This window comes from Thamnophis elegans, chromosome Z, assembly GCF_009769535.1.
Source record: "Thamnophis elegans isolate rThaEle1 chromosome Z, rThaEle1.pri, whole genome shotgun sequence".
Classification (NCBI taxonomy): domain Eukaryota; kingdom Metazoa; phylum Chordata; class Lepidosauria; order Squamata; family Colubridae; genus Thamnophis; species Thamnophis elegans.
Genome location: NC_045558.1, coordinates 29,120,889 through 29,409,246, shown reverse-complemented (window position 1 = coordinate 29,409,246; position 288,358 = coordinate 29,120,889). Strand labels below are relative to the sequence as shown.

The 288,358-nt window shown below is 37.1% G+C and overlaps 2 protein-coding genes across 5 annotated transcripts; one reads left to right on the top strand and one right to left on the bottom strand.

Moving 5' to 3' along the window:
- The first annotated feature begins 49,702 nt into the window (after positions 1–49,702).
- Positions 49,703–158,773, top strand: DNAJC1 (DnaJ heat shock protein family (Hsp40) member C1). 2 transcript variants are annotated; one of them, XM_032236994.1, is made up of 12 exons: positions 49,703–50,031; positions 77,113–77,214; positions 77,889–77,935; positions 83,345–83,510; positions 84,842–84,936; positions 85,948–86,041; positions 96,713–96,803; positions 105,736–105,902; positions 132,647–132,766; positions 150,620–150,668; positions 152,841–153,328; positions 157,072–158,773. In XM_032236994.1, the coding sequence occupies exons 1-12, from the start codon at positions 49,843–49,845 to the stop codon at positions 157,138–157,140; spliced, it is 1,677 nt and encodes a 558-aa protein (XP_032092885.1). In that variant the 5' UTR covers positions 49,703–49,842; the 3' UTR covers positions 157,141–158,773. The 2 variants fall into 2 exon arrangements, with proteins under 2 accessions (XP_032092885.1, XP_032092886.1); XM_032236995.1 differs by lacking the exons at positions 49,703–50,031; positions 77,889–77,935 and having other exon boundaries at positions 77,117–77,214.
- A 253-nt stretch (positions 158,774–159,026) lies between these two features.
- Positions 159,027–284,124, bottom strand: MLLT10 (MLLT10 histone lysine methyltransferase DOT1L cofactor). Of its 3 annotated transcripts, XM_032236992.1 has the most exons (20): positions 283,283–284,122; positions 276,727–276,806; positions 269,929–269,983; positions 253,824–253,933; positions 236,299–236,402; positions 235,878–235,971; positions 209,147–209,242; positions 204,281–204,536; positions 202,232–202,801; positions 188,201–188,373; positions 177,003–177,114; positions 175,705–175,777; positions 172,360–172,514; positions 170,635–170,823; positions 170,021–170,109; positions 169,708–169,912; positions 169,560–169,617; positions 166,403–166,505; positions 162,628–162,819; positions 159,027–160,477 (listed from the first exon to the last, which is right to left on the bottom strand). In XM_032236992.1, exons 1-20 carry the CDS (start codon positions 283,449–283,451, stop codon positions 160,433–160,435), a joined length of 2,928 nt encoding a protein of 975 aa, XP_032092883.1. In that variant the 5' UTR covers positions 283,452–284,122; the 3' UTR covers positions 159,027–160,432. The 3 variants fall into 3 exon arrangements, with proteins under 3 accessions (XP_032092883.1, XP_032092881.1, XP_032092882.1); XM_032236990.1 differs by having other exon boundaries at positions 169,560–169,912; XM_032236991.1 differs by lacking the exon at positions 159,027–160,477 and adding an exon at positions 160,490–160,957 and having other exon boundaries at positions 169,560–169,912; positions 283,283–284,124.
- Between the last annotated feature and the right edge of the window lie 4,234 nt (positions 284,125–288,358).

The following is a 288,358-nucleotide window of genomic DNA, read 5'->3' as shown; positions in this document are numbered from 1 at the left end:
CATTGCTTCGCTCTCATGATTTAAGTTGTCGAAATATGAGCTGCTTTTTGTTTTTCATGTGTGCAGCAGACGTTGACCTTGACCCAGGTGTCTTCAGTCACAAGAGCCATAGAAAGTTTAGTGTCATGTTAACTCTAAGTACAGCATTGACTTTCATGTTGTTTGGGATCTAATTTATATGACTCTCTAGTTGTAGTCTTAACATACTGCATAGACCAACAATGATATATTAACTCATGTTTTTGTCTAAGCATTATATGTGAACGTAGTCAATTATTGCTTATTAAACAAGCTATGGTTTACAGTGTATCTTTCCAATATACAATGTTGATTATTGTTGATATTTTAACCATTGCAACTGCTCTCCATGCTATACCCCATCCAGCCCAGCTTCTTTCAATTGTTGGATGTTCAACTTTGTATCAGATTTGATGTTATCAAGCCAGCGTGTTCTTGCCCTTTCTTCTTGTTCCACTAACCATTCCTAGTATCAATGCCTTTTCTAATGAATTTCCAATCATTATAAATTACTAAAAAGCAGCTAGCAATATTTGTTTATGAAGATTTGTTGCTAAGGAAAGAGAAGGAGATAATACCACTAATGGAGGTAAGTATGTCATAATTGCAGCTCATTCATGAAATTGACATGCATTATTTTTACAAAATTCTGTTTCGCATAAGGAACATGAAGCCAGCTTTTTGAAACTATGGAAGTTTGAAAATATTTTTGTGGTTTACCAGTGAAAAACTGTATAATCCTTTGAGCAGAGATTTATTGTTTTACATTCTGTAAAGAGTCCTGCATGTAGAGATAATTAAATTAATTTTATTTCAAAATTTCAGAAATTTCCAGGGAGACCTTGAAGAGTCAGAATATACTACTTCCAGTGCAAGCCTTAGCTGTAATGGTACTAAATCACAATACACTTTACAAAATTCACCATAGAAACATATGATGAATCATGTGATCTACAGAATACAGTGATTATAGATTTAGAGGAGCTGAATTGAAGCTAATTGCTAACAACACTGAAGACTGTCAGAGCTATGCCCTCTTGATTGTATTGATAAGGGAGTTGAGTAAATAATTTGGAAATCATTGATGTAAATAATTTACTTCTTTGCTTGGGAAATATTTGTGAAAACAGGCCACTCATTCCAAAAAACATTTCATTTTAAGACTATGTATGCTGGATGGACAATATGAAGATAAAAAAGAGATGTTCTCCTTTTGCTGGACACCTGGTAACCTTACTAAATCCTAATGACAAGTGAGTGCATGACCATTATCACATCCACCACATAAATCTATGGTTTCCCACTGAGTTTTCCTTGGTTTTATTTTGGTTTTACATATCCACATATATGAACACATGCCTGTACACAGAGCATACAAATGTGAATTGCAAGAAAGATTTACAGCATAATAATGGTATAGCTGTTAATAATATATCATCAAAGCAGTCTGCTTTTCTTCCATGAAACAGCACAATGAAAGAACACTTAAAAATCATTGTAGAAAAGTCTCTATAACAAAATTGAGCAACCCATCCTCCTTTTTTTTTTGTCCTTGGAATCCTCATTGACCATGATTAATGAAACCTGACATAATTTCCTACCTGTAAGGAGTATTCTACTACCGGTAGCAAAAAGAATTCTGAGCCATTCTAAGTAACAAAGTGCATGTTTGAAAAATTCCTCATACCTGTATCAGCTTAAACTTTTAAAAATAGCCTAAAGAGATGAATTTGAGCTCAGATTTTGGAAACAAGTATAATTTTATATACGTGCGGCAATGTTTTTCTGTGTCTGGTTCACATAAAGAATAGGATTACCCCAGAGATGTTAGCTAGTTAAGAAAACATAATCTTTTAATCTATACAGTGCATCTGTTCAGGTGAAGGAGTATGTTATGCAAATAGTTCTTTAATGCTCTCCCCTCCCTCCCCTTGTGTAAACTGTGTGTTGATTTATATGTATCTATTATACTTACATGAACTGCCACTTGTTATCAAGACTATGCAGGATAATTAACTCTTATGCTTGTGAAATACATTCGCTCTGTTATTGAGTATAGATTAATGTTTTACAGTTGAATAAAAGGGTTTCTGACCTCTTCCTTGCAGGAAGGTGAGAGTGTAGCAGTTGCTAATGGAACCACCAGATCATAATGTGGGGTTTATTAAGACTGCTCTAGCATCTGCTGTGCATTTGAGTCACACCAAGAATACTGCGTTTCTTCCATGCTAAAAATTTTTCCCTTCATACTGATGAATTGTGAAGAAAACCTTGGCAATTTGTAATTCATGTTATAGAAGGCGGATACTTTATACTGAACCAAAGCTATCTAACCTAGGGAAAAATTTTCTTTTTAGGCCTGGAAGCCAAATTCAGAGCTGCCTAGAGGAGTTCAGTGGCATCCTTTTAGAATTTGATGGGAGGGGAGCTAAGAAACCCACTGTGGTGATTTAAAGCTGCGGTCTCTAACCTTTCAGAATCTGCAGACCAGCAGTGGTGCCAATGGGGAAGGGAGTGAAGATAATTTTGCATATCCATCACTTGCACAAATGCAGCTTTGCACACTTGCCTGCTCACTTGTCGCTTGTGCGACCTGGTTCCAAATAGGCCATGGCCCAGCATCAGGCCACAGACCAAGGGCTGGGGACCCCTGATTTAAAGCACCCCATTGCTCTTTAATGTGCACCCCAATGGAGAAACCCTAATTTTTAGGAATCTAGAATCTTTAAGGGATAAAATGGTTCTTTAAAAAACTACTGCAAGGTGCAAATACCAATTTCAGTCTTTACTACTTCATCCACTTCCAAAAATTGAGAAAAATAGGTCAGAGAGTTTGAATCTAAGGCTTTAGGACTTACTTTATCTAATCCAATTTTGCCCAGGTGAATTAATAGTTCTTTTCCAGTTATTTGTCAACTTTTCCAGCCTTCCTTGAATAATCTGAGAAATGCGACACACAAAGCAGGTACTCTTTCAATCTTTAGGAAGACTTTGGCAGACAAAACTAGGTCTTAGAGACAGAGAAATGAAAAAAAGGAGGAAAGGTAATCCTACATATTTCAGAAAAGATGACTGAGGGGGGTTATAATAACACTCTCCAAATATATTTTAAAAAGGTCATACAGAATGTCAGGACAAGTGCTCTCTTATTTCAGAATATAAGAAATTGAATACAGGGAGTCATCGACTTATAACAGTTCATTTAGTGAGCTCAAAGTTACAATTGTACTGAAAAAAAGACATGACCATTTTTCACACTTCAGACTATTGCAGCATCCCCATAGTCATGTGAACAAAATTCAGGTGCTTGGCAACTGGTTCATATTTATGACAATTTCATTGCCTCGGGGTCATGTGATCACCATTTACAATGTTCTGACAAGCAAAGTCAATGGGGATGCCAGATTCACTTAATAGCCATGTTTCTAACTTACCGGTAATAACTTCCATGATTCACAAATGTGACCAGAAGAGTTGTAAAATGGGGCACTTAACAAATGTCTCAGTTAGCAACAGAAATTTTGGGCTCAATTATGGTCCTAAGTTGAGGACTACCTATAATGGATTTAAATTATAGGAAGTGTCCTCTGTGTCATTTCTAAAATATATCACTGTGCCTATTGTTTTTTGTATTTTATATTTAAGATTACTCCTGTTTTTCACTGCACTCCTTGACTTTCATTACTAAACCTAGATAATTTGCATTTTTAGCTGTCAGCATGGTGTCGGATATCGGTGTTTCACCCTCCAATTTTAAAATCATCATGTTTAGCTTTTTCCAGTCCAATCTCCTTAATCTATATTCAGCATATAGGATGGAGAGAATGTAAGCCTTGCTTCACTCCTTTGCCAAACTGGAGCCATCTGTAGCAATCTATTCTAATAAAAGCAAATAGGGAAGCTAAAGATAAGCCAGAGTATCTACGCATATTTATGATGAACCCATAAACATTTTCAGTGAAGGAAATGGAATTCAAATATCATAAATGAGAGAATTCTCTTCATTATTGGGTTAAGCTTAGTTCAGGAAAGTCCATCCCATGAACTGGGGGAAAGAAAAAAAGAAAACAATAGTATATTGACAGTTTCCACATAAGGAATGAATTAAAGTTTTGGGCCAGACAGAAGCACTTTTTTTTTAAATAAAAAAAAAGGCTTTTCTGTGTTATCACATCTACTCTTAAGCATACTGTTTGAGTTGCATAATAGAAGAAAAAGATGCCAAGTTGAAAATTACAACATGCGAATGTTGTAATATATAAAACTGAGCGAGTTTTTATATCAGTATGATACGATGTGACTTATATTGTTAACTACATGTCTTCATTTTGAGAACTGTAGTCAACAGTGAGAGGGATCTTGGAATCCTAGTGGACAACCATTTAAATATGAGCCAACAGTGTTCAGCAGCTGCCAAAAAAGTCAACACAGTTCTAGGCTGCATAAACAGAGGGACACAATCAAGATCATGTGAAGTGTTAATACCACTTTATAATGCCTTGGTAAGGCCACACTTGGAATACTGCATCCAGTTTTGGTCGCCACGATGTAAAAAAGATGTGGAAACTCTAGAAAGAGTGCAGAGAAGAACAACAAAGATGATTAGGGAATTGGAGGCTAAAATATGAGGAACGGTTGCAGGAACTGGGTATGTCTAGTTTAATGAAAAGAAGGACTAGGAGAGACATGATAGCAGTGTTCCAATATCTCAGGTGCCGTCACAAAGAAATGGGATTCAAACTATTCTCCAAGGCACCTGAGGGTAGAACACAAAGCAATGGGTGGAAACTAATTAAAGAGAGAAGCAATTTAGAACTGAGGAGAAATTTCCTGACAGTTACAACAATTAATCAGTGGAACAGCTTGCCTCCAGAAGTTGTGAATGCCCCAACACTGGAAGTCTTTAAGAAGATGTTGGATAGCCATTTGTCTAAAATGGTATAGGGTTTCTTGCCTAGGCAGGGGGTTGGACTAGAAGACCTTCAAGGTCCCTTCCAACTCTGCTATTATAATGTATTGTATTGTATTGTAGTGCATTGTAGTGTAGTGTAGTGTAGTGTAGTGTATAACTTCCAGAATATTCAATTGCAGCTCATATAAGGCATTGTGTAAGAGAGTTCACATGCTTCCTTCTCCACACACATACAGGTGCATATACACACAGAATAGTCTTGGACTTTAATTCTTGTATATAATAATTCTTGAATGGGCTACACTGAGTAACAATGCAGACTATCAGAGCTATGCCCTCTTGATCTTATTGATAAGGGAGCTGAGTAAATAATTTGGAAATCATTGATTTGCTTCTATGCCTGGGAAATATTTGTCATTACATCAGAGTTTTCACAAATTTATCCATCTTCTGTACCATTGCCTTTAAACTTATTAAATTTTTAAGCCATAAATATTTCAAATGTATGTAATTTTGATTTATAGTCTGGTTCAAATCAGTGGGATTATTTTGGCAGAAATCCAAGTTCTTGGTCTTGATTGGCTTGTGGACTGAACTTATTTTTTATTAGATAATTTTATCAATTGGCACACTCCCAGTTTTTTTATTGCACACATACTTAAAAGGATCAGTTGTTGTTAGAAGGGAGGAAATAATTATCTTTTTTAAATTTTTGAAGCAAATATTTTTTATTCCTTTTCTTGATCTTCCAGCCATCCAGAACTTTAACTTTCACCTGATATTTAAATCAATGCATTAACAAACATGCTTTTTTCTTGTACATTTGATATCACAGCTGTTATTGCTGTATCGAAGTCCCTTGGTACTGAGAACTGGTGAAGCAATTTTATTTATTATTACAGCATGTCAGGAATTCTGCATTTACAGCTCTAATTTTTCCAACTACCTAACAGTACTGATCATGTCACTTTTAAAAACTTCCTGTTTACATGAGGTACATATGTCTTGATTCTGTTTTACTGTTACCTCTTCACCATTATTCTGAAAAGGTCACATGTTAATTATAGGAACATTTTACTCATAATTTGTGCTCATATTGTGTTACACACTGGCATAAAACTAAAAAGGACTAAAGAAAATTAAGTCATCTACTCAACAGTTTAATGAGAGTTTTTTTCCATATTTACTTTGTGGCTAAGTAATCTCATTTAACCCTCGTAAAAAGTAGTATATGTTTGGTTTACTATTACATGTTTTGTCAAAATAAATAACCATCTTAAGTTACAAATTAATTGATATTTTGTAATACTGATATTAATACTAGTATTTTTTACTTGAACTAATTATTTCAATAGTTAAGCATACACATTATGCTAAATCATAACATTTTTAATGGTGATACATTTAGCAACCATTAATATTTGGTTCAAATATATCACTTAATTGTAACACATGCTAAATGAAAAGTATTGATTCATACCCAACTGCTAGGGTATACACTTTCAGTCAAGTGAAAAAAGCTTGGGCAATCCTAATTATTTATTCTAAAAAACTCTCTCTGAATTTAACATGATATAATCTTTGAAATACAGGGACACAGTGGCTCAGTAGCTAAGACTCTGGGCTTGTCGATCAGAAAGGTTGGCAGTTCGGCAGTTCAAATCCCTAGCGCTGAGTAATGGAATGAGCTCCCATTACTTGTCCCAGCTTCTGCCAACCTAGCAATTGGAAAGCATGTAAAAATACAGTAGAAAAATGGGAACCACCTTTGGTGGGAAGGTAACAATGTTCCATGTGCCTTCGGTGTTTAGTCATATTGGTCACATGACCACGGAGACATCTTCGGACAGCGCTGGCTCTTTGGCTTTGAAATGGAGATGAGCACTGCCCCCTAGAGTCGGGGATGACTAGCACATGTGTGCAAGGGGAATCTTTACCTTTACTTTAACCTTTGTAATATATATAGTTACAGCTATAGTCTGAGAATCATTTGCATATTTTCTATTGAGATAATTGACTGGTTTTTAATCAAATCATGCTGGGTTTTATGATGTGGAGTTGGCTATGCAATGCCAGTGCTATAAGTTGATTTAGATTAGTGCGCAAGCAATCGTGGGTGCACCCAGGTACACCCACATTACACCTATCTTCCGCGAGCTGCACTGGTTACCCATTAGTCTCCGGACTCGCTTCAAGGTGCTAGTCGTTACTTATAAAGCCCTACATGGCATTGGACCTGGGTACCTGAGAGACCGCCTCCTGCCAATTACCTCCCATAGACCAATCAGATCGCACAGACTAGGCCTCCTCCAGATCCCATCTGCCAGCCAATGTCGGCTGGCGACCCCCCGGGGGAGAGCCTTCTCTGTTGCAGCTCCAGCCCTCTGGAACGAGCTCCCCGTGGAGATCCGGACCCTTACTACTCTCCCGGCCTTCCGCAAAGCCACTAAGATCTGGCTGCTCCGGCAGGCTGGGGGGCTGTTGAAATAGCCAGCCCCACGGGAACTATGAATGTTGTGTATTTTAAATTGTTGTTTGTCTATTTGTCTATTTATCCCTTTCCTTTGTTTATTGTAAGCCGCCCGGAGTCCTTCGGGAGTGGGCGGCATACAAGACCAATAAAATACAAATACAAATAGATTCTATTTTAAGTAAAGTCATGATTTTTTAAAAAAAATATCATAACAGGCAGAAAGTTGAACAGAGGGTAGAAATAGAATGGAAAAAAGCATATTTTGGTTAATCTGGAAAAACTTTCTAATAATAAAAAGTGCTGAAGTATAGAAAAGTGATATATTATGCTGATATGGTAGGTGGATAACCTTTTATAAGATTCCTGTACTGAGCAGAGATAATTCCAGTTTTGAATAGTTGTTGTTCTTTGCTTCTGTTGAAGGCTATAAGAAGAGGAACAATAAAGCATATTGATAATGTTTCAACATTTTTAAATAGGACAATAGGAATATTATTTTGTATAGGACTAATCCAATAGTGTGCTTTCCATTCCTGTTGAATTAAAATGCTCTCTAATCCTTTCTTAAGTGAACATGAAACAATTATAGCATTACATTTGCTATTCACATTGCTAATTCCTATCCTGCTTATTGCTTCTGTTCCCAGGCATTGCCATTCATCTGATGTTCCTCCCAGGTCAGAGGTGGGTTTGCTGTCGGTTCAGTCCAGTTTAGCTGAATCGGTAGTAGAATTCAGGCCTGGGTTGCAAAACCGAGAGCAACCCAGGCCTGCCATGCCCCCAAACTGGTTCCCTTGCTGCCGTTGGCCACCACCATTTTGGATTTTAGTGACTGTGTGTGCGCAGTTCACTGTAAATAGGTGTGCTCATGTACTCAGAACAATTTACATTGAAGAGTGCACGCACGCAAAGCTCATACATGCATGGGTTGCACGTGGGTTGTGAACTGGCAGTAACCTATTCCTGTCCCAAGTAATAGGCAACAAAGTCTAACAGATGTTATTCACTATTGGACAATTTTGGACTATGGGGAAAAATACTTCTTTTACATGGATACATTTAAGTATGACTTAGTACTGCCTCGGTCTGGAGTTGATAGTAAGGTGAAAGCCATTCATGGAAGCATTGAACAAAAAGATATTACGAGGTAATGTTTGTGTCATAATTAATCACAAGGGTGGAAAGGCCATTGGTGGCTAACAGTTTGTTGTTGAAGAGAAATTGAACTAAGCACTTGTGGTTTTGATTGATTTAGCACTCAGGACTATAGGACTCCACAGCTGAGTCTTTGCTCTAGATTACAATTTTTTTCAATTAAAAAGGAAACTTATCAGGGCACAATAATGCCATACTTACCATGGTACCTCAGTACTCAGCTGCTTCAAAATACAACTTTGGTACATTTGGATGTGAAATTGTCCCTTTACCTATTGCTTGTTTGGTACTTGATTATGATAGGAAAAGAGGGCTGCCTTGGAGAACATACAGGAAGTCAGGAAGATCACTGCAAAAGAAAGAGGGGAATAGCTGCAGACGGTGGAAAGGAAGTCATCCATGCTGGGAAGGCCAGTAACATAGGAAAATGCAGATTGAACGTTATTCCCAGCTGAAACAAAGAGTCACATGGTAAGTCACATGGTTTGTTTGGCACTTGTAATTTTTAGTACTTGTTGTGCCTCCTGCAACTAATTAACTAGATATCACTATTTGGAATGTCATATTCCAAAATTGTCTAATAGTCCATGATCTCTCTATGGTATCTAGCAGAAAGGATCTCCTCCATATATTGCTTTTAATAAAGTCTTTACTCCAACTGATTGCCCTTAAAACGTTTTGCAACTTTTCTCAACTTCTAGAATAGAAAACCCAGATGACTGAGTAGGAATTTGAGGATATCCCAACATTTTAGAAAGCAATAGGTTCTACAACATTGGCGAAGTCTTGATGGACATCCAAATAATGTCCTGATTGCTAGCCATTAGTACCATCTATCCTGTGAAATGTGAACTTTTCTACATTTTAGAGCCCATCCCTGGAAAGGAATTGATATATTTAAATTAAATGTGGAAAAATGGTTTCCAGTTCAAATTGCCTTATATAGTTGGAAAGAATAAAATCTCACTGCACAAACAATCTTGAAAAAAAGTAAAATCTTTTTTTATTTTTTACAGTATAAGCATTCATATTTCATGGATAGTACATTGACTGGGTCAAGCCTTTTTTAAGCAACTTAAACAATAGCAATACAAATAAATATATATACTTCAAATCTTCCAACTTCATCAATATTGGTCTCTTTCCATAATCCTTTATCATTTTTCCAATAGTTCATTTAAACATAAATAAAATTTCTTTTTGCTCTATATTTATTATCCCCTACTAAGTAATATCATTTAATAGTTTTAGAAATTACTTATTATTCCACCATAACTTCAATGTCCCGACTGTGTAGGATTGCTAATAACACCAATTATTAACAATAATAATTATCACCTATAAAATAATAAAATAATAAATAATCACCTACCAGATAATAATAATAAATAATCACCTACCAGACAAAAATAATAAATAATCACCTACCAGACATTTGGAAACCAGCCCTAGTCAACAAACGAGTCCCACCCACCACCCAGGCTGTTACAACACAAACAACAACCAACACACAGCCAACACCAATCAGCACTAATCAGCTGGTTTCCAGATGTCTGGTAGGCGGGAGGTATCATCATGTTTATTCATGTTGTGGGCATGTTTCTCTATTTCGATAGCTTCCATAATTATTCTCTTGTTGAAGTGTTCAGTGTTGGAGATTTATTTGGTTCCTTCAAAATTAATTTCATGTCCTGTAGCTTTCAGGTGCTGGAAAAGGGAGGAAGTTTTTTCTTTTTTTCTTACTGCATTCTTGCGTTCTGCGATGCGTGCATTTATTCTCCTGTTCGTTTGTCCTATATATGTTGCAGGGCAGATTTTGCATGGTAGTTCATAGACTCCTTGGTTCTCTAGCTGGATTTTGTCTTTGGGGTTTCTTAAGATGTTGGCTATTTTTTTGGTCAGTGTTGAAGGCAGTCTTGTTATTGTGTTTGTGGAGAATTTTGCAGATTTTATCTGTGGTGCCTTTGATGTAAGGGAGGAGGGCGATGCCGTTGTCTTGTGTCTCAGTTCTTGGGGGGAGTCTCCTGAACACTTCAACAGGAGAATAATTATGGAAGCTATTGAAATAGAGAAACACCCCACAACATGAATAAACGTGATGATACCTCCCACCTACCAGACATCTGGAAACCAGCCCTAGTCAACAAACGAGCCCTACCCACCACCCAGGCCATTACAACACAAAACAACTACAGACACAGAGCCAGCACCAATCAGCACCAATCTACCAATCATGATACAACCACACAACCAATCATTCCACTTATTGAAACAAAGCCAGCACTCCACATACCCCCACCAAGATTTATAGAAAGATGGCAGCTCCGACCACACTTTAAAATGAAAACACCAGCCTGAGGATGGCGAGTGAGAACTCGCTGAAACGTTGTCAAGACAATCTCAATCTCACACGGGAAAAGACCCGAATACAACAAGACCAGCATATATATGTATATGTGTGTGTATGTATGTATGTGTATGTATGTGTATGTGTATGTGTATATATATATATCTATTTCAAGCTATTTAGCTCTCATCAGCTAGTGAGAACTTGCCGAAACGTTGTCAAGACAATCTCAATCTCACACGGGAAAAGACCCGAATACAACAAGACCAGCATATATATGTATATATGTGTTTATGTATGTATGTGCATGTATGTGTATGTGTATGTGTATATATATAGATCTATTTCAAGCTATTTAGCTCTCATCAGCTAGCCATACCATTACTGGGATTTGAAAATTAAAAATAAATAAATAAATAAATAAAAATCTAATATATATGTGTGTGTGTGTGTTGTATTTGAGCTGATAAATGGTCTCTTGTGATGAGCCGATAGACAGAGAAAGGAAGCATCATGCTTCCTCCCATATTTGGGCATACCAGGGGTTGTGACACTAAATACATACATACATACATACATACATACATACATACATACATATGTATATATGTGTGTGTATATATGTATATGTATATGTACATGTATATATATATGGGTGTGTCTCTGTGTGTGTATGTATGTGTGTATGTGTATATATGTCTGTGTGTGTGTGTGTGTGTGTGTGTGTGTGTGTGTGTAGAGTTACAACCCCTGGTATGCCCAAATATGGGAGGAAGTTCATTACTTCCATTCTCTGTCCATCGGCTCGTCACAAGAGACCATCCAGACAGAAACCCAATATTTTTACTGTTGCCTTTGTTACATTTTGTGTTGTATTTGTGCTGATAAATAAATAAAGGGAGACTAGTATAGATCTACTTCAATGAGAGCTAAATAGCTTGAAATACATCTATACTAGTCTCCCTTTATTTATTTATCAGCACAAATACAACACACACACACACACACACACACACACACACACACATATATTTAGTGTCAGAACCCCTGGTATGCCCCAATTATGGGAGGAAGCTAACTGCTTCCATTCTCTGTCCATCGGCTCGTCACAAGAGACCATCCAGACAGAAGCCCAATATTTTTACTGTTGCCTTTGTTACATTTGTGTTGTATTTGTGCTGATTTATTTATTTATCAGCACAAATACAACACACACACACACACACACACACACACATATATATATATATATATATGTATGTATGTATATGTATATATATGTATATATATTTAAAGTCACAACCCCTGGTACGCCCCAATTATTTATTTATCAGCATAAATCAGCATAATACATACAAATATATATATTCCCCAAATATACACAAATATATATATATTCCCCTTTTATTAATACATTTTCTCATTATCCATCATCTCTTAATCTCTTTGAAATTCCATCATTTATCGACTTTTTAGTCAGCCTTTTAACTTCCTTTCTTAAAATCTTGTATCTTTTTTGATTTTTTTATACCTCCTAAACTTTAATCCTGAAAAAACTATTGGCATAAGGCATACTTGCCCATATACTAGTCAATAAAGAAGCTGCATTGATATGATCTCTTCAGGAATAGCAATTGTGGGATTAAGCCAGAATTACTTATTTATTTCTTACAAACACTTAGATCCTGTTCAGTAAAAAAGAAAATACAGATAGTCTTCTTTATACAATTATTCATTTAGGGATAATTTGAAGTTACAATGACACTGAAAAAGCTGACTTCTGACCAGATCTCATAATTATGACAGTGGTCCCCCATGGTCAAAGGATCAAAATCCGGGCACTTGGTAATAGGCATGTATTTAGGATGGTTGCAGTGGCGTGGGGTCATATGATCAACTTTTGAGACCTTTCCACCTAGCTTCCAAAAGCAAAGTCAACAGGAGAAACTGGATTTGCGTAATGACCGCATGATTCATCTAACACCCACAGTAGTTTACTTAACAACTGTAACAAGAAAGGTTGCAAAATTGGATGCAATTGACTTAACAACTGCTTTACATAATAATGGAAATTAATGGAAATTCTGATCCCATTTATGGTCATAAATCAAAGACTACTTGTATATCATAAAGTCTTAGCTTTATGATATTTATTTATGATAAATTGTACAAAACTATAATACTTCAATATAATATAGGTAGTCTTTGTTAGTGGCTGCCTCATATAGTGACTGTTCAGTTGTAGAATCACTGATGACAAATTAACTTTGTAACCAATCTTCACATTTATGCCTTTTGTAAGCAAAGTGCCATAAGATTATAAGCACAGTTTCATTTAACAGCTGCTTTGCTTAATAACTGAGTTTTCTGTCCCAATTGTGGTCACTAAATGAGGATCACCCATAAAATCAATCAAACAGCAACATGAACTTGCATATATCCTAGAGGCATACATTCTCCAGATCTCAGTCCCCGAATGCCTCCTTAAATAGCCAAATTTTCAAGAATTTTCTAAATACTTACCATGAGGAATGTGATCATATTTCTCCTGGGAGTTGAGCCCATAGGAAAAAATTTTTGGTTATAATGTTTAATTGTTAAGTACACAGAATATATTTTGCACTGCGACAGCTAGCTATAGTTTATTTGGCTCAACAAAGTATGGAATTAACTGGCCTCATCAAAAGCAGCAAAACTTAACTTAAGCGAAGAACTGTTAATTAGTTCTCCTCCTTCAAGATAGAACATTATAGTTTAATGAGAATTAATAATTTCACAATGCACAGGAGCATATTGCCTCTAGCCAAGTATGCTGCAAGCACCATATTATAAATAGCTATTTAAAATTAATGTCCTGACACTATTACATTTTGTTAAATTACCCATAATGATTTTGTGCCTTACCTGTGGGTAAAATGTAGTTTAGGTTCACACTGGATAGTAAGGAACCCTTTCTAGGGACTAATTGAAATTTCCATTGAAATCACTGGGACTTTACTGATAGAAAATATAGAAATGGGTCTGAGATTTCTAACTATAAATTACATCAAGTCTGGATCTAAGCCTATTTAATTCCACTAAATACATATTTTCTGCTGTTACCGTATCATTAATGAATGGATATGCCAATTTTCTTTCATGACAATTTCCCATGTGTTTATTCCTAAATTCATTCTGTCATATTTCAGCATTAGTCTCAGATTAAATAAAATCAGATTCCCAATTGTAAAGACATATTTTAAACTATACAGCATCATCATGGCATATATATATATGACATATATACATATGTTTTCATGGGTGTTAGTGTATGTATGTATGTATGTGTGTATGTGTATATATATATATATATATATATATATATATATATATATATATATATATATATATGACATATATGACATATATATATATATATATATATATATATATATATGACATATATATATATGACATATATATATATGACATATATATATATATATATGACATATATATATATATATATATGACATATATATGACATATATATATATATATATATATATATATATATATATATATATATATATTTGTTATATTTATGCTGATAAATAAATAAAGGGAGACTAGTATAGATCTATTTCAAGCTATTTAGCTCTCATCAGCTAGCCATACCCAAGTTTTTTGGGAATCGAACCTGTGCTCTATTGCCTCCCAGGCAGGGAGTTAACCATTTGAGCTACAGAGAACGACTCCTTTATCAGCCAGCCAGGGTGGGAGGTATATACTTAGAGTCACAACCCCTGGTATGCCCAAGACTCTCTCTCTCTCTCTCTCTCTCTCTCTCTCTCTCTCTCTCTCTCTCTCTCTCTCTCTCTCTCCATATATATATATATATATATATATATATATATATATATATATATATATATATATATATATATATACACATACACACACTTAAAGTCACAACCCCTGGTATGCCCAAGTATGGGAGGAAGGTCACACTTCCACTCTCTGTCATTAGGCTCGTCACAAGAGACCATCCAGACAGAAACCCAATATTTTTTACTGTTGCCTTTTTTGTTACATTTGTTATATTTATGCTGATAAATAAATAAAGGGAGACTAGTATAGATCTATTTCAAGCTATTTAGCTCTCATCAGCCAGCCATACCCAAGTTTTTGGGAATCGAACCTATTTATTTATCAGCATAAATATAACAAATGTAACAAAAAAGGCAACAGTAAAAAATATTGGGTTTCTGTCTGGATGGTCTCTTGTGACGAGCCTAATGACAGAGAGTGGAAGTGTGTCCTTCCTCCCATACTTGGGCATACCAGGGGTTGTGACTTTAAAGTATATATATATATATATATATATATATATATATATATATATATATATATATATATATATATATATATATATGACATATATATATGTTTTCATGGGTGTTAGTATGTAGATATATAACATATATATATGTTTTCATGGGTGTTAGTATGTGTGTGTGTGTGTGTGTGTGTGTATATATATATATATATATATATATATATATATATATATATATATATATATATATATATATATATATATATATATATATATATATATATTCTTCTTTTCTGACTGCGTTCTTGTGTTCTGCGATGCGTGCATTTATTCTCCTATTGGTTTGTCCAATGTATGTGGCTGGACAGATTTTGCATGGTATATTCCATATTCCACTAGTATGTATTTAGTGGAATTAAATAGGCTTAGATCCTCTTCCAGCACCTTAAAGCTACAGGACATGAAATTGATTCTGAAATAACCAAATTAATCTCCAAAACTGAACACTTCAACAAGAGAATAATTATGGAAGCCATAGAAATAGAGAAACACCCCCACAACATGAATAAATGTGACAATACATCCCGCCTACCAGACATCTGGAAAGTAGCCCTAGTCAAAAAACGAGTCCCAGCCACGAAAACCGATACTGGACCAAGAACAACACAGGACGCAACCACCAATCACCCTCACCAGACTCAAACCCAAACCATTCCATAGACCAAATGCAACCACTATCGAGAAGCCAAACCACGGCGGCATCACCAAATGCTGCACCCTGCTCCAACCCCCACATAAAGCAAACTGACACATGCCATGAATACATAGCCAGACCGCAAACTCGGAGCCAAACCAAAGCCTGGGATGTTACACCTCAGCCATCTGCTCAGGATATTATATCACAAAACTCAGGAGGTTACAACACAAAGGCTCAGGATGCAGCCAACCCACCAGGAGGTTGCACCACAGGACTCAGGATATCATTACAATAGAGCTCAGGAGGTCATCGCACAGCCCATTACCCAGGTTGTTTCCACAAAAAAGAACAATAGGCACACAGCCAGTACCTCAGCCACACAGGATGTTACGAAACAGCTGACTAATCTGCAAACATCAACAGCATCAACTAATCAAGATGTCACAACACAACCAACCAATCTGCTTGCAGCAACAGAGCCAGCACTCCAAACACCCCCACCAGTATATATAGAGGGACGGCAGCTCCGATCACGCTTTGCTCGCACAGGCACAAGGCTGAAGACACCAGCCTGAGGATGATGAGTGGGATCTCGTCGAAACATCGCCAAGATACTCTCCATCTTACACGGGAAAAGACCCTAATAAACCAAAATCTGCATACCTGTACCTGTGAAAATCTACGAAAAAACACACACGCGCACACACACACACACACACACACAGATTTTCATGGGTGTAGGTATGCTGGTCTTGTTGTATTCGGGTCTTTTCCCATGTAACATTGAGGTTGACTTTTTTCTTGAAGTATATCTTTCTAAAGACCTTTTATCTTTAACTCAGAGAATAAACTGGTATGATTTTTGAACTGAGAATGAGATATGCAAAATTTACCATTCTGGGAAAAGAAGTTTCCAAGGAACACTAAAAAGGTTTTGCTCTAATTCTAGAGTATATTGTCGTGACTTTATTGATGACAGTCTAGTAGTTTTTTTTTTAAGTAAACTTTCCAGAATCAAGAAGTAGTTTTTTGAGATTTGAATATTTGGTGGCGGTAGACATTGTTTGGTAAACAATAATAATAAAACTTGGAGACTGCTACGAAGTGAGAGAAAGAGTTAATATACTACAATATGAAGATTTATTCAGAAGGGTAGATCAGATTGCTTCACTGAAAACTACATGCAGAATAATTTTTTTGATCTCTGTAGCATGCTCTATAAGCGTTTTCCTCATAGGAAACAGTGATCTGATGATTAAAGCTAGTGCAGAGGTTTGCATTTCAAGTATTCTGTGAACTCTCAAGCTATTTACAAAGCTATCTATATTATCTGACAGATAGTAATGGAGCTGTTTTGTCTGAATTTTTTAATTTTATTTATTATATATTTATCACATCTTTATTACTTTATAAATAACTCAATGATGAATAAAACTCTACATAATTTGGGACAGGTTATTTAAGGAAACACCCTTTTAATACGTATGGCTACCCTGTTTTTTTAGTTGGAAAGAATGTCCTACTGATTGAACCACTTTTTGAGGTATTGACTCAGTTGGGGTATGAAAATAATTATGTTCTGGGGTTATACAAATCATATACCAGGGTTCAAAACAAATTGGCAATAGTTTTTAAGAAATTGAAAAGAGATGTATATATGCACAAACATGTCCTTAATTTCAACAGCTACCCAAATTGCTGTCTGTATTTTACATTTTTAATTGATTTGTTTTTGACATTTTTGCTGTATTTCATTTTTAATTAATATTGTATGCTGCATTTATTTTTTAAATCCCATCTTTATTATTTTTATAAATAACTGAAGGTGATTAACATATCCAATATTATTTTATCCTCCTATTTTCTCCCAGCAACAACCCTGCAAGGTGAATTGGGCTGAAAGACAGTAATTGGCCTAAGTCACCTAGCCAGTTGTCATGTATCTAAGATGGGACTAGAATTCACAGTTCTACTCAACATCTGCCTACTCCAAGTCCACAGAAAGGGCTTGATAGATGAACAAAAATGCTGAATCCAGTCTAAATGTTTGTGCAGCTAACAATAATAAACTCAAAATCCTTAGTGCTTTGGAAAGCATTAAATTAGGATTGGCTGTACTAGCCCGTGAGGTATAGTATAGTGTTGGAGTGTATTGTTATTCAGATTATTCAGTAAGGACTTGGATTATAGATTAGACTCTCTTCAATTTTCTATTTTTCTTTCCTCAAGCATGCTAACAAAAAGCCTATTTAGGTAATAAACCAGGACTGTTTTTTCTCTTCAATTTGAACCTGTTCGTCAATTTTGGTTTATGTTGGATAAGGATTTAATTAGCACTTTCTGGAATCAGCAGTTATGCACTAAATCATCTTCTCACATCTATCTACTTAATCTTATAAAATGATTAGCATCTTATTACAGCCCTTTATTAAATATTGATGCCAGCATTTGCAAATCCTTTTAGTCAATTAACAGAGGAATAAAAAGCAGTCAGTTCTCTGTAAGAGCTTTTGTAACTATGCTCATTTTGTTCATTAGTTGGTATGCCTAAAATGTGCATGAGTTTGTGTTTCTATGTATAAATTAACTTTATGGTGTACATGTTTTAGTTTTCTTCTTACATTACTCCATATGTGTTTACTTACAGATTACTTTGTGCTAATGATTGTTTTATTATTTTTAATGCATTTGTACTTTTTAAAAACATTTGCGAATGTTTGAAACATTTCATAAATTTTGTTTTCAACTCCAATTCTAATATGTTTTTAAAAAAATAAGCTTGATAAGAGATCTGTATCTGTATTAGATTAGAAAAAAATATTGAAAGTTGTTTTAGAACCAATTTCTTTGTGAGTAGTATTAGATACTAGCAACTGTTATAATGGTTTTCACCAAGGTCCTCTGTTCCGGCGGGAACAGAGGTTTAATCTCATTGGTTGAAGGGTCTGACAGCTCCCTATAAAAGAGCTGCTGTCACACTCAACCTTCACTGGATTGTACATACTTGTTCTGTTACAATAAAGAGCTGTTGTTGCCTTTAGCCTGACTGTGCCTTTCCATTACTCAATCTAAAACTGGCAACGAGGGTGGATTGGAAGGCAACTAGGCGAACCAAAAAGAGCGTAACAATCCAGCAAGTAAATCCAGCCCGGAGCTCAGCGTGGCTTCGAGCAGCCATTTTTGAGCGGCAAAATCAAAATGCCTCCAGAATACAAAATGGTGATGCACACCCTACCGACTCCGTACGACCCAGTCACCGAACACTGGGAATCATATATGTTGAGGTTCAACTGCTTCTTCGAAGCCAATGACCTCATGGGCCTTTCTGAAGGCCGCAAGCAGAACATGTTCTGGTTACTGTGGATGGGAAGTGTTCGAAACAGCTAAAGACCTATCTGAGCCAACGCCACTGCAATCAGTCGCTTGGTCTGTGATCCAACAGATGCTGAGGACACACTATGCTCCCAAGCTGCCTAAGCACGTCTGCCAGCATGAATTTAATATTCGTAATCAGAAGAAAGGCAAATCGATCAACGAGTACATTGTGGTGCTAAGGAAGGCCGCAGCATACTGCGAGTTCTGAGACCTAGACGTACTAGACTGCATCATATGCGGTGTGCGGGACATTAATTTACAGAGGAGGTTACTTGCCAAATCTAACCTCACTCTACAAATTGCCTTGGATGAAGCCAGGGCCTCCAAATTAGCCGTTAAGTCTACAGAAACCCTGCAGCGCCAAAGCACTCCACAAGACGCGCAAAAGAACGCACACATACATTGCGAGGTTGCAGAGGCCAAGAGCTCAGAAGATGAAGATGACAGCTGCTGCATGCGCAGTAGCCATGCCAAGCTAGCATGCAAATTCGAACTGCGTTTCCCACCTTGTGCAAGCTGCAGAAAGACCATGCCAGATTGTCTGGCCATTTCCATGATGCTATCTGCCAGCACTGCGAGTGAAAGGGGAACATCACTAAGGTTTGCAGAAGCAGGCACCCCACAATGACCTGGTAGCCCAGAAGCCGACCTAACCGCCAGCAGAGGCCCAACCAAGGGGCATGGCAGCAGCCACCATGGTGCTCAGAGGTGACACCAGAGTCATCTACCACACATCAATCAGCCAGGTTCGCACTAGGTGGCCAAAAAAGCTGAAGGTCACAGTCCTCATTGAGGGCTCTCCACGCAAAATGGAGATAAACACGGGGTCATCACTGACCATCATGCCGTGGTCTACACTCAAGCGAGCTATCCCTAGCCTGAAGAAGCAGCATCTACACGTCCCTGACATTCGCATTCATGATTACCAGGGAAACCGAGTCCCCATCATGGGCCAGGGCACCTTCCAGGTGCAATTCAAAAACTACAGTGGCCAACTCCCAGTGACAGTGGTCAGCGGCAACCTGCAGAGCCTCCTGGACCTTGACTGGTTCGAAACCCTGGGCCTAGAAGTGATCGGTATCAACGCCTTGAAAGACGAGAGCGCCGAAGCAATTTTTAAGGAGTTGAGGACGTTTTTGGCACCAGTCTGGATAAGTATGTGGGGACTCCAATCTCTTTTAATTTGGACCCCAACATAGCCCCCATAAGGCTAAAACCCAGGAGAGTACCTTTCGCTCTCCGCCCCAAAATTGATCTGGAAACTGACAAGCGCCTAGCCAGGGAATCCTAGAGCCGGTTGATCACACATGCTGGGAGACCTCTATAGTGACACCTGTCAAATCTGACGGATCTGTCCGCATCTGCACGTACTACAAATGCACAATATCAATAAAGTGTTACAACAAAGCTCCCACCCTGTACCCATTGTACAGCATTTATTACATTCTTTAGTCCCCGGCAAAGTATTTACTAAATTGGACATGGCGCAGGCATACCAACAATTGCCTATAGATGGCGCTATGGCAGAGGCCCAAACCATTGTGATGAACAGGAGTACATTCAAATGTAACCGAGCTTCTCATGGGTTGCTGGCTAAGATTCCACTTAGACCGGCTACACCCAAACTATTCTGTCGCATCGCCCCCAGATTCCACAAGCAAAATTCGGAATTTTAGCGTAGGGGATTCAGTTTACGCCCACAACTATGATGCTGGGGGAACTCTGTGGAGGCATCACCGGGCCTCGCTCTTATCTCGTAGAGCTAGAGGATGGTCGGAATTGGAGAAGGCACGTTGACCAACTCCGTGGCCGCCTCTCCAACTCCACTCTTAGGCAGCCAAAGGTAACTCCTGCTCAAGTTAGCCTACCCAAAAGGAGCATGAAGTCACGCCTTCCACAGCCAACTCAAACTCGAAGTCACCAGGATTCTTAGCTTCTTGTGTTGCAGGCCCACAGCAAGCTCCGAGCAAACCGGCTCTAGAAGCTCCAGCCACGGCCTATGAAAGGTTCTAGGAGCTTCCACCAAGTGAAGCTGCAGAGCAAACAGGCCCATCCGACCTGTCTGAAGAACACCCTCCGACTGAACTGCGCAAGTCTGGCAGAGCTATCAAAAAGCCCGCCTACCTGCGTGACTACATTACCAGTAGAATGGTTCCATCTAAAAGGGGAGGGGTGTTAGATATTAGCAACTGTTATAATGGTCCACTAAGGTCCTCTGTTCCGGTAGGAAAATTGAGGAAGAATGTTGGGTAGAAAGGGGAAAAAGAAAAATATATCAATTCTTCTTTCCATTTTTTAAGTGACCATATTTTCTTAGAAAAAAATAAATACTTGAAAAATGGACAAATCTGGAAGAAGTTCATAAGAATATTTTTAGTTGCTTATAACTTTGCTTCACAAAGGAAAATCCAAAAGCAAGCCCAAGAAAATAAGTAATTAAATAAAAATTTAAAAAAGGACAGCTTCCTGAAATAGACATATGGTCACTGTATACATATTATGTATATTTTTTTGCAATCTCAACAGGACAAATATTATTGTACTTAAAGGGGGATCTTTTAAAGCATTCTGTGTAAACTCTTCAGGCATTCCCATGGGGATAATTTTAGAGAACTGATAAAATATGAATTACAGATTGTCCAAAAAGGAGACTATTCACTGGTGTTATGGATAGGAATCTTCCAAATATTTAGCTTCTTGGGAAGAATGGAACAATGATATATAATATGGGAGGTTGGAGAAGGCAATTGCTGTGTTTGTAAGTACTGCAAAGAAGGATGAAAGTTACTACTTTAGATATCTTTCTTTTTCTTTCTTTCTTTTTGCTATTCTTCAGCTTTCCATTTATAATCTTTTGTTCTATATTTTTGTACTTTTAAAATCTTTAAATCTTTCTGATCAGGGCTTAATTTTATACAGTTTTAAGCCTGGCCTTTGACTTGAAATTCACAATTGCCTCCTCAACTCCAAAAAAGGTTTTTGATCCAATCCTTGGAGTGAGATGGGATAGACAATGCGTATAACCACAATCCAGCAAGACAAAGCTTTTTTTTCCCCCTTCAAAAAGAAATCTGAATCATTAGCAAAACACAAGGGCTCACATAATGGGCTGCAAAGATCTGAATGACCAGTAGATGGAAATAAGAGTTCAATTTTCTGTATCCTTTTGGTGCCATTTTTTGAATATGTGTATTTTTGCAGCCCCATTAAGGAACATACAAATTTCTAATGGAATGAGGTTCTCCCCTTCACAGGTAGGTTTCTTTATCCACACCATTCTTCTAAAATGGATGAAGTAAGAAACATCATTGGCAGCTAAATCAGAAGCATGTTTACTCAGTAATTAATTCATAGGCTTTTCTACATATGAACAAAATGGATACTACATAAATTGTCCTTATGGGTGTGTATATGTGTTTGTGTGTGAGCATGTGCAAGTATCACCAATCACCTCATCAACACTCCAATCAACAAATAAAAAGCCACACACAATCAAGGACCATATATACCACACATGAAAAAGCCAAAAGCATGCAGTCTGTTAGAGAGAAATTCCTGAGGATGGGCTCCAGCACAAGTCCGAAAGCTTTGAAAATTAAACTCCTGGTCCAAGTGACTGACCCGGATTGCATCCTGCAACACTATCTTGTGACACATATGGTTTGCTTTCATTTATGGGAAAGTATTACACATATATAGGCCTATAATGTAATGAAGTTTACTCATTATGATAATAAATTGTGATAGTCATCAAGAAGGTCATCATGTGATTTTATAACCTTTTTTTGTGGTAGTCATTAAGCAAATGCCACAAGCATAAAGTAAATATCATTGTCATTTAAGCAAATTTAAGCAGCGTTGGTAACAGTGTCAAGTGACAACAACACCAGAAAGAAGAAACTGGAGAAATACCAGGACCTGAAGGAAGAACTGGAGAAGATATAGAAAGTAAAGGTGTGGAAAGTAAAGGCCAAACCAGTCCCACTAGTGATAGGAACACTGGGGTTCTGCCTCCTAAGCTGGGAGAATGGCTCCAACAGATCCCAGGATCGACATCAGAGCTCTCTGTGCAGAAGAGTGCAGTATAGGAACAGCAAAGATCCTGTGAAGGGCCCTCAAACTCCCAGTCTTCTGGTGTAAGACCTGAGATTGAGAAAACCACAGAAAACACATAAGGTTGAGAAGGGAATGTGTGTGTGTGTGTGTGTGTATGCATTTATGTGTATCTGTTTTAAATGCTTTCAAATGTTGGTGTTGAGAGTCCGTTGGCCTGTAAAATCAGTCAACCTTAAAGGAAATCAATCTTGACTATTCTTTGGAAAGACAGATACTGAAGCTGAAGCTCAAATATCTTGGCCATCGAATGAGATGAGAGGACTCATTGGGAAAGACTTTTATGTTGGAAAAAAGGAGAAGGAGATAGCAGAGAATGAGATGGTCAAACAGTGTCATTGACACAATGAATGCAAATTTGGGCAAACTCCAGGTGACAGTGGAGGGCAGGGTGGACTGGCATACTATGGTCAATGGGTTCACAAGGAGTCAAATATGACTTAATGACTGAACAACAACAGATTTAAAATAACTGAGCAAGCATATAGGTGATAAGTGTATGTAATCAGTATTTCAAATGATTATTTTAATAAGCTGCATGATCAGAAGTAACTCATTTCCAATTTCAGTTCAGTTTGTTAAAATATAACAAAATCCTACCCTGAATCATGATGGCAGGAAAGGAAAAATGAACAACAATAAATGTTCAAACTGGTGCTTTAAAAATGTGTTAATTATATCTCCCATAAATGGTTAAGAGTTGTGTACATCATACATAATGTATCTGGAAGCTTATTCTGGGAAAGGTTGAATAGGACAATATGACTTTTACCGAAAAAAATGCTTTTATCTCCTGTTTTGCATGGCTATATTATTTTCTCTGTTGTTGAGAAGCTCTGCCAATGCATTGTTAAAAATCCCATTTACTTATCAGATATAAGAAGAACATATGTCTTTAATCTCTGCTTCTGTGGTAAAATATACAGGGTTGCTAACTGTCTTCCAACATCCTTAGGAAACTGAAAGTGAGGGGAAAAAAGGGTATAAACATTTTGGTATCTTCTTTCTTCTTCAAGAACCTGTAAGAGGAACAATGAACTTGACTCTGGTGCTTTTCCTATGGGTATAATATGACCTGCAAGTGTTAATAGCTTGAGGTCTTGCCTAAGGCTATCAGCACTTGGAACTAGCAATTAATCCTGAGCCCCCATCATTACCCCTAAATGGGATCTTTGAATTGGAAATGATTTTAGAACATTGAGCTTCACTAATCATTAGGAACTGGTCTCTGCTGCTAGAATTTGGTGCATTTATTTTGCTGAATGAAATTGGTTGGAAATATCTTAAATAGTAAATAAAAGAGATTAAAGGATTGGAAGTCAATAAAAAGAGAGATTAAAGGATTTGAGAAGTAGAGGCCATTGCTGTACGAGGGTTTCACTGGTAATTTCAACCATTTAGCAGGATGTCAATGTCTTCATGACCATCCTATGGCAGCAAGGGAATCCTTGCTTATGGAACAACTTATGGTACTTCCTTAAGACCAGTTTACTAGTATGTCTGAGTATAAGTATCTGGGATCTATACACTTCACTGCTGTCTGGAACCCCTGATTATTACATTTCCTAATCACAAATCTGTGTGTGTTTTGGAAAAGTTTTTTTTAATGTTTTGTTCTCTATATACATTATAGGTATACATTCACATAGTTATTATTCCTTTTTACATTTGTTGTTCTTCTATATTTGTCATTCCATTTACAGAGTTATAATATACCATTTGGGTTGCTTCATTTACCATCCCTTGCCTGTTTTGACACCACCTTCATTTCCCTTTCTTTTCGCCCTCCCTCCCTTCTCTACTTCCTTCCTTCCTCTCTCCTTTCCCTTCCTTCTTCCCTTTCCTCTCTCCTACTCCTCTCTTCTTCTTCCTCTTTCTGCCCCTCTCTCCTTCTCCCTTCTTCCTCTCCTCACCTCTATCTTCCTTCCCTCTTCTTCCTCTTATCTCCTTTCCTCCTCTCTTCCTTTCTTTTTCTATTGTTGTAGGTATCTCTTCCAGCTCTTAATTTTTATTTTCTTGGGGTGGTATTTCCGCAGACCCAAAAATAGTTGAATATTATTTCTTGTTCCCTTTCCTTCTCAAATCTATCCTGATTGTATTTTTCCCCCTTTGTATCTTACTTTTGAATATATACCTATATATTATTATTTTCTTCTTCCTTATTTCCCCCCCCCCTCTTCTCCCCCTTTTCTACTTAATGGCATATCATCTGGGTTCCATATCTTTCCATTACTTTTTTTTCTATATGTCTTTCTCTAACCATTCATAAAATCTTCCCCATGTCTTGAAGTACACCAATTCTTCTTTATCCTTTATTTTCAAGGTCAATCTGTTCATTTCTGCACAGTCTAGATTTTTTTTTTTATTATCTCCTCTTCAGTTGGTACCTTATTTAAAATCTGTGTGTTTTTATTGTGAGCCAAAATTAGTTACTGTATTTTTTATCTTTAATATATTTTATATGTATGCTGATAGAGTAATTCTAAGTATAATATTACCCAAGTATATGTATTTAAATAAAGAGAATAACTTTTATATTAGGTAAGAAAGTAATAAGACAAATGATATAAAAATGCTTCACTTTCTGGACTGATACATCTATAGTGTTCAAATTCTTACTGTACATTACACTTTCCTTATGCTAATAAAAGATAAATGGAGTTTATATTAACGTTTTCCCCCAAATTTACATTTATAGGATGTTGCTTTAACATCTAACACACTTAAACTACGACAAATTAAATCCCATTGCTAGATTGGAAGTAAAGCAATGGTACATTATATTGCTGCAAAACAAAACAACTATCCCCCAAGCCCTACACAATCATTTTATTGAAATAATAAAGAATCAAGACTGACTAAGGGGTGCAATGTAAACTAGCCTCCTTGTGGTGCACATCCCCAAGAGGCTTATCCCTGGTAACCTGATTTTGTAATGGCTAAATAGTCTACACATTCTAACTGCTGGAGTCACAAGAATCTCCCAGCAAGAAGTGGTGGAGTGAATATTAAAAATAAAACAACAGTTAATGTTATATTCTGTTATGCCATATGAAAGAAAGAAAGAAAGAAAGAAAAGGAAGAAAGAAAGAAAGAAAGAAAGAAAGAGGAAAGAAAGAAAGAGGAAAGAAAGAAAGAGGAAAGAAAGAAAAAGGAAAGACTGATTAAGAGGCTTTTAACCTTTTATTCATTATCGGAAATAGGATATAAGTAGCTATTGTTAGTTTACCAGAATTATTACCAGAATAATTGTTTGTTACTGGTAATGTCATACAGATTAAGAATTAACATAGAGGTTAAGAATTTGACAAGGATTGTCAAAAAACATAATTATCTTATTTATGTATTACAAATAAACCCTTATTACTGATGTATTTGAAACTCTTCCAGTTTTCATCATTGCACAATTACTGCCTAACAGTAGGTCGCAGAGCTTCCACTGATGGGAAGGTCTCAATATTGTCCAACACCCCCCCACCACCACCCAGTAAGACATACTTGGGGGAATGCACTCTTGGAGATGTACATTTACCTACAATGAAATTGCTATTTCATGATTAGTGAAGACTACAGAGAACTAGTTTTTCCAGCTTCCAGAAACCAGCTGGGAAATTAATTGGCTGATCCTGATATCTGTCACAACATCATCTATTTCACATTTCTTCACCCTACTGGGTAGAATATTAATTGATCAATCTCATCACTGTTTGTATAATTGGGATTGCTCTATTGGCACAAAACTAAGTGATTAAGACAATTTCACTATTTTTTCCTAATACAGCACAAGCCTTGGCAATATCTTTTTCTCCCCTGCCATGTCTCCTCAATTGTGCCATTTTCTTGTCCCCAGACCAAGAGTGAGACAGGTTTCAGGCTTTAATTTCTCCTTAGCTGTTACTAGCATTGAAGAATTATTACTCCGATAATCGCCTGTGCCACCTCTTTATTCCAACACCACTGAAAAGCTGCTGAAAGGGGTGTATAATTTGTTACGCTTTGTCATCCATTGCCTTAGATGGCAATCGAATGGTTGACAATAACTAGGAGAGGTCCAGCTATAAGTGACCACAAGAGGAGCTAAGTTGTAAAATGTGCACTGTGACATTATAACATAAATTCTGCCCCTACATACCTGTGACACAAGGTAGAGTCACAAAGATGAACTTGCATAAAGTATGCAGATACAGTCTCGACAACCAGTATCTTCCTCCTCTAGTTTTAAATATTTGTTAATTGTTTTTTCTACAGTTTTTGATTAAAATGAATTTATAAATCAAACAAAATGGACAAGGACATTTGGTAAAGCTGTAAACAAAGAAAAATGTTACAAAGAAACTTATACCGTATTTTTTGGACTATAAGATGCATATTTGTGGGCCTAGGAGAGACCATAGTACAGGGATGTCAAACTCAATTTCATTGAGGACTGCATCAGGGTTGTGTTTGAAATCGGAGGGCTAGGGTGGGTGTGGCCACCTCAATGTCACTCGTCTTTGGGCCGCTTGTGGAGGCCCGAACACACTGCCAGAGAAAATGGGCTCCTGAACTGTTTTCAGCTGCGACAATGTCCTGCAACCCTCTGCCAGTGAAAATGGAGTTTGGGAGAACCCGTGTGCGGCCCTCCTGAGCTCTATTTTCACTGGCAGAGGCACTGTGGGTTGGTCCTTCACTGTTTTCAGGCAGGTCCCACGGGCCAGATCTAAGCACCCTGTGGGCCAGATTCAGCCCCCGGGCCTTGAGTTTGACATCCCTGCCATAGTAGCATAATTTTCTGCTGATTCAAACACTAATTGTGTTTGAAATCGGAGGGCTAGGGTGGGTGTGGCTGATTGATGGATAACTAAGATAACTAAGAAAAAGCCATTGGTATGGCTGAGAGAAGATCTTCTAGCAAAACAGGGATACCTCTGGGTATAATAACAACAATAACAACAACAACAACAACAACTCTACCATTGCCGGTCCCAAGCCCGGATGAGAAAGGAGGAGGGTTGGGGTCAGGTTGACAATCTGGCCCCATAAAAAAAAAACCCGCCAACCCATACAATATGGTGAAAGAAACAAATAAAAATTTTATACCGCATCGGTCATCACGCGGGTTAACAAGGGCCACGGCGGATGTTGGGGTCCCTAGACATCCGTTGACAAGTGGGCTACAAGTGGACCAGCCAACAAAACGACAAAAATATAGTGCAGATGAAAACCGTGCCATAATGGCCTGTTACTATAACTCAGAGCCAGAAAAAAGAGGTTATTTAAAGCGAATGTATGAATTATGGAAACAACAATATCCAGATTCAAATGTTAGTGAACAATGACTAGCAGATCAAAGGCGATTTATTATACAGAATAAAGTGTTTAGTGAAGTTGAACTTGAGGAAATTCAGGCAAATTGCAAAACCAAAAAAACAATATCATAAGCGGAAATAACTGATATTCAAGACACAACTAAAGACATTATAGTAGAACTCTCAGAAGAAGCTCTCGGGGAGGAAATAACATCACCACCACTAGAACCAGTTATCACTGAACCAACTGATGAACTAACTCAAAAACAAAAAGAATTGAAGGATAAGATCATGGAGCATTTTCTGCTTAATGAGGAAAGGCAACGTTTACCATCACTAAAAACTGTGCCTAAGAAAATTTTGGCCCTATCATGAAAATGGTTAATGCAGTGTTTTCAACAATTGAACCGGAATCCATCTTGGAAACAAACCAGTTAATGTACAGCGCAGATGTAATAGTCACTAATGAACTAGGCATTAAAATTAAAGTACCTAGTCACACAACAGAAAAAGCATCAAAGCCAAAGTGGAAAATCCGTTTAGAACAAAAAATCAAAAAATTAAGAGCAGATGCTAGTAACTTAAAGAACATGCATGAGCAACGGCTTAAAAACAACAAAATCATAGATCGGCTAATCAGAAGATATAGATTGGATACAAGAAACATCAATGAAGCTGTAGAGATTATAAAACAGCAGATAACAGCAACAGCTAGAAAAATTAAAAGATATGAGGCACGAATCATCCAATATAAACAAAATCAGCAATTTCGATCAGACCAACGGCGTTTTTATCAAAGTCTTAATGTGATTGGTGACACCAAAAGTGAAAAACCAGAAAAGCAGGCCACAGTTGAATTCTGAAAAGAATTGTGGGAAAATGCAAAGGACTACAATAAGGAAGCAAATGGATACATGACTTTGAGAAAAGCATTGGCAACAAACAAATGCAAGTATTAGAAATAACAACTGAGATGGTCAAAATCGAGTAAAAAAGGTAAAGAATTGGACATCATCTGGAAAGGACCAATTACATGGTTTCTGGCTCAAATATCTGACCAGTTTACATGCAATATTGGCCAGGCAACTGAATGAAATTTTACAAAAGGGCCAAATTGATGAATGGTTGACAACTGGAAAAACATACTTGATTCAGAAAGATGCAACTAAAGGAACAACACCTGAAAACTACAGACCAATAACATGCTTGCCAACAACCTTCAAATTACTCACAGGCATTATTGCAGATAACATGATGGATTATTTGGAAACAAACAACATCTTGCCAGTAGAGGAAAAAGGCAACAAAAGAAGGAGCAGGAGCACAAAAGATCAGCTCCTAATTGATAAAATGATATAGGAAAATTGTAAGAACAGAAAAACAAACTTGAATATGGTCTGGATTGATTACAAAAAGGCATTTGACTCACTGCCGCATAGTTGGATCATAAAATGCTTAGAAACAACTGGCATTAGCAAAAATATTACATCCTTTACTGAAAAGGCGATGAAACAATGGAGAACTGAGTTGGCAGTAGGGAATGAGATCTACGGAATGGTTAATATCAAGCGAGGAATTTTCCAGGGTGATTCACTTTCACTCTTCTCTTCATCATCGCAATGATCCCACTATCAGTAATCTTAAAAAAAGGAAATTAGGCTACCAAACAGCCAAAGAAGCTGAAAAAATTTCGCATTTACTATATATAGATGATTTGAAACTCTATGGAAAGTCAGAAATAGAAATCCAATCATTGACAAACACAGTCCGAGTATTCAGCACCTATATTTCAATGCAGCTTGGCATGGAAAAATGCACCACTGTATCCATAAAAAGGGGCAAAATCACTGCATATGAGGGAATTGAAAAGCCCAATGGCCAACTAATTAAATGCAATGAAAATGAAGCCTACAAATACTTAGGCATTCTGCAGTTGGATAACATCAAGCATGGAGAAGTAAAAACTATTGTCAGGCGAGAGTACACCAACAGAGTTAGGAAAATTTTGAAATCTAAATTGAATGGTGAAAATACAATCAAGGCCATAAATACCTGGGCAATACCAGTTATAAGGTACACAGCTGGTATAGTTAACTGGACACAAGCTGATTTGGACATTTTGGACCGAAAAACCAGGAAATTAATGTCAATGCACTACAGTTTACATCCACGTGGTGATACTGATAGATTATACCTGCCCCGAAAATCAGGTGGCAGAGGATTATTACAAGTGAAGCAAACAGTTGAAGAAGAAAAACATGCACTGGTTGATTATTTAAAAGAAAGTCAAGAACATCTATTAATCGAAGTAAAGAACAAAAATCTACTGAAGGCCCAACAGACGAAACAAGAATACAGAAAAGATGTGATAAAATCAAGAATGGAGAGTTGGCAGAACAAAGCACTGCATGGCCAATTTCTGGAAAAAATAAAAGCATAACTTGGTTATGGTTAACAACAGGTACATTAAAGAAAGAAACAGAGTCACTAATCCTGGCTGCGCAAGAACAAGCTATCCGCACAAATGCCATTAAGGCCAAAATCGAAAAATCCTCTGATGATGCCAAATGCAGACTTTGCAAAGAAGCTGATGAAACTGTTGATCACATATTCAGCTGCTGTAAAAAAATCGTGCAGACTGATTATAAATTGCGGCACAATTCAGTAGCACAAATGATCCATTGGAATTTGTGCAAAAATTATAATATTAAAACAGCAACAAACTGGTGGGAACATCAGCCTGAAAAAGTCACCGAAAATCAGATGGTCAAGATCTTGTGGGATTTCCGTATACAAACCAACAAAATACTGGCGCATAATACACCAGACATCACACTGGTTGAGAAAAATAAGGTCACAATCATAGACATCGCAATACCAGGTGATAGCAGGGTCGCCGAGAAGGAACATGAAAAAATCGCAAGATACCAGGACTTAAAAATCGAAATTCAATGACTATGGCACAAACCAGCAGTGATAATTCCAGTGGTAATTGGCACACTGGGTGCTATTCCAAAAGCACTGGAATTACATTTAAAACAGTTAAAAATTGACAAAATCACCTTCAGTCAAATGCAAAAAGGCGCACTGCTTGGATCTGCACGCATATTACGAAAATACGTTACGACGTCTAGGCCCCTGGGTGGGGCCCGACTAGTAACCAATGCCAAATCCGTGAAACAACTGGCCGCTGTGATACAATTGTATTATAATAATAATAATAATTAGTAGTCAAGATGGTGGTCACAAAAATGTGGTCAAAATACAATATTTTATATGCCCCTAAACCTGCCTATCCTGTTCTCAACTGAAACCAAACAAATCACACTCATCCTCTTGCATAAAGGCTGCTTAATTATGTTTCTTTCTTATGTTTCTTATGATGGACACAGAAACACAGGTATAATGTAATGTATGCAGTCTGATGCAGTGAGGAGTGTTCAGAGCATTACATTGGAGAAGCCTTTACACAGCAAGATGACCCAGCACAGGAGAAACAATACCACAGGAGCAGAATCATTCATTTCATTTTATTTGTCTTGTATGCCACCCACTCCCGAAGGACTCCGGGTGGCTCACAATAGACAAGGGAAAGGGGATAAATAGACAAAGATGACACTTTAAAAAAGCAACATTCACAATTTCTGTGGGGCTGGATGTTTCACAAGCCCCCCGGCCTGCTGGAACAGCCAGGACTTGGTGGCTTTGTGGAAGGCCGGGAGGGTAGTAAGGGTCCGGATCTCCACGGGGAGGTCATTCCAGAGGGCTGGAGCTGCAACAGAGAAGGCTCTACCCCGGGGAGTCGCCAGCCGACATTGGCTGGCAGATGGAATCCGGAGGAGACCTAACCTGTGAGATCTAATCGGTCTAAGGGAGGTAATCGGCAGGAGGCGGTCTCTCAGCAGTATATCTTCATTTAAAAGAAAAAGGACACTCTTTGAGGACAATAATGTTCACATTTGGGCAAAGAAGATAAATGATTTGAGAGATGAGTGAAATAATCAATTTATGCCAAAGTGGAAAATCCTTCCTTCCCGCAATAAAGATGGCAGCCTCAAAAACAACCTGTCCCCCATTTTTTACACTGTTCGGTTATCAGTTCAAGACCACTTCACAGTTTTACCAGTGAGACCACATTTAATGACCCCTAAGAATTTTAGGAGCTTCTACATTCCAACGACTTTCTGCCTACTCAGATTCCTTTAACCAACTTGTTCAGACTGAAAAAGCTACTTGAATAAGAAGCAAAACATTTCAAGTCAACAATAAGTCCAGGTGCCATTAATCAACTTCCACACAATTCTTTCTGGATGACTGAGAATGTTCATCGGCAATCTTTTGTTTAAGCTTCCTAGACATTTTCCACATGACATTACTTCTATATGCGGCTCTGAGGATGAGGATCTTCTGGAAGTGGGATGTCTTCAACATTTAATTATTGTCCCATTGACAGGAAAAGCACTGTATGTCCTTTGTACTCTATAGCATTAGTCTGCAAAATCTTGAATGTTTAATATTAATGATTCTGAATGGGAAAGATTCCCAGTAAATACCTTGAAAAACTATCACTAATTCTTCCAAGCATAATGTGCTTCGTCCACGTAACACGGCCAAAATAAGAGAGGTGCAGTTTTTTTTAAAATTTTTGTCTTCCAGCGACATCTCTGGTATTATGCATGTCAGTATTTGTTTGTTAATCATCCTTGCTGTCTCTGGAATACGCAGCAGCCTTCTTCATGATCATATCTCAAACAATTTGGTTTTCTTCCAGTCTTGTTTTTTTAAGGTCCAGTTTTAACAATAATAGATAGCTACAGGGAATACAATAGAGGGGACTAATCCACATGTAGTTGCCAGGATGGATATCCTTGCTTTTCCATATTCAGGTCATGTTCATCATTGCTGTGTAACCCAATGTAATCCGACTTTACATTTCTGGGCTGTATTAATTGTTTGAATGATTTAGGGAAGTGAATTTTTCCCCACATTCTATCTCTTCACTCTCAATTTCTATTTTGATGTTTTCATTCCTTGCAGTAGTTATGCACTTGGTCTTTTTGATGTTCAGAAATATCGGGTACAATCTCTGATCACAACTTCGAGTTACAGAAGTGAAGACAGTGGATGAGACAGAAGGTGTATTAGTGTCACCTAGATGATTAATGTATTTTATATCTGTCCTTTTAAAATCCAGCAGAAAGATTTGTACACACTCTTTATGCTAACTTCTCAAATGTTCCACCCTCAAATTAAATGGGACTGAAGAGAGTGCAAGCAAAGACTTAAAGTTGATCTATGAACTTCAATTTTTAAATATATATTTTCTAGATGCTTCAAAGAAAACATGATCCGGGGTGATCGCTACCTGTATAGAAACCTATCTACACTGAAAGTCTTTAAGAAGATGTTAGATAGCAATTTGTCTGAAATGTATAGGGTTTCCTGCCTAGGCAGGGGGTTGGACTAGAAGACCTCTAAGGTCCCTTCCAACACTGCTATTGTATTGTATTGTATTGTATTGCATTACTTTATTTTATTCATTTATTGAAAACATTTATATAATCAGCCATCTTATTCTGAACTCCAGCTAATTCCCAACCAACAATTAAACAACAACAGAAAAAAACATCATAACATAAATCTATTAAAAGCATAAACATTAAAAACCTGGTACTGAAGTTAAACTCCCACCATCTTCATTAAATCCTCTCATCCTCCTCATCCTCCCCCAGCACTTAGGGGGAACATCCAGAACAATAATATTTTCCTGCTGTTGTTCCTGCAAGAGGTGAGTTCCTTCTAAGCATGATAGGTATGTTACTGCTAATAGCCTGTAATCATGTATATTCTTATAGATCCTGATTCAAAAACTGGGGTCATAACTGTTGTTCTCCAATTCTCTAAATTGCTGTAAATATTGTTTTGAAGAAGAGTGCCACTTTCACAATGGTCTTCCTTAATAATTCAAATAATTTTTTTATTTTTTTATTCTTTTACATACCAGTTTAAGTATACATTCAGATAATTGTTATTCTTTACATTTATCATTCTTATACATTTATTATTTCATTTAATGTTATAATATACATTTTGGGTTGCTTTATTTACCATCCCTTCCTTCTTTTGTAACACCTCTTTGTTTTCCCTTTCTTTTCTCCTCCCTCCCTTCTCTATTTCCTTCCTTCCTCCTCTCCTTCCCCTTCCTTCTTCCCCTACTTTTTCCTACTCTTGCTCTTCCCCTTCCTACCCTCTCTCCTCCTCTTTCTCTCCCTTCCATCCTCCTCTCCTTATCTCTTTCTTCTTTCCCCCGTCTTCCTTTCATTCTCCCCTTCTCTCTCCCTTTCTTTTTCTACTATTGTTGGTATATATTTCAAAACTCAGTTTATGTTTCCTTAGGATGGTATTTCCGCCAACCCAAATATAGTTTAATATCATTTCTTACTCTCTTACCTTCGCTAATCTACCCTAGTTATATTTCCCCCTTTATATCTTGTTCTGGTCTTCCTTAATCATTCAAATGTTTGAATCAAGTCTCCAAAATTTCATAGGGTCAAAATTTATCAACCAATCACATTAATGCAAAAGTTTCAGTCTGTTTTTCTTTCAATATCCTTTTTTAGATAGCTATTCAATTTCCCATTAGTTTAGGGGTTTGTAAATAATATTTGAGAGCTAGTTTGGAGTAGCAAATAAAATATGCTTTCATCATATAAATCCACCATATAAATGGTGTAAAAAATAGCATTTGGAGTCAGTCAGATGCATAAGATTACATTTCTGATAGAAACTGAAAGTAACTGAGATTGTTATAAAAGCTCTGGAAATAATAAGTAACTAAAACAAGACAGCTGTTATTCAAGTTTTTTTAGTCTCTTAGGAACAGAGCTCATATTACAAGCAGTGAGTGCATAGCCTCTTATTGGCTGATGGCCACTGTTTATTACATAGCTATATAGGGTTCAATTTTGAGTAAGCCTGAAGGAGAGAAGGAAACAATTTTTTTTCCTGGATAACATTTTAGAAAAACTGAGTCACCTTTTCTCATTTGGAAAACTTCATCTATAAGACACGCTGCTCTGCTACTAAAGAAACCAATTTGAAGGGTGACCTCTTCTAAGTAAGAGGCAGTTTGGAGAATATTATTTTTATTTATCCGGTTTTAAAGTCTCCCATCTCCCTTACAGAAGGATTCTGGGAGATGTACAATGAAATATTAAAAATTAAAAAATTAAAATTTTAATAAAAATTAAAGGAGACTAGCAATGTTAAACATTAATTAAAAAGCCGGGGGCGGGTTTTTAGGGGATGAACTAGCCACCCCCATTTAAAGCAGCAGTTTCTTAAACTTGAACAAAGAAATAGTGCACATCCTTATTATTTTGTTTCTTTGAATATTTTATTAATATTTGAACTTTATTCCTCCATTCTAACACTTTCTGTTACTTCTTGAAAACAATTCTCTTGTGATATTACATTGATATTTTTGCATATTTATATAAATAATTGTTATGTAAATGTAAAGGCTTCACATTTATTTACTAGTCACAATGATGTGTTGTAGACGCTACAAAAGAAAATCTTTTAAAAGGCCAGGCAATTTGCTATTTTGAGATGTGAGAGAAAACTATAAATAGGGTAGTCTTTTTGGCGACAAAAACAAAACTGTTTGGGAAGCTGGGAAACCCAGTAGCAAAGAAATGTTCATAGCAAGTGGGACCACGTTATGTAGACAGGAGAAATTAAATTTTATTTTTTTCCCGGAGGGAATGAAGATGATATTGAGAGGATTATTTTATGCAAACTATTTTAAACTTATTCTAGAGGCTCAGAATAAATTTATTTTAGTGTCTCTTAGTTGAAAACTGAGGGGAAGTGCACCAAACATTTTTAGCATTTGTGATTAGAAGTAGTTCTGGAAAATTATAAATAAGAGACTGAAAATTTCAGACTTTCATATTTGAGTATTACATAAGAATATTTCATACAACCTGTCAAATCTTATATAATGATTTGCAAATTGTAGTGACAGAGTTTATATAGCACAATAAGTCAACCAAAACCAAATAATTCATTTTCTGGCTTAATATAATACCCAGTATGAAAGCCTATATTTCCTATGTGTTATCCCTACATTTATAAAACTTTTAATAAAAGTTTTCTAAAAGTTTGCTAACATTCCAGGAAAGCTCACAAGAAATTGAAACTGTATCAAATCCACAATAACAATATTAATTAAAAATGCTATAACAATATTAAGCAAAAGCTACAATTGTGACAACATTGATTCACTGCATGTTCCATGTTAAGACAAAAAACAATGTAAATATTGTTATGAGGTTGAGCTGAGCTGAAAGAAACTTCCCCTTGCCCCCTTGTGGTCAAATGACATTTAAAAAAAACTGCAAATATCTGTGAAGTCTACATGGAAATATTTGTGAAATTTAGCAATGAATAACTGGCATCATGCTCTGTGAAGCTAGATACACATATAAACCAAATTACTGAAATAAAGTCAATAGGAGCAACAGGTTTGGGCCATCATAACACAATAACACTATATTTGTTAAAATTCTGAAATCTGCAAAGGAAAAAAAAACATTTACTAGAACTAGTATGTCTTTTCTAATTTTTATGAGAAAGAAAACCACAGTCAAAATTTCAAAGTCCTGTCACTTGTTAAACTGTGGAATCAAATGTCCTATCAAAGTTGTATTATACAGGTAAAAAGCTTTCTAACCATATACTGCATAGTATGTACAATGCGGTTTACTCAGAATTGTTTTCAAAGTCTGCTCTGTCAACTTCCTTAAAAACCTAAAGGGACTGTGGCACAGTTTGGCAACCACCACGTTTTTCTTGTCAAGATTGAGCAATATTGCTGTCACTACTGAATAAAGGAATTCAGTAGTGAAATGCATGGAAAATATAAACATTATGGGTGTGCAATACAAGCCTGGCACTTATTTTTGAAAGAAATTCATACATTAAACAGACTTTCTTGTCTAAGATGAATGTGGTGGAAATCCTAGCAGCTCCTAATTCTCTGTCCCCTGGTGGTGTTTTCTTATGTTAGGAAAAGGACCTCATACATCCAGGAATAACCTTTGTGAGAGGAGAGGGAGTGGTGAGGAATCATATACATATATATACGTATATGTGTGTATATATGTGTGTGTGTGTGTGTGTGTGTCATGACCAGAGATGGAAGCGCCAACTCTTTTTAAATCTGCTCTGGAAGCATCTGAAGATCCCCTGCATCCAACTAGATGGTTGATGGCCTACATGACCTATGTATTAACCATGCATCTCCTCATAATTACTAGATTGTACACTATCTTAGGTTAAGCAACAAGTGAACTTTCCAAGGTGAAAGCTCTAGAAGAAGTCATATGGACCAGAATATGGGTTATGGTCCAGTTTACATCTTTTGGTTTTTGAATTAATGCTTTAGAACAGTCTTAAATTATAACCCTTAAAAGCAGAGTGTTTTCCTAAGGACAGCCTTTACATCTCTAATTTCATTCTTTATTTACATTATGACTTAAGGCTGGACTCTTGGAGCTGTAAGACCTAAATTTGTCATTTCTACAAAGTAGACTAGACTGAGAAATCAATGACATGTAAGTCCAAACCACTTTTATTATAACAGCAATAATAACAGAACCTTGCAAATGTGAATGTACTCTCCTTCCCTCCCTCCCTCCCTCTGGGTGAACTAAGGAGGGGTTTATCTGAGACATTTTCCCACATTACTTTCTTGGCCTCTGTTCAGGCTGAAGTTATTTGACTGTGGCTTTGAAGTGGTTCTTCTTCCTACCTTTTAAAGCCATCCTCCCCCATCTACTAAATTGTAATTTTAACTATTGGTTTAAAACTGAATTTAGCTTTATAGTGTGTTGGATTTGACTCGCCTTAAATTGATAGTCTTTTAAATACCCTTTGGAGATAACATTCTAATTGAATGGATGTTTTCTTTCTTTTTTACTCTTGACAAGCTTAGATTTACCAATTACTAGAGCCAATCTTAAGGGAAAAAAAATAAGGGACACGGTTCATGGATGTAACCTGATTTCAAATTACTTTAAAACAGATGGAATCAAATGTTCAAAAGAAATTATTTTTCAAAATAACGATTTCCGCCTACTGCCTTCACATTGGCAAAGTGCAATATTACTACGTTGTAAAAAACTTTGTCTTTGCAGATCTGAGAATTTCAGTCAATAAAATCTGTATTCTGTAAGAACGTATGGTTCTTATCAAATTTTATGGTCCTTCTGATGTTGCCTAATATTGTAGATTGCTTCCCAATCCAGTTATGTGTGTGCTTACAGTGACCATCATACAGTGGACAATTGGACAATTAAGAAAACGATTGCCTTTTTTCCAGCTGTCCACTTAAGGTAAATCTATTTTATATTTTTAGCTTTGGAGTATTTTATATTGCATCTTGCAGATATTTATTTATGATCTGGCTGTTGACAAAATTGAGTGATTTGATCTAATACTGAGAAAATTAATTTAAAATAATTATATAGAATCCACATATAAAGAATCTGCATGAATATGAATTGAAACTGTTTGTGTGTGTGTGTGTGTGTGTGTGTGTGCGCGCGCGTGCGCGCATGCACACTCTCATAGCAGTGATCCTGAGTGATATGCGGGTTAAAAATTAAAAATTCTAAATCCTCATTCAAAATAATTGTAATAATTAATAATCTTAGCCCAAATACTAAAAGTATTTATTTTTCTAATAATATTTATAAGTTTCTCTAGTAGAGCCTGTGCAAAGAAACACAAAACAAAAAAAAGGTCTGTAAAGATACAATAAAATCATTTTGCCTAGATCTTCATTTGTTTGCATCAAAACAAGAAATATGTTCAAATTTACTGGTTAGTGAAGTTTCATGGGTTTTATTTTATCAAGATAAATAAGGGAATTAGAACATAATCTAGAACCCAATTCTTAAAATTGTTTAAATTATTCATAAGACAAATCAACTCTAATTTATTCAATTTATATAATAATCAGGAAAAATTCAAAATTCATATTAATTTTAATGAATTGAGAAACAAAAAATTCTGGTCTAGCCATAATATATGTCGTCTGCATATTTTGATTGACTTTATCCATCAAATTAGTACAGTGGGAGAAATAGGGTATCTTAGAGATGAAAACTCTTGCTTCCCACTCAGAAGGTTGAGTTCAGTCCTAGGCAGTGACAGATGTTTCTCTATCAGAAAAGAGAAAATATCTTGTGGGAACTCCACATAGGCATCAAGGAGGGCATCCAGCCAGTAAACACGCAATTCAATTCAGTAGCCCTGACTCCAACCTGAATCAAGGAATTATAGGATCGTAAAAAGAAAAAAAAACACACCATCAAATTAGTTCAGATTTAACAACCATACAGATTTTCTCCAGAATGAATTATTTGCATTTGGTGGGTTTTTATGTATCCTCCCAATAAATGTACAGGTAGTCCTTGAGTTGCAACCACTTGTTTAAAGTAATTTTAGTGCTGAATAAGAGCAATTCACGACTGAAAGTTCCGGCCATCACAGCATCTCCATAGTCATATATATGAACATGATCCAATTGCTCAGAGCCTGGCCATTTATTTCAACATTGCAATGAGCTGAGATATTGTGATTATGATTTCCAACATTCCTTCCTGACTTCCCTTAAGCAAAGCCAATGGGGAAGTTGGCAGGAAGTTGCTCCCAATTCTTTTTGGCCTGCCTGTTCTTCGGGATACCCATTTTTGCCATTCTCCAGTGCCCTGGAGTGCCTCCCTGCAGTTACCCTTTGCTTTCCCACGGCACCCATTAGCTTGATTACCTGAGATTCACTTTTTCCCACTTAATGAGCTGTACAGTTCTGAGGTTATAATAACAACTTGGATTGCCAGGATTGCCACTGCTAAGCGATGCAGTCATGTAATATCATACTCTACAACCGCATTTCTTAGTGACAAAAATTCTGGCCCCAATTGCACCATAACCCGATAACTGCCTATAATGGAGCATAGAATTACTTAGAGCATAGAACTACTTCAGTGTAGAATTACTTGCAGTTTAGGATTACTCAAGAGTTCTGGCCATCAGAGCATCTCCATAGTTACATGAATCTAATGTGAGTACTTATCGGTAAGTGCCTGGATTGCAATTACAACATTGCATTGGGCTGTAGTCACATGATCACAATTTCTGATGTTCTTTGCTAGCTTTCCACCAGCAAAGTGAATGGGAAAACAGGTAGGAAGTCAGAAGTTGCTCTGCCACTTTTTCGCCTGCCTATGCTTTCTACTGTCTGCCTATAGTATTCTCCACAGCATTTGGACACTGCAACCCCATCCATGATACCCACACATCTGCCTATGATCCAGAGTGCCTACCTATGGCACTCCTGATTCTTTATGTCACCTGTCCATGCACTCACTAGCTTGCTTGCTTGGGACTCCTACCTCTTCCTACTTAATGACCAGCAAATTCCTAGAGTTATGATGGAAATTGGAACTGCTGAGATTGTAGTTGCTAAGTGATTGGTCATAAGACCTCACACTTTTCAACTGCATTGCTTAGTGATGGAAATTTTGCTCTTAATTGCTAGTAACAACCTGAGGACTACTTATGATGAAGCAAAGATAATAGAATTATTCCTATAGGTCAAGGGTGTCAAACTCACAGCCTCATGGTGGCATCACATGTCATATCAGGATTTTTTCCTCCTTCACTAAAATAGGCATAGGCATGGCCAGCAAATGATGCAACCAGTCGTGGGCCTGGAGTTTGACAGCCCTGCTCTAGGTGATTTCGGGGGTGAAGAAGCAATTCATCTTAAAAACTTCCCCCCAAAAATCCTCCTTATTAAATCTTTTAGAGAATCCAAATAGGTTGTGGCTGTTACATATTATTGATGTTAATTTTGAGCAAAGCATTGATTCAAATGGGTGTTGTTAGAAGTTTTTAATGTTAGTGTAAATCCTGCCTTATCCCGGTATTTAACAGCATAAATAATAAGTTGTAACCTCTATGGCCAAATGTCTTTTAAAGCCCTAGCATCCTCTTGGAAATAGCAAGAAAACAGATCTATGAAATAGAGTAGGCCTTTTGCCCTGTTTAGGAATGAATAAATGGGGAGGGAAAGACAGAGAAAGAGAGAGAAACACACATCACGTGAAAACCCAGATCTCTGAAAAAAGCTGTAATTCTTGGAAAGGCGTAAGGAAAGAGAACAGGATGAGTAGCAGCAAGATAGATGAACTAAGCTATAGTTGCCATGAGTGCAACGATGGAGGGCCTGATACACCAGGTTAGGGGCAAATTGTCATGCAGAAAATCTATTCATGTGGTTGCTAAGAGTCAACAATGACTTGATGGCATACAATCAATCAAAAAAAGAAACACATACACACCTAGTAATGAAGATGTATTTAAAGGTGGGGGAAGGAAAAGCAAAGAAAGAGGGAAAGGAAATAAAGGGAATACAGAATAAAGCTGTGAAAGAACCTGAAATCTGTAAACTGTACTGTATCCCAAATATATTGATATAACATTCAAAATGCATGTACGAGCTAGAGATAAATAAATGGCAACATAAGCATGTATAATAGCAAAATCTGATAGTTTTAAAAATAATTTTTCAATGGGAGTTTAAAGGGATATGTTATTTTAACTTTTATTCTTATGAAATGACTTCTGAATGTCTTTAAAAAATTTTTTAAACAAAGACAGCTGGAAATATGATAAAATTTGGAGGATTCTTCTCTCAAAAATATCATTTATTGTGTTGATCATCTTTCTGTATATATCTATCTTCCTGGCTGTGGTATGGAAAAAATTGAGATTTTTATCTCCTCCCCATTCAATTATTTGATTACTTTTTGTACAAATTTAATTTCTCAAGGAAAATCTAAGGAACTGCACAATGAGTGGGGGCGAGGCATAGTAGTTGTACAAAATTGAGAAGCCTTTTCAAGAAGCTACTCAATATTTATCTGATAATCTTTATTCAAACCTTCCCATCTCAGAGCTTTCATACAGAAAACCAGCTGGCCTTTCTGAGTTCCTTTTGGAATTCTAAACACCCATACACTTTTCCAGTGAGTATGAGACTGTTTGATCATGAAGAATGTTCAGAGTCTTTAGTCAATCAATTTTAGATGTATCCACTGCCTTCCCATGATCTTTCAATTGAGATACTCTGTTTGTACTACATTCAAACTGATATTCAGTGTTAACAATGCGTTTAATCGCTTTTATTTGTTCTCTTGGTTAGAATAGCCATCATGTTCTCTAATATCTGACTAAACTCAGTTTAGAATAGGAGTATCGAATTGGTTGCCTGCGGGCCGGATGCATCACACACAGGCCACGCCCACCCCTGCTCGGCAAAGACAAAATACATTGTGATCACAGCGAGTTTGACACCTATGGTTTAAAAGGAGAAAATGATGATGAGGTGGTCATTCAGACAAATACAATAAGCTATCTCCAATAAACAAAACACAAAATAATTATCTGTTTCTGGTTACAATAATAGCAACTTGAGTAGTAAATAAATGCTTATTAGAAAGAAAATATTGTAGGATCTGATGGAGAATACCGAAACCTAATCTAAAAAACTACTATCTTCTCTGGAAGAAAGACTGATGGGTTGTACAACATTGTATTCTCCAAGTCAGCTCATTCATATTAAATTATTTTCATTTTTTAAACCTATATACAATACCATTTTTCTTCATGTTCCATTATGATGTCTGTGCCAGGCATAACATTACATTCCTCATTTTGTTATATAAGTGCTAAATACGTGTGGTTGATGGGACCCATAGTTATGATAGGATCCTACCCATACACTGGGGTCGTGATCTAATGTGGATATTTTTAGAAGAAAAATTGATATCTGTATAATTAGATCCTATGGATATGTTCAAGATTTAAAAAAATCTGGACTAGAAAATCTCATGCTTTTTTAAGTCGTCTTTAAGGTGTTATGAATTTGAAGTCCAAAATGGAGGTGGACCATTTCATGCTTGTTTATGACAAGATATTTTTTAAGATGTAAGCCTAGGTTCCTTAATAGTCTTTTAAGAATACTGTCCTGTAATAATGAAGGGACAAGAGAGACATGTCTAAGCTAACCTGTGTTAGTTTTGATTCCCAGAAATATTGTATGATTACAGGTACTTATCTCCAATTCAAACATACACACTCATTGCATTAAGTGTGAAATAAAATTTGAATATATTGTATTTAAAAAAGGGATTGATTTGTTTGTTTTTTCTTCCATGTCCCCAACATTAAGCTAGGCTTTAACCAATACCTGCTAGGCTCATAAAAATGAGGGCTCTAATAACAATTTTATAAACATTCAATTTAATGAACAAAAGTGATTCATGGATGAATATTATCTGTTGTATATCCTTTAACATTTCAGAACATCTTAAAAATTAAAGGCATATTATAGCATAGTCAGGGTTCTATTATAAATGTTATATTGTTTTTCTCAACAGTGGCCGACATACAATATAAAAGATGTGCTATCTATTGTTAGCTGAGCCCCAAGGTTTTACAGCAAAATAAACATAAGGTAAAAGGTAAAGGTTTCTCTTGCACATATGTGCTAGTCGTTCCTGACTCTAGGGGTGGTGCTCATCTCCATTTCAAAGCCAGAGCCTGCGCTGTCCGAAGACTTTTCTGTGGTCATGTGGCCGGCATGACTAAACGCCGAAGGCGCATGGAACATTGTTACCTTCCCACCAAAGGTGATTCTATTTTTCTACTTGCATTTTTACATGCTTTCAAACTGCTAGGTTGGCAGAAACTAGGACATGTAGTGGGAGCTTACTCCGTTACGTGGCACTAAGGATTCAAACCGCTTCTGCCGAACTTCTGACCAACAAGTTCAGTGTCTTAGCCACTGAGCCACCGTGTCTCTGTAAAATAAACATACATATCCAAATAACTTTATTTTTATAAAAGTTATGAACTTGATTAAGAAGAGTGATATGTTTCAATTATATGTGAGTGGAAAAACAACAACAGAAAAATAATTTCCAGTAGAGAAAAAATTCTAGAGAGAAAGCGAATTAAGAAAATATGCCCTGATGTACTGGCAAAATTCACAGCATGCAGAAGTTGTTTTTCATTTAATGTTGGAAACATTAATTTTAATATGGTTTGAATCAATGGTTTATGAGTATGCCACTTTAACTGCAGTTCATGGCGGTTTGTATTAGCCATTTTATTTATTTATTTACAATATTACTAATATAGGTAGTTAACAACAGTAATTGGGACCAGAATTTCTGTTGCTAAACAATGCATTCTAAAGTGCAATATCACACGACCACTGTCAAGCACTGGAAAAATTAGGAAATTCAGGCAGTTTAAATGAGCATAAAGATTCACTGTAAGTTTAAGCGCTCCACAAGAATCTGAGCTACTAATGGTCAAGGGAAATTAGCAGGAATTAAGAAAGGCATTCAAGGTGGGCTGGACTTAGATCTCTTGTAGGTACATACTGTCTCAAGACTTGACCCTCCCTTGGGCTCAACCTGATTATTTCCTACATTACCCACCCCTCTATCTTGGCTGCTTTCCCCTTCCAGGATTGTGACTTCAAAGGCTGAATACTTATAGGATGTAGACAAGGGCGGAAGGGAGAAGATTTTAAAGGAATCCCCCTCCCACTCCTCTACATAAGCTAGTGAGCCAGGTGGTGGTTGCCCTAACACACAAATATCTTTAGAGGATACTCCCCTCCCTCTTCTGGGAATTGAAGGCCAAATGTAGAAGAGCTATCATAGGCAAGTCTCCCTCCTTCGCCCAAAGGAATGTAGAGCGACTGGTTATCCTCCTTGACAGGTTTCTCAAGTGAAATTGGGTAGGGGATTGGTAGCTTGGTCAGTTGTGGCTTGTCAGGAAAGTGCTGATGGAACTGACAAACTAAATCGAGGACATGATGGGCATTGCATCAACTCCCCTGCCGCAATATTCAATGTATAAGCACAGATATCTCTACCCACTTTTGTGTGTTTGGGGGCGGGGAAGTGCATCTTATACTCCAAAAAATACATTTGGAGGTAATCGAGATGCATTCGGTGCTTGGGTGTGCCCCTTCCCCCATGAGCTCATGGAGGGAAGGCATTTCTCTGGCCTTGGGACTTGTCCAGATGGTAAGTAGTAGAGATATTGCTAGTCTGTCAGTTGCCTTTCCTGGGAAGTTTGGTAGGGAAATTCTTGACCATGTAGCCAAACTCTCAGCAGTAGAAACACTGCTCCTTTGTTCCTAGGGCTTTTCTGGCTGCTCTAATTTGCATTGATTCTTCAGTGTCCAAATCCAAAAAGCAGGGAGGCTAGGGGTTGTGACAGGGGAAGTCAGCTTTGGAAGCAGTTGACTCCGGCTGCCAAAAAATGCTTTTAAGTTCTTCGAATCAAGACTCAGTTGCTATAGTGGCTAGTAGAGGTCTTGTAGACCTTGGGGAATACCTTGTTGTATCTGTTGCATGATTATGGTCTTGTTGAGCTCCTTCTTGAATTGTGCTCTTAAGGCTGGCTCATTCCAATCCAGATCTGCTGCAATGATCTTGAAATCTTTTTTTTTAAACAAATTTTATTTTTTATTATGTATTTCAACTTCTTTTATAAACAAAGTATTGTCCTGGTTTTTCCCCTTTACATCTTGTTATACATAGTTAATTTTACATCATATTTTCATTTCACATTTTAGTCATCTTATTTTCTTTCCATATTTTCCAGCTTAATTTTAATTTATTCTTACTATATAAACAATATTATTTTTGCCTCTCAAGTTTAGCATATCATTTCCATCTTTTATTTTATTTTACTATTAATAACATATATCCTCAAGTTTAATTTTACATAGTAAACATTTCACTTAATTAATTTCCACAATTTATAGTATTAATCTATTTCCCTCACATCCTATTATCTATATACCATTGGCTATATTTACCAAATTTCATCTATTTGACTAGTAAATCTTTTCCCTTTTTCTCTCCTTTCAACCATTTTCTCTTAGTCTCTCAGGAACTTCACTTCTCTTATATTTTCTTCTCTCCACCCCTTCACCTAGTGTTTGCTTTTTCTTGTTTTAAAATTTCTATATTATTTCTTTCTAATTTTCTTCTTTTTAATTCTGTTGGTTAGTAACTTCCCTGTTAATCCCACCTTTATTATCAAATTTTCCCTTTTTTGGAGCTTGAAATCTTCACTATATACTATCAATGAATTGTTGTCTTGGCAGAATTGAAAAATGTGTTGTTCGAATGGAGTCTCCAAAATACTCTCTAAATCTAGGGGAAAGTTTGGTTAGCTATCAAGGATGGAATTGTTGGTTGTGGAAGTGTCCATTTGGCAACAAAGTCGATTAAAAGAGTGGCGATGAAGGAGGCGCTTTATCTTTTTGTTGAATATTTCCCAGGTTGGGTGCTGATGAACCCAACCACACTAGGAATGTTCTCAGCTTATCAGGCTCACCAGTGAATCTTTGTGGAAGACAGCTTGGAGACTTGGGGATGAGTGCGGCAGGAACAGGCAATTGGGCTTGGATGGGTGGAGCAGGTGGTTGTGGTTTCAGAGGAATGCCTTGTTGAGTCCAAATCTGTATTTGCTGCAACATTTGTTGAAAATTGGCTGCAAGATTCCTGATTTCACTGGTGTCTTGGCATCTGCTGATAGACTGGAGGTTTGCTTGTCTGTTATTGCTGCAGTGTTGGGATCTGAGATCATCGCCAGGGTATTCTGGAGCTTGTGAAAATTTTTGGTGAAGGTAAGTAATGTCAAGTACCAAGGAAATCAGGAGATTCAGGCAGTTTAAATGAGTATAAAGATTTATTGCAAGCTTAAGCTGGCTACAAGAATGTGAGCTATTAATGGTCAAGGAAACTAGCAGTTGTTAAGAATGATTCAACTTGGGGTGGGCTTAGATCTCTTGTGGGTGAGGAGGGACTCATGACTGATGATGTACTTGACCTCTCCCTTGGGCTCAGCCTGGTCATCTCCTACAGTCACATGGCTTAACAATGGAAATCCTGACATTCCTGCTTGTCATTGCTAAGTGAGGACCTCCTTTCAGCTTCCTATTGGCTTCCAAAAACCAAAGTCAATGGGAAGGCAGTTTATATGCAGGCTGGTGGGCAAGTACATAGTTGCTGTCGAGTGAGAGAGAGTGCTGGGTGACTGGTGAACTGTGGTGTGAGAGCAGCGTTGCCTCACACTGAATAAAGGAAAGTATGTGAATGGGTGGCAGTTGTCTGCAGATGCAGCAAGTTAAAGATAGTTGTTGCTGAGTGGAAGAGGGTATGAGGGTAAAAGTAGACATTTATTAGGTTTGATTCCTATTATCGAATTGCAATTAAAATTGTAATTTCTATTGCGGTTGACGTGGTTGTCATCTACAATGTCACATGGCCACAATTCCTGTAGTTCCCATTGCCAATGTTAAATGAGCATCTTTGAAAGCTCCTGCCAGTTTCTAAAACCATTAGTTTTAGTAGGGAATTAGTAGGGAAAACAAAATAAAGTTGTTAAGTCTCAGGTACCTTGCAAACAGGCCAGCAGGCTGGTGGCTACTGCTGGGCGGGAGAGGGAGTGAGGGGGAGTACAGTGGCCAGGAAGATGCTACACAGCTATGGTGGAGTTTGAAGTGGTTGTTGCTGCGTGGGAGAGGGTGTGCACGTGGGAAATCATAAGCACAATGGGGCTTGAGATGGCTGCTGTTGGGAGGAGGGTGAATGAAGGTGCACAGATGGCTGTGGAGAATACCATGAGTGGCTGTAGTGACATGGTTTAAGCACAACAAAGCTCCTAGAGGTTACATAGACTTACTCAACCAATTTGAAACCTCCCCTGCCAGCTTGACTTGGCTTGTGGCAAGACAATAGGGAAGGTCACAAATAGAGATCATATGACTGCAAGATATTGCAGCTAGTTGCTGGTGGCCAAAAGGCCATCTGATTAAGGAGTGCTGGGACAGCCAGAACTTCCAGGACCGGTCATAATAACCATCTCTTGTTCAGTAGTCATAATTCAAATGGTCACATTGAGTGGTTGTTAACTGAGGACTTCCAGGATTTTAGATAACAAATAGTGTATAAGTTCTTAAAGTTTACTAGAATTTTTGACTTTCAGTATTGCTCAAATCCAACCTTCTCTCATCTCACAGATAGATTTAATCAATCATAGAGTCAAGGATCCGGGAACACTATCCACATTGCAGAAAGCAGTGTCCAATAATAGGAGCAATATACCAGTTTATTTCAAAAGCTGGAGGTTAGCTCACCTGGATTCTGAGTGACTTTGCCCACCCAATGTGGCAAAACATTTTTACAGCAGACTTTCATATGGTTTTGGTGAAGATCTTCACCAAGTCACCTTATAAAAGGTTGCTGGATAGCACTGACTGATGCAACTGGGACAGCAAAGTATTTATTTTTGCTTCTTAAATTGTCACTGAAGCTTGTCACTGTAGCTGAAGCTTGAACTCTTACCAATGTTGGGCCAGGCTTGAGACTAATCCTTCTCCAGCAATATTCCAGGTATCTGCCACATTATTTCTCTGAGGTCCTCATCTGTTTGGTAGCATATTTCAGACTAACATTATTAAAAATCATAAGCTTTCTTGAACTTCATCGGATGCATGAAATGGTTATCCAGTGCTTTTTCAGGCTCGAGTACGTGCAGAAGTAACAGGGAATCCAGCAAGTTATCTCATGCGACTTGCCAGTAGATTGACCCTTCACTACAGGGTCGGTTTAGTTTACTTCCCCGGAGGAGGCCTCATTTCCAAACAGCGCCCCATCCCTTTCCTTTTGTCCTAACTCTCACCCCTTCCTTTCCTCCCAGCCAGAACAGGCAAACTACAGGCTCTTCAGGCCTCTTTCCGAGTCTTGTGGCTGTTCAGCTTCATGACGCACTGTATGGCCATCGCCCATTGGCCGGGCCCCGTCCTGGTTCTCCCTCGTGGGACTCACGGAGGGAGGAGCGGAACCGGCGTGCGAGCAGAGCATGCGTAGCTGTAAGGCTGTCTCCTTTCTGGCCACGTCTGCCGGGTTGTCTGGTGTAGCCGCGGCGCAGCAGTAGCAGCTGTTCTGGGTTCAACTCAGCCTTACGAGCCGGGAATGCGGGAGAATTCTGAGGGCGCTCTGGGCTGCCGCGCGCCCCCCTGGACGGGGTTGCGTTGGCCGCAGCTGCTGGCGCTGGTTTTGCTGGCACCGCTTGCCTTCGCTTGGGAGAGCGGCGACTTGGAGCTCTTCGACCTCGTGGAGGAAGTCCCGCAAAACTTCTACGCTTTCCTCGGCGTTGAGCAGGTGAAGAGAGAAGCGCGTCTGGGCTGTTCGTGGCTTTAGGCTGGGCCTTGGAAGTTCCTGCAAATCCCGGGGCGCCTAGAGGCACCGCAGAGACCAAAGCGGGTTCTGGGGCTTCTCCGCGGGGACTTCTCCGCGGGACATGGCCTGCAGTGTCTGGTATTAAACCACAGACTTGGGATTCCTTGTAACAGAGAATGGGATCTCTTTAAAGTGGCTTTTTAACAGGCTCAACCATAAGTCTTTCTTCCGGAACTTTTCGTAGCTCATGTGCCCTGCCCTGTAGCTGAACACTATTGAAAGGTGCTGGCTTGAAGAAGGCCAGTATTTTTGTAGATAGACATCCTGTCCGTCCGTTCCCCCCCCCCCTCTACATTTCGATTCACTGTATCCTGGTTCTTCTGATATTCTTTATAATTTGGTTTGATTGATTTCTTGCTATTCAAACTTTCAGCGGTATTGCTGGTGTTGCTAAATGCAGCCTTATCACTGTTTCTTCAATACTGTGACCAAGCACAGTAATGACCTTGAATTTCGACCACAGTTGAGCCCAACATTTTTGTTGTTAAATAAGACATTTGTTAAGTCAGTGTTGTCCCACTTTATGACCTTGTTACAATTGTTAAATGAATCACTGCAGTTAATAAGTTAGTAACCTGGTTGTTAAGTGAATCAGGCTTCCCTGTTGACTTTGCTTTTCAAAAAGTTGCAAAAAGTGATCACATGACCTTGGGACACAGCAACAGTTGTAAATATGAACCAGTTGTCAAGCACCCGAATTTTGATCACATGATCATGGGGATGCTGCAAGGATCATAATTGAAAAACAGTAATAAGTCACGTTTCTCAGTGCCATTGTAACTTTGAATGATCACTAAATGAACTGTTGTAAATTGAGGACTGCCTATACCAAAACTAGTATAGTATAGTTTTGTCATTTCTATATACATATTAAAGTGTGTCTATCTCCACTTATCCCTTTCATATATTATCAAACAATTTTATTTATACATCCGTCGGGGTTTCTGCAGTTTACAGAATATAATGAAGTACAATAACATAGTCATGTAAAACATAAACAAGGTTGATATCCTTGTTCTTGAATGACTCTGCTCACTATTAGCAAAGGGGGAGGGGAATAATATTAATAATATTAATAATTATACTTGTATTAATAATATTGCTCTGTGGAGCAAGCTTGTAAGTGGCGTAAGTTTATAACCTGCCCATCCACTGAAAACAACTTCGAAGGCTGGTCTCCAGAACTTATCAAATGAGACTTGGACCTAATATCTTTCATGTTATCCTATTTTGTATTGATGCAAAGTTTCTTGTTTAAAGTTGTGTTAACAACTTTCTTGTGTTTTGAAGTCCACTTGATATCAGATTTATTTTTTTGTTTTGTTTTTATACCTGGCTTTTATATATAGTGCAATTGTTGCTGATTGTTTGGATATGGTTTCATTTATTTTATTTTTGATTTGATATTCTGCTGCTATTTTGTTTATTTTGACTACAGGCTACCATACACTGAAAACTGGATATAAATAAATACATAGCATATGTGAAAGTTTTGGACCTGACTAGTTGGTGGTGAAACTAAAAGTTAAAGGATTAAGGATTAAGGAAATAGTGTTGAAGTTTGGGTTTACTGCTCTGAAATAGATTTGTTATGTTGATATTTCTTAGACAAGGAAATAGTAAAAGTTTCTTCCAATCACTACATCAGTTTGTTAAAAATGCTAGTTCCTTTTATTTAAATTAGGAGGGTTTTTTAAAATGAATTTTATTAATATGAAACTTTGCATTCTTGACAGATATCCATTAAACTTAATCCAAAATTGAATTCAAATACAACTGACATTTATTCTCTTTCCCCTTTCTATCCAGGAACTTTTTTAATGGTTTAATAATTGGTTTTACTACTTTAAAAATGTTATATTTCATCATTACAAAGAAAATAATGGAAAATGTTTATGAGGGGGAGTTCTCCTGGGGCTAGCCAGCCCCACATTTATGTGGGCCTCTTTATCCTTCATGTGAGGTGTTATATATGCCCTTCTTGGGCACCCAACATGGCTTATGCGGCTGCAATCTGCACCAACTGAAGCTTCCAGATATTTTTCAAGAGTAGCCTCATGTAGAGTACGTTGCAGTGGTCCAATCAGGAGATAACCAGGGAATGAGTGATCAAATAGAAGGCCTTCCTGTCCAGGAAAGGGTATAACTGGTGTACAACGCTGAAATGGGCAGAGGCCCTCCTAGTCACAGTTGCCAACTGCTTTTCAGGAAAAGCAGGAACCATGAGTCTAAAATGACTTCCACGTTATGGTCTGTCTAGGATAGTGCAATCCCACCAAAGATGATAAACTCCTGTATACAGCAGGACCAACTCACAGCCACTAAGCCTTACCAAGGTTCAGTTGAAGTCTTCATTTATTTCACTTTGCACTTTGTTGAATTCCTCAGTTTCTACCTTTGAAAATATCCTTAAAATTAAAAGGTCAGTAAACATGTCACTTTCCTTACTATTCTACAATTGAATGACCATAAATCGTTGCAAGTGGGGACGTGGAGTCCAATATGAATTTTTATGGACATTGCTGTACAACTTTCTTCAGGTTTAGAAATAGATGTGCTTTCTTCATGCAGTGAGATTTATTTTATTTATTTATTTAATAGATTTATGTGATCCCCAATTCACTCATGATATGGTGAAGAAAAGTACTCAGTATTAGATTCAGGTGGATGGATTTAAATATCTTTGGGAATCAACATGACGTGAAGTTACAGCAACTTTTCAGTAACCCTTTCTAATTTTTGTTCCGTATAGTTCCATTTTTTTAATTTAATTCAATCTGTATTGTCTCTCATCTGATTCTAAGTGGCTTATAAGAGAAAACTGCATAAATATATAAATAGCATTCAAAACAAAATGATTAATTAAAAAAAACATAAAAGAGCAGGAGAGTTCCAAACACAACCCACAAGCAATATTTTAATAGTAATAATATAATATTTTTGTAATACACATCCTGTATCAAAGTACCACTATCTTAGGCTCATGTCATGTAGAATTTTAAACACATGTAACGATGCTGACCTGTGATCTAGCACATAATATTTATTTATTGAAAGGAAAATCAGTAAACATTTCCTATAGCCCCTCCTCCCCAATTGTTTATACTGCCCCTCTGATTGTTTTCATTTGGATAGCAGGAAGTCATACATTCAGAAGGACTGTACTGCAGCTTGTGACCATTTTTTTATTTTCAATGGTATAAGTGAGCCTTTGAGCATTCCTGAAAATATGGTATTTGCAACAGATGCTTCTCTCTCTCTCTCTCTCTCCCTCCCTCCCTCCCTCCATCTCTCCCCCTCCCACCTTGCAGCAATTCTAGGCAGCTTGCATTTAATAAAAGCAACCACACGAAACATTAAAACAATAAATAGTAACTCTAAAATTAATTGCCATTGTCGTTACTTGCAAAGTTGTGTTCAACCCATTGCAACCCTGAGGACAACGTTCCTCCAGGCCTTCCTGCTCACATCTACTGCTTTGGTGATTCCATCCAGCCACCTCATTCTCTGTCGTCCCCTTCTTCTTTTGCCCTAAATCTTTCTCAGCATTAGGCTCTTCTCCAGTGAGTCCTTCCTTCTCATTAGGTGTCCAAAGTATTTGAGTTTCATCTTCAGGATCTGGCCTTCTAAAGAGCAGTCAGGGTTGATCTCCTCTAGGACTGGCTGGTTTGATTGCCTTGCAGTCCAAGGGGCTCACAGGAGTCTTCTCCAGCACCATTGTTCAAAGGCCTCAATTCTTTGGTGCTCAGCCTTTCTTATGGTCCAACTTTTACAGCCATACATTGCAACTGGGAAAACCGTAGCCTTGACTATATGCCCTTTATTGGCAGGATGATGATGTCTTTGCTTTTTAGTATGCTGTCTAGATTTGCCATAGCTTTCCTCCCCAGGAGCAAGCCTCTTTTAATTTCTTGGCTGCTGAAATTAAAAATCAGCAAAGATGGAAAGGAAAGGAGCAAGATGCCTATGGGGAGGAGATGGGATCTTCTCCTAGTTCATTAACCACCTCCAGAATGACATGCTCCCATTGTGGCTCCAGGCCACGTTTTCAGACTCTTTTCGAAGGCCAAAAATGTGGATACAGATTTTACCTTGGGAAACACAATTGTCTAGAAGGCGGGAGCCATGGCAGAAAAAAGTTCTCCTGAACCCTACCAGCTAGAATTCCTTGACAGGTTCCCTAGCATGCCCCTCTGCAGTGAGATAGTTCCTCAGGTAATCTGAACGCATGCCAAGAAGGGATTTAAAGGTAATGAAAACTGTCAATTGGGCCTGGAGGCAAAATGGCAATCTGTGCTGCTCACACCATAGTGACGTACTGTGGATCATTCTAGCGGCCCCAAGAACTGTCCACATAGCTGTATTCGGTGCCAGCTGTAGATTTCCAATACTCTTCAAGAGTAGCCACATATAAAACACATTCTAGTAGTCCAGGGGTCAGATGGCCAGGACTTGGGTGACTGAGCACAGGGATTCCTGATCCAGGAAAGAGAACAAATGGTGCATGATTATGAAGTTGTGTAAAGATTTTCCTAGCCATGACTGCTACCTGCTTTTTGAGCAAGAGTCACAAGCCCAGGAAAATCCCCAAGTTATGTACCAGGCCTGTTTGGAGCAATGCAACTCCAGCCAGAACTAAATATATTAAATTCCTAGATTTCAAAGCCCCATGTGCCCCAAACCATTCATTCTTACCAAGGTTCAGCCAAAATTTGTTGTCCCCCATTCAGAGCCCCACAAATACTGCGAGAGGGCAGGGACAGCATCTCTTGGGTCATCAGGGATTTGAAGTTGAGATAATCAGCATACTGATGCTAATTTATTCCATGGTAACAGATGATCTCATCCAGTGACTTAATCCAGATATTAGAAAAGGAGCGGGGAGAATACTGAACCTTGCAATCTGTCTCTTGCAATAAAAGAGCGCCCGTGAACTGGATCTCTCACTCTATCAACACTAGTTGAGACTGGCTTTCAGAAAGGAGTGCAGATGGTGCCACCCAGCCATAAATCTCATAGCTGGCTCAAAAGATACTATGCTTAATGGTATCAAAGGCTGCTGAGAGATCAAGGAAAGCAAGGATGGATACACTCCACCAGATTTACTATGCAGGATGATTGGGTAGAGGCTCATTTTTAAAAAAAAAAAGGTAATAAAGAAACCTGAGGAGGCATGGAACCTGTGGAACAAAAAGAGGTGCTCCTAGATGAGTCAATGCTCTTAAGATATCCTGAATGGAACACAGGGATTGGGAAATTTAGTTCCCATATTACCACAAGTTAGTTAGAATGACCAGTGATCAAGGATGTTGGAATTGTAATTAAAAAAGGATGTTTTTGATCCTGTCTTAAGCAATTCTTGACAGATAAAAGAATATCTAAATTGGACTAATCCTGAAGGAAAATATCTTTATAAAGGACATTTTAACTTTAAAAAAAAATCACTTCTGACCAGTAAATGTAAAAAAATAATCTTAAATTTTGTATAAATAATCATTTCTCACTGAGCTAAATAGCTCGTTTCATTGATTCTAGGATAGGCATTTGGAATGACAAGAGTTGCAGATTAAATTGGGAAATCAGAAAATATTCTGGAAGACGATAGCACTTAAACCACTTTCATATTGCTGCTTCTTCTGTGTCCAAATAAGTTACCAGAAATTGAACTTGACTCGAAGAGTTTATTTCTATGCAATAAAGAGATCTAGAACTGCTTGGTTTTTCACACTCTTATTTTTCTTGCTCAGACAGCAGGAATTGAACAGTTTTTGAGTATACTGAATGGCCTTTAATAGAACCAGACGAAGTACCAGTTATTGTAATTGTAAATTTCTCAAGCCTCTTGCTAAGTTACTTTGCATGAAATTTTAATTCTCAATGTCTGGACCAGTGTATTAAAAACTCAATAGGGTCCCCCCCCCCCCTTTTGCTTTCCAAATTCATGAAAATGGATCAATCTCTTAAATTCTTCAATACTTATTATACCCATTGATGCTTTTTTGTTTAAGAAGCTTAATAGTACTTTGGTACATTGTGGTAAATGTTTTTTTTATTATATATTTAGAAGTCAACAGTTTGCAATACGGATTAATATTTTATGCTATGGTTTAGCATAAACCATCATCCTGGACTTATTATAATGACTGAAACCTGAAGTGCTAAACGACTCACAATGAAATGCTGGTCTACTTCCCCCCCACCCATGTTCAGAAGTTATAAGGTCAGAAGATGCACACAATTTTTAACAAGGCCTATACTTGTAAACATATTTTTCTTCTATTCTGCATAGTCTTGAACATTAGATGTCTTTCAGATGGAGTTTTTTCTTTATAGGAATTGGCACAACATTGAAACCTAGGGCTTCTTGATCCATGCTTGTTGATTTAGCAGAATTGATTTTTAAAATGCCAGATAAATTTGTGTTGCTTTTTCTACCATCTCTTGTTAGTCCAGACAGACTTTTCAGTGAAAATTTGACAACGAGCCCTTTCCAAAGCAAGTTGGTCACTGCTTCAATCCAATATTAGAGCTGTAATGTATCTGCTGTTATGTACTGAGAATGATCAATATCAAGGTATGATTGTGATTTTTATGTCTATCATTGATTCTAGAAACAAAGTAACCTATTATGTTGCTTTTATTTATTTAAAGCAGCTTGTATTGTGTGCAGTTACTAAAAACAAGATAGCTTCATGCATTTAACCAGTGCTTACCACGATTGGTAGGATTATCACATTCTGTGTCTGTGAATTCCTCCAATTAAATGTGTGAAACAACCAGTGCTTTGGGGTTTTGACGAAAGGCAATGGTATTGGTACACGTATGAGTAGTTGCCTAGCAACTGCCTGCATGAGTCCTCTAATTCCACCCTCGTATTATTAGAGCTTGTTTCATGTTCACAAGACATGGGAAACATACACTGGTCCAACTTGAAAAAGATGCTTGCTTGAGTTGACAGTCTTCTTGGATCATTTTTTTTTAAAAAATTAGGAGTCACTGTATTTCATTATTAGCACAAAAAAGTTGGTGTTTTTCCATCTTTCCTTTTGGGGGGGGGAGCAATGAATCATGGATTATAACTTGTTCCATTTCCTTGCTATTTTTTAAGATCTAATGGAAGTGATTGTAGATAAAGCTGGGTTTCAGTAAATACAGTTTTCAAATACTACACAGTGAACATTTTCTAACAGAATTGGGAGTGGGGAGACAGCTTTTAAAATTTTGCTTTATGGCTCCTGATGCCATAAATTAGGAAGATGTGCACAAGGATGGATTTTTTCCCCATATTATTGTGCTGTTTTTTAGGCAGGACTATTAGAAGCAAAGAACAAGTTTTACTTTATTTGCAATATGTATCATGAGCTATATTATTACATTAAACGGTATGGTTTAACTAATCTGAAGCACATTTAAGAAGCAACAGCTGTCGATTGCTGATCCAGGTGAGGCCTTTTTAAGAGAGAAAGTGGTGGTGCTGTTCACCCCTTCTCAATGTACCTCAGCCTTTGAAATACTACTGGAAAGTCATTTTTCTACAGGAAAATGAATGCTGGGTGATTTAAACCCTATTACTATTTATCTTTTATGCTACAAATTTTATCTTGGGAAAAGACTGATGGGAGAGAAGTCATTATTTTAGAAATGGAAATATAATGGAAATATGCAGCCTGAAGACGCTGTTTTAATAAAATCTAACAAAAGACATAGGAATAATTGTGCTTGATCATGCCCAGGATTTTGATAGTGTCCTATTTTCCTGTGCGCTGCTTGGAGAGTCCAAGCAGTGGGTAAAATTAGTCTTGTTGCCCTAGAACTAAGGAATCATTTTCCTTGGCCACGCCTCCTGGTGTTGCTTAGCGCCAGATTTTTTCCTCAGTCTGGTCTATTTAGGGACTGTTTGTATGAGTTCCAGCTACTAATTTAGTTCAGGCTTGGACTCTCCATTCGCCTTCTTAATTTTTTTCTTTTCCTTGATGTATAGTTCTCTCCCAGTAGTTAGAATTGATTTTTAGAATTTTTATTGTTTTTTCCCTCTTTAATTTGCATTCATTGGCTCCAGAGAGACTCGGAAGTAGGGGTGGAGGTGGGGGGTACTCCGCTTGCCGCGCTGCTTCAGGACGACAGCGGGGAACTGCCGGAATGCTTTTAAAAGCACGGCAGGGCGGCAAGGCTTCTGGCGGCAGCCAGAAGCAAGCGCTTTACTTGATTAACTCTTGGGAAGGTGAAGCTGGCTGCGGAGAAGTGTGTGGCTGGTCTAAAACTTGCGGCTGGCATTTCCTCTCCTCACCCTCGCACCCTTGCAGCAGTCATTTTGGAAGGTCTTTTTTTCGCATCCTTTTCCAACAGCTCCAAAATGCTCATCCACGCTTCACAGATAGCTGCAGGGTGGTCAGCTGGCCCTTGTTCGGGTCTCCGGCAGGGCCACTGCTACCCCAAACGATCTTAAGGACGACACTGGTGTCTTGGCCACCTGGTGGTCATACACCAGCACAGGAAGGGTTGTACCTCTAGCTCCAGTGACTCTCTCTGCCTTATCTGTTTGGTCTTGCCACAGCTGCATTTCCATCATTGTACCTCCTGTTTAAGTGGCTGGCATTCCATCGGACTCCTTTCAGAGCCCCAACCTTCTCAACTCGGCTTCCTCTCATTGACTGTTTCCAGATTAAACACTAGCTGCCTGTCAACTGCTCCAGTGCCAGCCACCAGAGTCTCCATCACCACCTGATTAGGTCCACTTGGCTGAAGATCGTGCTACCAAGCCATGGACCATCCTGGACCATCCGCCTCCCTTGATGGTAGACCCCTAGCCAGAGAACTTCCTCAGGTAAGGGCAAGAGGGCGAAGAAGGGCAGGGTGCAAGTCAAGATAGTCATCCCTATCAAGCTCCATCCACAGCAACGGTCAGGGATGCCGAACAGTGACAGCGGGCTTTCGAAAAATAGTTCAAGAAGGCCCAGCATCAGGCGGCACTGGAGGCCCCACAACCCACTACTCGAGTTGAGCTGGTCCTCCTGCCACTCCCAAGGGGAGATCTCCTGTCTGTTATTGATGAGGAGGAAGAGTCCCAAGATTTATCTCCAGATAGGTCACTGGCAGACCCGGGCTCTCCTCCCCCTTCTTCTGTATCTGAGCCGGGACCCACTCATGTGGGGCCCATTCCTGGGGGGTTTACTGACTCTTTCCTCGTCCAACAGGATCCCTCCTCTTCCAGGGACAGGGGCGGGCCTGACATCAGAGAAGCTCAGGAACCTGAATTATCTGCCCACATGCAAGCGATTGTCGCCTGCGCCATCTCCCAGGGCATACCTGAGGGGCTCCAAAAGAAAGACCAATTGTCAGTTAATCCTACTTCATGTTAGCCCAGGCAGGAGGCTACCACTACTGCCAGATGGGCCTGACATCCTTCTCTGGAATCCTCGGCGCTCAGCGAGGCTTCCATTTTGGAGCACCCAGATCAGGAGGAGCAAGAACTTTCGGAGGATGAGGGCCTTCCCCCGGATGCCCCTGCCTTCTCTGGTCTCTTTAAGCCCAGTTTATTTAAGTTCATCTTGCATAAGGCTAAGAACATCTCTCAAGTGGGTACCAAGACCAAGACCGGTTGGAGATCCTCGGATTCCACCCTGGCTAATCCTAATGACAGCATGTTTAATGTACAGGTTCCTCAGCAGGACCTGGTTCCAATTCCCAGTCTCTTCATGGATGTTGTTTAGTGGCAAAGGGTCCAACCTGTTCCCTGGCCGCTCCCAGTGGCGGCGACAAAAAGTTGTATTCAGTGGATCCCGCGCTGGAGAACATTTTGGTCCTGCCTTCTGTAGACCCTCCTATAGCGGCCCTCACTTCTAACCCACCGACCTATTAAGAAGGCCTCAAGGCAGAGTTCAAGAAAGTGGAGAAGGCCTGCCATAAGACCCATCTGGCAACACCTGGGCTACGTCTTCCTCCACGTCTTTTTTCAACAGAACTTCAGGCTAAACTTGTCTTCGCCAGGATATAACTAAAATTATTGCAGCGGCACAGTAATTTAATTTAATTTAATTTATTGAATTTATAGGCTGCCCAATCCCGGAGGACTCCGGGCGGTTTACACAGAATAAGAAAATAAAAAAACAAACAAAATAAAAATAAAGATTAAAATTCTCCAACACGCATACATTCAAATTGGGGATGGACCCTACAAAATAAGGTCAACAGCCCCAAGTACTTGGCTGATGCCTCCCTTTCCGCAGTTAAATTTGCCTCCAGTGCTTTAGCCTCCAATGTGATGTCCTGCCGCCTTGTGTGGCTTCACCATTGGCAGGTGGACCAGAATAACAAGGTGAAGTTGGCTTCTGCGCCATTCAAGGGGACTATTAAATTGTTTGGGGAGGTTTTAGACTCATTTTTGATTGAATCTAAGGATAAGCAAAAGATCCTGCCTACCTTGAACAAAAAACAGGACACAACTCCACTCACTAATTCAGGAGGCAGTTCTTTCGTTCCAATGAATCCACAGGTTCCTCCTGCTCCTTGAACAGACCAATTAATCAGTCAGCAGACAGGTCCCAGGACAGGCAGTCCTTTTGGGACAGGGGTAGGCAGCAGTTCAACTTCCGCAGATCCAACCTCGGCGGAGCTTCCAACAAGACCTTTCCGCAAATCCAAGTGACCATCACCGATCCCCTCTCATCAGGGGACAGATTCGACTGTTCATCCCCCCAATGGGAACAGACCACAGAGGATGCCTGGGTCCTCTAGACCATCAGGGAGGGACTCTCACTAGAATTCCTCTCTCGGCCCCCTCAGAACTTTGTTGCATAACCCCCTCTTGCCCTCTCAAGAGGGAGCTCATGACCCAGGAGATCCACCATCTCCTGGAGATCAATGTTCTAGAGCAGATACTACCCGACCAGGAAGGGATTCTACTCCATCCTCTTCCTGGTACCCAAGAGCTCGGGGGGAGGGGGAGGGTAATCTTGGACTTCAAGAACCTCAATCGTCACATCACATACAGGAGGTTCAAGATGCAATCCGTGTAGAGCATCCTTGCAGGGATTCGCCAGGGGGACCTCCTGACATCCATTGACTTAAAGGAGGCATATCTACTCATCCCAATTCGGCCACAACACCGAAGGTTCCTGCGGTTCTTCTATGCCGACTGACACTATCAGTACAGGCCCTACCATTTGGCCTGTCATCGGCATCCAGGACCTTCACAAAAATTCTGTCAGTAGTTGGAGCGCACCTCCAGGCGCAGACCGTAAGACTGTAAAGTTCCCTGGACGACATTCTCATCTAATAGTCGTCCAGAAAACAGCCTTACTGGACCTCCACATCACCATGAGGTCCCTTTGGAACCACAATTTCTCTTTGAACCTGGAAAAGAGTCATTTCACCCCAACTACCAAGCTACCTGGGTGATAGATACCTCAAACTGCAGGGTGTTCATTTCCCAAGACAGGATAGACAGCTTAGTCTCCCTAGCCCGCAAGGTTCAGAGCTTGAGGAAAGTCCCTGTGCTGTTCCTTTCGCAACTGTTGGGGAAGATGACCTTGTGCATCTCGGTCGTTCATGGCTTAATTCCAAAGAGTTGCAGTGGCTCCTCCTGCCCCACCAGAGAGTGAACAGAAGCAACTCTACCAGGAAAGTGCGTCTTCCTCCGACTGTGAAGAGGTCCCTCAGATGGTGGCAATCCACAGTTCTATGAAGGGACATCTGTTTAAGGAACCTGCAAGAGTCATCACAACAGACACCAGCCTTGCTGGCTGGGGTGCACACATGAGACATTGCGTAACTCAGGGCATGTGGTCTCCAGCTTAGGTGGCTTGCAATATCAACTTCTTGGAACTGCGGGCAGCGAGACTCACCCTGCCCTATTTTCAACAGGACATTCTACTTCAGCACATCCTCCTGATGATGGACAATGTGGCCACCAAGGCACATATAAATTGCCAGGACGGTACCAGGTCCAGAAAACTCATGGCAGAGGCGGAGACCTTGGGCAGGTGGGCAGAACGTCATGTTGCATCCATCCACTCCGACCATATCTCAGGGGTGGACAACACTCAGGCGGACTGGTTGAGCAAGACCACCATAGTCAATGCAGAGTGGCGATTGGATCTGGTCCTGTTCTGCCAGTTGTCCTGCAGATCGGCTCTCTGGTGGTCGACCTTTTTGCCACCCGAGAAAACACGCAGCTCCATCGCTTCTTCTCCCGTTTCCACTCGCCATGGGTGGAGGGGACAGATGCTCTCTGATGCAGGTGGCCTCAGGAACTGCTATACGCCTTCCCTCCACTCCTGCTTCTACCACAGGTGATCCGCAAAATCATAGCGGAGAAGGCGGAGATACTCCTGGTCGCATCTCACTGGCCTCGGAGGTCCTGGTATGCTGATCTCATCAGCTTGTCAGTGTCCAGCCTATGGTGAATCCCTCAGGGCCAGGTTTCCCTCAGCCAGGGGGCCATAGTCCACCTGGACCCCCAGTGGCTCCAGTTGGCTGTCTGGCACTTGAGGGGGACCTCCTAAGGAGAGAGGGCCTATAGGAGGAGGTAGTATGTACCATCCAGGCGTCCAGGCTTCCTTCAACGACCAGGATTTACGATTCCTCCTGGTCCACCTTCGCCAAGTGGTGTGACAACTTCCAGCTTGATCTGGTCACAGCACCTATTTCTCATGTATTGGACTTTCTATAAGAGGGTCTAAACAGGGGCTTGCACCCAACACCCTTTGTCGTCACGTAGCGGCATTATCCACTTTGGTCTGGTACTCCTCAGCAAGATACCAAGAATTCGCTGCTTCCTCAAGGGCACCTCCAACTTATGCCCTCCGGTGGTTCACCATTATCCTACCTGGCAGTTATCGGTGGTCTTGCAGGCCCTCACTTCAGCTCCTTTCGAACCTCTACAAGACACCTCACCTTAAAGACAGCCTTTCTTGTTGCACTAACATCTGTGAGGCGCATATCAGCACTGGCAGCTCATTTGGTCCGAGAGGACCTTTGTATCATACATCCGGACAGAGTCGTACTGCGCCTGGACCCTGCCTCCATCCCAAAGATCAACACCTGATTCCATAGGGCTCAAGAAGTAATTTTACCAAACTTCTGCCTGCGCCCCAACCACCCAAGGAAATGTGTATGGCACACGCTGGATGTCAGACGGGCCCTGTGGACATACATTAAGTGAACTGCAGACTTCCGCAGATCAGAGATCCTCTTTGTGTCGTTCCAGTCAGCTTCCCTGAGTAAGAAGGTGACATCTTCTACTGTTGGCAGGTGACTAAGAGCATGCATTGAAGCTGCATATGAACCTCACTCCAGGGTAGTACCTCAACACATCACCACTCACTCTATGAGGAGCTCCACCACCGCGGCCTGGGCAACCCAGGCCACCATAGATGACATCTGCAGAGCAGCTACGTAGTCTTCCCCATTGCCCTTTGTCAGAAAATATAAAATGGACATATATACATCGTCCGAAGCTTCGTTCGGCAGGCAGGTGCTCCAGGGGGTTGTGACCACAACCGAATCCCAGGACAGACCTTCTTCCTGCCCTAGTAACATGTAACTTGGGTATGTCCCATTGCTTGGACTCTGCAAGGAAACAGGACTCTGCACAGGAAAATGACCATTGGCTTACCTGAAGGGTCCCTTTCTGTGCACTGCGGGAGAGTCCAACCCACCCTGGTTCTTCGGGTCCAGGGATTGGAGACCATCATGTCACCTTGGACTTGCATCACACTTCCAGCCTTCACTGGTTCCAGGACTCGTCAAAAATCTGGCGCTAAGCAACACCAGGAGGTGTGGCCAAGGAAAAAGATTCCTCAGTCCTAGGACAAGACTAATTTAACCCTTTGCTTGGACTCTCCCGCAGTGCACAGAAAGGGACCCTTCAGGTAAGCCAATGGTCATTTTCCATGGTGACCAATCATATGCCTTTGGAAACAACATAAACAGAATACAAATATACTCACAGATACTGGGAGTAAATATTAGCTTAGTTTAGTTTATTGATTAACCCATAGGCCAAATCAAAATATAGAGTTCCAAACACAAATTACTAATAAAATTCTATAAAAGCAATTTAAAATGAAATTGGAGTTAAAATACAATAATCTGATATATAGATAAATAAAATAAAATAATATTTCAGTATTGGCATAAACATTAAGTAAATGAATACATCTCTATCTCACATATAAGGAAATGCTTCCTTTGATCTAAGCTGAAAGTCATGTAGTGTCATTGCATTAGTTGCAGATTCTGATATTGTGAAAGAACAAGGAAAAAAGTTGCTATTCACTTTCTCCACAAAATGCAAAATTTTCAAGAATTTCTCTGTCTTAACTGCATGCTGTTACTTTAAAAAAGAAAACATAACTTTATGGGAGTTTTTCCTTGCTGAATTCTTCTTGGCAATGATTAGCTGTACTCTTTAGCATACAATGAAGACTCTTTTCAAATAGCCCCTTGCTTTCTGTTTGATTAGCCTCATGAGAGTGGGCCTTTATATGCCAGTTGCTCCAACGTGGTAGAATTTCCTTCCTAAGGTGATATATACCTAGTCTTCCCAATTTAGCTGAGTGCTTAGAGTGGATAAGAATGGAAAAGATGTTCCTTCCATTTAAAGGTGCTGTTAATTGAATTTCTAATTGATCTATATGGTAAAAAAAGAGGAAAATAGTAATGTGCATTCAGTCTTACAGACGGCTAAGATGGTCTTGTTGAGATCTCTTGTTTGCATATAACATTTGTGAGCGCATTCCTTTAAAAATGGATAAATTTAAAAACCTGGGGGGGGGGGAGAAACCCCAGCATGTATGTGAAGTTAGAATTATTTGCTACATCAAAAGCTCTAATGTAATGAGCTTTAATTAACTTATACTGAATCTCCTTTATATCATTATTGGATATTAAATATCAGTCTTATTTCATTTGTGAGCAAGATAAAATATTGGAATACATATTGTGTTTAATATGGATGCAAGGAAAAGAATGACCTATCAGTTGCATTATGGTTTTTTTAAAAAAAAAAAAAAAACTAAAATTAGTGTGGGATTAGTGATTTTATTTTCAATATGTAGCTTAAAGACAGCTAAGTAGAACTTTTTGAATTATTGAGTCATTCAACTTTACTCCCAAGGCATTATTACATATTGGTATCTCTAGTTGTGTTTTTATACTGTATATAAAGAAATTAATTTTTAAAGAATCAGTTTTGACTTCTTACCACTTGATGGCAGTGAAGGAGCTAAAGTTGGTAGGAAAAGTTCAGGCCAGATTCTTTTATGGATTACAAAATGTAGAGGTAAGAAAGGAAGTTTCTGACACTTTTATATTATTTCTAATTGTAGATGATCCTGCAAGTGAAATTAATGAAAAAGAACACCTCTAGATGGAGCTTCAGCACTTTCTAAAGGAAAGCTGCTTTTCAGCCTTAAATTGAATTTTACAAGTTCATTCAAAGTTATTTTTTCCTTCTTTGTGTGTAGAAAATAAGTCTGCAATATCCAATGAAAATGTCTTTAGAACTGTTGCTTATTTTCCAATATAAATAGTCTCGAGAGAACAAATTTGAAAAATTTAGATAGGAAGGAAAATGCATGTACAATTAATAGTATGGAGACTATTAAATGTTCAAATGAACTAGTTCTAAAGGCTTCCATAATTTAGATTGAAGTTAGAAAATTAAAAGAAAGATGTACTTCAATGGCATTTTGGAAAAAAGATGAACATATTTTAAAAATGTATTTTTTATTAATTAATTGTTTTAATTTTGGTTTCATCAAAAATGGATTGACATTTTACAATTTTGAATTAAGTTCAATTTCATATTCCTGTACCATTTTGTTTTCTTTGCCTGTTGTTGTTTTTGTTATCCTTTTTTCTTCCTTGAGGACTAGCATTGAAAGTGCTGTTTACTCAGTAAGCATTGTTTCAATACTCTTATCTTCTGTTGAAGATGATCTGCACAAAACCCTGCTACAGAAAAATATATATGGGAAAACATCTCTTCAAATAATGAAGTCCAAACACAATTAGGCACAAATTGTTACCGAAACTAAAAATAAATTACATTATCAGATTTTTAAAGGATAGGTTTTGTGGATCTTTTGGTGACAAAAAGCAATGAAAAGAAAGTCAATTTTATGTGTGCTGTGCTAACACTGGGGGTTCTATAGAAATTCATTGTGGCTGCTGCAAAAATCTTGAAAAAAATTAAACCATTTAATTATCCTGATAAAAAAGCAAAACGGTAAATAACCATCATATTTAATGATACGAGATTGGTCTTAATGGAGAAAATGATTGATGTTGCCTTAGGGTACAACCAGCAATCCAAGGCAAAAGGCTCTAATAATAAATTATTTGGAAGTACTGGGTAGGTTAACAACTGATCTCACTGATGTGAAAGGCATCAGAGAGGTATGAATTTTTTCAGAAGAACATTTCATGTGTATCTGTCATTAACAGTTGATTATACAACACCATAGATGTGATCTCTGGTCTTTGCTAATAGCTTTCAAGGAAGCCTTCTGCCATTTGTAATCATATTAGCATGTATGTTACAATATTGTGCATCTTTTGTTATGCCATCAACTTCCTTATAGCTTTTTCAGCAGCAGGAATTTTGTTGCAGAGCCATTCAATAAATTTAGAAATAAATTTCTGGATGGATCTTGAAGCAAACATAATTTCAGCAGCAAACATTTTTTCTTATTTTAGTACATCCCTTTTCTTTCCCAGAGAATTTGCATTGGCAATTTTAAACTACTGAAAGTATCCATATGCCTTCAGCCTTTGGATGAATATTAAAAGTCATCTTGACAGACTGATTTGGAAAATAGTGAAGTTTAGACTCTGGTGAATTTACAGGGAAGGGATCTTAGAAGACAACTTGATGATGGGAATTTATTTCTGTCACCTTATAAAGTACATTTATTTAAGCAATAAATGTATAAATGATTATCAGGTCCCATTTCTAGTAGTTACTTCTTGAGTGGCCTGTAAAAAGACTGAAGAGGAGTCTGGTTTTCTAGTGTTAGATCCACACTTAGAATTACCTAAATAATGGAATCATGGTCAAAAATTCTTTGCTGTCATGAAACTGGTTTAATATTCTGCCAGATTTCACAGCCTGTCAGCCAATTGATCTTTTTCTACAACCTAGATTTAACTGGAGATTGTTTGCTCTTATGTTTTCCATTACAGAAGGAACTGAATTAATGCCCAGATGACAGGGCTGCTGGAAACAAAGAAACAAACAAACAAAACCCCTCATCTGTGTCATATCAACATATCTGAATAAACTCCCATTTCCAGATTATAGTATATGAAAAATAAAATAAAATAATTTAATTTAAACTAGCGTAAGGGTCCATTTGGAATAAGAATTTCATACATTTGTACTGCAGATTATTCATTCCTAGTTAATTTTCTTCTCAGTACTTTCCACATGCCTCTTAGATAGGCATTTTTTATCAGTGCTTTTTCTGAAAATAGCTGAGACAACCTTGGACTTTAGCTATTAAGCTGTTTTCTTCAAATGTGTCACATGGAAAAAGATCACAATTACTTGTTCAGGGGATAGATTTATGGCTATGAAATATTCCTCATTAAGTTGTAGTAAAGGAAAAAGCGGATATGCTAATTTGTAAAAATATGTTTGTGCAACATATTGAAAAATTGGTTCCAAAGATACAGAATTATAATATATATACCGCTTTTCTATAAAAAAAAAATTCAAAAGAGGTTGTGTGCAAATTAGAAATTGTGTTTTTAAAGAGTGCGCTACATTTCAACAGCATGGAAATGATGGAGCAGCATCAGATGAACCAATAATAGTTTTACCATTTATTTGCTGAAAAAAATTTCTTGCCACAAAAATGAAAGCAAACTACAACACCACTTTGTCAGAGCAGGGCTATGTCTAAAAAAAAAATGTAGTAAAACATTGCCATGCTATTTGGCTGTAATGATGCTAATTTAGACATAAACTTGACTTGTTAATTTCTATAGAGTTGAGTCAACTGACTGTACATTTGCACAAATAGCTCAAAGATTTTGGTAACTTCTTAACAATTCTAATGTCTTAATTCTGTGCATTGGGGATTTTTTCAGGAAAAGAAATAGTGCTGTTTTATGAATCCTGATGAGGAGACATTTAGGTATCTAATGAAGTGGAATAAACTGTCACCTGCATGGGGTGCAGTGTCAGCTTATCTCCTCCAGAATGCAGATGAAATCCTTTGTAAGCATGACCTTTATGTTCATATTTATATTCCCTCCCACTAATTTTTTAAGCAAAATAAAACCCATGAAAGGAACATCTGCAAATTTAGTGTTTTTATGCTCTTCATGCTTGAGTTAGTACATTCCACCAGTTCTTAAACCAACAGAAAGCAATATTCGCATAATATTTGCTACCTCTACTGGTGATGCCTACTCTATTTTAGACATGATATCTTAAACTAGAACTGTTCTTTTTTATGTTGCCTTGTATAGGACACTATATACAACAGATTCTCTGGTATCCATTTGATACATCCATTGGTTTTTCTTTTCATCAAACCTCAGACTTCACCAATTACTATACTTGAGGCTGAGGGTAGAAAAAGCAAGTTTTAACAGATGTTTAGACAAGAATGTTTAAATCTCCCAAATTTGCTCAGGTTTCATGCAGGTGTTTTGTGAGGGAACACTCAAAAAGAGTGCAATTATTACTAAATTCAAATGATCCATTTTTGAATAGCACTTAAATTGTATTCAACAGCTACCTCAACAACAGCTGATAGGCAGAGGGAGAGTGGAAGCATCAGAAACAACAATTCTTCTGTTTTCTAGTTTACCATGTAATATCTTCTACCACTAATGTTTGGGTCAAAGATATAGTTGATAGAGGGGGATCCAGTGTGAAAAAACCAATATCTTTAGAGTAATCTAGGCTGTGCTGCTTGGTCTTCTGGATCCTTTTTTAAAAGTAGAAAGTGTGTTTCATATAATTATTAGATACAGAGATTGTGTGAAGCAATGAATTTTGTATAAAAAAGCTATAAATGATATATGAAAAGTTCCAATTTGTTATTAATTTAGATAAATCCTAGGTGACTTTGCAATCATGGTTTTGTATTGGGAGGAATGGTAATAAGTAATTTTTAATTGGAATCAATTGAATGTGTGATGCTTAACAGAAAGTCTGTTTATTCCATTATTCTCCCATGTTTTGCAGTTTGTTTTAATGCATGACACCAAAATGAAGAACAATCAATTTTTGTGCTTGATGTAAATCCCCTCTTTTGAGAATGGGTGAAGAAAATAATTAAAAGAAATTAGTAAGGGAGGATAGGGGAGAGAGAAAGAAAGAGAGAGAGAGATTAAATTTTGTAATTACTTATATAAACACAGGTAATCTTCAATTTAAAATGGAATTGGTCCTCAAAATTACATCACTAAGTGATGTGGTTGTTAAGTGAGTGTGAGAGTTGCCAGTTGGGACTGGATTGCAAATAGTAATAGCAATAGCAATAGCAGTAGACTTATATACCGCTTCATAGGGCTTTCAGCCCTCTCTAAGCGGTTTACAGAGAGTCAGCATATTGCCCCCAACAATCCGGGTCCTCATTTTACCCACCTCGGAAGGATGGAAGGCTGAGTCAACCCTGAGCCATTGTATTCACCATTTAATACCATTGTAATTTCAAATGGGGTTGGTGGTGTTCCTTGACGCTGGCTGAGCTTGGTTGTTCTCTTTTGGTGTAAGTAGCATTATACAGAGTGTAGAAAAGTAAGCCAAGAAGATAAGGCATGAGATAAGAAAAGGAATTGCAAATGTCTGTGGATATTCTCAGTCATCCAGGTCATAGTTGTCTCAAAGGTGTTTTTTCAAAAGGCAGTTGGACTTTTTCTTGAGGAAGAAAATGTTACTTCCTCAGTTAGGATGAAAAGCGAAACATTTTCTTTCTCAAGAAAAAAACCCCAATCCAGTTGTTGCTTTGAAAAAGCATCCTTGAAACAAAAGGAATTGTAATTTAAATATTAACAATTTCTCTTCATTTATTTCTAACCATATTGTTCTTGATTCCATTATTTCTAAACATTCCCTTATGTCTCCCCTTTGCCTTTAAACTTCTGTCCTTTCTCTATTTGAGGACCATATTAGCTTCCTGTAACCACAGCTCTTTCAGTGTGCCACCCAGAGTTGCTTCAACAGAGATGGGTGGCATATAAATTTAATAAATAAAGTACCTCTGCCTCTCAACTAATTCTTTCATATATTTCTTTTGCATTTTGCTCCTCTTTTTCTTACAAGACCAAACTACCTGAATTTTGTTTGAAAAGATCACACTTTTATTTTCGTATCAATTCAACAACCATTGTTTTGCCAAATCTCTTTCTATTTTGCTATGTTTCTTAATTATTTCATTCCAATAGTGCTCAACTTTTTATATTTCTTCTGACATCTTTATAGCAAAATGGGCAAAAGAATACTCATAAATTTCATACTCTTGCAAATTTTCTCTTTTTCCAGTAAATAGTTAGATTTTTTAGGAAGGCACATGAAGTAATCTTGAAATCATTTGTCCCATTTTTTCCCCATCAAACATGTTTTGGTCTTTGATACCATTAATTTTCAGATCTATAATCCTCTATAATCACCATCGTCCCTATACTAATTTCTGAAATATTCCTTCCATTTTTCCATCTCTTTAGTTGCCCCTCTTTATTTTTATGTCCATCTGGTGGGAACTCTAGTCTTCTTCACTTCTAAAACTATTTTTCTTTCAGTCAAGTTTGCTCTGTATTTTCTCTGCTTCCTTTGTTCTTAGCTATTCATTAGGGTCTTTCACCATATTCTTTGAAATATAGATTTTTTTTGTCTCTATATACATACAACATTTTATTGCTATTTTTGTAGCAATAATTTGTATGTGTATCTTTCTTATTGATGGCCTGTTTTATCATTCCATCAAACATATTTTTAATAATTCCCATTAGCATAATTCTATACTCTTCTGTGGCATATTATAACATAATTGTATTAGCTATGTTCTAAACTGCTTCAACAACATATTTCCTGGAGTCTAGATTTGTGATAAAAAATTAACTTCTAATACTTTTTCATAAAGAACTCATACTTTCTCTTCTTACAACAGTTCAACTCTACTCTAGTTTCTTTTGTATCTTTACTTCTACATCTATTTTTCCCCCAAGATCCAGTATTGACACTACACTAAAAAAGGTCTGTTCCTCATTTAAAAATCCTCATTTTCTCTTTTATTAGATAGAACCTCTGTTTTACATAAAGAACTTAAAGATATATGCTTTTCTACTTGAAATCATTTAGATATATTTTAAATTTCATTTCATTTTTAATTCCTATTTTTCATTTCTCATTTTTTGACTAAGATACAATGTTATGAGTTCATGTATATGAGATATGTATATATCTGTCTTCTGCCCAACATCGCTTTGGCAGATGTTGAGGTGGCGCAGTGGTTAGGGTGCAGTACTGCAGGCCACTTCAGCTGACTGTTATCTGCAGTTCAGCGGTTCTAATCTCACCGGCTCAAGGTTGACTCAGCCTTCCATCCTTCCGAGGTGGGTGAAATGAGGACCCAGACTGTGGGGGCGATATGCTGACTCTCTGTAAACCGCTTAGAGAGGGCTGAAAGCCCTATAAAGCGGTATATAAGTCTAACTGCTATTGCTATTGCTTTGATCAATCAGGTTTTTACACAATGCTATTTAGGAAAACACAGAAAAATTTAAAAGACTCTTAGATCTACTCCTGTTCCATAATAGAAGTAAAAACTATTTTGGCCAACTTTAGCATGTTTGAGGCAGTATGTCATAAATGCTAGCAAAACTCAGTTTATTGTGCATATGATCACAGTATTTTGTACAAACTAGGAGCTCTAATTTAAAAGCAGTTTGCAAGTCAAGATGCTGTGCCTATAATCTACTAGTTGAAAATACAAGTAATATACCGAACATGTGCTGAGGATATAAATTCTATTTTCATTGATTAAGTTAAACTAATATTCTTAACATTTCTATTCACAGTTCTTCCATTAGACAGAAATAAGGTACAGAATGAGAGACTATGAGTTAAGTGCTGGATTTGATACTACATCCAGTATACTTATTAAATGTAGAAAGGAATCAAGTTTGTAATAGACTGAGAGGTGGTCTGATTTGGAGTTATAACAGTAGGCATTAATTTCTTAATAATAGAAAAATAGTAAATAAATGAAGGACCTAGTGCTAGCTCAGCATGAACATTAATTGAATTCCTAATATGAATGTATTTATTTATTAAACAAATTAATATGGCCACCTAACCCATATGCAGGTGATTCCTGACAGATTACAACTTTAAAAATCCACAGCATAACAACCAGAGGCAGCTGCTCTTCTATGGCAGCAGCAACACAATTGGATCAACTACTTGATCAGCTCCATCCGCATTCTAATTAACCGAAAAATATCAAAATAATACCTCTGCCATGGTTTGCTTTTATTTTCAGTTTGCCTAATTCTAGTGATTTTTAAACTCATATATGACTAAGAAAATGCCACATGCATAAATTAATAGCAGATTAATTGTGAAATTAGAAGTGCTTTAAGCAAAATAGAAATTTAGAAAAAATAGTTCTGTTCAGTAACAATAAAGCATGACATTGCAGTTATTTATTTTCTGTCTTAATTTTGCAGAAAATAAGCACAGAATTATTTTTAATCAAGGCCCATATTTTGTAATTATTACTCTATAGTAGTTAGTTGACTAGAAGGAATATCAGGTTCAGTAATTTTTTTTTTTAGGTTTTGAAAATACAAAATTATTGCCACTCGATGCTACTGCTGTGATAAAAAGTAGTCTATTGGAATTGGATGGTTTATAAACTCAAATTACCGTATTTATCGGCGTATAACACGCACCGGCGTATAACACGCATCCCCCATTTTAACACAAAAATTTGAGTAAAAAATTTTTTCATTAAAAATAAATGACTTGGAAGCTCGGAACTTAATGTTGGATTAAAATTTATAACATTAGAACATGAATTATAACATTAACTCCTCAACATAAAGTGCCTTCCTTCCTTCCCTCCCTCCCATCCCTTTCTTTATGTTTTCTTCATGCTTTCTTTTCTTTTTCCTCTGCTCTTTTTAAATCCCCCCCCCTTCTTCTCCTCCTCTACATTTAGGTTGGATTAGTTTGTACAATGGTCATCAAACTTCTGAAGTAAAAATAAATAAATAAATCATATTTAAGAAGAAGAAGAAAAAGGAAGACGTTTTTAGTTAAGTCAAACGTTTTAATAAAAGTTTCATCTTTTAAGATTTGTCCAACACATCCAATTGTAACCTTAACAGTAAAGAATATCACCCCAGCTGCTAAAGGTTCAACCAGTCTGAGAACCATTGAAAAGACAACAGTGCAAAATCCAAAAGACACAACTTCCTCACCGCCATTGCTTTGGTACCAAATCTTTGAGGAAGGGGCTCCAGAAAGAAGGAGGAGGAGGAGGAGGAGGAGGAGGAGGAGGGAACTAAAGAGAGCTTTTACCGAGTCTGCGCCCCACAGCCAGGACTGTCCTTGCGCCCCTCAAGCCGCGTTTCTTCCCCGCAAAGCCCTTCGGGCAACCCGAGAGTTCCTTTTGGCGCCAGAAGGGCTTTGCAGGAAGAAACGCCGCGTTTCTTCCTGCAAAGCCCTTCTGGCGTCAAGCGGAACTCTCGGGTTGCCCGAAGGGCTTTGCGGGGAAGAAACGCGGCTTGAGGGGCGCAAGGACAGTCCTGGCTGTGGGGCGCAGACTCGGTAAAAGCTCTCTTTAGTTCCCTCCTCCTCCCCCTCCTTCCACAGTCTGTGTGACGCTGCCGCCAGGCTGAGAGCTGCCGCTGAAACAAGTTTGGGAAGGTCCTTTGCAGGCAGCCAGTTCTAGCTGCCTGCAAAGGACTTCCCCACGTTTGCTTTGAAAGAAACCTCTGCGCGGGAGTTAGAAACCTCTGCGCGGGGGTTTCTTGCGGCCGCGCACCTTAGAGGGAACAGTGGACCCGGCGTATAACGCGCAGTATCGGCGTATAACACGCAGGCAGGGTTTCAGCTTACAATTTTAGTTTTAAAACCGTGTTATACGCCGATAAATACGGTAATAAAATAAATATTTTCTGGATTCTGAATGACAAAAAGTCTAAATCACAAATGTTAGAAGGGTGGGTGGGAACTGTACCATATATTGGGAAAGTAGTAAGATGGGGAAGTTGATAGGATTGTTGAAATTTTAAGAAAGGGATTGTAAAAGTTGAAATTATTTAAAAAAAGTAGAGGATGAGGAATTGTCTACTTCATCAAGATTTAGAATAAGAATAGTTTTCTTGGAGCAAGAAAAGCTGCAGTTCTGACAAGTATGTTTTGGTGAAAATACCCTTATAAAAAGTATTTTGATTTATTTTCATTTGTCAAATGCTGTTAATCCAAATTAGGTTTACTTTAGCCTTTTGGATATGCAGAAAATATTAAATGGTTGAAATGATAAAAACCTGTACAGTGCTGACTATGGTATGGAAATTATGTATGTTTATCAGTAATATGATACATGAGAAAAGCAATTAAATATTACAACATTGGAATTTTACATAGTTTGGTCTACACAAGCACTAGTGTTAATCAAAACATGACTGAGTACTAAACATGCATCTTCCCTAGTTTACCCTCACTCCTACCTTCCTGCCTCCTTCCTCTTAGGATTTAATCACAATTAAGTGAAAGATGCTGAATGCAATTTGTCATAGTGTAATTGACTACAAAGTCATGGTCAATATTGCCTTGGCTAACTCAACTTCTCATAGCCAAATCCAAACATAATGAAATTGTGTTAGTGAGACATCTTGCCAAAGCAGTATGTGGAGAAGTAAATTCTTAGCCTTTAAATTACTTAATTTACATATATTACAAATTGGCTTTCTATAAATAAGGTCAATTTTCACTTCATACTGACATGATTGAATATTAAAGTGAACTAACTTTGTTTCTTTTCCTCCTTTTTTGGCAATATGTAGCTTTCCTTTCAAGTGTTATTACTATTTGAATATTTGAATAAGAGAAGCCAAAGTTTTCTACAAATAGGCATAAATTCGAATTATATTATAGGTAGTTGTCATAAAGATAGTTGTAAATGTCTTTTAGCCCCATCATTTTTACTAGTTTCTAGAAGCATATAAACCTCTTAAAACGTACTGTATATTGGGAGAATATTCATTGATTTGCATGGAATTTAATTTTTAGTGAGAACAAATTTATGTTCAAGGGCCTTCATAAATGTTCTTAGGAATGTAGATTTTCAGTAAATTGTATTACTTCACTATTGTAGTAAGATATTCTGTTTGAATTTTGGATAGGTTTTTCTTTATCCAACAGGTTTTGGTACTCATTCTCTCCATTAATTAATAAAAAATGTTTCAGACATTGCACACTTCCTATATGAAAAACACTTCAGAGTAGGAGCTGCATAAATGAAATTTGCAGGTGTATAAATCATATATCTTTTTCAAAAATTTGTTTTCTTGGCTTATATATGAGTATTGGATGTAGCTTCTCAATGCAAGTATGCTATATACCCCCCAACCTATTTCCTTCTGGCCTCAAATATTTTATACTATGCTATAAATCTATAATGTAAACATTGCTTTGTATTTGAAGGTTTGACAGACTAATTACAGTGCTGCTTTAATTGCCTTAATTTTGGTTTACAGTTTTAGAGGCTCTTTCTGCTTTGACTGTTTATAGTACGTTTGTGCATATATACTGTATTTTAGAAAATGTTCTGCATGCATACATTGAGAATACATTGAGATATTGACTGAAACTTAAATAAAACACATTTCTAAATTAAATCCTTAATTCTTGATTTTTAATTTTAATTTTTAATTTTAATCCTGTTCTAAGGTATCTTTGGGTCTTGTCTCAAAGGTGCTCTTTCAAAAGGCAATTGGATTGTGTTTTTTCCTTGATGAAGAAGGCATTTCACCACACATCCAAGAAGCTTCATCAGTTCATGGTTCATGATTCACTGATGAAGTTTCTTGGATGAGAAGCAAAACATCTTTTTCCTCAAGGGAAAAACAGTTTAGTTGCCTATTGAAAAAACACCTTAGAGACAATCATGACCTGGATAACTGAGAAAATCCATAGACATCTTGTGTGCTTGCGATCCCAAAATACCACTTACTTATCAAGGACTCACCAACTGAGAAATATTGAACTAAATTGATGTGGTGGTTCTGCATACTACTCAGAATATTAAATCTTTGAATATCTTTGACACAATGACTATTAAATAATATTTTCCCTGAATAGTACATCAAATGGTATTTTACTCAGTCGTGAAAGGCAACAGGCACAGTGTCTCTTAAGAAAAGTTCTAGGAGTTAGATTCAGATACATCATTCTGTGCATTTTAAAAAAAAGAAGTATTGAGATTTCCCCCAACATATAGTCAATAGGCCTTTCAAGATTAAAGAATAAAATAAACTTCAATTTGAGGAATTGCTTTTGTTAGTATTTTCTGTTTGTTTGAAAGTTCTACAAGAAATTAAAGAGATATAAATTTAGTAAAAAAAACTACAGCTTTAGCAGTAGTGCAATTGTGGAAATAAGAAAAATCCTAAATAAAAGATCATATTTTTGAAGATAGACAGACATATTAATTTTAATTTATTCATTTAATCTCTTAATTATCATTGAAGATTTATTTGCTCATTTTAAGGAAACAAGTGTTTGAAAGTATACTGGCAAATACTGTCTTCTTGTAATGAGCACATAGTACTGAAACAAGTTAAAAGAGGAGAACAAAATTAGATTGACCGATTTTTCAGTCTTGTGGGCCTAACTGGCTGCATATCCTGGCTGTAAAGAATGATTGCTCAAATTACATTGCCTCAGGTCCCTGAGCTTGGTTGGCTGCCTTCTCCGATCTTAACAAGGTTCTGGAAATTCATTTCTGACAAAGTTTGCTTTGTGTTTTGTAGGATGCTCCATCGGCAGATATTAGGAAAGCTTATCGCAAGCTTTCATTGATATTACATCCAGACAAGAATAAAGACGAAAATGCTGAAACCCAGTTTAGACAAGTAAGTGATAAGTACTATTAAATTTTAAGTGATTATTAAAAATATGAAAAAATGTACCTCATTATGACACTGGTATTATGTTTAGAAATTTGGAAGCATTTAAGCTTTACTTTTTTCCTAAATATTTAAAGCAGGATTCAGATGAAACAAAACAAAAAGATGAAAGGAACATTATATAAAATAGAACCTTCTTAGATGTCTTAAATTTGGGAGTTAGACATTAAGGGATCTTTTTTTTTGGTTAGGACAAAGTCACAAGCTATACTTTAGGAAATGGAAAGCAAATATTTGTACAAGATTTGGTTTACTTGTACCTTAAAATTAAGTTCTAGTTATGCTGAAATATTTTTCCTCACCACTTCACATGGAATCTGGTGGTAGATTTTATATTAGTGAACCAATAAAATGTTTTAAAATGTTTAGAATTTTTATTTTAGGCTAAATAACAATTAAACTAATATTACCTTAATTATGGAGAAAAAAATATTTAAACCCTCCAAAGATGAAATATTGGTAGAAATGTTTTGAGAGTTTTAAATATTTTCAAGAAATGATTTGTATTGTTCTTTGTTTGCTTTTTAAGAAAGATAGTCCAGCATTTTTGCAATTTTACAGCAAAACTCGCTGGTTTTTCAGTGCAGAGTTTTTGAACATAAAAGTACCTTTTATTCTAGTTGGTGGCCATATATGAGGTTTTAAAGGATGAAGAGAGAAGGCATAGGTGAGTTTATTTTGAATATATTTCAAAGCAGTATTTTCAATTCATGTAGCCACTAACATGAGCCAGGATTTCAGCTCTTCTTGCAAGGACTACGGTTTGTTTATGATTGTTACATACATTTCTAACTGTTGCTGAATTCTCAATAAGTATGAATGGGTTTTCTTTTAGGGAGCAGAGTTTCTATAATTGCTCACAAAATGTATTTGGATTTTTCAATTACTAACACATTCTTGTTTAACTGTTACTTTTCTGATTGTTAATTTGATCCTCAGAACAATTCCCCCTGCCATCTTCAGGGTTTCCTCACTCCCACACCTATTTTATCAAAATGCATAGATTTAAGAACAATGAGCAAATTTAGCTTTCAATTGTTTTATGTTATTCAATAATTTCTTTAATGGGCAAAACACAGTAAATATTTTTACTCTCCATGAGAAAAGAACATAATCAGGCAATCACTTATGCTTGGTTTGCTTTTCTCAATTCTTGTGGAATAAGAATCAAGACTTGCACAGTTTGTTAAGATGCTCAATTTAACTATTGGTGACCTAGATATTTTGGGGAAAGGAAGAAAAGGCTTACTACCAGCATAGGAGATCTATTTAAAATATCTCTAGGTTTTCAATATTCTGAGCAGGGGTGCTGAATGTTCTCTAGGGGTTCTTGGCTTTGTAGAGGCCTTGGCATGACTCCAGGTCTCATAGTAGAGATTATCTACTTTCAGATAATCCTCTGTGTTGAAAGAGCCAAGGAACAGTGTTCAGAGGAGTTTTGGTGATTTTGTGTATGGTTTTTACCCTGCCTCCTACTGCACTCTTTCAGCTTGGAGTCATAGATCAAGAAAGTTTAGGAAGTTAAACAATGGGGGGTCAATGTCTTGTGTCAAATGGTTGCAAAGGTATGAGCTACTTTAAATGCAACTTCTTGCCACATACACATATGTGTGCATCATTTTTGCTATTTTTGTATTGCTTATTTTATATGCATATTATTCTTTAAGCTGACTAATACTAAAGATTTAGATTCTAAAATTTTCAGCCATATTTCTTTAATACAGCTGGAATGTCAAGGAATTGCCTTTTGTAGTTGCTGGCCATGGATGTTAAGTTATTTAGAAGTTTCATGTAAATATCTACACATTGTGCTCTTTTTAATGCAATTACTAAAATTATGTTAGAAATGTGTGGCATTACAGGAGTCCAATCTCTGCCCATCTTTAAGAATGAGTTACAATTAAACAAAAATTAAATTTTATGACACTTTAAATGCCTCCAAATCTCTTATGATGATCTCTTCCATGAAGCTAGGAATATGCAGTAGCAGCAGGTGTTTCCTCTTAAAAGCAACAAACAAAACATCCATTCTTCTATGAGAAATCTTTCCCCAGGTATTTGCCTGCAGGAATTTTTGACTGTTGGTTCACTGATTCAGTTGAAAAACTGCTGGTGTTGATTACAATATGCAGGATATTTATCTTCCTTAAATAACAGCTAATCAAGAGACAACCAAGGCTTTTAAAATGTTTTTCTCACTTAAAAATATATATTTTCCCAGTTAAACAATACATTCATTTAATTAATTTCCTTCAGATTTGTTCGATTTAATAATATTAAAGTTTGAACATATTATTTGGATCAAAATCTTCAGCTATTTCAATTTTCAGCCTTTTTTTGCCATGAACCAAATATTTTGCTCAGAGCGCAGCTGTTTCATTTATTTTATATGCTGTAACCATTTTAAATATCAATATTGTAAAGAAAGCCAGCATATTTGAAATATGTACCAGATTTTTTAAGAAAGCTTGAGTTTCTGGTTCTAACTCTATTTGTTCAGAACCCAGTTCCCAATTCACAAGAAATTTGGACCTTGGGTTCCAGAGCATGTGAAAGAGAAACTGGTACAAAGGATGAACTTTTGAATTCCCCTTTGAATTGTTTACATGTCAAACGATCTGCATTCTGAAGTTGGAGGAAGATAAACAGTAGTTTGGAAATTGTTGCACAATGCCCAAAGGTTTAATATTCTACTGAACATAATAGATGAAAGAACAGCAGGAAAAATAATATTTTAAATTTCCATGTTCTCTATTACTTGTGGATTGATAGTAGGAGTTACTTTCAAGATAGTTACTTTAGTTGCCAAATTAAAATGTAAATTTGGTGTAACTTGCTGCCCAGCTTTAATATGTAGATGATATTAAGTTTTTTTTACAGCAAATTATTTCACTTTCTTTAGACAAATTTTAAAAAGTATGATCCTAACATATTTATTTAAAAACTTTAATTATTAGAACAACATTTTTGATAACCTTTTCACAGTGTTCTTTTCAACTCATCAATAGCTTTTTAAAACTCTTGTGACCAAAATAATTGGTGGAGCGCCAAAATAATTGTTCCTACACCAGTCTTGTATATCCTAGCACCTTTTTTTGTAATGTCTAGGTTTTTGCAACTACCATATGGAAAATATAGGTGTTCTGAAACTCATTTACATTCTCTCCCCCCCTCTCTTTCCCCCTCTCTCCCCCTCTCTCGCCCCCTCTCTCCTCCTCCTTCCTCCCTCCAAAACAAATGGAAGAAAAAACAATACAAAAAGAACAATGCAAAAGGAAATATCCTTCCCCACTCCATAAATATGATATATATCAACATCCTGTTTTGTATACATCCTTGTGGAAATGAAATGATGTTGAAGATTCAGTTATATTTGGTGATAGGTTTTCAGTTCTAATCTTGTCACAGTTTTAATTAAAAAGTAGGGACTATAGCTCTGGGTTTTCATATGTGATAGCCAGTTACACTATAGTAGCCTTGAGCTGCCTAAATAAGAGGAACCAAATTTTTTGTTTAGTAACTGCATCTTTTGCAAAATAAATCTCTAGTTTGAATAAATATTTTAGGGGGAATTTAGGAGAATCTTATTCTGACCTATATTAGTTATGAATATAGGGAATTATTTTCTCGTTATGTAATTCATAATTTGAAATGAGGAAATTAGGAGAATGGGCAAATGGAGAGAACAGAAAAAACTGCTTGACAATCTGCTTATGTGCTTCATTCTTTTGCATGCCTTTGAAGTTTCATTCTATGTGATAGATTGATTTCTGCAAACAAGGGCTGTAATGAATTGTCTGTATACTTCCTAATTATCTAATTTCCTAAATGTGAAAAACAAGATTAAAATTATCAAAGCATTCTGACTAACTAAGGATCATTGTTTATATGTACTCCTAAAAATTAAGCAGACAGCTTAATTTTTAAATATAGTCTTTAATTGCCACAGAACTCAATTATTTATCTTTTGACAGTATATATTCTAAAAAGTGGGATATAATAGAAGCTATCTTCCCTTAAAATGGCCTGTCATGTGAGCCATAATGTTCATTGATAGTAAAATCAATAGAGCATTGATTCTGGAACTAAATCCTTGGAGACTTTTGTTCAAAATAGCGGACAGAGCTTGGTAAATACTTAGTGTTTAGTCTATTTTAGCATGTGAAATTTTCTTGCATCAAATCTGGAAATATATTAAACGTGTTTTAAGAGATATAACTACTATGATTATTGTTTTTATTTGTAATTTTGTTGAAATCTGTTTTTGAAGAACTTGGTTTGAAGAATGCCATACAAAATTTAAAAATACATGAGTTGTGAATTGTGCAATTTTTGAAAAATAACTGTACTGATTTCTTGCTTATTAGTGACTTATATTTGTTAAATGTGTTGGAATAAACTTCTATTTTAGTTTAATTTCTGTAATTTTAATCTGAAATTTCTAATTCATATGTAAATTGTACTATTTTTTGTTAACTGTATTTCAATTTTAGACTTGATATAATGTAAAAAAAATTAACTGTTTTTAAAAACCCATTTAACATATTAAGATAGTTTGAATCTCAAAAAGTGTTGAGATTCTTTTTATTTTGGAGGGAGAAAATGGTGAAAATTTATACAGGTTTACTTGAAATCAAATCCACTGAATGCTATGGCAATTGCTGGTGTGTTTAGTATTGCAGTTTAAGTCTTTTAGTAATGGTGTTGGCTAAAGACTTCAAGTGAATTTATAAAGCTGTATTTTATTTGGTTTTTTTTAATCTTATAGATAGCAACTAGCATAAGGTTTTATCATATGTGTTCTGCTAACATTTAACTATAGAAATAATATGCATTTTGCTTGATGAACAGTATGAGCTGGGTATTCAATCAAAATTTGATTTGATTTTTTTAAATAAAAATATATTTTAAAAGTTTGACTTTCTCTGTTAAGATATCTCCAAGGTATCAATTTAATAACTGTCAAAGTAACTACTGCAGTTGTTGCATTTAAATTGATTTACATGTCAAGACTGGCAGTTTAGCAGCTGCACTATTATTCCTGGATCGGTCAATTTACTTGAGAAAAACCTACTACTGAGTCCTACTGACCTGCATGACAATATAGGCCCTATTGCTATTCCTGTAATTAGGCCTGCGACTAACTCAGAATATTTTTAATTAAAATATTTTGGTCAATGTGTTGCACCAAATTAGTCCTTTAGTGCAGATTTAATACTTGAAATAGTGTGATTAGAATATTCAATGAGCTGTGCTCTATTTAGGATTAATTTGAGCATACAATATGTCTCCATTTGAACTGTTTTCAATAATAGACTTGTCTGTTTTTTTTTTCAGAGAAAATTATTTTTATGCATTTAAGAAATTAATATTGTCTGGCGGGTGTTTAAATCATCCATTTAAAACACAAGCAAGAGTAAATACAAAAAGAAATTATCCAAATTATTTTTAATGTGAAGTAATGCAAAATCAGCCTTTAAAATGAAAATTCTTACTAGGCTAAAGTTATTCTTTTTTATATTTTTAAAATGACAGTTTGTTATTTTTTTTTAAATGTTCACAATTAAATTACTAGTCATTCCTAAATTAGTTTCCACATCAAAGTTTTTAAAAACTAAATATGTTTTGGAGAATTAAGGCTACTTCTACATATGGCTATAAATAAAGAATTATAGCCAATAAATGATTTTGATGGTCTTTGCCTTTCCACTTACAATCATCCTTTTGTAATTCTTTTATTCTCAGAACATGACCCTTGATTGGCAGGTAGGCTGAACACATGTGGCTTATTGTTGAGAAAAAAACACTTCTCCAGTGAATCAATTGGGGGAGCTGTAAGAACAGTAGAGTCACCATTTTTAAAGTAATCGGTGGTAAACATTTCCATAGCAGTCTGGTTTGAAATTTTATCCTAGGAACCCAGATTAAATGTCGACAAATTGTAGGAGTTTGCTGTTAAAAACAAAACATCTGATGAGTGAAACAAAATAGCCATATCTGTCTCATTAAAAAAGAAGGAAATAGGTTAATTTTAAATGCATTATGAGAACTTGTTTGTTTGTTTTTACTGCCCTAGGTATGATGATATTCTGATCAATGGGCTACCAGATTGGCGACAGCCTGTATTTTATTATAGGCGAGTGAGGAAAATGAGCAATGAAGAGTTGGCATTACTTCTGTTCATTATCCTCACAGTAGGACATTATGCCGTGGTTTGGTCTATCTACCTGGAAAAACAACTGGTAAGAAGCTTACTCTAAAATCATCAAGAATTGTTCAGCGTTTCTGAATTAAGCATTAATGTTTCATTATTAACACTGTTCATAGTTAATCTGTTGGGAGGCAAAGTAAGAAACAGGTAGCTTCAACAGGGAAATGGGGGATGGAATAGTGAGGATTGGAAGAGACAGCAGAGAAGGCTATAAATGCAATATTCCATTAGTGTACTGGAGGACATTGATGATAAGACAATGCTAAAAATTAGATTCTGCTCTCTGTCCCGTCAGCTTCAGGCTGTCTCTGTCACCATCTTGTTTATTGCTTCAAGTGGCAAAATGTCTTGGCACAGCTTGGGAATCTTGATCATGCCCTGCCTTTTATACATGCAGATATTCGGCCTCTTGTCTGAATTAGCCTTTCAGATTACATGCTGACAATAATAGTCCTAAAAAGAAAAGAAAAGAAAAAGTATTTTCTCCCTCCTTCCCCTAGAAGTTTTTTTAAATGGTTAAGATTATTTTGAAGTACATAAATATTTTAGCTTTCGTTCTAATATGAAGATCTCAGAGGAAGCAGAGTTGAAAAACCAATTCAAGCTAAATTCCTTTCCTTGATATTAAGTGTTTCCTTCTTTTCCTTTTCTCCCTTCCCCTTTAAAAAAAATATACTCACTCTTAATGGAGGGTCTCCTCTGCACCCACAAATCGAAGTGTCTTTCAAAGATGATAAATACTCCATGGTTCAAATGAAAAATGACAGAAATAAATGTTTTAAATACTGGTTTCTTCCTGATTACCAGAAAAAAGAACATTCTTATTTATGCTTGAATTTGGTTTTGCATTTTCAGCACTCTTTAGGAGTTAAGCCATCTGTATTTTTACAATATTTTCAGAACCACATTGTTACAATTTTGAATGAGAAAAAAAGTTTAAAAAGGGACAGTTTGATTAATGTGAATGTAATATACCTGACTGTTGGAGATATGATGTGTTTAACCATGTCCTACCCAAACTTGGGTAAATTACACAAAATTGGATAAAAGTTCTTTTTCTTTGGATGATCACACATGAACATATTATCCTATTGCAACAAGGACATTTAAATTTACTTTAAAAGTTTTATTCTACTTTGGGTAAAAAAAACTTTCTGAAAAGCAGTTTTGTGTAATGAAGAAAAAAGTTTGGGACGCAGTGTTTTAAAGAATGACTATCACAGAAACACATTGCTAATGATTTCTTTAAAATAATTAGCAGTCCTCTCCTGTTTTATTTTTACTTTTATTTCCAGAGTTTTCCTAACAATTGTGGAACCCTTCTTTCTTTCTTTTCTTTTCTTTTCTTCTTTTCTTGCTTAGGATGAGCTGCTTAGTAGGAAAAAGAAGGAGAAGAAGAAAAGGTCTGGAGGAAAGAATAGTGATGAAGTGAAACTTGGTGTAGAGAAGAGTGAAAGGTGGGAACTTAGAAAATTCTTCTGGAAGAATGCTCCTTCCATGGAAGAGGAGCAAACATAGTTTTTGACATACCAGGCACTGAAAATAGGATTTGGAAATGTTTTTGTTTTTCTTGAAATGACTCTTAGAAGAGTTATATTTTATTTTTTAAAAAGTGCTGAAGATAGAGATAATGATAGAAATGGATTTAGAAAGTATAAAGAAATGAATATACAGTGGAAGAATTTTCAGGGAGCACCGAAGTCTATATAGAACTTTAATAAGAAACCATTAATTTAGGTTTTCTTTTCATTTCAGGAGAAGAATTAAGGGAAGACTGATATTCAGTGGTATTACATAATACCTGATCTTTGCTATGGTCTTTGCTATGAGCCTCTCATTACTTTTGTCTGAGTTTTGTCTGACACAGTTTGCTTTTAAAAGTAAAAGATTAGTAAAATGTTTTACTTCCTTCTTTACTTTTGGAGCCAGCAAACCATGGGGGTGGGGGGTGGGGAATAGAGACATTCAGAATGCTCCAGAAGATACCATCTTTTCTTTTGTTGAATTATAGAAAGAAATAAAAGGCTTAAATAATTCACACAGCAGGAACATGAACTGAATCAATGCAGGGTAAAAGAGCAGAAACCATTCTTCCCATCCTCCATTCTTATGACATCACTAAGTAATGCTTCAGTGAATGGCAAATGACATTAATTTTTACGTATTGGCTTGCTTGTACAGTATTCATAACTGGTTGTCAGCGCTTGAAACTGGTTTGGTGATGCTTAATATCCCTCCCTCCCTCTCTTTCTGCAGCCATCAGAAAAAGCCGAAGACTTTATTTGGAAAGATACAAACAAGCCTAATGTGCAAAACCAATCTTAAGACATATCTGTCTTTGTAGTTACACTTTGAATGAAACTACTTACATATTCCCATGATAGACTATTGCTTACTTTGAACCTTTATTATTCCTAGTTGGCTGCAAAATCATCACTAGTATTTTTTTTTAACTGTGTTTTCTGTAGACTGGTGGAAAAACCACAGTGGCGGGACCTGCTTCCATGTAAAGTGGGAATATGGTTCTACACAACGGTAAAAGCATTGCCTCAATTATTTCAGGTAATAATCAAAACACCCTACTGATGCTGTTTTTGTGTATTTCTGTTTTTCTAAGTTGTCCCTATTTTTATACTCATTGCTTGTTGTAATGTCATTCTATTTTGATTGAAGAAATGTTTTGATGTTGCTAAACATGGAACTTCAATCATTCCTATATCTATAAACATGGGAGGCATTGAGAGTTTTCCTACATAAGTGGAAAGACAAAACTATCAAAATTAAATCTAGGTAAAATAAATTCAATTATTAATTTTTTCCTTTTGTATCTCTTATTTATTTAAATTATTTCAAGGATCTTTAAATGTTTAAAGCTGTACTATTTGGAAAACAGCCTCAAAAGCCCTTCCAAAAGCAGTACATGCTATTTGGAGAAGGGTGCAGATGGCCACCAGAAGAAGGCCTGGTATAGCCGGCAGCTATTTCACATAGGTCCAGGTCAGACATGCCTCAGCAGCAGCAGGAAAAAGATGGAAAAGATCAGTTGAGTGTGCCCGATCTATGGAGCCCAGGACAATGTGCTGGCCTTTGTGCTGTGGTGAGATGGCACTCCTTGGCAGCAATGTTGAGGTAAAAATAGAGGCCTTGGGTGCCGGGCCAGCTGGCTGAGACTGCTGAAAGCCCCAGTCCTCAGTCCCAGCTGAGGAATATTGCTGTGTAGGGTAGCCAACAGGGTAGAGATCTGTGTGTGTATGGGGTGAGGGGAAATAGACAACTGGGGAAAGTTGATAACTTTGGTTGTCATTGTATGCTGATTGCCAAGCATCAAAATTTTAGCCACCTACTAGGAGCCATAACTTTGGGGACATAAGTACCATTTGTTCAGCATCTCCATAATGTTGAACAGTTGCTGAATGAATGGACATTAAACAAAGATTACCTATTTAAAAAATCACAAGATCATTCTCATTTATCACTTACATTTCCTTTAATTTTAAATTTCATCCAGCTTCTTTTATATATCCAGTAAAATTCCACAGTACTCCGCAATCATAGTCTTGTTGAGAATTGTGGAATTGAAGTCCAAAAACTGGAGAAGGCCTAGGTCTGTGATGGCGAACCTACGGCACGTGTGGTGGCATGCAGAGCCCTCTCTGTGGGCATGCGCGCTGTTGCCAGCTGCTCTTTTGGTTTTCGATGTGTGCATGCACGCCAGCCAGCTGATCTTCGTGCATGCCGGGGGACCAGAAACCTGAAGACCAGCTTGCCAGTGCAAATACGCACAGTGACCACCTATGGGTTTCCAGCGGTCCGGCATGTATGAAGACCAGCTGCCAGTAAACCAAAAGACCAGGTGGCCAGTGCTTGTATGCACTCAGGCAAGCTGGTCTTTGAGTTTCTGGGGCTCCGGCACACACTCCAGTTTGGGCACTTGGTGCTGAAAAGGTTTGCCATCATTGGCCTAGGTTGTGGACCTTCTCTGCTAAGTTGACTTCTAAACTATTGTTATTTGATAAAGCAAACTGTTGCTGGATATCTTAAAAACAATGTAAGACTGCCTTACTGAACATGATGTCCTCCATATATGCTGGGATGGGGATTCTCAGACATGATGGATGGTAATTATGAAATTGGAATGGCAAAAGATTAGAAAAGCATAGTGTTGGGGAAGGCTGGATTATAGAATTTTTGCCCTCTAGGAACAGGGGCACTACAGCTATTCCAGACTTGTTATGAAGTGGCCTTCCTATTAAAATTAGAGGATTTGTCTTTCTTTGAAAAGAATGTAAGCTCTGGCAGAAGACAAGGGATGAACTCAATCAAACATGGGTAAGAATTGCTATTAAGGCCTACCTTCAAACAATTCATGTGCCAAAGTATCAATAACTGTCCACATTAATTGCCTCTGCAGATAATCGACTAGCGGCCTGCTTTAAGGTGTGCCATCTTCACTTAGGGAAGGAGAAGACTGAGGTCCAACCTTAGGGTTGTGCTGAGGAATTGTGGATTTCCTGGAAGACAGAATTGCTCACCTTTGTTTCCAGTTAGATGCTAGTGTTGTGCTGGTCCCGTGGAGACCCATGGGTCAGGTGCTTGCTTTGTTATCTGGGAACAGTTTGATCCTGTTGTTCCTGAGGAAGTGGGCAGGATCCATGTCCCTCCTGGCTTGTGAAAGCTTCCTGGGAGGTGATATGCTAGTGGACTTTTGCAGTGATTAATGCTTCCTTACAGGAGGAGGTAGTGCTCCAGCACTTGAAGGAGGCTATGGCCGCTCTGTTTTCAAGAAGCCATTGTTGGGTTCCACCTTGTTGGATAATTTCAGACCTGTCTCCAATCTTCCCTTTTGGGGGAATGTTATTGAGAAGGTGGTGGTTGCGCGAAAACTCCAGAAGTTTTTGGATGAACCAAATTATCTAGACTCCTATCAATCAGGATTCAGACCTGGATATGGGATAGAAATGTCTTTGGTTGCATTTTTTGGTTATCTCTGATAATTGATGCCATTGATCATGGTATCCTTCTGGAGCGACCTCAGGGGTTGAGAGTGGGAGGCTTTTCTGGTTCACTTCTTTCTTCTGTGGCTGCTCTCATTCTGTGTTAATAGGAGATGAGAGATACAGCCTTTGCCCACTATTTTGCGGGGTCCCACAGGGATCAGCTCTCTCTCCACTCCTATTCAACATCTACGATGGGCGAGATCATCTGTCACCATGGTCTGAAATATCATCCGACTGCTGATGATACTCACCTGTACATCTCAGCTCATGGTGAGTTAAGGGATGCCATGATCTCCCTCTCACATTGCCAGGAGACTGTAGGGAGCTGGATGGGGACTAATGGGTTGATACTGAACCATGGTCAGACTGAGTGGCTCTGGGCTTGGGGTTCTTTTGTTCATGGAGAATTGCCAGCTTCAGTCTTGGATGAGATGGCAGTGCCACAAATAGACCTTGTGTGTAATCTGGTGTTTTTTTCTGGACTTACAATTCCTGCTCAAAGAGCAGGTGTTAGTTGTGGCCAGGAGGGCCTTTGTGCAACTGTGGGTTGTGAGCCAATTACACTCTTTCCCCTGGACCAAAAATTCCTACTCATGGTCACTCATGCCTTAGTCATCTCCCGTCTTGACTATTGCAACACCCTCTACAGAGGGCTGCCCTTGAAAGGTATCTGGAAGTTTCATTTGATGAAAATTGCAGTGAGCCGTATGATTTTTGTATAGATATTGCTGTGCACATGTATTACCTCTCCTGCAGGAGCTGGATTGGTTGCTGATTTGGTTTGGGTGCAATTCAAGGTGCTGGTTGTCACCTTAAAGTCCTTCATGGCTTGCGACTAGGTTATCTGAGGGACCGTCTCTTGCTATTCACATGCCCCCAACCCATTAGAGCGGGGAGATAAGGAATGTCCTGTCCCCTAAGGAGATACATCTGGTGGGACCCAGATGAAGGGACTTCTCTGTGGTGGCTGCCTCCCTCTGGAATGTCATCTGCCCGGAAATTAGACTGGGCCACACTCTCACAGTTTTTTGAAAGCCCTGAAAACATGGTTCTGCCCCGGGGCCTAGAGAATCCGGAGCAGGATGGAGCTTTTATGAGTGTGGGAGGGTTATTATGTTATTGTTACTATTTTTTATTATGTTTATTTCTTTATATTGCGTTTTTATTTCCTGTAAAGCACCTTGAGTCACCGTGAGCAAGTGGGCGGCAATATACATTTTCCAAATATTATATAAATATATTATATTTGCAAATCAGAATATATTTTCAGAGATTCACTCTTACTCTTGGACAAGACACAACATCACACAGTTATTTATTCTGTTTGAATCAGTGCCTCATTAAAACGTGGGGTTGTGGTAGTGATGGTGTTTCAGAAAGAGAATAGAAAATTTTATTTCTTTAAACGTTTAAAGAGTTACATATATGTATTAGATAACAATAGAGACAATTCTTCACTCTTAAAATCAAGAATTTGCACTTTTTCCTTGTCCTCCAATTAAATTTGTTTTTTTCCTAGTGCAGTTTCTATTTCCATCATCTTCCCCTTATTAGCACTATTGTATCCCATCTTATTTTTTGAAGATATAGACGAAAACAAGTTTCAAGCCAAAGCTGGATTTGAGAATATATACTCTCTGATTGCAAGCAGAAGGCAGGGCTACCTTTTCATCCCAGCCTGTATCTTTTTAATGTTTACTGATATTAGCCATTAAATAGACTGACTAAATATCTATTTACACAAATCATGTTGCAAAACTGCTATTCACCTCTGTTCGTCATTTATCCATCTGAATATTTTCTATTACTCCTGTCCCTTCTGTTCTTTTCCCTTAACTCTAATACATGAAGGCACTTAAAATAATTAAGGTGGTTCTTTACTTCAGAAAACTGTTTTGTATGCATGTCCACAGGTTAGCTGTTGTTGTCATTTTCTTTTTCTTTGCTATGCCAGCTGTTCTCAAAATGATGCACAGTTTCAAAGCACAATATTTTTGAGAGCTTTATTTTTAATTATTTTTTGGATGATGGGAGGAAGTAGATTAAGATGGATTTTTGAAGTGAGGAGAGCTGATGTGAATATTACCAAATGTCCCTAGCCAAAGCTTGGTTTTGTACATACTTCCAGATGCCATTTCTAAACAGTATTCTGATGTCAGGACATATTTTTTCTAACCTGTTTAGCACAGAGATATTTTTGTCCTACAGATGTAATACTAAGTCGGTTTTTTAAAGCATGTTTTTATTGAACAAGCCACAGTGATGAATTTACATATCATGCTAAGCAAAAAAATGGACCATATGGCTAAAGGTCCTTTGTGAATGAACCTACATTTGTAACCAATTGGTAGTGTTGGGCATTCATCGTTCATCCCAGCAGCTGTGTTAGTTTTTTCTTTAGTTTTTGAAGATTAAATCTAGGATGTTGTCTCTGACAGAACAATTTATTAAATCATGGCATGGATGTTCCGGCAGTCCCTGTTCTGCAATGTATTATTCAACTTGCATGTGTCATATTCTCTTTGAATTATTTGGATAGGTTGTTGTATCCTGGAATCGTGCAAAGTCTTCCTACTGTGATTACTTAATAAAACAGCCTAGGTGCCTCAAACAGGACAGTCAACCCTAGTACATATAACTAACACATATAACTAGTACATATAACTACTGAAGCATTTTATTAGCCAATCTAAATAGGAAAACGTATTCCCTCATCCTGGATCTGATGCTTAAAAGGTGTTGATTCATATATTTTATTATATATTTTTATTAGCTTTCACATACATTTAACTAGAGGGACGTGGTGACTCAGTGGCTAAAATGCTGAGCTTGTTGATCAGAAAGGTTGGCAATTCAGCAGTTCGAATCACTAATGCTGTGTAACGGACTGAGCTCCCGTTACTTGTCCCAGTTTCTGCTAACCTAGCAGTTCGAAAGCATGTAAAAGTGTAAGTAGAAAAAACAGAAATTACCTTTGGTGGGAAGGTAACAATGTTCCATGCTCTTTCGGCATTTAGTCATGCTGGCCACATGACCACAGAGACATCTTTGGACAGCGCTAGTTCTTCAGTTTTGAAACGGAGATGAGCACCGCTCCCTAGAGTTGGGAATGACTAGCATATATGTGCAAGGGGAACCTTTATCTTTATCTTTTACATTTAACTAACATGGATATTGTATACTATGGAAGCATCATGTTTCCACTCAGTTTCCCAAAATGTACCTTTTTCTCTGTATTTATACCTCACCTACCACCAGTTTTCACATTCAGGAATTGCTAAGGAATCCTGGATACAATCTGCAAGATTTTTGTTCTGAAGAAAGAGTAGTTGTATCTTGCTTTAAATTGTCTTCTTAATGAAATATTAGGTGCCACTAAAATCTTGTTCTGGCAGAATGATATGGAAATGGAAAAGCTGCTCTATATCAAATCTTGTTTTGACCACGGTGAATGAGAATTCTCCTGACCTGTGTAAAGATATGTCAGGGAAGCTCAGCACTTATCCAGTGTTGAATGAAATAAGTCTGTCTTTAAAGAATCTAAAATCTTGCAGTAAAAAAAGGAATTGATTTTTGCTTTATTTCTTAGGGAAGGAAGCAAATTATAACAAAATGAAAGCAGTTTATTTTGAAAGCTATATATAGTTACAAGATTGATTTATACTTCCTGAAATTTTTAAATGAAAACTTGAAGCATTTCAGCAGATCTTATAATGCGTTTAAATGGACTACATTTTATATTATGTTAATGTATATTAATATTACTGCTCACCATTCTGAAATCTTCAAGGCTCCATAACATTTATGTGAGGAGATTCTACTAAAAACAGAACTACAGATCCTGGAGAGAATTTTATGATCCTGAAGTGGGACTATTAGCAAAGAAGATTGTTTAAAGAGCAAATCTAAAGTAAAATACAATTACTAAAGTAAAATCCATATTATCTTATCCCAAAGAGTGAAAAGAAGCTCTTTTATTCATGCAGTAAAATGCATGTTGATAAAATACCTTACTTGCATGAATCAGTGTTTTTAAGATGGATATTTTTTGTATTGTAGTGCTACATTGTTTTCTTTGTAGGGAGAAAATTTTCTGTTTATCTGTCAGTCTATCTATGTGCTTTGATTATCTTAAACATTTTTCTCTAGTGAAAATATTTTACTGTATTGTTTGTATGAATTAAATAATTAGGAAAGATAGTTTTTTCTTTTATATTTTTTCACTGATTAAAAAAATGTTAGCGCATCTTTATTTGACATTCAAATAAACTCTAAGGTGGTCAAGATTTTAATGATTTATTAGTTTTGATGCTGTTCAGTTCTATAGCTTGTTCATTAATATGGGAGATACATGTGGCCAGTCAGCAGTGGTTTTATTTTATTATTTTTATTTGATCAGTTAAATTGCAAGTAGATTCTCAGCCTTTATATGGAAGCTCAATCTCTTTTTATGAAGATTTTCATCCAGATTTGTCATTTTTTTCCATACATACACACACAATACACACACACCCACCCCTTCAGACCTGCATGGTAGATTATAAACCATAACCTTCAATGAAGAAATATTTTGCAGTAAATTGATATGAAATAGTGATAAGGAGGAGGAGGAAGAGGAGAAGGAGTTAGGCAGCAGTATCTAGCCAACTTTGACCTATTCTAAAAAAAGGTAAGCCCAGCGAGGCCTATTTAGTATGTGAGTAGGGGCAATAAAGTAATTTTAATGTTGTGTCAGATGAGAAAGACGACAGTGGCAAATCACTTCTGTACTTCCAACAAGAAATGTACACAGACATATCCATTGTCATTAAGAATCAAGTTCAATTAAGAGATTTTGGGTTTATTTATTGTTGTGAAATATATTGAATAACTATGTCTAAGCAACACATCATACTTACTGCTGCATATGTTTGTTGTTAGTTAGATAGATAGATAGATAGATAGATAGATAGATAGATAGATAGATAGATAGATAGATAGATAGATAGATAAACAAACAAACAGGCAGGCAGGCAGGCAGGCAGGCAGGCAGACAGACAGATAGACACTGTGGCTGACTGACTGACTTGGAATTTATAAATTAGATTCTCCAGGGAAAGTAGTGTTATTTGAAATTTGGTTAGTTGGCAGTTCAGCATAGAAATAATTGAATGTGGCTGATCAGCTTCATCCCATGAAAAAAAACTATTCCTAGTAGCATTATTAATCTTTAATCATGGTGTAGTTAATGGAAAGTATTTTGAATTTTTGTAAAATAAACATAAATATGCTGTAGATTAAGGATATAAAAGAAATTGGCAGTGAATTTATGTTTGAGCAAAGTGACTTCATTATAATAGAAATGGCTACCCAGAGTTCAATTTTGCAAAATAAATAAATAAATAGAAATGTCAAGAAGGATGCACCTGAATTTTCAGATTAGAAAAACTGATTGTGAATAACAGATTAAAGGTAAAAGGATAGCATCTATTTGGTATTATTTTAAAAAATAAGTAACTATTTCACATTTAATGTTGGGTTTGCAAATCAGGTTTTGAATGAAAAAAATGTTTTGTGAGAAAATACTAAGTGAAATGCACTTAATTAGAAGTTGAAAATAATGAAAACTTCTGAATATAAACTGAATACTATATTTTATGGCTCTTTACCTATCAAAGTGATTTGCTTACTATTTGTTTTAATAGAATGATAACACTTAAGAATTTTCTATTTTTGGTTATTGCTTTGATGGCTATGTGCCAAGTAAGTGTTGATTCTTAGCATTGTAATCTTGTTGATTATCCTTTTTATTTATTTATTTACAATATTTATTTATAAAAATTATTATTTTTATTATTTATATATAATTTAAGGTGCTGAGCATACCTAATATTCCTTCCTCCTTCTATTGTCCCACAACAGCTCTGAGTGATGGATTGAATTAAAAGAGAATATCAGTCACCCTGCTGACATTCATGTCTAAGGTGTGACTAGAACTTACAGTCTCCCGGTTTCTAGCCTGGTGCCTTTAACTCCTAGACCAGACTAGTTCTCAATATAGAAGTAGGAAACTTTTTCTTACCTTCTGCTTTCCCCAGCATTACACAACAAGTAAGTCCTCACATGTATTCAAAGTGTGATCCTGGTTAATTGTGCCTCTAGGTTGATTTATTTAATGATCTATTTGTTTGCTTTCTTGGTTTCAATGTATTGCCAGGAGTCTTTTCCAATATTAAAGTTCAAAAGTATCATTTTTCTATCCTGCTTCTTTTAATTTCAATTAATCCCAAACAATTCATAACTTTTACCAATTCTGATTATTGAAAACTTTATTTGTTTTTCTCCTCTATTCTTTCATTTTCATCTGCGCCTCACTTCCAGTTGCTCCATGATTGACACACTACTGAGATTGACAGATACCCCTTGGAGCCTGATGTTTAGAGGTCACATAAGCAGTAATAGATTCTGTTCCAGAATTTAGCATCAAATATTGGCTTTCAGTGTCGGAAGGGTTAGAGTTAAATGCCAATTAACTCTTTCTAACCTGAACTCACAAGCAAAGCATCCATGCCTTATTGGTTTTGTGCTTTTGATATAATCTCTAAACCTGATTAAGGAAACTTATTTCTGATAATGTTTTGGTAATTTAATAACATGAATTAAGGCTCCAGATTGTATCCAAATATTCTTATATGAAATTGGGCAATTCAGAAAAGTAGTGCTACATAACATACAGTGCTAATACCTCTAAATAGCTTGAATTTGTTTTATTTTGGAAGTATAAACAGCAAACATTAAGCTTGTTATCTGAAATGTTTAATATACAATGTAATTCTTCTTGGATTGTACTTAATGTATATATTGTGGTTCTGTTTCTGTGTAGCTTGAAATATATGATTTGTGGAGAGATGATTTGTATCAAGTATCTCCATATGATTCAAAACATTATGTTGTAATCATGATAGAAAATCCCGTTTTATAACCTGTTGCAGGAAAGCCTCAATCTGCAAGGATAGAATTACCTCTTTCTTACTGCTTATTGACTTTAAATGGACATATTAGCCTTTGTAATTTGTGTATAAGCTTATATTTGCTGTTGGATTTACCCTCCCAAGTGCCCTAGGCAGCTGAAACGAAAAGCTGGGTATATGCATTGGTGTGTGTGTTGGGGTGAGTGGGTGAAGAACCTGCAAGCTGGCTCCTCAAATTTTTTCTTTTTTTCCTCTATTCTTTGGATCTTAAAGAAACCTTAATATAATTTTCTACTAACAGCAGAGAAATCTAAAACTGGCCATTAGAGTGCTAAGTAGCTGAGACATTTGGGCTGTTGTGATACATTAGCAGTAAAACAAGCACTATGAAAACTTTCATCATTCTAAATAGAAAGGTTTCTTCAACATTTCTTCTAGTCAGATAGTCATCTTAAATACATCAGATATATCAGTTTGATAAATAGTTTTTGCTGAATTTACTTACAGTTGCAAGTGTAAGTGGCTTCGTGACCCGTCAAAACCGCGTTCCACAAAAGCGCGGTCGACGAAAGCGCGTATGTGACGTCATCACAGCGCGACGAAAAAGATCGAAAAATTGAAATAAAAATTAAATTACAGCAAGCCGATTCACATAAAGGTAAGGGTTAGGTTTAGGTTTAGGGTTAGGGTTAGGTTAAGGGTTAGCGTTAGGTTTTTCGTTAGGTTAAGGGTTAGGTTTAGGGTTAGGTTTAGGGTTAGGTTAAGGGTTAGGTTTAGGGTTAGGTTTAGGGTTAGGTTTGGGGGGGTTAGGGTAAGGTTTTCGCTTTATTTTTACATTTTTTGATCTTTTTCGTCGCGCTGTGATGACGTCACATACGCACTTTCGTCAACCGCGATTTTGTCGTCCGCGGTTTTGTGGTGGAACCAGTGGCTTGACTGATCTTTTAATTTCCAGCCAACCAAGGAACTTGGCTAGGATGATTTGTGTAAATGATAATTGATAGAACGTCTTGCATACTGTAAAAACTAGTGGGCAATGTTGCATTTCAAATCTACAGTTCAACCATTTCATCCATTGCCTTTTTAATAATTAGGACCACAGTAGCTTGTTGCTAAAATACATCTTTAGAATTTGTTTTCATTATGCTGCATTGTTATTAAGAAATCTCACTCTTTTTTTTTTTAAGAAAATAATTGCCAGTCTTGAAATAAAGTGTAAAACTTTAACATTATGCTTTTCAGAGTTGATCTCTCTGAAATGCTAATATCATTGCTTTTTCTTAAAGGAGGCCAGGCAATTCTACATAGAATATAAAGAAACAAAAGTGAAAGAGAAAGAAGAGGCTTTGGCAAGAGCTGAACTGGAAACTCTTCAGAGTGAGTATTTTTGAGTGCAGTTTTTATTGCATTTATCCTTTCTAAAATGGTATGTGTGGGAGGGAAGGGGGTGGGTGGGTTTTCCACCTAACTCAGCATGTCCCATTTTCTACACAGATGGAGTCTAACTGAAATCTAATTCTATAGATGGAGTCAGATTCCATCTGTGCAGAAAATGGGTTTACTAAGGATCAGATTAACTGCAATATGAAATTCCCAAAATTACTTCTGAATTCCTGTTGTCTTATTGCATTCAAATCAATTAATCAGGTAAGAAGTAAAGTTGGATCAAACAGCACAAATATATTAACAATTCCAAAAAATACAACTTTATATAAAGTCTTGAAGAAATAATAGTCACTTAGTTTTGTTCTTTCTTGGGGGAAAAAATCTGATAAACTTTATAATAGTTCCAAATTGATGTGACTACTAAGCATTATAAAATGTGCTCAAGATGATATGAACCTACTGAAAATGTTGCTATGCATAACTTCCTCACACAAGATGTGGTCCTTTGAGAATTTGAAGTAGAACCTTTGAGACTTTTCTGTTTCACCTTTATTTAATTGCAACAGGCAAATTGCTTGCTGTGTATAAAAAGCTTCGAATATTATTTCTCCTTTTTGTAATCTTATTTATTTTGTAATTGTTCTGCATCATAAAATGCTTAGCAATATTATTTTTCATATATTATTACCTCTTAGTGGTATTATACATTTTCCAGTTTGCCCCATCAGGTATTCTTCCTTAGCGTTCACTGGACTCCATACTCAACTGACTTTTTTTAAAGGTCATAATTTTTTATATGAAAGCCAAAAAAGGGGATAGCAGATGAGATGGTTAGATAATGACATCAATGCAATAAATATGAATTTGGCCAAACTCTGGGAGGCATATTGGGGTGTGTGTGTGTGTGTCATCATGCTATGGTCCATGGGTTCATGAAGGTTTGGACACAATTTACCAACTGAACAACAACAACAACAACAACAACAACAATTGTTTATAAAATACAAATCTGGAAATTTGCAGAGCAAAACGCTAGACTATAATGTTGTAGATTTTTCAGCCATTCCTTTGAGTATTAGAATATGGGGTGAGGGGGTGGGGGGGTTGTTGGATAGTAGAGAGTATTATCTGAGGCTAATTTATCGTTTGGCAAATGGATTTTTTTTCTGATTAGCCATCTTAGTAAATAAGCAGTTTCCCACAGCAGCTATTTTGTAAGTATACCTGCCATATGTTACATTTATATTTACCAACAATAGCACACATACAAAATATAGTTTGTCATGAAAGCAACTGCCTGGGAAGGCTTGTCTGGAGTGGAAAGATGAAAGTGGAAGCAGTATGCTCCGTTCCATATTTGGGTAGACCAGCTTGTCCTGATAAAGAACACTTATACCTGCTATATGCTCTGAAAATGCCAAATGTGCTCATAGTCCCCAAAAATTGTCTATTCCGCCAGTGAATTTATCTGTCTCCAGTCATATACATGCCATGTTAGCAAACCCCAGTATGAATTTATTTCATTATGGCTCTCTGTTATAGTTATACAACTTCTATCTATAATCCCAGCTGGGTTATTTATTTATTTATTTATTTATTTATTTATTTATTTATTTATTTTGTTTTATAGAATGGAAAAATAGAGGATCAGGCTATTAATTAATTTCGAGTGTTTTTATACTGCTACATTTCTAGATGGGATTACAAATCAGAACAGCAAAATAATGAAAACCATAAACAAAATGTGATTGGTAGCTGACTACTAGTCCTGTAGTAAACACAGAATAATCATCCCCAAAGAAAAACCTTATTTCCATTGCTTTTTGGAAGCTGATTAAACTGGCTACTGGAAGAATCTTTGTATGGGCGTATACAGTATTCCAAAAAGTCATGGCAGCAATGGGACTGCAGTGAAATCTTAGGGAGTATTAATTGGGTTAATAATAGCTTTGCCAGTAATTAGTAAATACATAAATTACTACTAAAGCTGTTGTCTGATTTAATTACATTTTGATCCCACCTTTCTGCAAGCAGCTCACAATGACTTGGCAGGGGTATCTCTATTTCTTTATTTTATTTTGATTGGAATGACAGTGAACTGACCATCCCAAAGTATATCTATGTAAGACATGCTGCTTCATGTAGTAGTTATTTCTGAATTAGAATTATCCAACAGTAAGATGGAAGACAGATTTTGATTTCACTATATGAACAACTGCACAGTATTTCATAAAAATAGACTTTCAGCTTTTCTTGTGTGGGAAAAAGTTAGGGGCTCTTAAGAGAACATTGGTGTGTAAAATGTGAAACTCATCTATTGAGAATCAAGCTTTCTGTTATCCATAAAACTTTCTGGTGATCATGTTTTGATGTGTCGTAGAGCAGTGGTAAGCAATCTGCTGATCTCCAGTTGTTTTGGACTTCTACCTTCCTTGACCTTAGTTGACATTGATAATGCTCAGGGCTCAGTGACGTGCGGTGAGGATTATGGCTGGTGAGGCAAGAGCGCGGCAGTGGCGAGAAGCAACGTCCCCGCCGCTGTGTCCGACAGGCATCTCTCGTTTATGCCCACCATAAATGTGAGACGCCTGTTGACACAGCGGCGCGGCGGGGACGGAGAAGGCGGGGGCGAGGCAGCGGAGTGCGGCAGTGGCAAGAAGCAACGTCCCCACCGCTGTGTCCAACAGGCATCTCTCGTTTATGTCCACTATAAATGCGAGATGCCTGTCGGACACAGTGTCGCGGCGGGGATGGAGGAGACGGGGGGCGAGGCGGCGGAGCGCGGCAGTGGTGAGAAGCAACTTCCCCATAGTGAGGGAGGAGGAGTATCCAGAATGGGTTGACCTTGTCCTCTCATGATTGGATGAGTCAGATAAGCTCTTTGGGCAACGCCCCCTGGCCACCAGGTATTCCCCATTATTTGACTCATCCACTCACTGGAAAGGTGCACCATTCTGGACCTCCAGTAATTTACAAAGGATTAAGGAAAATAAGTTTGCACCTGGCGAATCCTGCCTCCCTACATCACGCTCAGCCTCCTCCTGCAAGGACTGGACTGTCATAAGCCTCCTGGGGCGGCACGCTGCCCTGGCCACTGAGTGAGACTGGAGTCACTCAGGACCTTTGCCGGGCAAGCAGGAGGAGAGGGCACCAGCCTCCTGGAGGCAAGCCCTTGGCGCAGAGGTTCACAAGCGCAGGAGTGCTCCCCCGCTCCCCTTAGGGATTGAGCCACGAACCGTGGCTTGTTAAAACATCCTGGAGAGCCTGCGCTGGCAGCGATCACCAGAGAACAATATGAGAACCGGAGAGGCTCAGAAAGAGCTGCGGGAGGCAGGAGGAGGCAAGAGAGAGTCTCCAGCGGCAGCCACATGGCAGCCTGCAAAGGCACAAGCCATTACCATGCAAAGAGGAGCTTTTTTAATTTGGAGCCGGGGGCCATCTTGAAACCACGTGGTCCAAGATGGCGGCCCCCAGCAGCTCACAGGAGGCCGGCAGGAGCTGAGCTCTCAGCCCTGCAGCAACAACATAAGAGGCTCCAAGGAGCCCTTAAATAGGTTAGAGACCATCGCAGCGGCATTAGTCAAGGGCGGGGGAGGCAGGCAAAGGCCGAAAGGAGGTATATCTCCATCAAGGGGGTTAAAGAGGCAGGCGGTGGATCAATTCCCCCCCTCCAAGCCTACCTACAAGATGAATCACAGAGGCAGCTGCCACAAGGCCTGCAGCAGGAAGAACCCCCCTCCCCCCACCCCAACCTGAGGAAAGATTGCCACTCGGGCAGGGTGGAAGAAAGGAACCCCTCCCCCCAGGGGAGGATTCCCTTCGGCTTTGTCATCCGGTGTTCCAGCAACCTTGCTATCACGATTTATGCAAGCCCTATTCTGTCCTTTTCTGATTGCCTGAGTAGCCTCTTCCCTTTAAGGAGAAACTTCCCCTTTAAGGAACAGAAAGAGGGGGGGGACGAGAAGGCTCTCAGCTATCTGCAGTTATCAGCAGGAGGCCACAGTTAACAGCAGGAGGCGGCAGCTCTTAGTAGCACAAGCTATGTTTTTTGTTTTTTTGTTGCTAAGTCTTGAGAGTAGGGCTATGGTATTTGCCCCGCAGAGCCATTTGGGAAGAAGGGGTAGGAGAGGCCCCACATGGCCCAAGATGGCAGCCCCCTGCAGCTGGGAGTACAAGCAGGAATCAAGTCCTTGCTGCTAAAGGCTGCAGTTCCACTGGAGGGACAGAAGAGCCTCCAATCAGGTTAGAGATTACTCCTGAAGGCCCATCCAAGGGTGGGGGCGACTAGGCAAAGAGCAAAATACAATGCAATGCAATACTATACAATACAATAGCAGAGTTGGAAGGGACTTTGGAGGTCTTCTAGCCCAACCCCCTGCCTAGGCAGGAAATCCTATACCATTTCAGACAAATGGCTATCCAACATCTTCAAGACTCCCAGTGTTGGAGCATTCACAACTTCTGGAGGCAAGCTGTTCCACTGATTAATTGTTCTAATGGTCAGGAAATTTCTCCTCAGTTCTAAGTTGCTTCTCTCCTTGATTAGTTTCCACCCATTGCTTCTTGTTCTGCACTCAGGTGCCTTGGAGGATAGTGGTACTGCCTCTTCTTTGTGGCAACCCCTGAGATATTGGAACACTGCTATCACGTCTCTCCTAGTCCTTCCTTTCATTAAACTAGACATACCCAGTTCCTGCAACCGTTCTTCATAGGCTTTAGCCTCCAGTCCCCTAATCCCCTTTGTGGCTCTTCTCTGCACTCCTTCTAGAGTCTCCACATCCTTTCTACATCATGGTGACCAAAACTGAATGCAGAATTCCAAGGGTGGCCTTACCAAGGCCTTATAAAGTGGTATTAACATTTCACGTGATCTTGATTCTATTCCTCTGTTTATGCAGCCTAAAACTGTGTTGGCCTTTTTGGCAGCTGCTGCACACTGCTGACTCATATTTAAATGGTTGTCCACTAGGACTCCAAGATCCCTTTCACAGTTACTACTGTGGAGCAAGGTATACTGTACCTGTGCATTTCGTTTCTGTTGTCTAAATGTAGAACCTTACTTCATTGAAATTCATTTTATTAGATAGTGCCCAATGTTCAGGTGTATCAAGATCCTTCGGTATCTTTAGTCTGCATTCTGGAGTGTTGGCTATTCCTGCCAGCTTGGGGTCATCTGCAAATTTGATGAGTCCCCCCACCGATCAGCATTTAACAAACAGAAAGCTAACAGTCATTCTGGCTCCTTCTTATGACCGCTTGAGGTAACAGCATCCAACCACATTTGTCCTAGTTCTTAAAGAAACAGTACTACTATCATGGCATATATATTGCTAACCCAACTGTTAGCTTACATACCTAACACCCTCATCCAAATCACTGATGAAGATGTTGAAGAGTACTGGGCCCAATACAGAGCCTTGGGATACTCTACTGCATACTTCCCTCCATGAAGAGGCAGTTCCATCGAGGACTACACGTTGAGTGCGGTTGGTCAACCAGTTACAAAGCCATCTGGTATGATGCTGTCTAACCCACATTCCTCTACTTTATCTAGTAGTAGGTTATGCTCTACCTTATCAGGACTTGCTGAAGTCCAAGTAAACTATATCGACGGCATTCCTCTGGTCCACTAGTTTTGTCACTTTATCTAAGAATGCAATAAGGTTAGTCTGGCATGATCTGTTTTTTGACAAACCCATGTTGGCTTTGGCTTTTGATCTGTTTTCTCCCTTTCTGAAGATGGGAACCACATCAGCAATCCTATGGTAGTTCCCCGGTACACCAGGATCTCTGAAAGATATAGTTCAGTTGTTTGGAGATCTCGTCTGCCAGTTCCTTCAGATTCCTGGGATGTAATCCATCCGGTCCTGGGAATTGGATCTTGTCTAGGGTAGACAGGTGCTCACTTACCATTTTCTTCCCTATCTCAACTTGGGTTCCTAATCTTATTTTTGTGGTGCTGTTTTTGACAGGTTGGACTGTTTTATCCCTTTGTGTAAAGACAGATGCCAAACATGAGTTAAATAGTTCTGCTTTACCCCTGCTGCTTGTCACCTTCTGGCCACTTTCTCCCAGCAATGGACCAATTGTTTCCTTAATTTTTTCTTGTTTTTAACATGTTGGAAGATGCCCCTTTTTTGTATTTTTTTTTCTTTTACCTTTGTGGCAGGCCTTTCTTTATTGTGAGCCTTAGCTTCCCTCACTTCATCTTTACGCGCAACCTAGGGCTGACCATTGAACTCCGTCTGTGTTTGCATTCAGAATATTTCTGAGCTAATCCTAGTCATAGAATCATAGCACCCTTATAGCCAGGGAAAAAAGGTCAGTCAGGCCGGTCCCCATGCCAGAACCCATCACAATCTCAGAATGTGATGTCCGACTAGGAGAAATCGCAGAAGCACCTCAGATAGCCTATGATCTTAGACAGCATTCGCTGAGGGCAGAACATATGTCAGGGGTGGAAGAACATCAGAGCTGACTGCCTCAGCTGGACCGAGGTGGACAATTTGGAGCGGAAGCTGCAGCCAGCAATCTTTGAGGAGCTGGCAGAGTGCTTTGGACACCCGGAGGTCAACTTATTCGTCACGTCCCTCAATGCTCAGCTCCCGAGGTTCTTCTCCAGGTACCAGACGGGGGGGGCAGAAGGGGTGGACGCTCTGTGAAGCCCCTGGCCCAGGGGTCTTATGTATGCCTTTCTGCCCTTACCCCTGATCCCCAGGGTCATACAGAAAATCCTTCGGGAGGGGGAGGAAGTGGTTCTGTTGGCCCCTCAATGGCCCTGGAGGCTGTGGTTTGCAGATCTCCAGTCGCTTTCAGTGGAGAGGTCTGGAGAATCCCCCATGAGAGGATATCCCTCAACCAGGGGTCGCTGGAGCACCCAGACCCTCAATGGCTCCAGCTGACTGCTTGGCACTTGGGCGGAGCATCCTGGGGAAAGACCTCTTCTCCCCCAGGGTGATAACAGACTATCCAGACTGCCCGCACACCCTCCAAGGAGCATATCTATGGCTCCATGTGGCAGACCTTTGCCTCATGGTGTAACTCCTTGGGGTACAATCCTATCCAGGCCACAGTGCCACAGGTTCTGGATTTCCTCCAGGCAAGCCTGGACAGAGGGTTAGCTCCTAACACGATTAGGAGACAGGTTTCAGCCATCCCGTCAGTTCTCCTGCGTGGCAGGAACCAGAATTTGACTCACCATCCCATGGTCAGGCAATTCCTCAAGGGGGCTTCCAATCCCAAACCACCCACGGTATTCAGGTACCCTTCCTGGGACTTACACAAGGTAGGGGACGCTCTAACAGGCGCTCCATTTGAGCCTTTACAAACAGTTTCCCTTAAGTTCCTGACTCTTAAGTGGCTTTCCTGGTGGCCATCACCTCCGTCAGGCGGATATTCGAGCTGCAAGCTCTGTCCACCAGGGAGGATCTCTGCGTCTTCCACCAAGACAGGGTGGGGTTATGACTGGATCCGTCTTTCATCCCCAAGGTGGGCCCCTGGTTCCATCGAGCCCAGGAACTGATTTGCCCAACTTCTGTCCAGACCCTTCTCACCCATTGGAGAAGAAGTGGTACACTCTGGACGTATGGAGGACTCTGAGTGACTCTGAGCCACTCCCCCCCCCCAGCTCTCACCAGGAGAGAGGGACCAATACACTCACCTCTCACCCAACTTATACCTATCTTGGGACAACCTTTGCCCAAAATAATTCCAACCATGTTTGCTTTTAAAAAGGCTGTGAAGACCTGACTCTTCTGCCAGCCATTGGAACCAGGATATTGATGGAGATCAGAGATGGATGTGATTTGTTGAGGACCTCACACTGTGATTTTAAAAAAAATGGGTTTATATAGTTTTTATTTCTGTTCATTATCTAGATTTACATGGTTAGATGGGCAACTATATAAACTAGTTAAATAAATTATTATTCCATTAAATAATTATTAAAATCATTATTGTTTAAATGTTATTTAAGCATAATACAGTATCCAATTAGGATTGGGTTGCTGAAGAGTAATGAAGAAAGAGGAGTGATCAAAACTTATGAAATCTTAGTTGAACATTCTCAGCAGGTTCTTGAGAAGTTATAAGGAAGATATTTTTACCAACCAAAATTCCAGTCTTAATTCATTTTCATGATAGGCCTTTATTCATTAGTTGAACAGAAATATATTTCAATTAGAAATCTAAGTGTTCATCTTTCTAGAAACTTGAAAGAGCTTATGGTTTTAATTTTTAAAAAAATGTTTTCAATTATTTTGTATTATACTGTATACTGTTTTATTACACATTAAGAACTGGGTTTGCAAGGAAGAAATGTTTTAAGAACATAAAGTGGAAAACATTTGCCATTTTTAGTACTTTTCTTGCATTGTATTTTGCAAAACAATCTGAATTATAATAATAATAATATAATAATAATTTGAAAAGTGCTTTAGTCCTAGTTCCATATTTCAGATTGTGCATTATTTAAATCATTTAGGCTTAAATCATTTAGCTTCTGATTTTTTGTCCATATGGACAAACTTATATTATATTTGAACAATTAGATGCAACATGAATATTGAGTTTGTAATATGTGGCCATTCAGAATAATTTTTATTCTCACTGTAATCTCTTTAATTAATACACATGAAGCTTATGGGGGTTATCACTCATTTACTAATGTACTAGTTTCTAGATTGAAACTCCTAAAACAGAAGTGTGCTATGAAAATTCCAGTGGTACCAAAATTCATTTCTGAAGGAACACAATACTTTGATTAATGAAGTAAAAAATCTCAGCTGATTTGCTGTCTTACATTCAGAGTGTAAACTTGCTGATCTAAATAGCTCTTTTTTCTTAGGCATATTTGAGGGTAGTAGGTATTGTAAGCATTCTTTCCTCAAAATTTGTTATTTAAATTCCTTCTTATTTTTCACAGAGGAAAAAAAACCTAAAGTCAAAAAACCAAAATCTGAATTTCCTGTGTATACTGTGGCTGAAACAAATGCATATATACCATCATATGATCATGGGACATCTATTGAAGATATTGAGGATCAGATGGATGATTGGTTGGAAGACAGAAACAAATCCCTTAAAAAAAAGGCAAGTATATATTTATTCTAAAAGGATAAAGAAGAATGAAGACCTGGTAAGGGCTTATACATTGATGTATTTATATTCTAACATTTGTAGGTATTGTTTGAGTAAGCAGTCAAAATAATGGCTATCAAATATGACAAGGCAAAAGGGTCTCTCATACAGCATGACAGGGCTGAATTAATTAAGATATATTTAATATTTATATGTCTGATACCATTATTTTTTGTAGAACAAATACATTATTAGAACAGCTGGGCTAATTCTGCACTTTTAGTAATCTTCCTTGTTGTCTTATGCAGATGGGAAGTAACATTATACAGATGAGAAGTTTGAATTACCTGAAGTAATTCAAACTTCAGGTAAGTAAGTAATTCAGATGAGAAGTTTCAATTACCTGAAGTTTGAATTACCTGTCGTTCTGACCCTGTGGAACGACCTCCCCGTTGAGATCCGTACCCTCACCACTATCCAGACCTTCCGCGCAGCCCTCAAGATCTGGCTCTCCCAGCAGGCCTGGGGATAGGTTCCCAATTTACCCGCCCGAGTGTTTGATTGCTGAATGAAAGTTGTGTTTTTACTATTTTTTCTTTGTTCACATACTGTTCTGTTTTTGACACTGCACCCCCCTCCCTTGTGGTTGTAAGCTGCCCTGAGTCCCCTCAGGGAAAAGGGCGGCATATAAATCCCAATAAAACTCTAAAACTCTAAAACTCTAAAAGAGTTAGTGTTCAGACTTTTAAAACCTGGATCAGTAGTGGGTTCCTACCACTTCAGCCCGGTTCGGCCAAACTGTAGTGGTTTGGTGGCCTGCGTCTCTGGAACGGGCAGCAACCAGGCCAGCCACGCCGTAGGTTCTGCCATCTTGTTTTCCTCTTCTGCGCATGTGCAGAACAATTTTTATTGCATTGTGCATGTGAGTGCAACGCACCCATGAGCGAACCAGCAGTAGTGCCTGCCAGAATCCACCCCTGCCCTGGATTTATAGTACATAAATTCTAATTTCCTTGTGTTTATTTTTCTAATTATCTTGATATATCAGAAAAAAACTGAGTGAAGGTATACTTTAAGACAGTGCAAAAGTTAAAGCTGTTTCTATTGTATTTTGCTACTATATGCATTTATTGTAGTTTGCTACCATATACATACTGTTTTATATCAGGCATGTTAATCCTCTTGAAGCAGTGTTACGATTTAAATCTTGAATTGTTTGGGGGTCCACGGTCATAGTCCGTGACCGCAAAAGGTATTTAAAAGAGGCCTATAGTGAAGAAGAGGTTGAGAATCACTGCTCTAGAGTATCTGTGACAGATAGTCACAGATTCAGACTTTGTTTAAAGACCTATTACATCACATCATGCATGACAACCTGTTTCACTGGCTGATCAGCCTATAGAGCCAGGAAGTAATCTGGGATCTTGCCTGAAATTCCTTCTTCATAGCGGGGCAAAGGCGAATGAGCTCATTTCTTTTACGGGATAGTTCTTCAGATATTTGAAGATTGCATATCATATCTTCCCTTAGTCTTTTTTCCTGAAGACTAAGTGTGTGTACATGCACATACACACAAACACACACCCTTCCATCCACGAACTGTTTCTTATACGACTTGGTTTCCAAACCAATCACTATCTTGAGAGTCCTCATCTGAAGTTGCCTCAATTTATCCTTAACCTTTTTTGAACTGTCCTGCCCATATTTGGGCACAGCACTCTGAATAATATTGACTATATTAATTACATCTGTAAAAAAGAGACTCTACTCCTGTTCATGCATCTGAAGATAGGGCTACCATTTTAGCAGCTGCATCACACTGCTGGCTCATGTTTAATGTGAAGGTGACAATGATACCCAAATCGTTTCCCCGTGTATTACTGCCAAGCTAGGTTATCCGATGCTGTACTTGTGCCTTTCATTTTTCCTATCTAAATGCAGAACTCTACATTTCTCCCTACTAAATGCCATGCTATTTATTTCAGCCACTGGCCATGCCTGTCCAGATCTTTTTTAAACTTCGGTCGTTCATTTAAAACTCTGTTCCTCAAACTTGACAATGTTAAATAGACAGACTTTAACTCCTACTGGGAGTTGGCTGGCTGCGGATGTCTGGAAGTTAGAAATCCACATATCTTAAAGTTGCCACATTTAAGAAATATTGATTTAAAATGTTAGCCATGGCCCTCAGTTTTGTATCACCTGCAGATCTGAGACGTGCCTTGTCAACTCCCCCATCCAAGTCATTCTTAAACATCACTGAAAGTAGATCCATTAATTCCTCTGTTATTGCTTTTAGTGCCTTAACATGTAGTATGTTTGGTCTGGGGATTTGAATTTAAATCCACGGTATCTTGTCCTGTGTTTTGGAATGACTCTAAAAAGTTTTGCCCAGACTTCTACATGACAGCCTTTCATACACACAAAGACAGTTCTCATATCTCCCTATGCTATTCTCCATTCTTCTTAATCTTTCCCTCCGAATACACTCCTGTATATTAATTTCTTTTTAATATGTGGTGCCCAGAACTGAACACAATATTCTAAGTACTGTCTGATCAATGCAGAATAGAAAGGAACAGTGACTTTGCTGGTTCATTTAACCAGCTTCCTATTCTGACAGAGTTTTTTAATACTTAAATATAGCTTAACCCAAGTTAAAAATAAGTAAGCTGTAAGAAATTTAGTTTCAATCAATAAGGTTAGCAATTAAATATTGTAGAAAATTGAGAAAAAAATCCAACATGTTCTAGATGTGTACCTTTTCGTATATAATAAATGCATATTTTATTAGACTTAGTATTTATATGAAGATTTCTGAATTTCACCAATGGCCTGGATGTAATTGGTGAATTAAACAATTGCTCAAAATTTAACAAAATTTAACAAAAGATACAGGAAATGTAATCACTAGAATCACAAGCTAATTCTAATTAATGAAATCTGGCTTCTTTAATTTTTACATTTATCAGTAGAAGCAGTTCAGCTTTTCCCCCATCCCTCCTTTTTTTAAAACCTCCAACAACCCTACAGTGTGGTTTAGTCATCTGAACAAATAGATTGGATTCTTCCAGGTTGAGCATTCTAACAATTACATTCCATGGTATCTTTATTTTTTTCTTGGCTAAATACACTATTTAGCCAAACTCAAGTTTCTCTTGAGTTTTCCACCAACTTGTTTTTGTTTTGCTATGGATGATTGCATAAAAACATAATAACTGGGAATAACCTATCTGGCAGTTACCAGTTTGATGCAGACTATGTTACAGTTAATCTAGATACAGGTGATCAGACTGAAATGGGAAGGAGGATTTAGCCTTAGAAACTATGCTAGCAATTGTGCTATAATTATCATTGAGACTGGTAATATTTTATAAATATGAAAGAAATAATAAATAAAAGAAAAGCATTTATGTTTGGTTAATCATTGATGCGGGAATAGAATATTAATAGTATTTCAGTGGATTAATATTGAATTATATGTATGCATATAGATAAGCAGGACAAACAGTTCTGAAGAGGAAGGTAAACAATTTATTGAATGTTTATGAAATGATGAAATGCATCATAGAAAGAGGGAGGTGAAGGAAGGAAGCAAACATTTGCAAAATATTAAAAATCAAGAGAGCAGAATTGATGGAGTTTGCATTATACAAGATAGATAAAATTTGTTCATGCATAACTTTTAAAAGAGGTTTCTTGAAAACTTACTAACCATTAATGCAAACCAACATGTAAAATAAATAATGGAATGTTACAACAGAAAAGAGTATTATCAATATTATAAGTGAAATTGGAAGCTTTTTGCTTTTACAAAACCATCTTGTGGTTCAATGAATTTCAGCTGGCAGGATCCAGGATAAGGGCTGTTTTTCCATGACTCCTGATCTTTGGAACATTTTGCTCCTTAAGGTGAGATTGGCTCCCACTCTTCTGACCTTCTGTAAGAGTCTGAAGGCCTGGCATTGCCAGATGGCTTGGAGCCGCAATGGGGAAACATCTCACTGGAAGTAGTTGATGAATTAAGAGGCAATCCCACCAACTCTGCTGTGTATCCTGTCCCCTAACTCCCTATTTTTAAAACCTTAATTTATTTTTGTTTTCCATTTTTATTTTTTTATAAATATTTATCTTTTATGATTTTATTGCTTTCAATACTGTCAGTCGCCCAGAGTCATTTTGAAATTAGATGGATAGCAAATAAATTTAATAATAAAAATAAAATAAACACTTTCAAATTATGGATGGGTAATTGAGCATGATGCTAATCAGCATTTTAAGGGAATGAAGAGATGTCTAGTTTTCCTCTTGGTTTGTTTTTGGTGGGAATGCAATTATTGCCATTTTGTAGTTGCAATATATTTTAATGTGCCTTGTGAAGAAAAAGGAGTGTATGTAATGTGTGGTACATAAACAATGTGAATTAAATACACCAGGTAAATAATCTAGTATTGTGTGCTTCATGTGCTCTAACTACTTAGTCATACCAAAGCAAAAGGATGTTTAATCAGAAGATAGTAATTAACATTACAGATAAACAAATGCTTTCATTAACCAAAACATTTGTATTTTGAAAACACACCATTTGCCTTAGTCTCCTCACAACTAATGATTTTGCCGGTGAAATTCTACATGTCTTAGTGCTTTATAAAGAAATTTTATGCAGAGAATTTCTCTTCTTTACTGAATTCATTTCTATACAATTGTCCTAATCAGAAAAGAAATAAGTTAATGTTTTCTTCTAAGTTGCCACCAATTGCATTGGCCTTTCAATTAAAAATTGCATTTTAATTTCTTTTTTCCATAAAAGAGATTTAGGTCTTTATGAATTGTAGTTAATTGTGATGCTGTTCTCTTCTTGACAATTTTTTCATCATAAGATGATGATCCTGTTGCACAGACCATCTGAATATTTCTCTCCTTTGCATTTGTATTGCCGTATACTATAGTTCATATGCTGAACACATTTTTTGGAAGCTGCTTTATTTGAAAATGAAAATTTTAACCTTTCAGGGCATATGAATGCAAATGATCTTTTCATTGAAGATAACTATTCCATGAATTGCTTATAATTATTTACTCCAAGTAAATTTGAATCTTAAAAGACTTTACCCTCTGTGGTTAAAAGATTGGTTAAAATCTTTTTTACAAGCAGACAAGCTTGTAAACTTGTTTTAATTTTGTATTTAGCTGAAATCCAGGTGAACTTTTCATACTTTTCTCCACCCCTTGCTGCAAACTTAAGAGAGTCAGCATTAAGTAAAAAAAAATCTCTCTGGGATTTTTCCCCCTATTTTTCATTAAACAGTGGACTTCCCATTTGTTTTTGTTGTTTTCCAAACTAACTATTATTAAAGAATTGTTCTTTTGTCAACAGTGCCAAATGAGAATTTGACTAGCAAATGTTTATATTATAATTGCAAAAGAAGGGAAGTTATATGAGCTTGAAAAGCAGATAGTGGAAACAAAAAAAAAGTTTTTAAATTGAAAATAGCTGTTTTTGTATATCTTGGGGTGGTAATTTTCCTGACATTTGCTCACTCATACATTTTGTATTGTTCAGAATCATAAATCATATCCTCTTTGAAGGCACTATGATTCTTTCTCTACAGTAATACCTTGTATAAATTATATGGGAAGAAATAATATTATTGGCTTTCTATGCTGCCCATCTCATTGATACAGTAACTCTGGACAACTTATACTATAATAAAAGTTAGAAAGTGAAAAAAGCAATTAAAATAGAATAAAAAATTGAAAATTAAATTTAAAAACCAAGATGATGGGTAGCCTGGCGTAAGGTAGATCCTCAAATACCCTGATTCAATGCCATACAGGGTTTTTAAGGTAGTGACCAATGTCTTAAATTGGACCTGGAAGCAAATCTGTGCAACTCACATAACAGTATCACATGGGCCACCCGTGGGGCCTTCAGAACTGTCCGTACCAGTGCATTCTGTTCCAGTTGTAGCTAGTACAGAATAGAAATAATAATATGGCTAATAATATTGCTGTTGGTGGGGCTGCCATATTTAGGCTGCACAAATTCAGTTGATCATTACAGAACATGAAAGAAACACTGAAAGCCCAACTTGGATATTGACATCTAAGGCTAATTAAATATATTTTAGCATTTACAATATAGTTAATTACAGAAGACTTCATTTCCATTGTGATTGGAAATTGTTTTGGGATTGCAAAAAAGAGATTTTGGTTCTGTTTTTTTTATTTTAAGGATGGTATTATTTCATTTTTATACTTTATATTAAATGAAAAAAATCAAGAGTTGCTTCTTTTGTCTTGATATTGCCAATGAAATCCGTCCTTAATTTTAGAAGAAAGTAAAATGCTCTATATGAGTGCCAACTATATAAAAGGTGTCATAAAATTAATCTGATGTAAATAGAATTATAGAATAGAATTATGAGTATACTAAATTTAAGTAATGTTATCAATGGATTGAGCATCAATATTTTAAATAGTTGTAATTGGTAAAAATTTGATTTTATTCTATGCAGATATTTTTATTCTTACTATAAATTAATCTAGTCAATATTGTCAAGTTTACAGAAACAGGAAAGATCAGAAATAATCATCTTAATTATGGTCCATCTAGAGACTTGGTGATGATACTCAGGAGAAAGGAATGTCAGAATTGATATGTTATTAATTGGAATAGCTAATAATAGCCTCAAAGTAAAATGTGATGGTAATGTCTGTTTTAATAGATGAAAATAAAGCAGAATATTCTTCACAGAATATGTTCATATCAATCATGTTTGTTGTACCAAGCTACATCAAAGATGACTGAATGGGGAATTTTTATTCAGCAGTGTTCTCTTTCTGTCATTTGATGGTTGAGGTGTTCAGGGGATCTGTTGGGGTAGTAGTGGCTGGGAGTGGTTTGAGTGACAGAGAAAACAATAATTCTTCCTCTGACTAGAGCTGGATGAATTTTGTTATGTTGTAGTAATCTCTCTTCTTTTTTCTTGTCATGATTCATAGGCTCCATATCTTTTTCCTTCAATTTCTAAGAAAAGACAGCTTGACTTCTGCATACAAGGCTTGTTAGATTAACTGTTCTGTTCTAGTCCTAACATTTTTATAAAAATGATTGTTAAATTGTACTAACATAATGCAAAAGTTATCATGTTGTAGATGACTATGTGACAGTTGAGCTTTGTTGTTAAAGTTGTTGATTTAGAAGTTAACAAAATAAAGCTGTGGATTAATATGATCAAATACATTAAAGATCTGTGTCACCTTTTTAAATATGCTTTTAGAGAGTAAGATGTTATATAGGGCAAGACAAATCATTCTTGAGAACCACATTCTTAGATAAACTAAACTAGTAAATAATAAATAAATAAATAAATAAATAAACTAAATAAACTAAATTAAATTAAATAAATAAATAAATAAATTTCTTTAGTTTAAGGTAATCCCAATTTTCCATCTTTTGTGACCTACCTTATTTCAAAAGGTAGGTCTAACATTTTAAGGAGCCATTATAGTTAATATATGGGTGTAGCTGAATTTAGAGTTAAGATGTGTATGGAATGGTTTCATCTGTGGATATTCCCAGTACTACCCAAAAAATCCTAAAAGAAAAAGGAAAATATGAGTAAATTAGAATAAATTAAAACAACAGTGGACGGGGGAAAATTAACCCAATGATGGTTAATTATGATGGTTAACTATTCTCAAAATCATGCCTATTATGATGTGCTTATTGGGGCTGGAGACCATGTAGGAATGGGATGAGCTGTTGCATGGCTCCAGGAGTCTCTGAAAATTGGGTTCCACCACAAAACGCGGTAGACTAAAGCGCGCTCGACGAAAGCGCGTACCTGACGTCATCACAGTGCGACGAAAATATCACGCTGTGAGCAGTAAAGTTAAAATTAACACGAAAACCTTACCCTAACCCCCCCAAACTTAACCCTAAACCTAACCCTTAACCTAACCCTAAACCTAACCCTTAACCTAATGCTAAACCTAACGCTAACCCTTAACCTAACCCTAAACCTAACCCTAACGCTTAACGTAACCCTAAACCTAACCCTTAACCTAACCCTAAACCTAAACCTAACCCTTACCTTTATGTGAATCGGCTTGCTTTAAAAGCGCTTTTTAAAGCGCCCTTTTTTCTCAGCGGTCGTATTTGTTGCGCTGCTGATGATGTCAGGTACGTGCTTTAATCGGGCGCGCTTTAGTGGACCGCGGTTTTGTCGTGCCACGGAAAATTGCACTAGTAACTGGGTTTGCTTCCAGAAGGTTTGGAGACTGCAGAGAATGTGGAAGAACATTTTTCGAAGCTGTTTTAAAAATGAAGGCTTTATATGATCTGGAGCAGTCTCAAGTAGGCCCCAGAAAGAGTACCAAGGCAGTGTTCTGACCTAGGCAAACTCCTTGTCCCGAGGGGAAAAAGAAACTCTTTTATTAATTTACTGTAAATTCTGCTCATTTACATCCAGCGAAGTCTTTCAAGGGAGGATTTACAGTCCCAGACCTTATCTGGCTTAGAGAACTGCCAGGCCAATATCTGCAAAACTTGGCAAGGAGTCTCGGAGAGTCACAAATCAAAGGAGCAAACTAATCGTCTCCTGCAAACTTCATTCCCCTTTCACTCCTCTTTTATTTCCTCTGGGAGGCACGCACTGGGAACAGGCTCCAGCTGTTCATCTACCTCACTGATGTCTGACTCTGAAGGCAGCTGATAACTGGCATGCGGCTCTGACCCCCCTCTCTGCCTCCGACACAGAGCCCTCATCAGAGCCTTTCCCAGACTCCATGACTGAACCATGTTCCTCCCCAACTGCCATACTGTCCAAATCTGCTGCTAGCTCCACTGGCGGGCCACAACAGGCAGATTCTTTAAAGCACTGGACTCTGCAGGCAACAGTGCTGGCCCCCAAGGCTCATGCTTCTTGGACAATAGTGTAAAGTGGCCTTTTAGACTGGCAGTGACGGCACTAGGGCTGAAATCAAGACCTGGGCCTCCACTTTAGACCCAATTTTGACAATGTCTGAGTCCTGCTATTTAGGATAGCCGAGGATGGGGGAAGATAAAGAACTGGGTTATTTGTTCAGGGGTACATGTGTGTCTGTGTGTGGGGGGGGAGGGGGGCAGAGACAACAGAAGAATCACACTTTTAATTTTTTGACAAAAATGTTTGCCATCACTATAAGCCAAATACACAGGGGGTGGGGGAATGACGTAATTCAATTGTTTTTAAAACAAGTTCAGAAGTATTAGACAGTGGTGGGATTCAAATTTTTTTACTACCGGTTCTGTGGGTGTGGCTTGGTGGGTGTGGTGTGACTTGGTGGAGGTGGCTTAGTAGGTGTGGCAGGGGAAGGATACTCATTTTCTCCTGATCAGCTGGGACTCATGAGGCAGATAATAGATGGGGGCGGAGCCAGTCAGAGGTGGTATTTACCGGTTCTCCGAGCCACTCAAAAGTTCCGCTACCAGTTCTCTAGAACTGGTCAGAACCTGCTGAATACCACCTCTGGTATCAGGTACTCAAATGTTAACAAGGATTGTAATGAACCCATTTCTAATGATCTGCCATTTTCATAGGATCTGTGTCATAAATGAATTTGCTTAACAAGAAGCAATTTGAACGAATATCAAAACTATGAAAAAGCCAGAACTCTGCATGTTGAGTGAATTGAACATCACATTAAACTGTGATTCAGCTTTTATTAGTTTAAATATAGCACTTATAGCAGGATATAGGAATATATCAATTGTACTGCGTTAATTATGGATTAGGATTAAGTGTTAATGGAAACCCAGTGGAGATATTCAGGCAGACAAGCATCCTTCATTGTCAAAAGGTTCTATTTGCTTAAAAGCTTCTGCACATGGAGCTCCCATTTCCCTCTCCTGTGGATGCTTGTGGAGAATTTGTGTATATGTATCTCATCTTGTCCAATCAAATAACACATGGAATATTCTTATACTGCCTCTAACTCAAAGACAAAAATGGAGAAAATTGGACTTGTGACTATATTTCTGCTCTTAACTCTTGCTGTAATTCAAAGCATTTGTTTAAAGAAGACACAAATGTATCTTGAATAGATAAAACTATTATTTTGGCATTTTGCACAGAACTTCCATTGTCTTTTCTTGTATACTCAATCAAAAGTTTAATATATCGCAGCTTTAACTTTTTTTTTTGCATGATAGCAAAAAAGAAAGCAAAAAAGCCTTATTTATTAATTCCTTTTTACTTAGTTGTTTTACTTAGTTGATTAGTCTTTAATTGGTTAGCCAGCAGAGGTTAAGGTGCTGATCTAGAAACTAAGAGACTTTGAGCTCTAGTTCTGCCTTAGGCATGAAAGCAGACTGGGTGACTTTGGGCCAGTTGCTCTCTCAGCCCAACCAACTTCACAGGTCTGTTGCTGTGGGGAAAATGGAAGGAGGAAGGAATATTAGGTGTGTTCACTGCCTCACTCAGTCAAAGACCTAGGAGTACTTATCTCAAACGATCTAAGCCCCAGAACTCACCGTAACAGCATTGCCAAAAAGGCATTAAGAGTTGTTAACCTAATTTTGCAAAGCTTCTTCTCCAGTGACATTATACTGCAAACTAGAGCATATAAAACTTTTGCCAGACCAATTCCCAATTACAGCTCATCTGCCTTGAATCCACACTGTACATTGGACATTAATACAATCGAGCGAGTGCAGAGGTATTTCACGAGAAGAGCATTCCACTCCTCTGCTCACAGTAGAATACCTTATACCACCAGGCTTGAAATTTTGGGCTTGGACAACCTAGAACTACGCTGATTAAGGTCTGACCTAAACGTAGTACACAAAATTGTCTGCTATAACGACCTACTTGTCAATGTCTTCTTCAGCTTCAATCGCAATAATACACAGGCAAACAATAAATATAAACTCAAGGTAAATTGCTCCAAACTCAATTGCAGAAAATATGACTTCAGCAAGAGAGTGGTTAATGTCTGGAATGCATTACCCAACTCTGTTCTTACATCCTCAAACCCCCATAACTTTACCCTTAAACTGTCTAGAGTGGACCTCGCCCCATTCCTAAGAGGTCTGTAAGGGGCATGCATAAGTGCATCAGCATTGTCCTATTGTCCCCATTTATTTGTACCCCTTTCCTGTGTTCATGACCATGTTTATACTTCTACCTGTTATCTTGTACATGCTTGACAAACTAATTAATTAATTAATTAATTAAATAATAAAAGTATAAATGTCTAAAAATAATAAAATCAGGATATGGTCACACACCAGTGGTGGGTTGCTCCCGATTCGGGTGAACCGGTAGTGGTGGCGGCGGGAGGCTTCGCTCGCCCACCCAAATGCTTCACACGAGTGAACCAATAGTAAACAAAATTGAAACCCACCACTGTCACACACACTGTTCTGTTACTGTATAAGCCTCGAATGTAAATTAGTTCATCTTTTAATAGTACTATGTCCCTAGCTTCTTGCAAAAACTCCAGATTAATTTTTTTCTTTAAAAGCATCCTCTTCCTCCTCATCAACAGTATCAAACAATTACATCTTAAATAACAAATTAAACAACATCTGCCTTCCCATGTCCTTGGAAAGATTCAGTAGAGACAAATACCAAATCCTGTCTAAACATTTGGCTAACTGTGACCCACCATAATAATAATCAACAACCTGTATGTCTCCTGACTGTGGTGGTATTTGTTTTGTTGATACCATTTAGAAGATATCTAAATTAAATAAATGCTGATCCTGAAATTTATTAATATGTTCTCTTGAGAAATTATCTGACTGGGTGATGTATTGGATTTTTAGAGAAATTCAATGAAATAAATAAAAAATACTATTTAAGAGATTTTATTTTTCTGACTACATTGGTGCTGAATGTCATTTTGGAAGAGATATTCAGAGAGAATGCTTGGGGATTAGTTTACATTGCAAATTCTAATATATAATTGACCTTTCCCACATTTCCTAGATTCTTTTGTTATTCACCAGCTTTTAAACTTTTAAACTTCTTGGATATTTCACTCTCAGTAGAAGTGAAAAAAATGATTTTGATAATGATATAAAGAGCAATTAAAAGAGGAAAAAGTTTTAAATTAGTTATTGAATATAAATTTTTGTTCAGATTAACTTCAGATTTACAGTTGCAAACATGCAAAAGACATGGATTCAATGCATCATCTTTTTGTTTTTTACTCTGAAGGTATGTCAACAGCAGTGTGAAGATACTTGATCTATATCTATACTTGTTGGTTAAATCAGCTAGAGAAGTTCTAATTCAGTCATTATTTTAAACATCTTTTATCAGTGCTGGGATTCTTTTGTATGATCCTTATCATGAATAATTTCAACATTTCAGAACAAAGTTCTAAATTAGTGGTGGACCAGCTTTGAGGATTAATCTGCATTTTTTCAATGTGTCTTATTTTGAAAGTAGATTTGGTTTACCCTAGGTCATCAATTCTAGAAAATATATTTAAAAAAAGAAATACATTAGGCTTGGTTCGGCTAGATCTCTCAAAAGCGTTCAGGATCAATAAACATCTTGTTTGTTCCTACAGGTGGATTTTAGGTTTCCTGGCCAGTAAAATTTATATTTTTAACACTTTTTGAATGGTCTTCTCTCTGACTGAGCTTTGCTATTGAATGTTTGGATAGCTGAAATTGGGCTACTGTTTTGCCAAGTGTCAGGGCAGTGATTCGTTGTCCAGGCAATAGGTTCTTTTAGATCCAGAGACAATGAACGCTTCAGTAAATAAAAGGATTTTAAGCTTTACTATTAGTCAAGCAAATGGACTAAAAAGCATATCCTAAAAAGCATATATACCAAGCAAGATAATATTCAAATTTCTTACAAGCTACCAGGAACTCTTTAATAATGACAGGAAAGATGCCTCAAGGATGATTAATTTCCACAGAACCCAGCACCAGAATCCACATAGAATCTCTCAACAAACAAAAATCCCAAGGTTTCTATCAAAACCTGCCCTTCATAATTTAATGACCTTGCTTCTATAATCATCAGACTGCGACACCTGATGGCACGTGATTCAAAACTCATGAGACTTTCACCGATAAAAGCTGCGCAGCTATATGAAGTTGCCACCTGTCCCCTTTATTGAATAAGCAAGGGTGAAAAACAGGAAAGTTAGCTCAGAAAGACATCCAAACCTCTAGAAAGTTCTTAATATGAAGAAAAAACCAGGTCTATAGGTTTGGAGGTCTAACCTTTTGTGGAGGGCTATCAAACTCGTGGCCCACAGGCCAGATGTGTCATGCACTGGCCACGCCTATCTGGTTAGCGAACGGGGGAAAGTCCCGATACATCACGTGTCGTTGCTATGACACTGCGGGTTTGACACCCCTGCTCTTGTGCAAATGAGCATGGATGATGTTACCTAGTTGGGTAATGAAATATCAGCAAAAATCCAATCAAACTTAACCAGTACTAAAGACCCCAATTGCTTTTCAAATGCCGCCAGCAGACATTTGTACATTAAACCAAATGGAGGCTTCAGGGGACATTCAAATCATTTCAAAGGGAAAGCAAAGATTGTTTACTAACTGCATCTCCCAATCATTTAATTTTTGTTAGTGGGACCCTTCAGAGCTCATTATTAACCTTTCCCCAAAAATATGACTAGACCCCAAACTACCATCTGTTCAGTGATTTATGATGATAAAGTTAGCATATTTTTCAGTTGTAAATAAGCTTTCCATTTCGCCAGAGTAGAGGCCTGGGCTGACCTTGACCTTTTTCTTGTTAGGAATCATTTATCCACCCCTATTTTGGGTGACTATTTAACTGTGACTGGGTTGATTCCTTTGATCTGTTGTGGTGCACAGAAAACTGCCAGCAATTGCTTTTACCACATTTCTACACTTTAAATAGCTCTGACCAGAATCCTGTAGACCACTTCTTTTGATTAGAGTCAATTTGTACATCCATCCTCTGTGGCGTCCACAGCCAGTTTTAAAAGATTCTCTTATTCTGGAATTTATAAAGAAATTGCTTATTGAACTAAAATATAGCCTGACTTAAAGCATCTTCTTTTCAATTTCATACAACCTTCTCCTTTTGGGTCAACCAACGAAGGAGAATATTCTTTGCCTTGTCAACCATAGTGTGTGGTTAAACCTGTGTCCTTCTTGACTATAGGAGTCTTCAATATTTTTGCTAATATCTGATCTCTGGACCATTACAATTAACTGCCCACTCTTAGGTGAGCAAATGTGTTTATAGGTTAGTTGAATATTTTTGCAGTAGAGATAAATAGTCAAAGATTAATATAATTACAGTTGTATCTGCCTTGAGGATAATACTTGAACAGTTCATTTTCTGTTTAGATAAACATCATACAACCCAACTGCAAAAAAAAATTAGTACTACATTAATCCCCCATAACTTTCCAGAATCAACATTTACAAAGCTGGGAAGAAGAAAATTGATGCATATATTCAATGCTTAAACTGCTTCTTCAGCCAAAAACTGTTTTAAAATTTTTCAGATAAACTATATCAGCCCAGGGAGGCTCTATCAAACATTGCCGTATGTATGTATGTATGTATGTATGTATGTACGTATATAGACACACACACACACACACACACACACACACACACATATATTATATATATATATATATATATATGTATATATGTATATGTATATATGTATATGTATATATATATATATATATATATATATATATATATATATATATATATATATATATATATATATATATATATATATGTAGGTCTCTAGTTGTTCGGGTTTTTTCCCGCGTAGAATTGGAGATGTCTTGGCGACGTTTCGACGAAGTCACATTCGTCATCTTCAGGCTGCTGCTGACTACTTCAGGTTTGGTGTTTCCAGGAGTACTACTCCTGGAAACACCAAACCAGCAGCAGCCTGAAGATGACGAATGTGACTTCGTCGAAACGTCGCCAAGACATCTCCAATTCTACGCGGGAGAAAACCCGAACAACTAGAGACCTACATACTAACACCCGCGAAAACCTCAGAAAACATATATATATATATATATATATATATATATATATATATATATATATATATATACATACATACATACATACATACATACATACATACATACATACATACATACATATATATACATATATATACATACATACATACATACATACATATATATATATATATACATACACACACACACACACACACACACACACACACACACACACACACACACACATATATATATATATATATATATATATATATTCAAATCCCAGTAAGGGTATGGCTAGCTGATGAGAGCTAAATAACTTGAAATAGATCTATACTAGTCTCCCTTTATTTATTTATTTATCAGCACAAATACAACAACATATATATATATATAACTTTTGTTCATCATATGCCATGTTGATGTTCAAATAAAATTTTTAAAAAAACTTCTTTTGTTGAGTTTAAAAGTTAAAATACATGAAGTCACCATCATTCTTTCTTTCTGAAATCCTTGCATTCATTGCCTTTAGTGAGAACCTTCCTCTCTTTCCTTGAAAATAATTTTAGTTTTCCTCATTGTCATTGGGATTCTCCCCCTTTTTTATTTTTCAGTACTTTTACTTTCCTGATTTGTCTTGTTTTTGCTATAAGCAAGGACACCTGCAATTTAACTTTCCTTTCTTTAAAATTTGTTCTCTCCTCCCTTTTTTTTTCTCTTCCAGAAATTTGCATTAGAGCCAGTATTGGACTCTACGTGCAAGGGAGAGGAGAGAGATTGCTAGTAAAAACTGGAATGCAAAGCATTCTTGGGAGCTGCATAACAGTTAAGTAAAGGTTCCCCTTGCACTTATGTGCTAGTCGTTCCCGACTCTAGGAGGCAGTGCTCAGCTCCGTTTCAAAGCCTAAGAGCCAGTGCTGTCCGAAGATGTCTCCGTGGTTATGTGGCTGGCATAGCTAAAGGCCGAAGGCGCATGGAACGCTGTTACCTTCCCACCAAAGATGGTTCCTATTTTTCTACTTGCATTTTTACATGCTTTCGAACTGCTAGGTTGGCAGACGCTGGGACAAGCAATGGGAGCTCATTCTGTTACGCGGCACTAGGGATTTGAACCATCGAACTGCCACCCTTTCTGATCAATACATCGTCTTAGCCACTGAGCCACTCTGTCCCTGCATAACAGTTAAGCAGTACCAATAAAGAAATTTTGCCTAGGCCTCCTCAAAAGGAAGAATCATCTTTTCCTAAGCGTAACAGCTTTAGGAAAATACATTTAGAAAAATATATTTTAATGATAAGAGCCTTAAAAGTCCAACCCATTTCCTGCAGTCATTTTTACACGAGAGTAGAAAGCAAGCTGCTCCCCATCTCGCAAAATTAACATCTTAACATAATTTCTTTAAGACTCCTGTTAGTTCCAGGGAACTAACCCTGTGCCCCCAAACCCCAATGAAAGCTATGGGTTCTGAAATCCTGTAGAATTTCCATGCATTACCATTCCCATTAGTCAAATAAATGGCTAATTTAATATACAACCTGTAATCTCCTAGTCACCTTACTTTTAGTGGTCTTCCCAAGTGAACTTTGGCCACCTTTCCCACAATTTTTGCAAAACTACATTGTTTTATTTGTCAGTTTCGGGAGGGGGAACATTGGGTATAAATAACAAGTCTTGCCCACGTTTAGAAGCAGTTTGCTTTCATAGTTTTTTAGTAAATAAGTGCCAGAAATGAAAGCAGCATTGTCTCCAATCTTCTTTTAACCACTTTAGGCTGGGGATTTTCTCTTAATTTCTTTTTAGTTTTTAAATCCACATTGATTTTTAGTATTGTTGGCAACTTTTTTGAAAATAGCTTGTAAGTGCCTCATTCCTAAAGCTGAGAGAAAGTGATTAGCCCAAAATCACCCAATTGTATGTAGTGAAAAAGGCAAAATCAGAACTTGTAATTTCCCAGTTTCTTGCTTGGGTGGCACTATAGCAAAATGTCTGTCAAAAAAAAAATGGTAGCCCTTTCCTTCCTTGATTTAAAAAAAAAAGGAAGGAGGGAAAAATACATACATTTGACAACAAATTTGCCACACTCTTTGCAATGGTAAGAAGTTCCAAATGCAGACATTGAATTGTGTTTTAAAGCTCACTAAGCAAGAGCATACCAAATTTCATCTCTTTTATTCCTTTGTTTAAAATGCCCCTAAATGCATTCCTAAAGACAACAAAAATACACCAATTTTATAGTTTTTTATAGTTTTATAAAATTTCCAGGCACTATGTCATCTCCACCAGGAAATTGGAGGCACCTCCCCAATCCTTTAAACTGGATTCATCATCATCAGAATCCCACATATGACCATCCCAGGTTTCTATATTCCACTCCCAGAATGAGATGAGAGGTTGGGTATGCACCTTTTCTTTGCCTGTTTATGATGCTTTAATTTTGCAAATCAAACAGTCGTAGTTACAATTAGTTCCTCTGTTGATTCCCTCCCAATCTTGGGCATGTTCCAGTCCCAGTCTCAAGAGACAGATTGCTAATCTTTATAAGCGATAATTTCTTCATCTTGCTGATGTACCTTCCTCTGACTAGCTTTTAATTGTTCCCAGATGTTCTGGAGCACAACAAAAAAGACGCATCCTAGTTCACCCACTGATTTTTGCTACTCCCAGTAACTACATACATTTAAGTATTGTATTGGAACTTTCCAAATTGTGCCAACTCATGCTGTCATGACACTGGTGAGATCACATGGTTTAATATTTGAGCTTCTGACCCCAGACACTTGTGCTGGGTCAACCAGAAATATAATTCTGGTCACTATCACCTTGCCGATTTTCTTCCCCAGAAGGGCATTGTCACTGGATCCAATCTTTGTGGCTAATCACAGGTCTGCGACTAAAAAGCTGTTTGATTATTTTCATCTAATTTCCATGTATTTTGATGTGCTGAAAACAAATAAAATATTGAAAAAACTCCTAGACATCATGATTTGCCACAACATGCAAAATTGTCTTCAAATTTATCATTTTTTTTAAATTTTTGGTATTTTTTTTATATTATGGGGTTTTAACCAAATTTAAAGTCCAAATTACTATTAATTAATTCACATAAGTGCATTTAAGATATAAAATGCCAAAAAAACCTTTTGTCCGAATTATGTAAAAAAAATAGCACTGTAAATCTGATGGTCAGCAATATATACATAAGCTAAGCAAGTTTTAAGTCTGTGCTTCTAATGGTAGACGGTGTTAATCTTTCCTGAAGAATCCAGTGGGAGGGAGACACAGGGCAGATAGCAGTATCTCTGGTCAGTGCAGGGGGCGTGGCCAGCACTGTGACGTCTCGTGTACAGACACAGAGCTGCTCTCTCCTGCATGCCACACTTGTGCATGAATCATAATCAGGTTCTTGGTTCTAGGCTGTTCACACTTTTTCATCGCAATTCATGTTAGCTCATAATTCTTCAACCATTATGTTATGGCTCCACAAAAGTGTATTAATTCGCCGGAAAGATTCTGTTTCATCTGTGGTGAATATACAGTGTTGAAGCAACAGCAAAATATTACAGACTTTGTGAAAAAAATATACTTTGCATACTTTGGACTAAAAATTGGAGATCAAGATAAAGTTTGGGTGCCTCATAAAGTGTGCAAGTGATGTCTTGAGGACCTCCGAAACTGGTTCATGGGTAAGAAAAAAAAATTCTGTTATGGGATTCCTATGGAATGGCGAGAGCAAAAGAACCATAGTGATGACTGTTACTTTTGTTCATGTGATGTGAAAGGGTTTAATTCCGAATGGAAGCATTCCATTTCATACCTCAAACGTCACTCAGCAATTCGTCCCATCCCCCATGGCACAGATAGACTAGTACCCAAGCCCCCTGCTACCTTGGAAGAGATACCTAGCTCCGATGAAGGTGAAGTCATACCTGAACCAGATGACGAATCAAGTTCTGACTTTGAAGATGATACAAGACCAAAATTGTTTTCTCAGGAGGAGATGAATGATTTGGTAAGAGACTTAAATCTTCCCAAAGATGCCACTGAGTTACTTGGATCAAGGCTGAAAAGCAGAAATTTATTGTTGCCAGGAGTGTCATCTTCATGGTTCAGACATCGTGAAAAGGAGTTCATTCCTTACTTCGCCCAGGAAGACAAGTTGTTCATGAGATAGTCGAGACCGACAAAATCACTGGACCAAGAAGAGTTGGCAGCCGAGGGTGCTAACAGTCGGTGAAAAAAATGTCCTCCGAGAAACTTTGGTACCTTCCCATAAAGTTCTTCTACCACCTCTCCACATAAAATTGGGATTGATGAAGCAATTCGTAAAATCACTTCCAAGAGATGGAGAATGCTTCAAATACTTGATCACCAAGTTTCCATGCCTGTCGGAGACAAAATTGAAGGAAGGTGTGTTCGTCGGACCAGACATTAGAAGGCTTATAGTTGATCAAGAGTGTGTCAATACCATGACGGATCCTCAAAAGAAGGGTGGATTGCATTTAAAGAAGTACAGAATCTTTTAGGCAATAACAAAGATCCTCACTACAAAAAGATTGTCGGAAGAATGCTGAAAGCATTTCAAGCTTTAGGTTGCCTGATGAGTTTGAAAGTGCATTTCCTCCAGTCCCACCTTGACTACTTTCCTGAAAATTTGGGAGCTGTGAGTGAGGAACAAGGTGAACGATTCCACCAAGACATTAAAGAGATGGAAAGGAGATACCAGGAAAAATGGAGCATTACGATAGCAGACTACTGTTGGATGCTTCAGAGAGACATTCCAGATGCTACTCACAAGCGTAAATGCACCAAGAGGAGCCTCACAAGGAAGAAGAATTGAGTTTAGTGTGTGTAGGTGAGCTCATTTCAGTTCAAAAAAGGATTTTCATGAAAATATTGTAATAAAACTTTAATTTTATAAGTCTATTTCCATTTATTTTGAGGTATTGCCTTATTTAACATAGTTACCTAAATTGTCAGGAAATTTCCTATGACAAAATGGAGGTCATTTTCAGATTCAGCACACCAAAAAACATAAAGATTACGTGGAATCGCCAAAACATCTCTTGAAAAAAATGTTTTTGCAGACCTGTGTTATGTTTTGCCAAGTGTCAGGGCAGTGATTAGGTACCCAGACAACTAATTCTTTGGGATCCAAAGGCAATGAACAAAAACTCTAGCAAATAAAGAATTTTAAGCTTTCTTATTAGGTCAAGCAGATAGATTGAAAAGCATAACATAAAAAGTATTCATACCAAGCAAAATAACACCCAAATCTCTTATAAGCTGCCTGGAACTCCTTAATAACAATAGCATTCCTAACTCTTCCATCCACACATACATACCTTTTTCAAAGATTTTGACTAGTTTAATCTAGACAAGATGGGGATTTCTCTGGTCAACTGAAAAATCAATCAGACTGAACCTGCATGAGATCAAGCTGATCTTGGGATTGGTAGCTTGGCTGTCCTCTTGGATTCAGCCCTGATATCCAGAACTCACCTTAGTCCTATGTTTAATGAAGAAATGGATATACATTTAATATTTTTCAAAAGAAACTAAACCTTGGGGCTTTTTTAGACTTGTGGGCAGTTAGTGGCTGATGACACCAAGATAATTTAGAATATTTTTAATCTTTACTTTTATCTTGTGAGACAGTATAAATAATTGCTCATTTTAATTTGATCTTTATGCTTTTATTAACTGAATGCCATACTCAGTAATTAAAAAACCTTTTATTTTTAAGGTGATATTGTAAAAGGATCACAATTTTCATTAGTTCTTAAAAACCTAGGAGATTAAAATGTAAGTCAAGGTTATGAATTGCAAACACTTTATTATCTCACATGTATTATGATGGTTTTATAATTCGGGGTTAGTTGGCCTTAATCTTTTAGGTCATCTTGGAGCTGGGAGAGATGGTTGAGACAGACCAGGTGCAGGGTCACCAGACAATTGACAGAAACATCCTTAAAGATTTTGTGAATGTTGCAAAGTACTTATCCCAAATACTATGTACTATATTTCTCTAAATGTCCTGCTTTAACATCTCACAGTACTTTCGGAACATTTAATAATGCTAACTTTGCTATGGAATGAGTAGCATTAATATATCTATCTCAGACAGCAACCCTATGCTACTTCTATTTCAGACTTTAGTATCTTAGAAAAAATAATGGAAGCCATCTTCTTTTCACTGATTTTCGATCCCCGCTTTTCCTCCCTTCTTCTTCAGGTAGATAGATTATGGATTCATGAGTGAGGCCAAAGTATCATGAGAAATTCAGCTGGAATTGCACAAAGAAAACTGCAGCTGTCCATTCTCTGCTGTCAAGTATGGGTATCCATGACTTGCTCAGAGCTCAGTTTTATTATAATGGCGTTTGCTTGTTTAATTGCCATTACAGTGCTGAAGGACACAGATAAATGCACTAGTGAGTGTTTTTGGCAACTTTAATATATGTGTATTTCAACTCCCAGAGTTCTCTCAGTCAACATGTTGGTTGGGGAATTCTGGGAACTTGAATTCATATAGCTTAAAAGTTGGCAAGTTTGAAAACACGATGATAGACTATTGGGAAGTTCTTAAAGAATTATCCTTAATCAAAAATCAAAGCTTGCTTTTCCTGATAAGTAAACAAATAATTCATAGCAGGAATTTAATAACAATCTTAGGCTTTTACTCTAAACAATCCATACCGTTCTAATTGTAGAGACTGCTACTTTCAAGTATGCTGAATGATATGAAACTAAAATAAATAATTTTAAGTCAAGAGCAATAGAATTTTCTGAATGAAAATGAATGGCAGAACATTAAAAATTCTTGTTGACTGGGTCAGCAAAATCCAGGTGCACGTTCATGTAAATAAACACTGTGTGTTAATTACTTTTAATTATTACAAATTAGAACCACCTGAGGAGAAAATATTATATATAATAACATTTGCTTAAAACAACAATAAATGTAATAAGCTAATAGAAGTTGATATGCATTATTGAAATGTAATACGGTAACCTCCTTCTGTTCTTTCACAAAATCATACGAATATTTATGAAGTGCACAAATCCCTTTTAATTTTTGTGTTAAAATAGGGCCTCTTGTTTCTGGCTTTTCTTTTTGACTGCACAGCATTCAATGTGGGGACTTAATCCCAAAGCACAGCTTTTCTGATGTAAAATCTGGATGCTTGTGTAGATACAACAGCTGTCCCCTCCCTATGTGGCATTTTCTATTACTTTACTATAGAAATGAATTCTGGCCAGGTTTTGGGTAATATTGGACAAACGTAGTTTGAAGTGATAAAGGCTTATGCATATGCATTCATTTAACTCTCATAGTATTGGCTTCGGAGCAGGAAAATAAATTCACACTGCGGCCACCCTCCTAGATGATTGTAGCAGTTGAATTGTAGGAGGTTCTGCTGCATCTAAAAGCCCAATTAACTGTTGCCTAAGAGCTGTAAATTCAGTAAACCTTTTTAAAAAAAGAAGAACAAAGCTGTGGCTCTTCACCAACAAACAAGGATTGTGTAGGGCTGATTTCTAACAAAATTGTTTGCGTTTTTGCATTTTAGATATTTAAACTTCTCCGAGAAGGGAGAAAGTCTGGTAGAGAAGCTTCTGGACTCTTGCTTAAGAATGGATGCTATTACTATTTGAAATGTTTCCCATAGTATCAGTTATGGGCATTTCTAAGAACAATCTGACTTCTGGAGAGAAAAGCTCAATTATGCTTTTACTAGCATTCTAATTATAATGGGTGATTTTCTGCTGTTGGCATCTAAATTTTATCTTGACATTTAAAGAGTGGTTTCTCAGATCTGTGTGAAGTTCTCCAGGCTATATGTCTACTGTTCATGTAAAGCATCAGATATCTTGCAAAGTTGGCTGTAGTCTAACGCCTTTGACTTAACTCTAGATATAACCATTATGGAAATGTTGAAAATGTGGTGGAAGATGCTATTTCCTAGAAACATGGAATGTTCTCTATCATTCTTAAAGTGTCTTATTAGATTCAGCATGAAAATGATTTGGCACATTGCAGTTATATTAATAGAAGATAAATTTCAAATTGAAAGAAAGGATATTAAGTTAATGTTCACAGTTTATGTTGCTATTCATAAATTTATTTTACTCTTTCAAAGTTTTAAAGGAAAATTACAAATTTTATCTATTTCATGGACACTTCTCTCCAGACTGCCTATTATTCTAACTAAAAATAATTAAATAGGAATCTAGTATGCATAGAAAGACGTAATTGGAAAATAAAGATTTTTTATAAAATCAAATAAAGGTGACTAAGTGGCTAAAATGCTCAGCTTGTCAATCAGAAAGATTGGCAGTTCAGTGGTTTGGATCCCTAGCGCTGCATAACGGAGTGAGCTTCCATTACTTGTCCCAGCTTCTGCCAACCTAGCACTTTGAAAGCATGTAAAACTGCAAGTAGTAAAATAGGGGCTGCGTTGGTAGGAAGGTAACAGCGCTCTGTGCGCCTTCGGTGTTTAGTCATATCGGCCACATGAACACGGAGATGTCTTCAGACAGTGCTGGCTCTTCGGCTTTGAAACGGAGATGAGCACCGCCCCCTAGAGTCAGGAGCAACTAGCACATACGTGCAAGGGGAACCTTTACCTTATAAAACCAAATATTAAATTAAAAAATTGCTTTATTGAAAATGCAGCCACTTGCTTCTTAAAAAGCAGAGATACAATGTAGCACTAGAAAAAAGAAGCCAGGTTGCCTTCTGGCTACACTAATCATTTCCTTTCTGCACAAGACCCTCATAGCAATGGCTTTGTGAATATAAAACCAGTAACCAGATGCTTTAACTGACCTCAGAGGTGTAAAAATTGTAGCCACAATAAATCTTTTTCGCTTTCATTTATTTTATTGTTATTTGCTACAATGATGTTTATAAAATATTGACTAGAAATTATTAGCATTCTAATGTTTGGCTAAGTTAAACCTTTGGAGATAAAAAATAAGTTTATATCAGTAATTAGCTATGATTTCTAAAAGATCAACATTGATAAACATAAAATTATTTAAATGTCTCACTCAAAACTAAATAAACAACTGCACAATGCATCAGACTATTTGATAACGAAGTTTCTGTCTTAACGCTTTACACTTCAAGCCCAATACATCTATAAGACCTCTAGTGTAGTTAACCTTTAAGATAACACTTTTAGACTGAAAAAGAGGCAGATCTTAATAATAGACAAGCTTTTGTGATTGATAAATATATGCACTGAGAATCTAAAAGTGAGCATTTTAAAATAAATTATGAGCATTTACATGTATGAAGGGGTATGGATGTATGCATATATAAATATATTTGATGCATATTTATGCATCAAAGCATGTACAGGTAGTCCTTGATTTGCAAGTTCATTTAGTGACGGTTTGAAATTACAGTGGTACTGAAAAAATGATTTATAACTGCTTTTCAGATTTACAACAGTTGCAGCATCGTCATTGTCACGTGATCAAAATTTCAATGCTTCAGTGTCCCAAAGTCATGTGATCGCCTTTTGTGACCTTCTGACAAACAAAGTCAATGGGGAAGGCAGAGTCACTTATCAACTGTGTTACTAACCTAACAACCATAAACATTCACTTAACAACTATGGCAAGAAAGATAGTAAAATGGGGCAAAATTTACTGAACAAATGTCTCACTAAGCAACATTAGGCTTAATTGTAGTAAGTCAAAGACCACCTATGTGCAAATGCTTATATTTAATCTATTTATACAATAAAAACAATTTGGGGAATAATTCTTCTTTCCTGTTGTACCACTCTACCCAATTTCAAATGGTTCAAAACTTGTTGGATTTTCAAAGAACTTGATCTGTTGACCGTACTATACAATGCCATTTTAGGTGTTGGTAGCAAATCAGTTGCTGATATCCCAGAGTGGACATCATAGGCTGTCTCAATTCCATGCAGGAGAATCTCCCACTGATTATTTATAACATCTTCTAAATATTTTATCTCTAAATATCATTGAATTGATTTGGGGCAACAGGATCTTCAGAACTGCATTTGATGTATAATATGCAGTATGCTGCAAAGGGTTTCTAGCTGTGTGCATTTGATACTCTGCTATTTGGATGGTCAATTTTACCTCACATAACTCTTAAGTAATGTTTTGAGGAAACTGGTGAGTAGAACCTTCTCACAGAAGGCAATTATTACTGTCTAATGGAAATTAGCTCCTCCTTTTTATAGGCCAAACCAATGCCACTTTGTATGTGTATGGGTGTTGTTCTGCTGAAAATGGGACATTCTGTGTTAGGTTATGGCAATGCATGTTCTCATCTGTTTTGTGCTCCTGCGTTCTATTTTGATCACTGATAATGGTACAATAATCCAGGTAGATTTGATTTTGGCATTGGGTGGACAAAGACATGCATGGACACAAGCGAAGGGTGACTGAAAAAAAAATCCTTCCAATTATTGGCTATTATTTACTGTCTTTTAAGCAGCAGGCTGTATATTTATGCCAATTTCTCTGCTTCAGGGAGCATTCCTGATCGCCCTGAACAAAGTGAATAAGAGTAGTTTGCTTTGCAAATGAATGCAAATGGGAGTGCCTTTGGGGAGCCCCTTTAAACAAGGGGCAAGGCCCTCTGACGATGAGTGAAGCTGCCATTTGGACATGGTGAAAAGAGCACGCTGGAGCCATTGATTGGGGGAGACAGTAAAAAGTCAGAGAGGGCCCCGTTTCTGCTTGCAGTGCAGCAGGCGGACGTCAGTGCAGTTCGAGCACAGTGGGAGAATGACAGGCAGGATTAGTGTCAGGCAGAAGCTTTGCTGTAGCTGTGGAGATGGTCCCAGGGGTCATTCACCTCTGACTGTTGTTTAGCACTGATGGCTCTGTAATGCAAACTGCTTGATGCCTGCCTGTTCATTATCAGAAATAGTGATTAGGGGGAGGTATTTGTCATAAAAGGCTCCTTTTAGAAATAAAAGAGAAATGGGAAGCTGTTGCTCACTGCCTGTATCAGTGCAGAGGAAGCCTGATCCAGATGGTGTTTTGATAGGAAAGGACAGTGGAAATTGCTCTTGGGTGCATGTGAAGGCTTTTTCATGCAGCTCCTTTTGCTTGGAGAAAGGATTCAAAAAGGAAGAAGTTGTTCACAATGGGTGTGTCATGCAAGTGCCTGGAAGTTGATGGGTGCGTTTTCTACCCTCCCTAATGAGTGCACCGTGCTTCTTAGGAGCTATGCAGGCTTGGCTGTTTTTTAACACATTATTCACAATCTCTTAAAATCCCTTTTTTTGCCAGAGCAATTTATAACTTAGCAAATTTATCTATTTTGTTAAATAAGAGCCTGGTTCATCATTTCTAAATACGCATCCCCAAGGAATATATTCTCTATGCTTTTTTTATAGTGCCTGTAAGTTAAAACATGTGTCCATGAAAAATACTTTTATCATGGGGCTTTTTTATTTTATTTTTCTCCCTGTATGTGAACATGGATGCATTGACACCCATAGAAAGATTAGAATTATTTTGTTAAGTAGATAGGCTTGGTCTTCAAGATACGTGTACAACATCTATTACATAAATCAGATAGGTTGGATCTTCTACATGTAGGCACCATTAAAAAGCTGTAAAAAACATTCTTATTGCTTAACAGATTTTATTGGACTGCTTTGCTTAAGATTCGTGTTTGGTGTTTTCAATTACTATAAAAGCCCTTCGAGTTTCTTGGTGTACTAAATGTTTTACAAATATTTTACAGGCCCCTGAATGGATGGAAGAGGACCTTAGCCAACTGACAAGAAGTATGGTTAAGTTCCCAGGAGGGACGCCTGGTCGATGGGAAAAGATTGCTCACGAATTGGGTCGATCAGTGGCAGATGTGAGTTCACTCAAATTTGCATTGTATGAACAAACCAGCACAAGCCAAGCAGGATAGAAGGCAGGTCTTGGCAGAGTTGGACATTGTCTTTGGTTGGAGGGTACTACCTTTTTAAGACCTGGAAATGAACTATTAGGTAACTGGGCAAGAAACAGATGTCAGCTGGCCTCCCCACTCCACAATTAACAGCTGTAACTGATCAGCTATATGGAGATCCTAGTGCTTAGAGACTTAAGCTACTGTAACTTGATAACCAAAAAACAATGCTGGTTTTAGTCTTTGTGATAAACTCTCATTGCTGGAAGAGAACATTTGTTGGGCTTAAATAAAGATTATATTTCTGCATAGACCTTAAAAGAAATGAAAAAGCATCAGAGAGGGGGAAAAAGAAACCTCATTAGCTAATAGTATTTAGACAGGTGGCAGACATTAATTAGAACTTGAGGTGCTTGCCACGGATCGAGGTCTGTATATGTGGTGATGTAAAAATGACTAATTTGTCAGATTATGAAGATAAAAGACTGCTAATTTTAATACGGACTTTAAAAAAAGTTTGTGTTTCTAAGAAAAGAAATAGGATTCTATTCAGGTTCTTTGAATCCAAACTGATAAGGGAAGTGAATGAGGGTGCTTGTCAGTGGCTGTTTGGCACTTGCTGGCATATGGCATCTCTGATTATTAATCAACAATTGAAATACTGCACTAGGAAAATGCAAGGAAAGAAGCTCTGTTTACTTCAGTGTAACTTGGTTCCACCTGAGCAGTTTCTGTTTCTCATCTCCAAGTGCTAGGCAGAACCACAGAAGTATGACTGACAAGCGTGAGAAATCAGGAAATATAGGAAATTCAAATGAATATAAAAATTTATTGCAAGCTTAAGCTCGCTACAAGAATCTGAGCTACTAACAGTCAAAGCAAATTGGTGGTAGATAAGAGTCAGTGGAATTCAAGGTGGACTGGACTTAGATCTTTTGTGGGTACAGAGGAACTCGAGACTGATGATGCATTTGAACCCTTCCTCAGGCTCAGCCTGGTCATCTCCTGCAGACAGATTGTTTTCCAACACATCTTTCCTGACAGGCTAGTTTTCTATTCTTATTTTATTTTTATCATTTATTTCTATTATGTTATTTATTTTATATGGAATCTAGACTGACATCTGAAAAAATGAAAAAAAGATTTTTGTAGAAGAGAAGCACTAATAACTAAATCAGATCTCTGCTTTGTGCCCGTGGCAGAGTTAGCTAAATACCACAATCCCCAGCCACATGTTCTCCCTTCCCCAGGATGCATTTACTTAATCTTACCTATGCCTTTAGCCCAAACTAATGTAGCATTCTATACAATGTGTCTCCCAAGCACTCTTTTTTCCAGTAGTTTTGCAGCTGCTGTCCCTGTTGCTCAGCCAACAGTCCTGTAGCCCATTTTTCATCAGATATCAAGGAGTTCCAACATCTAGTACGGACCTTGTTAACTAGGGTGTCATCTGAGCTGGTATGGCTTTCTGAAATTTACACCTTACCATATTTTTTTATGGGAGAGACAATCTATATCTGACTCCTCTGATGAGATTTTTCTGGCATTGAATACCTTTTGGAAGTCAATCCATGCTACATTCTCATCTTCCTCGGGAAGATGCGAGACCCACAACCACATCAACGTAATGCCTCACTGGGGAATTATTATTATTATTTTTATTAAGATTTAATCTTCAGTTTGATTCACAGTCTGGGACTGGTAAAAACTTAACACTTTAAGTGCTAGCCAAGGATCTAAGAGCTGTTAAGGCAACGTCTGAGTATATTGGCAGATTTGGATAAAGCTGCCTTTTGCAATTGACTGATGGCAAATTTGTCAATGCCAATGGTGTTCAAATGGTGCTCCAGTTGGTTTGAATTGCACCTAAGGTACCTATTACAATTGGTACTACTTTTTCTTTTTCATTCTATTTCTATTTATAGGACTTTGTATTTTGTTATCTTCTCAGTTTTTTCTCTTCTGTTCTACTGTCTCCAGGTATTGCCATATCCACTATTCAGACTCTTTTGCCTTTCTTATCGACAATTGTTAAGTCTGAAGTGTTATGTTGCATGCGCTTGTCTGTTTGAATTCTTAAGTACCAGAGCAATTTAACTTCTTCATTTTCTATTACCTTCTCTATTTTATGATCCTGCTAGTTCTTGCTTGCAGACAAATGATATCTCTTGCAGATCTTCCAATCAGCCATTGTTGCTACTTTGTCATGCTGCTACTTGTAGTCAGTCTGTGCAATTTCCTGGCATACTATCTTCAGTGGATCATCTTCATTATCCTTCAAGACTTGCCCAGATGTTGATTGCCTCCATTGGTATTTCCTTCATTGAGTGAAGATCATCTTCACTCTCTTGATGTATTCACCTCTTCTCTTTTTCTAGAAGGATACTTGTGGTAATCATCTTTATCCAGACTCTTAATGTTATTTTCATGAGGTATCTTGGTTCTTTCAGTTTTCACTATTTTTCCTTGTTTGATAATGAGTGTGGCACATTTGTCCAATACAAATTCCATTACAATATCTAGACTATATACAGTATTGAACAGCAGTTCTATTTCAGATGGTTTTCCCCTATAGCTTCAGATGGTTCATGTAAAGGAGGTGGAATAGTCTGTCAGGTGTTTTTGATGTTTGATAGCCTTGGCCAGAGTTATTCAGTATCGTTGACAGAGGAAAAAGGGCAATGACAAATAGTAGTGATGACAGTGCATCTTCTTGAAATATTCCACTCTTGATATTAACCTCTCCCAGTCTCTAACCAATGACCTGCAACTGTGTCTTCCATTGTGCCATCAATCTTTGCACAAAGCTTATGATGTTTCTACTGACTGCTGTTATTTCTGGGCACTTGATTATTCAGTCACGTGGCAGAGAGTTGAATGCCTTTTTGAAGTCAATCCATGCTATATTCACATTAGTCTTCCTTCTCTTGTAGTTTTCCAAAATCATTTTGTGAATTAAGAGTTGATCTTTTGCTCCTCTGCTATTGGGGTGGTTACATTTCTGCTCAGATGGAAAGAGATTGTTTTCAACTGGTTGCTGTTGGACTGTATCAGCTACCACATCAGTTAACAATTTGACAGTTGTTGGTAAGCAGGAAATTGGCCTGTAGTTGCCTGGTGATGCCCCTTTTACTGGATCTTTCATTATCAGGTATTCTGCCAGATGGTAACCACTTTTCAATTTCACTTTCTTGTAATATGTTGTTAAACTGCTTGGCAACAAGTAGGTATAAACCAGTTAGATGTTTCAGCCAAAAACTATGCAGTTCATCTTCACCTAGTGCTGGACCAAGTCTTGATCTTCATTGCTCTTTTCTCTATCATTTCTGCTATTATTACTAGTTCTTTCATTTCAGCTTTTTTTTTTCTTATCTACCTCTTTTAATCAAGCTGCATCCTTGTTGTATTTCTTTGGATTATCCCATATCTGCGCCCAGAACTACACTATTTCTTCCTTGTCAGCTACTAATTGATTCATTTCCACCAATCCATCTCCATGGATTGGTAGAATCATTTCTGATTGGATTGAAATTGGAGGTTCTGCCAATAATTTACAATTCGAGCTTTGTATCTGCTTATCTTCTTGGCTACAGCCATTATTTCCTGCTTTATTATTTCCAGGGCTTCCTTGAGCTTTCTTGTTTCTAGGTGGTATTTCTTGATTATCTATTCTTTGGTCTTCTTGTTCTTCTTGTACTTTCATCTATTGTAGCTTGCTTGCACCTGATCTCAACTTGCTGATTTTATTTTCCAGTCTAATATTCCATTTTTGTGGTGCAGGTTTTTTCTTCTTCTTTGTTGATTTTATATCCCAGGTATTGGCTTGTTGGCTTGTTTTTTTGCAGTGAGTTGGTGCTTATACTTGTTATTGCAGTGTTTGCATCTTTTAGTGCTTGTGTAGTTGTTTCTTTGGAACAAGCTTTAATGCAGGCAACCTTACTCTGATTTTCCCCCCTTTTTTGCTGTTCTAGGTGTTCAGTTATTCTTGGTTTCAGTTTTTTACTTCTTTAGTTAGAGGGCTTTGAGTCAAAGGAGAGGTTGCCTGGTTTCCAAATGAAAAGATATCTCATGTTAGCTTTGTATATTGACTGTGCATAGGCTTCATTTTCCAGTTAGGAACTCGATGGTCAATTATTTCCTTTCGATACACTGCTTTCATTCTTGTTGTTTTCAAGAGGTTTGCCTTGTTCATCTCCTTCAGCAGAGGCTCTTTTTGCTTTCTTTATGTAGTCATTTCAGCCGTGTTTTCCCTCTTTCACAGTTTGTTTCACCTGTAAGAGTCCTCTGCAACCCTGTGATCTTGGCAAATGTAATCGATCAGTATCATTTTTTGAGTATGGTGCATTGTCACTAGTTTTCTTGTCTCAATCCAAATTATCAACTTCTAGCTGAGTCCAATCAATTTTCCAGCTGAGTATCATACTACAGGCACTGCCCAGATGTTAATTGATTTTATGATATTTCCTCCATTCAGCTTTGATGTCAAGATTTTTTTGACTTATTTTATGTACCGTATTTTTTACACTATAAGATGCTGCAGACCCTAAGATGCACCTAGCTTTTGGGGAGGGGAAAAAAATCTGTCTTTGCCTCCCAGCATCCATTGGTATTTATCTGGCTAGCAGCAAACAGCCTGTCCTTGCAGCAAACAGCCAACAACCTCATCAGCTTCAGCTTGCTATCAAAGCCTAATTTAGCACAAACAGCTGATTGGCGGTTGGATCAGCCTCCTGGAATACTGTCAATCAGCTATTCCAGGTTGTGGGGAATGCCGACGCCTATCCCTGCCTCCGCACATCTTGTTTTCAGCCTCCACATACCCTATTTTCAGTCTCCATATATCCCATTTTAGGCCTCTGCACATCTGGTTTTTTTGCCTCCCCATGTCCTGTTTTTGGCCTTCGTGCCTCCCATTTTTGGCCCATTCCATGCAGTGGGCAATTTCTGGTGGCAAACGGTGGCAATCTTTGCTGCCTGAAATGGACCAAAAACAGGAATGCCCAAAGGTAAAAAATGGGGCACATGGAGGCCGAAAACAGGGCACATGGAGGCTAAAAATTTGGCACACAGAGGCCAAAAAAAAAAAAAAATAGCCAAATGGTGAGGGCCAGCAGGTGGGCAGTGCTTCGGCAACATTTGCTCAATAAGACGCACTGACATTTCCACCCACTTTGGGGTGGGCGAAAGTGTCTTAGAGACCAAAATATAGGGTATTTTGTTGAAGTATCTTCCTTCACTTGTTTGTTTAACAGATCAGAAGCTTCTACAACTCCTTAGTGCTTGCACCCTTCTTCTGATGTTACTGCTTTTATTAACTCTTCATTATTAAGTTTAAATCCATCATCATTTTAACAATTTTTCCTGCCTTAATAGCAATTGTTGCACATTTGTCAATGCCAGATTGCATTTCAGTGTTAAACTCTGTGCTTTTCAGCAGTGAGCCCAATTCATCTTTTATTTTTCCAAACAGTTTTAAATCTTCCATGTAGAGCCAATAGGAAATTTTCAACCCTTTTTAGCCAAGTCATAGCCAGTTTGTCTTGCTCAAAATGCTTGTTTGTGGCACCATCAAAAGTACAAATAACAGAAATGACAATGAGACACATTGGTAGATTCCTCATTTGATTTCAACCAAGTTCTTCTCCACACACCATCAACTTAGTTTGCCATAGCTTCAGGGAGGTCTTCAGGAATTTCTGGATATTGCTGCTAATTCCAAAAATGTCTAAGCATTTCTCAATCTAGCTGTATGGAACAGAATCAAATGTTTTCTTATAATAAATCCAGGCCATGAACAAATCTGCTCGTCTTTTCTTTGAATTCTTCAAAACCAGTTTATCAATCATCAGTTAGTCTTTGGCTCCTCTTGTATTTTTGCAGCACCCTTTCTGTTCTGTTCTACATGCAGCAAATCCTTATTTTCCAAATATTTATAAATTTGGTTTGCAATAATGCCTGTACATAATTTGTATGTTGTTGGCAGGCAAGTTATTGGCCTGTAATTTTCAGGTTTATTTCTCTTTTTCTGCGTCCTTCTGAATCAAAAAAGTTCTTCCGGTTGTTAAGACACTTTTCACTTTCAGAATCTGAATAATCTGGTTTGCTAACCTTGCATTCAAATTTGTTAGTGATTTCAACCAGAATCCATGCAGCTCATCCAAACTAGGGCCATTCCAGTTTTTGATCTTTGCTTGTTTTTGCGCCATTTCTGTCATTATGTGAACATTATCCATTCTTGTCACTTTTTCAGTGCTCTCATTATTATTCAAGATTTAATCTTCAATTTGATTCACAGTCTGGGACTGGTAAAAACTTTACAGTTCAAGTCCTAACCAAGAACCTAAGAACTGTTGAACTAATGTCTCAGTATATAGGCAGTTCTGCATAAGGTGGTTCTTTGCAAATTCAGAAAATTGAGGTCTGATAAGTTCAAAATTTCCTGCATCTAGGCAACCCTTTGGGTATTGCTCCAAGGGCTCCAATTACTATTGGTACAACCATTGATTTTTTTCCCTCCACAATTGCTCAATTTCAGTTTACAGATTGCGATATTCCATTATTTTTTGTAGTTGTTTCTCTTCAGTTTGTGCATTACCTGTTGCTGTTGTTGTTGCTGCTGCTGTTATTATTCATTGCACAGTCAGTGAGATGTTCAGACTAGTTTGGCATTTTTGCCTACCTTTCGAGTCCTTACTAAGGACCTAGAATAGGCAGATAGGGATGTGAGATGGTATTATCGTTGCAGGATGGAAGCTATAAAGCAGGCCGGAAAGTTTTGTGAGTTAACAGCTGCCTTTTGCAATTGACTGATAGCGAATTTGTCAATGCCTATGGTATTCAGGTGATGCTCCAGTTGTTTCGAATTGCACCCAAGGTACCTATTAAAATTGGTATTACTTTTGTTTGCTTTTTTATTCTATTTCTATTTGTAGGTCTTTATATTTTGTTATCTTCTCCCGTTCTTTCTCTTCTCTTCTGCTGTCTCGAGGTATTGCCACATGCAGTATCCAGATTTTTTGGCTTTCTTATTGATAATTGTTAAATCTGGAGTATTATGTAGCAGGTGCCTGTCTGTTTGAATTCTAAAGTCACAGAACAATTTAACTTTTTAATTTCCTATGACTTTCTCTATATTATGGTCTCACCAATTCTTCCTTGCAGGCAAATGATATTTCTTGCAGATCTTCTAATGCACAATTGTTGCTACTTTGTCATTCCGTTGCTTGTAATCAGTCTGTGCGATCTTGTGGTAACTTACCAGGGGGATCCACCATTTCTTCAACTTCACTGTATAGGCAGCACTTACTGTCTGTTACTGTCTTTTCAATTCTAACATTGTATTTGTCTTAAGGCTTGGTCTTGTGCAGCCAGAATTAGTCCCATAGTCTCTTTCTTCAATGTTGCTGTTCTTAGCCATTACCAGGTCTTGTTATTATCTGCTTTCCCTGGTTGTTTTTTTTTAATGTACTGGCCATGAAGAGATGTAGTTGGAACATTCCACGCCTACCTATGTGTCCTGGTAGGTAGAATCTGTCAATGTCTCCGTGAGGATGATTCATTGTCATTATTTTTCTGGTCTCCCTATCCATTGCTTTTAGTTATGCTTGAGTCCAGTCCACTATTCCTGCTGTGTTTCTAATGATTGGAATTATCCAGCTGGCAGCTTGCAAGAAAAGTCAAGGGAGAAAACTACAATCCCTTAAAAATTGCACAATTCACTTAACAACTTCAGTGATTTGTTTAACAATCATAGGAAAAAGATAGTAAAATTGAGTGTGACTCACTTAACAACCACCTTGCTTAACTATGTAAATTCTAATCTTAGTTGTGGTCATAAATCAAGGATTATCTGTATTCAAATTTTTCGTGTTCACACTGATGTCTATTTATTTGTTAAATTTATTTGCCACCTATCTTGCTGTGGGGCTACATATTACTCAATTCAGCAGCACAAAATGCCAGGGATCAAAGTGCCTAGATATTTTAACTAATCCATCTGCTCAGTTGCTCAGCTTTTAAGGCAAAGTTAATTTGTGTTATTTCAATTGCATGGCCTTGATCTTTTTTGAATTTATCCATAATGTGGATAATAATTTGTCTAAGAGCCTCTTGGCTCTTTTGTTTATGACATCTAATAGCTTCCGTACTTACAGTTCTGATTTCTGTATGAAAACAATGTTATTGGTTTAATGGTCCATCTGTTAGTTCAGTTTATCCATGTCACATTGAACTCCTAAATGTCCAACCAAGGTTTTCTCCATCACCCAATTTGTCACCACATCGAACAACATTGGTAATAGTTTATATCTTTATCGCACTTCTGTTTTGACTGTGAAAGTACTGGTTTTCTCACTATGGATTTCAGCCTTGCAAAGGATATCATCATAAAAGACAGCAATGACTTGGATGATTGTTTTGGTACACTGATCACCAAAATAATTTTGGGTGTCTTTGTAGACTCTGCAGACTCTGTCAAAGGCAATTCTAAAATCAATAAACAGTATGTATATATTTAAATATTTACTTGTCGATTAAAATCTGATCCCCGTCTGATCTAAAATCACATTGCTTTTCCTGGGTGTGGAAGTTTGCATTGATGGTAATCATGCTTTGAAAACATGCACAGTGACCTTTCTGATTGGAAGGGTGATTCGATGATAGTTTTCACATCATACCTTATCATTCTTGTTAAATACAGGAACAATATCACTAGGGTCCAAACAAGCAGTACCTGTTCATTCTATAATAATTAGGATAGCCTGTGAATATAATTGACGGCTACAATTATCTTGCCTTCAGCATCTCTACGTTGACTTGATCAGGCTCTGCAACTTTTTCATTTTTAAGTTGTTTGATAGCTACAATTTATGATTTTCTTGGTTCCCGGTTGGTTCCCAGTTAATATAATACATAAAACAGAGTTGGGAGGGACCTTGGAGGTCTTCTAGTCCAACCCCCTACCTAGGCAGGAAACTCTACACCACTTCAGACAAATGGTTATCCAACATCTTCTTTAAAACTTCCAGTGTTGGAGCATTCACAACTTCTGGAGGCAAGTTGTTCCACTGATTAATTGTTCTAACTGTCAGGAAATTTCTTCTTAGTTCTAAGTTGTTTCTCTCCTTGATTAGCTTCCACCCATCGCTTCTTGTTCTACCCTCAGGAGAATAGCTTGACTCCCTCTTCTTTGTGGCAGCCCCCGAGATATTGGAACACTGCTATCATGTCTCCCCTAGTCCTTCTTTTCATTAAACTGGACATACCCAGTTCCAGCAACCATTCTACATATGTTTTAGCCTCCATTCTCCTAATCACCTTGCTCTTCTCTGCACTCTTTCTAAAGTCTCAACATCCTTTTTACAACGTAGCAACAAAAACTGAATGCCATTACCAAGACATTATAAAGTGGTATTGTGATCAAGTTTCCTTGATCGACATTGTTAGTTTCCAGGATCCAGTTGGTCAGATTATTCCTAATCTCTCCCCGCCCTCCCCCCCACCGCCTGAAAAGTCAGGCTTGCAAGTGAAAAAATAATAATTTGGAGAATACTCTGCTCATGTCCTTGGGATCTATTGAGCAGAAGGACTTCCAGATAATATAACAAGATAATGTGCACTCATGATCAAGAACTTAGCTATGAAGAGTCAGGTTTCTGGAAAACAAAATTATGTGATGATTGGTCACAGTGACCTGATAGGAAACCTTGCATAGTCATTTCTCTTTTCCCATCATTTCAGTCACATTTTCTTTTAAAATGTAGATATTATAAATTCTATTGCCTTAATTATATTTTTGAAATGTGCTAAAAGCGTTAATTATGAAAAAGTGGCTTTTAGTCTCTTCTTGATGTGCCATATTAAGCATTGCTACTTAAATATTGGCCTAAAATTGTTTATATAACAATTTTATGGAGAAAAGCAACATCAGCTTGAATCCGCTTGAGCCCCAACTTTGCCCGTGTCTGTGTGACTATAAGAACTTCTACATTGTAAGCAACTTAGTTTTGTTTTGACCTCAAACAAGCCAAGATTTTCTTATACCAATCAGAATAATGGGACCTTATTTTTATTTATAAAAGGTAATGCAACCTTTAGTAGATTACTTTTCTGCCCCCCCCCAACTTTCCAGGTTTTTCCATATGCTTCAGTTATGAAAGGGATTTAATTAAGTTTTCTTTAATGAGGGTTCCTTCCACCTAACCTAGTTAGCTGAAATGATATTCCATGTCTATCTCTACATATCTGTTTTTGGCCCATTTGTTGAATTAGCTCTCAGTCCTTCCTTTTACTATTTGAAGAAATAATTGAATGCTTCCTCCATTCACATACACAAGGAAGGGCGAGTTATCCTGGGTTCAGTTAATCAATAATCACTCCTTCCAGATTTTTTATAGGGCAAGTTCTATTTTTCCCCCAAGACTTCCATAGATTTGTAATGCAGGAATATGCATTGATGCTATCCGAAATATATATTCTCATGGCTGCCTAAAATTGGCATTGGAACTCACTGTAAATGGGTCCATTATCTTTTCAACTTTTTAGTGCATAGTTGGAGAACCTAAAATCCTTCTATATTATTCTGGGATACTAATTTCAGCCATAATTTTTTTAAAGTAAGGCAAGGTAAATTGGTTGGAGAAGCCATATGAGGAAAGCTTAGTCATATAGGTGGTTTTCAAGCAATCTGTGCGTTTCTGTTTCCACGGTAGAAGTGTTGAGCTAAGATGTAGTTTGCATGTACTTATGGGGCTTATTTCTTATATTTTATATGCTCTAGTCCAGGGATCCCTAACCCCTGGGCCGTAGACCTATTTGGAACCGGACCCCACACATGGTGGGCCGACTTGCACTCGCAGTGGGCTGGTAGGTCTGCACACGCACATGCAACTCAATTTGTTTACGTCAAGCTGTGCATGTATGTGCATGTGTTCCATTCCACCAGTCAGATTTTACTACCCCTGCTGCTTTGGTTTATTTGCAGAAACAGGTAGTTGTGATTCATCTTTGGGAGATGTTTCACAAGAAAGTTAGGATTTAGATAATGGTGATTCTAATGTGTTTATTTGTTCATTTATTATCTGCTCTCCTATGACATACAAGGTGATGTTGTACTTATTCCAAATTTTATTCTCTGAAAGGAAATTAAGTGAAAAGAAAATGATTAGCCAAAATCACTCAATGAGTTTCATAGCTGTCAGAAATGTTTACAATTCTTAACAATTATACCATCAGCGTCCTGAGGTTAAAACCTTTTGCATCAGTTTAATACTATTGCTTCTCTTCTAAGAATTCCACCATGGTGCACTGTTTTCTGCCTAAGGGCTCAGTTATGGCCAGCTGTTATGCAGTCACATCTTAGATGTGGTGATGACTTAGCAAGCTGTAGTAGCACTGAATATTTTTGTGATTAATTAGATTTTTGGTAGAATGACACATATTCAGTAATGGCTGTATTCTGCTTTGGAAATAGATGACATCATTCACATGTACGGACATACATATTCAGTCTATCAGTTCAAATAGTTTGTGGTAGTTCTTGTAAGGTGCTAGCTTAAAAAATTGGAAGCTGTGATTTTCAGGCCACTCTGGGAGCCTAGATGACTTTGGGTCAGTCATGCTTTTTTAGGCCAACCCCACTTAAAGGGTGGTTGTTGTGGGAAAAATAAGAGGTAGCAATAGAATAGAATGGAATAAATACTATAGAATAAATAGAGAGAGATAGGAATAGGAATAATAGGAATAGGAATAAGAATAAAGCAGAGCAGAACAGCACAGCACAGCACAGCACAGCACAATAGAATACTTTATTGGCCAAGTATGATTTGACACATGAGGAGTTTGTCTCCAGTGCATGAGCTCTCAGTGCACATACAAGCAATAACTAATAAATCTAGTCATTGTAAAGAATACATTCATCAGATACAATGCATTACAATACATTAGTGATAGTCGTAGAATACTAAATAAGCAATCAACATAAATCACACTTAGGATACTAAATAAAATAATATAAATCATAAGATACAAGCAACTAAGTTATAGAAGATACATAGGTAATGGAAAAGATAATAACAACAACAACAACAACAACAACAACAACAACAATAATAATAATAATAATAATAATAATAAATTGCGGCACAATTCAGTAGCACAAATGATCCATTGGAATTTGTGCAAAAATTATAATATTAAAACAGCAACAAACTGGTGGGAACATCAGCCTGAAAAAGTCACCGAAAATCAGATGGTCAAGATCTTGTGGGATTTCCGTATACAAACCGACAAAATACTGGCGCATAATACACCAGACATCACACTGGTTGAGAAAAATAAGGTCACAATCATAGACATCGCAATACCAGGTGATAGCAGGGTCGCCGAGAAGGAACATGAAAAAATCGCAAGATACCAGGACTTAAAAATCGAAATTCAACGACTATGGCACAAACCAGCAGGGGTAATTCCAGTGGTAATTGGCACACTGGGTGCTATTCCAAAAGCACTGGAATTACATTTAAAACAGTTAAAAATTGACAAAATCACCATCAGTCAAATGCAAAAAGCCGCACTGCTTGGATCTGCACGCATATTACGAAAATATGATACGACGTTCTAGGCCCCTGGCTGGGGCCCGACTAGTAACCAATGCCAAATCCGGCGAAACAACTGGTCGCTGTGATACAATTGTATAATAAATTGCGGCACAATTCAGTAGCACAAATGATCCATTGGAATTTGTGCAAAAATTATAATATTAAAACAGCAACAAACTGGTGGGAACATCAGCCTGAAAAAGTCACCGAAAATCAGATGGTCAAGATGGTCAATCTTGTGGGATTTCCATATACAAACCGACAAAATACTGGCACATAATACACCAGACATCACACTGGTTGAGAAAAATAAGGTCACAATCATAGATATCGCAATACCAGGTGATAGCAGGGTCGCCGAGAAGGAACATGAAAAAATCGCAAAATACCAGGACTTAAAAATCGAAATTCAACGACTATGGCACAAACCAGCAGTGGTAATTCCAGTGGTAATTGGCACACTGGGTGCTATTCCAAAAGCACAGGAATTACATTTAAAACAGTTAAAAATTGACAAAATCACCATCAGTCAAATGCAAAAAGCCGCACTGCTTGGATCTGCACGCATATTACGAAAATACGTTACGACGTCCTAGGCTCCTGGGTGGGGCCCGACTAGTAACCAATGCCAAATCCAGCGAAAGAACTGGCCGCTGTGATACAATTGTATAATAATAATAATAATACAGTCTTACTAGATAATTTGACAGTGCTGTGGGAATTAGTTGTTTAGCAGAGTGATGACATGGGAGGAAAAACTGTCCTTGTGGCTATCGTTCAATGCCCTATAGCTGTGATGGCGAATCTATGGCACATGTGTCCGAAGTGGCATGCGGAGCCATGGCACATATGGCACATATGGCACATATGGCATCGCCTGTTTCTCTTCCAGATTTCTGGCACACATGCACCCAGGGTGATCAGCTGGCCTTTGTGCGTGCAGCAGTGCCGGAATGTGGAAGAGCTGGTCTTCTGTTTTCCAGCTGATCATCATGTGCACATGCGTGCCAGTAACCCCATGTGCACACCAGAAACAAGAAGTTCATTTTCTAGTGTGCACATACTCCCTGGGTAGCTCCTCTTCCAGGTTGCAGGCCATATGAGCGCACGTACTCCCTTTTTGGCACTTGGTGCCGAAAAGGTTCGCCATCACTGCCCAATAGTGTCATCATTTTGAGGGTAAAAGTTGAAACAGTTTATGTCCAGGGTGTCTGTTGATATTTTCACAGCCCTCTTTCTAACTCCTATAGTATACAGGACCTCAGTGGAAGGCAGGTTGGTAGCAACTGTTTTTTTCTGCAGTTTTAATTGTCCGTTGAAGTCTATGTCTGTCTTGTTTAGTTGCAGTGCCAAACCAGAGAGTTATAAAGGTGCAGATGACAGCCTCAATAATTCCTCTGTAGAACTGAATCAGTAGCTCTTTGGGCAGTCTGAGCTTTCTGAGTTGGCTCAGGAAGAACATTCTTTACTGTGTTCTTTTGATGATGTTTTTGATGTTAGGTATCCATTTTTAAGTCTTAAGATATGATAGGACCGAGAAACTTGAAGGCCTCGAGTGTTAATACTGTGTTATCTAGTATTGTAAGAGGCGCTAGTATAGGAGGGTTTCTCCTAAAATATAGTATCATTTGTACAGCTTTGAGTGTGTTTAGTTCAATATTGTTCTGGTCGCACCACAAGGCTAGTTGTTCAACCTCCCATCTGTATGCAGATTCCAGTTTTATTGTTGTCTTGAATGAGACCAATCACTGTTGCATCATCTGCAAACTTCAGTACTTTAACAGGGGGATCCTTTGAGATGCAGTCATTGGTATATAGAGAGAAGAGAGGTGGAGAGAGCACACAGCCTGAGGGGCTCCTGTGCTAATTGTACAGGTATCTGATGTGATTTTGCCTGCTGCTTCCTGTCTGTTGGGAAGCTTATGATCCATTTACAAGTGTGGTCAGGTCCAGCTAGATGATTTAGTTTAGTTAGAAGAATATCTGGAATGATGCGATTGAATACTGATCTGAAGTCTACGAAAAGGACCCTTGCATAGTTCTTTAGAGATTCAAGATGTTGTAGGATGTAGTGCAGAGCCACATTAACAGCATCATTTGCTGATCTATTTGCTCAGTAGGCAAATTGTAAGGGGTCTAACAGCAGATCTGTGATGGTTTTGAGGTGGGCCATCACTAACTTTTCAAAGATTTTCATATCCATAGATGTCAGAGCAACTTGTCTCTATTAGTATTAGGCATGATTGCCACTTTGAATAGACCAATAATATTAAAAAGGCAGCATATTAATAATAATACAAGTAGTCCTTTGGTTATGATGGAAATTGGCATCAGTGTTTCTAGTTGCTATGTGGTATGGTCATAAAGCACGATATCACATGACCATATTGCTTAATGACTGCAACATAAATCCCAATTACCATTGTAACTCCAGTGGTGAAATCTAATCCCCCACCCCACCCCAGTTCTGTGGGTGTGGCTTGATGGGGGGGTCATGTGTCTGGGTGGCCGGAGCCAACCTTTTCACCCCTTTCCGGCAGGGAGAAAATGTTTTAAAAAGAGGAAAAAAAGCTTCCAACGATTGCGCGGCTCACAGCTGAGCTGCACGATCCTCGGAAATGTTTTTTTTACTACTGGCTCGCAGAACCAAGAACAATAGTCCTTGCCAGTTCAGCCGAACCGGGAGGGTTTCATCCCTGGATGGAAGTGCTTTATGAATATAGGAATGGGTTTCTGGATCCAGGTCATTATTTTTAGAAACTTAAAAGGGAATAAAAATTGTGAAAATAAAGTAGACCAGTCTGCAAAAAAACAAAAAAAACAAAAACACCATAGGCTTTAATATGGTTATTAACTGCAGGTTTTCAGAAGTGACAGCAAAGAATTCCATCTTCATGAAATAATATCATTTACTCGCCTGGGAGGAGGTAAACTGATTCTGTAGTCTCTGTTGTCACTAATCTCTTGTATTCAGGTTGCAATAGCAGGCGGATGCGGAATTTGCTTTCTGTGTGGAAAAGGCCCAAAGTAAGCCATAAAAAAATACGCAGGTGGATAGACAGAAACACATTTTTCTAATTAGCTGGTGCCTGCTGCTCTAAGCCAAAGTGGGTGCAGTTATAATAGTGTCCCGTTTTCACAGAGAAGCTTGAGAAACCCCTAACTCTCATTGAGTTTGAGGGTTACAGGGAGAAAAACATTATCTGTTAGTTTTGAGGTTATTTAACACGAGGGGAGGTGTTAACATTCAAACACTCCAGGATTTATATTAAACATACTTAGATGGATTACTTCATGACTTCAGGGAGTTTTAGGGATCCCTAAAGAAAGATGGGTATATTGATTGTATTGAAGAAAAGCAGAGTAACTTAAAGATACACCTGTCATTTTAAAAAAGGATCCAATGCAGGATACTATGGCTTCCAAATGATAAGTGTTGCTTTCTTTTTTAAAAGCAAGTTTAGAAGCCTGGCCTGGATTGTGTCAGGAATAGGGCAAGTGAAAATGTAAGCTTATTTTGAACATATGAGAAGATCTGATGCAATGTAGTTTATTGATCTATTGCAAGGAAATATGTTTACTTTTTTCCTCCTCCTCCCACCCCACACTGCATTAATTTTATTCTTATGATAACTCTCAAAGGCTAAAAAAGAGGGACTGGAGTTTCACGCCTGAGTGGTTCTTTGAGCCTACTTCATAATCCATCAGACCAAACCACTAAACCAGTGTTTCTCAACCTTGGCTGAGAAACACTGCACTAAACCATCTGTTTGTGAGGCTCAAGTTCAATTCTGCACTCACATGCCAAACTCACCAGACTTTCCCTGCCCATGTGCTCTATCTGTGTTTTATAACTATTGCTGAACTCTCTTCAGTCCCAGGCTGAGTGAATAGTGATGATGGATTCCAGAACTTCTAATTCAGTGAATGAGCATTTACAAGGCTCCAAGGCACAAGAAGAGTTCTAAGACGGACAATCTGGTCCTCATATTATATCAGCTGTTTTAAGCAGTGTAACATTGCTGTTGGATGCTATGTTAGAGACAGGAAATGCTTTACAATTGGAATGGGGATAGGGGAGAACATTCTTGATTCTAATTTTCTAGTAGAGTGACTAGATGATGGACGAGAGCTGTTTCTTCTGCTGATCTCTCTCTCTCTCTCTCTCTCTCTCTCTCCCTCCCTCCCTCCCTCCCCCCCTCTCTCTGGCTATGTATTGAAATATGAAGAACAGTATTTTTCAAACTTGACAATGTTAAGATGTATGGACTTTGACTCCCAGAATTCTCCCATCAGCATGCTGGCTAGATACATTCACTAATCAAAACGTGTATTAGGACAAAGAATAATCTGTCAATTAATTTATTCTCTACAACTGTGATGTTCCAATTGCTATTGGATGCCAGTTCCTATGAACCCCAGCAGATCTGTCTCATGGATATAAAGGCATCATCTGAAAAATCAATTTCCTCACTTCTGTTGTAGAAATTATAAGAAATCAAGAAACTGAGTGGATTCAACTCATGGAGGCTGCATTTTAAACTTTGTTAATAAATAGTTCAATTCACATAATGGTTATTTAGTTGATAAATGATAACACCTTTATTTAAAAAGGACAGATTTCAGCTCTTTCCTGAAGCATTTCAATTACATTTTGTTTTTTTTTAGAGTTGGTAGCCATGAGTGTATGTCTCCTTAATGTACAGGGATCCATCAAATTCAATATACAATGTTTGTAATAGTATGTGAGAATGAACTTGGGCAACAGGAGGAGGAACTGTAAACTGGGAATAATCAGATAAAAGGCAGCTGAGTTCACTGGTGAAAGAATGAAGTGGTGATAAACATCTCAGAAAGGACTTTCTTGACCATACAAGTGAGGGTAGAGAGATGTTGTTTTAATGTAATCTCATAATAAAGGTAAAGGTCTACTTCTGGGTTTGCTTCATGTCTGGACTATCTTACAAGGGTGACATCCATCATCCAAGTCTGAAAGTATGTTGACAGGAGTATCCAGAGCAACTGTAGTATCACAATACAAGTGCAAAAGGAACAGTTTATGTCATGACACACTTTTGATCATTTGTCCCCTCACCATGGATGCCTGTTAAAATCATTTTAGTTTTAAAATGGAACTAGATTGATCCTTTTTTAAAACATCTTTTAAGCCCTCTTACCAAAACCATTGAAAATCAAATGACTTCTCTTTCTTCCTAAACAGGTGACAATGAAAGCCAAGCAGATTAAAGATTCAGTTTCAAGTACCCCAGGTAATGTCTGATGTAGCTACATTATATAACTCATGATGATTAAAGAAAATATATTTATTTGACTTTAAAGATTAATAGCTGGACTTGCTTTTTTCCCTCTCTTCATTCCTCATGAATTTTCAGTTGCATGCTTCTCCCTGTGGGTTCTATATTAATTTGTAGAGGTGACTTTGCTGAAGAATAGGATGCTTTAATGCACAAGCTGAATTGTGGCTCTTCAAGATTAGCAAAATTTTGTTGGTTAAATGGTCAACATTTTGGTGGCTCCATAAGTAGAAGCTCATTTAGAAATAAGCATGGAGATGTAACTAGTTTGCCTCCTAGATGCTGCCTGCTGTTATCTGTTCTAGCAACAATGTGCCACCCAAAACTAAACTGAAACCACTGTTTTCATGGCAGTTTTGTCCTTGGAGTTTAAAAATTTAAGAATTTAATTCAATACCATTCCTACTCTGGAACTACCACACTTTCAAAAAATCCACTTCCAAATAGGGACATTTTAGGAAGAGTATGTAGGTAAGGATAGGGATGATAATTTCCCAAAGACTTCTTATTCCCATTCTTGCTCCCAAAAAGCATTTAAAAATGGTCCCCAACTTCTGATGGCTCTGTGCAATCCTCCAAAACTCTCAAGTTGCAACACATAATCTTTCAATTGTTTCCACTTCTGTGTTTAAGCATATACTATAGATATACTGAAGATGTCTTCATCTTAACTCAGTTTTCTTTGCAAAATATAATATAATATAATATAATATAATATAATATAATATAATATAATATAATATAATATAATATAATATAATATAATATAATATAATATAATATAATATAATATAATATAATGGGCCTCAATTTCTTGGCACTCTGCCCACCTACTATGCTGTAAACCAGGGAGAGTTGCCTTCCCAAATCTGGGATAATGAGTTGAACTTTCCTAACCAGGAGTTTTAGAAACAAGAACCACAGAATCTAGTCTTTTGTTGATGCAGTCTTGAATGTTTATAGGTCTCAACTAATGGCAGGGTAGGTAAAAACATGCTTTTCATTTAATAGTGTTTTATAGCCACTGAAGCTTCCTTGTCTTTGTTATCAGGATTAGGAATTCTCAAGAGTAGTAAATCAAATAAACATATTTGAAGAGAAAGTAGGTAGAGGTTCTTCTAGACCTGGAAGATGATTCTTTTTCTGCTGTGATAGTTACACTTGGCCTTTGACTGGAATACCAGATAATCCTCCAAAACCTGATGAATTGAGGATCAAATTTATATTTAATTTTGTTTCAGTTATAGTTAAAACGAATGATAGGCAATGACTGCTTGCCTCTTAAGTATTTCATATTTTTCATTGTATCATTTTTAGTAATTCATTTTTTTTAAAAACCTAAAGCTTTTAGGAGATTGTGGAGTTCTCTTCTACAGTCATGGGAAAGTGGCAACCTCCAGAACTTCAGAGTCCTACTTAAAAGATTGTAGAGGCCAAAGAGTAAATATCCATATTGGCTAGAGTAGTGGTGGACAAAAGGTGGTCCTAGGTATTACTAAGCCATTACTAAGCATACTGGCTGCTGCTTTTGAAAACAAATAAGAGGCAGAAAAGGAGCTTCTATGCATATATGCCTTCATTAAGTGGATAATGTGAAACTCTGCTTCAAATTGTCAGCAGTGTAAAGAAAACAAAAATATGTGACATCTGTTCCAGAGAACCAAAAGATGAATTAAAATAACTAAGAGTACCATTGATTAAACACCGTGGCAGTGCATTATTCTTCCATTTCAATGGGAGCACTGCAGTTCATTCATTTCAGTGTATCAGTGCATAGAGGAGTGCATGTTAACAAAAGAGCCAGAATATAACGGAAGACCTCTTAACATCGTACCTAATTGATGCTATTTCTGGATTGTTTAAACTAAGTGTGACTACCATGGAAACATACAATAAAAATGAAAGACTGACTTTATTAGCTTGGAATCAGACTTACATTTGACTAAGTCTGGATTTAATCTATTATGTTTTTCAAATCTGATTTTTAAATACAGGTGTCAGATATTTTCAAGGCTGGTTCAATACACTCATGAAGCATACTTTAAACAAAAATCAGTTTGGAATATTGGTTCCTCTTCATCTTCTCCCTTATTATATGTTAATCTGATGTGTGATATTTTTCAATAGGTACTATTAAATTCTCAGAGTTGAAAACTTTGGGTCAAAGCTCAAGATCCAGCAAGGCCAATATTAACTTACCTGATCTTATAATCACTCAACGGGATAAAGAAGAAGATGACCAGGAAGAAAAAACAAAGTACAATTATGATCCAGAAACAATAAATAAGACCACAACAGATGAACAAGAGACTGGGTTAAATGAAGCCCGACATCGCAAGCGGAAAACAATACCAAAGGCTGCTGAAACAATACTCCCAGGGACAAAAGAGACAACCGAGGACAAATGTAGAGGGAAGCGCCAGAAGGACTTTGACACTGGAGAACAAGAGGAATATAGCGATGAGGAGGCCAGGAAAAAAGAGAAGTGTCGCAGTTCAGATGACTTGTGGACTCAGAATCAACAGAAGCTTCTAGAGCTGGCTTTGCAACAGTATCCAAAGGGAACCCTGGAACGTTGGGATAAGATTGCCAAGTGTGTTCCAGGAAAAAGCAAGGTGAAGCCATATATTTGGGGTTGGGTAATATTGTATTAATTTTTCTTGTAAATTTAGTTTTAGAACATTAACTCTCTTAACTGTAATGCAATTGACAGATTTTTAAAGATGATAAACAAGGTTTTTGCTTTTGTTTATAAGCAATAAAAGGTAACTTTTGATATAATCAAGGAGGCTACTCATTCATTTGAAGCCTCTTGTGAAAGGTTCCCCTCACACATATGTGCTAGTCGTTCCCGACTCTAAGGGGCAGTCCTCATCTCCATTTAAAAGCCTAAGAGCCAGTGCTGTCCAAAGATGTCTCCGTGATCATGTGGCCAGCATGACTAAATGCCGGAGGTGCATGAAAATGCTGTTACCTTCCCACCAAAGTGGTTCCTATTTTTCTACTTGCATTTTTTACGTGCTTTTAAACTGCTAGGTTGGCAGAAGCTTGGACAAGTAACGAGAGCTAGGGAAACTGCCAAACTGCAGACTTTTCTGATCAACAAGCTCGACGACTTAGCCATTGAGCCACCACGTCCCTTATAACAAGCAAGAGCATGTCCTTTTAATGTTTTCTATCATCTATCTCTGAAGTAATAATAAAAACTAATTCAACTATGTTGACTTAATATGGAGAAAGCAGTTACATACTCTGTTTAGAACACCAAATAAATGTTAAATAGTCTTATATACAGGATGCTGATAAGACTATGAAATCATAATCCTGGAAAATATGTTTGTATTCCTAGTCTGTCATGTTCCAAAATTTTTTTAAAGGACCAGTGTTTCACAAGAGGCTTCAAATGAATGAGTAGCCTCCTTGATTATATCAAAAGTTTTATTTGAGGGAGGAGAGCATGTTCTTCAGTTTTCAAGCAATTGCTAGAAAGCTACCTGTGGGTGGTGATTAATTTCTTTCCATTTATATTCCTTGCTACTTTCAGTGCAGGGTTTTCCAAGGCTTGAGTGCAATCTCCAAGGTTGTAGGGTACTGAGGAAATCCATGTTTTGTAACAAAGCGTAGTTCTCCAGTGTATTTGTGACTGAAAATTTGTGGACACAAATGGGAGCAGATATCTTGCAATTAGTTAATTGATACATTGCTCTCTCTCTTCACTCATTTTTCCCAGACAAGTCAGGTAGCAGATGAAGCAGTATATTCAATAGGAAAATAACCAAGTAAGGTGGGAAATGTTCTGTCTTTCTCCCCCCTCCCCCAACTTGCCGATAATTTAATGTTTTTAATTATCAAAGCATGATGGATGAGGAAGGTGATGAAGGGACTAGAGCAAAAGACCAGTCCAAACAACTAATTAAATAGTTTATTAATGGAAATATTACATGATTGTAAATGTAATTTAAAGAAGGTGAGCATCTTGAGGTAAGCAATCCTAACAAAATTTCAGAGGTTTTGTATGCATGGCCAAAGATGGGAAATTGAAGAGTAAGTAAAACCTTCGCCGTGTTTTATGTTATTCAGTAGAGTTGTCTTAATATTAGTGGCTGTACCACAATTAGCCAGTAAGCAGTTGTCAAATGTACTAGATAATGAATACTAGGTGACAGGAATTGATTAGTTATAGTTTTGCTTTTCATTATCCTGGATATATGAAAGATGTTGGAAAGGATATGGCTAGAAAGAGGGATTGAAATAGTACATCTCTTAGCTATCAAGCAGAATATTTTTCTAGTGTGAGGTACATTATGTTTAACTATATTCGAAATATTTGCTTTTGGTAGAGGTGCACAAAGCAGATGGAACTTTATACTCTGTTCAAACTATTTCCTGAAATGTAGTAGAACTGTAACTGTTACACGCAAAAAGCTGCTTACTGCTTTGTTCAGGCTTGTGAATTTTGAGAATATTTTAATTATATATTCTGGGCAACAGCAGATATACATTGGAAAAAATTGTATAAATATGTTTCTATATGCAGTGAACAGGGGCTTATAACCATCAATTTGTCTTCTGGCAAAATAGGCTTAGAATTTTTGAGGCACTACACAGATTCCAGTATCTTGAATGGATACTTGGAAGGTAGGAGGAAGTAGATGGATTAAAGCACATTCTTTCTGTGTCCCAGCAAGACACATCCATTGTTAGTGCAAAACCCTTATGGATCCATAGACAGTTCAGCTATTGACTTTGGTGGCATTGCTCTAGAAGAAGCAAGTATGCAATGTAATGTCCTTGTCTCCAGAGCACCAGCAATGAATCAGGCTCTTGTTACCTCACAGCAATTCATTTTACACGGGAAAGCCCTTGAAGACAACCTGAGTCTGGAGCTGCCATGGATTGAACAGGTTTAATAACTGGCATGTCTATTCTTTGAGGACAGCAATGGTTGCCCATTCCAAGCCCAATTCAAGATGGTGGGAAATACTTATAAAAACCCTGTCAGGAGTGTCAAATTTGATTTTGAGGGCCACATCAAGGTTGTGTTTGACCTGGGGGGGGATGGGGCCAGGGCGTGTGTGGCCAGCTTGATGTCACTCATGTCAGGGGCACCTTTGGTGGCCTGATCCCTGTGCCAGTGAAAAGTTCCATTTTCACTGGCAGAAGCATCGCAGATTCTGCATCCTTTGCTGTTTCCAAGGTGAACCTGGGGGCCAGCTAAGCACCCAATGGGCCGTTGTGATGGCCATTAAATAGTGTGTATCACTTGATCTTTCCATCCCTGGTCTCCCTAAACAAGCTTACGGGTCAAGTGGAGCTTGGAGTGCCTCATGTGGGAAAGGCCCTTGTAGGCCTAGCATAGACCTAGGCCCACCTGCTTCCTGCTCCTTGAGTTTCCACAGGTCTTTCCCTATGCCGCTCAGGTCTCCCCAAGCCTTAGGCCTAATTCCCACTCCACTATGCCAAACACCATCCTCCTCACTTACCTTTTGATGAGCTCTAAGGTCTTCCAGAGTGCTAGAATAGATCACACTTCATCACAAGGCCATGTGGCTTGATTCCAGAAGTGGCAGCAATATTTTCAATACCAGAATGCAATTTGGCTTCTGGAAATATGGATGTTGCTTCCAGAATGAAGCCATGTAGCCATGGGACAAACCACTGTTTTGTTACCTTAACATGGTTTGCACAATGCTGCAGAATCAATCTGTAGCTTTCAGAAACTTTCCATAGTGCTGTCTAATCTTGATAAGGCAGCAATACGGAACAATTTATCTCATGTGCCATTTTTGTCAACATCCACAAGTGGACAGGAGCAAAATGCTAGTCATTTCCACGTGCAACCATGTGGTCCAGAGATGAGCACACCAAGCAGACAAGGGACAAAGCAACCTGTTCCATCACTATGGAAGTCTTCAGAACTTTTTAAAAAATGAGGAGTACATGGGGCTTGGTAGGGTGGAAATCAAGTCAAAAACCAAGGGAGAGCCATTGAGGGAGGAAATGTTTACAGGGACCCAGTGCAGGCAGGAAGAAGAGAGGCTGAGGATACTGCAGCATCCCTGCAATCAGTAGTAAGAGTGAATGAATGTGGGGATACTTCCGCAACCATAACATCAGGCCAGAGCATGAATAGCTTTCAGGAGAAAGGGACACCATAACTTCAAATGTTATGTGACTGTTAGTTGAAGACTAGCTATGTGCAACATAGACATTGTGATAATAATAAATAGATACTAATTTTTCCCCATAAACTCAGAAAATGTTTTCCCTTTTTCTCCTGCCTAGTGTAAATTGTCTATAATGCTTTTAAAAATGAACATTACACATTAATACTTCATGTTTTCTTCTTTTTCTACAGGAAGAATGTATGACTAGATACAAACTTTTGGTTGAACTTATACAAAAGAAAAAAATGGCCAAAAGCTGAACATTTTGAAGAATACTATTCATCAAGATGAGATACATTAAACATCATATGCAGTGACTTGTATTTTTGTACCTCAGTATTTCAGTATGTCATGTGCCTTAGTAAAAATCTGTAAATTTTACACCTTCAATTTGAAATATGTTTTAATAGAATCAATGTATTTTTGTACAGGAAGGCTTTTTGCCATTATGGTAATTGGTATTTAAGATATGTCATTTGGAATGCATATTGGAACAACTGAGCAAATATCCTTTAATATAAAGTCATATTGCAGGATTGCATCTTCTAAGTATCTTATATTTCAGTTTTCGTTAATAATCACTCGTTCCCTAAGAATGTTACACTTTCTGTTTTATTATCATATAATATTGGCATTACATTCATCCTATTCCAATGGAACATGCAGAGGTAGGGAAGTGAAAAATTTAGTCAATTCTGAAATAGAACATTCCACAAAAGTTCCATTCCTAGTCAACAAATTTTGTATATTCCAGAGCACGATAGCACAGTGGTTGGAATGCAATATTGTAGGCTAACTGCTCACATTGCCAGGAGTTTGATTCCTTTGTTCCTGACTGACTCGAAGTTGTCTTATCCTTCCATCCTTCTGAAGTTGGTAAAATAAGGACCCAGATTCTTGGGAGCAATATGCTGACTGTAAAACTGCTTAGAGAGGGCTGTAAAGCACTGTGAAGCAATATATAAGTCTAAGTGCTATTGCTACTGCTGCTTTGGAGATTTATGGAGAACCAACAAATGGGAACTGAATTTCTAATTTCATTCTATTTGCCTTCACTATGGCGCCTATAATATTTATCTTCAGACCATACTGTTCAGTAAGCAAATTCTATTGCCTTACCTTACAACAGTTGGTCCTCCAGTCAATCCTTGACTGCAGCCCCCATAACTGACCTTGCTGCCTCAAACCTGTAAGTCAGTTTCAGGTGGGCAAAGTTGCCCATCTTTCTTTCTACACAGAGCATAGCTCTGATAATTGAGAAATAACTTTCTTAACTTAAAAAAAATCAACAGTTGGAAACCTCAAATGAAGGACAAAAGAATGATCAGTCCTAGTCAGTAAATTCATCAACAAAAGTGGATTTTTTTCTATCGCAGGTATATTAACCCAAGATATAATTCATTAGATGTCAGACTACGTGAGACATTTCAGGCATTCCTACACTCTGTATATAGAAGCAGCCACAACTCAAAATATATATTCCAGTTCTGAAACATGAGTAAAAGAGAAAAAATATTTGCATTTGTATAGGCCAAGCTCTGTCTGCTGATGGCTGGTGCTAATGATGAAGGCAAGTCTTCATTCCAAATAAGAGTAATTCCACTATACCAGAAGAATTCTCAAGTTTTCAGCTTTGCGGGGAGGATTAGAAAATATTTAAGGGAGAAAACTATTGCTTTCAGCCTAAAATTTCATACTAATGCCATGGTAGGATGAGGATATCTATCTTTTTTTTAAAGTGCTAAAACCTTATGTTTCTCAAAATTTAAGAAGCCAATTGTACCTGTTTTCTTTGAGGTGATGTGGTGTATGGCAGCACCCTTTTCCTTATAACTAATACACATTTTTTCCTATTGGGTGAAAAGATATCAAACATTGTAAAATGACCTTTTTCTCAAGAAAGATAACTCTTTCATGTCAAGGCACTTTCTGCTGCAGCAGGAACTGGACTTTCCATTCTGGCTATATATTTTTATTAGAGTATCCATATTAGAATAGGCCTGTTTAAATTCCATTTAAAACACCATGATTTCAATATCTCTCAGTATGCATTAAAAGCATGCTTGTAAAAGGACTTGGCTTAGACACAGTGACTAATGCATTCCTCTGATGAACTCTGTATCATGTATTGCAATTTACAGCCATAAACAATATTAAAATTTATTAACCAAAGCTTTGTACATATCTTTATATAAATTGGCAATTTTACATCTAGGCAAAACAACATTTATACAAATTATTACAGAATATTAAACAAGTGGTTTAAATAAATTAAACCACACTGATTTACTTTAGTAAATTTATCTACAAAAGTGATTTGTGACTTGAAAACTTGCCATTAATATATAAAAATAAATTATTCTTACCTTTCAATTAAAACTACCAGTTAGAAATTTTACAAATCAAAATATCCACATTTTATGAATTTTTCACAATACAAAACAGTCACAAAAACTTATTTACAGAAATGAGGTAAGAACTGTGCAATGTTTAACCGAACAATATTGCAGAAACAATAGGTTCTTCCAATTAAGTACACAGTGAAGGTCTAAGTTATACTTGAGTATTTTCCACTAATAATCACACAGACTCAAATTAGTGGTTATTAACTCTCAAATTAAACTACTTCCTGTTTTACTGCATAGTCATACCATGAAATTAACTTTTCAAAGTGAAATATGTCTTTTTCACCCATATGTCTTTTTCACAGCAATGGAAACCCCCCTCCTTTTTTTTGGTAATTTATTAGTGGAAAGCAACCCAGGTAACGATTTGCCTGAGCTATAGATAGTGACGAACACTTCTAGTAAAGGCAGATCAGAAAGGAAGGCTGCTGGTGCAAAGTTGAATATACTTGCGGCTTTTTTTATCTCATTTTAGTGCATGCCCAGCTGTCTAAAGCCATCCCTAACCCAACAGAGGGAAGCAACAGGCACTTGGGTTACATTAAATACTACCAGAACAGGAGTTACCTTTCTCATCTGGTAAGAGTTCTATGACTTTCAACAGATGCTTTTCCAGTGATCTTGAAAAATCCATCTCAAAATTAAATATTTCTTGTCATTTCTTAAATGTTTTCATTCTAGCAAAACATTTTAAAAACTAGTAAGACAAAATAAATGACTTAAAACCTGGTTCTTTTCTGAAGAAAAAATGGTGCTTCTAAAACACTGATGACAAACCACCATGTCATTGGCAAAAAAATCATATTTTCTTTGCTTTCTTCAAAGAACTGATGTAACTAAACATCTGACTTTTAGCACTGCAGTTTATGTAAAGTCAGCAACTGAATTCCAATCAGTTGACTAAACTAACAGTGCTCTAATCTGAAATCCAAGCTTCCAAGCAATTTGATGGAAACAGTTCAGTTTCAGTGCAACACAAAGCAACAAGGTCAAATTTTACAATAAACATCTTCAGGTAGATTCACTTTTCCAGTGTGCAGTTAGCTCATTGATGTGTCTCATCATACCTGCAGAGAGAGAGAGTGCAACTCACAGCCAGATGAAGTGCTATCAGCAGGATTTGCGATTTTACATACACTTCCAAGTGTTAATTTTTTTCTGGCGCAAGGGATCCACTTTTATCACTAAGCCGCTGGAGGGGGGGGAAAAAGAAGAAATATACTGTTTTACAACTGCTAAAATTGCCAGTGTTTTTGTAATAAACAATTTATACAGCTAGCCAGAATATATCTGCACAGCAAAGAAATTTTAAAGGATTGAGCTTCTTTAGTCCCACCCATGTACACATACCTGGCAATACTTTCTAAGGCTCAGAAGCAATACTACAACTGATACTTTGAACTGAGGAGTGCTTGGCCTCCAAAGCTGCTGCCAAGGTAAATCTCCATCTGCTAATTGTTCTCTTTTCTGACTGCTTAGCCTCTTTTGCAAGTCCAAATGGGCACAGAAAGCAGCATGTGGTCCTTGCTTTTTGTTCCCTGCTGTTGAGTGAGAGGGAATTTTATCTGCATTGAGTACACTCACTCCCGGGGAGGGACTGGAAAGGTCACCCCATCAAGCTAGAAGCCTCTTATCCTGTTCCTTGATTCATCCAGCTTCTGCTTTTGCCATACTAGCGATATACAAAATGGGAAACAATGTTAAAAAGGAAGTTCAGGACATATCCTGTTCTGAATAGCCAAGAAAAAAGTTCTACATTCATTTGGCCTATTATTGAAATAGAAAAGCAGCAAATGTGAAACTGATTAGGTTTAGCTATGCAGTAATAGGAAATTCAAAACAATTTAACAAAAACAACCTCTTTTAAAAACTTTTGGTTGACCACCACAAGTACGATCCTTAATTCTCACACTTCCTTAAATTAACTTTGACTAAAATATCAGTCCAGTAAATACTCTTGGCTGATTAGGGAATTTAAAAGTAATTACTGGACAGATCTTATTTCAGAACAGTGATTAGTAGCTAAGGAAGGGGGGGGGGAGAGAGAATTGAGATACAAGACTACCTTCAACTCACTCTTCAATTCAAAATTCCTAGCTATTTATGCATATGTAAGGCATATTTAGTTAATGCTCACAATCCTCTTTATTGTTTTCCTAGATATTCCAGAGGTGGGTCTTTTGACTGAAACCATATTTGGTATCATTAAACTTATGTATGCAATCATAGCAGTGATAACAGTTTATACCAGGGATGGCGAACCTTTTTTGGCTGGCGTACCAAAAGCGGGGGGAGCGCAGGGGGGTCGTGCACAAGCGTGCCACACATACACATTTCGGCCCTCTGCGTGCATGCACATGCGACCAGTGCCCCCCCTGCTTTTGGCACTCTTTTTTCACCCTCCCCAAGCTCCAGAGGCTTTCTAGGCACCTGGGGAGAGTGAAAACAGCCTCCCTGCCCCCTCACGGAGGCCTTCTGGAGACTTCAGGAGCTTCCCTGAAGCCTCCGGAGCACGAAAAACCGGCCCTACGGGCAAACCAGAAGTTCAGGAATGCACTTCTGGTTTGCTCATAGGGCTGGTTTTAGCCCTCCGGAGCATTTAGGAGCTCTCATGTGGCTTCCCTGAAGGCTCCGGAGGGTCAAAAACAACACTGCAAGCAAACCGGAAGTGAAATTGTAGGGGTGGTTTTTCACGCTCCGGAGGCTTCAGGGAAGCTCCTGAAGCCTCCGGAGGGTGAAAAATGGCCTCAAAAGAAAGCCGAAGTGAACTGCCAGCTAAGGCAAGCCTCGCATGCCCTGACAAATGACTTTGCGTGCCACCTGTGGCACACATGCCACAGGTTCGCCATCACAGGTTTATACAATGGAACATTATGCTAGAATTAATGTGGTTTTAAGACTATCCATTGGAAGAAAAAGTAGTTCACACACTGCCTGCCATTGGTTAAAACCAGAAAAATGAACTTTAAAAAAAATATAGAATATATGTGCATTTTAGTTTTCTGACCAGATTCTTAGCTGCTTGGGTGAGGTTTAGAAACTTGCTGCTGGTCAAAGCTGCAACTATTGGTATGAATCCAGCACAGATCACCAACCATATGACTATAAATTAGGAACTTTGAAAAATTTATGCTAATTTTCATTGTAGTGAGGTTCACATACTCAGCTTTATCAGAGCGAGAGATAGAACGATTAGAACTACTTGGTTCATTCAGTGACAGCTACCAAATAGCTGTGATAATACAAGTCAGTTGCTTTAAGTCGCACTTCTCTTATAAACAGGAATTATTATTTTTTGCTTTGTAAGTTTTTTTATTACAAACCCAACTTCTATATACTTACAGAGACTTTTGGAGCTGCATTATCCCCATGAACTGCAAGGAATGGGTTAGTAGCAGCTGTGTGAAGTGGAGATGCCTGAGAGACTGCCAGCAAGTTATTAATGGGAATCTGTGTGGCTCCTGAAAGCTGCAGTTGCTGTACTTCAGGTTGATGTTGTTGCACTAGTTGATACAGAAGAGCCTGATGCTGTTCCTTTAGTACAATAGTGGAGGGACATTTAGTTATTACCTTATAGATCACTATATTTTTCATGCAAGTAGTTAAACATGGATGAAAACGAAACTTTCAAACGGTTCTCACTCAGCCAGGATTTATAGCGCTCTCATTGTATCCTAAGGAAACGTTTTTTATAGTTTAGAGTAGAAAAAAGTGACAATATTATTTCATTATTCCAGGGAAGAAAGCTAAAAATATTCTTCTGAAAGCTTCTCATTGCAGTAGGATCAGAGATTATATATGGTAGTGCTTGGATACAGAATATTCAGATTCAAATTCATGACCAACTAAGAAGTTCACTGGTCCCAAATCATAATCTCTTACAAGGTTATTGGAGGAACAAAATCTCATTCTAAGCAGACAAGTATGAGAGAACAAATGTAACAGTCACAAAAAGGGAATGAAAACAAGCAGCAAACCTCTCACTCATCCTGTGAACTATAAAACAAAAAGAGAAAAAGTTGAAAGGGCAGGGCAAGAAAGATTCTGTCAGATGTCTTCTAGTGACATAACCAATGCAAACATTCAAATTACAACTGATGAATATTCTATGTCAAAAATCAAAATATTGGTAAGATAAGGTATAAGCAAACTTCTATTTTTGGAGAACCATTCTGACAAGATCTCAGTGAGGAATTACAGATCTAATAGCTTCTCAAAGAGGGGTGTCCCAAAATTGCTTTTTTCCAAAAGGCCATTCAGTTCATTCTTCAGAACTGAGGATGCTTCTTGGGTGAGAAGTGAAACATTTTCAAAGGAAAAGAAAAAAAGAAAAGCACCTTTGGGACAACCACGACCTAAATGATTGAGAATCTCCATAGACACTCAAGACATGGGTGTGTCTATCCTCTTTAGAAAAATTCTGAACAATGCAAATGATTTTTTGCACATATTTGTTCTTTTTGGATTCAAGATTTATAAAGTGAGTGGTGTGGCCTTTCAACATTTACTGTAATGTATTTCCCAACTTTAATTTCCCAACTACCTAGCAAACCCAGTAACTCAGGGTGATGAAATTTGTCCTTTAGAAACATCCACTGGGTAATATAGCAATAGCAATAGCAGTAGACTTATATACCGCTTCATAGGCCTTTCAGGCCTCTCTAAGCGGTTTACAGAGAGTCAGCATATTGCCCCCAACAATCTGGGTCCTCATTTTACCCACCTCGGAAGGATGGAAGGCTGAGTCAACCCTGAGCCGGTGAGATTTGAACCGCTGACCTGCTGATCTAGCAGTAGCCTGCAGTGCTGCATTTAACCACTGCGCCAACAGGTTCCTCCTGATTTAGACCAAGAAATGAACAACTGGGCAAGATTCAGTAAACTTGGTGAATTCCAAATGTAATATGGTGTATTTCTTGATCATGAAGTCCTTTCTATAGGAAAATTATAGTTAGTTTTTTATCAGATTTGCATGGGGAAGGATGAGACACCCAGCAAAACATTAATTCAATCCGTTACACATTATACAACATTATACAACATTGTCCTCTTCAGCCAACAAGATTCAAAAATTAAATAGGTCAAAATGGCAGCTGCCATATTTTAAAGGCAACATCTGCACTATTTTTAGTGGTATTTCACTTTGTTTCTTGAGGACAACAGTGTTCACTGGGAATTCATCCTACCCTTTTCTAATCTCTCAGTTATAAGCACTACAGAACAGATACTATAAGGGTACACAAATGGAAAGATAGGAAAATCTCCAAAATTCATTCTTTTTAGACAAAATGGGTAATGGTTCTTCCCTGAAAGTACTTACTGGGAATGCTAAGAATCTAAATACATTTTCAAATGTATTCCAATGAGGTGGCTTCTAAGATCTAGATTAAGGATGAATCAAAGGGATAATCACCAAGTTGAAAAAGATTGGCGTAAACTCTGATAGGGAATGAATCAACATGATGTCATCTTATCAATGACAGTGGACCAAAAATGTGGCCAAATGACTTCAGCAAGTTTCTCTGTCTAGGGTAAAATAGTGCTGAACATGAAATGACACCAATTTAAACTCAGATGTGAGATCTACCTTGAAGGAACATCTCTGAGAAGGAAAGTTCTGAAAATGAGAATGCAACATATGCAAAAGCTATATGTTATAAATCTACAAATATGAGGTGATGGAATTTGATAAGAATATGGAGTTAGTCAATACATGCAAAGTTTTACCTTAGTACCTCTTGAACTATTCCAGGAAATACAGGTACAATAATTGTGATTATGAAAAACTTGGTAAGAAATTATATGTCATAGAAGAGTGGGAAAGCATAGAGTCAAAAAATTTGGAGAGAGATGTCCTTCAGAAACAGAACAGGCATGAGGTGAAGGGAAAATTTTGGTTTGGACTATCCCAATGCTACAGTTCTGCAAAAGTAGGATTTTAGAGGGACCTAAATATATTTCTGAGATCAAACCATGTGCTTGAACAAAAATTGGTAAGGACTGGACAGAATACATTAAATTTAGAAACAGCAGGAACTATAGAAGAATAATTCAAGAAGGCAGGAAACAAAAGCTTTTTCATTTTGCCCTGATTGAAATATGAAACCTCTGAAAAAGTTCTGAATTTTTAATGAGATATGTTGATGGTGGTGCAATAGAGATCTGCACAATCCTTTCAGATTGTGGAGAGTTCAATCAACCTTTGGAAAAATGAGATGATCACCAGGCAATTTGGAAGACAACAAGATACTTAGTGAATGCATGGAAGAGAAAATGGAAGTCTATTTCACCAAGGCAAAAAAAGTCCAATTCATGCCCATTTGTTCTCATAAACACTAGCACTTGTCATAAGACTCAAAATTGGATATCTGTGATAGAAAAAACCATGTCCTAGTGAAAAATTCTAATGATGTTTGAAGAAATGCTAAAAATACTTTAAAAAGGAATGAAATGCTTTCAGTAAAGCCGAAGAACAAAAAAGGTTAAAGTTGTGATGACAGAAAACAGATTGAAGGGAATCAATGGGAGCATGTCTAACATGCCTCCAATCAAACAAGTCTGAAAGTCCTAGACAGGTCTGAATAGTATTGTGTGTAGGCAAATAATCCAGATGCATGGATCAGAAATCACAATGATATATACATTTATTTATTTATATCCCGAATGTATTGTTTTTACAAATTACTCAAGGCAGTGAACATATCCAACATATTTTCCTCCTCTTATTCCTACAACAACAATCCTATAAGTTCTTATTGGGTTGAGAGAGTGACTGCCCAAAAGTTACCCTGTTGGCTTTCATGGCTAAAGCAGGACTTGAACTCATGTTCTCCCACTTTATAGCTTGGCCCTAGCCACTAGAGCAAACTGGCTCTCCCGTTAATAGTGTGTACATTCTCTTATTGCTCTTTTATTTTTTGATTCAATAAGTGAAGACATGCCAAATCTTTTAAGGCGGTCATAAATCCTATGTTTTTTTAATCCCATTCTTTCCTGTTTTTTTTTAAATTGCAGATCTCTGTCTTATCCATGAACATTCAGAGACAGGCTGTAATATCTAAGCATCAACACTCATTCCTGAACATTGAAAATGTAATGATAAAATAGAAACGCTTACTGTTGTGAACTGTTGAGTATTTAGTAAGTGGTGAAACTGCTGTTGTTGTTGATGCAGCAACAGTTGTCTCTGCTGGTCAGGGAGAAATCCAAGTCCAGAGGTTCTACGAAATAGCAAAGTGCATTTACTGAGCAAATATGCTTGAATCATTTCTCTACCCTACTTTCTGAAAAGCTAAATCATTTAAAATGAAAATATATACAGATTTATGTGTCTAGGTTGATCGTGTGTTTCGCTAAGCATATACTCAGTTTTTATCTTAAACATTTACTTATACAACATTTACTGATGTAACATTAGAAAATAATACAACTGAACTATCAAAGTACTTAATATCACTGAAATGCTAACATAACTGGTGCATTTAATCATACAAAAATTGAAAATCTCACCTACATTTTCAGTGACATGCTGAGCTATGCTGAAGAAGGAAGGATGAGAGGCATAAATGCTTCCTTACATATTTTAAAAATCTAGGGAATTTTTAAATTCCTGTAGAGCAGGAAAACTACCTGCACTACATCTAGTCCTCAATTTACGATCATACTGGAGCACAGAATTTCAGTCATAAATCTTTATGGTTGTATGTTGGGGCATTGCTTACCAGACTTGGTTTTATGAACTTTTTATGACAGTTGTAAAGATAATCAATACAGTTGTTAAGCAAACCATGTGGTCATTAAGTGAATCAGCATGTGAAATGGGCTTTCAAACCTCTGCTGGAAAATGGCAAAATATGTTGCAAATCGTGGTCATGGGATTGCAGAATAGCGCAGTGAGTTATAAATACGAGCCAGTTGCAAAGCTCAAGATACAGTCATGTGTCTGAGGGTGGAGGAATGTGGTGCTAGTAATCAGGAACATTGAGGATGGATTGTAAGTAGCATTTTAAAGTTCTTGATAACGTCAACCAATCGTTAAGCAACTAGTCGTATATGCAGTCAAAAATACTTGCATATAAAAAATCAGCATATATTTGCCAAAACAAATTAAAATATGTTTAATAATACGAGGGCAAATATAGAATATTTTCAAATTAAGCATTGAAAATCTGTTCTTCCCTGCCATTTCTAAGTTTCAGACATTCTTTATTTCAATGAACAATTTTGTAATCCACTGCAAACATTTTAACTATTTCATTCTAGAATTCCTCATTCAGTATTTGGAGTTCCATATTTTCTTTTGCTCAATCACTAACTATGGACTTTTCATCACTTTTTTCTGAAAAAATATTTTGTTTCGGGTCTCAATTTTCATATGATTTAATCATTGGTTCTATCTAAACACTATCATTAAATACAATAGAAACTTGAAATTTAACTTTTCCTATGAAGGACACTAATACATCTTTTATGAGCATCTGGCAAAACTAATATTAAGAGCAAATGGGAATAATTGAAGGAACACTGTATGCCAAAGCAACTGATGAGATCAAATATTAGCAATGCTGCCTGTTGCATCTAAGTTATTTATGTGATGCAAAACATGGGGAGTCATACATTTTATATACACAAAGCATCAATCTGGCCACTAGGCAAACAATGAATGCTGATTATGTATGGAAAACCTACATTTCTACATCAATCTTAAAATTGAGTTCCCATTTCCCTTTCCAAAGTAGCTTTGAAGATTGTTGACCAGTGAAGCAACTTTGAGTGGTATGAAATCTTGAATGATAGGAATAAAGCCCAAGTTGGTACAAATATCAACTTGTCACTACTTGTAAAAGTGACTCTATGTTATGCTCTGAAATAAAACAGCTGAAGATAAAATAAAATTGTAAACATTTATTTCAGTGTACACAATTTATGGAAATGAAATAACTGCTTCCTGGAGGCTTGGGCGTCCTACTTGTGTTCTAAGTATTTGCAAATTCCTATTAATTCAGTTAGCCAAACTAAATTTAATATCAGCATTGCTGGATTATGTGTCTTACCTAGAAGACAAATTCCTCCTATTAACTTAAAAATATTAACATTTTTTAAAAATAAACTAAATAAAATCTTTATAGTTTTTGGCAATAACCACTCTCTATCAAGCATACTAACATTAAACTTCAGTAGAGGATAGTGGCATCTCAAATTGGAGTCATCTGAATAACTAGAGGTGTGTTTGGCAAAGGTATCAAAAGATTTGACTAAAGAGTCATCAATATGCAGATGAGCCACACATCAAATAACCATCTTTATCTATTAATTTGAGAAGCCTATGGAATTTCTGAGCAAGGATTTGGAAACAATGGGTGAGGCTGAAATAAACTGAAACTTAATTCTGATATTGAAATTGGGCTAGGAAAATACCAAAACGATAAGAGATTGATATTGACAGAGAACCTCAACTGCTTCTGGATGCCATTGCACTTTATAAAGGTTTAATGCTATAATTTGGGATGCTCCTTGACTATTTTGGTGAGGATAATATAGATGATGGCAACAGCAAGAGTGTCTTTAATCTACCTTATGATCATAGATAGGCCTCATACTTGTCACTGGAAGTTTGGAAGAACTAACACAACTCTATTGTTGGCACACAAGTAGGAAGAAAACTCAGTTAGGCATTTAGAATGTGTCACTCCAATATTCTAAGAATCAAGTTTAACCTTCCCTTTAATATTTTAAACCATTTGGATCTTGGATCCCTGATGAAGTGATTACCTTTATGGAAACTTAAATTTGAAAACCTAGAACTTACATGAGACAGGAATTTTTTGATGATGGTCATCATTCTCTGGATCATCCTTTTTGATTTTCTACTGTAGATTGATTTATTATGCCTTTATGCTGCTTAATTTGCACAGCATGAATGCATGCTGGGATTGAGACCCAGATTGCTAAACTGTTTCAGGAAACAGTCTGACTTTTCTTTTTCCCTCACACATATATCACTAATTTTGTATTCACATAAACATTCTAAGGTAAAGTGCGAACTGTGAGATAGGAAGAAAGAGTGGAGAATGTAGTTCAGAATGTATTTATTTATTTGTTTATTGATTGATTGAACCTATATGCATCAAATCCAAACATACTTTGGTAAATTACTTGTGTAATGCAGGATGGGAACATGAGAGAGACAAAAACCTGTAAGCAAATTCTTTCATCATTAAAAGTATTATATCCAAATATACCTATTTACATATCTATTTGGCAAAATGATTTACCTGTTACTGAGGGTGGTTGGCAGAGGATGCACTGCATTTGGTGGCACAGCTGTGTGAGCTAGAGGAGAAGGATTTTGTGATATTGTAGCAGAAGTCTGAATTACTCCATTTAAAGCCCCAACGATTCCATTGATTGCCAGCTGGTTACCTGGCAGAGTTCCAATTATTCCACCCACTGTGGGAATGTTGGATGTTACAGTTTGCATTCCACTGGCAAGTGCCCCCACCGTCACACCATTGACCTGTTGAACTCCTCCAACTCCTGAGCCTTGCTGAGCTGGACTTTGCCCAGCAGGTGGTGGAGTGGAAAGAGCAGAGGAACTGCTAGTGCTTTGTCCACTGGAATGTATTTCCTAATAAAAATACAAAGACTCAGCTGTATCAAACTTCATAAAATGGCAAAATAATAGGAAATTAGTATTAACTAATGAGATATGTAAAAGCTATTAAAAACACAGTACCTGATTTAATACAGGAAGGGAGTTGTCAGGTAGAAAACTGCTTCCCAGGTTAGGGCTTTTGCTGCTGTTTAGAGAATCAGAGCTAACAGCTAGAGTGACAATTGAAAAACAATTTTAATAAGGTCTTATGCTTTTTGATGCAGAAATTATGTGAGGATATTTAATAAAATCTAAACTTTGAAACTAATAAATCAAGCTATTTATGTCCACAATTTTTATTGCTGATAATGGATTCAAACATAGCTGGAAAAGTTAAAAAGATGTTAAAAAGAAAGCTGTTATTTGAACTGCAGTTTTTATAATATTTACGGGAAAATCCCATTACCTGTAAATGATTTTTGACATCATAAAGGTACATAAACTGATAATTTAAGTCAATTTCCCTTTTGGTCATCCTCAAAAGTTTAAACATATCTAATACGTATGTGACTTTCTCTTTGAAAATGTTCTCAGGCTTTATTCATTTTGGAAGACATATTATAGAAAAGAGGAATAATAAAATTATTTTTCCCAGAGAGATAACATTCATAATTTATTTAGGTGAGAGCTTATAAGCCTTTTAGAAATTGTTGTAAAATTCAATTTAAAAGAGAGACCTACTTTTCTCTACTTACCAGTCTGTGCTGAAAAAGTAGGCATTTGATGAGAAGGACTTGGATTGGTTGTTATTGTTGGGAAAGGAACTGAAAGCTGGGCATTTAAGAGCTGGAGGCGCTCCTTTTTAGCAGTTAGATTTTTAATCTGTTCTTCTAAGTGGCGATTTTCAACTTGAAGCTGGTGTAAAGATTTCAGCATGCCTAAAACTAAACAAAAACATTTTAAACCCTGAAAGTTGCAGTTAAAAATTGTTTCTGCATCATTCTATATGTGCAATTAGATTGGTACATTATTGTAATTATGTTTTTGCTAATAAATTAGTGGAGAATATTTCTTTTGCAATGTAAATTATATCTCTATAAAATATTGAAGAAATAAAAAAATATTTCAAATGTTCCTTGAAATTAGCCATGATGACTATTAATGTATTATTTCTAGATAAGACAAACAGACCAGATCTGTGAACCAGATCTGTTCATCCACAAATATATAGCCTAAAATTCCTCCCTTGCTGGAAGTATAGTGTCAATGACACTATGGAAAGAGTAGTATCTTTATTGTTGTATCAAAAATATTGTGAAATTATTAAACATCATATTTTTTTAATTTCTTGTGGAGATATTTAACAGTTCAAAGCTTCAGTCCAGAGCCCTTACCCTACTAAAGTTTGTGAACACGTTGTACATATGTTTTCTACTTTACTCAATTTGAAATGGAGATTTTTTTAAAAACAAGCTGGGAGAAAATCCAGCTGTTTCCAATGTCCATTTAAAGAGCACTCAGCAGGGATCATTAAGGCTCCTGCAGCCCTTGCCCTCTTCCTGCAAATAAAGCACATCCTTGGTCACTTCTATTCTGAAATTTGAATTTTGGATAAAATTTGGAACTTTCCTCTGTTAGCACATAAAGACAGTTTAGCCATTATACCATCTTAAAAGCTGCTTTTAAAATTCTAAATTGTATTTGTTTAACATGACCTTTAGGCCTAGTACAGACACAAGTATAGCAGTGCAGGCACATCTGGTCATTTCCCAAGGATTTAGCTTTTTATCCCTCCTCTTCAAGAATATACAAAGGAACTCTCAGTGTGCCCAAATGAGATGCAATAAGACTTAGCTAAACCTGTCCTCCAGCTATCATGTTTAAAGGATTATCCCTGCATGAATTTCCTCACAATTAGCATTTTTGTCAGGATACCATTCATAAAAACACACAAAGTACATACACACATACACGTGTGCATACATACCTCTAGATGGCACTTCACTCATGATCGGTAAGCAAGAAAATATACTAAAGGAACTTTTTGTAAAATAGTAAAATAATTTTAAAACAATTCAAATATTTAATGCATTTATATGCATATGTAATCAGAATATCACTAGTTATTGAAGAATCAGACAAGCTTTAATTACATCTTTTCAAAATAAATTTATGATCTCATATTTCATTACCAAATTCTTTCTTATCACCATCCTCCCACTTCAGAATAATTTTGAGGCAAAATTAAAGTAAATGACTAATGTTTTAGGCATGTCTTTACATACCAGGAATGAAAGAGATGATTAGAATCACATTTTAACATATGGGTTACATTCCAGGAATGATGATCATCTTTCAAATATAAAATTTACAAACATCAATAATACTTTTCTGATGGATATTAGATTACATAGTAAGGCCATCAATGTATATTGTTAACAGCAATCAAAAAATTAATCAGGACAGGATGAAAAACTTACTGTCACTGGGAGTTCCTTGTTCCAGTAAGAACTGTTGTCCCTCACTCCATTGCCTCTCCAGAAGTTGTTCTATAGTAGATGGTGTTGGAGGCAAATGTTCTACACTACTATTTCCAGATTGATCATAACGAATCTGTAAGTTGCTTACAGGAGACCTGTAGAAAGGTTATGAATTACACTAAAAGAACAAAGGGAGAGGAGATATATACAACATACACATATCAGTTTTCTTGGCTATTCTTAACTCTTTTAATCAATACTCCTTAAGATACCTATAGGTCTCAGCACCACATAGTCTAATGATGAAGTTTCCGCATGTCAATTCTTTTAGGAGAGTTTTGCACTAAAATCAAAACTTCAATTATTTAGGTGAACTAATTTAATGTTACATAGATAACTGAAAGTGTACTAATTTACAGGGTATTTTAAAAACATATAAGCATAATGAGAAATACGTACATATATAATAAAATTAACTATAATACACTTAGAAAATATCAGACCAAATAAGCACCTTGATAAAATGCTACAGCTCTAGGGCACAAAGAAAGGGCAAAATTGTCTGTTTCAATTAAATAGCTACAGAAGATATAACAAAAAACAGTTATCATGCCCCAGACATCTTCACTTAAAATGAATATTTTTGGTAAGAATTCATCTGACATCACTATATAATGAATTCAGAAATTAACAACAACAGAAAAAGCCCTTTTAGAGTATAACAGCAGTCATAATGATGTGCAGGAAAGTATTAAATATTTATATAGCCAGTACACTAATTTAGAAAATTATGACCAACATTTAATTTAAACAGGCCTTAACAATTTGGCAAGTTTTATATCCTAATATGCACACAAACCAACATCACAAATTATTTGATGACAATGACTTTAACTAGAAATGTCAAATGTGAAGCATTTTATCTCTGTGTTTACAAATATCATTAAAGCAGCATGATGTATCAAAACATAATCAAATAACAGAACTTATATATTAGTATTTTGAAATTAAATAAATTTAGCAACACTTTTCTGTTGGTAAATTGCAATTGTTCCCTTGCTTCACTGTAAAAATATATAACATTTTCCCCATGTTCCCAGTTATCATTGAAAATACACATTCATCCCCCCCACTCCTCACACACACACAGAGCCAGCACTCTAGGTTTTTCTTTTACACAATAGAAGGTATATACCAAGCAATTGGTGAGGGTGGAGATGGAATAATGAATAAATTATATTTATATATTATAAATGTACAAATGTACTTAATCATCATTTAATGTAGTATTTGTACTAGAATTATCTCTGCTATGAAAAGGAACCATTCTTTTCCTAATTTTTAGGATTAAAATTTCAAATAGATCATAACCTCATACCAATTGTTTTTTGTTTTGTTTTGTTTTGGCATGCACTCAAATTACAGTGTTAAGCAATTATTTTTCTCTTTAATATCAGAATTCACCCAACAGTAAATTGCTCTTCCATATGGTTAATTAACCACATCATCCATGTCTAGGATGAGATAATATACTGTATTGAATTATACAATTATTAAATTAAGATAAAAATATTTATGGATTTTACTAGCCAATGACTAGCAAATTATTGACATATTTTCAAAAGGTATTATATTCTTCAAGCAGTACTGCTACACAATATCATTTGTTGCCCTGAATACATTGTTGAACCCTGGTATAAACTTGATGGAAATATTTGAAGATTATTTAGCCACAGATGTATAAGAGATTGCAGTAAAACTAACATCTCTTTAATACTTGGCTATGTGTATGTATAAAGAAAGAGTGACAGAGAACAAATCACCCATACCTATGTTTTTCTTGAATAATTCCTCTGAAAACAGTCTTAGCCTTTGCTGGATTATTGCTACTAGATTCAATGAAGGTCACTAGCTAGATATAATTCTGACAGCTTTTATATTAAAAGCAGGTGAATGTGATTAAAATGAAGAGGACTCTGCTTTTTTTAAAATGCATCTTTCTGACACATGTATTTCTACCTAAAATTATTTTTGCCTCATTTGAGGAATGAAAATCTTTTACATACATTCTATAGTACTATATATCTTCTAAATTGTTCCTCCATATATCCATATACATGTTTATTAAGTAGTATGCTTATATTAATACTAGCACTGTATATAAATCTAGCAATTCTATGCTATTTCAATCCATGCTTATTTTATTATAATTGACAAGATCCAAAGGACAACAAAATAATTTTCTCAGTATTATGTCTTGACTCCTTAATTACGTACTTAATAGTCTTAAAACAGTGGGCAAAATCCTTCTTAAAAAGCTAAAATAAAAAGTTAACTGTCTTAAACATTATTCACAGGGCTTACATTAAAATTAAGATTTTAACAAATGTGAGAAGGAGCATGAAGAACAAAGAAATATTACATTCTCAATTTAATTTAATTTTAAATGAGTTATTAGGAACTGGAACCTTACAAATAATTATGTATAAAAGCCGTTCAAGCTAAACCATTTTAACCTAGAGATCTACTTTCTTATATAACTTTATATTTCAGTAAGGTATATTTCTACAATTCTTAATTAGAAGTCAATCACACTCAGCTTCCAAAGATTTTAAAGGATTTGTTCCTAAGATGACCATTGGCCTAATTTGCAGAGTGGGTATATTTTTCAGTCAGTCTTTGAGATCTCCAAGTTCTTGAAAATCTGGCCACAGATCACTAACACACACATTATCCATGACATAGCAATTCATAAGCAAAAGTGCACACTGACATTCCTTTTTTAAGTTTATTACCCATGCATTAACTATTTGCAGACTATAGTAGAAATGTGTACTACCAATCATACATTAAAATGAAACACTTTTAAAATGCTACCCAATAATTATTAGAAACTCAAACTGTGCAGTAGCATGGTTTTATGCTAGTGACCTATCCTGATTGAATCCTGATTGTTTTAAATTTTTAAGAATATTGATTTCACTGCCTATACAAGATTCTTCCCTTTTTTCAGTGTGGTTACACTTCATACAGACACAAATATTTGCATTTAATATTTTTTACGATAGCATCCATTTGATAATTGTTTCTCTGCAAAATTAACTATATAAGTGAGATCAGATAATGTAAAAAAATGTATCTAATTCTTCAGTAATTTCTAAGCATGAGAAAAAGACATAGCTTTATTATGTTAGATATCCCTGTGAATTCAAAGTAATCTAAAATATTTTCTTACTCCAACTGAACATACCTACATAATTTTATTCAACTTAAATAGGGCACCTTATAAAAGTTTCTGCAGTTTAAAAATATTTTTTTCCTTAAATGATTGTACATTTTGCTTACCGTGGTGAAATACTTCCTTTGGGTGAACCTCCCCTTCCAACCAGGCTCCGGCTATTGTCTCCAAGATCTTGATCTGCACAGCAAATATTTCACAGCCAAAAGTGATTCTTTCTGAACTAAGATTTTAAAATGTCGCAGACTGAGTTCATTTCAAGATGTCCTTCACTATTAGCAATTATTCCAGTAGCAATATTAGAGAGGACTACTACTTTAAAGCTGCTAACTGCAATGGATAAAGTATTCTCCGTACAAATTTCTGTGGGTGAAGCAGGCCATAGATTAGCCTTAGTCTTTTCTTTGCTTTCAGTTTTACAGCACACAAGCATGGTTTGTATTTCTAGTACCCTCCCCTCAGCCACTTTTAATTTCTGCAGTGAAAGTAATGAATCACAGCTGCAGACAGCTAATCTGTATGCTTATCACAGCAAATCCTCAGGCTTTGTATTTTTTAACACTTTGCATCCCAGGAAAATTCACAAACCATATTCCACATAGTCACATCTACCAGTAACTTTTTCTCACAAAATTTTAGCAACTAATGCCAAAGAATAATAAGTATTTAGTAATTTCCTAATCTATATAAAAAGAAAACAAGAAGAAGAGGTGAAAAGATTTTTTAAAAAACATTTTGTCAAATATACTGAAATGTCTTGCATGGCATGACTTAAAAGGGTTATTTTTCCCTATGGCCTCTCAATAAAATAACCCTATCTGCCCCTTTCAAGGCAGCCCTCCCCCTGTTCTGCAGCAAATGACCCTTGGCCTTTTAGAGGGCAAGACATGACTGATCCATTCTTGGTAAACTGCTAAACTCATTCCCTTCCCCCAGATAGGCATGACTATTAGGACATGTCAACAAATCCTTAAAAGATAGAATGAAACAAAGCAAATCCAGAAGCTCATTAATTTTTTAAAAAAACTAGTACTATGAAAAAGACCAACTAGTATTCATTCAGTTACTGGTGAATTTATGTAACAGGATCTCAGCTATACCAGCTCTGAGATCATGTAATTCCATAAATTATGCAAATAAAGATTTAAACGATTCACAACAAAAACCCAATGCTACTTTCATTGCAAAGAACTAAAGCAACTGAACACATCAATCACAAAAAGTCACAAGAGACATTGTTGCATTCCTGCCTGCTCATTGCTCTGCTTAAACATTTACATTTCACATACGCTGTGGTGTAAAACATTATTTGTGTGTAAAATGCAGCTAGCAGTTATGCATGGAAATAAATAAAAAGAAACATTTTTTAAAAATAAAAGTTAAAAGTTAAAAAAAATTAACTTGCCTAACTGAATGTTTTCAGCTTGTGTAGTATGTGATGCCATTGTCGAGTTAGAATTTAACCTATTGCCATAGACATGTGAGGGAGGAAGGCCAAGGGAAGATCCAGGTAATGCCTGCCAAAACACAGAATTATTGAAATTTAAAATATGTAAAGGAAAATCTTAAAAGCTATCTTTAACATATTTAATTGAAAATTGATCTAGTCAATCCAATAAATTTGTCAAGTACCCTGTTAATAGAAGTTTAAATGCACAGTAAAAATGCAGTTGTAGGATTTTCTTTTACAGTGAAATTAAAATAAACCATGAATTATATTTTAAAAATATTGCTGACACAAAGAATTGTCCACATTTCTAAATCACACTGGGAATATAAGGATTTTGCTTATTAATGTCCATGTGCTTACACTAATTGTTTAATCTTTTATAACCATTTACAAAATAAGGGCAGGTAGACAACAGATGTCTCACAAATGCTCCTACTCCTTACATCACAAAAATGCAATGGGGTCAAAGGGTCCCATTTCAGTTGTACCCCTGAGTAGTATTTTCTTGGTTGTACTCTGTCATCAGGACAACCTGCTTATTGTTTAGTAATGTCCTATTTTTTATGCACAAGGAAGCTTATTTTTCCCATAAAAGAAAAGCAGCTCTGCTTCCAGGCATGTTTTCTATATAATAAAGGTCTCGCCAAAATCACAGTTCTGCCCTGAATCTCATAATAAGGAATAGATTTTTGGCAGATAGCCAGCTTGACTTATTGGAACATTCTCCATCCATCCATCCATCCATCCATCCATCCATCCATCCATCCATCCATCCATCCATCCTGCTAACAGCAATCCTCAATTTTTATAATGGAACTTCAGTCAAGCAATAAAAGATGAACCCTCAACAAGATAAACTGATTTCTGCCCAGTTTTAAGCCTGGCAAAATCTTTGCTTAATCCACTGTATTAAAAACATATTCTCCTCTTGACTACATTACCCTCAATTAACTTATGACACTTGAAAACTTTATTCAGAAGTGTAATAGCCAGACATAATACTATTATTTTTCAAATAGAATTTCTAAAAAATATATCATCTTATAGCTTTGATACACAAGCCATTAAAATGACTGAAATTATAAGCACTTTTCAATTTGAAATTTGAAAAGAACACACATTTGTTTTACAAAACAAGTTACTAAACCAAATGCAGTCCAAAACAGTAAAGAACATTACTACAATGTAATTCCCAATAAACAAAGGAGGCAGTATTTAAATAGTGTGCTAAAGACTGCAGTTAATAGGCTAATAGATTCAGCCAAAAAAAAAGGTAATCATAATTCCACCTTTGTGATCAACAAAACTTTAAATGCTTCAAAGTAATTGTGAGAGTTGCACAAGTGCAACCAACAGAAACACAGTTCTGTACTTCTAGAAGCATTGTACTCTGTCACTAGGATCTGCCAACACTCCATACTTACCAAATATAGAAGAAGGAATGGCAAAACCTGGAAGCAGAGTGAAACCCTTACATTCTAGGCTGATCCCACACCACAAAAGAATTAAGTACAACTTTCCTTGAATGCCATTGACCCTGATCTAACTCTAGCCAGGTACTGACTATTAGTTGAGACAATTCTTGTGCATAAACTTCTAGCAATAAATCAGCTTAACTGAACCTTCACCTCTGGACCTAGTCTTTCACTCCTGAAACCAACTTTTAAAGTGATAATTGATAAACCTTGCTTATAAACCTCTAGGAACTATTTCTTAAACATTTTCCTATTAGGAAGTGAGAATAAAGAATTGACAGGTTTTATCCTCAACCAAGGCAATTTTTTTAACAGTTGTGCCAAGAAACATTTTGACAGAGACAATGAAAAAGAAAAGCCATCCTTTTATCTTTTTCTAGTTTTCTTTTTCCTAAAACAAGGCAAATATATCTAGCACATGAAAATCAAGGATGGGAGGAGATTGTGAAATTTCATTTGAAAAGACTGATGTTATTGTTGTTGTTTTAGGGCATGCCACTAATTGGATCCAAAGAATAAGGCTCTTCTCTAATAAAGTATTTTTCCCATTGCATAATATCTGTTCATTCATAAACATCATATGATTAATGAATAATTAAACAGTAATTCAATTCTCACAAGCAAGATACACAGCACCATAAAAAATTAATACTTAAAGGAGAAGTGATGTGATGTATAAATTACAGACATTTCTAGTACTGACACAGAACATCCTGTGTCCCAACTTTTTAAAAGCTGAAGCAGGTTTACAAACATTTGAGCACTTGAAACCTGTAAATGTCCAATGAAACTTTCTATAACCCTACATATATCAAATGGTTGTATGGAACAAAAACATGTTTTCATCACATCTTCTGTAACAACTTATTCACAGAAGTATGCTGGGTTCTATAGTTATTTGTTTTTAGATTAGAGCCATCAAACAGTAAATAAACACCTACATGGACAATATCAGCAGTTTTGTTCTTTTGTTAAAAAAAATTGAAATTCATTTGTACATTCCTTCATGTAAACAAATCATTTTTCAGGTGAAAGTTCAAGGCATGAAAGGAAGGATATTATAGAATTATTAATTTACTTATTGTCTTTTTAGCTTCTCTAGCAGATAAAAAGATAAAATAAGATTAAAAGGTAAACAGGACACTAGTGTTTTAACAGAAAAATTGTGCTATTTAAATAAAAGCTGTGGAAAATGCCAACTTTCATTTCTGGTTAATTGTTTTCCCAAACACAAGAAAAACATTAAATCTGATACCAAGGCATTAGCGTTATCTGATCAAGATAGAATATCACTGGTTTCTTCTATCATTAGCTATACATTATATTTATAATGTAATCTTTGCACTGGGGTAAAAATTTTAAAATTGGTTATGAAAAGTGCCATTAAAAAAAGTTTTTATTTCTTTTTATTTTGAAAAGGTTAAAAGGGGGGATTTGGCTCTCTAAGCTACATGGTATAACAATTTCACATATTGAGATAAAGATTCAATTTTGGTATTATTTAAAAGTAAAAAAGAACCATTTACAATGTATATCAACTTCATTAAAAAGCATTTATTAAAAATGTAGACTAATTTGAATAAGATGATAAAGGTCAAATCAAAGCATAGCATTTAGCACTTTCAGAAGTATGATACACTTTATTTGACTTGTATTAATTTAATGAAAATCATTAAGGACAGAAATACACTACTAAAATTATAACACTGAAATTAAAATAAACTGTATGTGTGTGTGTGTGTGTGTGTGTGTGTGTGTGTGTCTACTTTCTGTGTATATATCTATATACTTCCAAAATCTCTTTGATTATAAAAAATGTAGCACTGAAACACAGTAACAAATCATATAAATATTGTTTTAATGCTTGTATTAGGATGAATATTTTGCCTTCATTACATATATTTAAAGAATAAAATAGAAAAGCACACATTTTGATATAAATATATAAATTAATTTACTAAATACATTGCAATATATGTAATGCATCTGATCTGCTGATACTGAAACACAAAGACTTTACACAACTTCACTAAACAATTCACCAATCTGGGTATGCTGCGAGACTGAGAATTCTAGTCTTTCTTTAGGCACGAAGTCAGCTGGGTGACTTTAGGCCAATCATGCCATGTTAGCCCTAAGAAGAAGGTAATCACAAACTACTTCCGAGCATTTTGGCAAGACAATTGTGTGGATTAGTCTAGGTAGACACTAGAATCAGAAATGACTTAAAGGTAGGGGTGGGGGAAAGTTCTGCTGAGCTATACGTTGCATTTCGAAATTTACTTTTAAACAAGCACACTGATAGAAAAATAGCCCTGCTGTATATTACTGAATCTTATAAAATCTTTTTAAAAAGCACAAACTATCAGTCATCTCAACTTTTAAGATACTAAATATTTTCTAATATACACCTCATTTAAGTTTAAGACACCTTCCAGTAAGGTTTTAATACTCAGCATGTGATGAGAGATGAAACCAAGTGTGAACAACTTTGAGGTCCCATGAGAGGGCTGACTGTTAAAGCTGTCAGATTCAATTGCATCATTCCACATTATTCAATGCCCCAAACTTCTCTCTAATTGTTAGGGGCTTAACATATTCAAACCCATTGTTTAGGCTAATGCTAAAATGCCCACAGTTGAATTTCCATAAAGAAGAAGGAGGGATTTAATTGTATAAGAAGTGACTGGGCCACCAATTCCAGGGTTGCTTCATAATCAGTTTATAACTAATCAATACTCTTCTTGAGAATTAGTTTTTGTTGTTAGTTTTTGTTGTTGCTATTAAAGAACAGAGGAACATATTTAAAAATGAAAAAAACAATTTATCTGCTTGCTTCAACTTGGAAATAGGTTTCCTCTATAAACATTCTTTCTTAAAAGTTACAAGTGATTTTTTTTAGATTTATCAATGCATTCTACTTGTATGAATTTATTCAAAGTTAATTTCACTAATTGTTTTGAATGTGGATTTATCAGCAAAATTCTTACATTCACTCAATATTTAACTTATGAAAAACAGAAATATTTATAAACAACAGAACAATATAAATATTTATGAAAAAGAAAAAAATATTGCCAATTTCTAGAATTTGTATTCAATATAACACCAGCAGAAATACAAGTTGCTGTATACATTTGCTGGCAAGCATAGTTTCATTAGTAGTTGTGTGTCTGCTATTTACTGTACAAGCACCTTGTTTTAGTTAAGTGCCTATCATTTAGTTAAGGACATACCACAAGTACCTAGTTTAATGAAGAATTGGACATTTGCAAAAAAAAGTGTGTAAGGGGAATCAAAGCATTATATTTCACTTTAATTAAACAGATTTTTTTTTCTATGATCAAAACTTTGTGGTGGCAAAGTGACTCAATTGGATGCCACCCAAATCTTCTGATCGACAAAATACAAATATGGAATATAAAGATGACCAAAGTACTAAGAAACATAATATAATTCAAGTCATAAAGCAACTCCTGCAACACTGCTCATTATCGAACACCAGAAGAAAATTTTGCTCATCGGAGTCAACTTTTGAATAGCCATATAAGTACTGGATTCACTCACCTGGATACTGAGGTTCAAAATTAGAATGCATTGCTCAATTTTATTTTCAGAAACAGCTTGTCTCTCCAGCAGAAATAAAAATATAATAAAAGGAGCCCAGCAGTGTTAACCTTTTTCAGCACTTAGAAGAGACACATCAGCAATCCAAAAGATACACAGAATAATATGAAATATTCCAGAGATTCTATAGCAATATTTTACAAAATTTCTCACTTAATCAGATTTTTTAAAATAAAAACTACTCTTAGCATATTTGAGGGTTTACATTAGAATAAGCTATTTGTCCAAAAAAGCATTCCTAAGAGTAATTTGTGTGGGTGTGAGGATGGGGAGGATTAAGTGACTATTCATCTGCCATTTATAAAATTAACCCCAGGTGTTAGGGTGGAGCATCTAGTTTCTTCTTCTCCAGGGATTTTTCTCCCTTTTCTTTCCCCATGGATTTAATTAAATACCTATGCCACTCGATCAGATATAGGACCACCTCCAACTTCCTGACCCTGGAATGCCACATTTCAAAGTCTATTACCAAGGGAAACTTGCTAGTCATAAATCTACACCATAGAATTTTCTGAGGACACATTACAGGCTGCCAAGACAGATGTGTCTTTCCACCTTTAAAGGGCCCATGGCAACCACCCAAATCTAGAGGAAGGACGTAATTTCAAATTGTATTGTTCATTTGTATTACTAATTTTCAAGAATAGTAATGCACTTGAAATAAAAATGCAATTGAAATAAACTGACAAGCCATTACATTCTATTTCAATGCTTTTGAAGCCCCTAACCATTTGAACTTAAAAGGACTACATCATTTTCCCCAAAAAATATATCAAAACATTGCTTAGGCATATTTTTGTCGGGCACTTGTTTTATTTTATATATATATATATATATATATATATATATATATATATATATATATATATATATATATATATATATATATATATATATATATACATACATACATACATACATACATACATACATATACACATACATACATACATACATATACATACACACACACACATACATATACATACATATATATACACACATATATGCATAGCAAAATATAAAGTATAAACTGTCTGATACTATAAAATCCCTGTCAAATTAAATGCATTCATATTGATTTAAAAAGAAAAATATTAACATCTAATAGTTAAAAGCCAAAATAGTAACAGCATGAGTAAAGAAATGAATATCTATATAGAAGGATAAAACATAAAATGTAAGGGCAAACAATTTAATTTTTAATTATAAGGAAGAACTCTAAATCTCAGCATGGTTATTGCTTTATTACCCTGTCTTGAACATGTCGTAATTTTACCAGGCAACTTTTAAAACAGAATCTTTTTTAAATTGTTTTCTTAAAAAATATGAATATAATTGCACATTACTTAAAGATTAACCAGATTTTTATCCTATAAAAGATTTTGTAATAGCTTGCTTAAGGTATTCCTACATTTATTACCTTATCATCCTTTCAGAGAATACAGTCACATATATGCACAATGTGTTATGAACTCTATGTGTGTACCTACACACGGATTTATGAACGTATATATAAATTCACCACCAGTAATTGTCTTAGGAAGCTAAACTGAAGTAGTGCTTCTCTCAGTTCATCAGAGAGGTCAATGTGCCTCAGTTGCCTGGAGACTGATGGTTGCTACAGCAGCATCAGATAAGCCCGACTAAATAAGCTTCAGCTTGAAGGCAGAAACCATTTACTGGCGAACTGAAGCCCTGATGCAGCTGTCTCAGCATGCAGAGGTGTGCAAAAGATTACACAACTCTTTAGCAGACTTACTGAATTATATTTATAAGGGGGTGTATGTTACTAAAATCAAATTATTGAACAGCAACCATTTTAACTGAACCAAGGATTATTATCACAAGTAGCTATGATTCTTTTCTTCTTATAGTAGAGTCACAAGTTTGTTTGAAATTTCCTTTTTGGTTGTAAACTCTACTCTTTACCCCAGAATCTAAATTCTACTCTTTACCCCAAAATGATGAACTCAAAAAAGAGATTTTGCTTAATTTTACCTAGTAAGAGATATTCAAATGAGACATTATGAAATTACATTTTAAATAAAGGTGATAATAGAAATCTTTTACTATTTTCTGGGTAACTTACTGTTAACATCAGTAAATATGTGATCATTTAGGAATCCCTGTGTTAACAGAAAGAGGAAATTTTGATTAAATATCGCTGCTTTAATACTACCTGCCAGCAGGGGTCACTCTAGAATGTTACAAATACAATACCACTTTTCAAAAACAGAAATTCAGGACGAAGTTCAGGTCTTGACATAACAATTCTCCCACAATTTTCTATACATACTTTGTGCATATAACTGCTGTAGAGAGTTAACATTCCAATATAAGTTACATACAGTAATACTATTCCTATTTTCAGGAAAAATAGTAAGACTATAATGTTTGCATTATGTCTCATTATAGTTAAAATTTGAAAAACAGAATTGTTATCCAAATATTGTAAATGTCCACTGTGGTTAATCTGTGAATATTGTTGTCCAAAGAGAAGCTTTCCTGTTGCACAATTTTAATAATCTACTGAGAAGCAAATCCCCATGAATTCAATGCCTTTACAGCTATGTATAGTTAGATAAACTATACATAAACTTTCTGATAAATTTGGATTTATTAGCTTCTTGCTGCATTTCCAGAATTGCTAATTAGAATATCTGGATTTATTTTGATGGAAAAAAAGGGTTCTGCTAAAAAAAAAACAATTAGTATTAATTGGAGAAGCCATAGTGGTGCAGTGGTTACAATGCAGTATATTTCAGGCTAATCCAGCTCGCTGTTGGGAATTTGATCCTCATCGGCTCAAGGTTGACTCAGTGGTCAGTAAAATGAAGACTCAAGATTGTTGGGGGCTATATGCTGACTCGATAAACTGCTTAGAGATGTCTGTAAAGCACTGTGAAGCAGTATATAAATCTATGTGCTATTGCTATTTTTTTTAAAAACAGAAAGGCAAGAATTCACATAATTTGACTTCCACAGGAACAGACTGAAAAAAGGGAAAATGGGGAAAAAGGGCAAAAAAAAGAAAACAAGATAACACTGATTTAAAACTATGGAAATAAACTAAACTGTATGCTTCGGATGGGTGATAGTTCCACATAATATAAACAGACTTGAACATATTTTACAGGTATTTACTTAAAAATAAATTAATTTAAAATAAATTACTAAAAAATATTACAGATAATTATGATTCTACACTCACATTTTTCAGCAAGTTTCTTTCATTTGCTGGTCCTCATATAGTCAAACAACCCAGCAGAGTATAAAAGTATTACCATACTCAAGGAAACACGAATGTTTCCAGAAATATCCCAATGTTCAGTAACCATGGAGTGTTGATTGATTATTGGGGAAGGGAAAATGAAACAGCAAGTCTTGGAAAAGAACACGTCTGGAGTCAAACAATTGCAAATTGCAACTTAAACAATTTAATGCAAACAACTTGTATATGTAGTATGCTTCTTCAACTTTTTCTCTTCACCTTAGGAAGAATTGAACTGTAGGAACTAAAAGAATGTGTGGAAGACATAGCTTAAATATGGGAAATATAAAAATAACTCAAGAGTTTATAAACACCACAATATAGTTTAGACAACAACATTGGCGGCTTTCTCTTTTTCAAAAATGAAAGGAAAGCTATCTAATATGCAATGAAGGAAATATATTTTAAGAATAAAAAAGTGGCACTGAAGATAAAAGAGAAGGCAAAGCCACACAGTATTAACATATAAAATGTGATGTAACACTTTCATTTTAAGAACAATTGTGTGGAAAAGGAGCTAGAACAGGAAAATAAACTAAATATTTAAGGTATTAATTGTAAAAACTAAACTGCAGCAATAAACATGCTAATATGTTAACATTCATTATTTACAATGCAATCCTGTTTGCTTTTCTATGAAGTTTATTTTCAGGTAAATGTATAACAGATTACATCATTAGCATTACACAAACAACTTGTCAAAAATCTAACATCCACTTCTCAGAAGCATTAAAGGAACAAATAATGAGCAATTATTATGCAACATGTGCTACCTATTATCCTCTTTCTTTGGAATAATGAGATTAAAAAGATACTAATGCCTTTCTTAAAATGTATTTATCCAATGTTAGCACATAAGTAATAAAAAATACAAGCTATCGATATATGACATCATCTAACTAAATTCCAGATATTCAAAACAATTAAAATAAATGTAGAGAATACTAGAGTGAATTCAAAAGTAGAAACATACAATTGAAAGCACTTATATATAATCACATATACAGGTAGTCCTCGACTTATGATTACAATTGAGCCCCATTTTATGACCTTTCTTGCCACAGTTATTAAATGAATCACTGCAGTTTTTAAATTAGTAACACAATTACGTGAATTTGGTTCCCCATTGACTTTGCTGAGAAGGTTGCAAAAGGGGATCAAATGACCCTGGGACACTACAATCACCATAAATATGAGTCAGTTGCTAAGCACCTGAATTTTGATCACATGACCATGGGGATGCTGCAATGGCCATAAGTGTGCAAAACAGTGTCACTTTTTCACTGCTGTTGTAACTTGATCTGTCACTAAATGAACTGTTGTAAATTGAGGACTATCTATGTAATTAAAAATTAGTTAAAATATTTTCTCATTACTTTTTGTTTCTTAGAAAGAAAACTATATGCCTGAAGAAATTATATTTTTACTTAAAAATTATTGTAGTTTTTTGTTTTAATGATGACACTACTTATCGTGGGCATTAAATGAAAGCTTCAGTAAATATTTCAATGTATCTCACCTGTAAAGCTGGAATTTATGAAGGGTTCTTAAAGGATTAACAGACTTTAATCCTATGCAGATTTACCAGAGACTCTATTGTAATCAGTTGGACTTATTTTGAACATTAAGTATAGCATTTCACTTGAATGTTGAAGTTCAAAAGTTTCTTTTACTTCTAGTAATCTAGTAGGATATGTTTATGTTTTAAACAAAGAATTTTGCTTTTTGAGAATTCCTCATGTATAAAAATGACTCCTGGAGTAGATATGATGACAAAAGATCAGAATTTTTTTCAGCTGATTTCGTGGTTAAAAGGTTAATTTAGTAAGGAATTTTCCTGAAATAAAACTAGGATACAATTTAGCTTTATTAGGTCTATAGGTGAGTAACTAAAGAAGCTATTATAATTAAGCATGAGTTGTCTTCATTATTTTTGGAAAGAGATCATGAATAATTTCTGTAAATAAAAATATTCATGTAGCAAAATAGTTTACATAAAGAAATAGTTTGTTTGTTATTACCTCAGGTATTTATATAGCTGTATTTATATATTTATAAACATTTGTTAGTTTGCCTTTATACTGCTACTGTTATGATTAATATACTAGTTTTTATATAATTACAGCATTTCTGCTACGATTGTAATATACTATTCAGCAAGTGATTACTTTAAAAAAATAATAGCAACTTCACTGGCTTTCAAATCTGCTTACAAATTTAAAGATACATTCATCAAATTATTATGCACATTAGATATGCCAAAATAAGACTCTAAGTAATTAATAGTAATTACTAACTGCAATTCACTGAAGATTTTCAAATATATTCATTAGATGGGTTTACAAATATAATGTAAACACTGTTTAACCAAAGTATACAGACTCACAATTGACTGGGCTAACATAGTATGTTAAGTCCCAACCAACCAACCAACATTAGCTTAATATAATGAATGAATTCTATCATTGACCATACCTGCTAAGAAAATAAAGCTAAGAGAACAAATAGAATACCAAAACCGAAAGCCTATTTTTTAAAAATATCTAACTTTATAGTGTTCAGATTCTGAACATTAAATCCATTTGTGAAACTAATAAAAAATGAATAAAAAATTAGAAGTTAGTCTGGTTTTCTTCATAACACACTAAAAGAAACGAAAGATACATGTATAGTTTATTCTTTCTTTAGATACATTTGTTTGATAAAGCATATGCAAAATGCCAATATGTCCTATTTGCCACCCTAATATTGACCATCAAATACTTTTAATAACCTACTTGAGTTGCAGCAACAGCTGTAGCTACAGAAGGTGTAGAAGACAAAGTTCCCACTTGCTGCACATGACTAGAAGACTGCTGAGGTAAATGTGAGCTGGAAACAGGAGTGCTAGATCCTGAGCCAGAGACTACATTTGGAAAAGATACTGCTACTTCATTACTGCTATAAATGCCTGTTAAAAGAAAGAGGAAAAACACATATGAACTAAATTATTAGCTGGAGCTAAAAAACACCATGCCCCTAAGCTATTTTTTAAAAAACAATAAAACAATTATAACAAGCTTTATGGAAAACATGCAATAATTACATATATTTCTTTTCTTTGGGTGAATCCATTCAAATTCTGATGGCTGTCTCCCATATCTAATTTTTCATCAACATCGATATCTACTACTTAATTATGATAGCAGTGATCCATAAATAATATTATTAAATAATACTGAAAGATCTTGTGTATCAGCCCCAAAGCTTAAAACAAATTCTCTATCTTACAGGAATAGGCATAGATAATGCTACACATCACTTAGAAGTGAAGGAATTCTCAAATTAATTGTGTACACGTGGAATACTATTTTGCTGCAAAAAAACCCCACAAAGTTAGTATAGTAGGTGTTGCAAAGTATTTCACAATAATCAATTTATATAAGAAGACATGAAGAAAGTAGACACATCAAACCTTCCAACAAAATTTCTGATGGAAAAAATTAGTATCAGGGCTAAAATTTACAATGGCCTGTTTGATGGACACATCAAGGAAAGCTCAGTTTACTTAGGCAATTATCCATCGGGAGAGGAAGCATAACAACAGACAGTTACATAGGGTTAAGTTTGTTGGCTATTTTGTGGGAACCTCTCTGTCTGATCAGTTGATCCATATTGCATACCTAATCCTTAAGCTTGAGAGAAAGAGCAATCAAAACAGCCTCTATATCAAAGCTCATTGCAAAGGTTTGTAACAATGGACACATATCCCAAACAGTGATTAGGTGCAAAGCCAAGTTTTCCTTACTGTTATTTAAATGGCCAATGGAGAAAGCAAAAATGTCCTAAAGATTTCCTAACACTTCCAATGATGCTTTTTAACCCAATTGTGTGTTGCCTTAGTTTCCATCTGAATTTGGCTGAAGATTGGATTAGTTAAGACTGCCATGGTTATAGAACTAACAGGAGACAAAACTTTGGAAACAATCCTTGATGGGAAAGAATCACATAGACCTCCATCAAAACAGTACCTGTGGCACCATTTACAATAAATTTCAGAACAATTAGGATATTCAGGCAAGATATATGTTTGATGATGGTATTTAAAAAAATCAAGAGTGAATTACTAGAAATTATATAAATTCAGTAATCAAAACCAAGCACATCCATTTTTAATTAAGGCAAGGCAATCACCTTTCTTATTAAATATATTAAAATTTGAAAACTTGTGATTGTTGTTTTCCTCACACATCTACTAAAAGTGTTTTTTTAAATGTTGAAAAATGGCATTACTGAAGTGGGGTTGCTTTAGCTCCTAATGAATTAATAAATGTGTGATAATTTTCCATTTTAATTAAAATTAATTTGAAAAATAATGGAAATGGACACACACCTTAAAAGTGAACACCTTTCTCTGAGTACTGCAGAATATATATTCAGACTACATCAAACAACAAAAATACATTTTTACTAGAAAAGATTGCAGAATCTTCTTAATGGATTAAATCATTCAACTGAAACTTCAATTGAATTTAAATTGATTTAAATTAATTAGATATAAATCAGATCTACTGTGACAAGATACCAAATTTAACTTTCTAAATTTACTCTTGCTCCAAATTTAGACACCCCTTTGTTTCTATCGATATATTGGTATAAATAAGACATTATGTTTAACTTTGGTTGCCAATTTAAAATACAGCTACTTGCCCAAGTACAAGCACTAAAGTTGATATTTTACCTAATATATGTTTGAATAAATGAATGTGCAAATATGAGTACCGTATTTCCCCGAAAATACATGTCCTGATAATAAGGCCATGCCACATTTTTCTGGTGGGCAAAAATATAAGCCCTCCCCCGCATAAAATCTCCCTGGACAACCCCCACCTCCAGCCAGGCAGACCACCGCTCACCAACCTAGCGGTATCCCGAAGGTGCCAAGCCGTGGGAACCGGGGGGGTGGGCGGAGGCAAAAGTGATCGCATTGCTTGGTGCCTTCGGGATACCGCTAGGTTGGTGAGCAGCGCTGTCCCCAGCTGAAGAGGGGGGTTTGCCGGGTGGTTGCTCTCTTGCAAGCGGGCTCCCAAAGAGCCAGGCACAGCCTTATGGGCAAATGGCTGTGTTGCGCTGTCGCAGCAGTGCAACACAGCATCCATGAAGTGACCACGCTCACGAGCAGCCACCCGGCAAACCCCCTTTCCACAAAGCGCCTTTCACTGACCTAGGGGTATCGCCAAGCTGTGTGAGCTCCCGCGTTTGCAGCTTTTGAAATGCCAGTGAATGGCACTCTGCACGGCTTGAGAGGGGGGTTACACAAGCAGCTGTTCTGCTCTCGCTCACGCGCCTCCCAGCCTCACGATGCCCTGGCCCAGCTCTCCCTGCAGAACCAGGGCACCTCCGCCACCACCGTTGCATGACTTTTTGGGCGGCTTCCAAACCAAGTCTTCCGGCAGTGGCTGCTCTGGGCGTACACTATGATTGTGGACCAGCTGCCGGCATAGTGTACAACCATAGAGCGTATGCCCAGAGCGGCCACTGCCAGAAAACTCAGTTTGGAAGCTGCAGAAAAAGCCATGCAGCGGTGGCAGGAGTGGAGATGCTCTTCCTCTGCAGAGAGAGCTAGGCCAGGGCATCATGAGGCTGGGAGACGTGCGAGCGAGAGTAGAACAGCCACTCATGCAATCCCCCTCTCCAGCCATGCACAGCGCCATTCACTGGCATTTCGAAGGCGCCAAGCTGTAGGAGCCAGGCGGTGGCTAACAGGCGCTCACACGGCTTGGCGATATCCCTGTGACAGTGCAACACAGCCATTCACCCATGAGGTTGTGCCCGGATCTTTGGGAGCCCGTTCGCAAGAGAGCAGCCACCAGGCAACCCCAAAACAATAAACCCTCCCCTCATAATAAGGCCCAAGCCATATTTTGTGGGTAAAAAGAAAATAAGACCCTGTCTTATTTTCGGGGAAACACGGTAGTGTTCACAAAAGTGGATCGCAGCCAGATTGTGGTATCTCACTGCTTAGATAAGCCAACAATTAGTTTTTCCAGGCAATGTGAGTTCCCATTCTGAAAAGTGCAAGGCCTGCTAGAATGTGATATATCAGTTTTACTCAGATTTCATCTGAGAACTCCTGCACAAAGAATGGTTAATTACAAAAAAGACCTAAAATTCTATCTAATTAATGATCAAAACATAAACATAACTGAAGCAACCTAAAATTGATAATGTCCAGTCCAATAAGAAGTAAAAAAAAACAAAACTACTATAGGTTGCTAATCTAACAGCATAGAATGCGGAAACCTATATCTAAAGTAGAAAATAACTTCTATTAAACTTGCCCAGCCAGCCATGAAAACTTTTTCAAATTCGTCAACAAATGATTCAGTGTAATGGATTGATTTCAAATAATCAAGAGGACAGATATTCAATCAGAAATGCTGAAGGGACATTTTTGGATGTAAATTAATACATAGATATACTAAGAACTAATCACCTTATACTACAAAATAGCTTGAATTAAGAAAATAAAAATTCTTAGTAAAACTGAATTTCAGAAAAGAATACATATATGTAATATAAATGTAATTAATAAAAATATCACCTTTTGCTGCTATTTGATAATAGTTTTTATAGTTGTTCCTATAATGATGGCCAGTTGGAAATTATATATACCGTATTTATCGGCGTATAACACGCAGTTTTAAAACTAAAATTGCAAGCTTAAACCCTGCCTGCGTGTTATACGCCGATACTGCATGTTATACGCCGGGTCCACTGTTCCCTCTAAGGTGCGCGGCCGCGCGGCCGCGCACATGGCAAGAAACCCCCGCGCAGAGGTTTCTAACTCCCGCGCAGAGGTTTCTTTCAAAGCAAACGTGGGGAAGTCCTTTGCAGGCAGCTAGAACTGGCTGCCTGCAAAGGACCTCCCCAAACTTGTTTCAGCGGCAGCTCTCAGCCTGGCGGCAGCGTCACACAGACTGTGGAAGGAGGGGGAGGAGGAGGGAACCAAAGAGAGCTTTTACCGAGTCTGCGCCCCACAGCCAGGACTGTCCTGGCGCCTCCAGCCGCGTTTCTTCCTGCAAAGCCCTTCGGGCAACCCGAGAGTTCCGCTTGACGCCAGAAGGGCTTTGCAGGAAGAAACGCGGCGTTTCTTCCTGCAAAGCCCTTCTGGCGCCAAAAGGAACTCTCGGGTTGCCCGAAGGGCTTTGCGGGGAAGAAACGCGGCTTGAGGCGCAAGGACGGTCCTGGCTGTGGGGCGCAGACTCGGTAAAAGCCTCTCTTTGGTTCCCTCCTCCTCCCCCTCCTCCTCCTCCTCCTCCTTCTTTCTGGAGCCCCTTCCTCAAAGATTTGGTACCAAAGCAATGGCGGTGAGGAAGTTGTGTCTTTTGGATTTTGCACTGTTGTCTTTTCAATGGTTCTCAGACTGGTTGAACCTTTAGCAGCTGGGGTGATATTCTTTACTGTTAAGGTTACAATTGGATGTGTTGGACAAATCTTAAAAGATGAAACTTTTATTAAAACGTTTGACTTAACTAAAAACGTCTTCCTTTTTCTTCTTCTTCTTAAATATGATTTATTTATTTATTTTTACTTCAGAAGTTTGATGACCGTTGTACAAACTAATCCAACCTAAATGTAGAGGAGGAGAAGAAGGGGGGGGGATTTAAAAAGAGCAGAGGAAAAAGAAAAGAAAGCATGAAGAAAACATAAAGAAAGGGATGGGAGGGAGGGAAGGAAGGAAGGCACTTTATGTTGAGGAGTTAATGTTATAATTCATGTTCTAATGTTATAAATTTTAATCCAACATTAAGTTCCGAGCTTCCAAGTCATTTATTTTTAATGAAAAAAAATTTTACTCAAATTTTTGTGTTAAAATGGGGGATGCGTGTTATACGCCGGTGCGTGTTATACGCCGATAAATACGGTATATTTCCTTTTTTTGTAACTGTTGATATACATATAATTGTAAGTAAAGCCATTTGGCCTATTTATTATTGATATTTTAAGAATATCCTAGTACATTTACTGTAATCACATGTCTTAATTTGTGAATGAAGTGATACTATTAAATTTGAATTAGATGAATTACCCACTATCCATTCAATAATATGGACACTTGATTTTTTTTTTCTTAAATTGTTTACATTCTCCTTTTCTTTAGGAACAACAAATAAGCTACTATATGTTTTTCCGCACAAAAATGTTCTTCTACTGAGAGAGTGAGTGGTCGAAACATCACACAGTGAGCTTCCATGGAGATAAGTTTGAATCTCAATCATCCCTACTTGGTCCAACATCCTAATCTACACATTAGCTACTTAACAATCTAGTTTACAAATATAGATTAGATTTTTAAGATATGCTATTGTCACCAATCAGCATTTCACATTTAGCCTGGTTATTAAAAAGCTTTTTGCATCTGTATACACAGACTGAAAAATGTTTTTTCATGTGTCTTAAATAATGACAGGCAGCCTGTCTATAGGCTTCAATATCAATATGTCATTAGCAACAATCTATTGCTCCTGAGAAAGCAGACACAATCCTGGGCAGTATGAACACAACCACTTATCTTTTAGAACCATGTTATTTGAAAGACTATCTTTTCCCAACTACATGTACCTGCTCCATTAGAGAAGGGAGGCATGTATATATTACAGGTCCCTTGCCTTAAGGAGGTTCATCTGGTAAGAAAAAAAAAAACCTCCATGGTGGCTTGATCCCTGTGGAAATAAGACTGGCCCCCAACCTTGACACTCTTTCAAAAGACACTGAAGACGTGGTTTTGCCAGTGGTCTGGAGACTCCAGGGAGATACAAAGTACATCGAGTAGTTGGTTTGATTTTTATCGCCAGAGCGGTGGGGGGTTTGTTTTGGGATTTTATTTCTGCTGGCTGCCCAGAATCACATTTTCTAAATAAATAAATAATAATCATTATAAATTATTTCTCCTTTTCACAGCTATTTTAATGATTATAACTCTAATTATTTAAATGCAGCTGCTATGCTTAATGAAAACACTGCCTAACCATAAACTAATCATTAATTAAGGAAGTTCAAATATTAAGTCTTGCCAATTTTACAACATTTGTATAACCACAAGCTCGTATATGGGGCTTAACACTAGACAAACAATAATCAGGGGCATACTAAGAAAAAAACAATACTCCCACAAAGAATGGCAGAGTAAGCTATTTTATATAAAAAAGGAAGAAACCTTACTCTTAGTAGCCCTGATGTTGCTACTTAATTGGATAATGAAACATCTACAAGCAAACAACAAAACTCCATAGTTTAACCATGATATGTCTTGTATTAGAATGCAGCCTGGGGGAGAAGCAAATGTGAAAATAAATTTGGCAGCCATATTGAAAAAAAAAGTGCCTGACACTAAAATTTGAAATGCAGTCTATGTTTCACAAATTACTACAAAACATAAAATATTCAAGTGAAAAACACAAGATATTACTGCTTCATATATGTATTTTTTTCTTTTGTTCACATAAATACTTCTGCAAAACTTCCTCAAATCACTGGAGATAGGGCACTTTTTGCTCTTATATATATATTACTTCAAAAGCTCTTATCAATAATTATTCATAGTAGACACTTTTCTCTATCATAAATCATCTAAATTTAAACTTATTTTTTTCTATCTGAAACACTTTTTTTCTTTTTGGAAACTTTAAACAAAATTTTAATAGTTAATTGCCGATTGCTATCTTGCAAATGAGGTACCACAAATGCTGTCTGTGGTAAATCATTTCCAGATGTCCAAAAATGATTGATTTCCAGACAGTCCTAATTTTTTGTTTTTTTTTAGGAAGCATTCAACAAAAATGTAACATTTCAAGTTTATACATATGTTTTGATCTGTCAAATCCATAAAGGATCCTGATAATAAAAACAAAACCATAAAATAAATTCTAGCACAATAAAGATGTAAAGACTAACTGCTTGATTGCTACCATGAATGTAAGTATTTTAAATGCCAATGGCAAAAAGGCTAATTCAATTAGATAGCGGATAGTTCCTTACTATACAGAAAGGGACTTGTAATGATAAAAATGTTTCTCAAATTGTATCCCAAAGACATAGATATTAAAAATAAAAGCCAGTACTTGAATAAAAGAAAAGAAATTATTTTAATATTGATATTAGTATTACAGTAGGTTAAAGAGATAGAATGGAACCACTAAAGCCCATGTTAAATCTGTTCTCATCCACAGAAGCTCACTATATGATTTTGAGGCAGTCATTCTTAGTCAAATCAATTCAAAAAGTTGTTGTTTAAAAAAACATCTGTAACCTTCAGAAACAAGACATTAGATAAATATTCCCAGTCAATTTTCATGCTTTTACTTACATGAGCTGCAGTTTCTGAAAATGTCTGTATTTGCTAAAAATAAAGCCATCAATCTCACAGAATAATAAACAAGGTTACTATCATAGAATGTATTAAAATTGAAAATGCATCCCTAGCCATAAGTGTGGTTTTGAGGTAATGTTGTATGTAGCAACAACTGCAGTCTACAGGAACATAGCCTTAACCAAACTAACCATTTGATAAGTCAACTATGGTTCCTTTTCAATAAATTGTGCTGGAATTTAGTTAACCACTTTCCTATTCGGGACTTCAATTCAAGAACCCCTTTTTAAATTTAGGTAAGAGGAAAAGCTAAAACACACTTAAAAATGTTATTCACTTCATCCAATAATGCCATGTAACTATTAAGAAAGATTTGATTAAGTGGCACTGTGCTGAATAATTCAGAAGGAGCCAAGATATCATTCATTTTATATAAATACTGAAATCAAAATCGGTCTGAGGAACTGAGGGAAGTGACGAATCAATTAATTAACTGGATATTTTGAATAACAAACTTACAGTCATCATAGTGCTTGGAATTCACCAATTCTGTTTTCAAAATGCAATACTTCATTAAGCATCCCTTGTCATCTCATTTAACTACATTAACTAGAAAGTTTGGAATATTTCTTCTGTAATTAAAACTGGATTGTGGCACAATGAAATAGCAAAATGAACAATCATCATCCTAATGTCTAGATACTGGTACTACTACCATGATTTGTACAATTTCAAAAAAACCTGTACTAAATCTTAAAAGCATACATTTCTTGTACAGCCAAAATACAAAAGAATTGTGTTGTGAGACAAAAAAGTATTTTGGTTGTGGCCTGCCAGCGGCCAGCAGAGCTGGCAGCAGATTCGGACAGTGAGGAGGTTGGGAAGGAACATGGGCCAGTCCTGGAGTTTGGGGCAGGCTTGGACGAGGGCTCTGTGTTGGAGGCAGAGAGGGGGCCAGGGCCATCTGGGAGTTATGTGCTACCTCCGGAGTCTTGACATCAATGAGGAAGAGAAACAGGGGGAGCCTGTTCCCAGTGCGCGAATGTGCAGAACTGCCAAAAGGCAAGAACAGTTAAGACAAAAGGGGCACCTTGGGAGTAAGGCTTAGAGATGATTGACCCCTCCCATAAGACATAAAAGAGGAGCAAACAGACATCAGCTTTTGCAGGAAGCAACTTTGTTCGTTCTGGTCGGTTTAAACTCTGAAGCTCTGTTTGGCCTTGCAAAACTAATTGGCAATTAGGTCTTTGGCAGCATTTCAAGGGATATAAAGATGGGTGCTTATCAGACTTATCACAAAAGATTGCAGCAGACTTCTGTCGGACTCTTCACAAATTGTTTGTGATTCATTATGACTGTGAATGAACATAATTCACAGCTGTTGAAATAACAAGAGGATTTGGGGGACTAAGCATAATTTTTTACTGTCTCAGGAAACCTAGGTCAGAACAATTTTCAAATAGTAATAAACCCTGCCCCAAAATGTTCCAGGCATGTACTGCTGTCTTCCCACTAGGACGCACTGACAGAAAAGAATACAAGAACCATGCTTTCTTTGCTAGTGCACTGTTAGGAAAAGTAGAGCAAATAAGAGATGGAAAAATTGAAAAAAAAATACTAACAGAAATGGCCTTGTTGCATGAAGTTCTATGGCGAAGAAGAAAAATATTAATAAAAAATTGGATACAAAAATCTATAGGATTGCAAAAAAAATGTTTCTTTGTTAGAACAGAGATGGGCAATAAAGTACATGAAAATCTACTGTACATGACCATGCAAGAAGTTTAATGTACCAAATTTATTTTATAAAGCAGCACAACCTAGGTGGCGCAGTGGTTAGGGTGCAGTACTGCAGGCCACTTCAGCTGACTGTTATCTGCAGTTCAGCAGTTCTAATCTCACTGGCTCAAGGTTGACTCAGACTTCCATCCTTCCGAGGTGGGTGAAATGAGGACACAGACTGTGGGGGCGATATGCTGACTCTGTAAACTGCTTAGAGAGGGCTGAAAGCCCTATGAAGCGGTATATAAGTCTAACTGCTATTGCTATTGCTATGTCCTCCCACTGAAGATGCCAAACAAACTTAGTCCCTTGGTGATATGTCATCGTATGTTCCATATAGCCTATGTCAATGGGTAACCATCCCATATTAAACTATTAAGTCATAAAGTTGGTATATGCCATATTCATGCCTAGCAACAGCACTACATACATAAGACTTACATACCACTTTACAGTGCTTTATAACCTTCTCTGAACAGTTTACAGAGTCATATTGCCCCCAGCAATCTGGGTCCTCATTTTAACAACCTCGGAAGGCTGAGTCAACCTTGAGCATAGTGAGATTTGAACTGCCAAATTGCAGACAGCTGACAGTCAGCAGAAGTAGCCTGCAGTACTGCATTCTAACCACTGTGCCACCATGGCTGCATGTTTTATATGTACCGTAAATTTTCTGAAAGAAAAATAATTCTTAATGCCTGAAAAGTATAAATAAATTATATTGCGAACATTATTATGGCATTTATCCATTGTTTTCAAGACATTTTAATTGTAAATATTTCTGTTAAAACATTTTTTTTAGGTTTGTGAAGAGATTATTTCAGATAATGAATTTGAATTCCTTCACTGTAAGCAACTAATGTGCAGGTACTTGAACATTCTGACTGGAAATAAAAGAAATAAAGAAAATACTAATTTAATAGATATAAATATCACAAGCATTTTTCTGAAAGAACTTTATGTGCTCAAAAATTATAAAAGGAAGAACAGGAAGGAGTAATTTCCTGAAATTAACCATGAGCAGAAATATTTTACATATTTGAGTAATAGCTAAAATAACTAGAAAAATAATAATTTGAAACAACTGAAACATAAAAGCACAGGATAGTTAAATCATTCTTTTAAAAAAAAAAACAAAGAAAGAAGCAGTTACATCTACCAGAGAAACAGTTGCAATTTTAAGGAAGAAACAGCACATTCAGGAAGGATAGTGACTTTAAAAACTCATACCACAATGCTGTTGACTGCCCTCTTCTAGAGAAAAGGAAATGGTATGCTTCAAAACAAACACTCTTGCTTTTCCAATTACATTATGCCCACAATTTTACTAGCATCAGAAACGAATTCAAGTAGCTATTGCTTATTGCAATTACTCTGTACTTTTTTCCTTTAAAAATGCTGCTTCTAAACTTTTTAATATAAAAATCACATCTAAGATTGATGCACAATCTACTTTCAAGAAAGTATGTCAAATAATTATTTTAAAAATCAAAATGAGATAAGTCGAAATATTTTTAAGATAAATATAAAATAAATGACATAAACGTCTTTTACATATAACATCCCAAAAAATATTCAGAATTCTAAATATTTTAAATGTATCCACTCAATAGCATAATCTTTTCATGTAGACTTATAAAAATTGAAGGCACAGAAAACTATATTACACTAATAAAAGAGAATAACTCAGGGGGTTGACATGAAGGGCTCTTGGTGCTCTCTGAGATTGCTTGTTTTCTTACAGACTAGCACTGATGATGTTACCTAGCTTGAATAATGAAACATCTGCAAAAAACAAACAAGCTTAGAGAGCACCAAGGACCCTTCATGTTTATACCGTCATATATTCTCGATGATTATGCATAAATAGCTGCTTTTCTATCTCCTTCACCCAATTAATATACTAGATTAGGAATAGCATCCTGATATATCCATACAATTGCAATCATAGGACTCAGCAGGCTGTAATTTAACTTGGCAGGAGGAAAAAGCAGCATTGGTACATATGTAGTGATCATTTCCACTCATTATATACTCTGTCTATTTTTTTAATATTTGGTGAGGAGCTTATTCTTCAATTATAGATATTGGTAAAAAAAAATGTATTGTTTAATCCAGTGTTTTTCAACCACTGTGCCGTGGCACACTAGTGTGCCGTGACATAGTGTAAGGTGTGTCGTGGGAAAATTACTTTATATATAGTCAATATAGGCACAGAGTTAAATTTTTTAAACATTTTCTAATGGTGGTGTGCCTTGTGATTTTTTTCATGAAAAAAGTGTGCCTTTGCACAAAAAAGGTTGAAAAACACTGGTTTAATCTATTATATGGCAATAGTCTAATAGCACAAACATGAAATCATATCAATCTAATAGATAAGCAGAGTGTATAATTTTCCTCATAACTGTTAAAACATTCTTATTAGATTTTAGACTTATTCATAGACTAAATGATCTCCATGACCACTTTCAACTCTTATTTTCTATGATTTTAATATATGATCTAAAATCCATACATGTTGAATTGATGAGAAAGAAGCAAAATAGAGCACTGAAAAGGAGCAAATACAGAAAATCCTCAAGTTATGACTGTAACTGACCTATCAATCATGGTCATAAGACAGTAATTAAATGCGCACTGAGCAACTGCCTCACTTAGCAGCCCCTGCATTCCAAGATGAGGTCATTAAGCAGAGTAAAGGATACCTCAGCAGTAAGGGAAGACATAGCACAAGCCCAGATTTGCCTGCTCCTGGCTTCTCCTACCTAGAAGCATCCCATGCTTTGTTTCCTTCTTCTCAAGGTTACCACAAATCTTGGTCTGGTTTCCACCCGCCCCCACCCACCCGCCACGGATTTCTGTAGGTCTTGGACTTGCTTCAGACCCAGTCACAAGGGCAGCTTCAGGATGGTTACAATTCATATAAAGGTAGTCTGTGAAGGCAGAAGTGTGATAACAGCACAAAGTTGTTCCAAGACTACCTCTGTAAGAAAATGAGTCTTATTGTCTAGACACCTCTCTCAGAAGCTGCAAAAGCCAGAAAGGCAAGGTCTTTTTGGACCTTGCAGCTGGTTGAGGAGCAAGCTGAATTCTGCAAGTTAATGAATTGCATGGCTGAGGTGGCTGCGTGAGAAGCCAACTAAAGCATGCAATCTGTAACCCTTCACACATACTACAGCCAGCTTGATGTTTCCTGGGGTAACTGAGTGGTTGGTTGGAAAGCAGGTCCAAGGCTATGGGAATCCTCAGGAGAGGATGGGTGGGGGAAATAAGCAGGGAAAAGGGGCACTGTAGCAGCCCTGCAATTGAGCATAAAGGCCAACCATACTGTGTCAGATATAACTTTGAAACTGGGTAATAAGTAGGTTTTTTTTGGGGGGGGGGGGATTGTCTTGTCATAACTTTGAATGGTTGCTAAGAAACCAATTGTAAGTGGAGGACTACCTATATATGAAATGTAAGATTGAATGGATAGGAGCACTTAACTAAATTAACAAATAATTTGCTCCTGTATATTATTAAAAATGCAATAAAAATATTGAACACTTTTGGGATCTTATTATTAATTCAGCTATGGTTTTTCTTTACAGTAGATGTAAATATCACTTAAAAGTTTTTCCTCTTTTCAGTCATTCTTGAATAGCTTTCATATAAAATAAGCCAAGTTATATAGAGTCTCTGTGGATTTTACTCTGCTAGTCATTGTCAATATAGGAGGTAGTAATCATCTCCATTTCTAAGCCATTGAGTGAGCACTGTCTGAAGACATTTTCATGGTCATGTGGCCAGCATGACCTCACAGAGTGCTGTTACCTTCTCATTGAAATATCTATTATCTATTTGCATTTGCATGCTTTCGAACTGCTAGATTGGCAGGAGCTGGGGCAAGAACAGAAGTTCCCCTGTATTGTAGCATTCACATCTCTCCAGCTGACAAGCCCAGCACCTTAATTGCTGAGACCGCGCCACCCCAACCAGAGGTGTACAAAAATTTCTGTTTCGGAAACAAATTACTCCCTCATCACCAAATGTTCCAATTATCAAATTATCACAGCTGATGCTAGGCATTCAAGATTATTAGTAATTTAATTATGCAATATTTCAAACTAATATCTCCATGATTGTGTTACTATTGATAATATTTCACAATCGATTATTACTTCAATTTGAAAAAAGTAAATTAGTCAATACTAATTTTTGAAAGTATCAAGTGTCCGCTCCTCTTGCCTCACTACACATGAAGTGCTGCATGCCCTACTTTCTATTTGTATCTTAAAGGACATAGTACTTTGGAGCATGTGGAAGCACTCGCCAACACATGCTGCAAACTCCCTTTGTCTTCCTAGGATCTCAATTCTAGACACAGATTATAGGATTGTTGCAGATGCATTCTAGGTTTCCACATGTAATTTAAAGCACTTTTGTCCCATTGAAACTGAAGCAGTGCTCACCTCTAATAAACTAGGATAACAGTAAATGTATCACATGGTAAGCAGCAATAAAGATAAAAACTTGAAAAAATATCTTATCTTAGCCTTTGAATATTTTTTTAAAAGGCAACTGTTTTCCAGAAAATGTAACTTAAAACAGAGTGGAATCAAACACCAAAGATATTATTACTGTGAAGTAAAGCTAAATTAAAACATGTATCTTCTAAAATAATATTAATGCCTACCTGAACCAATAGGAGAGGAACCCACACTGAGACTTTGTAGACTTCCATTTCTGAGCAATGTTGGAGACTTCTGCAGATTAGAACTCGTTATGCTTCCTGCAGCAGATGCTACAGATGATGTTGGGGAGGCTGAACAAACTGATAGGTGAGAAATATTATCTTGACTTTTATTTCCTTTGGGCCGACCAGGCCCATGCTTACATTGTTTATTTCCTTTTCGTTTCTTTTCCTTTATGGTTTCATCTTCTATCCCAGATGACTGAGCACGTTTGTATCCTGTTGGTGTAAGGTTTGAACTACCTAACTCTCCAGGTGAACTGTCAAAAATAGTAGGCTGGGAGGAAACAGTTGAGGTTGAAGGAAGATTAATTAAGGAAGTAAAGCAATTCAAACCACCTTCCTGACTTCCAATCTCTCCTTTATATACATCTTTGGTTGACAAAGTTTGCTGAGAATGAGTATAGCTGTCATTACGTAGATCTGAGTCTGTAAAGCTCAAAAAATCCTGGGGAGATTGAACAGAACTTCCAGAGGATGACTTTGTACTGTTTGGAGTTCCCAAAAAACTTCCTGGAGAAAAGAGATAGGGAGAAGTGTTGGTTGCTGAAAACAGATGTTTACTCTATCAGCAAATATGTAAGTATAGTACTAAAGAAAATTTCACTGGCTGTATTAATTTTCAGTTGTTATTTGGGAAATTCTGGATATGCCTGTAGCTTTGTTTTCCAGAATTAACCAACTTAGTAATCACATATATTCATGGTTTACAGCAACAGATTTTTTTAAAAAAATTACAATTTAGAGAACTTTCTTGGCAGGTTTTCTAACTAGTCACTAAAGCTCTCTTTAATATTACTGCTACTCTAGCAATAGCCCTTACCGCTTCCCAGTGTTTTTCAGTCCTCTCTATGTGGTTAAAAGAGTCAGCATATTGCTCCCAACAATTTTGGTCCTCATTTTACTGACCTCAGAAGGATGGAAGGCTGTCAATCTTGAGCTGGTCAGACCCCCAATTGCCAAACTGCTGGTAGCCAATGATCAGCAGAAGTAACCTGCAGTACTGCATTCTAACCACTGTGCCACCATGACTCTTCATATATTATTTTTTAAGCTAGCAACCAACAAAAAATGCTTTCAAATTAATTTATGGTAAACCAGCCAGAATCACTTGTTCTCTGAGAATGCCATTTATGTGAATTAGATAAATAAAATAAAAATTACATCTTTCCAATTGCTGGATCTTTGGGCAGAAAAAATATGTAAGAAAGAAATCAAGATAATCCTGGGAAAGCTAAAAGAAGCAATAGCTTGTTCTTATCATATGTCCCGGATATGCCCTTTGTAGGCAGTACAAAGATCAGGTAATTTTCTCTACTCTAAAAAAACGTATCTCCCCCTTATTCTTACTAAACTTATTTCTTACCACACTTTTCCATAATATCTAGATTGGGCAATTAAGAGGAAGTCTGATCTGAAAAATGTTTTTTTTTTTTGTTGATTACAAACATACTTTTAAATCAAAAGGGAAAAATAATACCCCAGATTTTAGATAGAATTGGCAAATAAAACAATCCATTATATGTAATGCATTACAGTAAAGATAATAGGAAATATTCCAATAAGAGAAATACCTTTTTCAACTATGAAATCATTCCAAGAAAAGCAAAGAATTCAATTTATATGGGAAAATATTCTTCTCAGTACTATTGTAGTCAACTAATTCTTGATAAAAACATGCAGTGCTTTTTTTTGATATATTGTTTCTCAAAATATTTTCTCTCCCCAAAATTAGTATAAAGTATAATTCTTATATTAATAAAGTATAGGTTTTCACACTTATTTGTCAGGAAAATTACTTCTAGATAATGCCATGTAAGATACTAAGCATGTGCTGAAAATTTGCTGCTGCTAGCTTCTCAAGGGAAATTCTGAAGCTACTTATATTCTTCACATACTAAATATGAAAAATATATTTCATCTAAATTTATTATTTTTAATTTAAATTCCACTTGGCACTGAAGAAAGCAATAGAGTACCCTTCAATAATACCTTGTTGAAAAGTACAAGCTGCTGATACTGCAGTTCCAGGAGTCCTGGCAGCACCAGGCTTTCTTCCCCTTTGACCTGAATTATGACCTCCTGACTTCTTCCCTTTGCTCTCTGAACCTCTGGCCTCTGAAACATCTTTGCCACTTGAAGCATGTGCAGAGACTTCCTGGAAATTTGCATTTGTAAAACGAGCTGTGGTATCTTCCAGTCTCTTCAATGACCCTGTCATAGAGCTGTTGGTAGTGCTTGTGTAAGTCTTAACAGTATTGAATTGGGAAAAGGGAAGTTGAGAGAGACAGTTAGACCACAAGGAACTGACATAAAACTTTGCAGCAATTAGTGGCAGTGTAGATATATACCTTCCCTTAAATTATACTTAACTGGCTCTTCACAGCACCTATAAAAGCAGCTCCTATTTACATTCTTTCACTCTTTATTGAAAGGTTCTAAAAACTTCTCCAATGTAACTTAATGATATAACCCAAAAAGCTTCATTTCCTCCTTTTCTTTAACTCACTAACATTTGTTTTTAACTGCTGTGCCTTAAATCCCTACTATTATTGATTTGATATTCTGATTAAAGAGAAAATAAAGAAAATTGCATTATTTTAATATATTCAGCACAGTGGCATCTTAGCTTTATAAATAAAAGTATATATAAGATAGAGCACAAATATCTACCCTGAAAAAGTCATTTAATTTTAAAATGACTCTTTGGCTTAATTCAGAAAATATACAGTGTTACAAAATATTATGATTGTATAGCACAATGTCATCTCACAGCACACACATGAAATTTATTACCATCTAGCATTTTAAAATTAACATCTAAAATTAATTTTACTCTTTTCCCTTTTAGTAACAATCAAAATGACTTCCTCCCCACCAAAAAAAATTAACACTAGTTTTTAGGGTTGCAATGTCGAAAGCAAACAGACCAAATTATATGTAATATTAAGCTGATAAAACTTTTTAGGTACAAGTAAGAATTGGAAAAGCTCTCTGAACATATATGTACACATATGCTCTCACATATGTATAAACCAGTTGGAGATGTTCCTCTGCAATTGCTCAAATGGAATTGTGTTTTGTCCTAATTCTTATCACTTTTTAGAATTTGCCACTAAAATGCCATTCAAAGATGAAAATGGTCTTCATCAAAATGGCCTTCCAGAAAGGCCTTAAAAACTGGTTTTGCTGACTGGCTTGCAGCCCTGATAAGGAAGGGATGCTGTTTGCTAGAGGAACCTGATGAAATAAGAGAGAAGACCCTAACCCCATGGCATCCATTGCTTTGGTTTAATTCTTATTTAAGAATTATTTACTTTTAACTGTTTTTATATTTAATAATTTGTGAGCCAACCAAGTCACTATATCAGTGAGATGAATGCCATATAAATTTAAATTGAATACAGTCTGGTATTATTTAATCTCTTTTGTGAAATAAATTGCCTTTATTAGAATTTCAAAAAAAAATTAAACCCCAATCAATTATGACAACAATCCATATAAAATAAAAATGGAAATTGTAGCATTCCAGATATCTGTGAGGGGATTATAATCTAAAGGCAGATTCACTGTATCTTTTCTTCACTATAGCATGCTGGGGGGAAAGACCTTAAATCTAATATCCAATCCATTTGCAATCTTCTCTATCAGCTTCCCCAGACTTTCTAGGGAAACAAGTAAAGATTGGAAATGGTGATGACATGATCACAGGAAACCTGGCAACCAATTATAAATACAAATAGGTTGCCAAGCACTGAAAGTCTTATGACTGGTAGAATCATGACATTTTTAACAACAGGAAGTGCCTTATGAGCTGTAAAGCATCTGTCCCAAGGCCATTGTGACTGGAAACAGCTGTTAACCAAGTTGTGAACTACCAGTATTCCATATTACTTTAATTCTGATTGCTCAGTTCCAAAGCAGTTACTGACATGCACATTTTCAAAGAAAGTATATAACTTACTAGCATCAATAACTAAGTCTAGGTCAGAATATTACACATACCCTTTTCTGAAATTTTCAATATTAAACAAATAGCATTTTGTTTAACATATTATTATTCTGGTAATAATAAAATATGTACTATCCAAAATTCTTGGTATTTTTTATATTTTTTGCTACCTGGAGTATGAAGTATCCACCTGTGTTTCCCTGAAAATAAAATAATTTTCTTTTGGACTCCAAAATAAGCACTAGGGCTTATTTTTGGGGATGTCTTATTTCTTTTGAGTGCCATCGGTGCAGGGGGAGAAGAGCTGTTTCATGCGCTCTGCACTGGCTTACCTCAGGCCCCCTGCAGTAGGCCAGTCATGCCATGACACCTGTCTCACCTCGCTGCAGAAGCTCTGGCAGCCCCGTCCAGTAAGACCCCACGTGGTTACTGGCCCCTCTTTTTCCAGCACCAGCACAACTCCAGAGCATCATGAGGTGAGGGAAGAGGAGCTTCTCCACATGCCCTGCACCTGTTTACCTCAAGCCTTTGCAGCCAGGCCATCCACACCCTAAAACCTGCCTCGTCTCATGACTGCAACACTAGTGTGTTGCTTGGCCTCCTGCTGCATTGTGGCCTCAAGCAAGCAAAAGAAATGGACTGGCAGCCATGTGTGGATGACCTGGCTGCAGGAGCCCTGAGGTAAGCCAGTGTGGGGCACGTGGGGAAGATCCACCCCCCCCCTCATAGCCACGGTACTTGTGCGTTGCTTGATCTTCTGCTCTGGTGCTGTGCTGGAGCCATAAGAAGAGGTAAACCGGTGGCCACATTGGCTCCTGCTGCACATGGCTTTTGGTATTGCTGCCGTGAGGCAATTGTTAGGGTATGGATGGTCTGGCTGCAGGGGCCCTGAAGTAAGCCGGTGCGAGGAATGTGAGACACTTCCACCCCCTCCTTGCCTCACCTCGTATCGATGGCACTGCAAGCAACCAAATAGAATAGGGGGCGACCAGCTGCACAGGCACTTAACTGGGGCTTATTTTGGGAGTAAGGCTTACATTGGGCTCAGGTGCATAAATCATGCTAGGGCCTATTTTGGGGGTAGGTCTTATTTTCAGAGAAACACAATAACACAAATTTTGGGATACAGTGCCATTTTATGAACTATTACTGAAGCTGTGTAAAAATACATGAAATTTCACAAGATCTAAATATCAAATGTCATCAAAATTGAAATATGAAAATAAATATTTGTGATTTTAAAGAACTATAGAACTGCAAAAGGCATGGTGGATAAAAGTGTGAGGAACAGAAAGTATTCTTATGTACACACAGTTGTTATATCTATTTCTTATTCTTAATATATACTGATTTTATTTATTTCTTTATATCAGATAAACGTGGATTAACATCATCTATGGAAAGTACTAGAGTGGGAAATATTCTTATGGTGCTTCTATTTACAGAAAATATACTATAATTTTTAATGTTAGAACTAAAACATTGTTTTCAGACTTAAAATGGAACTACAACTAATTAGTTTTAATATTAAAAATGATAATATATTTTTATGTTGAATGGACCATCAACATCCTGACAACTGCCGGTTCCAGTAGCCTCATCTAGGATACCACATGCATAGCTCAGCCTCCTGCTCTGTTGTGGCGGCAAGCAAGGAGGAGCAAGCTGGCAGCCCTACGTAATCCTGAACAGGGGTTTTGGCGACATCACAAGGCCAGGCAGTTGTCAGGACGTATTGGCCTAGCTGTGGGGCCCTCAAGTAAGCCGGTGTGGGGTGCATGGATGAGCTCCAGACACACCACCTCATTTTGTCCTCTACCATCCACCTCATTTCATCCTCCACCCACCTCGTTTCATCCTCCACCACCACCCCAGCTTGATTTTTACGCCTGCGCCTCACCTCACCTTGTACAACCAGAAAGTGGGTCGGACTTAAGTACGCCTTATTTTGGGGGGGCAGGTATTACTTTAGGTGCATGAAAATCAGGCTAGGGCTTGTTTTTGGGATAAGTCGTATTTTTGGGAAAACATCAGTATGCAGTTATTTGGTGTAAAAACCTGAAACATGCTTTAAAAATTTGAAACACACCATTGAAATAAAAAGATACATCTTCCACAAAACTAAAAATCTGTATTAGAAAAATATAATACTACCGATTTAATATAATCCCTTTTTTTCTTCCACATATATTCCAATCAATTAAAGAATAAAATAGTTATTTCAGACAAATTAAAAATACTTACATTTTTATTGAAATTGTTATTGAAATTTAATAAATATAAATTAATAAATAAAAATAAATTTTAAATTTTATTATACAAGACTATCCTTAAATGCCAAGATTATTACTTACTTTTTCACAAAAGTTGTACTTAAATATTAGCAGGTGTTTAATTTTCAGTAATTTACATTTGCAAACATAAAACTAGATTATAGACACAATATAATTTTTATTTAGTAGCATGAGGAAAAAGGCTGATAAATGATTTTTTTTCTTATTGCAAGGACATATTATAAGTTTAAATGATGGCTTAGATGTCACATGTAACAGAGTTAATTTACTGGAAAACTTAAGTCTCTAAATATAAACTAAAATCAAATAATTCAAAGGTGCTTCTGCCATAGTATTTATAATTTCTATTTTAATTTTAGTTGTTCTAGGAATAGTTCTTCTGTGGAAGGCTCCAACTGAAATAAATATGATATTATTCTTGTAAATAATTAACATTTTAAAAATTAAGTTTATTTTATTACAAATGTCTATCAAAACTATTTAATCCTAAGCACTATTTATTATCAAAAGAGAGATCTATAATAAAGTTTGGCAACTGCTGAAATGCTCCTCTCATAAATATAAAAAATGTAGACATCATTTCAATAAAAATTGCAAGAAAAATTCACTTACTTTCTCTGTAGTTACAGTAAGGGAAGGAACCAAGGATGGCGAAGAATCTGTTTGCTTCTTATGTTTTTGTCTATGCTTTTCCTTTTCTTTATATTTCTAGAAAAGAATTAAAAGTAAAAGCAATGTCAGAGAACTATTTGCATTTTAACAACAGGTGGTCCTTAATTTATGGCCATAATTGGGAACTGAATTTCTGTTGCTAAGCAAGGTGATTACTAAGTGAATTGCATCAGATTTTACCTATTTTCCATGGTTGTTAAGCGAATCACTACAATTATTGAATAATCATGTAGTCATTAAGTCTCCCAGTGACTTTGTTTATCAGAAACTCAACGGACTGGTTGTAGTTTGCAATCACAGGACTCCAGGGTGCTTCTACCATTGTAAATACATGAAGGTTTCTAGATACCTGAATTTTGATAATGTGACCATAGGAAAAATGCGCTAGTTTTACGTACACAAATTGGTTGTAAATCTTTTTTTTCACTGCTATTTTAACTTCAAATATTCACTAATAGAATGATTGTAAGGACTATCTATATTAATAAATTACTGTTCTAACGTTAATTGAAAATTTATGATGTATACAAATATTTTATTTAATAATGTTCAGTTCAAGCAACACTATTAATGAGGTTATTTTCTTTCAAAGTTGGTCTTTTCTTTCCAAAGCTGGGTATTATAAAACAAGAATGTACACTTTTTTTTGCTTAGTACAGTCAGTCCTCAACTTATGACCACAATGGAGCCCAAAATTTTTGTTGCTTAGTGAGATATTTGTTAAGTGAGTCTTGCCCCTTTACGACCTTTCTTACTTCAGTTGCTAAGTGATCACTGGAGTTGATAAGTTAGTAACCTGGCTATTACATGAGTCTGGCTTCCCATTGACTTTGTTTGTCAGAAGGTCGCAAAAGGGGATCACATGATCCCAGGACACTGCAACTGTCATAAATATGAGTAAGTTGCCAAACATCCGAATTTTGATCAGGGGACCACAGGGATGCTGCAAAGTTAGTAAGGGTGAAAAAAAATGATAAATCACTTTTCTCAGTGCCATTGTAACTTTGAACAGTCACTAAACGAAATGTTGTAAGTCGAGGACTTTCAGTATCCAACATATCTTTTATTTGCAATTTGTATTAGTTCCACGCTATTACTTTGTTTAGAATCTTTGGCCATGTAACACTGAATTTTATATCACTCACAATAGGTAATGACTACAATTTGATCATCTGATAATATTGCTGGATGATTCAGGATTAAAAACCTGTACTTTACTTTTTAAAAACTTTACCGAATATACCGTATTTTTGGAGTATGACGCTTTTTCCCTCAAAAAAGAGGATGTATAATCTGAATCTATACACTGAATACAGCATTTTTTGCCTCCCGAAACCCCATCCCCTCCACCAAAATGGCTGTGCAGAGCCTTTAGGTTTTCAGTGTGCTCTTGGGGGCTGGGGAGGGCAGAAATGAGCTAAAAACGGGCCATTTTTTGCTCAATTCCCCCCCCCCCCCAAGCACTCTATAAGCCTGCTAAAGGCTATGTGGCCCTTTTTTTGACAAAAAATAAGCCTGTTTTGTGAAAAATGGACAGGTTTTTGCTCGTTTTTGCTGCCCCCCCCCCCCAACGAGTACTCTACAAGCCTCCTAAAGGTTATTCATGGCCTTTTTTGGAAAACTATGGGTCCATTATTACAAAAAAACGGACTGTTTTTGGGAGGTCTGCAGAATGCAAAAACTTTTTTTAAAATTTTGCCTATTCAAAATCTTGGGGCATCTTATACTCCGATGCGTCTTATACTCCAAAAAATACGGTAGGTATAAACTCTGTGTGTGTCCATGTGCATGCTTGTTTTAACATCTCAAGGAATTATTAAATGTTTATAATATAGGTAGTCCATGACCCGACAATTGTGTGATAGACATATGCGCGCCGACAAAATAGCGCCGATTAAAATGCGACATCAAAATCACGCCCACAAATTCGCGACATCAAAATCGTGCCAACAAAAGCGCGATGACAAGCACAATAAAATAAAATAAAAATTAGGGTTAGGGTTATAACGTACGTATGCGCGATTTTGTCGTCGCACATTTGTTGTCATGCTAGTGTCAAAAATCAATTAGCTATTTTGACAGCGCAATTTTGACAGCACGATTTTGTCGGCGCGCATATGTCCCTCGCGCATTTGTCGGTGAACCTAGGTAGTCGACTTACGGCCAAAATTGAGCCCAAAATTTCTGATGCTAAGTGTGACTTTTTTAAAATGGATTTTATCACATTAGTTGCCACAGTTGTTAAGTGAATTACTGCAGTTGATGTTAGTAACTTGGTTGTTAAGGGAATCTGAGTTCTCCATGGACTTTGCTTGTCAAGAGGTTGCCAAAGGTATGAACCAGTTGCCAACCATCTGAATTCTGATTGCATGATCATGGGGATACTGCAAAGGTCATAACTGTGAAAAAGAGTCATAAGTCTTTTTTCAGTGCCTTTGTAACTTTGGTCACTAAATGAACTGTTGTAAATCGCGGACTACCTCTACAATATGAGTAATAGCAGCCATCAGCAGTTGAGGAACAGTTTGCTACATAGACTTTTATTTATTTTGTTTACATAGTCATTTGTTTGTTTGTTTATTGAATTTATTTTGCCACCTATTCACTCAGGGTGACTCAAGGCGGCTTACAGAATATAAAACCACATTTAAAACAATAAAACTAATAAAATAATCAAATAAATTAGTATAGTATAATAAAATCACCACCGATTCCGGTGACAGCAGATCACAGGAGCCATTTAATGGGCTCTATCCCACTCTGGGTTCCCCAGGCCTGGTGGCAGGTGTTCAGCATCTTCTGGAAAAGTATTAGAGTGGGGACCATTCAAAATCTCTGGGGGAATTATGTTCCAGAAAGAGAGAGTCACCACTGAGAAGGCCCTTCTTCTGTGTCCCACCAATTGTATCTCCCTCAGAGATGAGACATTCAACATTCCCTGCCTCCCCGCTCTGATGGGTCGGGTGGATGTGATCGGCAAGAGACGGCTCCTTAGATAACCTGGTCCCAAGGCATGGAAGTTATAACCTGTTCTTTGGTTTGGCCCCTTATTAATAGCCATTTTCGTGAGAAAATACAACTTGAAAATATTACATTTGCTATTTAATATTACCTATAAATTTTACTAAAAGTCTGCAAAATAATAGTATACATGTCTGTATACATGTTTATCAAAATTCAAATGGAGCTTAAGATTTCAACCAACTTTCCAGGCACAGTATTTGCAGGTTTATTTTTTAAAAGACTGAATAAATTAAGATCCAATGAATAAATAGTATTATCATATAAGTATAGCTAATAACTACTGTAATAATATCATGAACACTCAAGATATAATTTAAGTATATATTTTTTGGCTGTTAAATTTAAATTCAGGGGAAAGCATTCATTGGAACTAGTAGAAGTACTGAAATAATCAGGCCAAGGGTACAAGAGAAAACTATTCATGACATCTGGAAGTACATATCCCACACAAGTAAATATGAGAAAAGTGGTAGTAATAGTCAATCATAAATCATCATAGAATCTTCCAGGGTTAAGCAACTGCAGAGATAAGCATCATAGCTGTATTCTTCTTCTATTTGAATAGCATATACATATCCACATCAAGAAAGCTTTACTAGAACAACTCATTGAGATTGTATGCAAATTCATATTGTTATGGATATTGAAGACTTTCATGAGAGGACAGTTAAAAAAACATGACTTTCCGAACACATCATGTTATGTCCTTTGTTAAGGAGGCATTCTCTGAATAGACTTTCAATATGAGGACATCAGCAAGTCTGATAAGAATCCTGACCAATGGTAAAGTAATATGAGGCCTTGTACCGTATTTTTCGGAGTATAAGACGCACCAAGGTTTTGAAGAGGCAAATTTTTAAAAAAGTAGGTAGGTAGGTAGATAGAGAGGTAGATAGAGAAATACAATAGGTAGGTAGGGAGAGAAAGTAGGTTGATAGAGGGAGGGAGAGAGGGAAGGAGAGAGAGAGAAATGCAGTAGATAGGTAGGGAGAGAGAGAAAAATAAAGTAGGTAAGGTGTGAGATAGGTAGGTAGGTAGGTAGAGGGGGAGAGAGAGAGTAGGTAGGTAAGTAGGTAGATGGAGGGAGGGAGGGAGAGAGAGAGAGAGAAAAATACAGTAGGTAGGTAGGGAGAGGGAGAGAGTAGGTAGGTAGGTAGGTAGGTAGGTAGGTAGGTAGGTAGGTAGGTAGGTAGGTAGGTAGGTAGGTAGAGGGACAGAGAAAGAGAGAGAAATACAGAAGTAGGTTTTTCGTGACAATGGGCCTGTTTTTTTTTCAAATAAAAGGCATGAATAGCCATGGGGGGGGGGCTTGCAGAGTGCTCCTGGAGGGGCAAAAATGAGCAAAAAACAGGCCCATTTTTGTCAAAAAAAATTGCATGCATAGCCTTATGGAGACTTAGCTGCTGGGGTGGGGGGGACAAAAACGGCCCATTGTTTGCTCATTTCTGCCCTCCCCAGCCCCCAGGAGCTCTCTGAATGCCTCCATAAGGCTATGCACGGTCATTTTGGTGAAGGGAGCAGGGTTTTGGGAGGCAAAAAATGCTATATTCGATGTATAAGATGCACCCAGATTTTCAGCCTCTTTTTTGAGGAAAAAAGGTGCATCTTATACTCTGAAAAATACAGTAAGTCAAATCTTGAACCAAAGTCAAAGAAATGCTGAAAATGTCTTGTGGAAAGGCCATGAAGCACAGAGTTAGAAAAACACCTGGCATAGACCAGTCTGCATGGCAGTAGCCTGGTATTGAAAATAGAGATTTATCTATATTCAAATGGAGAGTTTCAAGAATTTAATGTCCCATCTGAATGAAATCTTATGTTGGAACAATTCTCGATTACAGCCACATTTTAAAATTTAGGTCAAATAATGTAAATTCAGTATTCAGCTTTAGCTGTGAATTCTTCTTGGAAACCATAATCTCATCTACACTGACAACAAACAGGACTTTGCCCTGTGAACTCAAGCTACTGGTTGGAGAACTCTGTTCCCTTTGAAATCAAAAGTATATTTATGACCATGCCTACTGGATTTATGATCCTTAAATTACTAGTTAAATGATTGCAGCCTGAGGGGTCCAAAAGACACCTGAATCATGAATCAGCTTTGTCTGAGCCTGAAGAGCCATGTATTAGAGCACGTACTGTGGCAGTATTCTGGGTCATGTTCTCAATACCTAAGAATAACTTACGACTCTGAGTATTACAACTTTAAGGATATGCATAGGAAATCCTGCTTCGGGGGCAATCTCTTAGGCAACATGTTTAACATTCCCACATCAACTGTCCATTTGCACCCAGGACGACCACTCTGTTATCAGAAGCACACTATCTACACACAGGTGGCATGTAGTTCTGAATACAGCTTGCTGATGGAAATGGTTTCAATCACCACCTGCATCCTTTTTCTATAGCCAACAGAAATATGCTTACAGCATTCAAAGAACTTAGTTCAATATTCCATTAGAAAATTCATTTTCTCTTTAGGAAAGTGATTGTGAAAACAGAGTTAGCAAGCCGGCATTATTTTATGGATTGAATGAGACAAGCAGGAAACTGAAACTAGACTTTCCTCTGCAGAGTCAATACTATCAGTAATGAAGTTATTGGTTTTCTGTGATAGTACCCATCTTTTGGTCCTGCTAGTATTATATTTCTTAAATGCTACAAGAATTACATTAAGCCTGGCTAAGAAGTTGGAAGCAAGTTATGTTCTATTTTTGAATTATAAATTTATGCTTTGATTATTTTCTTGTTTAACTTTAGTTAATTTATTACTGGATGATTTTTCCTTCATCTGGAAAAAAGTGCCATTTAGTAACTTTTCTTTCCTCTTTTATTCTCTCATTGCAAAGTTCTCCAATGTTTGGGTTAATTGTGACAGTTTACTTTCCAGTTGATATAATCAATGAACCAGAAATACCCCTTCCTATATGTAAACAATATTCTAGTAGAACTGTTTAGTGCAGGCATGGGCAACTATGGCCATACTGGCTCAAGAATTTTCAGAGCTGAAGTCCACAAGTCATAAAGAGACCATAGTTGCCCACCTGATTTAGTAGGTCATGCTTCTCTAAAACAACTCATTAAACAGTATAAAAACTAGTAGATTTAAGCAGAGGAAGCTAACAAAAAGAGAACATTTGAGATTAAGAGATTAAGATTGATTCTTAAGTGTTTTCTTAATGTTCCATTTCCATTGTAGTTTTGAATTCAACTACAGTTTCACTTTGGAGACACAAAATATATTAGATCAAATAACTATTTCACAGAATCATAGAATTGCAAGTGGCCATACAAATAAACTTGTCCAACTTCTTGATCAGTGCAGAATCTATTACAGCATCTCTGAAAGATTATCATCCAACCTATATGAAATCTCTCAGTAAAATAATTTATCATTTCATATGACAGCCTGTTTCATAGGCTGACAGCTCGTCAGTATCAAGATATTCCTGCTGACATGTAACATGAAACCATGCCACTAAAGTTTTAACACACTGCTTCTGTTCCTTCATTGTGGTCAAGAGAGAGTTAGTCCACTCGGTCTTCTTTCATGTGACGATTCCAGATATTCAGGAATTTCCTTTTCATTTATTGACAAACTAAACCAGATATTTTCTATTAATGCATCATAATATAGTATTTGTTTTTTAACAATTAAATTATGGCTCATATTTAACTTATAGTTGACAAGAAACTCAGATCCTTGTGCAAACCTGATAAGTATCCCTTGATCCAGTACTGATACTGAAAAGCACCAGGCTTAGACAAATCCTTGTGCGCTCTACTAAATACTTCCTTCCATTGAAATGGAGCCATTAATGAATATCCTTTGGCACTTGTTACTCAACCAATTTTGAGTCCATCTAAGATTACGATCCCATTTTATCTTTTTATTAAGAATTTCATGAGATAATCCATCAAAGAATTTGGTGAGGTCCAGATACACTATACCCATGGCATTCCTCTAATGCAGAGTTCCCAAACCTTTCTGGGTTGACGGGCTGGAGGGTGGGAAGGGGCAGGCACATTTCTGCATGCATAACTCACGACAATGCTAGTGCCTGTGTGACACTCCTGACATTACTCCCCGCGCAACGCTAGCACCCACGCGATGCTCGCAGCAATGCTAGCATGAGTAGGGGGACCCACCTGCACACACATATTGGCCAGCCACACATGCAACCCAGTGGCCAACAAGCTACAGCCTAGTAGTCTGCTGCAGTTCATAGGTTTGGGGCCCCTGCTCTAATCTATTAAAACTAGTAATTCTACCAAAAGTTGGTGACACTATATATTATATTTCTCTCTTTGCATTTCTAGGAGAAGGTTTTTTCTCTTTAATAACTATTAGTAAACTAGGAATATTGCTACCATAACTATTTATATAGATGCAATGATCTGTAACATATAGTCACCTGCACCCCTTTCAATGATCCCAGTTTTTGCTGAATAAAAGAAGAGGATATTCAAAGGAGAACCTAGCTGGCTACTGGTTGAGTTGAGTATCTCATTCATTAATTATGGACTGTGAGACACTTGCTCAAATCCAGGACAAATCATGGTTTGAGAAGTGGAGATAATCCATTTGTGCTCTGTAGTTTTATACCATAGAGAATACAGTTCTCCAAAGCATTAATTTTCAGGAATCCTTTCATATTTGCACCTTTCAAAAGTATTCTCTTAGGACTGAATCTGCACATTAGCAGAATGGTCTCTCAGATGCTGCATGGAGCCCATACCAAAACAACGAACATATGGTGGCTGCTCCCCACCATATGTTCATTGTTGCATTAACATTCTGTTAGGAATATAATCTAACGGTTGGATTGGCAATATATAAATCATGTAACAATGCTATACCTGTTTCTTTAAATCATGCTGTAAATGTGATTGGTTGCTGTTTCCTCAATCAGCCATAAGATGGAGCCAGAATCACTGTTAGATGCTGATCTGAGTGTTTGGAAGCTGGCTGTTAGAGGTGCCATATAGTGATCAGCGTGAGCTATTGTAAGTTTTGCAACTGCTAGCAAACTATGTGTACCAGACTTTCCGGAAGATTGTGGACTTTGTTATTTGGATTATCCCTGAACTGAAAGACGTTGATGACTGACTGTCTTAACCATGTATGACTTGGACTGTTTGGTGGACTCTGATACTTCTATTTCCACGAAAGAAAACACCATTTAAACTGTAGCGTCTCTGTAAACTGGTTTGTGTGTTATCCAACACCACTCTCACAATGCTTCTCTGAACGCACTCGCTCCAACGGGAGACATTCCCCTCTATCTATCCCAGCAATGAGCTTCTGAAAAAATGATTGAGTCCAAAACATTCACTCTATTTGAGAACTTGCCAGGCACTTACGTCTTTCTAAGCCATTTGTAAGGAGACCTGTCCTCATGAAATCCCTTCTAAGTGTTCCAAAACAGAATGCATAGATATGGATGCACTGCTAGGGACTCTTACAAAATTATGGTGTATATATGAATATAATTCCATGTATTACCGGTAATTTGATTAATATTATTGTGGAAGTCAGAACTGGTGCCTTGGTTCTCAAGGAAGTAAGAATTGATTCCAAAACGAGGTATCTACTTTGGTGGTTAACTGCTCATCTACACTTCGCCTTCCCTGGCAGAAGAATCTTACTTTCCATAATACAACTACTCTGTTTGGTTTTCTAGCAATTTGTTATAGAACATTCAAGATTTTATTCTCCCCCTCCCCCCCCAAAAAAAGCTTATGTTCCTCTCTATACAATACTGAATGGTATATTAGAAACTGTTTGTCTCTTTACACATCCATAATAGGACAACCTCATTGCCATTTCAATCTCATATAATCTCACATATTTCAAAAATCTTGCTGTTCACTGAACCATGAAAACCCTCCCCCATACCTTTTTCAGTCCAAAATAGATATATGTAAGCTGTTTGTCTGAGTTTTGGAAGTGTGACTAGCATTTTATGATAAACCCAGGAATACAAACACAGCACACAGAACTTTACACTATTAACAGTGGTTTATCTACAAATATATACAGGCAAACACATGCAGGAGATAAAATACCATTCACTACAGACACAAGAAAGACCTGAATACATGCTGAGAGAGAGAAACTCCTCTCTTAAAATAGTGAATGCCCCACCAGAGGCTTAAAGAGCTGCATACCATAGCTGCAATGAATCAGCCTCATTGCATTAGCTTACTGATTACAGCTTACAACTTTACATCAGCTGGCAGCTATTAAATCCTCAGTACCTTGACACTCTTGAATATCCATCTAGCATTCTTAAACACAGAATCCTGGGACTCAGATGACAGAAAGCCCTGGATGTATTTGTTAGCTATGACAGGTACTGGGAAAAACATATTTTTCAACATAGGACAGAGACTACAATGGAACTCTTGGAAATAAACTTTGCAGTAGACAATTGCTTAAACTTTTTAAACTCTTCCCAAGGAAGACTGAGCTACGATTTGTAATGGGAATGGAATTTGGGTGGAAAAAAACTACCAAGAGGCAACACATACTTTGCCAACAAAAACCTGAATTTCCAAAGATTTCCAAAAATATACAATACTGTGAAGAAGCAAATTGAGAAGGAACCCCTCACAATCCAAGACATTTATATACCTCTAATGTCTAGGCAGATGTTAACGTTTCTTTCAAATTAGCACTTTTAATGAGAAGCTCAGATACCATATCATGTTTTGCATTGAGATAGAGAACTTTCAGAAAATACTTGCCAAGTGCTATTAAAAAGGATTGACATTTTTTAGTCTCTTTTTGCAGTTAATTTGTGTAAAGTTAACCTGAAACATGTAAGTAAACAATAAACCAGCTTTCAACAATTGGAAAATCTTTATAAATACATTATGTATAGCAGATACAGTTTTGTATGGGACAACACCACCACAAAAGGAAATCATTAACATCGGTTTAAAGGTCTACTTTTAAGCAAGAAAAACCAAATGCACATATATAGGTCAGTGGTTCTCAACCTGTGGGTTGGGACCCCTTTGGGGGTCAAACGATCCTTTCACATTGGTCGCCTAAGATCATCGGAAAAGACATATTTTCAAAAAAAAATATGGAAAACATAAAATAATTTTATGATTGGGGGTCACCACAACATGAGAAACTGTATTAAAGAGTCGCGGCATTAGGAAGGTTGAGAACCACTGGAATAGGTGGAACCTGGCTCAACAGTAGTAACCGAGAGAGGATCTTGGGAGTCCTAATGGACAATTACTCTATTGTTCGGTCTATAAGATGCTCCGGACCATAAGATGCACCTAGATTTTGGGGAGTAAAACAAGAAAAAAAATTGCCTCTGCCTCCAAGCACCCACTGGTATTCATCTGGCTAGCATCTTGCTGCAAGCAACAAACAGCTGGCCAGCTTCAGCATGTTATGGCAGCCAGATTTAGCACAAGCAGCTGATTGGTGGTTGGATCAGCCTCCCAGAATACTACCAATCAGCTGTTCCTGACTGTGGTAATTTCCACTACCCATCGCCACCATCTCTCACCACCTCTGCGTGTCCTGTTTTTAGCCTCTGCACACCCCATTTTCAGCCTCTGCATGCTCAATTTCCGGCTCCGGGCATCCCTCTGGGCTGCCGCCACCAAACTCCACCACATCAATCCCCTCTGGCTGGAATGGGCTGAAAATGGGGTGCGGAGGCTGAAAACAAGGTGCATGGAGGCCAAAAATAGTTGAAGGTGGGATCCGGCAGGCAGGACTTCAGTAACAATCGCTCTATAAGATGCCCGGACTTTTCCACCCACTTTTTAGGGGGCGGGGAGTGCATCTTATAGTGAGAAAAATATGGTACTTAAATGAGCCAGAAGTGTGCTGCAGCTGCTAGGAAAGCCAACACAGTCCCAGGCTTCATTAACACAGGGATGGAATCAAGATCACATGAAGTGTTAATACCACTTTATAATGCCTTTGTAAGACCACATTTGGAATACTGCATCCACATTTGGTTGCCACTATATAAAAAAGATGCTGAGACTTTAGAAGGAATGGAGAGAAGATTAGAGAACTAGAGGCTAAAATACACAAAGAATGATTATAGGAATTGGGTATATCTAGTTTAATAAAAAGGACTAGGGTGACATGACAGCAGTCTTCCAATTTCTAAGGGGCTGCCACAAAAAAGAGAGTAGTCAACCTATTCTCCAAAGCACAGGACAAGAAACAACAGATGGAAACTATTCAAGAAGAGAACGTGTCTAGAATTAAGGAGAAATTTTGATAGTTAATATAATTAATTAGTGGAATGACTTCCATCCAGAAATTGTGGATGCTCCAACACTGGAAATATTTAAGAGATTGGACAACCATTTGTCTGAAATGGTATATGGTTTCCTGCTTGAGCAGGGGATTTGACTAGACCTCCAAGGACCCTTCCGTTGATATCTAATTCTCTAACAGTCCTCACTGGTATTTTCTGCATCATTTTAACTTTGAGTGGACATTAAATGTAGTCAGTAAGTGAGAATTACCTTAAGTGGCAAATATGCAAATACATTGTCCATGTAGTTCAATCTATGAGAGGATATCAAGTTGAAAAACTGGTAAGTCGACAACTATGAAGTTAGTCCATCTCAGTCTCAATTAGACATGTAAAAAATGTGTCTCCAGTATAGAAGCATTCAATGTACATGCAAACAACATAAAGAATAATGATTCCAATTTAAAAAAGGAATTAAATACTGTATAATAATGATAAATAATACTGCAGCCACACTATATAGGATGCTATATAGATATTTAACAGAAGTGTGAGAATTACTGTATATACTCGAGTATAAGCCTAGTTTTTCAGCCCACTTTTTGGGCTGAAAAAAAGCCGCCTCGGCTTATACTCGAGTCAGTGAAAAATTTGCCCGAAATGGAGGAGAAAAAGGGGCGGGGCCATGCCGCTGGGTGACACTCGTGAATGGCCCAGTGCCCCTGTGAGTTTCCCCTCCCTCTGTGTCAGTTTGCCGCGCAGCGCGCACCGCACCATTCCCCCTCCTCACGTTCTAATGTAATGCAGGGCTGTCTTACGATTCCCCTTCCTCCCCCTCCTGCCGCTCTGCAACGATGTCCCACCTCCTCCTTGTTATGGCAAGCAGCCACATAGCGATGTCCCACCTCCTCTGGTACAGTGATCCAATGATAGGAATCACTGTGCCGTGTGACATAGGAGGCGGGACATCGCTCCCGCGGCTGCGCGGGACATCATCATCACAGCGGGACATCAGCATCATGAGGTGAGTGAAGTATTTCATTGAATACACCACTAGTTTACTGTTTTTCTTTGAAATAAATATTCAAAAACATTATTGGTATCTATTTTTATTTTTGAAATTTACCGGTAGCTGCTGCATTTCCCACCCTAGGCTTATACTCGAGTCAATAACTTTTCCAGTTTTTTGTGGTAAAATTAGGTGCCTCGGCTTATATTCGGGTCGGCCTATACTCGAGTATATACGGTAGGTGTTCAATATCATGATGGCACAAGGAAAAAATTGTCCCTGTGACTAGTTGTCTTGGCATAGAATAAACAAAGCATTGTTACAAGGGAAGGAATTGGAACAGCTTATGCCCAGAATGTGAGGAATCTGCAGATAACTTCTCAGCAGCTTATGCCCAGAATGTGAGGAATCTGCAGATAACTTCTCAGCCACTTTCTGATCTGCACAATAAACAGGTGTTCTATGGAAGGCAGACTTCTTGTAATTATTCTTTCTACAGTCTTAATTATCCACCCAAGTCTATATCTGTCCTGTTTGGTTGCTATATCAAACCAGACAGTTATACAAATAACAGACTTAATAATTCTATGTAAAATTGTATCAACAGCTCTTGGGACAGTCAGAATGTCCTGAGTTGATGCAGGAAGAACATTCTTTTTTGTGTCTTTTTATTGATGGTTCTAATGTTGAGTGTCCATTTCAAATCCTGGGAAATTTGAAACTTGAAGGACTCTACTGTTGATTTTGTGCTGTTGAATATAGTAAGAAGGGAGTAGACTCATATCGTTCTTGAATGAGGTTAATGATCACTGTACCGTCTGCAAAGTTCAAAACATTAACAGAGGGTTCCCTTGTGCAATCATTGATATAGAACTGTTTCTCTAGCAGCCAGTGCACTAGGAGAGCATCACAGGACCTGGCCAAAATGCTTCTCATGAACTGCTGTTTTCAATCTAAATGTAAGAGTAGCTGTCATAAAGATCACATACATGTAGTTCTCAACTTGCAACTACAACTGAGCCCAAAATTTAATGGTAAATGAGAAATTTGTTCAATTAGTTTTGTCCCATTTTACGATTTTTGTTGCCAAGTTTGTTAAGTAAATCACTGCAGTTGTTAAATTAGTAACACGGTGCTTAAGTGAGTCTGGCTTCCTCATTGACTTTATCAAGTTTCAAAAGCTGATTACATCACCCCAGAATACTGCAACTATCATAAATGTGAATCAGTTGTCAAGCATCTGAATATAAATCATGGGACCATGGGGATGCTGCAATGGTTATAAGTATAAAAATAGTCATAAGTCACTTTTTTCAGTGCTGTTGTAACTTTGCACAGTCACTAAGTGAACCACTGAAATACAAACATTGAATTTGGATCTGAAAAGATTGTGTCTTTAAAAGAGATTAACTGACAATTGGGAACCTGGGGGTGGGGAGAAGGAGGGGGAAAGCTAAAAATACCTATACTAAGAAGACTGGCTTTGTTTTAGCTTGTTCTAATTTACACATCTTAAGCAACCCTAATCAATGAGAGGTGGAAAACAACAAGAGGGAAAAATCAAGAAAAAGCGTAATTTTATCTTTCCGGGATTTAAAACTACCAAGCTGTACCCCTGAAAATCATCTAATTGAAAGAATACTGAGCCATTTGCCAGAGGGAAGAACAAAGAAAGTAAAACATTTAGGGAGGGTTTGAATTTACACAGACTGTTTGATTTTTCAGCTATGGAAGAAAAGAAGAATGTCTTTTTTCCACGCCCCCTTTCCCTCCCCTCACTTTAGCTGAACTGGAATATTGGACCTGGATCAGAATTGGGAAATAAGAAGAAACTGTGGAACTTAAAATTATAATTAACTGTAACTTTTGAACTGGACACTATGAAAAATTGAGAATTTGAAGAAATACATGAGATTATAAAAAATATACATGAGTCATTAAAATTAAAATTAAATAGAATTTTGAAGTTAGAAATTAAGGAGAAACAAGAAGAGAGGGCAAAAGAAGGGAAAGATAGTGGAACTACAGAAAAAGCAATAGAAACAAAAACAGACAAAATATTTCACTGGGTTTAACAGTGGTACAGAGAAATTGAAAAGGGGGGATATGTCCAATAAAGAAAGGGAAAGGGATTATAGAAGAAAGGAAAGAAAACAGCCAGACAGGTATAGAGAATAAAGAGAATAAGTGATAAGAGAAAAGAGGAAGAGAATATAGGGAAACAGAGGATACATCAAATGATGCAGCAGTGGGTGATGGAAAAGTCAGAGAAGGAATAGTATATACCCAGTAGAAAGAAAAAGCAGGAGCTTAGAGTTTGGGATAAAAGGCTCACTAGGAAGAAATAGAAAGGATATGGCAGAAAAAAAGTAAATATTGACAGGAGAGAGGAAGAAGGGAAGCATACAGATACATGTATACAGAAGCACATATATTGATATGAATGACTAACTAATTTGATATTTAGAAATAACTATGTGGAGAATATAAATGAGAGGTATGTGATTTGCTCTTTTACATGTTAAACTGAGTTGCTAAATGATTGAATATGATAATGAAAAAATAATTAAATATAAGTTAAACTATTTGGAATATGGATGGTTAAAAATATAACTGCTATATATGTATATGTATACTTTTTAAAAAAAGGATATATGTTACAATTATTAATATATTTATTGAAATGAAATTACTAACACTATCAACATTAAATGGAGCACCCTCAGATGCTGAAATACACCATGCAAATGAAATGAAGAATGTGGAAGAGAGAAGAGAGAAAGAAGAGAGGGTTAGGAGACAGGGTAGATGGGTGGTGGTGGTGGTGGTGGTGGTGGTGGTGGTGGTGGTGGTGGTGGTGGTGGTGGAGGAGGAGGAGGAGGAGGAGGAGGAGGAGGAGGAGGAGAGAAAGAAGGAGTGAAAAGAGAAGACAGAAAGCGAGAGGAAGGATAAGTAGAGAAGCATGACAGAGGGAAGAAAGGAGGTAGGGGGGAGGAGAGAGGAAAGCAATGGATAGGATATAAATATGGTGTATGGAGAGCAGAAGAGCCAATGATAGTTTTGGGGGGTTGATGGTAAAATAAATAGACATAATATTGAATAATATAAAATAGTGTTGGTTATGTAATACTATACATGTGGTTATTTGTATGAAAATAAAAAAAAATAAAAAAACAAAAGGATAACATCCTAGAATTGCAATATAGAAAGAATGCTAGCACCACTAAAAGATCAATCAACAATGTTCAGCTTGGTTTTTTCAGCTAAGTGAAATAGGTATTAAAAAGGTTGTTATAAAGTGTAAGGTACAGCTGTGAAAAATATACTACTAATTACTTTGCTCCTAAATCCTGAAATAAAAAAGTTCATAATTTTTTTTACAAGAAATCAACTGTATACAATAAATCTTGCTTTAGTTCTGTTCTATTTGTCCACACACTGAAATTAGAATACTAGTAAAATTAAATTTAAAGAACAAAAAAGAGAGCTCTTTCACTAATTCTCATTATTTTTTAATCAACACGCATAGTGTTAATGTAACTGTTTCACACATTGTTTAAACCAAAGACCCTTACACATTTATTGCTTCCTGATGAAACTTTTGAAGGTGCTAAAATGATAAAGTAGATGTGTTTGGTAACAGACACACTTACTTTCCCTCCCCACTTCTCATGGTGCTTATCCTGAGAGTGAGAGGGACAATTACTTAAACTTTCATCATATGACCTATTAAATCACCATTTGCTCTTTTTCTAAAAAGATAAAATATATATTCATGGAATGAATATAGATAAAAGCTATCTAATTAAGTCTTACAGCCACATCACTCCCAACATAATAGTCTAAACAATTTTGTTATTTTTATACATAACTTGATTAAAATAATACAAAATTATATATTTATTTTGCTATGTATTGATGCACTGCTATTAGAGTTCGACTTCTATGTATAAGACTATCATTTTATAGCTTAATGAATTTGTACTGGACTAATAATTTCCATGTGTCCTCTAATTAACAATGACTGGGAAAATAACTAAGACGATCAAAATTGAAGCAAAAGTGATCATGCTTTGCAATCTATGGATCAGCATCTATCAAGACTCAATTATATGAAATAGTAGTATATTCGAGGTTCGACTCATTCAGCGCGTCACACGCTTGACCTTGTATTTCTTTCGGAGCAGTGGAGATGTGATCTAGAGTTGAAGGGCATTAAAACCTTGCCCTTGTCATGGTCCGATCACTTCCTGCTGAGGCTTGACTTTCGGAAGCCAATCCCCCACTGTAGGGAGGAGGAACCGATTAGGTGGTTCCGCCCTGGGCGCCTGATGGACCCAATGGGGTTTCAGACGGTGCTTGGACAAATACCTGACACTATCGTCCACAATCCGGCGGAGTCCTTAGTCGCTGCTTGGAATACAGCGGCGACGGGGGCTCTAAACCGGATTGCGCTTTTGCGACCTCTCCGAGGCGGCGGATCCAGGAAGGCTCCTTGGTTCACCGAGGAACTCCGGGAGATGAAGTGCCAAAAGAGACGCCTAGAGCGCCACTGGAGGGCCAGTAAATCTGAGTCAGACCAAGCACTGATGAGAGCCTTTATTAGAGCCTATCTCGTGGCAACACGGGCGGCGAAATGTTCGCATTTTGCCGCCCTTATTGCATCCGCCGAATCATGCCTAGCCGCCTTGTTTAGGATAACCCGCTCCCTCTTGAAAGGGAGGGATGCAGGTGACCCTCTACAGGGTAGAGCTGAGGAATTTGTTCAGTATTTGACGGATAAAGTCGCTCGGATTCGGACAGAGCTGGACTCCGATTGCACGATACCAGCCGAGGTACCGGGGGAGGGTCTTGAGCATGCTTTATGGATTGAGTTTCAATGGGCTTCTCCTGATGAAGTGGACAAGGCCATGGGAGCGGTGAGTGCCTCCACTTGTATACTGGACCCATGTCCTTCCTGGCTGGTCTCGACCAGCAGGGAGGTGACACGCGGCTGGATCCAGACGATTGTGAACACCTCTCTCCAGGAGGGAATCTTCCCACCCCGCCTAAAGGATGCGGTGGTGAGACCCCTCCTGAAGAAACCGTCTCTGGACCCATCCGTTTTGAGCAACTATCGTCCAGTCTCCAACCTTCCCTTTGTAGGGAAGGTTGTTGAGAAAGTGGTGGCCTCGCAACTCCGACGGTCCTTGGATGAAGCCGATTATCTAGACTCTTTTCAGTCGGGTTTCAGGCCTGGCTACAGCACGGAAACTGCTTTGGTCGCACTGATCGATGATCTCTGGCGGGCCAGGGATAGGGATCACCCCTCTATCCTTGTGCTTCTTGACCTCTAGGTGGCCTTCGATACCATCGACCATGGTATCCTTCTGCGACGGTTGCGAGAGGTGGGGGTGGGAGGCACCGTTTTGCGGTGGTTCTCCTCCTACCTCTCGGACAGGTCGCAGTCGGTGTTTGTCGGAGGGCAGAGATCAACCCCAAGGCCCCTCAAGTATGGGGTGCCGCAGGGTTCGGTCCTGTCCCCCCTCCTATTTAACATCTACATGAAGCCACTGGGTGAGATTATACGCCGGCACGGGATTAAGTATCACCAATATGCAGCTGTATCTGTCTGCCCCATGCCAACTCAGCGAAGCAGTAGAGGTGATGTGCCAGTGCCTGGAGGCTGTTAGAGTCTGGATGGGAGCAAACAAGTTGGCACTCAATCCAGACAAGACCGAGTGGCTTCTGATGTTCCCTCCCAAAGATTGTCTAACTGTTCCATCTCTCAGGCTGGGGGGCGAAATTATACACCCCTCAGAGAGGGTTCGCAATTTGGGAGTCCTCCTGGACCCACAGCTGACTCTAGAACACCATGTCGGCTGTGACCAGGGGGACCTTTGTCCAGGTCCGCCTGGTGTACCAATTGCGACACTACCTGGATCGGGAGACCCTTCAGACAGTCACTCACGCCCTTGTGACCTCAAGACTGGATTATTGTAATGCGCTCTACATGGGGCTGCCCTTGAAGGGTGTTCGAAGACTCCAATTAGTCCAGAATGCAACCGCGCGAGCGATTGTGGGTGCACCAAGGTACACCCACGTTACACCTATCCTCCGCGAGCTGCACTGGCTACCTATTAGTCTCCGAATCCGCTTCAAGGTGCTGGTCGCTACCTATAAAGCCCTACATGGCATCGGACCTGGGTACCTGAGAGACCGCCTCCTGCCGATTACCTCTCTCAGACCAATTAGATCGCACAGGCTAGGTCTCCTCCGGATTCCATCTGCCAGCCAATGTCGGCTGGCGACTCCCCGGGGGAGAGCCTTCTCTGTTGCAGCTCCGGCCCTCTGGACCGAGCTCCCTGTTGAGATCCGGACCCTTACTACCCTCCAGGCCTTCCGCAAAGCCACCAAGTCCTGGCTGTTCCAACAGGCTGGGGGGAGCTGAGAAGCATCTACCTCCCACAGAAATTGTGAATGTTGGTTTTGTTTTTAATATGTTGTCTTTGTCTCGTTCCCCCCTTTCCTTTGTCTTTTGTGAGCCGCCAGGAGTCCTCAAGACAAACAAACAAACAAATAAATAAATAAATAAATAAATAGTAGCTTATGAAGCTTAAAACACAACAACAGGCAGACTCTTATTTCTGTTTGGTTTGGATCACATGCTTTAAAGTGATAGTTCCTTCTTTCCCTGCTTAGTTTCTGAATGTGCACATAATACACAATTACTGGAAAACAACTAGAGTAGGTATCTCAGGACTCAACTGCTTCAAAATTTGTTAAATTTGATTCTGGACACATTTTGATGCAAAACTGTTGTCCCAATACTCAGTGTTTGCTTAGTACTCAATGAGCTGAAATAGGAAGAGGGGAATAGCTACGGAATTATGGATAGGAAGTCAGCCATGCTGAGAAAGTAACTGCAAAATGAATGGGACAGCCACAAAAGGTGGGCAAGAAGTTGACATATTGGGAAGCTCACTAACATAGGAAAAAGGACAGACAGAAAATTATTCCTAGTCAAAACAAAGGATCATGTCATTAATCATATGATTTGCGTGGGGCTCATCATTTTTAGTGGTCATCGCACCTTCTGGAACCAATTAATGATGTCTACCGAGATACCACTGTATAAAGGAGTGAATTTTAACACTATATGGATGGTCATCTAAAGAATTACAGATTAACTTAAATAATTAGTTCTTTTCAATTGTGAAACTCTAGTTACTAGTAGGACAAGCCTATCAAGAAGGAAGCTAAGGTAGAACTGTTCAAAATAGTGGGCATCCAATCTTCTCATTATATCAAATCAATAGGGTCAGATACAAATGTATAACAACAATCAGCTAACTATTCCAAAAAGAAAGTAGCTCTTCTTCCAGAAAAGCAATAACTCTAATGGAATGGTCTTTACTGACCCTGACATAGATAATTTGCTAATATGGCATAATGTGATTGAATAAATTTCCATTTGCCAACTCTCAGAAAAAGATGCAACTCTCTTTTGAATTTTCAGACTAGATAATGAATTCTTACAGTTTTTCAAATGATGTAGACATATCTATATAGAAAATAATTTAAAGTCTATCATTATAGAGTGAGGAGCATTATTCACATTAGAATAATGAAAAACATTCAAGACAGTTGCCAATCTTCCTGGAAATGGATATCCCAGCAAATTCAGCCCAGGCCCACACCCTACAATGCTTAGAGAAACAAAAAATCCAAGAGTTACATATCAGACTCTATAGGACTCAATTTTCAGCTTAAATGTTAAATTTCATGACATTATAATTGGAAAAAGACTGAATAAGTATAATTTGTTTGAAAGAGTTGCCAGGAGAATGTCTCTTCTTTATAAAAAAGAACATGGCAGATGGCTTAGGTTTGTAAAGTTGCAGAGGTGATGCAGTGGTTAGGGTGCAGTACTGCAGGCCACTTCAGCTGACTGTTATCTGCAGTTCAGTGGTTCTAATCTCACCGGCTCAAGGTTGACTCAGCCTTCCATCCTTCTGAGGTGGGTGAAATGAGGACCCAGACTGTGGGGGTGATATGCTGACTCTGTAAACCGCTTAGAGAGGGCTGAAAGCCCTATGAAGCGGTATATAAGTCTAACTGCTATTGCTATCTGAATAAATCACTACATTTCTGGAACATTATCCTTTGGACAGATGAGATCAAAAGTGGGAATGTTTGACCATAATGCACAGTGCCATGTTTGATGAAAACCCAACATAGTGTATCAGCAGACACATCTTATACCATCAGGAACACTAGTGAAGAGATGATGATTTGGCTTGTTTTGCAGCCATAGCACCTAGGCACCTTGCAGTCATTGAGTTGATCATGCATTCCTCAGTATATCAAAGTATTCTAGAGGCCATATGTCTGACGGCTAAAGCTTGGCTGACTCTGGATCTTGTAACAGGACAATGATCCCAAGCACACCAGCAAATCAACAACAGAGTAACTGAAAAAAGAAAAGAATCAAGGTGTTTTGAATTGGTCAGTCAAAGTCCAGACATCAACCCAATTGAAATCTGTGATGGGAACTGAATTTGTCTGCATAAACAAATGCCCATAAATCTCAATGCACTGAAGCAATGTTGTAAAGAAGAGCGAGCCAAAATTCCTCCACAATGATGTGAGAGACTGATAAAGTCATACAGAAAATAATTATTTCAAGTTATTGCAGCTAAAAGATGGTTGACTGAATCATATCATGTCATGTTTCAAACATGACTTCTCCATTTTGACTTACTCTTTTTGTAAAATTAATGATGACATACTGTAATATATTATGTGTTATTGTTAATTTGAGATTGTATTGATCTACTTTTAAGAACTGCTAAGGACCAGATGCTTTTTATTATATCCTGATACATAAAACCACATAACTCAAAAAGAATATACTTTCTTTTTCACAGGACTGTATCTACCGAAATGACACTGGAAGAAAAGTATAATAGATGATGTCAAGGATATTAGTACTGGAACAAGTTTACAAGTAATGTAAGGGGCAAGTCAGTATTAAAAATATTCATTAATGTAATTAATAATTAAATCAAACCACTGGCACTAATTAAAAAAAACTAACATTTCCTTTACTAGAAAGCTCATCTAGAAAAGTATGATGTGTACTACTGCTGCAACCAGAATTGCATATATAGTAGAATCATATCCAATAAAGTTTACAAATTGGACAGTTCTGCAACTTACAGAGACTCTAATTATGATCTGCTATCAATGTGATTGTTATAAACTAAAATTGAGGAATTACTGGTGAATAATAATGAGATGCTCATTATGTATGATAACATTCTGGACTCTCCTTCACTGAGTTTCTAGACATCCAAACAGGTATTTTTTTCCAAAACCAAGATGAAATTCAGTGACAAATATCCTATATGTATCTTTCCCATTTATGTCGAGTTGAATAGCTTGTATAAAGTCCTCCTATGACATCAGTTAAAAGAAGCAACCTGAAAAGTGATAGTTTAAAGAATTTTTTCCCCACTCAAAATGCCATTACATCAGAAATGAAGCACATGTGAACTTTTGCAGATATTCTTTTCAAAATAAGCCAAATAATTTATACATCATTAGAAGTATGTCCTAAAATCATCTATATTTTATTACTTCAACTAAAGGAAGTTACACCGCATTTAAATATATATTACACGTCAGCCACTAAAGAAGTATTTCCTTGATGCACCATGGTTAAAGCTATTCCAGTAGCATTATTAGTTGATAGCTAATAATGGAAATGACTGTTTCCTTTTCACATTTCTTTCTACAGTTGTTGCTATCTAACAGAGTGACTACTTACCTTTACTTTCATGCATATGATGAAAAGAAAGCATTAACCTAAGGTATTTGTAGAGTTTGGAGACCCAGAGGACTAAATATTCCTATCATAATGTCAATGTGAATAATCTTATAAAAAATCTAGAATAGAAAGATCAAAGCTGGAGCTGGATCTAGAATAAGATTTGTGATTATTTAATATTGCTCCATATCAAAGAAAAAGTGGTAAGTACCTGAACAATCAATCGGTATTTTTTAAGCTGGGATGAAATTCTTGGCAAGGTCTGAGACAAACATTAAATTATGTTGATTATAGAAGTAACAGTTATGTGAAGCAATACTCACAAAAGAAAGAAAGCTCAATGATTCAATGGATAGCTTTGATTGGTAAATTTTTGAAAATGACACAGAGAAAGCAAATACTCAGCAGTAAGAGCAATGTATCCAGAACAGTTGAACTTGTTGTACATTTTTAATTCATCCAAAGAAATAGTAAAAGGTATAATACCAAATAGAAAAAAATGATAAGAGATGAAGGACAGGAAATAAAATCAAATAAAATCAAAGCAGTATTTGATAAATATTGGTTGAGATGAATGTTTCTGCTATGGTTAAAAAATAATGCCTTTTTGCCTTTGCTTTTGTGTATGTCCTTTGTTAAGAATGAGATACTTTTTTCAATGTGGGAATGGAAGCATGATTCTCACCAAACCTATTTCTGCTCAAGAATTTTCCAAATGGAACTCTATTTTGAGGTTTTTAGAGACAACGAACTGAAAACTAATATCCTTTACAAACCAGAAATAATCCACTGAAATACATCTTAATCTTAGTCCATATTTTTTTTCTCTGTGCTCCTTGACATTTATAGTTTGTGCTTCCCAATCAGTTGCATTTTCAGTTATCAGAGAAGTGCCATAGAAGTAGCACAAATTATTGATATTTCTTTACTTTTAAAATCTAATTTTGAAATTCAATTGTCTTAATGTATATTGAAAATTGCAATTTGTAAAATTCAAATTTTATCATGTGTAATCATATACTTGTGATTATGCGTATTGGATTGTGTACATACAAGCTAAGTTCTTCTGCAAATTGGACTGTCATCCAGATGCTGAATGTCTTATTACTTACAGTCTCAAAATAACCGTAGAGCCAGACAATACTTGGTAGGTTAACAACGAAGGTCATGGAAAAGATATACAGATACCATGACATGTCTATACCTAGCAACAGTTTGCTAGCAATGGTATTCCCTTGACATTCTATGGAAGCATAAGATAGGATTTTGATGAAGCTTTTGAATATTGATGTTGACGCCTGAGAATACTATGGAGACAAAAACAACAACAAAGGGAACATAGAACAAATAATCTAGAGTTCCCACTCATGGCATAAATGACCAAATTATTAAATTTTGGACACAATTTGTGAAGGCTAGTCTCTTGATAAATCTATAATGAGAAAGATAGAAGGAAAGAGCAGAAGAAGTGACTGTACTAAGGTAGATGGACTCATTTACAATGGCAACTGATGAACCACTGGAAGATGTGAAGTCCACGTTGGGAGAAGATCATCTAGCTGCATCATCTGATTCTAGAAGAAAGTCTATCTATGTGGTTACTACTAATAGTTGATACCAATTTGATGGAATATAATCAATATTTATGCACATTAAAGCGTTAATAACAATCAAATTGGATGAGGAGAGTACTAAATGAAATGTATTAAAAGTTTGATCCAAATAGTAACTGAAACAAATACCTTTTTCCAGCAAGGCAAATGGGGAAAAAAAATCCAAATTAAGGAAATAGAAAGATTATCAAGAGGCATGACAGTGGCATAAAGTGGATTTCAGAAAGAAAAATTAACCATGGACCTAGAAATAAAGGATGCTGTAGAAGAAAAAAGATGCAATATGTATAAATATTAGAAATGTTAGAAGGTTCAAAACCAGGAATAAGAAATACCAAATTATTTAAACTTTTAATTTACTATTGCAATAAAAAGAACCTGTGTATACAGCAGAAATGCATGAGTTCTATATATAATGCTTATAAAGTTTCATTCTAAGATCCTAATCCATTCCAATTCCATATTAAAAGAGAAAGCTATTAGTTAAATTATAGATCTTTAGAACACTTTTACATTGCATGCTAAGGACATTGCATTTCAACAACTCCTCATCTTTTATAGCAGATTTTCATATTTTCACAGCAAAGGCAGAATAAAACAATGAATATCAAAGTCATGGGAACTCGTCATGACAATTTAAATATTATTTGAAAAAAGTGCAAATTAAAACATCTGATGGTGGTACCTCAGTACTCATTGTTAATTGGTTCTGGGAGGCATGATTGAGTACCAAAAATGAAGAGTACCAAACAAAATTTTCCCACAAGGAATAATGTAATGAGGCAGCCAACACCAACAAATTCTAGTTTGTGCATTGAGTACCAATGCTAGGACAAAATTTTCACATCAATTGTGTTGAGTATCAAGTTTGATGAGTTTCAAAGCAATTGAATACCACGCTACCTCTGTAGAAGCAAATGTAGCTATATTCCTCATATTAAAATGTAGGACACAATTGGGGTTAGGGTTAGTTATCTCTTAAAGCCTTAATGTTACATAGAATCTGACACAAGATATATACAATGTTAATCTTGATCGGATTTTATGGAACGAGTTTCAACTTGTCGCTCCTGAGGAAGTGGACAAGGCCATGGGAGCGGTGAGCGCCTCCACCTGTTTACTGGATCCGTGTCCCTCCTGGCTGGTCTCGGCCAGCAGGGAGGTGACGTGTGGCTGGCTCCAGGGGATTATTAACACCTATCTTCGGGAGAGATCCTCCCTGCACCCCCTAAAGGATGCGGTGGTGTGACCCCTCCTCAAGAAACCTTCCCTGGATCCAGCCATTTTGAACAACTATCACCCAGTCTCCAACCTCCCATTCGTGGGGAAGGTTGTTGAGAAGGTGGTGGCCTTTCAACTCCGACAGACCTTGGATGAAACAGATTATCTGGATCCCTTTCAGTTGGGTTCCAGGCCTGGTTACGGCACCGAAACTGCTTTGGTCACACTGACCGAAGATCTCTGGTGGGCCAGGTATAGAGGTCATTCCTCTATCCTAGTGCTTCTTGACCTCTCAGCGGCCTTCGATACCATTGACCATGGTATCCTTCTGCGACGGTTGCGGGAGGTAGGAGTGGGAGGCACCGTCCTACGGTGGTTCTCCTCCTACCTCTCAGACAGGTCGCAGTCAGTGTTGGTTGGGGGACAGAGATCGACCCCTAGGCTCCTCAAATATGGGGTGCCGCAGGGTTCGGTCCTGTCCCCCTTCCTGTTCAATATCTACATGAAGCCGCTGGGTGAGTTCATACGCCGGCACGGGATCAAATATCATCAATATGCGGGCGATACACAATTGTATCTGTCCGCCCCGTTCCAACTCAGTGAAGCAGTTGAAGTGATGTGCCAGTGCCTGGAGGCTGTCAGGGTCTGGATGGGAACGAACAAGTTTGCACTGAATCCAGACAAGACCGAGTGGCTATTGATGTTGCCTCCCAAGGATGGTCCTGACATTCCACCCCTTAGCCTGGGGGGTGAAATTATTCACCCCTCGGAGAGGGCCCGCAATCTGGGTGTCCTCCTGGATCCACAGCTGACGTTAAAACACCATTTGTCGGCTGTGACCAGGGGGGGCTTTGCCCAGGTTTGCCTGGTGCACCAGTTGCGGCTCTATCTGGACCGTGAGGCACTTCGAATGATCACCCACGCCCTCGTCACTTCAAGACTGGATTACTGTAATGCACTCTACATGGGGCTGTGCCTGAAGAGTGTCCGAAGACTCCAGCTGGTCCAGAATACAGCCGCGTGAGCGATAATGGGTGTACCTAGGTTCACCCATGTTACACCTATCCTCTGCGAGCTGCACTGGCTTCCCATTGGTCTCCGGACCCGCTTCAAGGTGCTAGTCGTTACTTTTAAAGCCCTACATGGTATTGGACCTGGCTACCTGAAAGACCGCCTCCTGCCATTTACCTCCCAACGACCAATAAGATCACACAGGTTGGGCCTCCTCCGGGTGCCGTCGACTGGACAATGCTGGCTGGTGGCTCCCCAAGGGAGGGCCTTCTCTGTAGCTGCACTGGCCTTGTGGAACGAGCTACCTGCAGAGATCTGGACCCTCACCACTCTCCTGGCCTTCCGTAAAGCGACCAAGACCTGGCTGTTCCGGCAGGCCTGGGGCTGTTGATTAATTTCCAGCCCCACTTGATGGAATTGATGTTGTATGGATTTTAATTCTGTATTTTTTAAATATTTTAAATGTTTTTACCTGTTGTGAGCTGCCCAGGGTCCCTAGGGAGTGGGCAGCATACAAATCCTATTAAATCTTAAATCTTAAAAACCACCGTATGGTCAGATTTTTGAGGAAAACCCCCAATATACTCAGATTTACAGAAAAAAAATCTCCAAAATAAAATGTCATAAATTGAAAGTAAATTGAAACTTACAAAGTGGGATAAATCTTAATAAACCTTAAATTATGTATTTATGAAATGTAGGAACTGCAATGCTGAATTCAACAAGTTCTTACCAGTTTACTGAAATGGTATTTACAGTAACCACAGTATTGGACATTGTCTGCACCGTTACCTTCTTCTTCACAAAGAAGTCCTGCAAACTGTGCACTGAAAAAAAAATATGAAGGGTCAGCTACCAAACATGGTTGCTTAACAAAATTTTGGACTACAGTTATTAACTGACTTTTTAATTTGGAGGAATTATGCTGTAAAACTAATCAATAAAGTATCTATATGATATGTAAAAGGAACTTAGCAATCAACATTTGGAGAATAAATGTAAAAAAAGGAAATTTCCCTGAGATATTGCAACAGTAAAATACATTATCTGTAACTTGTCTGAATAACTCTGGTAATTTGTAGCAACATATAAATTTATCTAGATAACAAAGAAAGCACAGGGGGAAAAAAGAATTGTCCTTTCTGTTTACTTACCATGTTACATGGAAAGCTTGGCGACATCCATGTTTATTACAGGTCATGCAAGCACCTGAGGCTGCTTTGCTTTCTCTGCCTTGCTCTTCACATATATAACATGTCTTTGGGGGGGAAAACAATATTGTAATTAGTATACAATTTGCTTTAAGCAGTTTAAAACTTGACAACAAAAGAGTAACACTGAACAGTTCTTCTGTTTTCAGACATGTTATTTTATACTGAATGTGACCTCCATCTGAGTATTCTGTAAGAGTTCCCAATTCTGTATCCATGCAATAAACTGTTTCTACTACTGATCATACAGCACTGGCAAATACATCGATTGTATGGTAGATTTTCACACTTACAGGATATAGTCCCAGAATCTCAGACAGGTTGTTCTGACATCTGTAGTTATGAAAACCTTGAAAAGATCCACTGTTACACCCCTTGTAGTTTTCCTACCACACAAATAGATTGGCAGATAATGCCAAGGTGTGGGGCACTGCCACATCTTGAATCCCAAGAGACCTGTGCACAAATCCTTTTTGTAGGGTTCATCTCAGCATTCAATACCATCATTTCAAAAATTCTTCACTCCAAACTGATTCAGCTAGCTGTGCCTGCCCCTACTTGTAGTGGATTACAAGCTTTCTGACAGATATAAAGCAGCAGGTGAAGCTAAGGAAAATCACATTGAATATCTGAAACCTTCAGGGCTTTGTACTCTTATCCCTTAACTCTTTTCTCTGTATATCGATGACTTCATCTATAAGGATCCCTCTGTTCAAGTACTGAAATTTGCAGATGATACAACAGTCATTGGTCTCATTTGAGACAGTGATGAGTCTGAATATAGACAGGTTGATGAAGAACTGGCCCTGTAGTGCAGCCTGAACAATCTGGAGCTGAACATGTTTAAAACTGTAGAAATGAGGGTGAATTTTAGGAGCACTCCAGTGGTGGGTTCCGGACCCCAGTGCAACTGGGCCAGGTGCCCACCACATGAATGTGCAGTGCATGTGCACACATGCACAGCGCATGCATGCATAGTTACCACCCGCGATGCTTCGCAGCACTCCAGCTCCTCAGCAGAGCATCGCGCACCTACTCCATGCGCCTGCACGGAAGCCCCGAAAACTTCAAATACTGGTAAAGAGCGTGGGCCGGAGGGAGGGCAGGCTCTCCAGAGCACTGTACCAGAACGGTACCTGGTGCTTCTGGCAGGCATCAATACGCCTGTACCGGGGCGTACCGGTCATAACCACTGGAGCACTCCTATTCTATCATGTCTTACTATATTAGATAACACAGTATCAACAATAGATTTCTTCAGGTTTTGGGGTTCTATAATTTCCCTGGATTTGAAATGGACACCTAATATTAAAACCATCATTATAAAGGCACAACAAAGAATGTTCTTCCTATGTTAACTCAGAAAGTTTTGACTGCCCCAGGACCTGTTGATACATTTATACAAACGATTTATAAAATTTGTCATTTATATTTCTATAACTGTCTGGTTTGATACGGCAATCAGGAGAGGTACAGACTTCAACAAATAAGACTGCAGAAAAAATAACTTCAATCAGCTTGCCTTCCATTGAGAGTTGTATATTGCATGGGTCAGAAGGAGAGATGAGAAAGTATCTACAGACACCTCACATCTTGGACATAAACTGTTTCAACTCCTCTCCTTGGAACACTGCATGCCAACACAACTACACCTAGAGACAGTTTTTTTCCCTCTTGCCATCATTCTGCTGAACTCCTAATCCCCACAGTAATTAATGTCTTATGTATAAATATATTTATCCATGTAATATGGCTATATTACTATTATCCCCATCTTTTCTACTACTTCCTCTTTTTTATCATCATTATTACTTTGTTGTTTTTCCACGTACACTGAGAACTTTTGCACCACAGAAAATTTCTTTGTGTGTCTAATCACACTTGTCCAAATAAAGCATAGCATAGCATTGCATAATATCAAGGGTTCCCAGTCCCAGGAGATGGCTCACTATCGGATTGTGGCCTATTTGAAACCAGACCACATGAAAAATGGACAAGTGCCTGTGCGTGAATCTCCACTCATACAAGTGGCAGGCAAGCACATGCGCCTGTGTGAAGCTCCGCTTGTGTGAGCAGAGGTATCTTACATTTGTGGGCAAAGCTCCACTCTGTGAGCGGAGGGCACTTTTGCTCATGCATAAAACTTCATTTCTGTGAATGGAGCTACATGCACAAGCGCATTTTGCTTCCACAACTTGAGCTTCTTGTGCGATTACAAGTTTCTGCTGCTCATGCAAGTAGCGCTTTGGGCACAAATACAAGCATCCTCCACTTCTATATGAAGTACCATTTTCACAAGTGGAGAATGAGCGTGTGTACTACTCGTACAAATGGGCATGTATGCTCTGGACTGGGTGCCAAGCTGAAAAGATTGGGAACCAATGCTGTGCTGTGCTGTGCTCTGTTCTGTTCTATTCTATTTTATTCTATTTTCAATAGCAAATGAAACTCAACTGACTCACTGAATAAATACTATATTGCAGCAGGAACAAATGTAACACAAAAATAATTCTGCCCAGCAAGTCACAACTGATATTATTAATATTAGTAAAATAAAAGGTATAACTTGCCTAACTTAAGTATTCATATAATTCTGTTAACTTCTTAATTTTAGTAATATGGAAGTATTCCAAAAAGGCAAGGATCAAGCACAGAGACATAGATGTGTAGGTGGTTTCAAATGCATAAGCACAAATGAGGTCAATTCTACATATTGAAAACTTTTTTTCCATAAAAACTTCAGGAATGTGTAATATATTGTCTATTGACTCCACAAAAACTTCAAACAACATAAATACATCTCCCAAGATCACTGAAAAGATTACATTCTGGAAAATCAATTCTTGATATTTTATAGTTTTTAATTATCTCAAATGAAGCTTCTGCCTTATGCGTAAGTGCACAAGAAACCCTTATACTTCAGACTTATTCTTATGGTACGCTACATTAATGCAATGATGAAACATGAAAAGAATCTTATTATGCCAATGTATAATGTCTAAAGTTCATCAAATAATAATAGAGGAAAATATTTGTAGCTCATCAGATAAGTCAGATGAATTTTGTCTTTGGAGGAAAAAAAGTTTTATTGGGTATACAGGCTGGTGCTTTATGTATTTATTTGGTCTGCTTCTTAGTGCAGTTCAAGGTATTCTTCTGACCTTTAAAGCCCTTAACAGCATAGGTCCTGATAAACTGCTTTGGCCCACTAAGCCCATCCTTCTCATGCAAATAGAAAGGACCTATTTCTCTTTAGTCTCTATCGGGAACCAGAAGAGCCTTCTTAGCTGCAGTGCCTGCCCTTTGGAACAGATCCAAGGTAAGACATGCTCTCCTCCTTCCACAAGAGCCTAAAATCTTAGCTCTGCTGAGAGGCCTGGGGGCCAAATGGTGGAGTTCCAAGCTGGAAGTGGCTGCTGGATTGATGGCAGACTCCACTGATCTCCAATCATCCATCTTCTTGGTTAACATATTGACATATTCTTGTTGTGTATATTTTATTGTTCTATTATTTAATTTCTATTCTGTTTACACTTTAATTTTCTTCCTTTTATTATTGTAAGCCACCTATAGTAGCCCTATGGCCAGAAAGGTGCAAATAAATTAAACATAAATAAATTTGTAGCTTATGTAAATACTTTGAAAATGAAAATTTCAAAGATCCTCTAAAGATGGTAATAGGCTATTTGAAAGTACTGTTCAAATACTAGAATTCTCAATAATATACATCTCAATTAATTGTTTCATTACATGAACAATAAATGCTGATTGTAGTAGGCAGCATATATTTTTTTTCAAAAAATATTCCATTGTAACCCATAATTAGATATTTGTCAAATGCATTCTTTCCATTCTTCTTGATAATATCTGACTAATCTATATCTATTTTTATTATATTATGAAATGTAAATAAACATTTGTGCCTACTTTTCTGATATAAAAAATCTGATTTATAAGGAAGTTTTTCAAATATCACAAGTTGAATTCGGACAGTTGCAGGCCTACATTTACGATCTTGCAAGTAACTATTGAGAAGTATTGTAGTAAAAGATGGAAGATGTAATTATGTTCCTTGCGGCATATACAAATATAGGTAGTCCTCGTGTTACGAATGCAATGGAGCCTGCCTATTACATTCATTCATAACCCGAGTATTTGTGGGAGTGAATCCCATATCTTGAACATAATTACTCTCTTCTTTCACACACACATTCACTAATTGAATGCGCAGTTTGTTAAGTGCACATGAGGTATTTCAGGGTGGGGAAGACCAGGGGGACCTAGTGATGGAACAGGCCACTTTCTTAAGACCACTGAAAGCCTCCCCGATCCACTGAAATACCTCATGCTCCCCAGAATTCTCCCCCAACCTGCTGCATCAGGTCACTTACCATATGAAGATATAACAAGCTGTCTCCTCTCAAGTCTCTCAGCCGCACATGCCCCTCCACAGATGCGTTTTGGTGTGCGCAAGCTCCCCCACTAATTTGCTAGCCAAAATGGAGGCTTGAAGAGGCAAACTCACCCTTCCGAACCTCTGTTTTGACTTACAAAGTGCAGAGTGGAGGAGAATAGATAGGATGAATGTTGCAGAACCTCTGTGGTTGTTCATAAGGGCAAACAACTCCCATGGTGCTGCAACATTAGTAGTTTCAGGACTTGTTTGTAAATACTATGGGGTGCTTATCATATAACTTCAAACGTTCGAAACACTCGTAATCTGGGGATTGCCTGTATTTCCTAAGTTACATACTGTAAACTCAATGTAATGCAAAAGCAACTAAGATGCATAGACACAGTTCCACTGTACACAAAATGCACTGTAATACAGTAGACAGATAAATACCCAATGTATGCAAAAATTGGATTGTTACGAGGCTTTCTGAAATAAATTGGTAACATAGTAAGAGCAATCATATATGACTCTGCTAGTGGTATAAAACTGGACAATTCATAAGAACATAAGCATTTTTTTGATTAGACCAAGAAAGCATACAATATAGCATCCCATTTATCACAAAAGACCATCAAATCTCTATGAAGTGATTCATAACTAAGGCACGAAGGGAATAGCTATCTCTTATTACAGGTAGTTTTTGATTTACAGCCACAATTGAGGCCAAAATTTGTGTTGCTAAGACAGTTGTTAATGTTGATCATGTGACCATGGGAGTGCTGCAATGGTTATTAAGTGTGAAAGTCATATTTTTAATACTGTTGTAACTTCAAACCATCACTAAACAAATGGCTGTTAGTCAAGGGCTACCTGTATTGTTGCCACCTCTTAGTGTTATCTTTAAAACTCAAGCACTCAGGTTGGCATGGAGCTGATAAGAACTTGTTCCTTGAAGATACTCATTTTGCAGTGTGGCTTTCCCCCCCCCCCCCCCCCTTCCATCCCAATAATATAAATACTTCAAAGTGAAGTGTTTTTTAAAAAAAATTGTAGGACACAGAAACAAATAATACATACATTCAGTATATGTGATGCAATATACAACAACAATAAGACACCCATTAGATGTGAGAAAATATAAACACCCTTAACAATTGCTGCATTTTCCCTTTCCCCATTTTAGATTATTTCTTTGATAGCTGCAACACTCAGGGACTCCAGAATAAGTTCCCTGTTGTTTGGTTTATAAATGAATAGTCTATTGTTCACAAGTACAATTTTTTTTAAAAAGAATAGGTTTCGTTAAAAAGAAAATATGGTTTCTCAAACCATAAGGAAGACATGAGGTCATGTTAAAATGCTAACATTTTTCTTAAAAAGCTAATAATGAAGCCTAAAATTCCAGGTAAAATTAGTAATAATTTTAGAATATCATAAATTATTATGAATATTCAGGGAAAGGGGTGGTATAATGAAATTTGAAGTCTGGCAACAAATGATAAATTAACAACAGAAATTAAACTTTAAAAAGGGATGATTAAAGTAAATAATTATAATGAAATATTGGGGGGATTTTATAAAATCAGTGTTAGTGGAAGACAATTGAATAAACCTACTCAAGAATATATGTTGTTTTGGCGAGTATAAGGGCACAATTGGAATATATTGTATATCTAAGGAATAGGGGGTGGGAGAGCCCTGTAATATGTTTTTCCCCTTTTTATTTTGTTTTTCTTTTTTTGTATTAAGTTGTATATGTACTGTTAGTATTATTTGTGTTAAAAAAATAAAAAAATATTTTAAAAAGCAAAATAATAATAAAAAATAAACTATTATGAATAGTTTCCATGAATAAGCTTTTCTTTCCTAAACTTAATCTCCTTTCTCAGCCCCTTAAACTGATGATTATCATTGCTTCTTCTATGTTGTTCAAATCAGAATTTAACTTTCTTGTATTATTAACTTAAAGAAGAATAAAAATTAACATACACCTATAAAACAGGATTTTTCCAGATACCTTTTAAAAATATTATCCACTCACAAGTATTAAATTCCTAGTGAATATACTATGTACAGTATAGCACTTACATGTTTATAATGTAATTAAATCACATGCTCAAGTTGTATTAACTATATTCTTCCTTGTTGCATACTTATGATGTTTTACTATGTCTAGACTATGGACAACTATTAGCAGTGACCTCATATAATATGATAGTGATCTTCTTCTAAAATTAAAATTCTATGCCATTCATTTGACTTAATAGGATTGATTCAATGCAGTAATTTTTAATAGTAAGAATGCCCTTTTTTCTTTTCTAGCTCTCATATTCAGAATAAATTGAATATAGATACTCCTCGGTTAGCAACCATTTGTTCCGTGATTGTTTGCAATTATGTTGGCACTGACAAAACATCTTAAAATCCATGCTTGATGTTATGGCCTTTGCAATGCCCCCATAGTAACGTAATTGCAATCTGTATATTTGGCAACTCATTTGCACTTATGACTAGTTGTCAACCAGACTACGATTATGTTATTATTATTTGCAATTTTCCCGGCTGGCTTCCCCAGAAAGTCAATAAATGGGAAAAAGAAACGAGAAGGAGTCCTTTTATCTCCAGGAGCTGGCTGCAAACACCCATGCTATGAAGACTCTGTTCCAAACGCCTACTTGGATTTTGGGACAAATCTTTTTCAAAAAGTCCCCAGAGACAATTCAAGGATTTTGGCACAGTGTTTGTAATACAAGGTGTTTAAGCAAGCCCCTAGAGGGAGTCCTCGTCTTTGGGTCTGGCTGAAAAAGTCTGTTCTGAAATTCAAGCAGGATTTTCAGTCATAGCAGAATTTAGTCCAGAGTAGAAAGACTGGGGAGAGTTAATAAACTAAGGAACAAGAGGTAACTTAGGCAGGTGGGAGAGGCCTGATACAAGTTTTTCTTCCTCTCACTTGGGCTAAAAAATCTTGGATTTCAGCAAGGAGAATTTTCAGCGCCTGAGCAGAGACGCATATACTAACAGATTGCAGCAGGCCTCTCAACCTCAAGGCAGTCCACACTCCTTAGTACTCCATTTACTTAACAACCCAAAAGTTAATAATCATAATCAGGTAGTCCTTGCTTAATACCATTTGTTTGGTGACCATTTCAAATTGCAATGGCACTGAAAAAGTGATTTAGAACTGTTCTTGCATTTATGGTTATCGCAACATATCCATAGTCAGATGATCATGATCCTGAACCTTATCAACTGGCTCATACTTACAATAGTTGCAGTGTCCTGAAGTCCATGTAATCATCATCTGCAACCATCCCAGCCAACTTTCAACAAGCAAAATCAACAGAGAAGTCAGTAGACGGTCACAACTGACAGTCTTGTGCTGTCACATTTAAAAATCAGGAATGATTTACTTACGGGGCATGATAAAAAGTCATGAAATTGAGGGTGGTCACATGATGTCTCAATGACTGCCCCATGCACCTTTTATATTTATAAATTCAAGATTTATAAGGTATATAAGTAATAGCACACTGAATTAGTTCTGGGTCACATATTTGGTTACTTATAATCTACCATCTATGCCTCATTTTCCCGAAAATAAGCCCTATCTCAAAAATAAGTTCTAGCATGTTTTATGCATGCACCTAATATAAGCTCTACCTGCCTAAAATAAGCTCTACTTAAGAGCCCGCACAGACAACAGCCTGCCCATTCTGTCTGGTTACTCATGGTGCCACAGCCATGAGCCAAGGGGAGTGTAGCTGCCCCACATACCCCACAGCAGCTTACCTCAGGGCCCCCGCAGCCAGACAATCCACACCCCAACACCTGCCTCATGAAGACAGAACCAGCACCCATGTGCAGGAGCCCATATGGCTGCTGGCCCACTTCTTTTGCTTGCTCATGGCCACAACAGAGCAGGAGCCCGAGCAGTATGCTGGTGCTGTGAGGCGACTCAGGTGTCTGAGCATGGATGGTCTGGCTTTGGGGCATTAAGATAAGCCAGTGTGAGGTGCATGGGGCAGCTCCATCCCTCCCATCTCATGACTGCAGCATTAGCATGCTGCACAGCCTCCTGCCCTGCCACAAGCAAACAGAATAAGTGGGTCTTCCAAACACTGGGGGGGGGGAGATGAGAAATAAGACATACCCCAAAAATAATCCGTAGTGCATATATTGGGGCCCAAAAGAAAATGATACCTGATTCTGTTTTGGGGGAAACACGAATATTACATAACCTGTAAGAGTAATAGATACAAATTAGGACCATTCTTTGTATCCGTCAGTCACTCCAAGTAAACAAAACAGGAAATGCAAATAATACTATTCTATTCTAAGCCTACATTAACAGAATCTTGCAAGTCTGAAAGTACAACTCTCTCTCCTTTACTTTTAACTGCTGATCAATAAGGGCGAGTTTTTCCTAGGTTTTTTATATGACTATTAATCCACTGGCAGCATCTACCTCTGTTGTCTGACTATTCCTAGGCAGCATCTCTTCCCCTCATCTCTCAACGTCATTTCCATATATTACAATGTCAATCCTTCCTTATGGCAGCATGTGACAGCCACTCTTCATTTAGCAGTTACCTTGTTAGTGCTAAATATACAGTCTGAACATCTGGCGATGAACCATAATAAAAATATTTGAATACCACTGGCATTGACAAAATCACCATCAATTATTGTAAAAAGCAGCTTTAGTTTGAACATCCTGCAACAATATCATTAATACCATTAAACAATAAGCAATAAGCATTTATAAGTTTTTATTTCTTTTCTGGAAAATGAATTTTGGTGCCAGCAACAGAATTATACCCTTAATATATCAGACAATAGAATGTTTAAATTCAGATATTTCTAGTAACTATAGAAAATAAATGTCATTTCTGGTGGGGAACTTTCTTCTGTTTGAAAAATACCTCTAATGTCAATGGGCTAGTCTATATGCAGAAAATACTAACACAATTATCATTACTATATACACATTAGATTTTAAACTATATTTATTGAACTACTCACACATGGTATTAAAATATCAATTATAGTTCACTTATTACACTAATTTAAAAAAAAACAAGCCATTTTTTTCATTTTAGAGGTAGACATTATTCATCTAATTTGCACCAAATCTATTCTCTGGAAACAATTATGGTAGCACTAAAAATGCTGGAGGGAAATTACTCTTGAGTTCCAACCTGCTATTTGATTTGTTCTGATTAATTTTTCAGATTTTTTATTAAACTTTTTTCTCTAGAGCTAGAAACAACTAATGTGGGAATTTTTCAAAAAAAATCCTCATATCATCAAACTATGAGATAGACTGTGCTAGGACAAAAAGACAGTAATTCTCCATAGCTGAATAGAAATTTCTCTAGACAAGAGAAATGATCCTACCACAGAGGAAAAGTATAGCATATCTCCTCAAAAGGTCTTCTTTGAATCCAGAAAATTTGGAGAATTATTGTATAGTCATGTCTCCAAACTTATTATATAAATAAGCATTATAACTTCTGTCACTAAATTAAATAGATCATCTGATTCTTTCCAAACTGTTGGAGACAGATATAGGAAGAAATAGCATTACTTCGGTCTAGGCTTTTGTTAGGATGTGGAGGGAGGGAGGGTGTCCCTCTTGATCCTTTTAGATCTCTTACCTGCTTTCAGTGCAAATCAACCATGCTAACTTCTGGTATGCTTCTGAGAATTGGGGGAGGGGAACTATGCTTCAGTGAATGTACTCTCATTTAAGTGAGCAGTTTCAGTTGAAGGGAACAAGTTCATCCTAGCAGTGATTCCTTTGCAGGCTTTGTCTCTTTCACTCCTATTGTTTAACAACCATACTGAAATTGCTAGATCAGATTTTGGGTAAGATGCCATCAAAATGCTGATAATACCTGCTAAATATAGATCTAAAAAACTATGAGGGATTGGATGGGAAGAAACAAAATTGAAATTCTGGCATGATGTAGGCCATGTTTATTCAAAAATAAAAGATTCTTGTTGATTTTATTGTTAGCCTGGACAGGGTAGCAAGCTTCCTGAAGGAGGAAATCTACAACATGAGGTTCATTCCAGATTCTCAGTTGAAGGGGGCTTTTGCCCAACTGTGTTTAACTGGAGTAGGAAGCTGTGGCAACAATCATCCATATCCTTATCATTTTAGATGATGATGTATAGTGATGTCAATTGCTCACATTCTTTTAGAATTACTCAGAAGCTGAAACTGGTTCAGAACCTAGCAACCTATACACAGCCATTAGGCTTAGATGACAGCAGCACTTGGGATGCTTCACTGGCTCCCCAAAAACAATTCAAAGTGCCAGCTATCAACAGTAAAATCGTGTATGCTCTAGCACCAAGGTATCTACAGACTACTTTTTCTTACATGCATGAGAATCAATACATTCAAAGAGTGATTCCTGACTAAGAAGGTTATGAAATTTTCCATGTCATACTGGGAAGGAAGGAAGGAAGGAAGGAAGGAAGGAAGGAAGGAAGGAAGGCAGGCAGGCAACATGGTATTTTTACAGAATACCATATTCCCAAGAATTCAGATGACAATCTTCTTGAAGGTCTTTAGAATACTTTAAAAAGAATTGTTTTACGGTAAGCAATTGGATGTTAAAGGGAGTAATTATTAGTTTTTATTATAGATTTGCTGAATTAATATTAGATTATTTTAAATCCTATGTTTATTGTGTATTATAACAAAAGGAATTCAAGGTGACAAGCATACATTAATACTCCTTCCTCCTCTTATTTTAAAGTAATAAACCCATCTCTCCCCAACTAAATCCAATACCTTAATCCCGATACCCGTGATGGCGAACCTATGGCATGCGTGCCAGAGGTGGCATGCAGAGCCCTCTCCATGGGCACACATGTCATTGCCAGCTGCTCTTCTGGGCTCCGTCATGCACATGCACGCTGGCCAGCTGGTCTTTGCGAAGAGCAGCTGGCTTGTACACATGCGCGTGACGGAACCCGGATAACAGCAGCTGGCCGGTGCACATATGCACTCAGTTTTGGCACTTGGTGCCCAAAAAGATTAAGCCATCACTGCCCTATACTATACTAGCAATTGCTTTCTTTTGTCCATTTTGAAGCTATTTTTAATCTACTCCTATGTTTTTAATATTCCCTCTGTCACAATGTTATTTACTTTTAATAATACATTTTAATCTAGAATTTTGATCCTTCAAAAGTCACTGACTAGTCCCAGCCAACCTGGCCATTCCTAAATGTGCTGGAAAATGTAAACTAATACAGTCAAATTAATCGAAGGTTGTCTGCTACAGATAAGCAAAGCATATTTCAAAGGAAAACCTAAGATCCAACCCCTCCCCCACATTTACTTTTGCATCTTTCTCTGCTGAATTATTTATAGTCAAATTCCCAAGTCTTTTGATAGTGAGGCAAAAATGTAACAAGTGTACAGCAAGATTCTTTCCCAGTCCTCACTTCACTCATTTAACAGGACTAATTGATCAGGTAGTTGCATTTTTCTGCCTTTTTAGAACCACAAGGCCCCTAAAAAGTCTGTTGCAGTTTTCACTTTGCTATAATGATCAGTTCCTCGCACAAAAAGATTCTAAGCTATTTTGGCTAACTCTTTCAGAAGATAAGATTGCTACTCATATCTTTCATGCACCAAAGATGGGGAGATACTACTTGAAATACTGAGTTTTCTCTTCTGTTCAATTTTTTTAGTTTGGAAAAGAAAGGAATATTTTACACAGTGTCTTGTTTCTTAAGCAAAACTATAGATATATGAATAGGGAGAAACTACAAGACAGGAACCTTCGCTCTTTCTTCTGGCTCCCTTAACCAAGAAAGAAGCAGAATAGTACTTAAAGCAGAACCCAGGCCACTTAAGTATGCTGTTGACAAGAACACGTTGCTACCAACCCAAAACGTGAGGTGATGTTCTAGTTCTGACTGTCGTGATGTCTTCTCCTTGCTCCTTCCCTTTTGGCAAATGAGGAAACCTCTATGCTGCCATTGTTTCAGCATAATCCTGGTAGACTATACTGCCACTCTGTCTGGACCAGCATTTGCATTTGCAACCTTAAAATTCTTGCAATTCTCTGAAAGATCCTCATCAATTTCTATGGGTTGCAACCTAGTTTGAGGAATATTTGTTAAATTTTATTTATTTTACTTATTAATTAAATGTATATGCTACCCATCACACAATTCGGAGATTAGCTAAGTGATTGAGTGTGAGCTTGTGTGCGAGCATGACAAGTTGAAATATAGCTATCTAAAAAACACTACTCAAGGAACAGCCATTAGTGTATTATAATCAAAACTGGACACCAGTAAGAATACAGCGATGCAAGGAACACTTTTGTTTAAATGAAGTGAATTCTTATCAAATACTGCATTTGGATGATATAAAATTGGTTTGCATAGCTTAAGTGACAAAAACCAAAAACAATATTACAAGACATATTGTAAAGATTACTCAAATTAGCTGGGAGCAACAGTATTATATTTAACATAAAACTAGAAAAAATCTTCAATTAGCAAACAACTATCACAAATAGCATTGAGGATATATGGGGTGGTCATAACACTCCAAACAATTGACTATAAATTTAATATTCACCAGCAGTGGGACAAGCTGCAAAAAATATAATGCAACTTTAGACTACATTAGCATAAGAATAATTTCCAAATCACAGCAAATAATAATTCTATTCCATTCTACTTATTTAGGTTCCACTTCAAGTACTGTGTCCGGTATGCTATTTTAAAAAGAATTCACAGAAATTTGAACAGGCCCAAATAATGTGTCTCAGAAAGTTCTTCAGAGGAATTATTGTACTTCTATAACTGTCTGGTTTGGTATAGCAACCAAACAGGACAAGTATAGACTTCAATGGATAATTTAGGACTGCAGAAAAAACAATTGCATCTAGCCTGCCTTCCATTGAGAACCTGCATATTGCACAGGTCAGAAGGAGGGCTGAGAAAAACCGTGTTACCCCCAAAATAAGACTGGGTCTTATTTTCTTCAGACCCCTGAAAAAACAACTAGGGCTTTTTTTCAGGGAAGTCTTATTTTGGGGGTGCAGGAAGCAGTGAACGTGATCACCTCATAGCTGCTCGGCCCTTTAAACACAGCATGCAGATCAACTGATCCAGCGAGGGCCAGACGTTCTCTCTCTGGGCACCTGGAGATGTTTCTGGCACATTCTTGGCAGCCCTAGCCTTGTTGACCTGGGATTGGAAAAAGAGGGAACTGCGCTGGAGCTCTGAGCAGTGGCTGGAGCTGGCTCTATCTGCGCAGCCATGAAGCAGGATCAGCGTGACCAGTTCTTGCCACAGCATTGACGGCCAGGATTGGGTCAGAGACACTGTCGGCCAAGATCAGCAGGCCAAATTTGGTAAGCTGGACACTCTTCCGCCGTCTGGCCAGAAAAGAGGGAGAAGAGGCACTGAAAGAGAGCCCATTTCTCTGATTCACCATCTGGGTGGTGCCAGCACATTCAGCTCGCCGAATCTGGCCTGCTGATCTTGGCTAGCAAAGGGGACGGGGGAGGGGGAAAGGTAAGGGAATGAATGAGCGACTGAGAGTGTGCCTGTTAGTTGGCTTCCAGCACCAGAGAGGGCATGAAAGGAAAGCAGGCAGGCTGCTGTTGCCTTTCATTGGGGCGCATGGAGCGAAACGGGACTCCTCTTGCCATCTCTTCCCTTCTCCCCCCCCTTAACAGGCATGGCAGGGCTTCCTGTCCTTCGTTTAGCCACCCACCCCCTTTATCGAGGGGAGTGGCATGTGGGGAGGGGTGGGGCGGGGGTGAAAGGATATTCCCAACTCCCGGACTGACTGACTTCTTGCCAGTAGCATCTTCTCTGCCTTTCAGCATCATCCATCAAAAACGAGGATTTTCTGGGCAGAAAAGCTTGCCCACCCACCACCCCAGTGCCCTTGCTTCCTCCAAGCTTTCTTTGCCTACTGGTAATTGATTTCCAGCTCTGTCAAGTTTCTCCCCATTGTATGCAGGGAAACAAACTTGTGTGCCATAAAAAAAAACTTCTCGCAAGAAGTTGGAATTAATTGATTGAACTGGATATGATTCCTATTCATATTCTTATTGTACTCCTACTCCTACTGTATTATATTTTCAATAAGAACAATCCAAGAACAAGAAACAAAATCTATGAAGAAAGATTGAGGGAGATGGGTATGTTTAGCATTAAGCATTTTTAAATACCAAATAAAAGTCATATACAATAACTTATTTTCGAATACAGAATACGGAATAGTTGATAAAGGAGAATATTTGTATCTCAGTGTTGAAATGAGGAGTCATTGGTACTCTCTGAACTTGGTTGTTTTTTTGGTGACGTTTCATTACTCAAATTAAATAACATCATCATTATTAACCGGCAGTAGGATTTGCTCTCAATATATATTCAAGTGGCTTGCCCTGTCTATTGGTGGGAGAGAGCTTAGTGGTTCTTTGGTTGGCCTGTTAACTGTTAGCTAGTTTGGCAATTTCTTGACAGGGGTATTATTTACTTAGACTTGATGTTAATTTTGTTGTTAATCTGAGTATTAACTTCTGAAGAGAAGGTGTTTTGGTCTTTTTGTTTACTTTCTTGCTTGTTGATTACCTCTTTTGCACAATATGTAGATGTTGTTCAGGTCTATGTGCCTATTGATTTGATATTAATATTGATTTGCTATTGATACAATTTTTGGAGTAAGTTTAGTTTAGGATGGTCACAGTTTCCCCATTAAATTATGGTTAAGTCTGCCCATATGCTCCTGGGCCCCATCAATGGACATTCCTTGACTGATGGGGTCTGCAGTATGCTCCCTCTGCCGGCAAGTTTGGAGTGGGCCAATCCCATTATGGTAAGATGTTCCTCCAGAGAGCCTGGACCCATGCCATGAAGGGCTTTAAAGATGATAACCAATAACTTGAATTGCACATAAGTAATCCAACGATTATGTAATATGGGCACCCTAGAAGCCTCAACAACAGCCCGTGCTACCACATTTTGCACCAATTGTAGCTTCCAATTACACTTCTAGGCCCATATAGAGTAAATTGCGATAGTCTGGGCATGAAATGACCAAGGCTTGAGTAACTAAGCACAAGTACTTCCAATCCAAGAAAAGTTGTAACTTACGCACAGCACTGAGTTGTGCAAATGCTCTCCTAGCCATGACTTCTGCCTGCTTTTAAAGCAGGAATCCCAAGTCCAGGAGAACCCTCAAGTTGTGCATCAGGTTTATTTGGGGTTGTATAAACCCATTAGATATGTCAAACCTCTGGATCTCAACAATCCTAGCACCCAAAGTAATTTGGCCTTGCCAGGGTTCAATCAAAGTATGTTGTCCCCCATCCAGACTCTCAGGGCGCCAGCAACACAAAAGGGCAGCAATAGCATCACTTGGGACACCATGGGTAGAAATATAGAGTTGGTGACAAATGATCTCACCCAGTGGTTTCATATAATGTTAAAAGAGTGGAAAGAGTACTGAGCTCTGCAACATGTCATAAAGGAGTTGCCCTGGATGTCTCACTTCCTAACCAGTTGGAACCAGCTTTGGAGAAAGAAACCAAACCATTGCAGGACTGTGCTGTCTAGCCCCAAACCCTACAGACAGCCCAAAAGGATACCTGATTGATGGTATTGAAGCTGCTGAACACATCCAGGACAAAAAGTATAGTTGCAGACAGACCGATCTTTCTCTCGCCAAACATCATCAGCAAGTGTGACCAATGTTGTTTCTATCCCATAACCAGGCCTAGATCTTGACTGGAAAGGGTCCAGATAATCAGCTTCATCCAGACCCTATGAAACTGCCAAGCAACCTACCTTCTCTACCACCTTCCCTAGGAAAGAAAGGTTAGAAACTGGATGAAAACTGTCCAGGTAGGTGAGTTCAAGAGATGGATTTTTTAGGAGGCGGCAAACCCAGGGCTACTTTTAAAAAGCCCTGAGAAACTCTCCTTCAGCAGTGAGGAATTAATAACTACCTGAACCCACCTGGTAGTCACTATCCTGAAAGCTTTCACCAATCAAAACTGACAAGGAACCAATTGACAGGAGATTGCACAGACAGCAGAGAGGACCCTGCCCATTTCATCAGGTCTAGCAAGATTGAACTATTCTTAGATAACTGGGTAAGACTGTTCTTCGGGCATCTCATATGGACCAACACCATTGACAGGTTTCAGCTGGGAGTGAATCCAAATGACTTTATATGTCCAGAATCCTTTCCAAGGCCACTGTAACTCCAAACAATTGTTATGTGACCAGTTGTAAGTCAACGACTACCTATACACTTTAAAAATACTTTGTTCCAGGTGTTTAAAAAATGAGCCCTAATTATTAATTACAGCTACCATAATTGGATGAAATTTATGTCATAACAGTTTAACACTTATCTGAAGAGGAGGCCATAGCCTTATTTTAGTTTTCAAAAAATTTACAACTGAAAACTTTTCACATACCAGTAAAATAAACCTGATTATATATTACTTTTTAGTAAATAACAAAAAAAGAAACAACTTCCAATTTATTTAGATATTTATCAATATGCTTGATCAATTTAATACCAAATAGAAAGCTATAATTTACAATACTAGGAGAGAGGAGAACTGCTGGAATCACACTGAACTTCTCAATAACAAAACCAATGACCAAAGATGTTTGACTTTTGTAAGAAACAAAATATATAATTATATAAATGACAAGCTGACATTCTGCTCTCAACTAGCATTTCTAATAACCTTCATTTGCTTATAACAGTGCTAAGTACAATTATTACTAATAACGTTGAAAATATTACAAAATACATTTTATTTATTTTGGAAATCTATTTAAATAAAATATTTCAGATTATGCTGAAATATTAACTAAGCAAAAATTACTTCATGCTACAAATTATAATATGTTATTATTAGATGTTTTTCTAATTTACTTGTTTTAATAAAAAAGCGAAGTGCAAGAGTTCATAGAAGTATTTTTATAAATTCTAAAATATTTTTAAAAAATTTAAATAACAATGTTATATAAAGAAAAGAAAGTCATAATTTAATTATACCTTATTATAACGATCATGAGGAACAGACTGCAACACGATAGGTTCCATTGTAGAAACATTTGCAAACTGCACCTCGGGAATGTACAGAGCACAAACCACATGAGCCCAACCTATAAAAAGTTAATTTAATTTTATTCTTAACATTTTTGATAATATAAATAGAATAAATTCATATCAAGAAGCTTCCATATGATTTTCATGTAATTTTAATTATTTAATATTTATTCTTTAGGATATACATAACATATACAGAAAAGATAAGATCATAAGATTCGTCACAGAGCTACAAGCCTAACTTTTAAACAATGAAAATGATGATTACACAACAAAAACTATGGTCTCATATTTTGTTAAGTTTTGTATTAATTATCATTAAAATCAATGAGCTTATGTTTTATTTATATATTGCAGAACCTGGACCATCTATCATAATAAGGAAACACAAAGGCCTTTTAAAATAAAAACCTATTTCCATACCGGCCTTTCTATAAAAGACATTACTACATTCCTAGAGGTTTATTTAGCATAGTATTTCACGCCAAAAATTAAAAGATGTTTTAGTGCTATTTCAATAATATGCAGAATTACATAGACAAATAGAATTAATTTGTAGGTTACTTGATATAGGCACACAGGTACATATCTGCCTTATTTCATATCTCCTGCAGTTCCTGAGAAAGTCACAAATTTGTGCTAGAACAAGAAAAAGTGTAAAAATCTGGCATTGTCTTTTTGTATCTGTATCTTAGTCTACAACTTTGCTAATTTATAAATTCTCCTATATTATGTCCTGGATTGCTTCATGTGAGAAATTTCCCTAGCAGTTTGATGTAATAAATTCCTAAAATAAAAGATAACAGAATTGTGGGAATTTCAAAAAGCAAGAGCATTATTTCACAAAAAATAAAGTTCAACTCCTACTAAATATATATTCTAATATTTCCCTGAATAGAAAATATCACATATTAGAAGAACATAACAAGTATGATGGAATGATGGAAACAACTTTACGCATTCCCTGTTCTAAGTGCTTCCTTCATCTACCATGCTTTGCTGCTACATCCACTCTTATTTTATTTCTATTCCAGCTCTGCTTTTATAGATTTGTCTCCTTCAAATTATCCCTTTTAATAAAAAAATCCTTGAATTCCAGTTTTGCTAATTCATGCTAATTACTCCAAATCTAAGTCTTACTTCTATAATGAAATTCTAGAAAATGTTCATTTTCATTTTTTCAAAAGATAGAATGTTTAAAGACCAATGACCGTGACTTATATAAAATTCGTTTAACAGATAAATTACTATAAATTGTTAACAATTATGGAGATAATTTAAGATATAAAACAAAGATCACTAGTCATACAATCAACATTTCTACCAAACAGCTGGGATATGCTCATTTTATTAGGCACCTTACTATTTAACAGTACTTGTATTTTGGAATTATATAAATGCAAGATAATATTCTCATAACCGAATTAAATAAGAAATTGATGTCATATGTTTGGTTTTTATCTTCTTTAAGAGCTTTTGTAAGAAATCTAATCTGAACTGAATTATAATGATAATGCTTTGCCACTGCATGACCTCATGCAGATAAGGTTATCCAGTGATTGCTGTTTGCTTTGTGACATTATACTATCATGATATTCCCTTTTTAATAAGCAATATTTTATGAAAAGCTGCATTTTATTCCAATGTAAAAAAATAAACAAAAGCCACCCACAAGTATATTACTTCTTTTTGAGTTTCCTTGACTTATCCATTTTTTTCTGAAGAAATCGATCAATACCTTCTATGAAGAGAACTTGATACGTGAAATTAGAATACTGCTTCTATAATATGCCACATCTCCAAAGATTCTAAATTTGCGTTATATTGCATTCAATTATCTTTAACGAAGACGCCCTTGTAATATAAAAGAAAACCCCAGCTATTTCAATGAACCTGTACTGTAAATAAGGTCCACTTTTGACCTATTATTCAGATAAGAGCTACTTTTAGGTGCAGTTTCTGTTATGTTTACATGCAATCAATCCCAGATTTTAAAAAATGAGAATCCCCCCCCCGTCTCTCTCTAGAAAAACAGTATCTGTCCCTTACAGTTGGTATACCTATAGAAACTTAATAGTTTCTTCAAAATTTCAGCTACTTTAAACTATAAACTTCTCAGTTGGAAATTCCCAAACCTGTTTTCATTAAATTCAAAGTCTTCAAAATCTTATTTCTCTGCTCATATCTGTTTTATCTATTGTAAAACTGCCCTTTCTATAGTACTAATTTAAAAAAATTAAATTTCTAATTTAAGAAATTGTACTACACTAAATGAAAAAAATGCTTACATTATTTCTGTATCTATAACATCCAACTGTAGATTATGCATTGGTTGCTATTCCTTTAAATTTTTGATATTTCTGCAAAACTATAACCTACAAGGTGATCTTTTCTCCAAATGTTCTAAAACTAGATAAACAAGTCATTTTAAAAAAAATGAGTTAAAAACATAGTAATTCAGTAATTTATTGAGGAAAATGATCAGCTATATATTTTGAGTGATAAAAGTATGAGAATCTTTGCTTTCAGGACTGATATGCAGCAATAACTGCAACTAAACATATCCACTAATTGTGATTAGTTGTATACATCATCTTGGAGGAATTATAGCCCATTCCTCCTTATAGAACAGCTTCAATTCAGGGATGTTAGTAGGCTTGCTTGAACTGCCCTCTTCAGGCCCCTCCACAATATTTCTATATGGTTAAGGTCAGGATTTTGACATGGCCATTCCAAAACATTAAATTTCTTCTGCTTCCTTGGCTGTACAACCTGTTTTGCAGATTCGTCTTGCTGCATTCCTTTGAGCTTCAGTTCATGGACAACTGACATTCTCCTATAGAAATTGCTGGTACAATTCAGAATTCATAGTTCCATCAATGTTGTCAGGTCATCCTGGCCCAGAGCCAGGCATAAATCATTACTGCCACCAGAATATTTCATAAATAGGATAAAGTTCTGATACTAGAACGCAGTGGTTTCCCTTTCAGCCATATATAACATTTTTAATTCAAGCCCCCCAAAAATCTATTTCAATGTCATACATCACAGAAAATTCTTCCAATGGCCTTCTGGCTTACGCATGTGGTCTTTTACAAACTATAGACGGGAAGCAATTTTCTTTTTGGAGAATAGCGACAGAATTTTGGAGAAATTTTCTTTCTTGCAACCTTGCAAGAAACATATCACTATTGTTCAGTTTCTCCCAAAGGTTCTGTCATGAACAGTAATATTCACCACCGCAATAAAGGCCTTTAGTTCCTTAGACATTAGCCTAGACCTCTCTGAGACTGCCTAGAGTAATAAACACCTTGTTCTTGGTATGATGTTGATTGGTCAACCATTCCTGAAGAGGTGGTGGTGCTGAATTATCTCCATAGCAATAGCAATAGCAGTTAGACTTATATACCGCTTCATAGGGCTTTCAGCCCTCTCTAAGCAGTTTACAGAGTCAGCATATTGCCCCCAACAACAATCCGGGTCCTCATTTTACCCACCTCTGAAGGATGGAAGGCTGAGTCAACCTTGAGCCGGTGTGATTTGAACCGCCGAACTGCAGCTAACAGTCAGCTGAAGTGGCTGCAGTACTGCACTCTAACCACTGCGCCACCTCGGCTCGGATTGTGTCCATGTGTACACAATCTTCTGAGAGTGGACTGGTAGAATACAAAACTTTATTTGTAAACTTTTCCAGCTTGGTGAGCATCAAAACTGCTTGTCATAGATTCTTGGAAACCTCCAAACACATGTTATAAGCATTAGACTTCTATACCCAGAATTCTATTCTTTAAATAAGGCAGGACTTCACTCACTCACACCTGATTACGAATGCACACAAATATGTAGTTTGGGAATATATTCCTCAGTGAAAAAATATGATTTTTTACTCATTTGTGTTTTCTTCATTCAGTTTTAGGATTTTGAGAAGAGATTGCATTTCATATTTTATTACTGCAATATTTCTGCAGAAATTTATACAATTCATTTCTGAATTTCCGGTAGGCCCTTTGGGCCTATTTTTTTGCCCTCCACAGGCTCTGGAGGCTTTCCTGAAACATGGGGAGGGCGGAAACAGCCTCTCCCTACCCTCCGAAAGGCCGAAAATCAGCTGACATAGGGCAATGCCTCGCCTGTCCTCAGCTATTGCTCTGTATGCCACCTGTGGCACACGGGCCAAAGGTTCACCATCACAGGTCTATCCTCTCCTGATTTATGACAGCACATGGCTGATATATTTCATATCATATATTTCAACCCAACAGTAAAAATAGACACTGCAGGCTTTGCAGAAACAGCAAGAGACATTAAAATGTCTCTTGCTGTTTGAGTCTGAGATCCCAGACTCTTCATTATAAAAATGCCTGAGAAGAAACCTCTGCACCATGAGCTCTACTTGCCTTGATTATTCCTTAAAATAATAAAATAACAGGGTTGGAAAGAACCTTGGAGGCCTTCTAGTCCAACTCCCTACTCAAGCAGGTAACCCTATACCATTTCAAATAAATCTCGTCTTCAAAACCTCCTAGTGGTGGAGCACGCATAATTTCTGAAAGCAAGTTGTTCTATTAATTAATTGTTCTAACTATCAGGAAATTTCTTAGTTCTAGACTGATTCGCTCTTTGATTAATTTCTATCTATTGTTTCTTGTCCTCCTTTAGGTGCTTAGAATATAAAAATAAGTTGACCCTCTCTTCTTTATGGCAGCCTCTTAGATATTGGAACACTGCTATCACATCATCCCTAGTCCTTCTTTTCATTAGGTTTGACATACCCAATTCTTTAACTGTTTTTTATATGTTTTAGCCTCCAGTTGCCTAATTGTTTTGTTGTTCTTCTCTGCACTTCTTTTACAGTCTCTTTCTACAGTCGCAATATTCCAAGTGTCATCTTACAAGTTATTAAAAAGCGGTTAGTAAACCTCCTCATGTGATCTTGATTCTACCCCTCTGTTAATGCAGCCTAGGACAAATTCCTTTTCCTGGCAAAATTCCCCATGGATTTTAATGTAGATAACTAAACATTATAAAATCTTTAAAGTATTTTAAGGTAAACAAAAATACATAAAACCCATTATATGTTTATTATATACTTATAGACAAAAATAGTTTGTTTCAATATTTTTCAGAGACAAATAACCATTTAAGGATATTCTGTAGAAAAGTAGCAAGTAAGAAGTCATCAGAGCTGAAAAGGGGGCTTCTAATCATTTGGAGGTAGGTGGCAAAGTGCAAGTAATCAAAATTTATGCTTCTTTACCTATATGACTTTACACATGTGACTTCCAAGTCATTTTCAGTGGATACAATCCAATGTGGGGCCTATGCTCCACAGGAGGGCAATTTGATTTTTAATGGGGGCAATTTGAACCTTGTTTAAACCAGGTTAATGGTCTAATTGGAATACTGCATCCAGTTTTGGTTGTTGCAATGTAAAAAAAATGTGGAGACTCTAGAAAGAGTGGAGAGAAGAGCAACAAAAATGATTAGGGGACTAGAGATTAAAACATATGAAGAATGGTTACAGGAACTTGATATATCTAGTTTGATGAAAAGACGGACCAGGGGTGATATGATAACAGTGTTCCAATATCTCAGGGGCTGCTATAAAGAAGAGGAGTCAAGCTATTCTCCAAAGCACCTGAGGGCAGGGGACAAGAAGCAATGGGTGGAAATTTAATCAAGGTGAGAAGCAACCTAGAACTCAGAAATTTCCTCACAGTTAGAACAATTAATCAGTCAAACAACTTGCCTTCAGAGGTTGTGAATGCTCCAACACTGAAAGTTTTTAAGAAGATATTGGATAACCATTTGTCTGAAGTGGTGTAGGAGTTCCTGCCTAGGCAATGGGTTGGACTAGAAGACCTCTAAGGTCATTTCCAACTCTGTTATTCTGTTATGTTAAATATAAAAGTCATATAATGTACTCAGTCTGTTATAAGAAAGATTTTTATAGAAATATAGATTTATTTGAGAAATGTTTTAAGGTACCCTTTGATGTTAACCAATAATGATAAAGGTAGTTAAAATATCTTCTACTTACTAGGAGCACAAAGCCATTGTTTCTAACAAAAAATTACAAAATTATAAAGAAAGTAAAATTCAAATCAAGTTTACCAAAACTCAGAACAATTATAGGCTCTCAACAACTGAACAATCAATGTGCAGTATATAATGTATAGAGAATGTAATAGATAAAAGCTTTAGGATTCCAGAAAAGTCACTGATACAATTTTTATTTCATTAAAAAAATCATAACCATTTATAAATGTTTGCATTAATGCATCCCAGCCTTTTTCAACAAAAGAAAGCAATGTTTTTTTCAGCTGAGGTTCCAAAAGGTAAATCCACCATCTTTGTGAATAAAACTGTCTATGTACACTACTTTTCACTTGTCAATTAAACATTTTTCACAATTTCCAAATAGTTCTCACTTAACAACTATGCTGAATTTGCAACAGCAATGAATGAGTGCTACTTACAATGATCATCACAGTTCTGGCTGGTGCAGCACCTCTATAGTTATGTGATCATCATTTATTACTTTTCCTGCCAGCTTCCCACAAGCAAACTCAGTGGGGAAATAGGCAGGGAAGGTTGCAAATCACTTCTGAAAGTAGTTCCTGCTGCTTTTCTCCCAAGGAACCACGTTACCACTCTTCGCATCTGCTTTTGTAAAATACTGTCTTTTCATCAGCGTTTACTAAATGCAAATCATTTTTAACAAATCATTCTATTTATCCTGATCTTATGCATCTAGTTTAAGAAAAATATTTAAACATTTAAAGAATTCCTAAACATGCTGATATGTTCTCTATACTGGATCTCAGTGTATTTGATCACAAAGTCCTGCATCTAGCCATATTAACAAATAAAGAGTGAGAGATTTAGTCTCCGGCTGTTCTTTGTGACATGGCACAGAGCTCAGTGTTCTCTCTGCTCTTTTTAAAGATCTACATGAAGCCATTGGGTGGCATCATCAATACCATGCGATATCATCAGTATACTGATGATACTCAACTTTGTGTCTATGTCTAAGGTGATACAAGTGTTACTGGTGCTGCCCTCTCATGTTGCCTAGAGTCTGTAGGGGCCTGAATGGGGAACCACAAGCTTTAGCTTGGGGTGAAATTCAGCAGGTTCTCGAGAACCGACAGCGGAAAATTTGAGTAGTTCAGAAAACCTGGAAATACTACCTCTGACTGGCTCCAGAGAGGAATGGGAATGGAAATTTTGCAATATTCTTCCCCCAGGAGTGGGGACGGAATGGGGATTTTGTAGTATCCTTCCCCTGGAGTGGGGTGGGAATAGAGATTTTGCAGGATCTTTCCCCTGCCACACTCACCAAGCCATGCCCACAGAACCACACCCACCAAGCCATGCTCACCCACCAAGCCATGCCCACACCCACCATGCCATGCCCACAGAACCACACCCACCAAGCCATGCCCACAGTAAAGTTTCACCATTGCTTTAGCTGAACCCAGATAAGATATAGTGACTTTGGGTACATGGAGCCTCAGAAACCAGGAGTTTAATAGATTGTACTTCCCCAGACAAACCCAGTGTCAGTTGGAGGTCCTTTGAGAGCAATGATGGCAAACCTTTTTTGCCTCGGATGCCAAAGGATGAACGTGCATGCTATCGTGTGCGCTCGCATGCCCACCCCATAATTTAAGGCCCCCCATGCAGTGCCCCTGCGCATGAGCGCATACCCGTGCCCACTGCTTTCTAAAGAGGGTGAAAACGGCCTGCCCTGACCCCCGGAGGCCGGAAACAGCCCATTTTCTGACTTCCAGTGGGCCTGGTAGGTCCATTTTTTTCCCTCCCCAGGCTCCAGAGCCTTTCAAGGAGCCTGGGGAAGGCAAAAACGGCCTCCCCCATGCCCCCCAAAGGCCCTCTAGAGGCCGGAAATGGCCCATTTTCTGACTCCCATTGCCCGTTAAGTCCGTTTTTCGCCTTCTCCAGGCTCCAGAGGCTTTCTAGGAATCTGGGGAGGGCAAAAAATGGCCCAACAGAAGTTCAGGAACATACTTCCGGGTTGCCTGTTGGGCCATTTTTCTCCCTCTGGAGGCTTCCCTGAAGCCTCTGGAGGGCAAAAAACAGCCCAACATGAAAACCAGAAGTTCGGAAACTGACAGCCCAATGTGCAAACCAGAAATCTGTTCCCCGAATTTCCATTTTGCCCGTTGGATGGTTTTTTGCCCCATGGAGGCTTCAAGAATGCCTCTAGGGAGTGAAAAATGGCAAAAATCAAGCTGGCCAGTGCATGCATGAAGCTTCCAGAAGTTCCTAAACTTCCGGTTTGTATGTTGGGCGAGTTTTTGTCCAAAAAGCAGCCAAAATCAAGGCTGAAAATCATCTGGCCAGCGTGTACATGCGCGCTGGAGCTGACAGGGCAACACCTTGCATGCCCTCAGAAATGGCTCCACGTGGCATCTGTGACACATGTGCCATAGTCTGCCACCATGGTTCTAGACTCAAGATTTCTGCTTGAAGAGCAGATTATAGTCTTGGCTAGTAGAGCATTTGGAATATAATCCCCTTTGAGGTGAAATCCGCCTGCAGCCTCTTATTCTTCCAAAGAAACCTGAAAACCTGGCTTGGATCCCAGAAGGATCCAAATTGCTAGTCGATTAACAGAAGATCCCTCCTCCACCCTGTCTACCCATTGGTACTTTTTATCCATTTTAACATTAGTTTTAAGATTTCAATTTATGATGTCTAATATTTTAATTCTGATTTTTCCCCCTTTATTTATGGTGTTGTAAGCCACCAAGAGTTGCTTGGTAGTGATGGATGGTATAAAACTAATTAACTAAATAAACGAACAAATAAATATAGGATCTTGCAGGATATAGCTATAAATGAATCTAAAATTAGTTAAACATGATCCTTTCTTATTGTTTTGCAGATTACAAGAAATATTAAAAGCAATCCAGAAATCATTGATATTGAAATGTATGATTTATTGCTTTGAGTATCTACAGCTATCTTAAAAGAATATCAAATTGCAGATTGCAGACCAACTAGTCTTATTCAATATTCATTCAATCAATTTAGAAAGAGAGTGACCATTGCAAGATCACCCAGTTGGCTTCATGACTAAAGCAGGACCAGAACTTACAGTCTTCCAAGTTGTAGCTTGATTTTGATTAATCATTACCATCTGGTCATAAAGTCTAATAGGAATATCTGAAGATGACAAATGAAGTCCACTTAATCAATTAATGTGAAAAATACTGATCAATTCCACACTGTTCACCACTATTTAATGGTTTTACAGTAGCTCTTTTAGGCTTTAAGAAAGAGTGCTACTGGTATGTTTAAATGTGCAATGGTGTATTTAAGAACAGTTCCAAGAATAATGCTTAAAGCTATACAGTCTATCAAAATCTATATTTTTTTCTACATGTCCTGTGATGGGATGCCTTACTTTGTTTATAAATCTTCACAAAAAGACTGAGAGGCTTAATCCAATTTTATTCATACATAAGTTAATGCCTATATTGACTATATAAACAATAAAGTTACAAAATTACAGATCTCCCAACATTTAAAATGTTACTTTTGAAAATAGGAACCTTTTTCAAAATAAGTTTACCTTAGTTAGTTTACATCAAAACCTACTTACATGGCAAACCCAGCCTCTTGAAACTCAATATGGAGACTTTTTATTAAATATTAAAACTAAACATACATGCACACACACATATGCATGTGTGTATGTATTTTCTAAAGACAACAATTTAGCATCCTAATTTTGCACTAGGAATTTTATAAATAAAAGCATAAAGTAGATTTAAGATAGCTCAGGTTTAGAAAAATGCTGACTCAAAAGCTAGGTGTGACATTCTTTATAAGCTAGGAGATCCCCAGTCAAATCTTAAAAAATGACAACAAAACTATTGCATTAAGTTGACTTTCAACTAAGCAGATGCTTTTCAGAAATCCTGCTATAAAACTAACAAAGAATGCTGTTCTACAGCATTCCTGATCATCATCCAGTTGGGAGTAAATTTCAATCCCAACAAAGCCTTTACATTTAACAAAACTAAAGAACTTCACGGTGTATACTGTAGGCTTCCAAACAAATTAAAAACAAGTTTATCACAAAGCAACACACACACACACACACACACAAACACGGGGAAGAGACTAGATTTCTCTTTACAATTAATTTATAAATTTCCTTTACAATGGAGTATCTAAATTATATAAAAGGAAAACATGTTACAAAAAGAAAAGCATGCTATATGGATACTAATCTTGTCTTTAAATTGCCATAATTAAGGATAGTTAAACAAGAAAAGGCATTTGAAATACGCAAGCTGGAACAAGAGTAACAAACCAACATGTACATAATGATTATTTGTTGTTGAAATCTTGCTATATATTATCAACTAGAGAAACCTTTTGGATTTTAAATTAGAGTTAAATGTTATACAAAAAAGATTAAGATGTTTTTGCTAGTTCCTCAGATGAAAAATAATTATGCAATACTACAAGATTAAGTGAAACAATTTACTGAAAGTGGAAGGATAGTAACTAAGCACACAAAAGGTGTGAAGTCACCACTGTCTAAGAACAATTACAAACAAATCATCAAGATGCATCCTGCATTCATATTTAGCAATTCTGCACACTAGATCTCTGTCCTTTATCTTTAGGATAGTTTACAATTTTTCAAGATTTTAATCTGAACTTTGGTGATTCAAAACACATAAAACAATGTGTAACAATTTTGTTGTTAATTTTTTTCCTAGCAAAAAACCCTAGAGCTGATAAAGCTTCTTAGATGATAAGCGAAACGTCTTCAAAGAAAAACCAGAAAGTCTAGTTTCCTCTTGAAAAAGCACCTTTGAGACATTTAGGAAAAGCTAGGGATGATTTTCATGTTTAGCCATGCATAATTAAGAAGAGACTTCTGAAGATATTTCTAAAGGTTTAGAGAATCTCTTCTAATAATACAAAATTATTAACATGAATAAATAATGCAATGTTTGATAGATTAATTATATTTATTTTAAAATTGGTGTGCAGCCATATATGGCAAATATGTATCTCTCAGGCGACACGGACACACACACACACAGCGAGCATGTAGCATAAAATACTATCCATGTAAGTTACAGAAAACACACTAATAAATGAGTATCTATCTAGAAAAATCTCAAAAGTAAACATCAAGTTAGATAGGTTGAACACATTGTCTGCATCTCACTAAAGCTCCACTAGATGGCATTGGACAGATAAAAGGTGGGTTTTTTTAAAAAAGGTAAGAGAACAAGAAAGGCAGATTATAATCACTATACAACTTTACTCATTAACATACAAGATTCTTTGAATGGACCTGCTTTCCTTGCCCAAGAGGATCATTACCATCCATGGTAAAATTTCCTGAAGAGAGGGCAGAAAGTAATCATAATCTTGACAGCAATCTACTCAGCTAGATTTCCCTATCATCATAAAATAACTATCACCATCCCTCCTGTGAGAAACAAAATGGAAGATAATTTGTTTTTAAATAATGCCATTTTACTTTCTAAACACTTTGGAGGTAGGCTAGAATGATAATAATAAATAATAAACCTAGATTTAAACCCATGCTCAGCTTGACTTGCCTCAACTTTTATTTTACCTTTCTATTTCACGTGTTCTCACTTTTAAAAAGAATCGAACATATCAGATTATTCACAAGAGTACATTTTCTAAAGCAAACATCTAAAATGAGTTATCTTTTTTATTTTAGTTTACAGTTCATATCACATCTAGATTATGATAGGTATGCAAGGATCAAGGGAATTATAAATAAAGCATGCAGAAGACATCAGGTTATTGTAAGCCTTCTCCATGACTATCATATGTCTTTACCATTAAGTGCTTTCTAGAAATCAACCAGAGTTCCAGTAGAGCAGCAGAAACCATTCGAAAAAAATCTACTGTATCCATAAAATTCAGAGGGAAAGTCAACTTATCATATTTTCGGAGTATAAGATGCACTTTCTCCCCCCCCCCCCAAAAAAGGGGGTGAAAATCTGGGTGCGTCTTATACAGTGAATACAGCATTTTTGGCCTCCTGACACCCTGCATCCCATTTTTTGCAAAAAATGAGCCATGCAGAGGTTTGGGAGGCCTGTAGAGTGCTCCTGGGGGCTAGGGAGGGTAAAAACAAGTGAAAACGGGCCCGTTTTTCACAAAAATGGGGGTGTTTTTGTCTTCCCAAGCACTCTGCAATCCTTCCAAACGCTCTGCATGCCCCATTTTTTGCAAAAAAAATGGGCCCATTTTCACAAAAAACAGACTGTTTTTTTATTATTTTTGCCCTGCCCAGCCCCCAGGAGCACTTTGTAGGCCTCTCAAACTCTCTGCCTACCCTGTTTTTCACAAAAAAATGGGGCATGCAGAGGGTTCTAGCTCCTGAGGGCTGGGAAGGGCAAAAACTTTTTTTTTTTAATTTACCTCTTCAAAATCTTGGTGCGTATTATACTCCGGTGCATCTTATAGTCTGAAAAATATGGTATTTATCAGAAAACTTGGTGCTTGTCTTCTTCCATTGTAACTGGTTACAATTACAACATTCATCATAGCATCCACTCAAGCATTAACTAATGATTTATTCATGTAGTAGCAACATTGCACACACAAACAGCAAAGTTTAAGTGAACATTCTTAAAAGCAGTATTAAAAAACACCATCAACCTTTTATTCAAAGATAGTATTTGTGAAAACATCCAATCTTTAATCCATATATGAATTCATGGAAAAAAATATCATGCTAATAAATCACTAAACAAACAAAAAGTAATTATGAAAAAGGCTAGCTTCTTCTAATAAAGCACATTTTGAAGTCTTAAATAATAAAATTAAAAATTTACAAGTTCTGCATTATAACCACTAAAGCAAAGCAGTATAATTACAAATCTAGGAGCTAAATAATGTAAAGATATCATATGCATATGAGTCAATAGAGGTGTGTGTTTCTGTATGTGTGTGTGTCTCACTCAAACACATACTTGTGTGCATATATACCATGTTTCCCCGAAAATAAGACAGGATCTTATTTTCTTTTGACTCACAAAATATGGCTTGGGCCTTATTATCAGGGGAGGGCTTATTGTTTTGGGGTTGCCGGGTGGCTGCTCTCTTGCGAGCGGGCTTCCAAAGAGCCGGGCACAGCCTCAGGGGCAAATGGCGCAACACAGCAGACATGAAACGACCACGCTCACGAGCAGCCACCTGGCAAACCCCCTTTCCAGCCGGGCACAGTGGCATTCACCTAGGGGTATCGCCAAGCCGCACGAACGCATTTCCTGCTGCCCGCTCCCGTGGCTTGGGGTCTTTGAAATGCCAGCGCGTACGCCCAGAGTGGCCATTGCCAGAAGACTCGGTTTGGAAGCCACTGAAAAAGCCATACTGGGATGGCAGCGGGCAGCAGCGGAGGTATCCTGGTTCAGCAGGGAGAGCTGGGCCAGGGCATTGTGAGGCTGGAAGGCCCACGAGCGGAACAGCGCTTGAGCAACCCCCCTCTCCAGCCGTGCAGAGTGCCATTCACTGGCATTTTGAAGGCAAGCCACGAGAGCCGGGCAGCGGCGAACAAGTGCTCAGGTGGATTGGCGATACCCCATGTCAGTGAATGGTGCTGTGCCCAGCTGGAAAGGGGTTTTGCCAGGTGGCTGCTCGTGAGCATGGTTGCTTCATGGCTGCTGTGTTGTGCTGCTGCAACAGCGCAACACAGCCGTTTGCCCCTGAGGCTGTGCCTGACTCTTTAGGAGCCTGCTCGCAAGAGAGCAGCCGCCCGGCAATCTCCCTTCCCAGCTGGACACAGCGCCGCTCACCAACCCAGGGATATCCCAAAGGCGCCAAGCAACGCGATCACCTTTGCCCCCCATCCACCCCCAGTTCCCGCGGCTTGGCATCTTCGGGATACTACTAGGTTGGTGAGCAGAGCTCTGCCTGGCCGGAATGGGGCAGTTGTCCAGGGGGCTTATTTGCAGGGGAGGCCATATATTTTTCCCCACCAGAAAAATGTGGCATGGCCTTATTATCAGGACATGTCATATTTTCGGAAACATGGTACTGTATATACTCGAGTATAAGCCTAGTTTTTCAGCCCACTTTTTGGGCTGAAAAAAGCCGCCTCGGCTTATACTCGAGTCAGTGAAAATTTGCCCGAAATGGAGGAGAAAAAGGGGCGGGGCCATGCCGCTGGGTGACACTCGTGAATGGCCCAGTGCCCCTGTGAGTTTCCCCTCCCTCTGTGTCAGTTTGCCGCGCAGCGCGCACCGCACCATCCCCCCTCCTCACGTTCTAATGTAATGCAGGGCTGTCTTACGATTCCTCTTCCTCCCCCTCCTGCCGCTCTGCAACGATGTCCCACCTCCTCCTTGTTATGGCAAGCAGCCACATAGCGATGTCCCACCTCCTCTGGTACAGTGATCCAATGATAGGAATCACTGTGCCGTGTGTCATAGGAGGCGGGACATCGCTCCCGCGGCTGCACGGGACATCATCATCACAGCGGGACATCAGCATCATGAGGTGAGTGAAGTATTTCATTGAATACACCGCTAGTTTACTGTTTTTCTTTGAAATAAATATTCAAAAACATTATTGGTATCTATTTTTATTTTTGAAATTTACCGGTAGCTGCTGCATTTCCCACCCTAGGCTTATACTCGAGTCAATAACTTTTCCAGTTTTTTGTGGTAAAATTAGGTGCCTCGGCTTATATTCGGGTCGGCCTATACTCGAGTATATACGGTATGTAAAATACATAAACAGTATTAAATGCCTTATATTTCAGGAAGCCATGACCAGAGAAATGTGAAGTAAGAAAACGAATTCTGCACTCAATAAATTTGTAAAAGTATTTTTATAATCCTGCTAGGATTATAAATCCTAAATTAATTTAAATTAGAAAATGCTAAAAGTCCAATTTTTGCAAAGTGAACCACTTACAAATTCTTCATTACTTCAAGTATTTGCTGCATGGTAAGGCCTTCTCAGCAGTGGCACTGAAACTATCAGTTTCCACTTCATGGTGATTATACTCCCTCCTTCTTTATTTCAGACATTAAACAAAAACTACTATTCTACCAGGGTTTAGTAACATCAGAGCCTAATTTACATTTCTATTGTTCTACAGAATTGCTACATAGTTTATTATGTTTGGCTTTAAATTAGCATTGCCATTTTTATGCTGAAGTAGTTGTAATTACTAAGTATGCTATGGATTTTTAAATGGAAAGTTAAGACTAGAATGCAGAGCTAAGTGCTTAGTTATGAAATTTATATTTAAAAAGCAAATCTGAATTTATTTGCATTTGTAAGGATCAGCTTGTAGGAAAAGAAAGATTTTCATTTCTTTCCACAATTTGCCAAAGCAAATGCGGAAGATAATAATTTTAGTTTTACATTACTGTATCACTGAATACTTGCACCTCATTTTACACATGCAACTTGAGAGCAGTAAATTAAAGCTTCAGATGGAATTATAAAGTTCACTAAAGAATTTCAGCATCAGTTCAGAGTACAATATATATATACAGTCCTCTAATATAATACTATTCTTATTTACCATGTGTAAGAAGATATGAATTAAGGAAGAAAATGATTTTCTCAAATTCATGCCCATATGTAAAATCAAACATATGTTATACTGATGAACATTTACATTATCAAATACAATAAATGGTATACAAAAAATTAAAAGATTTTTACTGTCTCAAAAAATGTATAGCTTTTACCACTCATAATACCAGTTAATTGTATTATTTCTTTTTTAATTTGATTTATATGGCTGTTCAACTCACAAAAATTACTGTAACCAGGTTATAAGAGGTTAAAAGCTTAAATATAAAGAAACTAAAATAACATTCAGATAGAATAACAGAACAATCAAGCCAAGTATCACATACACCATTCAAGATGTTTCTCTTCTAGACATGTTTATATATGTCCAGAAACAGAACTAAAGAAAAAGAGGTAAGCAGTTATATAAAATGTAATTTAATAAGCAAAGAATTTGAAAGAAAAGTTTTTAAATACTTACCCCCACCATCAGTCCTCTTTAAAGCACCATCTTTGTGAGGGCACAACTCACATTTCTAAAGGAAAATAAACACAATTATGAACAGCAAAAAAAGAAAAACATAATGTATGAAATATCTTTAGCTTGTAATTTAGATTTTCCAGTTAAGGAAAGTAGGAGAATTTTTCATGCATTAAAAAACTTCCTTTGCCTTAATCCATATTTTCCCATTATTGTTACTAGTTCCATATGAATGTACATTGATCCATAGGAGATGAGAAAAACTTCTTAAGTCTTTTAGTTCTGTGTGTACACAACTCCAACATGAGACAGATTACTGCAGATGCTTCTGCATAAGAAAAACTTCAGTGAAGACACCGGTATAAAGCATTTTGAGATCTATCAGATATTTATCTCTTCATTTTCAATATTTTGAAATATAATTTTAAAAACACAGTATCTTCATATTTTATAACAATCATCCCCAAATATATATCCTTCGAATCTACAATTCCAATGTTTTTCAGACAACCACACCAATGTATACTGGAAGCAATGAAAAGAACAATTCATTGTCTCCGCAATGGGGAAGAATCCTCCACAGGGTAAATTGTAGATAATGGTTATTGCGGGTGCACTTCAGCCACAGACATTTTCCTTTGCCCTTTCTCACACCTAATATTTATTTCATTTTCATTTTTTCCACTTAGTCAGGCATATTTCAAGGAGAAAAGGGAAAGGTCAGACTTTATTACCATTGCCCAGTAAAAGAGAATGCTGTGAGAGACTCAAAAGAAAGTGAAGGAAGACAAGTACAGTTTAGGTGAAAAAAGGTAACACAGCCAAGATATAAGGGTCATGCAAAGGAAACATCTGAGAGAGACTCCACCTTAATTAACTTACTAGGAGTTTGACTGTGAATTTACTCTTTTTTCTCAGACTACTATTAAAGAGGCCTTTTTGAAATGCACATGATTCTTGCTCTTTGGTGTGCCAGGAATGTGGCATTTGGGAATCACACTATAGCATCTACGATAAGACTTTGGAGCAAGTCTGCACAACATAGGATTTGCCAGCCAAATAGCTTTGTGGGGCCTGTTGGAATTTTCTGAAATTCATTAAATCCCCTGCTGCCAATGTTCCCATTGCCAGGACCCGCCGAGACATACTACTGAGCATCTCAATACCTCCAAGGCTCATCAACATTACCAGCACTCTCCCTATCACTGTGCTACTAGCTGCCAAACAGCTGATTGGCATGCCAGGTATTCCTTTGTGGCCTGTTATTAGTTTTAATTTCTCAATGGCTTTTTCCTCTCTAGAAGTTCTGCAAGTCTAATGTAGATAATACAATATTATAGGAAAAGGAAGCTATGTGACCCAAGAAGTAAATGGAAAAAGAAAAGTAGTGTTAAGCAAAATAAAATGGAGAAACTGATATATTGAAGAGAAGTAAAGAAGATTAGCTTTGAAAAAGGAAGATTTTTGGAAGACTAGATAAAAAGTACTGAATAATTAAATTAAATTTGCATTTATTTTAAACTTCCATTTTCATGTATGTCACCTACATTGAATCTTAATAAAATAAATTTTCATCCAGCCTAACAAATCATACTCCTAACAGCAACTATTTAATGAAAGAACGTCCTATGTTAGTCTTGGAAAGCTAGATATACCTGTTAGTTTAAAATGTGGGGATAATCCTAAAGTACATCTTAATAAAATTGAACATTGTATTGTTAAAATATGCTAATTACTTTTGTTTCAAGAGAGAAATATGATTACACTGATCTAGAAGTCTAGCCCCAAATACAAGGTTCAGACTTCCACTTGGTGAAGATTCTCTGTTGAAGGAATCTGACTCATTTTTTTTCTTTCTGACATGCACTGCGATATAGTGCAGGGGAGCCTATGGATGGGTTATCAAGGCATACTAACAGAATGTCTGAGACTCCAGGTTTTTACTTTCAGTTTGTAAAACTATGGTTAGTTTTTGTAGTTTATCAGCTATGAACCACATGGAGATGTGATCTAAGATGGGCAGTTATACAATACAGGTAGTCCACATTTAGTAACTGTCTCATGCAATGACCATTTGCAGTTACAACAATGATGAAAAAAGTAATTTTACAAGTGATTTTCATATTTACAACCTTGGAAAGGAAAGCTGAAATAAGATTATGAATAGTGACAATTTCACTTAGTGATCACTTCACTTAATAAAGTTGCCAGGCCTAGTTATAGTCACTAGATGAGGGCTACCTGCATTTTAAACTAAACATACACACACATTTACTCAAACGGTAAATTGTTTGTTAGGTGTAATCATCCCATACAGTAGAGATTTATACAAATAGAATCAAGACCCCATTGTATTTCCTATTCCTTCCTAATACTACTCGTATTGAGTTTATCATTCCACATACTGTATTATTAAATACAGATTTGTTTTTCCATGAGATAGTAGCTATGAATTACTTACATTGCTCTAATTATAATAATTCTTTAAATGATTTTTACAATTTCACATTCAAGGCTTATGTCTCTATACAAAGTCTCAATTGCAAATAACTTAAACTAAAGGTTCTACCAAGTCACTTGAGTTGCTAAAACTGATGCAGCAGAACCAAAGGAACAATAGTCATCTGACACCTAGTGGAGTAGTAGGGTGGGTTGTATAAATTCACAGACAACCAATCAAAGAACTGAACTGATTGCTAAGCAACCAGTTTTTCACTGTTGTCTGTGAGATTCACAAACATGGATTCCTAACAATTTCTTACCTAGAAGAGAGACTTGCCACAGTAGGAATAGCCCTTCCAAACCTTGCAATTCTATAGGAATAGAAGTGCAGTCTACAGAAATATATGAAAAGTAGAAGACTGGACCCATGTGGCTACCCAGCATAAGTTCATTATGGAATCGCCATAGGGGAATAGTGATAATGCTACCATCAGTTTTGAAAAGTGAGCACAAGTAAAAAGGAGACATGGCTGTTTTGCTAACACAACAAAATATGATCGCCACCTCCATTTGGAGAATGCTAAGGGATTAATTATCTATGGCCTTTAAATGCCACAGAAAAACCAGAAATAAAATTTGCTTCCAGCAAAAGAATATCTTGTACTCCAAATAAAATATGAGAATATTGTAGATATACAAAAACTTTCAGTGACTTGAGTAATTGGCAAAATGTGGCAATATAATGTTGTGATTCAGGTGGAAGATTAAGACTGGTTTTGGAAGGAAATAACTTTATGGCTAAAGATAATCCTATCATACTGCCTGCCTTATGGAACAGCATTCCCTTGGAAGATCCAGATAGTTTGACCCTATTAGCCTTTCTTAAGACCTAGCTGTTCCCCCAAGCTTTGGGCCTCAGAGGTTAAAAGGACCCCAGTTTGTATGGTTCCAATTTTATTTTATTTTTTGGTTCTGGCTGGAATGAGGCAGGTAGGCCTCTTAGAAAGTTTCGAATCTCAAAGAGGAATTTTGGGGGGCTAACAATAGTGCAACACAGACATTAAGTGTTTTTTACAGGAGGCGGAGATCAGCAGATCTCTCAGACAAGGAAGCTGCCAGGCAATTTTGGAGATATGGTAGGAGACATAAAGAAGAACAAAGGAGTTACGATAGCTTTGGATTCTACTACCCTTAATGCTTGTTTCAGGAAGTTCAAAGAGAGACTCACAAACTAAAAGAATGATTTTGATGAGCCTGTTTAATAAATGTCTAACAATGCTGACAAGTAAATGAGTCCCTGAGAGTCATGACACTGAAAGCTTGCAATAGAAGGCTCTCCTGTCCTGAACGTATCTATGGAGTTTTGAAGATAATTTTAAAAATGTTAAGGAAAAAAAAGTTTTTAAAAGGAAGAATGTATGCAAAGTAGAGAAATAATAACTTCAAGCATAAATATGCAAATGCTACGATGGTTAAAGCATTCAAAAAGCTTGGCAGGAGCCATACCTTGTTGAGTGACATATTTGAGGAATGGACTTGCCAACCAAGCAACACATGAGCTCTAGAAGGTTCTGAGCAGGATTCTGCATAATTGTATGAACAATAATACATGTAATAAAAACATGGAACAGAATTTAAAATCAAACCATGTATATCAGACGTATCAAACTGGCAGCCAGCGAACCGGATGCGTCCCACACCCCAGACCACACACACTCCAGTTCCACAAAGGGAAAAACATTGTGATACGTCACGTGACAGCAATGTGACATGGCGAGTTTGACACTCGTGATATATATAAAAATTAAATCAAGAACTAGTTACAAGCAAAATAGATTAATATTGACACATACTTCTTGACTAAAGATTATCTAAATGAAAATGATGGCAATCAAAACTAGGTCACAATGGAACTAATTCAGCATTCTCCTTGCAAACTTGGACATCTATTGTTACAATAATATTTCAGGTACTGAAATTAATCTGTATAAGGATGTTTACATTTACAGTTCTAATTTATTCTTAGAAAATGAAGTGGAACAAATATTAGTGTGGGAATGTACAAAACCATTACAAAAATAATTTACCTTGATCCTGTTGAGGATCCTTTCAAAAGCTTTACAAAAATAATCAAAATGGATTTCAGTAACTATAGATATTATACCACATTTAAATAAAGTTTATTTTCTAATCATGGATAACAGCTAAGGCTCAGACAGAAATCTGTATTTATTGTATCAGATACCCAAATATCCAACTATATAAAATAAAAGAGTGATGCATTTTAAAAAAAACCCTGAGAGGTATACATGCATTCGAAATCATTATTACTATCCTTTCTCTGAAAATTGCTTGATTTAGTAAACCATCTACATTTCCATAAATGTTTCATCTCTCTTTTAGCAAAGAGCTTTTGAAAAGCAGAAAAACCATAAAGAATGCAGTATTCAGCATCACCATACATATAGATCATACAGATCCACATTTCAGCTCTTTTTCAATGTCCATATTGCTAACCACAACCAGACTGTCCCCAAAGGAACAGGAATTGAGCTCTAACATCCCAATCAATCTTGCCCACAGTGAAATAAAGTATATCATAGCATGATGTGTGAACCCACCCTATTGTTTCATCCGTTTCTTGAGTAAGAAGCTACTATAATTCATCTAAAGCAAAGCTAAGCTATATACAGTATATAGTGCCACACCATACCATATACATACCCTAACAATGCATGCCACCAAAGGACTTAACTGACTCACTAGAAAACAATGTGCTAGTCTGTCTCAAGATGTAGTAGATATCGAGTCCATCAAGAAATCAAATAATTGAAAAAATACAGCACTGAACCACCCATATAAATACAGTAGCTAATATAAAAAATAGCAATCAACTGCAATAGAACAGAACTGAATTCTTAAGCTTCATTACATCCTCACTTATTTCTTATTAAATAAATCTGGTAAATAAAATAAATCAGTCAATGTCCTAATATATTGCCAATAATAGGCTAAGACAACGAAAATATTACAGAAACGTACTATATAGTAGACAAAGAGAGATAATAAAGAAAGAGCTCTGTTCTTGTGCACGGGAAATTTAAATCTAGAAAATAGATAGCAAATCCTACAATATAATATTTATAGTTGTATCTTACATTATGCACTAAAGTAACCTTTCCCCCAATTTGGTGTAATCCCAACATAATAGTAACCCAGTTCTCAGTAATGAAATTATGTAATTTCGAAACTATAAAACCAATGCATCTATGTGGCATATATTGGCGAAATACTGCAGATCAGAAAACAGCTTCCACTTAGCTATGTAAGTTATTTCAGAATTATAGTTTATATTTAACATAATTACAAAAACCAGTTTCAGAAGTTTGAAATTGACCTACTTTATGCAAACTCTCAATTTGCATAAAGAAAAGGACAATTATTTCTCCCTTTAATATACTAAATAAGGGAAAACAGAACAGAACAGAAGACCTGCTGAGATTCTATTTGTGTATGCTACATTAAGTTATGGTTTAGCATGATGTACAAGTGCAGGCATCTTTAAAATTTTGTTAGCATATTTCAAACATAATTCAGTGCTATCATTTTGAAGTTACAGAGTCTGATCTACCACAACAGTGGATCATTTTTGCCCATTTCAAAAAAAAAGTATAAAACAAAATAGGAATTTAAGATTCTATGTACATTTCCAATCACAATAAGCTTTTTTTAATACCACTTCCAATAATAAACTGTCAGAATGCACTGACAATACTTGTAGAAATTATTTTTTGGGACTGCAATTTTTACTCCCAAGTATCCATATGTCAATTACAGCAATAAAATGAATGAAATCTAGGATTAGATTTGCCTCTCTTAGACTTCCATAACGTATTTATAAGAGTTTCAGTTTTGATGCAAAAAACAGAAACTAATAGATGCTGAAGAAGCAACCTCCCATGTTTTCAAGCTGCTAGAAAACTTGGGCAGCTAGATTATTTTTCAATTTGTAGCAGAAATTCAAAGAAAAAGAAAATTGCACTTTTACTCACAGGTCATTTTTCCCTTCTGAAGGGGTAGGTGAGGGGTAGAGATAGGAAGGAATGTAGTCATGGAATATATAATATGATATTGTTTAAAGTAAAAATTCGTGGTTTTCTATACTTTGAAACTAGAACTAATTAAAACATCCAGGCAAAAATATAAAAATAGAATGCTTATTTACTCCCATTATTGACTGATAAAAGAGAAACTGTCATTCCCTGATAAATGTAATTCATTTTCGGTATTCATATATATATCGGCTAGTAGAAATAGTAAATATGTTGTAAATTATACCGACTAATTCAGACTTACCACTCTGGCTGCTCTTTCCTGAGATTCACATTTTCTACAAAACCAGGGTCCAGTGGGTACTTGCACAATTCCGTAGCATGCTGTTTTGGGGACAAAAACCAATATATGCAAATATATTACTGACCTATACCCAAAATATACCATTAAATTAAATTACCTACTAATGTACTTTATTTATATGTAAATATTGAGGAAGGAAAGTAATTTATAAATATTAAATATATATTTAGAAATCTCTTATTAATTCTATTTAAAATGTTATAATTATTCTATGTATACTAATACAACAAGGTGCTTTACCTTGAAAATTTTTGATAACATTTTTGCCCTTGAAAGTCAATTTGATCAGTCCTTTTTTTAATAGAGCATGTTAATAGATACCATGTAACAAATTCTAATTAAATAAATTGTTTTAATTAAATCCTCATCTTTAACTTATTTTAAGTTGCTAAATTGAGGATTCTCCCAACAAAGGGCTTCTTTTTTAGATCTATTGAAGCATATAACCTAAAACCTTTCTCCTAATCTAATATTTTCCTAGGGATTGGGGTTTTTTCTGTTCAATTGTCTCCAATTCTCAGAAATTGTTGTTATCTTGGAAAGTTTTCAGGAGTGCTTTGCCATTGTCTTCAACCTAGGGCTGAGAGAAAGTGATTGGCTAAAAGTCACCCAACTGGCTTTATGCCTAACTTACTGTCTCCTGGTTTCTGGCCTAATGCCTTAACCATTACATGAAACTAAGAGTGAGAATAAGAAAGAGTATGTTGAAAGTCACAAGAATATTGAGCTAAAATGGAGACAAAAGTTTGAATGGGCAAATCAAACCATTATAAGGCTAATAATGAATAAAAAATTTAATTCGATGGATTGATTTTTAATCAAGCAATCTGGTACAAAAAACAAAGGAAGAAAAAAAGATGTATTCATGTTCAGGTCTTCAAATTATATATGATATTATTCTCAATTGTAGCTTTAGCATCATCTTTGTCTACTAGTATTATTATTCTTATGTTTCTGATAATCTATTGAACAATATTGCTTATTATTCTTAAAAATGCCTTGTATATATTCGTCCCAAAATATCATTGTACAACAATCAAATCTAACAAACCTATATTCCTACATATCTTTTACCTTCCAACTAGCTACTTACAATAAAACTATTATAATCAATGTATTGGTGCTACTACAGAATGCTATTCCCAGCACTAGGAAACAAGTTATCCCATATATACTTTATCAAATTTCATCATGAAAGTAACATCTGTCAATTCTATTTATTCCTTTAGGTTTGTATATACACCATCTTTTAGTTGTATGTTTTAAATTGAAATTACGTATATATGGTATATAGGTATGTGCTGTATTTTTCAGAGCATAAGACTCACCAAGATTTTGAAGAAGTAAATTAAAAAAAAAGTTTTTGCACTCTGCAGACTTCCCACACCCTCTGCACACCTCATTTTTTGTGAAAAACAGGGCATGCAGAGAGTTTGAGAGGCCTGCAAAGTGTTTCTGGGGAAGGGGGGAGACAAGCAAAAAATGGGCCCATTTTTTGCCCCTTAAAATGGGTATGCAGTGTCTTTAGGATGCTTTTAGAGTGCTCCTGGGGGCTGGGGGGGTAGGGTTAGGGTTAACCCAGCAACCAGAAGCACTTTGCAGGCCTCACAAACCCTCTGCACATAATTTTTTTGTGAAGGAAGCGGGGTTTTGGGAGGCCAAAAATACCTTTAGTGTATAAGACGCACCCAGATTTTCACCCTCTTTAGGGTGGGGGGTAAAGGTGTGTCTTATATGCTGAAAAATATGGTATGTGTGTATGTATACATGCATGTATATAAATGTTCTGAAATGCATGTGCCAGTGGTATAACTGATTATAGAAATCACAGTAGTGATTATGGATTGTGGAACATCTCATCCATGACGTTTGTACAACATAAAATCCAACTATCTCACAAAGCAAAGTAACTGTGATGTGACTAAAAACATCCAGTTTAGTTATACTGCTGATATCTTGGTACTCATCGTTAATTGGTTCTGGGAGGCGCAAACAGTACCAAAAACCATGAGTACCAAACAAATTTTCCCCATAAGGAATAAAGTAGTACATTACTAGGCAGCTGACAACAGGTTCTAATTTGTGCATTAAATACCAAACAAACTATCAGTTCTAGGACTAAATTTTTGCATCAAAATGTGTTGAGTACTAAATTTGATGAGTTTCAAAGCAATTGAGTATCAAGGTACCACTGTATAGATAATATAGAGTTTTAATTTATCACTTGGCATCATAATAGTATTTGCATATTAACTTGAAAATTAAATTGGAGTGAATTCATTTGGATTTACCACTAAATAAAGTTTACATAACTTGCACAGTTATACATAAAATTTATATTACTGTATTTCATTTCTAGCTACCTTTCTCTTTAGAAGAAAAGTGAGAAGCAGATTGATATGAAAATAAGATCAGTAAGTTGAGCAAATCTGCTTTTTGTAAGCACAAATAATAAAATAACATCAGACATGACAATGATCTAGATTGCACAAAGCTAAAGTGCTTGTATCTCTACTTTTGCCTTTAGAAATCAACATCTTTATTGAATATTTGAAAATAAAAACTGGATACATAAATTAGGAAGTGGTCCAAGTTACAAAGGAAACATACAGACAAGTAGTCAGGAATTGTAATATGAAATTGGAATCAGAAAACAAAATAATAAACTGAGTCAGAGAAGGATGCTTTGAATAATTTCCTATCATACTTAAGAAACTAACTCATGTTTTGGCGGAATACTTAGTTATTATTTTTGAGAAATCCTAAAGAATTGACAAAATGCCAAATGTCTGAAAATGCTGCCCATCATCAAAAGGAAAAAAAAGATATAGAAAACTGACATAGATCTAATATCACATATGAGTTTAGTATATTTAGCCTGCCCTTAATATTTGGGGAAAGTTTTAAAATTATTGTAAATAGATTATTTCATATGATCCCTGAAAACTATGTAACAATTATCAAAAGTTAGACAAATACATAAATATAGATAAATATAGAAATGTAGACTGGGCAACTTCCTTAATAGATTATGGGAATTCTGTGAACATAATATATCATGTTTTCAGCAAATCATTACATAAAATAACACATGACATGCTGATGAGCAACCGAAGCATGATGATGATGATTATTAATCAGATATATTACAGCTGCCCCATTCTGAAAGCATGGGCTGGATGGCATATAATTAAGGGGGATACAAAGCTGACTCAAAAATTGTACTCAACAAACAACTAAGATTCCTTAGCAAATTGGATAGTGTATCTACAGCACTTGGACACCACACAGAAAAAATAATAATCTTGGCAAGATAGAGATATTGGCTGAATGTAAAATAATGAGAATTAACAGAAACAAGAACAAATTTCATCACTTAGAAAAAAGATTATCTGCACAAATACTGAATAGAGACTATCTGGCATGGTATATGCGAGAAAGTACTTGATAAAGTGCTTAACTGCATATTGAATATAAGCCAGCTGTGGAATATGGTTGCAAAAAAGTATAATACAACTTTAGACTGCACCAACAGAAATATAATTTCTGAATCATAGCAAATAATCATTCCACTGTATTATGCTTTTCACAGGTACTACTTAAAGAACTTGTACATATTCTCATGTACAATTCTGGGCACACCACTTTAAATATTCATAAAAATTGAAACAGATCCAGGGAAGGCAACAAGGCTGATCAGGGGAATAGAAAATGTTCTATGAAGAAAGGCTGAAGGACTTGGGAAAAATTCAGCCATGAGAAAGCCAGCTGAGAGGTGCTGATAGCATTCCTAAAATACCAAAAGATATTACATAGAAAAAGTTAAGATTGTTTTCTTTCATACCAGAGTACAGATTTGGAATAATAGGTTTAAGTTATAGGAGGGCATAATTCTACTACATGTTAGGAAAAAAATTCAAACAGCAAAGGCAGTTTGATAATGGATCTAATTATATAGATAGGTTAATGGATTCCGTTTCACTAGGTGTGCTCAAATAAAGACTAGGCACCAGTTCTTTTTTGGATATTGTAGTGAATAGGTAAAGGCAATTAAGCAATTCCTCCAAACTCCAGCATTCTAAATAATGATAACCATCAAAGATCAAAAAGACAATCAAAATTACCCAAAATTGTATGTCACAAAATATACTTGGGAATTCAAGCAAAATGTCATAAGATATGATAGGAGAAAAAATTCTGCCTATTTTAACTTCTGAACATTAAAAAAACATTTTAATATAATTGTGAGGGTTGCAGATGTCATCTTACAGGCAACAGGTGTCACAAATGACAGCCCACAGCCATACTCTATCATAGGCAGACTGTTCTGAATTTCCACAATATTTCTGCAGTCTTATATTAACTTTCTTCCATTTCAAATTTCTTTAATTTTCTTACAATGGAAGATTAGAATATCAAAAGAAGGATAACTACTCATCAATGATGAACTTCTTTCCTTCACCCATTAATTCCCTTAAGTAATTAATTCCTGCTACAGGAATCACTGATTTAAAAGATGAACTTTCTCAAAAAAACCTCTCTAGAGAGTCACTTTATAAGGATTTTTTAATATGCATTCTCACATTTACAATGAATTCAATTTAATTTTCATTAGAAAAATCTTGAATCTTCCTGTAAATCATGAGAATATTTTTGAAACCAAAATATGAATCAACTGAGCAAACAGGCTATTTTCTAAGGATATAAACTATTTCCAATTAAATTAATTGGACTTATTAATTGGACTTATTTTGAAAAAACATAGTATACAGATGTATATTTCAGCACAAAAATATTGTTGTATGCAAAAAATGATTGAAGCACATAAAAATCAAATTATAGCATGCTGTAAGAGTTACTATCATCCTCACTGTATTTTCTGTTTAATTATTTTGTAGTTCCCATGGTTGGATAACATCTCAAATATGATACATATTGCAAATTGCTATTAACATATTAAGAAAATACAGTGAAATAAATATCTCTATAGGAGAAAAACATAAATCCTAACCATTTGCATCACTGATATTTATAAAACATGTAATATATATTCTTCTCACATTACTCAATATTGAGAAAATCCCCAGCAATATGTTTTTGGATAAAGATATTTAATTTTCATTCAGGTGGGGTAAGAAACATATCTACACCACATTTATATTATAAGGTCACTATTTCCTCATTTCCTACCATGAAATGTCATACTATTAAAAATGTATAGGCTTTTGGAAAATTAATAAAGACTGAAATTTCAATATCAATTCTTTAACCTTGTTCATTATCAAGAGTACATACAGCAATTTTTTTTAAATGTTCTACATCATTTATTTGGAAATTTTTTCCTAATATCTCTCTCTTTTCTCCCAAAAGATTATATGAATTTAAATTGCTATTTAGTGATTGCTGTTAAAATTTAGCAAACCTGTTAAAAAGAGTACATATACATACATACAGAACTAAAAATATAAATATTTTGTTTGCAGGAAGAAAAAGGCCCTGTCAAAAGATCTAACAAGTGTTATTAAAACAATTAAATCCCTTATACCTTTTGTGCTGTGATATACAGTTATAAGTGACCCCAACTTCTCCCAAAAGTAAAAGAAACAAGAACACCAAGATACAGACAGATGCACACTGTGCTCATTATAGCCAGCAAAACAGCAACACAGCTGGGCACCAGCCAATTGCACTCCCTCCAGTAATCCAAACAAATCTATCATCAAAGGCTAAGTAATTCTACAGCGGCCCTTTTTCTCCCTTCCTCCATCAAGCTCCTACCACAAACAGGAAGTCTTCCTATCCAGCCGACCCGATCCAGCTTAATGACACTTTGGCAAGCGTGGAGGGTGGGGGAAACGGGTGGGGGGGGTGGATGTCACATGATATCCAACTCTCCCTTGGACAAACACTTTACCTAGTTCCACGTCTCGTTTAAGAAGAGAAGTCTGCGGGAGGAAAGCAGCAAGCTTTCTCTCGGCGTGCCGACGGGAAAACGGATTCCAATTTAGGAGGCAGAGAGAGAAAATTGCAAATCGGTCTTCCCACTACGCCGAACTCTGCATTCGTGGACTGTTTTGCTAACGGCCCAGCCCTTTTCCCACCCTGCCTGTTTTCTAACCAGAGGGCGGAGGAAGGGGCAGGCACATGCAGGATAAGGAAGTAGCGACCTAAGACGACACGCGCAATTCCCGAACAGAAGGAAAAGCGAGTCTTTCCCAACTGTTGCACAACACACAACGTACTACCATTGTTTTTTTAAAAAAATAATGATCCTAAAACAATGCCTGGACTTGCGAGCAAGCAGCCACTCGATCTTTTTGCTATCGGGCGGGGGGAGAGCCAATAGCGTGCATACATACTCCGAAAGGGCAATCGGGGCTAAGATGACGCTGAAGGGGTGGCGGGGGCGAAGGAAGAAGGGAAGGCCGCAGGAAGCGGCTTGCCCGTGTAAATGGGCGGCGGAACGGGGTTGGCCGAGGCGGGCCCTCTCACTCACCTTGATGCACTGCGACATTGCAGCCATGCCCGTCGCAGTAAACCAGCGGGTTCTCGGCCCAGCCCCTCTCGTCGGAGCACACGCAGCAGCCGCCGATCATCTCCTTCATGCTATTGGAGAACTCGCCCTCCAGTGACACAGGCAGCAACAACGGCTCGCTAGAGACCATCTAAGGGTTAAAAACACCGTCAGCACGACACCACACACCGCCAGGGAGACCCCCGTGGCCTCCGCTGCCTTCTCCCCCACAGCACTCTCGGTTTTCAGTCACTCAGCCACCGCCGCCGCCAGTACCGCCTCCATAACAGGGATGTCGGACCCATGGCCGCTGGAAGTGCCAGTGGTGCTGGCGGCAGGGAGGCGAGGGGGAAAAAACAGTGATGAAGAAGCTTCTTTGAAGTTCCTCTCGTGCGCCGGCACGGCCGGGCCACTATCCGTCAGTCTTTCAGCTCAGGCAACAGGAACGAGTCTGAAGTTACGGGCCAGCGCCGCGGCAGAAACCCTGCGGTCCACGAAGCGAGGCAATACAACGAGCGAGAGAGGGAGAGGGAGAGAGAGAGAGAGCGAGAGAGAGAGAGAGAGAGCAAGGCCCGCTCCACGCAGGCGCACTGCAAGCCTTCCTCAGAGAAGGCCTGACTACGCGCCAGAGGCCGCAGAACCGAAGGCCTTTACACTCCCCGGTCTTCTCTTTCTCCTCCTTCCCCGCTCTTCCTCCCTCCACGCGAGAACCATGGGCCGTCCGTAGAGCGCGGGCGACCTTAAACTCCCGTGTCTCTCGCGCGCGATGCCCACGAGCCTTCCTCTTTTTTGGGGGGGGGGATTTCCTACGGATGCACATTCGGAGCGTGCGCGGGGAGGGAAAGAAGGGAGGGAGGAATGCACAGTCGCCCTCCCTCTTGTCTGAGGAAGTCATGCTGTGTGGAGGGACTAGGCCCGGACAAGACGCATTCATTTTTTTACGTTTCTTGGCTGCCATACAAAGATGACACCACGCTCTGCTCCCGAGAGATGCGGGGGAGGGGAGGAATGTTGCGCGCGTGCGTGTGTTTTCATTCATCTCACTTCCCCCCTTAGGCCGTTGTGATTCTTGGGGCCAACGGAGCTGATGGATTCCTGGCCCTTGGCTCTGTCACACCCGCGCTGCATTTCCCCCCCACCTCCCTCCCGTGTATTTCAGACTCCTCTCAGTGGAGAGAGCGCTTCGGGCAACCAAACCTAAGGTTAGGTCAGTTGCTATCATCTGGGGCCTGCCCTAGAGATGTGATCAGCCGCAGCTTTCTATTTTTGTCATCCCAGGCACCCGTGTACACACAAGCAAAGCTCATATTTCTTATTCTGGGTAGTACTTTAAAAGTTAAAAATAGACTTATAATAATTGTTCTCACTGGTTCAGTTCTTTACTGACCTAATAATATTTTCCTACTGGCAATAATTTCAGATATCTTTAATAAAAATTGGCTGGCTTTTTTCATGGTCTCAATTAAATCAGATTCTGCTTATTTAAAAATGCTTTGATTTTGAAATGTGCTGCATTTATTTTATGAAGAACAAGAGTCCAATGGCCTTTTATTTTATTCTGGCATAAGCTTTCCTTTATTCTATTGTACTCTTTAATCTTAATCATGTCTGCATGACACGCTTTGTCAGACTAAGGATGCAACATTAAGGAATTCCAGCAAGATTTATTTTTACCTCTTTCCCATTCATAGTCATCTTAAATTAATTTTATTTTGCTTCATCTGCAGAATTTACACATTTCGGTTTCTTGTTTGTTTCAGGGAAACTACCTGGATATACATCAATTAAATTACCAACAACTCAGTATGATTTGGATGCTTTTAACTTCCTTCACTTTAATTCCTTCACATTTCCCAAATTTGCAGGACCCTATTATGTTTATTATTTTCACCCTGGCTTCACTATATCACAGCATATCAATATGCATTTAAACTGCTAAGAAAAAAATAGAAAAACCAACAAATCTGCCTCAGGCTCTTAGATACAATCTGACTTTTCTTGCTATCTAAGGTAATTTGAAATGGCATCTTTTTCAGTTTTTTAATAAATAGTTGATTTGTTTATATATATAAAAATCAGAAGAAATTGAGGATAATCAGCAAAGAAAAATCTTCCATTTTTCATGTATCTATTATGAGCAGTTATGACTAAAAAAAGGAATTGTAGCTATTCGTAAAACTGAAGTGATTAGACTGGGATGACAATACCATTAATATATGTTTGGAATAAATCCCTTTGAATTTAATGGAAAATCAAAATATGCTCAGTAAAGAGCTGCAGTTTTACAGCATTTCACTTTTCTGTTATTTCAAGGTTACTACTTTAAACTTTTCTGCAATTTCAAGACTGCTAATTTTATACAGAAGATGAAAGGAATAACATAAGATACCACTGATCTGACCATCACATTAAATGATAAGCAAGACAATTTTCTGCAACACTTGGCAATGTTTATGTTTTTGCAAACCTGCCTTATTTACTGATACTTTAGTTACAGTATTAAATAAAGTATCATTCTAACATTGCCCTAAATATATAAAATGAATTGCTATCTTTTAGTTGCAAAATAATTATGATACACATTGTAAGTTTCTAAAAAGCTGCTATACAAAGTAGAGATGTGCAGGCCTCTTTACACCCCACCCCCACCCTGCCTCCTCAGATCACCCACTATTAGAGCTTGTACTTTGCATGTAGGGTATCTTGGCTAAAGTTTTGCTGTCCTTGAAAGTCTAAAGTGAATGTTTCTAAATAGATGACTGAAGACAAGGGAAGGAAAACAATGAGTGTCATTTCCTACAGAAAGCATTACTGAACAGTGATTAACATAGCAATTTGTCATTTGAATATTCCCCAATATAATGCAGAGCAGAAATCTTTTTTTGGAACTTGCAACATAATAATTTTCTTTAAAATCACTTTTGTATATGTGTGCATGCAGAGCAGGAAGAAAATTCTATAAATGAAAAATGATACTTAAAACTATATAGCATTTTTAAATATATATATTTAGTCCTTCAAAGAAAATAATTTGGACATTACAAATATGTGATATTATTTATTATGAGTGAAAAGCATCAATTTCAATAAAATCTTTTTAAAATATTAGATTGCTGGGATCTTATTAACATGCTTGCATGTACCCAAGCACATAATGCACACTTACTACAAAATAAGTCCCATTTAGCAGAAATTTCTGGTAAACTATGCATAGGGTTGCACTGCCAGTTCCATGACTGGGGGATTAAATCCATTTATATCTAAATGTTTCCATATGAAGTCTAGTCCTGTGCATATTGACTCAGAAGTAAATCCTACTACATTAAGTCCTACAGTATTTTCAAATACATATACTACATAGCATTACTTCCTGTATTTATGTGAACAGTAATTCCATAATCCTAATTTCTAGAAAGATATTATTGTTATTAAATACCAACAAGATAATGGTCCAAATAAGATTGTAATCTTAAAATACTGTGGTAGTTTAAATATTAACTGATTTCTTATTTATTTATATTTCTTTTCTACATCAAATCTACATATATACTATAGTTTTTAATTGAGATCAACACAAAAAACAATCACTTTGCTACAAAGTAGCCCCAGTGTCACCAGGACAATGTTCTTAAACAAGCCATTCTTTTCTAGAGGGGACTATTTACAAAGACTAATTGCAGAAAAAAATAAGGATAGATAGATGTACAAGAGACCTAAAGAAACTGGGATTTGAGGCACAAAAGAGAGTGACCATCAGGGATAATGATGACTGGGAACTTACAGAATTAATAATACAAAAGAAATGCAATCTTTGTCCCTGAACAGTGAGCATTGCCAAGATAAAAATATATTGTAATCAGTGAATCTAAGAAATTGTAAGAAATTAGTCTGTACTTTTCTAATTTAAAAATAAATTAGAAACACTGGTAAGTTTCATAGGTCTTTAAATGTCACAACTCACACTTTTTGCAAAGACAATCAGTTAAATTAAAATCTAATCCTTGCCAAAATGTCTGATGTCAACTGTAATATATATCAAAACAAAAACATTTTTTTAAGTTTTTGTTTCATGTAGTTCAAATACATGTCACTGTTAATATACAGCAAAGGGATATTTAAGAATCAGTGAAAACACTGGGTGTAAATCAGAGGACACTATATTATCATTAATAAATTACAATATTATTGTAAATAAGATGCTACTAATTTTAGCTTTAGTGATGAAAGTAAACTGAGTCTGACCATGATCACTACTTTATAACTGCAGGAAACTTGATGGCAAGTTGTAGGTAAGTCACTTGGTGGTTTTGGAAAACAATACATTTTGAGGGAACCATTGAAATGCAAAACAGAAAACAGAAAGGCTTTATTACAAAGAGGTACATAGAGCAAGCCATTAACATCCATATGATATGAATGTATAAACCTTTTTCATCCCGCTTCTAAGCACAGTACTTGGGAGTAAGATTGACTGAAATCAATGTTAATTACTTTGAAGTTATATTTTTAGAATTGGAAGTGTTAAATTGTATTTTTAAGAATTGTTAGTGCAATATGGAAGCATGCATCTAAACTTCATTTTATATTGATTTACTCAGAAGAATATTAATACTGGGGGGAAATTATTGCAACTTTATATTTTGAAATTTGTAAGCAATTGTTTTCTTAAAATTAAACTACAGAAAAGCAACATTTAAAACATGTAAAACTTAAAATGAAATATGCATACTTTCTGTACTTCTGTATCATTTCAAGTACTGTCTTATGCAAATCCTCTACCTTTCAAGGAATTCTATGTGATTTCTTGAGCATGCATAAGACTGCTATTAACAGCATTAAAGTTATACACATAGAAGTATATATGACTGAAAACAATATGTCCATCTACTTTTATTTTCAAATGATTAAGCATTAGGAAAAGAAACCATTAAGTTGAGTGAAGTAAAATTAAAAGAGCATTTACCTTTTTAATGTTTAAAAAACAAATATTAACTAAAATCTGATTAAAGTATTTTTCCTTCTTTGTGGATTATCTTAAAATAGAGCCAACATCACATC

What these genes read in the sequence shown, in the direction of transcription:
- DNAJC1 (XM_032236994.1), top strand. Translation starts at nt 49,843, where the DNA reads ATGCGGGAGAATTCTGAGGGCGCTCTGGGCTGCCGCGCGCCCCCCTGG. An exon ending in CTTTCCTCGGCGTTGAGCAG is followed by an intron (nt 50,032 to 77,112) that starts GTGAAGAGAGAA and finishes TGTGTTTTGTAG; the next exon opens with GATGCTCCATCGGCAGATAT. An exon ending in CATTGCCTCAATTATTTCAG is followed by an intron (nt 86,042 to 96,712) that starts GTAATAATCAAA and finishes TTTTTCTTAAAG; the next exon opens with GAGGCCAGGCAATTCTACAT.
- MLLT10 (XM_032236990.1), bottom strand. Translation starts at nt 283,451, where the DNA reads ATGGTCTCTAGCGAGCCGTTGTTGCTGCCTGTGTCACTGGAGGGCGAG. An exon ending in TTACTGTAACTACAGAGAAA is followed by an intron (nt 204,537 to 209,146) that starts GTAAGTGAATTT and finishes AATACTGTTAAG; the next exon opens with ACTTACACAAGCACTACCAA. An exon ending in AGCTGAAAACATTCAGTTAG is followed by an intron (nt 175,778 to 177,002) that starts GCAAGTTAATTT and finishes TTTGCTGTGCAG; the next exon opens with ATCAAGATCTTGGAGACAAT.